Raw genomic sequence first — 253,049 nt, 5'->3', positions numbered from 1 at the left:
ACAACTATAACATCCTATATGTATGGATACTTATAAAGTACAGTTTAACAGTCAAAGGCTTCTTTTTACTCTCTGGTCTGGGAAAGTATTGCCCTAAACCTGATAGGTTATTGCAGGTCTTAATTAACGTTTATTAATTACCTATCCTAAAACCATAGGATGAGTTGCAGGTTAGGGAGCATAATGGTGTTTGGCAGGGAGGTGGACAGGTTAATTAACAAGTAGTTATTTCCATGCAGACAGTGACAATAACACAATCAGGAACTCAAGACGCAAAATATGGAGGTAACAGAGGAGCTGCCTCCCATCTGAAGTATAAGAATAAAGTGTCACTTTTCCACACAACACTCATCCTGCTTTCGCAGAAGCTGCTGTTTCAGAACCAGCCGTACACAGAGGAGTAAACAATAAACATGGACAATATGTATTTCTTTGGTTGATAGAGCGTTTTTCCTTCTTCAGCAAAGCAAGGGGTGGAGCCCAGACAGACATGCCTGAAATAGTTTTTGTGGAAGAGTGCAGTGGGAGGGAAAGATCAATTTTCACTATAATCCGGGTAAAAGGCAGCTTATGCTCCGGCTGCACCTGCCTATTTTTCACAAGCATGTGTCCTTAGGCTGGGGGTGAGTTGCAGGTGGGGCGAGGTTGATGTCCATTGTCACAGTAGAGGGACAGGGAGCTAGCAGCCGGAGAATGAGCTCTGAGCGGGCCTCCATCACAAGTTATATTCCACAAAAGGAACATTCTAATTGCAGTTCATCCCTCAACATTACACCCAGAGTGCTAATGAGCTTTCCAAGCTCTAAGTGCCAGATTTACAAGGCTCTAGCGCCACCAGAGCATCACTTTCAGTTACAAGGAGGCACGTTAGCACCTCCTTGTAAATGTTGCCCTGATGCAGTTTTTTTGCATCAGAGGAGCTATGGTGCAAGGATGCCTGCTTCGGCACGGGCAGCTTAATTCAGCGCTGGTGCTGTGGGAATCACAGGGGTGCGCTGTATTCCTGTAAATATGGCTCATCCCTGCATTTCAAAAGTGGCACAACACTTCTATTTTTGGCGCAACACTGCACTGTGCCACTGTCGTAAATCTGGGCCTAAGTGATTCTTTTCAGGTTGGATTATGACTTGTACCCAACTCAGTCCGTCTGAATGTTGGGACCACAAATCTGGGGTTGCAGAAGACGTACAAGCTTTGTCCACTACTGCATGCATTCCTCATATGAGAAGAAAAGCCCTGTGGGACAGAGGGGGCAACATAGTCTATATACAGCAATGTGCCGCGGTGATCCAGTACAGTAACTTGGGGGTGCGGCTGGGGGAGGGTGACAGGTTCCACATCCTCAAACCTCCTAAAACCACAAGCCGAGCCACACAAGCATTTCCATAATCCTAGAAAGGAGAAATCATAGCCCTAACCTTATTACTTGTGAAGGATAGTAAACAGGCACAAAATAAACATGTGGATCCTGCCCGTTTGAAAACAGCTGTGAAAACAATGATTTGGGAGGCCAGTGTCCAACCCGAGTGAATCAAAGTTGCCAATGCTGAACCACTGAGGCAAGTATAGGATGCACATCAATACTTAGGAGCCACAATTCATTATCTGAAGTCAGGGATTGCAAATCATGGTTGAAAGAAAGATAGTATAGGACAGAGTCCTATGGCACACCACATTTTACTGTACACACCAGGATTAAAACAGGATTGAGTGACTGCTTGACAATCATCAGATCCGAAAGATTCGAACCATTTCAGCACTGAGCTAGAAATTCCGTGCTCTGAGAGATGTTGAAGCTTGTGGGCATAGTTGACATAGTCAAAGGATTAAAACAGTGACCTATGATTATCCATTATCAGCGTGACTGTTTCCTTTTTGCTCACAGTAGGGTAGAAACCTTACTGTGCTTAGATCTTGTTAGCTTTGGAGAAGACCTGTAGTTGGGCCACGAGAGCATTCCTATGATTTAGACCCAAAAGCGTACTGAGAGATAGGTCTAAATGTACCCAAGTCAGATGGATTTGGTAATTGTAGATGTTAAGGATGAAAACACCACTTATTGAGCGTGTGTGGAGTAAATCTATGTTAGAGTGGTGCCCTCAATTCCCATTGGTTCATCAAAATGACGTAGCAGTGTCCTAGGGCTGAACATTGTAGACAGTGTAAAAGGTCTAGGAGGATCAAAGCAAGATACTAGAGTCCCTAATTACTGCCATTCAGGAGCTCTTTCACCCACATCTACAATGTTTTTGTAAGTGATGTGCCTGAAGTAATAGCCTTGCTTCTAACTGTAGGTATATTACTGCAATATGTACAAAAAATAGAGAATGTAATTTCCTAATTGGGATTCTTACCAAATAGCAATTAGAAAATCGCAATTCCTAATGTCCAAAATAAAGATTGAAAAAGTAGCGATTCCCATTGGGTTCATAAATCGGCATACCTCATGAATATTAATGAGGAAGGTTGCAATTTGCAACTCATTAGAAATAATAGCCACCACATGGATGGTGGCCTGCTTGGGGTCAGCAGACCCCCATGTCTGTGATTGTTTTTTAATAAAGAAAAAGACTTTTAAAATGCATCCTTCTTTCCTTAAAGGAAAACAGGATGTGTTGAAAAAGAAAATATACAACTTTGAAGCTTCATATTTTTAAGAGTCAGCAGTGGTTCGTAGAACCACTGCCTGCTGTTTAAAAAAAAAAAAAAAACATGCTTCAAGTGAAAGGGGTCTATTGGGGACCCATTCCCATTATTGAATGGTTACCACTACCTTTAAGTAGTCAGTAAAATATTAATTTTTAACTCCATAACTTGGTCACTAAATTCATACATACCACTGCAATTTGGTATTTGGAATGGATGCCCTGAACACACACACCCCTTCCAAATACCAAAACACTAAATAAAAACTGCGACCAAATCACAATTTTTCATTTGTACATATGTAAAAGCATTTTCTGAGTTTTGAAACTACAGCAAAAATGCTTTCACCTATGGCCCTTGATAGTCTACCTCAACGTTTCACTATTTATGGACCCTACATTTGTGGTATTTTGACTGGGCACTCTGATTCTGCTATTTAGTGATGAGGGTGTGTGCTCTGTTGCTAGAATTGTATTGTCATTTTTGCCTCACCTAATTGATTTATTTTCCTTCGCAGTAAGCAACTGTATGTTGGTGCAGAAAGTTCATCAATGTCATGAAAGTTAACCATTGTGGGGCATATTTATCTTGGTTTTGAGTCGCCCCTGCATGTCGTTGATTGGTTTGATAAATCTGGAGTAACACAAGGTGGCGCAAATTGCTGCTTTGCTTTACTCTGCCCCAGGGAGACATTCCATGAGTGGAGCGTGGGTGTTCCCACGCATCCACCCATATAATTAGGCGCATTCCCAATTTTAACAGCACTGATAAACCTGGGAATGCGTCAACATGCTATGACTTTTCCAGGTGAGGCGCAATGAGGAGAAATCTTTATTTCTCCTTGTAGTTTACTCTTTCTAAATGTGCTGCATTCTGCAATACACTTGGAAAGTGGAAAGTGCTTCTGAGGAGTGTTTTTCTGCAGGAAGGCCATTTGCCAGAAGGCAATGCGCAAGAGACAAATTTACATCCCTTGTGGGCCGTTACTGATTCTCCTGAAGGACGCAGTAAAAGTCGTCAACACAGATAGCAGGTTTCACATTTTTTCCTTTCGAATTGGGGATTCTAAAAGAGGTTCTCATGAACTGAACCAGTTATTCCAGAGTCACCACAGACTTTCTATTTGCTAGAAGGGAAAAAAATGCTTGCAGCAGAGGGAGAAAAACCCATCTCCATAGGGGAAGACCTAGATAGATGACAAATCAAATCTCATTCAGCTTTCAGAAGACTAAGGCCACATTTCATGAAAATTAATTGTGAACTGGAAAAGGTAATACTTCAAAATAAGGGTGGGATTTTAGATGAAAAGTGCCAGAATGGGGATAGAGACATTTCCAGTCATTGATTAATGCACAAGCTAAGACTGACATCTCTGCACCACCTGAAAAGAAGGGACTGGAAATGGTCTTGTAGGTGTAGGGTCAAATGGATGTCCTGCTGTTGCTGCTAACAAGTCACAAAAGGCAGAAGTGCTCCCTGACCTTAATAAGGCCCAGTTGACCACTGGGGATTGAACTCAGTAGAAGCCCTGACTTGAGAGCAATTTCCTGTCTGGAGGCTAGGTCTTAGGAGGGACCAGGAGGAACATTTAATGCAGCCCAATAATTTTGGGACTTGGAAATTTGCTCCACCTCTGGTAGACTAGGAGAGATGAAAAGGCTATGGACACACTCTCTGTGGATAAAGTATTTAGGTTCATCCCATTCTGAAGTATTTTCCTTTTTGACCAAAATTTATGTGAGACCTCCCAATTAAGGTATCTACCCTGCATCTTCCAGCCTTGCTGCACTCTAGGATTTCAAGAACCGAAAAAGTGAAGTCTAAAGGAAAAATCCTTATATTGGGCAAAGAAGCAAATCTACCTCCGTGGCAAAGTGATCACGCCAGCTATGAGATGTTGCTTCATCCTGCTCTGAGCTTTTGCTGCCAAAACTAAAGGATTCACTCGGAATTCAGAGACTATGGGGCTTATTTCGAAGCCCCTGGGTCATCGTAGTTTTTTTTTTTTTGTTGCAGCAGTGACTCAAAGCCGTCCCCTACAGTGCGCCAGTTTGCCAAGCCTTGTGCAAAATTTTGCCTGCACCTGCGTTCTTTCGTTAAAAGCCACACAGAACTGGTGCAGTGAAATTTACAAGATTTCACTGGGTCATTATGCGCCTTCACTGCATCAAAAATGTAATGCCTGCTCAGAGCAGGTGTTAAACTGATGTAGAACATTTGTCTATGGGGGGCCTCCTGGCATTTGAGGAGTAGCGTCATATTTATTTATTTTTACGCTAGGCCAGCAGTGAGCGACTTTAGCTCAACAAATGTGTCTGTGGAAACATGCGCTATGGGGTTCTGTATTGTAAATACAGCGCATCCATGGCGTAGTTGGTGAAGCAAAGGGCAGCGCAAGAAATCTGACGGATTGCAGCCTAAGTTTGAGATTCTTGTAAATGAGTCCCAATGAATCTGACTACTCGGAACCCTTGCTGGCTTCAGCATGATGCCTTGCCTCACTGGAGACACCAAGATCAAAAAGTCTTGTAAGTTTCAAGAAATAAACATGGTCAGGTGTGGTTTTAATGACTACTGCTTCATCACTGTCAAACTGAAATTATGCCTAAGTCAGTCATACACTGTGACAGTAAGTCATCGCTATGAGATAGTGATTATAGATCAGGTGGGTTGGACCATGGTATGTACAACAAAGGGGCACGTGTAGCTAGCTGCGTGTGCAATTGAGTTATGCAGTGAGCAAGGTATTAGCAAAGGAATCACTATCGTACTGGCAGGTGTTGGCAGCATCTCTCAAGTTTAGTAACGCCACTGTGTAAGCCTTGCACTGTAAGGTGAACCTTATTGCCCAAGGTTCTAATAGCTCCCTTAGGCATGGGTGAAGACCACTTACGTCCTTACCTAAGAATTAAGCCTTAGACGTGCACAGGCTTCCTTGTGTTGCTAACTCAACTCGGGAAGGGGTTTCCTCAATTAATTATTAGTTGGTCACTTCACAGAGGGCCACCTGCATCCTCCTCCTATCGTAACGGAATATGTATTTCAATCTTATCTTAGAGGCTTTGATGAATATCCACTGTTGTAATGTTTAGGCAGTAAAATCAAGGTTTCTCTTGCATTTAACCGAAAACATCTGATTTGAAGACACTCTGGCCCATATTTATATTTGCTTTGCTCTGAATTAGCGTCCTTTTTTATAAGCTAATTCAGCTCAAACTTAACTCCATATTTATATTTTGACATTAGACCCGTCTAGAGCCAAAATATTGGAGTTAAAGTAATTTTTTAGATGCATGAAACCACCTTGTTTCAATGAGATTCAAGGGAGGTGTTCTCATCCAAAAAATGACTAAGACCCTAGTGCAGTGGTTCCCAAACTGTGTGCCGCGGCACCCCGGTGCGCTGTTAGAAGTTGCCAGGGGCGCCGCATGCATTTTGGAACCATGCTGCATCAAGGCAGCTTTGATAACAGTGTTTACAGAGTCTTATAAACGAAAGCATTATTCACAATGATCTCGTTCCTATCTGCTCCCTCGCGCACGGCCTTTGCTGCTTCACAAAATCATTCACCTGGGAGCCCACGTCCTTTGTATTTGGAAAGAACCGAGTTAATTTGCTAGAAGTCAGGGTCAAGTTGCGTGCACTCCACGGCCTTGCAGGGGAGATTTATGATGCACCATTGATGTTAAAGAAAATTCTTAATTTTTGTAGCATACCGCTAAATACAATCACATTTACATATTTACATTTTTATTACTGAATGGTTTGCGCCTAAAAAAGAGAGAGTAGTATGAAATTGTATGTAATGGGGCTATTTTGACTGATTTTAAGTATAACTACTGGAGCACATGATCTGTTTCCATGCCTCTGTATTTATTTTGTTGAACTACAAAAAACAGAAATTAGTTATTTCAGTGTTTTGGTGGATCATGACGCCCTTTTCTTATTATAAAGCACACCTTTCCTTTTTTCCCCATTTGTGTTTAAAAAATGCTATTTAAATTGTCCAAAATAAATTATAGGCCCACAGTCCTCCCTCACTTGCATGCCCACATCAGATTACTTACTGAGTCTTACAGTCAAGGAAAGGCAATTTTCATTGGGAGGCCAGAAAAACGGCTACGGGAGGTACAGACTGAGTGGAACTTGGAAAGCACAGTTATCAAAAGCTGAAGGCTTTGAAATAATTTAGAAACTGCAGAGTGGGAGTGTGAACTACAGTGCTTAATTTGAAAATAAAAATGTGCCGGTGCCCAAAGCCCTCCTCTTAAACATGTGGCTGCTGCAATTAAATGTGGGAAAACGGAATACTGAGGCAGTGTAATCCTGAAGCCATCTCAAGCTTCTTCAATCATTTTAAAGCCACTCCCTGCCCCTTCATCTCACTCTTGCAGCTTTCTGTTTTCTCCCATTGTGACACTATTTTGTTTTTTCTCTTCCTCAGTCTTTCCCATATGTGTTTTGTGCTTGCAGTAAATGCTTGAGGCAGAAAAATAAGTGCCGCCCCTCAAAAATAAGTGCTGGTGCTGTGCACCGGAAACAAGCACAAATTAAGCACTGATGAATGAACAAGTACTGTTAAGTAGTGTTAGAGGAGAAAGTGTCCAGATTGAAGGCAGAATGTGTACTCCAATGGTGAAGTGTGAGGTGTGCGTGGTCAAGGCAAAGTAATGACGTTGTAAACAGAGAAGAAAATATGTGCATGGAGGACAGCAAGTGTGACACAGAGGGGAGATGTGGATACATTTTTTGGACGTTCAAAAAAGGTTGCTAATTCATGGAAACATTTTTGGCACTTAATATTGTATTGTTTCGACTTAACTGAATTAAAAAAAATCTTAAAGTAAACAACTTATATTTTTATTTTGTTACCAATATGATAATACCTTCATCGCCTTCATCCTAATTATTTGTAGGGAGAAAAATTGAAGTACTCCTGAGGTTGGCCTTACGTCGCCTACACGAAAAGAAAGTGACATAATGGGGAGCCACGGGCAATGGCCAATATAGGTGAAGGGAGCCGCGGGTCGAAAAAGTTTGGGAACCACTGCCCTAGTGCCTTATTTATCCTCCCATGCAAAAATAGTGCACAGGGGGGAGGCGGGCCTAAATAATGGCACTAACCCTGTTTAGCACCATTATTTAACACATGGGTCAGGGTAGGCGTTAGAGGACCTGTGGGCCAATTTCCATGGTCAAACACCATGGAAAGAGCCCACAGGTGCCCACCCCATGCCCCAGAACACCCCCACCCACACCAGTGGGACACCAGAGGATGGGGGACACCATCCCAGGTAAGTAGGCTAAGTAGAGGTAAGTATTTTAAAAGTTCCATTGGGGGCCCTGAAATGGGCCCTCCTACATGGCACCAGGTGCAATGGCCATGCCCAGGGGACCCTTGTCCTCTGTACTGGCCATTGGGGTAGTGGGCATGACTCCTGTCTTTTATAAGACAGGAGTCATGTGGTATGGATAGTTTTGCATCAAGAAATGACGCTAGGCCGGTTAGAGGTATTTTCTTTTGCCTCTAGCCAGCCTAACGTCATTTTTTGGTGAAAAACCCCCTTCCTCCATACCGCCACCCCTACCCAGATAGCGTTATTTTCCCAGACGTTAGCCCAACCTATGGCCGGCATGAGGCATTCCATAAATTTGGCACCCGGCTGGCACTTTTGAATGACGCAAGCCGGCACTATACTTTTTGACGCAAAACTGCACAAACACAGTTTTGCGTCAAAGAGTATAAATATGGGCCTTTCTACCAAGAATAAACAGAGAAGAGAGGTTCCTTGTGGAGCTTTTGCCACACGCTAGTCTGAACTGAAATATATGTTTCTCCTCATTTTAATGAAAGCCGTTAGAAAAACCTCAATACTAGTATCAATTAATTGGAAGGAGGAGCTCTATGATAACTTATAAAGTAAACAGTTTACAAAAACAACACTAGAACAAAGTTCAATTAACTTTCTAAACCTCCCTAGGACTCACCCAGGGGAGTAATTAAAATTTCAAATACTGTGTCAGAAAGGATTAGTGAGACATTGAGGGGACCAAACAACACATAGTAGTTGTTAAAATGAGAATGAAACAAAAGGCTGGTCCTCACCTAAAAAGACTCCTTTCACCTTGTACAATGATATGCAGTCCAACCGGCCCCCCAAAGGGCAGTGCTTCATGAAGTTTTATCACCAGCCCCCTAATAACAGACTTCATTTAATACTTAAAGGGAGTCCAGTCACCATCACCTCACCTAGGTGTCTGGATTTCTAGCCTCAGGAATGTAAGCAAAACACTACCTTACATGGGGTAGTCCATGCTACAAGTGGGCATGCAAAGGGACCCTGTTTTACTTCTTATAATTAATCATATGAGCAAGACTTGAGCATAAACACCCCAGACGTCCATACCAGCATTTGCAGAATCTCCTTCTCAATGTTAACACTATTCACCCATAAATCTCACATTGCAATGATCATGCAGCAACTGCTTCCTTCAGGCACGGCCTGAAGCTTTTGATACTTCCCAGTGTATGCGTACAATTTAGTACTTTGTTTTCAACCCCTGATAGATCAGCTGGCTATACTGGAGCAGTGGTCCAGTTGTAGCCTAGCAGAGGACAGACTGTCCTGATTCTAGTACCTAATATATCACTATCTTTACATACAAATCATGTTGTTCCTTTCTACAGCAGTTCACCCTCAAAATGCATGCTGCCTCAAAAAGCAATGTCTGTTTCTAAATCTGGCTTTAAAATTGACCTACCTTCTTACTGTCTCCTCTCTTTTTTTCATTCAAATGGCCCTTACCTTACTTTCCATCTTCTGCATGCCTACTCCTTCTGGGCACAATCTGCTCTTAGTCACATGTATGTTTGCCTTAACCTCTAGGATTATATCTTTGAAAACTGCCCACAACTCAAATCAAAGATCAGAACCTCTCCTTATTTCAAATTCATATTCATACCCCTGCAACCTAACAATACCTTAAATCCTCAAGCTCATCTACTAACCCTACTGACCAGCTGCATGAACTCGCATACCGCCAATCCACTAACAATCCCACCTAACACTTGGTAATGCAATCTATCACAAAGGACCTGGAATGGTTTGCTGAGTCGCAAGACTAATCCCAATAACATGAATTAATCACCAACCTCGTGTTCTGGACCAATGCACTGCCCAGCTAAAGCGCTTTAAGGCATTGTCAGGGATAGTAAGCGCTATATAAATGCAATTACATTTAGTAGGCGCTTTTTGATCTAACATTTTAAACATTCACATCTCCATTCCTCTTATCAGATTTTAATCATTTTGGTAAAAAATGTTTTTCAATTTTCTAAATTGATTTTTGAATGGTATTGCGTTGCTGAATTTAATGTTTGACACTGCTTGAATTATCATCTGAAATGCCTGCTTCTAGTGCTATTGCGACCTACAGTTGAGCAGAGATTCTCCTATAACTGTGTTGTACCGTAAACATGTTGCGTTTATTAAGCAGGTAGGGGTACCTGGTCCTAAATTTGTAACACATTAATCACTAAAGGGATCTTTAAGATTCGAGATGGGCGGAGGCTGGCTACAGCTTGATGAATTTGGATGCACAAGAGCTTCAAAATGGGTCTAACGCTTGTCAGAACGTTGTGGTTCATTTCGGACTTTGTGAGGGAAAGTACAATACGTTGAGCTTGCAGGACACGTACCTGTTGCTGAGGCAGGTGATAAGCAGTTATATGGACAAGAATAACTTTAGCCACACTTTAGTTGCAGACAGCGTAGGAGAGTGATTAAGCTGTGAAAAACTTTAGTACACTTTCTTTTTTAATATTTGGGGGAGTTATACTTAATTAAATATACCTTGGGGGAAGTTGAGATTGAGACAATGAGATTAGACAAGTGCAGACAAAAAAAACAAATCTATACGTTTTGCACCTAAGTGAAGCTAATTAAAGTTATATACATTCTATAAGCATGCTGCCCAATAGTAACTTAAGAATTCTAGGTTTTACCAACCTGCTTCATCTATATTTTGATAACACCAATATCACTAATTTGCTAGACTGTTCAAATCACCTACTAAAAGAAGATACAGTTGCCACAATAAAAGTCACTATTTCACTAAGGTAAGTAAATCGAGATGCGCTTTTACACATGATAAATATTGGTTTCTCCCTATATCACTAAGCAATGACAGTTCTATTTTAGCGAAGGTGCGCACTTTGTTGAATCCTTAGGATTAAGCTGAAACCATGGGGTAAATGCCTAGATTTCTATGCAAGCATTGCGCTTCCGAGACTTTGTTTTGTATAACAATAATACGAAGACTTAAAAAAACAAAAGGAAAAAAAAAACTTTAGTACATTTTCCATGATTAATTCAGGGAAACAGAGGAGGGTGGCCTGATCTGAAGAGATGCAGAGAAGATCCCCAAGGTGAAGTACTGTAGAAAAAGCAATATGGGATTTAATTATAGCATTAAATAGCTGCATCAGATTCTCTCATAGTTGTTTTGAGAGACTTAAGATTGTCGTGGGGTAAAGTTAATTTGGTGCAAACGCAAAACATTTTTTATTGCTAAGTTGTTTTGCTGATATGGTTCAGTACATAGTCATTCTTGGTCCTATAGTGTACGGCCTTATATTCTCTTCAGAAGAGAAACTATGATGTGAGATTGCTAGCGGATGTGAACCTTATCTAATTTCTTTTGAGCTTCCTGCCATGACGTTTCATTTATTGAAGGTGATTGTTGGATTCTGTTGTCTGTTTCATTTTGGCCTATGTATATTAATTGGGGCTAAACATTTGTTAATTGACACAATATTCTGGTGACTCCAATATTAGCTTTGGGGCAATGTCGTGTTGTTCGATCTTTCAGAAAACCTGCACAAAAGGATCTTGGTGTGTATGCATGAGATTCTTGATCGAAATTAGGGGAGGCTGAGGTAAATGTGCACATAGGGTATCAGGAACCCTTGAGCCTGGTCCCATTCAACATTCACTTTGGTGTCTCCACTCTAGTTTCATTGGCCAAAATCAGTTCCTTGCGGCAAGTCCTAGTTGCTTATTTACTATGTGGACATTTCTAGAACGGTTCAGTAAGGTATTCATATCAGATCATGATTTGTGATAATGTATGCTCCACAATTCACTTATTTATCTGCCCTGCTACCTTAATAGCTGAATTGCAGCTTATTGACTTGATTTGATGCCCGCTTTGAATTGGATTTGCCATTCTGTAAGAAAAAAATAATCTCTTATGGGTGTGAGCAGCCCTCTTGGACATGGTCTTTGGATAGAAGTGGCTAGCCTGAACAAATATTCAAGCGAGACTCCTGGGGACAAAAAATAATCTCCAAAGACATTGCCGATACAGAGTTAGAGGTCAGAGATACTGCTCAAGTACAACAACCTAAAGTTTGAAGGAACAAGGCTGTCATGATAAATGCATGAGTAATACAAGAGCCTCATACCGATAAACAGCAAATATTTTCATAGGACACTGCATCAGACTACTGTTAAGTAAACCAAAGTCAGTCAATAGTAAAAGCCTTATTTGGGGTCTAAATCATCCATGGTGAAATCAGACAATAAACTATTTTTCTCTACCAATCAGAATCCAGTTTCTGCTGCTGTTATCCTAATCTCCCAATGCTGGAGATCTTGAGTTTTAGGGAAGGGAAAACGACTGCTCAGTTACTCAGAAAATCACTATCCATCTACATGTAGGAGAGAATATCATTTACTCATTCATATGATAATGTGAACCAGTAGTTGCTCAGATACTGAAGCAATATGCCCTCTGTGTGATTTGGTACCCATTGTCTCCCTACACCTTCCACCCCAACTCTGCTGTAGCTGTAGATTCATTGAGGTTGAATCATAATAATGGTGGAGGGGAGGGTGGGGGGACTGGAGAGAGTGGGAGACATGGTTCCATTCTGTTCCTATTATATATGTACTATTCTTGTTTTGACAAAGGAGCATGATGGAGCTAATAAAAAATATTGAACTGGATTAAGGAGTGATAATGATAGAGGAAATACTCTGTGGTGGTTATAAATGATGTTATTAGCGAAAAGGAGATTGAGCTTGTGGCAAGTTTTCTGTGTGGGTATAGAGAGGAGTTGAAAGAAATCAAGGGGGCCATGCCCAATCTATACCTCATGCTGAAGAGCTTCTTGAATCACTAACCCCCATGTTGAGTTCTCTGTGCATGCAGGAGCAGCTCAACTGCGGATGTTAATCAGGGTCATTAGGTTTCACAGGAAATGTCCTGACTGGTATTTTGAGGGGTGGTAAATGACTGACTATAAAGAGGAAGTGTGTGTGTGATGTTAAAGCACTTCCCCACAATGTGCACAAAGGAGTCTTAGGGCAATCTGTTGTCCTTTTTCAGATGACAGCTGTAGGAGGCTGGACTGGCTTTTAGTGAGTACCAAGGGGTACTTGCACCTTGCACCAGGCCCAGTTATCCCTTATTAGTGTATAGGGTGTCTAGCAGCTTAGGCTGATAGATAATGGTAGCTTAGCAGAGCAGCTTAGGCTGAACTAGGAGATGTGTGAAGCTACTACAGTACCACTTAGTGTCATATGCACAATATCATAAGAAAACACAATACACAGTTATACTAAAAATAAAGGTACTTTATTTTTATGACAATATGCCAAAGTATCTTAGAGTGTACCCTCAGTGAGAGGATAGGAAATATACACAAGATATATGTACACAATACCAAAAATATGCAGTATAGTCTTAGAAAACAGTGCAAACAATGTATAGTTACAATAGGATGCAATGGGGACACATAGGGATAGGGGCAACACAAACCATATACTCCAAAAGTGGAATGCGAACCACGAATGGACCCCAAACCTATGTGACCTTGTAGAGGGTCGCTGGGACTATTAGAAAATAGTGAGGGTTAGAAAAATAGCCCACCCCAAGACCCTGAAAAGTGAGTGCAAAGTGCACTAAAGTTCCCCCAAGGACATTGAAGTCGTGATAGAGGAATAATGCAGGAAAGACACAAACCAACAATGCAACAACGATAGATGGGCAGATGCCCAGGAAATGCCAGCTGTGGGTGCAAAGAAGCTTCTACTGGACAGAAGAAGCTGAGGTTTCTGCAGGAACGAAAAGGGCTAGAGACTTCCCCTTTGGTGGACGGATCCCTCTCGCCGTGGAGAGTCGTGCAGAAGTGTTTTCCTGCCGACAGAACGCCAACAAGCCTTGCTAGCTGCAAATCGTGCGGTTAGCGTTTTTGGATGCTGCTGTGGCCCAGGAGGGACCAGGAGGTCGCAAATTGGACCAGGAGGTAGAGGGGACGTCGAGCAAGACAAGGAGCCCTCTTAGCAGCAGGTAGCACCCGGACAAGTGCCAGAAACAGGCACTACGAGGATGCGTGAAACGGTGCTCACCCGAAGTCGCACAAAGAAGTCCCACGTCGCCGGAGAACAACTTAGGAGGTCGTGCAATGCAGGTTAGAGTGACGTGGACCCAGGCTGGACTGTGCACAAAGGATTTCCGCCGGAAGTGCATGGAGGCCGGAGTAGCTGCAAAAGTCGCGGTTCCCAGCAATGCAGTCTGGCGTGGGGAGGCAAGGACTTACCTCCACCAAACTTGGACTGAAGAGTCACTGGACTGTGGGAGTCACTTGGACAGAGTTGCTGGATTCGAGGGACCTCGCTCGTCGTGCTGAGAGGAGACCCAAGGGACCGGTAATGCAGCTTTTTGGTGCCTGCGGTTGCAGGGGGAAGATTCCGTCGACCCACGGGAGATTTCTTCGGAGCTTCTAGTGCAGAGAGGAGGCAGACTACCCCCACAGCATGCACCACCAGGAAAACAGTCGAGAAGGCGGCAGGATCAGCGTTACAGAGTTGCAGTAGTCGTCTTTGCTACTATGTTGCAGTTTTGCAGGCTTCCAGCGCGGTCAGCAGTCGATTCCTTGGCAGAAGGTGAAGAGAGAGATGCAGAGGAACTCGGATGAGCTCTTGCACTCGTTATCTAAAGTTTCCCCAGAGACAGAGACCCTAAATAGCCAGAAAAGAGGGTTTGGCTACATAGGAGAGAGGATAGGCTAGCAACACCTGAAGGAGCCTATCAGGAGGAGTCTCTGACGTCACCTGGTGGCACTGGCCACTCAGAGCAGTCCAGTGTGCCAGCAGCACCTCTGTTTCCAAGATGGCAGAGGTCTGGAGCACACTGGAGGAACTCTGGACACCTCCCAGGGGAGGTGCAGGTCAGGGGAGTGGTCACTCCCCTTTCCTTTGTCCAGTTTCGCGCCAGAGCAGGGCGAAGGGGTCCCCTGAACCGGTGTAGACTGGCTTATGCAGAATTGGGCACATCTGTGCCCAAGAAAGCATTTCCAGAGGCTGGGGGAGGCTACTCCTCCCCTGCCTTCACACCATTTTCCAAAGGGAGAGGGTGTAACACCCTCTCTCAGAGGAAGTCCTTTGTTCTGCCATCCTGGGCCAGGCCTGGCTGGACCCCAGGAGGGCAGATGCCTGTCTGAGGGGTTGGCAGCAGCAGCAGCAGCAGCAGCAGCAGCAGCTGCAGTGAAACCCCAGGAAAGGCAGTTTGGCAGTACCAGGGTCTGTGCTACAGACCACTGGGATCATGGGATTGTGCCAACTATGCCAGGATGGTATAGAGGGGGCAATTCCATGATCATAGACATGTTACATGGCCATATTCGGAGTTACCATTGTGAAGCTACATATAGGTAGTGACCTATATGTAGTGCACGCGTGTAATGGTGTCCCCGCACTCACAAAGTCCGGGGAATTGGCCCTGAACAATGTGGGGGCACCTTGGCTAGCGCCAGGGTGCCCTCACACTAAGTAACTTTGCACCTAACCTTTACCAGGTAAAGGTTAGACATATAGGTGACTTATAAGTTACTTAAGTGCAGTGTAAAATGGCTGTGAAATAACATGGACGTTATTTCACTCAGGCTGCAGTGGCAGGCCTGTGTAAGAATTGTCAGAGCTCCCTATGGGTGGCAAAAGAAATGCTGCAGCCCATAGGGATCTCCTGGAACCCCAATACCCTGGGTACCTCAGTACCATATACTAGGGAATTATAAGGGTGTTCCAGTAAGCCAATGTAAATTGGTAAAATTGGTCACTAGCCTGTTAGTGACAATTTGAAAGAAATGAGAGAGCATAACCACTGAGGTTCTGATTAGCAGAGCCTCAGTGAGACAGTTAGTCACTACACAGGTAACACATTCAGGCACACTTATGAGCACTGGGGCCCCTGGGATACCAGGGTCCCAGTGACACATACAACTAAAACAACATATATACAGTGAAAAATGGGGGTAACATGCCAGGCAAGATGGTACTTTCCTACAACAGCACATGAGAAGGTCAGTGCAACCTCACCGCATCGGCATGAGCTTTTGTTTTGGTGATGTTAATCTACTTAGACATTGGGAAGTCTAACAGTGAGCAAAAGTGTTTGAAAACCTGATCTTGATGAAGGAAGCGATGAAAGAATGAAATATAGTTTTCTGACAGTCTGATCTAGGGACCTAACACTGAAAAGGGATACTTTTGGTATGAATTATCCCAATGGGTGGATAAATCACTTTTGGGTGGTATTAACGGATGGTGGCTCAGATTCCAGGATAGATGGTAGACATAGGTAAACACAATGAACAAGTTACTTACCTTCGGTAACACCTTTTCTGATAGAGACTATATGGAACTGCAGATTCCTCACCTTGTTAATTCCCCCAGGTGCCAAACAGGATCTGGACACGTTAATAGCAATATTCTAGCGCACCGACAAGTGGTGTGTATGTCTTTGCATCAGGTCTGTCATTTCAGATGTGATTTTTGGGCCACTATACGATTGCCATCACCACACGCAGATGTTAGACTCTTTTTGATCTCCGTCCAAGCCGTTGGACGCAGTGTCATTGAAATCTGAAGTACAGTGTGCAGATGTTTTAGCTTGGGACTTTATTAATGAACTGTATAATTCCATTCCACAAAATGGAAAGAAGGGAGGGTCTGTGAGGCATCTGCAGTTACAGGCCCTACGAGAAAAGCTGTTATTGGAGGAAAGTTGCCTATTCTTCTGATAGTTACTTCCAACTGCAGATTCCTCACTGCTAGATGTTGGGTTTTTGATTGAGGGGGTGAAAACCTTTCTCAAACAACAACCACAATCCCCGTCGGGGTGAACCACAGTCATTAAATTATTCAGTGTGCTTAACCCTCTGGCAGCGTGGCTCAAAAGCAACCTGCTTAACTTAGAGGCACTGCATAAGGTATTCTGCAGCACACAAAGAGTAATAAAGTGACAGCGCAAGAAAAATCACACACTAAATAATAAAAGTTGAGTCATTTAATAAATGAAAGGCACCAAAACAAAGTTTTAAGTGGTAAAATAGTGCCTAAAAGATCAAACTGCCAACTGCGGGCATCTAAACATGCACGACTGGTAAAAAGTCAAGTTATGGTTAGGCGCGGAGCTGCAGAGGCAAATAGATCGAGCTAGGATCCATTCATGAAAAATGCCCTGCACCATATCTAAGTGTCATTTGTGATCCACTACTCAGTGTCGTATGATTTCATAAGACACTGCCAGGTAATGGGCTACAAGGGAGATGCCCAGTGTTCAGCCACTTCCAGAGGCACAAGGTCTCCCGCCACAGAACCCACAACAACACACCACCCTGTTTGTTGCAGTACCACATGGCAGTTGTGTTGTCCGTCAGAACCTGTACCTGTTCCTTCTTGATGGTCACAAGGAATGCCTTCAGTGCCAAGCAAATCGCTTGCAACTCTAACAAGTTTATGTGTAGTAAAGATGACACCTTTCTCCCCCTCAACCCAGCAACGATCCATCTATCACAACCGTAAGATCTAGGTACGGATGAGACAGAGGTCTGACAACTGTCCAACTTAGTTGAGAAGCTGCCTCTGCATATCTTTTGCAGTTTCCTTCGACACCTGTGTGGAGTCGGACAGATTGCCTTGGTGCTGGGCCCACTGAGACTTCAGAACCCACTTCAGAGCCTGCATGTGCTACCTGGCATGGTCCACAAGCAGTGTGCAGGAAGCCAAGAGGCCCAGAAACCTCAGTGCAACTGTCACTGAGATCCAGGTCAAGGGTTGCAACATCAGATTCATAGTCCGAATGTCCTCGGCTCGTTGAGGCAGAGGGGACCATATCCTGGATGTCTATGGTGAAAGGGATCCTCTGAGTAGCAGTCAGATGTGACGTAGGCACATCAATGGAGAACCCAAACAATGTTGGCTGTCATCTGGAGGTGGCTTGCAAGTGTTGAGAGGTGAGCCCTCCTTCAGTAATTAGTCATCGATGTATGGGAAGACTGGTATGCCCAGCCTCCACAAATGGGCTGCAACCACGCCATCACCTTTGTGAACACTCGAAGTGCAGTGGTCAGGCCAAAAAGGAGCACTGAGAACTGAAAGTACTCTTGGCCTATCTGAAACTGCAGGTAGTGTCTGTGGGACAGCAGATGGGGATGTGGAAGCAACAGTCTGGCAAATTGAAAGCCACCATCCAGCCTCCTGGATCCAGCGCAGTCTGAACTTGGGCCAGGAGTGAGCATTGTGAACTTATCCTTACAGAGGAAGAAGTTCAGAGAGCAGAGATCTAAGATTGGCCAAAGGCGTCTGTCCTTTTTCAGCATCAGAAAGTAACAAGAGTAATCATCAGTCTCACTATCTGGTGCCGACACGCTCTCTATTGCTGTCTTGGTCAAAACAGCTTGAACTTCTCCACAGAGTATGGACAAGTGATACTCCAGGAGATGGCGTAGGTGACATATCTGGGGGATAAGACCAAGAAGGCAGGTAGTATCAGTGTTTTATGATCAGGAGCACCCATTGGTCTGATGTGATGTTCCTATATGCGGCGAGGTGAAAGGTGATGAAATCTCCTACCAGGCAATTGCCTTCTACCAATGTCCAAATTAAAGTAGTTTTGCATGAGCTGCAGAGGGAAGGGATGGTGTCTGGGTGGTATCAACTGGCTCCCCAGCTTTACCCTTGAAAGGCAAGGAGGCTGTTGACGCTGAGGCAGATATTGTTCTTTCCTCTGTGAATACCCCCTTACGAAGCCTTGAAAAGTGTGGTGGTGTTGTGGAAACTACAAAACAGACTGAGCTAGGTCCAGGGAGTGAGCAGTGGCCTTGCTCTCCTTGAATTGCTAAAGGCCCGAGTCAGCCTTGCTCCGAAAAGGTTTAAGCCATCCAATGGCATGGCCATCAAAGATTGCTGGACATCTGACAAAAAGCCTGTCAAGCAAATCTAAGCATGGTGCCATGCTGGTCCCAACTGCCGTGCCCAAGCTGTTGGTTTTGTCCAGGCAAACCAGATGCTATAGTGTATGCCTGACATTCTCTGGAATAGCTGGAAAGATGTACCCCCACTCTGTGCCACAAGATACATGTATACCTTTTCAGGAGGTCAATTGACATTGTAGGGCAAGGCTAGGCCTAGAGAAAACACATTTTGCAAAGTTTTACATACACTTGGATTCCCTGTCAGGTACAGAGGTAGAAAAGAAGTTGGAGTTGAGGAGGCTTGGCAATGCCTAAACCAATAGGCTCTTGAGGGCAGGATGCTGTACTAAGAAGTCCGAGTCCCCCGGAACCAGAACTGTGACGTGTTACCACTTGTCAATTGACTAGAGGAGGGAGAGATCTTGGCTTTGCGCCCAGGTGCTTACCACTATGCAAGAGCCTCATTAAAAGGTAGCAGATATTCCTGGGTTGTGCCTGTTGGGTTGAGAATGTTGGTTTAAATTCCTGCATTTGCAGTGTCAAATCAAGCACTTTCGCTGCCCTGCGAATGACAGTGGCAAAAGATGAGGATTCCTCAGTACTCATAGGTTTTGGAGAATTAATTCCAATGTCTGTGATGAAGGTATACAACACATTGGCATCCTGGATGTCCTCAAAAAGAACAAGTTACTGACCTTCGATAATACTATTTCAGGTAGAGGCTCTATCTAGTCGCAGATTTCCCACCGTTTGAATATTTCTCAGGCATCAGAATGGATCTGGAATCTTTTCAGTAGTACCTCTGTGTGCCAAAAGGTGGCACCATGCAGCTCCACACTGACGTGCTCCACTTCGGAAATGACATGCAGAGCCTATGTAGGCACCACTTCCATGCACTGTTAGGTGCTTTCAAAACTGTCAGTGCACCTAGATGCAGACCCTCAAAAGCAAACTGGTGTGACCAATGTGCTGATTTCTGGACTTTTTTTCTGATTAACGAAAGAGAACACTCACAGAACAGGAAGGAAGACTTTAGGAAAGTACCATCTTGCCTGGTATGTTACCCCCATATTTCACTGTATATATGTTGTTTTAGTTGTATGTGTCACTGGGACCCTGCCAGCCAGGGCCCCAGTGCTCATAAGTGTGCCCTGTATGTGTTACCTGTGTTATGACTAACTGTCTCACTGAGGCTCTGCTAATCAGAACCTCAGTGGTTATGCTCTCTCATTTCTTTCAAATTGTCACTAACAGGCTAGTGACCAATTTTACCAATTTACATTGGCATACTGGAACACCCTTATAATTCCCTAGTATATGGTACTGAGGTACCCAGGGTATTGGGGTTCCAGATCCCTATGGACTGCAGCATTTCTTTTGCCACCCATAGGGAGCTCTGACAATTCTTACACAGGCCTGCCACTGCAGCCTGAGTGAAATAACGTCCACGTTATTTCACAGCCATTTTACACTGCACTTAAGTAACTTATAAGTCACCTATATGTCTAACCTTTACCTGGTAAAGGTTGGGTGCTAAGTTACTTAGTGTGTGGGCACCCTGGCACTAGCCAAGGTGCCCCCACATTGTTCAGGGCCAATTCCCCGGACTTTGTGAGTGCGGGGACACCATTACACGCGTGCAGTACATATAGGTCACTACCTATGTGTAGCTTCACAATGGTAACTCCGAATATGGCCATGTAACATGTCTAAGATCATGGAATTGCCCCCTCTATGCAATCCTGGCACTGTTGGCACAATCCCATGATCCCAGTGGTCTGTAGCACAGACCCTGGTACTGCCAAACTGCCTTTCCTGGGGTTTCACTGCAGCTGCTGCTGCTGCCAACCCCTCAGACAGGCATCTGCCCTCCTGGGGTCCAGCCAGGCCTGGCCCAGGATGGCAGAACAAAGGACTTCCTCAGAGAGAGGGTGTTACACCCTCTCCCTTTGGAAAATGGTGTTAAGGCAGGGGCGGAGTAGCCTCCCCCAGCCTCTGGAAATGCTTTCATGGGCACACATGGCGCCCATTTCTGCATAAGCCAGTCTACACCGGTTCAGGGACCCCTCAGCCCTACTCTGGCGCGAAACTGGATAAAGGAAAGGGGAGTGACCACTCCCCTGACCTGCACCTCCCCTGGGAGGTGCCCAGAGCTCCTCCAGTGTGCTCCAGACCTCTGCCATCTTGGAAACAGAGGTGCTGCTGGCACACTGGACTGCTCTGAGTGGCCAGGGCCAGCAGGTGACGTCAGAGACTCCTTCTGATAGGCTCCTTCAGGTGTTGCTAGCCTATCCTCGCTCCTAAGTAGCCAAACCCTCTTTTCTGGCTATTTAGGGTCTCTGCTTTGTGGATTTCCTTAGATAACGAATGCAAGAGCTCATCAGAGTTCCTCTGCATCTCTCTCTTCACCTTCTGCCAAGGAATCGACTGCTGACCGCGCTGGAAGCCTGCAAAACTGCAACAAAGTAGCGAAGACGACTACTGCAACTCTGTAACGCTGATCCTGCCGCCTTCTCGACTGTTTTCCTGGTGGTGCATGCTGTGGGGGTAGTCTGCCTCCTCTGCACTAGAAGCTCCGAAGAAATCTCCCGTGGGTCGACGGAATCTTCCCCCTGCAACCGCAGGCACCAAAGAACTGCATCACCGGTCCCCTGGGTCTCCTCTCAGCACGACGAGCGAGGTCCCTTGAATCCAGCAACTCTGTCCAAGTGACTCCCACAGTCTAGTGACTCTTCAGTCCAAGTTTGGTGGAGGTAAGTCCTTGCCTCCCCACGCCAGACTGCATTGCTGGGAACCGCGTCTTTTGCAGCTACTCCGGCTCCTGTGCACTTTCCGAGGGAATCCTTTCTGCACAGCCAAGCCTGGGTCCACGGCACTCTAACCTGCATTGCACGACCTCCTGAGTTGTCCTCCGGTGGCGTGGGACTCCTTTGTGCAACTTCGGGTGAGCACCGTTTCACTCCACTTCGTAGTGCCTCTTCCGGCACTTCTGCGGGTGCTGCCTGCTTCTGAGAGGGCTCCTTGTCTTGCTGGGCGCCCCCTCTGTCCCCTGACGGAATTGGCGACATCCTGGTCCCTCCTGGGCCACAGCAGCATCCAAAAACCCTAACCGCACGACTTGCAGCTAGCAAGGCTTGTTTGCGGTCTTTCTTCAGGAAAACACTTCTGCACGACTCTCCACGGCGTGGGACATCCATCCTCCAAAGGGGAAGTTTCTAGCCCTTGTCGTTCCTGCAGAATCCTCAGCTTCTACTGTCCAGTAGCAGCTTCTTTGCACCCACAGCTGGCATTTCCTGGGCATCTGCCCACTCTCGACTTGGTCGTGACTTTTGGACTTGGTCCCCTTGTTCCACAGGTACCCTCGTCTGGAAATCCATTGTTGTTGCATTGCTGGTTTTGGTCTTTCCTGCAGAATTCCCCTATCACGACTTCTGTGCTCTTTGGGGAACTTTAGTGCACTTTGCACTCACTTTTCAGGGTCTTGGGGTGGGCTATTTTTCTAACCCTCACTGTTTTCTTACAGTCCCAGCGACCCTCTACAAGGTCACATAGGTTTGGGGTCCATTCGTGGTTCGCATTCCACTTTTGGAGTATATGGTTTGTGTTGCCCCTATCCCTATGTGTCCCCATTGCATCCTATTGTAACTATACATTGTTTGCACTGTTTTCTAATACTATACTGCATATTTTTGGTATTGTGTACATACATCTTGTGTATATTTGCTATCCTCATACTGAGGGTACTCACTGAGATACTTTTGGCATATTGTCATAAAAATAAAGTACCTTTATTTTTAGTATCTCTGTGTATTGTGTTTTCTTATGATATTGTGCCTATGACACTAGTGGTACTGTAGGAGCTTCACTCGTCTCCTAGTTCAGCCTAAGCTGCTCTGCTAAGCTACCATTATCTATCAGCCTAAGCTGCTAGACACCCTATACACTAATAAGGGAAACCTGGGCCTGGTGCAAGGTGTAAGTACCCTTTGGTACTCAGTACAAGCCAGTCCAGCCTCCTATAAAGACGGGGCCAGTGATGAATCTGCTGCTAGATAGTCTCAACTAGAAAAAGCATTACTGAAGATAACTTGTTCTTCTGACCGAGATTTCTAGCGACAGATTGCTCTCCTAATAGATGCAAAAGCAGTACCTATTTGCAGTTGGGTCTGAGTGTACTCATACCAGAAAGTCCTACCGGACTGAGTGGGCAAAATGCCCCTTTTGGCAGACCTGATTGTCCCGACAATAGTGCTTTGTGAGCTGATGGAGTTATGCCAACATAGCAACTTGGCAAGTATTCAGGACGGGGACTCCACATACTAACACAGTGGTAGCAACTTTGGCCATGGTAGAATGAGCACGCAGTCCTTCCAGAGGCTGATATTTAGCCACTGTGTAGCACATTTTGATGCAGAGCACGATCTAATGGGAGATAGTTCTCTTCTGCATAGCCATTCCTTTTTAGTTCCAGCGAACCCCATAAAGGGCTCATCGTTCACCCGGTGTTCCTTGGTATGATCAATGTAGAAGAACATGGCTTGCATCAAGCTATGGAGCCTCTCATACTCTTTGGAGCAGTGGTGCAGAGTATAGAACACAAACAAAATGATTTTGAATGAAATTAAATGGCATCGCAACCTTAGGCAAGAAAGATGCCAGTGTCTGCAAAACCAGTTGGTCCGGGGAAAAAAGTGGTGTATGGCAGGTTAACCGGAGAGATTGAAGCTCACATATACATGCCACAGCGATCGTATAGCTATGAGAAACAGTCTTTAGGGTGCAATTCTTTCAAATATCACACAATCAACTGGAGACCTAACCAAAGAAGGCTGATCTGGCAACTGTAAAAAAGCCAAAAGAGCCGCAAGGTACCCTTTATCCGTGCCGGGACGAAGGCCTGGCAGGCAGAGGTAAAAAAAAAAAAAAAAACAATGACGATGGACACCTTGCTGCCAAAATTACATCAACCACTTTGGGAGAAATGTTGGAGGTGTTCAGTGTCCCCACTTAATAACCAAGCATGAAGGTTGAGATTGTGCAGGCTTTGGTGCTGAACCCGACCCTGCTACTGCAACAGCAGATCCTCCTGGATGGGCAGCCTGATCGGAGGACAAATGCTCAAGCCCAGGAGCTCTGGATACCATACTCCATATGGCAAGTCTGGGGCCACTAGGATAAATTGGGTCTAGTTGATCCTCATCTTGAGAACTTGGGACAGTAGTGGTATTGGTAGGAAGGTATTAAGGAGTCTTGAGGTATTCAGGCGGAATAGGTATTGGAGCGAGAGATACCTTGAAAACTTCAGCACGCAGAAGTGCTGATATTAACATTCTTGGCAGTGGCTAACAGACCAAGCCAAAGTTCTTCCCATTCGCAGAAGAGACCTCGTACCACCTCCGGATGTAACTGCCACTCGTGATCTGGTAGGTGCCAACAGCTGTGTGTTCGTCTGCCCTGGCATTTAACGATTGTGCCAGGTGGTTCAACACTAGGAAGATTCCTTATAGGTGCAGCCACTTCGAGGCGCAAGGCCTCCTGGCACATGGTCCATGACCCAACACAGCTTTGTTTGGCAGTGGTGTTGTCTGTGAGCACCTGTACAAGCCTCCTGCTGATGGACAGAAGGAAAGCTTTCAAAGCCAAGTGAATGCCCCGCAGCACCACAAATTTGATAAGGGGCCAGGACTGTCAGAGATCAGAGGAATCTGATCTCCACCTTTCCCAGGTAGTCACCCCAACCGAGAAGTGAGGCATCAGCCACCACTGTCAGCTCTAGGAAGAGGGGTCAGTTGCTGACCCAAACGCAATCCAGTATCTGGTCTTTCTGAAATATGGACTTGGCTGAAGCGGTCTCCTTGATGCTGGGCCCGCTGAAACTTAGGGTTCCACTGCAAAGCCAGTGTATTCCACCTGGTGTGCTCCACCAGAAGGGTATATGTGGCTATCAACCACATCAGCTTCAGAGTCTACCTTAATAAAATCCAGGACTCAGGCTGAAAGATCAGGATCATAGCTGGATGTCCTGGACTCACTTTCACAGGGGAAAGGCATAAAACCAGTCTGTGTCTGGAATGGTTCCAATGGAGGGAAGTGTCTGAGAAGGAGTCAGGTGTGACTTTGGCATGTAGAGAGTGAACCCCAAAGATGAGAGGAAGTTCACTGTAGTCTAGACGTCGTTGACATCTATCTGGGTCAAGCTCACCTTTAACAGTCAACCATCGAGGTAGGGGAAGACTGGCACCCCTGACGGTGTGCTGCAACCATCACTTTTCTGAACACCCGAGGGGCACTGTTGAGACCAAAGGGGACCACGGCAAATTGGAAATGGTCCTGTCCCACCATGAACTGCAGGTAGTGTTAACGAATCTGCAGGACGATACATGCAAGTAGGCGTCCTGCAGGTCCAACCCTATCATCCACTCTCCAGGGTCGAGGGCAGACAAAACCTAGGCCAATGTGAGCGTCTTAAATTTTTCCTTTCGGAGGAAGGTATTGAGAGAGCACTGGTCTAAAATTAGACAAAGACTTCTGTCCTTCGTGGGCACCAGAAAGTAGGGGAAATAGCAACCACAATCTACTTCTGGAGCAGGTACCCTCTCAATAGCCCCTTTGGTCAAAAGGGCTTGCACGTTCTGTCACAAGAAAAGAAAGATGTTCCTCCATCAGTCATTGGGTAGATGGTGAAATGTACACCTGTGCTGAAAAGAAGGGCAGGGCACAGCCCTTCCAAACAATTTTCAGAATCTATCTGTCTGATGTAACCCAGTCACCCTGGCAAGAAAATTCAGATTCTGCTTACCACTGGGTGGCTGTGCTCTGCAAAACAGGTTTAGCAGGTGAGGCTGCAGGAGGGCCTGTGGACTTAGTGGCCTGTTGACCTTGACCTTGACTGCAGGGGTGCTGGGCACCATGCAAAACTGCTTTGTGCCATGCTGTGGTTCAATTGGCTGGCCGTACAGGACACCTCTGGCGAAGCTGCGAAAGGGGCAGTAGGTCTGGTGTCGTTGGCAAAGTGGGACAGACAGGCCTAGAGAGCGAGTAGATGCCCGCTCTCTTTGAATCCATTAAGAATGGAGTCTGGCTTATCCTAGAACAGGTCAGTCCCTGATTCAGACCATTGGAGTAGCATCCTAAGAGACAGCTGGCGTTCACTTAAAGGAGAGCTAGGCTGGTGGAAAAAAACTCCCTCCCCAAATGTCTCAACAAAATTGGATTCGCTATTGGGAGAGTAGTTGGGGGAAGTGTTGGGGTTAGACCTGCTTGTGGAAACCTACACAATCAAACTTTCAGGAGAGTAGTGTTGCAACAGAAATGAACGGCTGGATGATGGTATCCTGCTATTCATTGACTAGGAAGCCAGTGCAAGGGGCTTGGCCCAGGTGCCTAATAAGGTCGGTTAGCGTTTCAATAAATGGGAGAAGGGGCTGAGATGTTTGCCCCAAGCTGGAGGGCTTTTGTCAGCAAATTTGTTTTACCCTCCAAGGTTGGGAGCTACAGGTCAAAGACTGCAGTTGCTCTATACATCACTATGGCATAGAAGTCAGATTTCTTGGTAACTGGTCCAGGTGGTGAGAGAAGACCAGATTCAGGGGTGGTATCAAGATAACTGGCCTCCTGTAAGTTGTTGTACCAATTGTACTCAGTATGGGGTTGAGCAAACTCATTACCAGCATCATAATAGCTGTCTGAGTTGGTGCTGAAAAGAGTGAAGTATGTATTTTCACTTGTGGAGGCAGCAAATCAAGCAGAGGAAGCAGTGCCTCAACAGTGGGCGGAGCGGCACATACTCAGAGTCATAGAGTAGGGTAATTCATTCCTCAATCAGCATCAGTTTATTTTGCACTGGCACTGAAGTTCCAGGCACCGGTGTGGCCATTGTGCCAGAGGCGGGGCTGGAATCAGAGCTGCAGAAGATGTGAGTGACCAACTGGTGCAGAGAGTGAACCTACTGGCATTACCCTGGATGGAAGGCCTCTCGACTCCTTGGGGACCAAAGGCACAACAGAGTTGGCAAGGATCCAAAGGGTTGGAGAAAAGACTTGTTTAATTCTTTCTATCTGTTTAAGAGTGGTGGACAGTCCCGGAAACTTAGACCCAGATTTAAAAGAAAATGACAGACCGCAAAGCTGTGCCACACTTGGCAGCGCTGCGCTCTGTCACTTTCAAAATGCAGGGATGCGCCGTATTTTATAGAATACAGTGCACCCCTGTGTTGCCCCCTGCGCTGGTGCTAAATTTGCTAGAGAGCACCCACGAAGCCACCCTTGCACCATGGTGCAAGAATGGCTGCGCTGAAGGGGAAGCCTTCCTGCACAAAAACAATCTTCAATGGCGAGCTGCTGTTTCTATGTTGCTGCAGAATGCAGCACACATGGAAAGAGCAAAAAAAAACAGGGAGAAATGAAAGCATTTCATAACAGGTTTACGAAAACTAATTAATCTAGGGCAGCATCAAAATGCAATGAGTTTTGCTGTGGCACACCCACAGCAACACCTATTGCACACCCTTCCAAGCAAAGTGCTGCATGTGAAGGGGCCATATTGACAAGGTGGCGTTAAGCCACAAAAAGTGGTATAATGCCACCTTGTAAATATGGCGCAGTGCATAGCACCACCGGAGCGTCAATAAAAGTTACGCTCCTGCGGCGATAGGGCCTTTTAAATCTGTCCCTTAGTTTGTACTGGAGCTAACTGCAGGATCAGCTCCAAAATTGACTGACTCAGAAAGCGAGCTCAGTGGTGCCACCCCACTCCTTCTCAGCTGAGTGCAAGTGGTGAGAGGGGGCTGCATTCTGCTTTGATGTCTTATGTTTCTTCTTAGACTTATTGGACCCCTGGAACAGCTTTGTCGAATTCCGGAGCAAGAATGGGACCAGGACCTAACCTTCAACTTGGAGCGCAACTTAGATCAGTTTTGTCATAGGTTCTCATTATGCTTGACAATGTTAAGTTACACCTCGCTTTCTTGGATGGCCTTTGAATTCATCGACACAGTCAGTGCAAGCCTTGACCCCAGGTACCCCGATGGGCCTATCACAGACATTTGTTTGCGACAGCCCCTAAAAGGCTTAAACATGTTTTTGGGGTTAACATCCCATGTACCCTGTGAAATTTTGACAAAAAGTATGAGGCAACTATCAAAGCGACAAAAGGGAGCTCCAGATCTATATTTGGTGGCACGGAAAGAAAAGAACTGACAGCACGCTGGAGTGCAACCTATATAGGCTCTGTATGTCATTTCTGGAGTGGAACAGCGTTGCTGTGGAGCTGCATGGTGCTACCTATCGGTGCGTGAGATACTACTGGAAAGTTTCCGGATTCAGTCTGAACCCTGGGGAATACTGAAAAGTTGAGGAACCTGCAGCTAGAAGTGTCTCTCCTAATACTGGGCTCTTTGATGTCGATGCTCGAGCTTGTGGCATTGTTCTTGATGCAGGGAGAAGCGGCAGATGATGCGCCGGTGTGCAAGGCCTGTGGTGCATAGCTCAATGATGGCACCAACCTCAGATGGAGGACGGTGTGGTATGGTTTGCGACAAGGATCAGTCTGTCAACTGCCACGTCAGATCCTTGGGGACTAAAGGTGAGCCTGCAGGAACCGATGGGTTACTACAATTTTTCGCTGCATTCTCTTTCAGTTGCGGAGTTCGCCTGGTGTAGAAGTCCATTTGACAAGAAATCTGAACAAAGCCAATGTGCAGTCTATTCCATGGATAAGGGGCCACGGCCTAAAAGTACCCAGGGTGTCACGTGATGCCGACCGGTGTGAGTGGAGGGACACTGGACAGCCATTTTTGTATTTTCTATAGGATTTGTATGATTTACCTGAATTCTCTCTGTGAGCTAACATCAGTTCTTTTCTTTACATGTCTTCCAATACGGATTTGAAGCTAGCAGCTCTGTCTCTGACAGACTTTTTTCCCTCATGAAAAACTTCTAAATTTGTACATAATGCAGATATGGCCCCTAACCCAACAGGTTTCGAGGTGTTTCATGACTATCACCAGCTGATGTCAGCATACTCACAATCTGCCTCTGGTACTTCGGCACATTTTCACACACCACAAAGTCATGCTCTTTCTGTGCTAAGGTGCACCACAAAGCAATCTTAAGCTGAAAAGCCAAGCTCCAAAGGAAGTTCTGAAAACAGTTTCCATCCCGATCAAAAGTGCTCTCACTGTGAGAAAGTAGCCTCTTTCTACCATGGTTACCCACATTTTTGGCTGTTTGTCAGTGTGTTTGACTGTCTCTGCGATCCTGCTAACCAGGACCCCAGTGCTCATGTTCTCTCTTTTTCCCAAATTTGTCACTACATACTGGTAACCTAGTATTTCATCCCAAATTGGCATACTCGCCCCTTATAAGTCCCTAGTCAATGGTACTTAGGTACCCAGGGCACTGGGGTTCCAGGAGATCCATATGGGCTGCAGCATTACTTTTGCCACCCATAGAGAGCTCATGCAAAGGCTTCTGCAGGACTGCCATTGCAGCCTGCGTGAAATGGTGCACGCAACATTTCACAGCCATTTTCATTGCACCAGGTCACTTATAAGTCACCTCCATGTCAGGCCTTCCAACCCTGAAGGCTGGGTGCAAAGTATCTGTGTGTGAGGGCACCCCCTGCACTAGCAGAGGTGCCCCCACGTCTTCCAGGACCATTTTCCTGGACTTAGTGAGTGCGGGGACACAAATTTACACGTGCACTGGACATAGGTCAATGCCTATGTCCAGCTTCACAATGGTCACTCCGAATATGGCCATGCAAGGTGCCTTACACCTGGGAATTGTACCCAAATACTGATTCTAGTATTGGTTTAAAAATTCCATGCACTCTGGGGGCTTCACAGTGAACCCCCAGTACTGCCATACAAGCCTTCTGGGGTTTTCCAGGCAGCCCCAGCTGCTGCCACCTCGCAGACAGGTTTCTGCCCTCCTGTTGCTTAAGCAGCTCGAGCTCAGGAAGGCAGAACAGAAAAATGTCCTTTGGGAGAGGGGTGTTACACCCTCTCTCTTTGGAAATAGGTGTTACAGGCATGGGAGGGGTAGCCTCCCAGAGCCCCTGGAAGTGCTTTGAAGGGCACAGGTGGTGCCCTCCTTGCTACAACAGTTCAGGGACCCCCAGTACCTGGTCTGGAGCAAAACTGGGCAAAGGAAAGGGGAGTGACCACACCCCTGTCCATCACCACCCCAGGGGAGGTGCCCAGAGCTCCTCCTGAGTGTCCCTGGGTTTTGCCATCTTGGATTCCAAGGTGGTGGGGCACTCTGGGAGCATCTGAGTGACCAGTGCCAGCAGGTGACGTCAGAGCCCTCCCCTGATAGGTACTTACCTGTGTAGCTTACCAATCCCCATTTCAGGGCTATTTAGGGTCTCTCCTCTGGATATTTCCTCAGATTCGGATTGCAAGACTCCAGCAGGAATCCTCTGCATCCTTTACTTCATCTTCTACCGACGTAACTGCATCTAGACCCTCCAGGAACTCTACAAACTGCTCCAAAGAAGCAAAGGCGACTTCTGCAACATTGTATCTTCAGCTCCTGCCAGCAACTGCAACTGTTTCCAGGCCGTGTGTCCTACGAGGACTGCCTGTCTTCAGCCTGCACCAGAAGAAGCGAAGTAATCTCCCTTGAAGTGAAGGAGTCACTTCCCTCCTTCAGCAAGGACCCCCTATGGACCAATGACAGGTGGCGTGGGTCCCCTCTCCTGACGACGACCGTGGATCCTACAACACAGGTGGTGGACTAAAGTGAAACCGACAGTCCCAGGGTCCAGCTGTCCAACTTTGGTGGAGGTAAGAGCTTGCCTCCCCATGCAAGACAGTACCCGTGCACCGCATGACTTGCAGTTGCCAAGGCTTGTGAGCGACCTTCTACAAAGTTCTTTGTGCACAGCACAGCTTAGGCCCCCAGCACTCCATCCTGCGACACACAGCTTCCTGAGTGGTTCTCCGGCGGCGTGGGATCCCTTTGTGTTGTGCTGCATGGGCCTCCATTTGCACCTTCTTTGTCCCCGTGCTGTGGGACTCCTGTGCACGCTGCCTGCTCTTCTGAGGGCTCTCTGAGTTGCTGAGAGACCCCTCTGGCTCCCCCTCCTGGGTAGAGGCCACCAGGTCCCTCCTGGTCCCGGGCAGCGCCATTTTCCGCTTACCGTGTGCTTTGCGTGTGCCAAGGCTTGTTGGCGGAATCCAGCGACGCAAACCAGACTGCCGTCTTCCATCTGGTGTGGGACATCATCTGCGCCAACCAGGAACCCGCATCAGTCTTCTTGGGTGCAGTACTGACTGTTCTTCCCCTCCGGTGGTTCTTCTTTTGCGCCTTCATCCGGGTTAGCAGGGGCTCCTGTTCTCCCTGGACTCTTCAGTGCTTATTGGACTTGGTCCCCTTCTTCTACAGGGCTTCAGGCCCAGGAATTGATTGTTGGTGTCTTGCAGTCTCTTCTGGTTCTTGCATTATCTTCTATCACGACTTCTTGTGTGTTCTAGGACACCCACTGTGATTTTCTCCTGTTTTTCTGGGCTCTGGGGTGGGTTCTGTTACTTGCCTTTCGTGTTTTCTTACACGCCCAGCGCCCCACTACACTTGCCTAGGTGGGAAACAGACTTTCGCATTTCACTATTTTAGTATATGGTTTGTGTTCCCCTAAGACCCATTGTGATTTTCAATATATACACTGTTTTCTGGCTGTTTTTACAGCTATTTCTGCATTCTAGTGTATATACTGTGTATATTACTTACCTCCTAAGGGAGTATAGTCTCTAGGGTATTTTGGGCATTGTGTCACTAAAAATAAAGTACCTTTATTTTTGTAACACTGAGGCCTATATTTAGACTTTTTTTAGCGCTGCATTTGCGTCATTTTTTTACGCAAAAGCGGCGCAAACTTGCAAAATACAATTGTATTTTGTAAATTTGCTCTGCTTTTGCTTCAAAAAGCGGCGCAAATGCGGCGCTAAAGATGTATAAATATGGGCCTGAGTATTTTCTTTCATGTGTGTAAGTACTGTGTGACTACAGTGGTAGTGCATGAGCTTTGCATGTCTCCTACATAACCCTTGGCTGCTTAGCTACAGCTACCCCTAGACAGACTGGCTTCTAGACACTAACTACATTTCACTGATAAAGGATGACTGGACAGCGTATAAGGTGTAAGTACCTTTGGTACCCACTACAAACCAGGCCAGCCTCCTACACTCACTTCCAGGGTTGTTCGCTAGACTGCTCCACATCTAGGTGCCGAGTGCAATTGCCACTAAAGTTTCCTGATCCAGTCTGACGACTGCGTGAAATACACAAGTTAAGGAATCTGCAGTTGGAGGTCTCTAGCAGACAGTTAAGGGGGGAATATGAGTAAGAAGCTGCACAGTGGACTTGGAAGCATATCTGCACCTCTGTAATATGTCATTGGGGATTAGGACATAAAACATTTTGGTTTCATGATTCAGACGACTTAAACCAGTGTGTGACTGCATAGCAATCACACACCTAATCTTTTGATTCCTTACTTTTCTGGTTAGTGTTCTTATGTAACAGTACCCTCAATGGCATGGCACATTTATCCTTGATGCTCACATTTTTGTGCTTCTGATTTTTCTACTTGTAATTTCTTTTGGACTGATGCAGTGTGAATATTCAGTTATAAGCTCTGGCATTAGCTAAGAACTTTTGATTTTTCTAAAATGTTATGTGGAGTAGGTTGGGTGCATGTGAATCTATAGCACTGCATGCCATGAACAGATGCTTAACATTTTCTTTCTGTGGCACGTGTAGCTGTAGATACACATGCTGTGCATCGAATGTAGAGAGGTCCTCCCCTAAGTAGTGGCTAGCTATGGGACTGAAGAAGTGTATGGAGAACAGCCTCGCCAACACCAGCATGTGCTTGGTGAAAGTGTGTGGAGTGGACAAGGTAGCTGCTTTCCAGATGTCAGCTATCTGGATGTTACCCAAGAAAGCCACTGAGGCTGCTTTCTCGCAAGTGAGGTGGAGTGGTAAGTTGAGGGAGCCATATTCGAAGACCTCAGGAGCCAGATCGCATGATACAGCGGTTTGGGGTTTGGGTGCTGGAGCATGCCCTGGCTTTGAGCATGACGGTCCGGCTGGTTTGGTGGCTTCTTGTGAGGTACCAGGGAGACGTCAAGAAGAGTGGTGAACCGGAGCAGTCTCTCCCAAGTGAGTGATTCTAGGATGAGAGTGAGAGACGTTTGCCGAAGCGTCTGAACCACGAACAGAAGTGGGAAAGGCGGAAAAGCGTAGGCAACTATTCCTGACCAATTCATATATAGTGCACTGCTGACAGACTCTGGGTGTGGATACTTGGAGGTAAACTATAGGAGGAGGACTTGCGGGTGGATTTCCCACTTGTGGACTTGATGTGGCATCCTGCTGAGCAGGGCTGCAAGGTTGTTGTCCACTCCTGGCAGGTATTTTGATAGGAGATGGACTTTGCAATCATTCACCCACTGTCAAATGCTCCGAGATAACACAGACAACTATGTTGAGTGAGTTATGGCTCAATTATTTTGAAAGCACATGACAGTCATGTTACCTGTATAAATATGGAACAGTTTCTGCTGCACATGAATGAGGAATGCCTTGAGTGCTAGCTGGACAGACAGTAGTTGCAGGTATGTGATGTGGAGATTCTGTTGTGCCCTGGGTTCAGAAAGGATTTGTCTTGTAACAGATTGGTGATGAACCACCACTGCACAGTGATGATATAAGCCGAAAATCAACATTAGGTATTCCTAGAAACTCTCTACTTGTGACCACTGTGTCTCCTAAACTTAGATTGAGAAGGAGGTTCCTATGCAAGTTCCTCCTACATGTTGAGAGTCCTTTTACGGAACGAAAGGTGCTGTTCTTTCGGTAGCAACAGTGTAATAGATTTTCATATCTGACGGTGAGGCACCGTTGCTTGGCATCAAGCTCCACCTTGAGCCGAAGCAGGATGGGCTGTTCTTGGTCCTCTGACCCCACCAATGACAGGGCTTTGGGCAACAAATGTTTTGACATTGCAGAGAACTTTTAGATTTAGTGCGAGTGACTCTTCGGAGATGAAGGAATCTTGGGAGTCAAAGCAGGATTCAGTGCCGGCTTCAAAAGGTGCTGATGGAACGGACACAGGTGGTCGGCTCCGACTTAGCTCTGAGGTCTTTGTTCAGTGCAGACCATGGTCTTCTGGAAGTGCAGACCAGAAGTCTGAGTGAGGACTTCAGGGCTTGGCACCTGACCCCTCTCTAGGGCAGTGCTGGGCCAATTGGTGTTAGTGTGGAGGTGGTGGTACTCACAGTTGATGTTTTCTGCTCAGTGTGAGGTAGTTCCTCTGCCCCACAGTAAGTGTGAGCTCAGTTTCAGGCCGAAACAGAGGGACTGTTGGCCAAAAGTCTCTGGCTCCCCCCAACATATAAGGCCCAGAAGAGACCAGGGGTGGTGTTTTCCTGACGGTGCACCATGGTGTGTCAAGCTAGGCGACAATCAATGGTAATCTGTAGGTGAGGAAGGTGAGACAGGATGCCTCGTCATGCTCAGGTGATGGACACAAGTTGCAGACCGGAGGATGATCAGACCATGGGTATTTCGAATGGCACGGAGGACAGTACTGGAAAGGGGTTCTTTCCATTATGTAGTCTGCATTCTCAGTGAAAGAGGCCAAGGAGAAGGCCCCAAACGGGGCGAGTGCCCCAAGGGGGGCACCAGTAGGAACTCTCATGGGGAAGTTTAGTAATGAGACCTGGCTGCAGAAGATTGATTCAAGTGGATCGAGATGGAAGAACTGAGAGGTACCGATGCCAAATAGCAGAAGGCGTCAACCCGGAGCTTGGTGGATGCACTTCCAAATCGGACGGTGGAAACAATTTGACAATAGAGCAGTTGAATATGTGCATTATCAGCAGTAGGTGAGTCACCATAGCTCGTGACTCAAAGACTTTCGGGGGGAAAAAATCTAGTTGCACACGTCCAAGCCAAACACTAGATGGCAGGAGTATGCAGAGCATGTGTGTCGACACCTACACATGCCACAAACAGATTTTGCTTTCAGTCCATGTTTTATTCATATTGGCAAGGGCCCAGCAGCAAAAGAGATTTATCGAAGCATAATAAAACAAGCAGTAATTCAGCCTAAAGGGTACCAGCTAAAGCCAGACTTGTTGGCTTTGATAATATTTGATTTTCTTCTGTTTACATTTTTGAAGTGCATGCTATTGTGCATTCATTTCAGGTCTCTTTCAGCAGCTAAAGCTTGCACCAATTCTGTGATGTCATTTACGCCTTTGTGAGGGAGGGTCCTCGGTCATCACATTCCCCTTTGTGCTCTGTAACATGGATTTTTAATGCTTTCTGACTTGCCACTTGAGGACCTGGAAAATTCAGGAGGTGTGGTGGTTGTGCCACATAAACATCAATGCAATGAAGGTACAATCTACGTCTTCTATCCTTCATCGGAATCCTGCAGGCAAATACCAGTGTATAGTAATGCAGCTCTCGTAAGTTCATGATCCTCACTTCCCAGAAAGCATCAGCATGGGTTACGTTTTCAGTACAGACACCTATGCAACAAGGACATCAGGCCCCACACATTCTCATTACGAAGCTGCCTATGGCTAAACCACAAACTGTACGAAACGTAGGCAAGCAGGGCAAAGTTAAAATATAGGACAATAAAAAGGTGTATGTAATCGTTCAGACTTTTCATCTGTGTACTCAGTTTTTTTCGCCTTTCCGTATAAAACTGCACAGGACACTGACTTGCGAGCTTTTACAGGGGCTCTCTCGCCTTCTGTGATGTAGCCAAACTCCACACCTTGCACCTCCTGGGTTTTTTACCCTATACTACTTTCGTAGCTTCACATCATCTTCAAACTGGATGATTTCTGTTCGCTTCCTATCCCGAATTGTACTTGTCCTGCTCTGGATTCACTTTCTGTAGTATCCCTTTCCTATCCCGCTCCCGCTTTCTGTTGTAAATTTTGATAAATGCTGGAGTAACCCGACAACCTTCAATATAGTTTTAAACGGATCACAGATGCTCAGGCAGAAGGAGACCACAAATACGCCACATTCCAGGGCACGCTGAGTGTCAAGGGAAACGTAAAGGCGAAGTTTAGGCCTTTTTTAATTAGCGACTGGAGTTGGTAATTTATTGCCGATTTTGTATGTGAGCTTCCTTGGGGTTGTATGGATGAATCTGTCACTGAATGTGATGGTTGTGTGAGTGGCTGAATGAGTGAGGCACAGGGACCATGAATGAATGGATGAGTCCATTGCTGAGGGAGGGCAGCAGTGGTGTTCTGGAGAATAGCCTCCTACCGCCAATTCATCTTTTTCTGTCCATGTATTCACTTATATTAATTCATCCATCTACCCAATCACTTATTTGTCCATATTATGTACCACTTAAACATTTTTCGTATTCACCCACTGAACAATACACACAATCATATACACAAAATCACTAAAGAATGAAGAAGCACTTCCATGACAAAAAAGAAATAAACAGAAGTGACAGACCTACTGGTTTTGCGAACACTTATTTAATATGTACTGAATGCAAAAACTAAAGATGTGAAAATGTTTGATTTGCGTTTGAAGAACAATTCAAAACTGAACATTCCAGGGAGCACTATGACTACTGTCTTGCTCTAAGAAATATATGTATATAAAATGCAGACAAATGAAGAGCAACTATATTGAATTGCTTTAAAACACATTATTTATTCAAAACAATTAAGGTTTATTTTTTTATATTTTTTTACAGTTTTCATTTAAATCGCCCACTTTCAAAAAACATTTCCCAACAGTGCTTTCGGCTGCTGTTGAGTTCAGTTTGCCACTACTGAGCAATAGAACTTCCGCCACAGTTTCTTTATGGGTTTATTTAGCCTTCAAAGGGATGCACATATATTTTTACATGAATGTATTTGTTGCACAACACATTTAATAGCTACCATCTACCAGCCTTTATACAAAGGACATGATTGAGCCATCAAAAATGTCTACATTTCACATTATTATTGAAACTTCTGTAAATGCAATCGTCACCAGTGCTGCTTAGGTTTCAGTCCAACACAACATGTTTTACTGAGTACAATTCTGCAGCGCCAGAATTCAAAGCAATGTAAAAATCTGGAAAATGGCCAGTCGACATCTCATCAGTGGTCTACTTCCAGATACTGTTATTGTTGTTGGGAATTTAGTTCACCTGCCCACTTGTTTCTTTGTGTGCGAAACTGTGAAGGATTGCTCAGAAAGACCCTAGGTCTTTTCTCATTTGATATCCTCTGAGAACGTTCAGTACCATGTCTGCTTCAATGAACGAAGACAGTAAGCCAGGCTTAGATAACACTGCAAGAACAACTGATTCACATTCTGTAGAGTGAATTATATGCCTACAGTCCTATCCTGCTGATATTAAAAAACAAAATAATAATTTGACAGTGCCAGTGTATAAACCTGAGATCCTCATGTGGCCACAGTTGTTATAAGTTTATGTCTTGGAAGGTTCAGCTACCTCAATGCCTCTTTTGAGTCTGAATAGGCAAACATTGCTATCTAAGTGATGGGTTGTTAACAAGCAAAAACAACGCATTTCACCCACCAACCAGGAAAAACTAATGTAGAAAATTCAAGTCAGTGCTTTACGTTTCGATCTCGCAAATTCGGTCTGTTTACAATTATTGTTCTTACATTCTTAAAATAAAAGGCTTGTGCCACATCTACCTCCAAGTATGCAAAATTGTTTAACATAGCATAAATTATGGACAATGTGATTACCTGCCTAGCAACATCTTAACAAACTAAAACAAAAGATGAGGAAAAACACAATTATATGATTAGTTACAAGGGTCACACCTCTAGATTAATTTCCTCTTGCAGAAAGCATAGAAAGAAAACAAACATTGGTAAGGAGCTTTTATACAACACACAGACCTCCCCAGACACCACTTTTTTTTCACAAGAATTAAGGCACAAGCGGGTGCTTTTTGTATGTACACTTTCACTCACAACAGCATAACAACTTCACACAAAAGGATGTACCCTCGGAAAATGAAATAAGTCCTTAATTTGTAGCCTCCGAAGAAGGTTCCACATATCACTCAGGCAGTAACTTTTACAGCACATCGTTTTTGTTTTTTTTACTAACCAGATTCAGAACGTTCTGTAAAGTTCTTTACTGTAGAGAGAATGAGACCTGTGCCTCTACGCTCTCAAGGATGTTGTTTTTTTTTCATGCAAAGATAGCAATATCCTGATTACATCAAATGACCCTATTAAATGATAGCCCTCACAACAGTTTTGTAATGTTGTAAATTTCACAGCTGTAACTTTTTATAATTGCCATAGTTTAATTTGACAAGCCCAATCACTCAATGTAACACAATAAGCCTATACAAAGGTAGAGATGGATGGGGGGATTTATGGTCTTTTAAGAATTAAGCGAGCACAAACTCAGATGAAAGTCCAAGCTTACTCCAAAAAGAGACGTTCTACGAAGGCAATGAATCTACCACTGTGCAATGTATGGTCTAGTTGTTTGTTGTGGGAGCCGTTTTTAACCACTTCTTAATTCCACTCACTTTCTTTACTTGTTTAAACAATATGCACTTTCTGTTCTTCTAAAAATCAGTTAACAATTGATTCCACCGAATTTAAGAGATTCTTGTTCTGCAATTACCACACAAGATCTATAACATATCAGAGGTGAGTAGACAATTACTGCATCCCTGTTTATGAATCTGTCGTCCAAATATGAACAGCTGATGAGCCTGAAAATGCTTTTTGATATACAATACTAAAAAGTAGATGTGCAAGCTAATGTACCCTGTAAACCACAGTGCCCCACCCAAACCTACAAGGCTTTTGTTTGGAGGAAATAACACCATTTAAAAGCAAGGCAGCTATATAAGCAAGTTACTTACCTTCGGTGACGCTCTTTTTTTTCGTGAATACTCTTAACTGTAGATGCTTCCTGTTAGCATAATTTAAGGCACCAGAATGGATCCAGATTTTCAACAGCAAATGCTCCTGAATGCAGACGGTGGTGCAATCAGACTCTGCAACTGCCTCATGCCACCCCAGAAATGATAGAGGCATAGAGCAACATGTAGGCGTCACCCCACATGCTGAAGTCAGTTTTGTTTTGCACTTATCCATAGCCTCTGATGAGGATAAGTCATAACAATTTGGATGTAGTACTAGCTTATTACCAGATACTAGAGTTCATTTCACAGAATGAAGAAGATGAATGGCACTGAGGAATCTGTGGATATATCAAATATCCATACGGTAAAGCATTAATAAATGTCAGCAACCACAAATTCCTCATTTTTAGAACAAATACCCAAGCTGTACCTTCCAGAAGGCAGAGGATCGGAGACTCACACCAAAAAGTCTTGCAGCACAGAGCAGGCAAACTGACCATCTCGGAGGACTCTACTGTATAGGTAGCGGTAGATTATTGAATGTATGCATGGACACTCATTTATCAGCCTGTCACATGCCTAGGAGAGGAACAACTCTCACCAGCACAGTTGAGGCAGCTTTGGTTTAGGTGGAATCAGCATGTAGGCCATGAGAAGGCTCCTTCTTTGTAGGGGCATAGAATGTCATCATACACACAACAATCAAGACGCACCAAGACTGTTTCTGCACCACTTTCCCCTCCTAAGCACCAGCAACTTGCATGAAGAGAAGGTACTCTACACTGTATTATCTTGTTGGCTTCATCTAAAAACTCTACTTCTCGTTTAAGGGATGTGGCAGAGAAAAAAAAGACGGCAAAGGTAAAGGACTGACCAAGGTGGATGGGTGATACAACCTGGCACAAAAGAAACCAGGGGTCTCAGTACCTATTTCTCAGGAAAAAAAGTTATGCTGAGAGATTACACTGATAGCGCCAATTGATCAGCGACACATGGCACAGAAGTGTTTGAGATTAAAAAAGATAAGGCAAATGTCTTGATGACGAAGAGCAACAGAGAGCAACTGCATAAGGTCTGGAACTCCATGCACATCAGAAACTGGGACCAAGTTAAGGACACATTCACATATACAGGAGGGCCTTGACATAACCATCTGTCAAACCTTTTATGAACCTCATCACAACATGTGACTTGATTAAAGAAGCTGGGTCAGGCAAACATAAAAAGGCTGATTGGGCTGACATATAACCTTAAATCGTGCCACCACGAAGCCTTGCAGGACCAACATCTGATAATTTGGCTTGGAGAGGATCAAGATGAAGGTCCCTACACCATACCTCAACTAGATGGATTTAATCAAGAGTCGCCTAGCCACAAGAATGATTTCTACAAATTCAGTAAGTTGAAACTGCTCAGTTGCTCTGCTTAATCTTCAAGCATGTAAGTGTAAATTGTAGCGATCTGGGTGCATGACCCTTCCCTGTAATTGAGACAGGAGTTCTTTCTGGAGAGGGAGATGAAAAGAAGGACAAATGCTCTGGCTCAAAAGGCTGTGGCACCACACTCTCCTGCACCAATCCATCGATATCAAAATGATTTAGACACCATCTGTACTGACCTTCCCCAGAACTCGAGGCAGGAGAGACAGCAGAGGAAATTAGTACAGAGGTCCTGTGATCCATTGCAGTTGGACTTCAGGAGGCATGTTTTTGGTTGTGGTAGTGGAAAGATCTAGCCAGGGCATACACCCCTGTTCGAAGATGCCCTGAGCCACTCCAGAATGAAGACACAATTAGTAGTCTGCCAGTTGAACTTTGCTGAGCATGTTTGTCTTGGTGCTTAATGCCTAAATCCGATATCTGGCTACCAGAGAGATCTAACAGTCCAGCATCCAATCCAAGACACCCCCTTTTTGTTGCATTACCATATTGCAGTTGCGTTGTCCATCGTAACCTGCACAGACTCTTGATAAAAGGCTTTCAGGGACAGCTGGATGGCACAAAGCTCCAAGAGGTTGACAATGAACCTTGGTTCCATTGGTGGCTAGAGACCCCTAATCTCTACTTTTCCCAGATGACTGCCCAAACCCAAGATGATGCATTTGTCACTAATGTGATTTATGGATGGTGTAGGGAGAACAACCATCTCACATTACTAGTTGAGGTTCACTTGCCACCAACATAGGGCCTAGGCTGTCTCCTTTGTGATAAAGATGTTGTCTGACGGAAATGCCTAGACCTGGGTTCAGTGGAAAGTGAGGTTCCACAGCAAGGTCCATTTGTGCCAGGGAGCACAAGGGACCAGAAAGATGCATGAGGTCAGCGGTCCACCCTCACTGAGACTCGGGATTAAGCCAGAAACATCTAGATCATATCCTGACTGCCCTGGACTAGTTGCAAGTGTTGGAAGGCCCCTATTAAGGGAATCCCTTTTTATCAACATCAGATGTGAATTTGGTCCACTGATGGAAACACCAGGCATGTTAGAAGGGTGATCATCGTTTCGCGATGGTCTGGGACTTACTGTGTCAAGCCAGTGTTTAGCAGTGAGTCATTGTGGAATAGGAAAACATGTATTCCTGACCCTCAACTGTGGTCCGAAACAACCACCATTCACTTCATAAACATATTAGGAGAAGACTTGACTTCTTGCAAAACAACGGTGACGTGATCTGCTGAAACTTGAATAGGAAGGGGTAGGATACAAGGGGACATGAAAAACAACATGGCATTTCGATTTTTCAACAATTTACAGCACACACCGATCTGAAGTGACGATCCAGCTAGGTAGGAAATATCAAATCATGCCCCTAATGGCTGGTCATACTTTTGCAAGGGAAAAGCAAAGCAGCTTCAAAGCAGTTACAGTTTGTGAAGATGTAGTGGAGGATTGCTGCCCTTGGTGTCCACAACCCTGGACACAACCACATCCTCTGGGGAAACAAAAAGTCACAGTCAGCTGCTGAACTGGTAAAGATGGCTGCCACTCTTGATAGGCTAAACAACACAAGTAACCCTCTGAACTGTTGCATGGGCCAGAGAAAACCAACATAGGAAACTTGCCGTACCATGGCTGCCTTTAGAATGGTTGCGCACCAAGTAAGTCTTTTCTTTAAAGAATTTAGATCCATTGAAGGGCATGTCCATTAAGGGTGGCTGAACATCACCAGAAAATTCAGTGGCTCATATCCAGGCAAGACACCTGATCAGCACAGTGGCCCCCATGGCACAGCCCACACAGTCTATTGAATGAAGGCCAGCCCTGAACACACATTAAGGAATACAAAAACGTAATAACTAGAATGCTTGAATTCATTTAAGCCACTGGTAATTGATCAAGCCATAACAAGTGCACTGTCTCTTTTTTTGCCCATCATGTCATCGAGCCACTGGTCAACTGTCAGGGACAGGCTGTCTGGGAGAGGCGAAGGCAGCTTCATCCAAGCAGCCATTAAAGTATCTGTAGGTCCCCATTTAAAGGGAGCAAGGGTTTTGACGTGGCAAATAAAGGCTGTAATATTTCAGTCAAGAAGTTTGCTTTTGTTTAAGCCACAGGTAGTTGTAAGTCAAGTACTTCAGCTGCCCAGCAGTCAATCACCACAAAAGAGGCACTTTCCTCTGTGGGTGGGCCTGGTGGAGATTCCAATTCATGCTTAGTAGGAGTGGCCAACCCACTAGCATTCTGTAGGTACACGTACAAGCCAGCATCAGTGTTGTGAGGGGGAGCACATCGTTCGCCTCTTCCTCATTGTTGTCTTCATTGCGTAGTATGTTCTGAAGCACCCGATCTGCACATAAATCTGAACCAAGCAGGGACTCTAGCCTCCTACAGTACAAGCAGCCAGGGAGAGGCTGTGGACCATCTAATGTTGGAGGATGCACTTCGGTGATTGCATAGTGTGAAATAGGTTTGGTTTTGGGCCTGAGATTTGCACTGGGACCAGCTCTAGAATAGGCACCACCAAATTAGGGGTTGGTGCAGGTGCATCTGAGCCTGGCATGACTAAGTGTGGAGTGTAACTATGAGCTGCAGCTGGCAAAGAATTCGGAGAAGGCTCAGTCTGTGCCAGGGAAAGGCTCGCCAGCAAAAGTGCCACTAGTGTCCCCAGAAGGCAGTCCTGCGGGAGTTGGAATCACTTAAATATCTGTAGCTTGGCCTCTTAAAGGTCTTGGAGTCAGGCCCTTGGAATGCTTACTGCACAGCTTCTCACCTATTCTGAAGTGGCGGGAAGGGGACTAGAACCCCACTTGTCCTTTTTGCTGGATGTGGACTTAAACTTACCAAATGTCTTGGATCGATACTGGGACTTGGCTTTGGAAAGGCCTGCTAACTAGCAGTTGGATCGCAGTCTTAAACGCAACCTCTTCTTATGTTCTAGGGCACAGAGTTTCACTTCCCGCTCCCTGATTACCTTGAAGAGCACAAGGGCTCATACGTTACATGACTTTGAATCATGACCGGGACCTAGGCCTACAAACAAAAGATGCGAGGATCCGTGACGGGCATCTGCTTCCCGAGGTAGCATTTAAATGTTTTTATCATACTTTCACTGGCACACAGTATTTTCTTGAAATCTGGGGTGGGTACAACTAACAAAGTTGGGAATGGTGCGCCAGATCTTTGTCAAGGGATGCAGAGAGAAAGGTACTGATTTCAGCATGGGGCATGATAGCTATTTTTGCTTTTGTGCTGTCACCTCTGAAGTGGAGTTAGGCAGTCGCAGAGTCGAACCACATCACCTGCCGACATACAAGAGCACTTGCTGTTGAAAATTCAGATACTGTCTGGAATCAGAGATTATACTGAAGGTGTGGAATCTGGTTAGAAGTAACCATCAGAATAAAACCTTCAGCTTGTGATGCCCATTTAAACCTAACCTTGTCTCTGTTCTTCTTAGATACCATAATATTGCATCATATTTATCAGTAGCCTTATTATGTTAGTAAATTAAAAGATGTGCAACTATGCCCAAGACTATTTGATACTTGAATTATCTTTTGCACATCCCAAAAATCAATGCTCCAATCCCATTTCCCAACTAAACCAAGATAGGAGTCAATAAAAAAAAACGCCACATTCTGCCATTTAAAGGATGTGGCGTGTGTCACTGGGCATATTATGTTCTGCTCCTTGGTCCTCAATAGAAAGAACATTTGATTTGTCAACAAATGATGACCACAGAAGCAACACACTTCTGCACCTCTCTTGTCAAACATCCTGAAGGTTCAGCTTGCAAAGAAATGGTGAACGAAAGGAGCCCAAGAACAGATGTCCATCTTGCTCATGCGCTTCACTGATATAGGTCGCCACCAGTCCATCGGGATCGTGAAAACTTCTTTTGTAGGATCCACTTTCACTGAGCTCCACAACCAGGCTGTACTTCGGCACCAACTTTACCACTGTTTCAGGGCTGATCAGCTAATCAGAAAAAGAGTAATCATGCACAGATAAGCAACTAATAATGAGAGAATCTTCTACTTACACGGAGAACTGCCTATTCACATATCAACATTTTTCCATTTGAAATTAAAAAGAAAAAACAAACATCTAAGATAACCTGATGAAGTTGACAAGCCATCACTAAGAAAAGAATGTATATTTCAACCAGTGATTACAAACACCAAACAATGACAAAGCCGGTAGGTGTTTTGATAGTGTAATATAAAGCACTCTTCCATTAAGAAGATGTTTGATGGTTATCCACTGTGAGATTTAAGGTGGAAAACGAACAGTGTACTGATCTCAAAGACAGATAGTTAGTACTGTTTTTTTAATCGATGAAACTTTATACTTACAATATAACAATCCCAGTATAAAAGTCAGTCTCCAATGTCCTTATTTCAGTTGAGTTGACATGTCTAGTTACCTGTAATAAAGACATTACCTACCTGCCCAAATGAAATAAGTCATTAATGCTGAGCTGCCACATCATAATGTCTGCTGCCAGCAGCCAAGGCCAAAAGGTAGGCAATGAAGCATAATTACAGCTGCAGCAAAGAAACTCAGCCTTTTGCCTCGATTCTCACAGAACTCCTTGGTGACTTGCAATATCCTTATGATGTATGGCACAGGTATCCCAAATACAATCCAGTCATGGTGTGAAATCCTAGGCAACTCTGGAGATTAGGAAAAATGATGGCATGACAAGATGCAGAACAATGCGCAGTCTAAATGGTCCTTTGGAGGTCCATTTGCCTTTGATACCTATGCATCTATGAGTCTAGGTAAAATGTAACAATAGTGTAAGAGCCACAACAGGACTGGAGCATAAAGAGGATCAGTTATGTGGCCACCAGCAAGGTGAATAGGCAGACCAGACAAGTTACTTACCTTCTGTACCACCATATCTGAAGGAGACTATATCTAGCTGCAGATTCCTTACCTTTGAATTCTCCTCAGGTATCAAACTGGATCCAGAGGATTTTTCATGAGTACTATCCCTGTGTACTGGTATGCAGAGTCAATTGGTTCTGCCCCTGCCATTGGCACTGTCCACGCCAGAAATGACATTGTGGTTCCAATGTAGGCATCACCCAGGCTTCATCGATGTCCGTCTCTTTTCATGGCTTTCAATGCCAGAAGAACGGAGTAATAAAGAACACTGACCACTGGTGTCAAAACTAAGGCCCTGAAAGGAGGTCCCTGCCCCTAGAAATCCATTTGCAGAATGGGGAGGATAGGTGGGTCAGTAAGGAATCTGCAGCTAGATATAGTCTCTACCAGATAAGGCTCTACTAAAGGTAAGTAACGTTCACATCTGACAGAGACTTCTAGCTGCAGATTCCTTACTAAGAATAGATACCCAAGCATTACCATCCCCAGAGGTGGGTCTGCAAACAAATTTCAAAGTAAAAAGTCCTGCAGGACCGAACAGGAAAAGTGCCCGTCCCTGCGAACCTGACTGCCCAGGAAGCAATGTCTGGCAACCATGTGCAGATATGCCTACGTTGCTGCCTGGCAGATGTCTAGGACCAGGACTACACGTGCTAATGCAGTGGTCGCAGCTTTAGCTCTGGTACAGTGAGCGCACAAGCCCTTAGGGTGCTTTTTGGCCAATGCGTAGCTGATCTTGATGCAGAGCGCGACCCACCAAGAGTTGGTTCGCATCTGCACTGCCTGATCTTTCTTCACACACACACAAACCCCACAAAGACTTGGTAGTCCACCCAGAACTCTTTTGGACGATCAAGGTAGAACCCTAATGCTCTTTTTGGGTCCAGGAGGTGGAGACTCTACTCTTCCTTAGAAGGATGTGGGGCTGCATAAAAAGTAGGTAAGGTGATATATTGGCCTACATGCGAAGGCATGACCACTTTTGGCAGAAAATAAGTCCTAATGGGAAGCACCACTGACCGGATAGAGAGGTAGAGGAGCTTAGATAAGGCCTGTAGCTCGCTCACTCTGCTGTCAGATGTAATTGCCACAAGAAAGGCTGTTTTCAACGTGAGCAGCCTGGGGGGGGACAGATGTGAAGAAGCTCAAAAGGAACACAGATCAAAAGTGTCAGAACCAAATTAAGATCTCACTGGGGCATAATGAAGGGGGAAGGAGGGGAGAGATGAATAAGACCTTTGAAGAACCTATGTACAACATGAGACTTAAACAAGGAGGTTTGATCAGGCAGAAATAGCAGATAAATAGCCCTTAAGAGTGACCAAAGCAGAGCCCTCCTGGGCAAGGGAAAGAATGAACAGTTAAACCTCTGAAAGATGGCCAGAAAGGGTATCAGACTTGTCTGTACACTATGCCACAAATGTCTTCACCTGGCTGCCAAAATGATGTTTCAGACTTTGGGAGGAAGGTCAAAAACTTTAACTGCCACTACTCAATCTCCACCCAGGAAGGCGAAGAGTAGACAGGTTTGAGAGAAGAACAGTCCCCTGCTGCTGCAACAGAAGATCATCCCAAAGGAGCAGTCTGATCAGAGGATAAATAGACAAGCTCAGCAGCTCGGGATACAAGATGCTCTGTGCCCAGTTCAGAGCCACAAATATTACTTGGGCGTGGAAGTTACTGATCTTCTTGAGAACTCTGGACAGGAGTGGTATGGGCAGAAAGATGTACAAGAGGCCTGAATTCCACGTGAGACGAAAAGTGTCTCCAAGTGACAGCCGTCTTCGAAACTCCACTGCACAAAACTGCTGACATTGCCCGTTCTCAGCAGAGGCGAACAGACATAACTAAGGCTCTCCCCACTGCTGAAAAAGACCTCCGGATGGTGGCGCCATGGGTGATCTATTAGGCATTTTCAGCTGAGTTCATCTGCTTTGGCGTTCAGAGAGCCTGCCAGATGTTGAACCACCAGGGATATACCAAGATGTTCCCGCCAGATAAAGAGCTTCTTGATAATGGGCCCGCAACCCCACTCTGCCCTGCTTGTTGCAGTACCACATGGCAGTGTTATCTATGAACACCTGCACCATCTTTCCCTTGATAGAGGGTAGAAAGACTTTCAATATCAGTCAGATCGAATGGAGCTCCAGCATTTTGATGTGTAGTCCATTTCTGCCGGAGACCAAATTCTTCTGATCTCTACCTCTCCCAGTTGGCCACCCTACCCCAGGAGTGAAGTATCTGTCACTACTGTCAGATCTGGTTGGGGAAGGGAGAGAGAATCTGCCTATGACCCAATCGTGTTTCATTAAACATCATTGCAGATGTGTCGCAGTTCCCACCGAAATCTGGACCATGTCAGAGAGATTGCCCTGATGCTGCGCCTGCTGGAACTTCAGGTCGCATTGCAGAGCCCGCATATACCATCTGGCATGTGTCACCAGCAGGATGCAGGAGGTCATGAGCCCCGACAGCCTCAGAGTCAGTCACACACAAATGCAGGATAGTGGCTGAAACATTGGTACAATAGCCTGAATATCCTGGACTCGCTGCTTGGGAGAATGAGCCCGAAACCACACCGTGTCCAGGACAGCTCTGATGAAACGGAGCATCTGAGAGGGAGTCACATGCTACTTCGGTATGTTTACAGTGAACCCCAGCGAATGCATGAGGTTTGTCATAGTCTGGAGGTGGGAGAGGACATCCTGGGACGAGCCCACCTTCACAGCCAATAAGATGGACACTCCCTGATTTCTGCAGATGAGCTACAACCACCGCTGTCACCTTAGTGAACACATGGGAGGCGCTGACAAGACCAAAGGGAAGCACAGTGAACTTAAAGCGCTCATGGCCTACCATGACCGCAAGTAATGACTGTGAGCAGGCAAGACAAAGATATGGAAATAAGTATCTTGCAAGTCCAACGTTTCCATTCAGTCTCCTGGGTTCAGGACAGACAAGACCTGAGCTAACATAGCATTTTGAACTTCTTCTTGAGGAAGAGCTTAAGGGCTTGTAGGCCACAAACAGACTGGGTGCAGATCCGTCACCGACATCGCCAGATGACAGGATCCGCAGGGCTTAAATCTTGTCTTATGTGACGACATCTAGACACACCAGGAGTAATAAACCACAAAAAAGTTTGACAAAAAGATGAAAAAGTCCAGTCAAAAAATGACTGAGGGGTAGCTCACTCTCGAATCAGCGCTGGCCGGTGGGGAAAGAAAAGAACTGACGGTGTGTCTGGATGGCGCCTATATATAAACTGCAATGTCATTTCTGGCATGGACGTGGAGCTTATTGACACTACCCACCAGCACACAGGAGTACTGCTCACAAAAGTCTTCTGGATCCAGTCTAAGTCCTGCGGAGAATTCAAAGGTAAGGAATCTGCAGCTAGAAGTCTCTATCAGATAAGTAAGATAAATGGTCCTCAACAGCCCTGAACACCTGTTCATCTGCATTTGAACAAAACAATGTGATGATAGTGCAAACAGAAGTATGGAGAACTGACAGAGTAAATGAGTCTGGAAATGTCTATCTGCCTTCAGCACCTATGGCCAGATGTACAGAGCAATTTCACGATTGTAAAGCATGAGATTTGCAAAATCACATGATTTCAGACCACATTTTTTTTAATGTACTAAACCCATTTTGAAATTCTGTTACGTGTAAAACACTCACAAAATGGCTATGGGTTTAGAAAAGCATATCAAATTATTATATGGAATGAGCGTGTTTAGAGCATCACTTCCAAATAGTAATTCTTTATGGTATGTATCAATGTTTTACGATTTAATCTGGTTGCAAACTTTGAAAAGTTACAGGTCCTGAGTTGGGGTTGTGGCATATTCGCAAAAGGATAGGCGTCCCCTTAGATGCCCTTGCCCTTTGCAAAAAACACTTGTTGGGGAGTAAGAAGTGGTCCCTGAGAGCACTGTGAATTCTCAAATAAAATTTAAAGAACCCAAATAAACATTACTTTATAGATGCAGCCTTTAAGTAAAATTTGCTTTCCTACATTGAAAAAAAAAAAATATTTACTTTATTTAAAATACGATCACACACATGGTGGTATGCTGACCCAGCAGGCCACCATCCCTATAATAGTATCCAATCGTAGTAGGTCACTATTTGTGACCTGCCTCATGAATATTATTGAGCTAGGTCTGAGTGTGACCCACTAAGATCCAGACATTTGTGAACTGACCAAATAGTACATAAATCGGTTTGCACAATTCTTTTTCATTCACAAAATGTTTTGTTTTTTTAAACATTTTTTTATTGATTTTTATCAAGACCCAACAAAATAGCAAAAGCATTACAATTCCATACTTTATCATAAACATCCTGCCCAATCATTTCCAATAAGATACCAAATAAATACAATCGAGCTAGGTGAAAAAGAGAAAAAAAAAACAGCAACAAAAAAGGAGAAAAAAAAACATGTCTTCCTCTTTTTTCTCCTTTCCTTCTTCCTGCCCCCCTTCCTCACCTCCTTATATTACGCATAGTTGTCCACAAGCCTTCCCGATGGGGAGGTTCTTGACAACCTCAAGGAGTTCCGACTTCGTGAATGGATGCCTTAGAGCATCACTGTCTTCATCCGTAAGAGTAGGAATGTCCAAATTACCCAAGAAATCCCTAATGGTCCTATGATCAATATCCTGGGTTTTGCTATAAATTCGCCTATAATGTTCTAGCATGATCTTATCCACATCTCTGAGGTCACTATGCCTTACCCCAGATATAGGGCACCTCAATACCTGTATCATATTACTAGCAATTTGGTCTCGAGCTTGCCAGGCCAAAAATTTGCCTGTAAAATTACTCTCTTCATATGCCTTCTGACTGAAAGTATGATATCCTATGTCAACCTTCTTAAGAAAACTGTTGGAGAATGCCCGTTTAGCTAATTCGAAACCGTGGGTGCATGCAGGTAAATATCCAAACTCCTCTGTACTGCTTCTTCCAGAACCCTAGCCTGTTGTCTCAGATAAGATGTATCTGCCGCCCCCGTAGCGATTACCAAGCCCCTGAAAAAGGCTTTAATGCATCCCAAACCATAGCTGGAGATGAAGATCCCTGATTACATTTGAAAAACTCACTTATTTCGACTTTAGAGGCCTGTACCCATCCCTCCTCATGGAGGAGTTGCTGGTTAAACACCGACCTTCTAGGTTGAGGCGTAGAGTATTTTGGGAAAGAAAGTACTTCCAATACTAGGGTGGCATGATTGGATAGACCAGAGTGCCTCACCTATTGATTCTTAAAGCGCAGTATTTTGGATATCAGAAAAAAAAGAAATCGATGCGGGATGCGCTTTTAAACTGGCTGGAAATGCACATATATTCTCTCTCATTCGGGCCACTTATTCTCCAAGGATCACAGAGCATCAATACATTAATGTAGTCTTTGAAGATCTTAGCAAATTTAGGTTTGTGCTGTTTTTTACTCTTAAAAGTGGTATCCAAAAATGGATCCTGGAGAAAGTTAAAATCCCCGCCAATAATGATTTTGCCTGGAAGCTGCAAAAGGGATTGAAACAGTTCCACATAAGGGGCCGGATCATCTGTCAGAGGCGCCGTTACATAATTTGTGACTACTTTTCCCAAAGGAAATTTCAGATATCCGGCCTTATTTTTCTAAATCTTTCAATGTACAATGTAATGTAGTCACAGGGTAAAAGCAAACAGTCGAGCAGAGTATGTGATATTGTTGTATGCATGGAATGGACAGATTAAACTACAACATTCAACTTCTAGATCCGAAACACGCCTTCATAATCATCTTCACACTACAAACGAAAAATCTGCTAGCTTTGCCAATGCTACTTTGGTAATGGATGTTAATGGTAATGGAAAATGGTCCGAATAATTAGATGCACTCCTTTCGTCAGTAAAAACATCTGTAAGGTGAAGAGAACAACGAATGAAAGGAATGAGAGTCTACAGAAAACTGATTTAAATTAATCTAATTTTTAAGCATGTTTTCATGCAGGAAGTTTTTTTTTGCAAAAAACATATGTATATGCCTGTGCTGGGATTTGATCAAAGGGCAGTGGGACAAAGTTACGCCACTGCATGGAACAGATGTGTGACATACGAATAAGCTATGATCTAGTCACACAAAATTTGTAGGCAAAAGTTGCAAACGTGATAATGTTGCTATAGTACAAATAGTGCTTCCACACAGAGTTGTTGATCTTGTGGAACTTCAAAATAAGAAGTGAACTTTTACAAACAATCAATATATGAACGGAGGAAACGGAGCAGGAGATTACTGGAATGAATGGATGCCCTGAAGAAATGCAAAGTAACCTTTGGTAGAAGTAAAGTGGACCGCTACCTTCATGATCAGTCTATTTTTCTGGACTAAATGGTATCTCGGATTTCTAAAATTGAGTTAACATTTCACTGAGTGGAGGTACCAGTAATCGCTTTTCAAATATGGCTGAAGGTTTTGAACAGGCAGAAGAGCGCATAGAAGTGGCAGTACTGACTTGTGTGGAATCCATCCAATTTCTGTAGCTTAGAGCTATTCACTCTAAGCTACAGAAATTGTATGGATAGTTCTCTAGTTCTAGAAGGTCTAGAAAGGCTTCCATTCAAGTACTCTGAAGAGGAATCAGGCGAGATATTATTATTATTATTTTTATTAATAATAATAAATTACATTGTGCTTGACTTGGAATCTCAATAGACAATAAGTACAGTTATAAGCCTATCAATCTTAGATTAGCGTCTTTATTGTCAATTCAAAACTGGAGTACGAAAGTTTAAAATAAAAAGTTTAAAAGGTGAAAACAAGGAAGTAAAAAGTTATTGTTCACCTTTTGATACACGTTAATATGGTTAGTTAAAAAATATTAACAAGCTCAAGACGAATGGCAAAGTTCATGATAACTTGCACTAACTGCTGAAAATCCATATATAATTATAGCATTTTACCAAGTCTCTGTACTCCGACCCTCCAAAACTTCACCACTCTTATTATGATGTGCTCGCTTTCACCAGAGGACACGAGATCGCCCGGGATGCTTCTTTGTCAAAGGTGTTTTTTTGCACAAGTCTAGCAGTACAGAACATTGAAAAATAAAGTGGTGAATAGTCTCTGAGAGCAGAAGTGGTACCATGATTGGCTCATCATTCTTCTCCAGGATCCTTCAATTTCACTGTTTAATAGTCAAAGGCGGAGGAATTCCTTTTTACCTTGTGCCACTGGACAGGACGCAGAGTAGTGTGGTCTACTTAAAGGTGATCATTTCAACAGATCGGCTTCTAACACTTGCTTCATAGGTTTTCAGAAGCGTGATTTCCAATTGACGTCAGAGACCTTCAAAAGTAAATCTCAGTATCATATTTTATATTTCTCCAGCAAATGTGCCATATTTGTGGTATGCCGAGTGATAAATTAATTATTCCCAGGCTCATTTCAGCATCGGAATAGTCATGATCTGAGGGTATCTGGAGTGGATTTGGCCATGCTCTGTATTAGGACAGTAAACTTTTCAAAGATGATCCCAATAGACTTATTTCTAGGCGTATTCTATGTTGTGTGATAGATATTCCACATTAACCATAGACTACCTGTTTTGAGAGTATCTAAGTTTTTGTCTAGCCGTCCCACAAATATACCATGCTGCAAGACATAGTTTAATAGAGTTTACTTAAAAATGAAGATACAGCTTCAGCGATAGTCCAACCACCTGAGTAAAGAAAACGTCTCAGTCCTTAGGTTAAACTGTGAAATCCAGAAGTCAAGGAGTTCATGTGGTTTTCCCCTCAAGTTTATCCAGTTTGTTTCCTACCGTCACTCCTCGACAGTTCTAAAAATGTGCGTGATGTGTGTATTTTCCATGTAAAAGTGACTTTTGTTTTGCCGACACCATCCTTTTTGTTTTTGAAAGAATTACTGGAAGAATAGTTATGGTTGTTCTAGCAGCCAAATTGGTGCATAATCTCTGAAGTCCTGTAAGCGTGGTGAATAGCACAAGTCACACTGGAGGTGTGGTTAATATTCAGTTTTAGTTGAAATGCATTTACTTTAGTCAGATATTTTTTAAGTCAGAGATGTAAAAGAAGAAAAACGAGCGCCAAGATACACCCCAGGTTTAAGACAATTTTACGTAGAAACTTTAGGTGTTAATCTTCCATGAGACATTAATTTCACCCGGACCCAGATGTGTTTGTGTGCAAATCTATTATTAAGTTCAATAATGAGTTGGCAATCCTCCAGGTATGCAGTCTAGTTCAGAGCCTACAAGATGAACACAGTCAAATGCGGCACAAAGCATGAGTAGACTTTGGGTGAAGTTGTTAAGTGTTGAGCAGCCTGTTTGGTTAGGGGTGGAGGTTCCTGTAATGTCTAACAACATTAGAATGACGATGATATCGAGGGTTGAGACAGCTGTTTGAACATCTGTCTGTGAATCATCTATCAAGTTGTTTTCATTAGCCCAAATGTCTAAGTTGGCAAAGAGTAGTTTGGCAAAGATCTTCCTTCAGAGTCTAGTAATGAAATCAGTAGTTACTAGGATATCATTTGCTTCCCTGTTAGTAGCTAAAAAATAGAGCACGTCCAAGATGTTGGAAGGCTGCCTTTAGAAAAATGTTGCTTATTAAAGAGGAATAGTTGCGGCCCATTGCGCTGGTGCTTGTGTGGTGACTGGCATCCTGCTGGGGCCTGGGGCACTGCAGTGGTTGCATGATGAATTTATAGTCTACATATTCTTAGCTGAAGGAGTAGTTATCAATTCCCAAAATGGGGGTGCGAATACTTCAGCACCATTACTTCCATACACAGACAAAATATAGGTTTCCCACTGTGCTCCAAATATATTGAAGTTTGATGAGCCTTTACTTTCATAGCTATAATTACCCATTAGGAGCTACAATTTGTCTCTGCCCTTTAACATGCAGTGCAATTCCATCTATTGATTCTCTTGTTTTCAGTTCATCATCTCCATTATAGAGGAATGTTTGAGTTATTTAATTTTTAAATCTGTGCATCCGGCTACAGGCTTTAAGGCACTTTAGGTTCTTTTGACGAATCATAGCTTTAAGAAAAGAATATTCACTTTGGTATTTGGTTGAAACTTAATTTACATCTTATTACTCGGTTTGGTGGTGGGTACACAAATTAACCGCTTGACAAGGAATAAATCCCAGCAAGAGGTTACAAAATCTCCATGGTAACATATCAGAGCATAGTCTGCAGGCTTCCTGCGACCTCACAATTCTCCCACTATCTAGTTAATTTGGACTGTCAGGTCGTGTCCCAACATATGTTTGAGCCTCTTTGAAAGTCTGGAGTAGCCTATGGAGTTCTGTCTTGAAGTTGTCCCGGCACTCAGGTGAATACAGCTAGTTGAGGATGATGATCACTTTCTGTTCTTAGCCTCGATTTTCTATGTTCCCAGAGAGGCTGAAAGAAAAAGTTAATTGACAGTTTGCACAGATCCCATCAGCTGGAGGTTCGATCAACCACTCATCGGACAATGAAACACCCGTGCTTCCTATCTTTTGACATGTGTAACGACTTCTAGTTTTGCAGCCTTCATAAAATTTGACAACCGTGGCGGGATTCAAACCCTTGTCCTGGGGCGCCTATACAACCAAAGGCATTAGACATTGCCCCTCTGCGCTATGGCTCCTTGAACGGCTTCTAGTTTTACCAATTTGTGTTGTGTCGAGATAAAAAGTGAGAATTTGAGCCAATAATGTGCTTTCAAACAATACCCCCCTTCAAATATTCTCATCTCGAAATCGGTATACTGAAGGTCAAAAGAACAAATCCAATCTCCTTTTCTTAGGATATGAGTGATGCAAACTTAACTTTACACACTGAATTAACTCGTATAGGAAATCAAATAATCCACTCTCTTGATGTGTAGGGACCACGTTCACCACACCAGGCAGCCATTATCACCTCCACCAACTCTTCAAGGAGAGGCTGATGCAATAAATTCCGTTTCGTGAAAGATGGTGTCAAGAAAATACATTTTCTCCAACAGGAGAACTATGAGAAAGAAACTTAATGATACGCACTCTGAAAATCTTAATTGTTGCACAAACCAGTTAAGTGCAGAGAAGACAGAAGAGAAGAAATGTGGGCTTCATTAGCATCTGACCTATTGTAAGATTGCCTTACCCATTGAAAACTATGGTTCCAAGATACAGAAAGGCCCTTCTAGGTAAAGGCATGGGAGGTGTCTTGCAAATTTTTGAGTTTTGACTTTAGTGGGAACCTGATCAGAATTCTCAAATAATGCATTTTTTGTCATCACATTATATGTCTCATAAATGTGTCATAATTGGTGACTATGAGTCAGATGCTCATTATCGGGTCGTGACCTTTGACTTTAGCACCAAGACTCACTCTATTCTTGCAATTTGAGAAGGAAAGTATGAAAACGTGTTGTAGTTCTAATTAAAAATACCATTCCTACTGGCAATTTTGGCTTTGTTCATAATATGAAGAGGTCCACTTATCAAGAAGACACTTTTGGAAGACAGGAAACAGAATTTAGAAAGAGGATTAAGCATTACTTTTCTTTCATAACAAACGATCGACTCAGGTCTAAGGCAGGAAAAGCAAACTATGCTTTGTGGTTTTGGGTTATCAGTATTCATCAGCTGCATTGGCATTTCCTTAATAAAAGTGTTTCATAAGCACAAGAGACTAATCATTGACAGTGGCGTGTTCTTGTAAGTTGTGTCGAACGTGGAGGCAGCACATTTCTGGTTCATTTGCCCAGTGCAATGTGTGGTATCTTTTCGCACGGTCAGTGTCGGAGGGATGTTCAGCAGGACACATGCAGTGCAGGCCTTAGAGGATGGCAGGCTGAGCTTGTAAAGAAGTATGTCAAACAAGGGGTTCTTCTTGTGCCCGGTAGATGCGATTCTCCTAGAAAATGCAGCGTGGCTTAGCTTAAATCTATTCCTATCCAAGTTGCATGCCTTTCCAGAGTTTAGTTCCCAATCGAAGATGGTGCTAACCTTTATTACTGTGACGTCCTTACCCCCTTGGATCATATATTAGAAGGCTGTACCTTGAGATGGATCCACCTCAACACATGCTTTACCCTGCTTTCCAATGTGCTCATAACACACACTGAAGCACTTGTTTCTCAATACATTAGCTCTCCTGTTTTATGTCACATTCATTGCCTAATTTCAAGCCTTTTTGTCTATGTTCTTTTGCTCTGTTTTCCTGCGGGTGGATTTCTTATTTGGACACCACTTCTGAAGATCCTATTTGGGGTTCTTTCTCCACTCTGATTTCAGGGTAGTTGTGGTGCCATGCTCATAAACCTTTACATCCGTCATCCGCTACAATTATCACCAATGTTATCAAAGATTTTTTTGTCCCTTGTCGATTTTCTCTTTTAACTGAGACCCTTTTAAGGAGACACTTGAAACCTTTTCACATGAACACGAAGTGCAGAGTGGCACTGTGGTTACTGTGAGGAGTCACCCTTTCCTCAGGCAATCAACAATGAAACTAGAGACAACTGCCTGCATCCAGTATGAAAAAAGGAAGAATTTATTTCGGCGGCATTCCTTCTAGAAAAACAATGCCAATTAATTTAAACTAACAAGTCCAGAAAGTAACCATTTTGGAGGACTCCGGGATCCTCACCTGTAATGTAAGAAAAATGTTTGAAATGGCACAGGTCATCCTGGGTGGTCAAACTACTTAGCAGGATGCTATGGAGCAACGATCCACCAAACAAAAAAGATAAAGCACTAAAGAAACTTATACATGACTTAAGATGGTGACCTGTGGTGTGGCAATATCAAAGATATATGCCATTTTATCTACAAATGTTTCCCATTAGATCTACTCTTTAGGATGGGAGATTGAGTCTTAGGTATGTAGTCTTTTCCATAAATGCAAAGGGGATGAGCCATTCTTGACCAACTTCAGCCTCTCTGGAGATCAGGTTTTACATGAACAAGCTGTGTAATTCGTTAGCAACTTCCTAAAGGTAAGTTTGTGAGAATCCTAACAGTAATGGCAAGACAACACCTCAGGGGAAAGAAGTGAACAAAACACAACAAAGATGCAGGGCACGAAATAAGCTAGGTTAGGATAACTACATAGCAAGAAATAACAGTGCAAGTGCAAGATACATATGCCTTGCTCCTTGTACCTGAAGCTGTTTGGTTGGATGACTCAGGAAAGCGTGGTTGCTTGGAAGTTCTCTTGAAGAGTAAGGAGGTGCTGAATACCTGTTTAAAAGTTCTGCCTTTTTAAGACTATAGTTTTTCCTGGGATTTCACTTGAAGATAGCAATTAAAGACAGTTACTTTTCTTAATCCATCACGGCGGCCACATCTCCCGTTTCATCATTTCCTCTTCAAGCTGGGGAATATTTAAGGTAAGATGAGATTCTACAGCCTGCTTCCCAAAGCAGACAAAGGGTATTTTTTCAATTAATTCGCCGCCTCCTTGTCTTCTATTTTTGTCCTTATATTTTATCTATTTTCTTATTTCCAAGTTCAAGCTTGTGGTACTTTTAACTCTGCTATTTGGCCCAACCTAATTTGTGCCATTTGTCCCCAGATCCTGCCTTTCTTTGGAAGTCAGTTACCTCTCTGCCAATCTTGACAGACCTGATTGTCCAGACAATAGCGCTTTGTGAACAAATGAAGCAACACCCACGCAGTCATCTGATATACGTCAGGACAGGCACCACGCATGCCACCGTAGTAGTAACAGCCTTATCGCTGCTGAAGTGAGCGCACAAGCCTTCCAGAAGCTGCCTTTTCACAAATGCATAGCAGATTTTCTTGCGGAGTACAATCCACCAAGCGATGGTCCTCTTCTGTGCTTCTTTGTCCTACTTTACTCCAGTGAATCCAATGAAAAGCTGATCATCCAGCCAGTGTTCATTGGCTCTTTGGATCCAAGCAATGAAGTTTCTCCCCCTCCTTAGAGCGGTGAGGGGGAGCAAAGAACACTGGAAGGGTGATGGTCTGATCAACATGAAAGGGAGTCACCACCTTTGGGAGAAAGGAGGCATGAGTATAAAGAACCAGTTTGACCCAGAAGAAGTTGGTACATGGCAGGTTAACAGAAAGGGTGAAGCTTGCTCACCTTCCAAGCTGATGTAATGGCAACCAAGAAGTCCATCTTAAGAGTGAGAAGTCTGAGAGGACACCTATGCATAGGTTCAAAGGGAGAACGCATCAGATAGGTTAAGACCAAATTAAAATCCCTCTGGGGCAAAATGCAAGGGGAAGTTGGAAAAATGCTGCAAACCGTTCAAGAAACGAGTCACAACAGGTGACTTGAACAGGCATGGCTAATCTGGCCACCACAGAAAGGCAGAGACAGCTAACAAAAACTTTTTAATAGTGCTTAGAGAAAGGCCAGTAACACCTCAGCAAGTATGGCGTGAAGTGGATCAACATGCTTGGCTGCACCCCAAGCCACAGACTTGTCCCAACATAGTAAACAGGTTTTGTTGAGACACCAGACTGCCAGAATGACATCAGGAATTGCAAGAGGAAGATTGAAACAGTCAGTTTTTGCAGCTGATTCTTTGAGCATGAAGGTGGAGCATTCATAGGTTCGAATGCAAGATCCTGTCCTACTCCTGTAATAGGAGATACTCCCAAAGGGGCAGTCTGATCAGGGGATGAATTCTCATGCCCAGAAGTTCTGGATACTACACTCTCCATGCTGTGTGGATCTACTAGGATGATATGGGCCCAGTCGGTCTTTATCTTCTTGAGAACTCTAGGGTGAAGGGGTATCAGCGGAAAGGCATAGAGGAATCCAGAGTTCCACTCCAAGAGGAATGGTTCTCTGAGCAAGCACCGTTTTGGTAAGTCCAACCTGCTGAAGTGCTGACTGCTAAAGTGCTGATACTGCATATTCTCGGCGGTAGCAAACAGATCAAGTCAATGTTCTCACCATTCTTAAAAAAAAGACCTTGTGCCATCTCCAGGTGTAGAAGCAATTCTTGGTTTGCAAGGTTCTGACAGCTGACTTTGTCTGCTCTCTTGTTCAGAGATACCACCAGGTATTGTACAATAAGGAACACGTACTGACATTCCAGCCACGCTCAGAGGCACACAGTTTCCTGGCAGAGGGCCCAAGAAGCCACCCTGATTGTTGCAGTACTACATGACAGTGGTGTTGTCCATGGTCACCTGAACTAGCCTCCTTTTGATGAATGGCAGGAAGGGTTTCAACGGCAACCAGATGGCCCTCATCTCCAATAAGTTGTTGTGGAGCTGGGTCTATGCTCGAGACCAGAGTCCTCTGATCTCCACCTCTCCCAGGTGGCCACCCCATCCCAAGAGCAATGCATCTGTCACCAATGGGAACTCCGAGGGGCCTGCTACAGACAAAGTACGATTCATCAATCACCACTGCAGATCTTTTGCACATTTCTCCAAAATCTTGACCCATTCGGAGAGATTCCCCTGGTGTTGTGCCCACTTCAGATCTAATTGCAGAGCCTGCATATACCATCTGGTGTATTTTACCAGCAGGATGCAGGAGGCCATTAGACCCAGCAGTCCCAGAGTCACTCACTGAAATCCAGGTTGATAGCTTAACTGCCCTTCACTCAGCACTCCAGAGGGCAGGCGTGGAACAGGACTGTTTCTGATGAAAGGGAGCATTTTGAGAAGAAATCAAGTGTGACTTTAGCACATTGACCCTAATAAATATATAACGTTCACTGTAGTGGGAGCTGGGTGGCGAATGCCTGTGCCTTCAGTAGGCAGTCGTAGAGGTAGATTGAACCTCCCAAGGTGAGCTGCAACCACTGCCGTCACTTTCATAAACTCCCAAGGGGCACTGGAGACGCCAAAAGAGAGCCCACACAACTTTATGTTAAAAGACTCAGTGGTACTCAGTAAACAGATGTACGGATGGTGGCATGGATCCTAGAAACAGAAGAGCATAACCCCATCAAAAAATTCGTAGCACCCACTCGTCTGAGGTGACAGCTTGCTATGCCTGTAAAAAGTACAAGATTCTGCCTCCTACCGATGGGGGTTTGTCACTGAGGGAACACTAGAGAGGTTTAGGGGTGCATCAGCTGGTGGGTTTGACTGGGCTGCACATTATCCCTGGTGGCCACTAGATTTGTGAAAACCTCGGTCATGGCCACAAAAAAGGAGGAAAAGCCTGCTGGTCTGTGGGTGTGCCTGGTATTCTGAACGAGACTGAAACCCTCTACCTTAGCCACAGAAGGGGAGAAAAGAAGAGTGCAGGTGGGAAAATGAGGAACAGTGGACAGGCCCAAAGATCGGGCCATGACTCTGCAGTTTTATAGGGCACTAGCGTTGAATTTGCCTCGTCACCGAACAGGCGAGAGCCGTCACAGGGCATGTCCATGAGGCTCACTTGGACATCCCCCGAAAAGCCCATTTACTACAAACAAGCAAGATGCCAAAGAGGCACTGTGCAGCCCTTGGCTCTGCCTAGGGAGTCTGTAGTGTTTAACCCCCACCTGATGGTGAACTTTACTGTGTCCCGGTTATAAAGCATAGCTCGTGTAAGGATCACATAAGCCTCCTCCGGTACTAAGAATAGCACCTGTGCCACAGCAGCCCACACTGCATGAGTGTAACAGACATGTTGTGTTCACCAACCGTAAGGCCAGACTGGTGAAGGAGAAAATCCTCTTTCCAAAGTCCCCACCCTATTGGACTCCCTGTTCAGGAAGGAGAGTGGTAGGGAATACACTTGGGTTAACATTGGTTGCAGAAACCTGCACCACCAGATTCTCTGAGGGCGGTTGCTGGGTGAGTAATGTTGGGTCCCCTGACTCAGGGCAATGGGTAATCTGTGGGTTGGTTGGAACCCTTGAACAGAGTTTGGACCAAGCCTGCAGTATATCATCCTTGAGGGCTCTTTTAAATGGGAGCAGGGGCTCTGTGCTGGTGTGCCCCGGCTGAAGCACCTCAGTTAAAACATTTGTTTTACCTTCTACTGATGGAAGCTGAAGATCAAGGACCTCACCTGCCCTCTTCATAACCATCACAAAGGATGCACTCTCCTCAGTGGCCGGGCCAGCTGTGGCGACTAAACTCTGGGGGAGGTCTTCAGCCCACTGGGTCTCCCAACTCCTCATACCAGTTTGTCTCAATAAAGACTGGGCAATATCAACAGTGAGGCTAAAGGCGCTGTAATTAGCACTATCACCCTCAAAGTCAATTTCAAACTCTGGTCTGCCAAAGGACCTGGGCACCATGACTGAACCAGAGGCTGTTATGGTCTGGTTGGTGCCAGTCTTGCCTTCAAGTGGGTCGTTGCAGTGCTGTCTACGAGTATGGCAATATAATAGGGTCGCTACTGTTGTGCGGTGTTGAGGGACCGAATTTGCGACAAGGTTCGAAGAGCTGGGGTGGGGCTCACCTGGCATCAGGGGAGGTCTCACCGGCAGTAGCCCAGTTGGGTCACCTCTCGGCTCCTTGGGCCAGTGAGGTGTGTCAGAGGGAGTCAGTTGCCCAAAGACATAGCTTCCTAAAACTACAGCATCAGGAAATTTAGGGAGACGTGGATGACGATGACTCAGCGCCATGCCTGGGGACTTAGAGGGATGCAGGGAAGTCAAATGACGCTTTGTATTCTTCTTTTTCTTCAACTTGCCTGAGAAGGACTGAGTCGGAGGTGACCAGTCTCGGGGCGCTCTGGAAATGGTCCCATGAACCCAAATTTAACTCAAGAGCATAGATAAACAGTCAGAGTATGGACTTGGAGTCATTGCTCAACCCAAGCACAAAAGACAGACCAAGTCATAATCAGTCATAGACACCTGTCTGTGAAATGCTCCACAAGGTTTGTAACCTGTAGGTTTTGTTGGGGACATTTCCCTAGCACACTGGAAACAATTGTGAAAAAAATGCCTTGACAAAAGATGAGAATTGTTAGGTTCGTTTGGACAAAGGACCCTGCACCTCTTGAACTGCAGGTCAAAAAGTGGCTGTGTTAGCTCTCTGGTTCTGCAACTTTTGGCACAGAAAGAAAGGAAATGTCAGGTCGCCAGGGTGGTGCCTAGAGAGACAATGCACGTCACATCCGTCATGGATGATGTTGATGCGGATCTAGCTCAAGGAGTTTCCTACCTTTAAAACAGAGAGTTATCCAAGAAGTATGTACGTGGAGTGTGGCAGTTAATCTTACAGTTTGAAAATGTGTTCATTTGGGTACTCATTTTAAGTTACATCCCCATTGTGTTGTTGCACCACAAGGAATCTAAGGGCAAGTTTACCATTCTGTTCTAATTATTTGGGAATGGTAATTTAAATAGAGTTGTAATAAGGATCTGCAGGTGTATCAGAATAGTGTTTTATTTTAAACAAGGTTTCAGAGCCTTAGGGAAGATTAAATTCCAAAGTATGAAACTATATACTGACAGGGACCACACCAGCATCTCGGTGTCGAGGCTTGTTTCCAGCACTTTCTCGGTCCCGAGAAGGCTGCGTGCCGGTGTCTCGACCGGAGTCGGACGATCTCGGCACTGTTTGGGCCTTTTTCGGTGCCGACGGTCGGTCACCGAATTTATGGGTGGAGCCATGGCCTGGTGGCAGTGGCGTCCCCTGGGCCTTGTAAATGTTTCTCTGTGTGGTTTTCGACGTCTTACTCACGGTTTGTGTATCGTCGAATCCTTCGGAGTCTGAGTCTTGGATCGAGAAGGTACCTTCCTCTTCCTGTTCCTCGAACTCCCGTTGGGCTGTCGGTGCGGACGCCATCTGAAGTCTTCTGGCTCGACGGTCTCGGAGTGTTTTTCGGGACCGGAACGCACGACAGGCCTCGCAGGTGTCTTCGCTGTGCTCAGGTGACAGGCACAGGTTGCAGACCAAGTGTTGGTCTGTGTAGGGGTATTTATTGTGGCATTTGGGGCAGAAACGAAACGGGGTCCGTTCCATCGGCGTTCTTCAGCACGCGGTCGGGCCGACCAGGCCCCGACGGAGGATCGAAAAACTACCCCGAAGGGCACCGGAGCTCTTCGATCTTCGATGCGGTGTTGAATGTAAGTACGCCGATCCCGAACGCAACAATACCGACGAAAATCTTCCGAAATTAGCTAATTTTTCGTTCCGAAACTCGGAGCGACAGGAACACGTCCGAACCCGATGGCGGAAAAAAAACAATCGAAGATGGAGTCGACGCCCATGCGCAATGGAGACAAAAGGAGGAGTCACTCGGTCCCGTGACTCGAAAGACTTCTTCGAAGAAAAACAACTTGTAACACTCCGGCCCAACACCAGATGGCGAGCTATTGCAGAACATGCGTATCTACAGCGACAGATGCCATCGAACATTAGATTCCTGCAACAACAAGAAGAAGGACTGCCCAGCTGAAAACCCCTGCAGAGGAAGACCAGAAGACAACAACTGCCTTGGCTCCAGAAACTCACCGGCCTGTCTCCTGCCTTCCAAAGAACTCTGCTCCAGTGACGCCTTCCAAAGGGACCAGCGACCTCTGAATCCTCTGAGGACTGCCCTGCTTCGACGACGACAAGAAACTCCTGAGGACAGCGGACCTGCTCCAAAAAGACTGCAACTTTGTTTCAAGAAGCAGCTTTAAAGAACCCTGCAACTCCCCGCAAGAAGCGTGAGACTTGCAACACTGCACCCGGCGACCCCGACTCGGCTGGTGGAGAACCAACACCTCAGGGAGGACCCCCGGACTACTCTACGACTGTGAGTACCAAAACCTGTCCCCCCTGAGCCCCCACAGCGCCGCCTGCAGAGGGAATCCCGAGGCTTCCCCTGACCGCGACTCTCTGAAACCTAAGTCCCGACGCCTGGAAAAGACCCTGCACCCGCAGCCCCCAGGACCTGAAGGACCGGACTTTCACTGCAGAAGTGACCCCCAGGAGTCCCTCTCCCTTGCCCAAGTGGAGGTTTCCCCGAGGAAGCCCCCCCCTTGCCTGCCTGCAGCGCTGAAGAGATCCCTTGATCTCTCATTGACTAACATTGCGAACCCGACGCTTGTTCTAACACTGCATCCGGCCGCCCCCGCGCCGCTGAGGGTGAAATTTCTGTGTGGGCTTGTGTCCCCCCCGGTGCCCTACAAAACCCCCCTGGTCTGCCCTCCGAAGACGCGGGTACTTACCTGCAAGCAGACCGGAACCGGGGCACCCCCTTCTCTCCATTCTAGCCTATGCGTTTTGGGCACCACTTTGAACTCTGCACCTGACCGGCCCTGAGCTGCTGGTGTGGTAACTTTGGGGTTGCTCTGAACCCCCAACGGTGGGCTACCTTGGACCAAGAACTGAACCCTGTAAGTGTCTTACTTACCTGGTAAAACTAACAAAAACTTACCTCCCCCAGGAACTGTGAAAATTGCACTAAGTGTCCACTTTTAAAGTAGCTATTTGTGAATAACTTGAAAAGTATACATGCAATTGAAATGATTCAAAGTTCCTAATGTACTTACCTGCAATACCTTTCAAACAAGATATTACATGTTAAATTTGAACCTGTGGTTCTTAAAATAAACTAAGAAAAGATATTTTTCTATAACAAAACCTATTGGCTGGATTTGTCTCTGAGTGTGTGTACCTCATTTATTGTCTATGTGTATGTACAACAAATGCTTAACACTACTCCTTGGATAAGCCTACTTCTCGACCACACTACCACAAAATAGAGCATTAGTATTATCTATTTTTACCACTATTTTACCTCTAAGGGGAACCCTTGGACTCTGTGCATGCTATTCCTTACTTTGAAATAGCACATACAGAGCCAACTTCCTACATTGGTGGATCAGCGGTGGGGTACAAGACTTTGCATTTGCTGGACTACTCAGCCAATACCTGATCACACGACAAATTCCAAAATTGTCATTAGAAATTGATTTTTGCAATTTGAAAAGTTTTCTAAATTTTTAAAAGACCTGCTAGGGCCTTGTGTTAGATCCTGTTTAGCATTTCTTTTAGAGTTTAAAAGTTTGTAAAAGTTTGAATTAGATTCTAGAACCAGTTTTAGATTCTTAAAAAGTATTCCAACTTTTAGAAGCAAAATGTCTAGCACAGATGTGACTGTGGTGGAACTCGACACCACACCTTACCTCCATCTACAGATGAGAGAGCTAAGGTCACTCTGTAAACTAAAGAAAATAGCAATCGGCCCCAAACCTACCAAAGTACAGCTCCAGGAGCTTTTGGCAGAGTTTGAAAAGGCCAACCCCTCTGAGGATGGCAACTCAGAGGATGAAGATAGTGACTTGGAGGGAAATTCCCCCCCTCCAGTCCTACTTAGGGAGAGCAGGGCTTCTCAAGCCCTGACTCCACAAATAATAGTCAGAGATGCAGGTTCCCTCACAGGAGGGACCAACAACTCTGAAATCACTGAGGATAACCCCAGTGAAGAGGACATCCCGTTAGCCAGGATGGCCAAAAGATTGGCTTTGGAAAGACAGATCCTAGCCATAGAGAGGGAAAGACAAGAGATGGGCCTAGGACCCATCAATGGTGGCAGCAACATAAATAGGGTCAGAGATTCTCCTGACATGTTGAAAATCCCTAAAGGGATTGTAACTAAATATGAAGATGGTGATGACATCACCAAATTGTTCACAGCTTTTGAGAGGGCTTGTGTAACCAGAAAAGTGAACAAATCTCACTGGGGTGCTCTCCTTTGGGAAATGTTCACAGGAAAGTGTAGGGATAGACTCCTCACACTCTCTGGAAAAGATGCAGAATCTTATGACCTCATGAAGGGTACCCTGATTGAGGGCTTTGGATTCTCCACTGAGGAGTATAGGATTAGATTCAGGGGGGCTCAAAAATCCTCGAGCCAGACCTGGGTTGACTTTGTAGACTACTCAGTAAAAACACTAGATGGTTGGATTCAAGGCAGTGGTGTAAGTAATTATGATGGGCTGTACAATTTATTTGTGAAAGAACACCTGTTAAGTAATTGTTTCAATGATAAACTGCATCAGCATCTGGTAGACCTAGGACCAATTTCTCCCCAAGAATTGGGAAAGAAGGCGGACCATTGGGTCAAGACAAGGGTGTCCAAAACTTCCACAGGGGGTGACCAAAAGAAAGGGGTCACAAAACCTCCCCAGGGGAAAGGTGGTGAGACAGCCAAAAATAAAAATAGTCAAGAGTCTTCTACAGGCCCCCAAAAACCTGCACAGGAGGGTGGGCCCAGAGCCTCTTCACAAAACAATCCTGGGTACAAGGGTAAAAACTTTGATCCCAAAAAGGCCTGGTGTCGAAACTGTAGTCAGTCTGGACACCAAACTGGAGACAAGGCCTGTCCCAAGAAAAGTTCCACTCCAAACTCCAATCCAGGTAACACTGGAATGGCTAGTCTCCAAGTGGGATCAACAGTGTGCCCAGAGCAAATCAGGGTCCACACTGAAGCTACTCTAGTCTCTGAGGGTGGGGTGGATTTAGCCACACTAGCTGCCTGGCCTCCTAACATGCAAAAATACAGGCAGCAGCTCTTTATTAATGGGACAAGTGTAGAGGGCCTGAGGGATACAGGTGCCAGTGTCACCATGGTGACAGAGAAACTGGTTTCCCCTGGCCAATACCTGACTGGAAAAACTTATACAGTCACCAACGCTGACAATCAGACTAAAGCACATCCCATGGCAATGGTAACTTTAGAATGGGGAGGGGTCAATGGCCTGAAACAGGTGGTGGTCTCCTCAAACATCCCAGTAGACTGTCTGCTTGGAAATGACCTGGAGTCCTCAGCATGGGCGGAGGTAGAACTAAAAACCCATGCAGCCATGCTGGGTATCCCTGAACTGGTGTGTGTAAAAACAAGAGCACAATGCAAGGCACAGGGTGAAAAAGTAGAGCTGGAGTCTGGAAAAATGGCCCAGCCTACCAAGAGAAAAGGAAAGTCAGTTGGGAAACCAACTGCAACACAGTCAGAAAAAGAGAACCTCTCTTCTCAGGAAGAAGTTCTGCCCTCTGAGGGAACTGAGCCTTTTGAGCTTGAACCTTATCAGGTTGAGCTCTTAGGCCCAGGGGGACCCTCAAGGGAGGAGCTGTGTAAGGGACAAGAAACCTGTCCCTCTCTTGAAGGCCTTAGGCAGCAAGCTGCTGAAGAGTCCAAGGGCAAGAAAAATGGAACACATAGGGTCTATTGGGAAGATGGACTCCTGTACACTGAGGCCAGAGACCCCAAACCTGGTGCCACTAGGAGAGTGGTAGTGCCTCAGTCGTTCAGAGAGTTTATTCTGACCTTAGCCCATGATATTCCCCTTGCTGGGCATTTGGGACAAACCAAGACGTGGGAGAGGTTAGTCAACCACTTCTACTGGCCCAATATGTCCCACAAGGTTAAGGAGTTTTGCCTCTCCTGCCCCACCTGTCAATCCAGTGGTAAGACAGGTGAGCACCCAAAGGCCCCCCTCATTCCACTTCCAGTGGTGGGGGTCCCCTTTGAAAGAGTGGGTGTGGACATAGTTGGTCCACTAGAACCTCCCACAGCCTCAGGAAATATGTATATCCTAGTAGTAGTGGATCATGCTACTAGGTATCCTGAAGCTATTCCCCTTAGGTCGACTACTGCCCCTGCAGTAGCCAAGGCCCTCATTGGTATCTTTACCAGAGTGGGTTTCCCTAAGGAGGTGGTGTCTGACAGAGGTACCAACTTCATGTCAGCATATCTAAAACACATGTGGAATGAGTGTGGAGTGACTTACAAATTCACTACACCATACCATCCACAAACTAATGGCTTAGTTGAGAGATTCAACAAGACATTAAAAGGCATGATCATGGGGCTCCCAGAAAAACTCAAAAGGAGATGGGATGTCCTCTTGCCATGTCTGCTTTTTGCTTACAGAGTGGTGCCACAGAAGGGAGTAGGCTTCTCACCCTTTGAACTTCTGTTTGGTCACCCTGTAAGGGGACCACTTGCTCTTGTTAAAGAAGGCTGGGAGAGACCTCTTCATGAGCCTAAACAAGACATAGTGGACTATGTACTTGGCCTTCGCTCTAGAATGGCAGAGTACATGGAAAAGGCAACCAAAAACCTTGAGGCCAGCCAACAGCTCCAGAAGTTTTGGTATGACCAAAAGGCTGCAATGGTTGAGTTCCAACCAGGGCAGAAAGTCTGGGTTCTGGAGCCTGTGGCTCCCAGGGCACTCCAGGACAAATGGAGTGGCCCTTACCCAGTGCTAGAAAGGAAGAGTCAGGTCACCTACCTGGTGGACCTGGGCACAAGCAGGAGCCCCAAGAGGGTGATCCATGTGAACCGCCTTAAGCTCTTCCATGACAGGGCTGATGTAAATCTGTTGATGGTAACAGATGAGGATCAGGAGGCAGAGAGTGAACCTCTCCCTGATCTTCTGTCATCAGACCCAAAAGATGGCTCAGTAGATGGAGTGATCTACTCAGACACCCTCTCTGGCCAACAGCAAGCTGATTGTAGGAGACTCCTACAACAGTTTCCTGAACTCTTCTCCTTAACCCCTGGTCAGACACACCTGTGTACCCATGATGTGGACACAGGAGACAGCATGCCTGTCAAAAACAAAATCTTTAGACAGTCTGACCATGTTAAGGAAAGCATCAAGGTGGAAGTCCACAAGATGCTGGAATTGGGAGTAATTGAGCGCTCTGACAGCCCCTGGGCTAGCCCAGTGGTCTTAGTCCCCAAACCTCACACCAAAGATGGAAAGAAAGAGATGAGGTTTTGTGTGGACTACAGAGGGCTCAATTCTGTCACCAAGACAGATGCTCATCCAATTCCTAGAGCTGATGAGCTCATAGACAAATTAGGTGCTGCCAAATTCTTAAGTACCTTTGACTTGACAGCAGGGTACTGGCAAATAAAAATGGCACCTGGAGCAAAAGAGAAAACAGCATTCTCCACACCTGATGGGCATTATCAGTTTACTGTTATGCCCTTTGGTTTAAAGAATGCCCCTGCCACCTTCCAAAGGTTGGTGAATCAAGTCCTTGCTGGCTTGGAGTCCTTTAGCACAGCTTATCTCGATGATATTGCTGTCTTTAGCTCCACCTGGCAGGATCACCTGGTCCACCTGAAGAAGGTTTTGAAGGCTCTGCAATCGGCAGGCCTCTCTATCAAGGCATCCAAATGCCAGATAGGGCAGGGAACTGTGGTTTACTTGGGCCACCTTGTAGGTGGAGGCCAAGTTCAGCCACTCCAACCCAAGATCCAGACTATTCTGGACTGGGTAGCTCCAAAAACCCAGACTCAAGTCAGGGCATTCCTTGGCTTGACTGGGTATTACAGGAGGTTTGTGAAGGGATATGGATCCATTGTGACAGCCCTCACTGAGCTCACCTCCAAGAAAATGCCCAAGAAAGTGAACTGGACTGTGGAATGCCAACAGGCCTTAGACACCCTGAAACAAGCAATGTGCTCAGCACCAGTTCTAAAAGCTCCAGATTATTCTAAGCAGTTCATTGTGCAGACAGATGCCTCTGAACATGGGATAGGGGCAGTTTTGTCCCAAACAAATGATGATGGCCTTGACCAGCCTGTTGCTTTCATTAGCAGGAGGTTACTCCCCAGGGAGCAGCGTTGGAGTGCCATTGAGAGGGAGGCCTTTGCTGTGGTTTGGTCCCTGAAGAAGCTGAGACCATACCTCTTTGGGACTCACTTCCTAGTTCAAACTGACCACAGACCTCTCAAATGGATGATGCAAATGAAAGGTGAAAATCCTAAACTGTTGAGGTGGTCCATCTCCCTACAGGGAATGGACTTTATAGTGGAACACAGACCTGGGACTGCCCATGCCAATGCAGATGGCCTTTCCAGGTTCTTCCACTTAGAAAATGAAGACTCTCTTGGGAAAGGTTAGTCTCATCCTCTTTCGTTTGGGGGGGGGGGTTGTGTAAGGAAATGCCTCCTTGGCATGGTTGCCCCCTGACTTTTTGCCTTTGCTGATGCTATGTTTACAATTGAAAGTGTGCTGAGGCCTGCTAACCAGGCCCCAGCACCAGTGTTCTTTCCCTAACCTGTACTTTTGTATCCACAATTGGCAGACCCTGGCATCCAGATAAGTCCCTTGTAACTGGTACTTCTAGTACCAAGGGCCCTGATGCCAAGGAAGGTCTCTAAGGGCTGCAGCATGTCTTATGCCACCCTGGAGACCTCTCACTCAGCACAGACACACTGCTTGCCAGCTTGTGTGTGCTAGTGAGGATAAAACGAGTAAGTCGACATGGCACTCCCCTCAGGGTGCCATGCCAGCCTCTCACTGCCTATGCAGTATAGGTAAGACACCCCTCTAGCAGGCCTTACAGCCCTAAGGCAGGGTGCACTATACCATAGGTGAGGGTACCAGTGCATGAGCACTGTACCCCTACAGTGTCTAAGCAAAACCTTAGACATTGTAAGTGCAGGGTAGCCATAAGAGTATATGGTCTGGGAGTCTGTTTTACACGAACTCCACAGCACCATAATGGCTACACTGAAAACTGGGAAGTTTGGTATCAAACTTCTCAGCACAATAAATGCACACTGATGCCAGTGTACATTTTATTGCAAAATACACCCCAGAGGGCACCTTAGAGGTGCCCCCTGAAACTTAACCGACTATCTGTGTAGGCTGACTAGTTCCAGCAGCCTGCCACACTAGAGACATGTTGCTGGCCCCATGGGGAGAGTGCCTTTGTCACTCTGAGGCCAGTAACAAAGCCTGCAATGGGTGGAGATGCTAACACCTCCCCCAGGCAGGAGCTGTAACACCTGGCGGTGAGCCTCAAAGGCTCACCCCTTTGTCACAGCACCGCAGGACACTCCAGCTAGTGGAGTTGCCCGCCCCCTCCGGCCCCGGCCCCCACTTTTGGCGGCAAGGCCGGAGAAAATAATGAGAATAACAAGGAGGAGTCACTGGCCAGTCAGGACAGCCCCTAAGGTGTCCTGAGCTGAGGTGACTCTAACTTTTAGAAATCCTCCATCTTGCAGATGGAGGATTCCCCCAATAGGGTTAGGATTGTGACCCCCTCCCCTTGGGAGGAGGCACAAAGAGGGTGTACCCACCCTCAGGGCTAGTAGCCATTGGCTACTAACCCCCCAGACCTAAACACGCCCTTAAATTTAGTATTTAAGGGCTACCCTGAACCCTAGAAAATTAGATTCCTGCAACAACAAGAAGAAGGACTGCCCAGCTGAAAACCCCTGCAGAGGAAGACCAGAAGACAACAACTGCCTTGGCTCCAGAAACTCACCGGCCTGTCTCCTGCCTTCCAAAGAACTCTGCTCCAGCGACGCCTTCCAAAGGGACCAGCGACCTCTGAATCCTCTGAGGACTGCCCTGCTTAGACGACGACAAGAAACTCCCGAGGACAGCGGACCTGCTCCAAAAAGACTGCAACTTTGTTTCAAGAAGCAGCTTTAAAGAACCCTGCAACTCCCCGCAAGAAGCGTGAGACTTGCAACACTGCACCCGGCGACCCCGACTCGGCTGGTGGAGAACCAACACCTCAGGGAGGACCCCCGGACTACTCTACGACTGTGAGTACCAAAACCTGTCCCCCCTGATCCCCCACAGCGCCGCCTGCAGAGGGAATCCCGAGGCTTCCCCTGACCGCGACTCTCTGAAACCTAAGTCCCGACGCCTGGAAAAGACCCTGCACCCGCAGCCCCCAGGACCTGAAGGACCGGACTTTCACTGCAGAAGTGACCCCCAGGAGTCCCTCTCCCTTGCCCAAGTGGAGGTTTCCCCGAGGAAGCCCCCCCTTGCCTGCCTGCAGCGCTGAAGAGATCCCTTGATCTCTCATTGACTAACATTGCGAACCCGACGCTTGTTCTAACACTGCATCCGGCCGCCCCCGCGCCGCTGAGGGTGAAATTTCTGTGTGGGCTTGTGTCCCCCCCGGTGCCCTACAAAACCCCCCTGGTCTGCCCTCCGAAGACGCGGGTACTTACCTGCAAGCAGACCGGAACCGGGGCACCCCCTTCTCTCCATTCTAGCCTATGCGTTTTGGGCACCACTTTGAACTCTGCACCTGACCGGCCCTGAGCTGCTGGTGTGGTAACTTTGGGGTTGCTCTGAACCCCCAACGGTGGGCTACCTTGGACCAAGAACTGAACCCTGTAAGTGTCTTACTTACCTGGTAAAACTAACAAAAACTTACCTCCCCCAGGAACTGTGAAAATTGCACTAAGTGTCCACTTTTAAAGTAGCTATTTGTGAATAACTTGAAAAGTATACATGCAATTGAAATGATTCAAAGTTCCTAATGTACTTACCTGCAATACCTTTCAAACAAGATATTACATGTTAAATTTGAACCTGTGGTTCTTAAAATAAACTAAGAAAATATATTTTTCTATAACAAAACCTATTGGCTGGATTTGTCTCTGAGTGTGTGTACCTCATTTATTGTCTATGTGTATGTACAACAAATGCTTAACACTACTCCTTGGATAAGCCTACTGCTCGACCACACTACCACAAAATAGAGCATTAGTATTATCTATTTTTACCACTATTTTACCTCTAAGGGGAACCCTTGGACTCTGTGCATGCTATTCCTTACTTTGAAATAGCACAAACAGAGCCAACTTCCTACAGGTTGTAAAATAAACTGGTGTCTCTTCACAAATTCCTCAGTATATCCTGGTTTTCTTTTTGGAAACTGTCACAGAGGTAGTTTGTATAATCTAAACAGAAATACATATCACAGATGGGACAGTGGTGCCAATGTACAAGACACTGTGCGCTCGTTTTTTGCATTAATGGGTCAATATGTGAACTGCACTGAATTTGGATAATAGGCCACAAAGTAATGAAAGCAAATTGAAGTCTAGTGTTTCTTATAAAGAGCAGTAGTGTGTGAGATGTTCTTTTACAAGAACAATGGCGTGTTTCACTCGTTAAGACATGTGTTATTTTAATTAGGCTTAAGAACAAGGGTGAGTATGATTTAAGACCCGAGCTGAAATATCAAAGTAAGCAGACTCTCAAGTAACCACCCCCTGCCCAAGTCATCTACCAAACCATGTACCGTCCCAAAAGCTCCACAACAAGTAAAGAGGCTAGGTGTCTGGCTTGACAAAGACCTTCGCTTGTGATCAACACATTTCGAAGGTGGTTAAAAATACCAACCTGCTCCTGAAAAAAATCCCTTCACCTCTTTAGGTCAAACACCGCATTTAAGTCACTAGAGATGGCTACACTGGTGAGCCCGAAAAATGAATCACAAAACTATTTATAGAAAACCAAGCTGCAAGAACATTCTTCAATGTAGGAAATCGGAATCTATCTCCCTGGCCCTTAAGAACTCCACTTCAGTGTCTTCAGGTGGAGCACAGAATATAATTCAAACTTCTGTGTTCCACTTTCAATCTTCAGGAGGGCCATGACTCCAAATATCTTCCGGATCCTGTCAGTGTTCAAAAAAGGACTGAAACGCGCCTGTTCAAAGTAGCTGTCCTTCAACTTTCAACTTTAAGCCTACACTTTTAACGGAGACTCGCTCTCTCACCTCCTGTAGGGACAGATGCCCTAAGGAGTGCACAAAAGACCATGGTTGGAGTCCTCTAGACCACAACCAACTGGAGTCTCCTTAATCACTGGCAAGCTGGCCCTCTGGTTGGCACAGAAAAAACCACCAAGTAACTGATCTGCTCTACAGTGTACAATAGCACTTTGAAGTAGCTCTGGCACCAAACTAGAGGTATAGAAATATGAAACTAAATACAGCTGAATAGTTCCTTTGGGCCACAATGTGACAACTAGTAAGGCACTTCTGAAATCCCACCTGGAGCGAGCGTACAAGTACCTACCCTACATCATGGTTGCTGGCTCCCATAACATGTGTGAAGTGCATTACCTTCAATGAGAATTTTCTCCAAGGTTTATGGGGCAGAATGCAGAGTAGAAAGAGGGGAGAAAAGGAAACTGGATAAAGCATCATTTATGCATGTGTTATGTCCCACAGGATGTCTCAAATATCTAATTAATAATTACTGGACTTTTTCAGTTCAATGAGATCCTCTTGACATCATGGAACAAAATGTTGATATTTTATCTAAATATGGAATCTAAATAACAGTGCTTTGTAGTGTCACCTACCAATGCTCACTCAAGACTGACCACCATTAAAAATAAAGTCTGGCAGCACATAACCCAGAAAGAGGTTAATTTTTTTTCTACACCATTCCACCTCACACAAATGTGTGCTTCAGCGTACTTTTGACACAAGGTCATAAATTCAACCCTTCAAAAGATTAGTAGTTCCTCATTATCAGAGAGAGGGGTGAGGCTGCCACAAAATACTTAAAATGAGTTTTTGTATACATTGATATTGAGTAAAAGAATAAAAAACACTTTTCCCAAATAACTGTGTGCTGGAATGAATATTTAACTAAAAACAACTCTATACAATGCATGTGTTCTTAACGAGAACGTGCTCCATCCAATAAAGCACAGCACCTTGAAAACTGGATACAAAACAACTACTTTATGTAAACAGTTTTGCTATAAATGCTGCCTGTTTTTTTATACAAATTAAAGAATAAATCTCAGTACCTTGAAAATTATTTTTCTTATCCACGGTTTATCTGCCAAGAAATCCAGCATTGAAAAGCCAGGATTTCGTCGAACAACAGACATGGCTACCCAATAGCCACCGGAGCTACTTAGACGAATGTTGTCTGGAAAGCCTGGCATATTCTCCACAAACATATCTATGCCTCCCTTCATTAACCCCGATACGTAGTATCTGCAGAAAGAAAAAATAAACACAGCAGAAAAAATAGAAGCAGATCAATTAAAACCTGGCCAGATGTAATAAAACCTAACTCAGAACAAATCCACAACAAACTTAAACCATGTATTTAGTATATACTTATTGAGAAATATGACCGAGACAGGCTCTTATGAAGAAGTTGAATTAGTTTTTCTCTGAATCTACTGATTTTTTCTGACAGATCTTAATTTACTTGAATAATGTCCAGAAAAAAAGGAAAGCATTGTAGTATAGAATGTAGCTGTTTGGTTCCAAATTTTATTTAATTACTTTTTTTTTTTTTTAAACTTTAATGGAAATTCCAGAAATTTCAGCATGCACACACATCAGTAGGTGTCAGACTGATACAACTCTGCCCACACCTCATGCACTAAACTGCCCGACCATACCTTAATTTCTGCCTGCTTCCCTCACCTGTAACTTTTCATCCATTACTGCCCGCCTAACTGCCACAAGCCTGTCCCTACCCAGGTCACTAATGGCTATCATTACACCCTTGGCCTCAACTCAGTCACTACCTATCTGCTCCGAACCCCTTCCCTACCTCAGATGTTACCCACCCTCTCCCACGAATAAGCCCAGTCTCAGGATCACCACCTGCATGACCACCACACCCCACCCCACCCCCGCTGCTACACTCCTGCACCCCACACTCCTGCCTCCACAGAGGCTAAAGTGTAACTACTACTACACCACTGGAAAAACCAAAGCGAGCTAGTTGTCCCTCCCCCATTAGTTGCAGATACTGTGCAGCACTCTTCTCGCTGACTGAGCTACCTTAGGCCCAGTGACTCCCGGCATATTTTCCTGCTGCCCCCAGTCCCCAAGTTGCCCGCCACTCACTTCCTTCTTCAGCCCCGATGACCCCGAGGCCCTCAGATGTCTGGATATCAATGAACACTCCTCTCTACACCCCTTCCACCATGTCCCATAGCAGAGCGTCCGGGTGCATATTATAACCTACATCAAAGCACATTTGCTTTACTCCTGTCCTGAGGTTCTCTTTGCCTTGCAGCAGTATTCCAGCCCCAGTGATGCTGCACACTACTCTTCACCCTCAGTGAAATGCCAGTCCCTGCCCACTGCCATATCATGACCATGCCGGGGCCCTACATACACACTTCCAAGCAAAGTACGCAATACATTTTACAGCATTTACTTTAAAATGCAAGCTATTCATTTGCAAAATTGAAGTCACAAGTTTAAGACTGTACCCACACTTGTAATGAAATTGTCTGTATTTTAATTTTATTTAATTTATACAATTTAGTTTTGATAGGTATGGCAACCTGCATACCAGGCTGGGAGGTGCATTGTGAAACCCCTGAAACAAAACACAATCTAGAGTTGACCTGGACAACCTTGTTCTCCTACTACATCTGCTACTGGCTCAAACTGGTGGTGTCCGAGACAAGACAGGCATGTTATATGGATTTAAATGAGGTGTGGACGCATTTCAGAGGATCTTCGGGATAGCACAGACCTAGTTCAATCTAGGTAGGATGAAAGCTTAAGCACTCTTCACCAAATTTCCCACCACGATTGGTCAGCTCGATTTGAATGATGAGTTCAATGATGATGTGGATTGAGGCACATTTGTTTTCTGTTGGTTGATTTTTCAGTTCTACTGTCAAGGAGGTGGGGTAACCATTTGTTTAGCTGTACCATTGATTTATATATGCTGCACTTTAAAAGGTTTTTGGCCAAAACGCCAAGGGATTCCATTTATATTTTGAAAACTAACAAAACTGATGATGGATACGATCTCCAGGTTCACATGTGCCACTTCATCACTTATGGTCCAGCTAGGAAATGATCTGCCTGTTTTTATTTTTTCCCCAGATCGACTGTTCCTAATGGACCAGGACCAATTTTTTTTGCATATAGCAGGTCTCAGTCTAGAGTGCAGTAGTGTGCAAAAATGATGAACTGGAATGTAGACCAGTGAAGCTACCACTGGCTGAGATGAATTCAAGCTTTTACACAGTAACTTTTTTGTTTAAACAGTTCAGGTCAAGTGCATAGGCCCTCACATTAAAACATATTCCTCCCACCCAAACAGCACTCTGCAAGCAGCATGTAGTCCTTCATGAAATGCTCACAAGTGTTAAGCACTTGACAGCACACAACTAAAAGAAGGTTCCACATCAGTTCAGTTTCTTTTACAATAGTAGTCTGTTATGATCAATGTAACTAATATGTAAATTAGATTCACATAAGAAACACAAATGCACGCACCTTCTTATTCTGGCCATTGTCGTTTCTGCCACAACTAAAAACTCTTCTGAAGGAGACAGTTGGAGGCCGTTTGCGAACCGTAAGCCGACCATCAACACCTTCACTTCCTTTGTCACAGTGTCATATTCGAACAAGCTACCAAAAAACAAGAAAGAAATTATTATATTAAAATTTGTGCATGCAACAAGAGACAACATATTTTAAGATTTCCTGTTTCACACACAAATAAACATATTAGAAAATACAGACGATGGAGATAAACATCCTGCGCGAAAGACCAGAAGGCATTAACTGAAACTATGAAACGTTCTTGTCCAAACTAGTTACAGCATGATCTAATCTTAATTGCTAAAGAAGAAAGCCTCCGAAGGCCAAGATGTCTGTCTAAAGGAATACATAAATGGAGGCCTGCTGCACTAATCATATGCTCCAAACTTAAATCCCAAGTCTGGGAACTCAATTACTCACTGTATCAACTATGCAATCCATAAAATAACACAATTATGCAACACAGTGTCTGTCAACAAGCAATATTATGGGGCTGCCCAACTAATAAAGGTAAATACAATACAAAACGCTGCTTGCGCAAGTCAAGTGCAATTGTATTTAGATGTTCTTCGCAAAATAAAACGTAAAGGGATAATAAATGTATGTGGCGAAGAAAAAAATATGTCAGTTATGGATCCCAGAAAACCATCAAGTCAAAAACGAATGAATTATCAACTATTAAAACACTGGAATGTTGGGAGCTCCATTGGAAGCAATGGAGTGCTCTGGGCTTTTACTGGCTGGTAAAAGCTGGGAGCCTCAGCACTCCAATTTTCTTTGTTCACAGCAATAGCTGTGAACAAAGGCCTCACAGAGGCCGAGGGGATTTCAATACCCTCTGGCTCCGTGAGGACGTTGTTTTAGTTATTAGAACAATCTACCTTCTAGTGGTAGAATGTTCTAAAAGCCTTATTGCCCTTCGTAGCTGGGCTATACTGGAAATTAAAGTCCCGCTCCTTTGTTAAAGACCCTTGCCTTCAGCTTGGGCCTTTAATGCTGGAGTGGACCTTTAATGGCCGGTAGAACCTGCTGCGGCGGGCTCTAAGGCTATATTAGAACATTGGAATGTTGGGAGCTCCATTGGAAGCAATAGAGTGCTCTGGACTTTTACTGGCTGGTAAAAGCCCGAGTGTCAACATTCCAATGTTGGTTGTTCACAGCAACAGCTGTGAACATAGGCCTCACAGAGGCCGAGGGAATTTCAATCCCCTTGGGCTCCATGAGGACTTTGTTTTATTTATTAGAACATTCAGCTCTCTAGTGGCAGAATGTTCTAAAAGCCTTATAGCGCTTCCAAGCTAGTCTATACTGGCAATTAAAGTCCCACTCCCTTCTTAAAGGCCCAAGGCTGGAGCGGGCCTTTAATGGCCGGTATAGTCTGCTACGGGGGCTCTAAGGCTATAATAGATAAGTGTTTAGGAGAAACTGACACCAATGAACACTTTAAAAGAGCCAATAATTCTCATACAGGTAGAGGGAGTCAGGGGGAACGGCACAGGGAGCAGCATGTATGTTCTTTCCTGAGCTTCCCAACCAGCTATGCTCTTGCACCAACTGGAGCCACTGCTATGTTCGGGAGGAAAATGGGGAGAGGGGACTCAATATTCCAGAAAAGTGCCATAACCCTGGGTGCCCCAACTGCCAAGCAGGTGCATATGCGATACAGCAGAAACCAATTTTCAGGTGGTGAAGAGTCATTCTCACTTCCCAACGCACAGCGCCCTCCCCCAAATAAGGGAGGTGTGTACAAAATGGTGGCCACTTAGTAGAAGGAGCCTTTGGGTTTGCACCGTAATCCACAAAATGGTGGTATACTGAACGCCCAAAGCTAGGTGGAAAGTCCCTTAAAATATGCATCAGTGTTGCACTGAAGGGAAACCAATATGCTTCTGTACACATGGTGAGGACCAAAGGCAATGAGCTGAGAAAGTCAGTTAGAGTCCACAACGGCATGGCATTAATAACAGCTCTTGCCTGTAACCGGTCTATGGATAAGAGCAATGAAGTATCTGGAGAAACTAGGGTTAGCAGGACTGTTTGTCTAGTTAAAACCAGGGGAATGAAATGGAAGAGAAGGATTAAAGGAGTTAATGTGGATAGAACAGAGATGGTAGTGACTCCAATGGAAAGAAGCTGAACAGGCTTGAGAAAGCCACAGATCCTGCTGAGACACACTGAGAAAATGGAGTTAAAGGAGATGGGGTAGAGACAACAGTGACAAGCGCTTAGACCAGGCTAAAGGGCCCTGAGAGATGAACTTCCAATGTGATCAATGAGGTAAAGGAGTTTTTTTTTGGGGCAAATGCTATGTTGTAAATGAAGTCTAAGATTGAAATGTTGGGAATTGCAAGTGCTGCAAACGCATGGTTCCATAGCTTCCCCTTGTAGAAACTGAAGGGGATGCAAATGCAGTGATGCAAACTTTTTCATGGGTGACCTCACTCCAACTTAAGTGGACATAGCTTGCATTTTATAGTATTTCTACACATATGTTAAACATGGACAAGAGTCATAAGCAGTCCAAAACATGTTTTTTTTTACGGCTGGACGCAGTACTATTTAAAAAAACAAAAAAAAACAATAACAATTGGGTGTTTTGTGGAGGGGGGTTATGACTCAGCATGCACTCTATAATCGCACAAATGCCAGTTAGAGTTCACCGGTACAGCTACGTCTATACCATCTCGCTGTAACATTGTTCAGAAAGAGAGTTTTACATATTGTCTGTAAAAAATATATATATATTAAAATCACAACAAAGCATGTTTCCTGGGAATTGAAGGGCATATTCCATCATCTCAGAGGTTAGCTCTGGCCAGCCATTGAGATTCCGCATCCACTGAAACAGAGCAAAATACATGCTTTTTCCTGTCTAGATATGTGTAAAAAAAATCTTTTTTAAATCCAGTAAACTACTACATTGATGACTACCGAATCTGGAATAGCACAGAGAAGAAATTGGATGTCAGGTTTTGTGCCCCACTCAGCTCAGCATTTTTAAGTCTGACTTAGACGCAAGCTTCAACCAAATGTACATTATAACTGCAACGGGAGAATGATTTGCAAGTGCAGTAGTCTACTCAATGTTGGGATACAATATGGTCTAAACTACATACAGGTTCTAGAAGAGAAAATGTTGCCCAAACAATGGCCTTTATATACAACAGATTATTTGTTACTCCTATTTTATTGAATAAAATGAAAGTCGCTACACAACGTTTGTTGGTCCTGCAATGCACCTCATTGTGAGTTGTTACACGTTATTCCTTAGTGCTCATATTCATGCCTTTTGGTTACAGGTTTGGGGGTCACTCACTAAGATTTTCAGAGTGAGCACCCCTTATACTTTACATAATATATTTTTGGGAAGCCTATCCCCAAACTGGTCTCTTCTATCACACCCACCTCGCCTATTAAATTATTTAATAGCTATAGCTTTTCAACAAATAACTTCTAACTGGAAAAACAACATACATGTTTCACATAAATCTGGTGGTACAATGTTTGCTTTAATCACCAACTGGATAGAGTCTATGTACATCCAATTTCCTTAGCTCTTAAAAGAGAACGAATATGGTCACCTTTAACATTGTTTCTTGACAGTTCAAGTTATCATAGTAAATCAACTGATATTGCTGCAGAAGAGGTTTCCATACCTCCTTAAATTGTTTTCTGTTTTTGCTTGCAGGTTTATACTGACTTTTATTCATAATGTTTAACTATTGTGCTCACGATGCCTTTGTTTCAACCATTTGACACTCATAGATCACTATTTTATTTTCTCTCTCTCCTTTCTTTCTGTTATTTATTCGCAATGTTTTATTGAAACTTTATCCTAATTATTTTACATTTTACTAACTTCTTCATGCCAATACAGATGTAACTATGACACCCTGTAATAAAAAGAAATGCAAAAAGGTCAATCAAACATTGGTTATGCATACATATACTGTGGGATGGCGGTTGTAAGTAGGTCAGACCCTTTCAGCGACTACTTTTGTTGGCAGTACCAATCACATGTTGGATCGACCCACAGGCCTGTCAGTCATTAATTACTGTGCCAGTGATATCAAGTGACAACATTTTTCCGATTTACTTTCACTCTGCAATAGGACAGTGGATCTTGGAAAATCAAAGGAGTCCACTTCAAGAGACAGTGGATGAGGTCGAGAAGATCTGAGCTGCACCATGAATGAGTCCCCTGACTCTACTGGAGACCACTGCTTCTACAGCAGGCATGTCTGGCTAAAAAAACAATTCAGTACATGATATTCATTCACTCTCAATCAAAAATGACCAACTTCAACGAGGCAGGAGATGCATCTTAAGGCGTTCTGAGCTACCAACTCCATCAGGTTACTGTAGTCCGCTGTAATTAAATAGTATTTTATGCCCGCATCTCCCTCTGCCTTCATTGCCTTATCTGCAAAGACTGGGAGTGGTTAGAAACAAGCTAACTTCAGGAGGCGAGCACTAAAAAACACATACAGTGGTAAAAATCAGCATATCAGATGTAGTATAATATCTAATAGTACCTAACTTATTGGCTAGTTTGAATGTGTGTGGATGAGTGTATATAAGAATGAGTCACCAGTACATCGAAGAGGTGCGAGAGCCAACAAAGTAAGAGGAAGAGAAGAGTCAGAACCGGCCAAGGGTCTGGCTCAGCTTGAAGAGCCCATCCATGCACAGAACGAGCCCTGAAAATATTTATGCTGTTCACCATACAATGGATATCTTGCACAGGGATGATGAAGTGTCTTCAAATTTTAAAAAAGTGCATTTAATTGACATGCAGACGTGTTTCACCTTAGTACATCTGACTGTACTACTGCATTAATAAACATTTAGTAAAAGTTTTTAAACAAGAACTTAGAAACATCCTTGTCCCACCCCCCACCACCACCACGGTGACAATGCCAGAAATAAACTACGAGGCAAAACAGTTGTCATGCTTACCCCCATTTGAGGCCTATTAGAAATGGGGTCCCTAGTTGGCAGTCAGTTTGCACCCTGTCCAAGTAGGGCCCTCACTCTAGTCAGGATAAGGGAGATACACGCTCAGATAATCCCTTCTCACCCCCTTGGTAGCTTGGCATGAGCAGTCAGGCTTACCTCAGAAGCAATGTGTAAAGCATTTCCACATAACACACAGTAATACAGTGAAACACTACAAAAGGACACCACACCAGTTTTAGAAAAATAGCCAAGATGTATTTGTGTAAATCAAGATCAAAACAAGAAAAATCCAACATACAGTAATAAGTTATTAATTTTGCAAGAATGAACTTAAAAATACAGTTCCTTGAAATCGATAGCTCCACTTAGGGCTACCACGGCGTAGTGATCAAGAAAACCAACAGTTCAGGCATGCCGCGGCGTCAGTTCTGGAGTTCGGTGCGGGAGTCGCCGGACACTTGAAGTCACACGCGTTGCAGATCAAAGACCGGGCTGATGAAGACAGGAGCGCTGGCATGGATGGCGACGGGGGCTGCAGTGCAAAGTGGGACAATGAGACGTGCAGTGCCCATAGCTCACGGTGCAGGCAGCAGCTCGGTGACGGCATCTAGCGGCTGCGGTGTACAGCGGGACAGTAAGATGTGCGGTGTGACCAGGTCACGGTGCAGGCAGCTGCATTGTGGTTGAAGAAGGCTTGTCGTCGGAGCGCCCAAGTCGGAGGTGCGGGACGAGCTATGTGCGGTGTTCACAGGCTATGGTGCACGCAGCAGAGCCGGTGTCAGCAGGAGTGTCGACGTCGGGGATGCCCAGGCTGTGGTGTGAGAAAGGTGATGCCGGAGTGAGGGGCCCAGAGGTCAAGGCGCAAGCAGAGGCTCCATGGCAGCATCAGATGGTGGCATCGGTGAGACCAGGGTTGCGGTGCGAAGCGGAGCAGTGCGACTCCGTGAAGCGTTGGCAGGTCATGGTGCAGGCCAGCGGCGTCGTTCGCAGCGTCACAGCGATATTTCTCCTTGAACAGCACAAAAAACACAGTTTCCAGTGCTGTAGGCAGATGAAACCGAAGTCTTTGATGTCCCTGAGACTTCCAACAGGATGCAAGCTCTACCCCAAGCCCTCGGAGAACTTTCTCAAGCAGGATACACAACAAAGTTCACCCTCTGCTCTTTTAAGGCAGAAACAACAACTGCAGGCCAACCCAGCAAAGCAACACAGAAAGGGGGCACTACTCCTCCTCCAGCTCTTCTCCTTGGCAAGGGTTCCTCTTCATTTCAGAAAGAGTCTAAAAGTCTGGGGTTTTGGGTCCACTACTTAAACCCCTTTCTGCCTTTGAAATAGGCAACCTTCAAAGGAAAGCCTCTGTTGTTGACAAGATCCTGCATTGCCCAGGCCTGGCCCCAGACACACGCCAGGGGGTCAGAGACTGCATTGTGTAAGGACAGGCACAACCCTTTCAGGTGTAAGTGACCACATCTCCCTCCACTCTAGCTCAAAGGGCTCATCAGGATATGCAGGCTACACCCCAGCTCCCTTTGTGTCACTGTCTACAGGAGAGGTGTAAAGAGCCCAACTGTCAAACTGACCCAGACAGGGAATCCCCAAACAGGCAGCGTCACTGTAGGAGGCTGGCCTGGTTTGTAGTGGGTACCTAAGGTACGTACACCTTATACCAGATCCAGTTATCCTTTATCAGTGAAATGTAGGCAGTATTCTAGCAGCTCAGGCTGTCTAGAGGTAGCTGTAGCAGAGCAGCTTAAGCTGAACTAGGAGACCTTCAGAGCTCCTGCAATACCAATATAGTTACACAGTACTTACACAAAATAAAAGATAATATTCAGTGTTACCAAAAATAAAGGTACTTTATTTTAGTGTCACAAGGCCAAAAATATCTTAGAGGCAATACTTCTTCTGGAGGTAAGTAGTATGCACCTTATATACACAAGTAACCAAAATCAGGTAAGGAAACAGTCATAGAATAGTGCAAACAGTAGAAAATACAATAGATTGCATGGGCCTAGGGGCAACACAAACCATACACTAAAATAGTGGAATGCGAATCACGAATTCCCCCCTAGGCAAGTGTAGTGTGTAGAGGGCCGCTGGGTGTGTAGGAAAACACCAAAGGTAATTAAAGTACCCCACCCCAGAGCCCATGAAAGTAGGAGTAAATTACAGCAAGTTTCCTCAGGACACACTACAAGTTGTGATAAGAGTTTTTGCAAGAACCAAGCAACACTGCAAGCAACAACAGATGGATTCCTGGACCTGAAGACCTGTGGAGAGAGGAGACAAAGTCCAGAAGTCGAAAAAGAGTCCAGGAAGGACAGGAGCCTCTGCCAACCTAAAAGTTGGTGTAAAAGTGGATTCTCCATTAAGAAAAACAGTAAAGAAGGGCACAGAAGAAGATGGCTGCCGGTTCCTGCTTGGTGCAGGTGATGTCCCACGTCGAGTTGTTGGATGCAGGCTGTTTGCGTCACTGGATTCCGCCAACAAGCCTTGGTTCAAGGAAGTATGCGGTTTGCGTCAAAAAGGAGCTGCCTGGACCAAGGTCCCACGCCGCCGGAGAACCACTCAGGGAGCTGTGCGTCGCGTGATGGAGTGCTGGGGACCTGGGCTACACTGTGCACAAAGGATACTTGGAAGAAGTGCACAGAAGCCCAAGGAGCTGGAGAAGGCGTGTTCCACAGGGGTACTGTTGCAGCATGGGGAGGCAAGCTCTTACCTCCACCAAATTTGGACAGATGGACCGTTGGACAGTCTGGGTCACTTTGGTCCACCACCTGTGTTCCAGGGAGCACGCTCGTTGTCAGGAGAGGAGTCCCAGAGTACCGGTCATCGTTGCAGAAGGGTGCCTGCAGAAGCAGGGAAGTGACTCCGTCACTCCACGGGAGATTCCTTTGTGTTTTCTGGTGCAGGATGAAGACAAGCAGTCCTCAGAGCGTGCACACATTGGAAACTGTTGCAAATACTGGGTGGAGCTGAAGTTGCAGGTCACAGGAGTCGTCCTGGATACGTTGTTGCAGTTACAGCAGTTCCTGGAGCAGTCTGCGGTTGATCCGGTGGTCAGAAGCTAAAGCAGAAGATTCAGAGGATTCATGGAGGAGTCTTGCAAGCTGAATCTGAGGAAACACCCAGAGGAGCGACCCTAAATAGCCCTGAGAGGGGGATTGGCTACCTACCCAGGTATGCACCTATCAGGAGGGGCTCTGATGTCACCTGCTGGCACTGGCCACTCAGACGTCTTCCAAGGTCCCCACACCTTGGAATCCAAGATGGCTAACGCCAGGGACACTCTGGAGGAGCTCTGGGCACCACCCCTGGGGTGGTGATGGACAGGGGAATTGTCACTTCACTTTCCTTTGTCCAGTTTCGCGCCAGAGCATGGACTGGGGATCCCTGAACCGGTGTAGGCTGGCTTATGCAAGGAGGATGCCATCTGTGCCCTTAAAAGCATTTCCAGAGGCTCTGGGAGGCTACCCCTCCCAAGCATGTAACACCTATTTCCAAAGGGAGAGGGTGTAACACGCTCCTCCCAAAGGAAATGCATTGCTCTGCCTTCCTGGGATTGAGCTGCTCAGTCCCCAGGAGGGCAGAAACCTGTCTATGATGTGGCAGCAGCTGGGGCTTCAGTGGAAACCTCAGCGAGCTGGTTTGGCAGTACTGGGGGTCCATGGAGGAGCCCCTAGGGTGCGGGGGATTGGCCCCCCCAATACTAGATTTGGAATGGGGGGACAATTCCATGATCTTAGACACCTCACATGGCCATATTCAGAGTTACCATTGTGAAGCTACATATATTTGTATTGACATATATGTAGTGCACACGTGTAATGGTATCCCCGCACACACGAAGTCCAGGTAATTGGCCCTGGACAACGTGGGGACACCTTTGCTAGCGCAAGGGTGCCCTCACACACAGTAACTTTGCACCTAGCCTTTAGTAAATGAAGGTTAGACATATAGGTGACTTATAAGTTACCTTAGTGCAGCGAAAATGGCTGTGAAATAGTGTGTGCACTATTTCACTCGGGCTGCAGTGGCAGTCCTGAAGAAAGGTTTGTCTGAGCTCCTTATGGGTGGCAAAAGAAATGCTGCAGCCCATATGGACCTCCTGGGACCCCAATGCCCTGGGTACCTATGTACCATATACTAGGGACTTATAAGGGGGGGTCCAGTGTGCCAATTAGAATTGGAATTATGGAGTTACTAAACTATAGTGCCAAATTGGTAAGTAGAGAGAGCATAAGCACTATAGTTCTGGTTAGCAGAACTTCAGTGACACAGTTGAGCATACTGACAACACACACACACACAAAGGCCACAAACTATGAACACTAGGGATCTGGCGAGCAGGATCTCAGTGAGACAGGCAAAACATACTGACAAACTCGCAGAAATTGGGGGTAATATGCCAAGAAAGATGGTACTTTTCTTCAGTCACAGGATGGTTTAAGCAAGAACATGCCTACTTTCTAAAAGTGGCATTTTCAAACTAACAATCTAAAAAACAACTTCACTAAAAGATGTATTTTTAAATTGTGAGTTCAGAGACCCCAAGCTCCATATGTCTATCTGCTCTCGAAGGGAATCTGCACTTTAAAGTTATTTAAAGGTAGCCCCCATATTAACCTATGAGAGAGAAATAGGCCTTGCAACAGTGAAGACTCTATTTAGCAGTATGTCACTGTTAGGACATGTAACACACATCAGTACATGTCCCACCTTTAACATACACTGCAGGGGTACCTTAAATGTATAAAAAGAGAAGGTTTGGGCCTGGCAAGTGGGCACACTTCCCAGGTCGAATTGGCAGTTCAAAACTGCTCACAGACACTTCAGTGGCAGGTATGAGCCATGTTTACATGGGCTAATAATGTGGGTAGCACAACCAGTGCTGCAGGCCCACTAGTAGCATTTGAGTTACAGGCCCTGGGGCACCTCTAGTGCACTTTACTAGGAACTTACTGGTAAATCAAGTATGTCAATCGTGGATATATCAATCACCAATAACTTGCACTTTAGCACTGATCAGCAGTGGTAAAGTGCACAGAGACAAAGCAGCAAAAACAGAGTCAGTTATACCATAAAAACAGAAGGTCAGAAGGCAAAAAGACAGGGGAGACATGTCAAAAAGCTGTCATGTTTAACGCATGTCCCATCCAGCTGAGAGTAGGGGGAACTACCCAACCCCTGGGGAGTCGTCCTCACTAAGGCAGAAGAACATGGATAGACTATCAGCGTTGGCATGTTCTATGCCAGGAGGGTCTTCCACTGTAAAGTCCATCCCCTGTAGGGAAATGGACCACCACAACAGTTTTCGGTTCTCACCCTCACCTGTATTAACCATCTAAGGGGCCCGTGGTCAGTCTGAACCCGGAAGTGAGACCCAAACAAATAGTGTCTTAGCTTCTTCAACACCCAGACCTCAGCAAAAGTCTCCCTTTTAATTACACTCCACCTCTGTTCCCTGGGAAGTAGTCTCCTGCTAAGGAAGACTGTAGGCTGGTCTAGGCCCTCCTCCTTAGCTGTGAAAGTACTGCTCCCACATCATGATCTGAAGCATCTATCTGTACCACAAATTCCTTCGAGAAGTCAGCAGCACTGGCACCATGCACATGGCCTCCTTCAGGGTGTCAAACGCAGTCTGGCACGCCTAAGGCCAGACCACTTGTCTACCCTGCTTCTTGGAAACCAGCTCTGTCAAGGGGGCAACAATGGTGCCATACCTCTTGACAAATCTCCTGTAGTATCCGGTCAGGCCTAAGAAGGCCCTCACCTCTGTTTGGGTCTTGGGGGCGTGGGGGGAGGTGCCTAAGCCCGAATGGCATCAATTTTGGGTTGTAGGGGCGCCACCTGGCCGCTTCCTACCTGGTGTCCCAAGTAGACCACTGACCCCAGCCCTATCTGGCACTTACTGGCCTTGATAGTGAAGCCTGCGGCTTGCAGCACCTTCAACACTTCCCAGAGGTGGTACATGTGGTTCTCCCAAATGGAGCTGAACACAGCAATGTCGTCAAGGTAGATGGCACTGACGTTTTCAAGCCCAGCCAGTACCCGACTGACCAACCTCTGGAAGGTGACAGGGGTGTTCTTCAAACCGAAGGGCATGGCCAGGAACTGGAAGTGCCCCTCTGGTGTTGAGAACGCTGACCTCTCCTTGGCTTCTTCAGTTAAGGCAATCTGCCAGTACCCAGATGTTAAATCAAACCTGCTGAGGAACTTGGCTGCCCCCAACTGATCGATGAGCTCATCAGCTCTGGGGGTGGAGTGGGGTGGGAGGCAGTCTTGGTGATGTCATTGAGCTCCCAGTAATCCACAGAGAACCGAAGTTCTGGTGTGGCACCATGTGCAGCAGCCTTGGGTACCAAAACCACTGGCTGGACCAAGGGCTGCTGGAGCGCTCAATCACCCCTAAAGCCAACATCTTGGAGACCTACTACTTGATGCTGGCCTTCAGTCTGTCAGCCACCCGGTAAACCTTGTTTTTCACAGGCAGGCAAGGCTGTCCCCAGTGTCCACATCATGCGTGCATAGATGGGTGACACCAGGAGTGAGTGAAAACAGAGTTGCAAAGTGTCCCAGTAACTGGTGACACTCACTCTGCTGCTCTAGAATCAGAGAAGGGGAGAGGACCATGCCTTCTACTGACCCATCCTGCTCCTTGGCAAACAGGTCAGGGAGAGCTTCACTCTCCTCTTTCGCCCCATCATCTGTAGTCAGAAGCATGGTTAACTCAGACCGCTCAAAGTGGTTTTTGAGGCAGTTCACATGTAGAACCCTCAAGGGGTTCCTTGGAGTTTGCAAGTCCATCAAGCAGGTGACATCACTCTTGCGCTCCTTCACCTCAAATGGCCCTGACCACCTGTCCTGCAGAGCACAAGGCTCTACGGGGCCAATGACCCACACTTTCTGGCCAGGCTGAAACTCACTAAGATTGGTATTCTGGTCGTACTAGCTTTTCATGTCCTCCTGGCTTGCCTCTAGGTTCTCTTGAGCGGGCTTCCTGAAGCAGACGGTTTGGTTTCTGAAGGTCAGAATGTAGCTAAATACATCCTGGGGTGGCTTCCTAGGAACCTGCTCCCAGCCCTCTTTCACCAGACTCAGAGGCCCTCTGACAGGGTGCCCATACAAAAGCTCAAAGGGGCTAAAGCCAACCCCCTTCAGTGGTACTTCCTAGTAGGCAAAGAAAAGGCATTGTAAGAGGACGTCCCACTTCTGCCTCATGGAGTCTGACAGACCCCCAATCATGCCTTTTAGGATTTGGTTGAATCTCTCAACCAACCTGTCACTTTGGGGTTGGTAAGGAGTGGTGAATTTGTAGTTCACTCCACATTTCTTCAACATGGCCTTTATGTACATGGACATAAAGTTGGTATCCCGGTCAGATACCACTTCCTTGGGGAACCCCACTCGGGTAAAGATCCCCATCAGTGCCAGTGCCCCAACAGGTGCCCTTCACTGTCCTCAGAGGGATAGCTTCCGGGAACAGGGTGGCATGGGCCAGGATGAATCTGTTGCCCAGGGCTGTCTTGCGGTCCAGAGGCCCTACTATGTCAATGCTCACCCGCTCGAAAGGGGTGCTCACGACAGGAAAGGGTTAGAGTAGGGCTTTACACTTCCTTCCACTCTTGCCACTCACTTGGCAAGTCTGACAGATCCTACAGAACACATCTGAATTTTTCCTCATTTGGGGCCAGTAGAAGTGTGTGACAAGCCTGTCAAAAGTCCTGCCCTGAACAAATGACCTGCCAGAGGCACATCATGAGCCACACCCAGTAGGAAGGCTCTGAAGTGCTGGAGTACCACCAGCACACAGGCTGCTCCAGGCTCAGCAGCCTTAGGCTCGCTATACAAAAGATCATTCTTTCAATATATCAGGTGATCCCTGGGCTCAGCACCAGCTGCCTGGTCCTCAGCCTGCTGCCTAAAACCTACGAGTGTAGGGCACACCCTCTGCTCTGTGCAGAACTCATCCCTGGTGGGGCCCCCTTCTTGCTGCCAATGGGTCAGCTCAGGTAGGTCCACAGTTCGGCCACTTGCGCCCCTGTGCTTTGTGTACCTCACGAGCAGTGTCAGGGATGCCCAGAATGCAGTGTGCGGTGCAAGCAGTGACTTGGTGGCAGCGTCCGATGACGGCGTCGGTGAGACAAGGGTTGCTGTGCGAAGCGGACAGTGCGACTCCGTGCAGGCTATTAGCATCGTTGCCAGCGTTGCAATGATTTTTCTCTGTGAACAGCACAAAACACACAGATCCCAGTGCTGTAGGCAGACGAAACTGAAATCTTTGATGTCCCTGAGACTTCCAACAGGAGGCAAGCTCTACTTCAAGCACTTGGAGTACTTTCTCAAGCAGGATACACAGCAAAGTTCACCTTTTGCTCTCTTTTAGGGCCGAAACAACTGCAGACCAAACCAGCAAAGCAACAGAGAAAAGGGGCAGTACTCCTCCTCCAGCTCTTCAGCTCTTCTTCTTTGCAGAGGTTCCTCTTGATTACAGAAAGATTCGAAATGTCTGGGGTTTTGGGTCCACCACTTATACTCCTTTCTGCCTTTGAAGTAGGCAAACTTCAAAGGAAAGCCTCTGTTGTTGATAAGATCCTGCCTTGCTCAGGCCTGCCCCAGACACGCACCAAGTGCATTATTATTTTTATTTTTTTTACATCAAAGGTCACTGTTTAGTCTATTTTTTTGTGTGTGGGGGGGGTTACAGCGTGGGTGATAGCAGAAGACACATAAAAGCTGGACTTGAGCCAATGACACACAAAATGACAACTAGACGTGCAAAAAAAAAAAAAAGGGGGGGATTCAAAGGAAGGAACCACTATTAAGATCTGTCTCAAGTATCCAAAGTTAATTAGAGTAGATGCCTCACCCATTAATAATGCATGCTTCATCGGTGCCTAGCCACACGTTGGCCACCAGGGCGGACTCAACTAAAATTGGGAGTGCTTAAATAAAGTACATTACTGGATAGAAGCAGGGATCCAGAATAAAGGAAAAACTTAAAGGCTAACAATACCTCCTGGTATACCCAAAGGAGCATATTTTATTGTGCCAACATGTTTTGGTCCTCGCCAAGAGTCCATCCGGTTCTGGGGCCTTCGTCTGGGCTTCTAAACTGTCCCTGTCTGTCTACGCATGTACTCCATGCATTGAAGCGAGGCCTACTGCTCTCACATGAATTAGATGTGGCTTCACGCTCCAAAGTACCCTATTGTTGGGTTGTTCTGGAATAATGCATGTCTGGCAGGGGTGCCGTCCTGTAATCAAACATTTATCAAGTTCCAGTCACCTCTGCCCATACCCAAGGTGAACCGCTTCAGACTGCAGAGAGGAGAGCCAGGCAGCCGTTGTGGGTTTTCAGTCACTCGCCCCCTTCTACTACACCCAATTGCTCACCCATTCATGCATCCACACACTCAATCACCAACACCTTCAGCCATCATTTGGCTGATTCTTGCGTTCCCAACTTATCAAACCACACTTAATAAAAGTTCTAATCAATTATTTATTTCGACAAAAGTGCGGGCCTATTGGCTTTGCCACTGATTATTTCAGTTACTAGTGTCAAAACCTACGATAAAAGCTAAAATTAAGAAACTATATTCTGGGAACCCCACACCCATTACCCAGCACAAGACATCATAAATTACATCACTGATGACGACACTGAAGGAGGAAAAAAATGCACTCCTTTCACAAGTAATGGCTCTAGGCACATGCTCAGAACCCTTCATAATACTGATGTCACTTTTAGCGAATGCAGGCAGGGTCCTGACACAATGGCACTTTCAGAGCATTTGACATCACTTACACAAAAATCTCTCAAAGTCTTGAGAATGCAACTGCACATATTGAGCATGCAGTGGCATTTCACATCTTTGAAATGTTGGTGGCAAAATCTGTACTTAGTAAGACTGCTTCCTTTTTTCCTCCATGTAATATCTGTAAGGTATGCCTTCATGCAGATGAGGGAACTATGGTCTTATGCTTCAATGAACAACGTACGGGAACATTGGTAATCGGTCCGAATAACTGCAGCTTTTCTTTTTCGAGTCTTCAAGTGTGTCTGACAGCTGTCGGTGGAACTGCTGCCTTTCAGAAATATGGAATTCTGGTGAAAGCACATGAGCAGGATACTTACTTGTCGAAGATAATAAGAACAATGAGCACTGACGAATTGTTAAACTGAACATCAGCTATATTTAAATTGAAAAAAAAAATGAAGATTCGATGGACCCTAACGAAGGACCCAGAACTGAATCATGGACACAGAAGGGCAAAAAGAACTAGTTAAAAATTCCTACAATGTCCAAAACATTTACTAACTGCTAAATTTAAATGTTTTTCTAAAACTTTGAAAGGGTTTTGGGAGAAAAAAATGTCGTTGTTGTCTATGTTTTGCATTTAGTTTAACAAGATAAGGAACCTGGCATAAAGGAGGAGAAACAAATGCAGAAAAACATTAGAAAGGGTAAATAAATAAATGAATGAATAAAAATGGGTAGATCAGGTTGCCCTGAGTATATGTAAAAGAATGGGGAGTGAGGAGCTTGGTAAAGCCAAGAAAGAGAAAAACAACAAAGAGAAAAAGTAAATAGTAACAAGCATTTGAAAATGCATTAGGTTTCGCCAATGTGATTAACATTTTTTGGGTAAGTTTTAGGTTAATGAGCAGTTGTGCAGTAAAAGTGTTATGACTTGTTTTTTTTATAAATGCAATATATTGTGCAGTAACTGGTGGTTATATAAACTGGTCCCCTACTTTCAGGTGATGCTAGCACTATATAAAACTGACCCTAAAATAAAATTGTGGGTGTAGTAGGGGATCTAGTAGCTGATTATGGCATACTGAAAGAGTGGTGGACGTGTGATGTGAGGACTGTCTATTGTACACTAGTTGCGGGATGAGTCATGGATGTAGGTGATGTTTGTAAAACAGCGATAGTCAATTGTAACGCAAATCATAGGTGTTTGGATCACTGGGCAGGTAGGTGTTTGTATGTGTGAGTGAGTGATATCCTCTATGTCACAAAGTGACCTACTTTTGGGAGTATATAGTGTTCTATATCGCTGCAAATAACTACTCGCATGTTGAAGTGTACAAGGCCATACCTAATGATACAGCCAGTGGCTGTTCAAAATCGTGAATGCGGGACTGGTGTGAGAAAAATGAAGTGTACATAAGTTGTGTAGGCACCAAGTGTTTGTGTGTCTTCACTTTCTCTTAAATAAACAAAAGGAGGCATTTTGGTTTTAGCAGGTGATAAAGGCATAGCGAGATAGTTGGCCACACAGACAGAAATACATTGCTCTTTTTTCCAGATGGGCAACATTTTTAAGTTGTCCGCTGGGAAGCAATGCCCGTTAATAATAGCCAACAATATGATTATAACTCAATTTGTTGGACAAGTAAAAAGCCAGCTGACACCAATTGTCATAAACTGTTTTAGCCTGTGAAAGCCAGATTTATCCTCCGTCTGGAATAGAAAAGGGGACTGAACGGTAATGCAAAGTTGTGCATTTCACTACATCACATTTAGAGGATCTTAGGCACTGGTCAAGAAATTATAAGAAAAGCAGTCTGTTAATACGTGTCCTTGAAGGCAGGTCAAAATAACACCTTAGCGTTTTCAAAAGCAAACCGGTAAATAAAGGTAAACAACTGCTTATTTGTTTTTCACTTTTGACGAAAATCTGTGGCTCTCAAGATGAAGCTGTTGCACTGTAAAATGGCTGTTGTACTCAATGTGTAAAGTAAAAGGTTACAATGATTTATCCCTTTTTCTATGTCATTAGCTGCAGTCTCAGCATACACAAGTGTTTTCGTGACTCCTCTTAGTGCGTGGTGGAAGATGTGCCCCTTCTCTATATAACCGATTTCTTTATGGGTATACACCAATGTGTCTTTTCTCAATGTCAATGTTTGTTGTGTAGGCATGCAAAAGGATTCTCCTGTGCACCCCTGACCAGGTGCACAAATCCAAAAGTGCCCCATCTGTTGGCAACATTCATCATGCTTCTAGAAAGAGAGAAAATATTCAATTTCAAGAACAGAAAGGATTGGATGTCATAGACGAAACAGACAACAAAGTAGGAGCAAGAAATTATGAATGTATTCAGCACAAGTCAGAACACGTCTCCGTAGATGAGGTTAGGAAAGCGGGAAATGGGATAAGAGAAATTTATTCGGCATTTCCAGTACTTTCTTTGTCTCTTTGCTTATATATAATACACACATCACTATTTTTTGTATCGATCTTGTCACCTCCTTCACCCAAGAAAAATATTGTTCTATTCTCTTAGTGATTGTATTACTTCATTTAGAACAGGGTTGCCCATGACCCACACTCTTGTATCTGGTTGTTGTGTGTGCAAACCCTAGGATGGTCTCATATCATTTTGTTGGTAGCTGTTCCGAAATCACAACTTACTGAAAGACCTTTTAAGGCTGTCAGATATGGCCAAGATACTCTCCCTCTTCCTGCCTACATGTGTAAAAAGTGTGCGTTTCAAGAGTAAAACTGATAGTAGATTTCAGTTAGCCGTCCAATCCAATTAGGGTTCTTCATCATGCTCATTCTTTGCCTTCAGGTGGTTCTACTTCAGGAAGTGTTCTTAAAGTGAAAGGTTTCCGCCCCCCCCCCCGACCCTAAGAAGTGGAGAAGTATGCCTTTAGGGTGTTAAACTGGCATACTGTTGACAATGGTATAATCTAAAAACTCCTTATTCCATTTTTTCCATCAACAGGGTAGTTCACCCTCATTTTACAAAGATTTTTTTGGAGGGTCAATTGCATCCTTATTATTATATATGTCCTGCTATATTTATATGGACAGGAACGATGATGCTGATACAGAGAATAGCTGAAATGGGTGAGGATGCAAGTTTGGCGATACTACAGCAATTGCTGTAAGACATATTCTCAGGGAAAGGCAGGATTCTTGTAATAAACAGTCTTTGAGTGAATAGATACAGCAAAAGCAGAGAATAACGATGCTTAGTGAGAAGGCAGTCTCAAAGTGAAAGCTGAAGTACTGCTATTCGCATTGAATGAATGAAACCATGAGAGTCTATGAGAAATTGACATGGTGCTCACTACAAAACGAGGCTTGGAGCGCTGGCGACTCAGAAGAGAATTTCAAGCAACAGCTGTCAGAGGAGCCCACCCAGAAGTCACTTCTCTCCCACCATCAACCTACCACAACCTACCAGCCATGGTGGGAGAGACCAGCACGTTCAGAACTGAGACTGATGGGGGTATCAATGCAGAAGGAATCCGCAGAGCAACAGTGAAGAGAGGTCGGTGATCATAATTCAGTTGCCCAAAGCCATCCAGGATCAAAAAAATGAAGCGTTGCCAGAGTCACTGCTATGCACGGCAGGCTCTCACGTGGATAGCACACAGTGGCAGAGTAACATCATCTCAGGAACGTCCAAGGCTCAGCACAAAAGGACAACTTCAGACGCTGGAATCTCAACCCCATCCCTCCTTGTGGACAAATCGGTTGTGTGGTATAAGCGACAGATACAAGATAGGTGCAATAATTTATAAATGTATTCAGCGCAAATTATGACACGTCTTCATGCAGAGAGAGCCTTATCTCAAACATCCATAATTGTCAAGGAAGTTTAAGATAAAACGTTCTCGAGGATGCACCAAGAGGTTGGTGGGAAGGACAGTAAGGAAAAAGGGAACTAAGATAAGAGAAACAAGGAATACATACAGAGGGTTTCGACTGCTGTTTTACCATTTGCGTGACGTCCCAAGCTGTCAGACTTTGGGGGTTAATTGACCACTTTTAGAGGTGCACGTGTTAAACGGTCTTAAACTGATAACAAAATACAGCTACAGAATACGCATCTAAAACAGATTCAACTGTGATGGCTTCGTCACCAGCATACTCTAACAAAATGTTTCATTTGAAGGTATGCAGGTTGTGAAAGTCCCTAAAGCAACAACACAACGTACCTTATCTAGATAGCTTCCCCATTAGAGACAAAGATCGGTTTTGGAACATTTGTGGTCCACCCACCACTGTCTTGGTATTTCTTCACAGATGCAGCAGCAAAGTGAGTTGAGATAAGAGGACACTTTTGTTTAGACACCAAGCAGTCCATAGGGGTATCTGCTATAGTGCTTGCCACCAGCAAAAAAAATTCCACTTGCCTACCCATTCTGTCATGTGAGCACAGCTTCAATCACAATAGCCTTCTTCAAGGCGCTCTGGCATTAGTTTCTTAATTTGTTCTCATGATAAGAAATCAACGCATATCCTACTTTTTCCATTTAATTTTCCGCCACCTTCATCCTGTGCTTACTGAGGCAATAACTAAAGGTCTTTCGTGTTTCACAGACTTAAAGAAGAATATCTGTACAAATGTGTTATCAGTGACGCACTGTAAAAACAGGACTTCCTCTTTCTATAAACTGTCCCAACTTTTATACATGAAATTAATTGTTTCTTTAATCACCTTTGGAAGAGTATTTTCCAACTCTCTAACTACACATTCGAATATTACATATTTGCAACCACCCGTTCAAGGACAGAGAAAGCGGCTTTGCCAGTGCTTGGTTTTGCATTAGCAACAGCAGGGAACAACCTTAGCATCCACCTAACGTTTTTGGTTCATTCTCTGGAATTTGCAAATGTATACACGAAGGGCACATTTGTCTCGTGGCCCTGTATCGATCCATGCCAGCATTATCAATAACATAAAAGATCCATAGAAATAGTTTAGAAAGAGTCAAAGGATATGAGGAAGGTGCTAAATTAATCCAAACGACTGGAAACAATTGATCAGGGACGTACTTTGTGTACATAAAACATGTAGAGTTTATTAAAACATCCAAACATAAATCTATATCACAAGCAATATATCACACAGTGGCATATACCAGTGTAATTCCACTTGCAGAGAGAATGTGACAAAAAAGTATTTTATAATAAATGAAGGTGGCATCTAAAGATGCTTCTAAAGCAATGTGGGATGCCTGTCGAAGCTTCGGTCTCAATGCTTATCAACATGCATGTCATTGCATGTGGTCTTGTCCTGTCGAAGGACCCCTTATATTTTTCCTTTTTTTGCATTTGACTTTGGGTCTGTGATCCCACTAAAGAATTTTTGAGGAAACTCAAATTTGAAGGAGGATCCTAAAATTGCAAAACATTTTGTGGACTGCAAACCATGCAGTGCAATGTTGGCCTTTTAAAAAGACAAACAGCATTGGCTCCACCTCATCCCCCATAGGTATGAGTGACGGCTGACGGTTGTCCAAAGGCCCATCACCTTTTTCAGCGCATAGCTTGTGACACAAGTAAACCAGATCAGGACAAGCAAAATGTTTTATGGATTAAAAAAAAAAAGTTTTTTTCAGCCAACTTGATTCAAGTTTTCAGTTCACACACAACATACGTTAAGTCTCAACATTTTTTACCTTCTTAGAGGATTTTCAAATATTGACATAAGGATTGACACCAACACAAAAAAGAAGGCAAGCACAGCTAAGTGTTCTCTTGGGTGCCAGTGGTTATTGTAGGAGGCTGGCCTGGTTTGTACTGGGTACCTAAGGTACTTACACCTTATACCAGGTCCAGTTGTCCCTTATTAATGAAATGTAGTCAGTGTCTAGAAGGTAGGCTGACTAGAGGTAGCTGTAGACAAAGCAGTCAAGGCTGAACTAGGAGACATGCAAAGCTCTTGCAATACCACTGTAGTCACACACTACTCATACACATGAAAGACAATACTAAGTGCTACCAAAAATAAAGGTTCTTTATTTTAGTGACACAAGACCAAAAATATCTTAGGCTATACTCCCTTAGGAGGTAAGTAAAACACATACAATATACACTAGTAACCAAAATCAGGGAAGTACACAGTCACAAAATAGTGCAAATAGTGAAAATCACCATAGGCTAGGAGGGGTCCAGGGGCAACACAAACCATATACTAAAATAGTGGAATGCGAACGTCGGTTCCCCACCTAGGCAAAAGTAGTGTGTAGAAAGGCACTGGGAGTGTAAGAAAACACCAAAGGTAAGTGAAGTACCCCACCCCAGAGCCCAAGAAAACAGGAGTAAAGTACAGCAAGTTTCCTTAGTACACACTAGAAGTCAGTAAAGGATTATGCAAAAACCAAGCAAGACTGCAAGACACCAACAATGGATTCCTGGACCTGAAGACCTGTGGAAAGAGGAGACCAGGTCCAAGAACAGATGAAGAGTCCAGGAAGAACAGGAGCCCCTGCTAACCCGATTGAGGGTTCAATAGTGGATTCTCCGTTTGGAAGAAAAAGTATGAAATGCACCAAAGAAGACAGCTGCGGGTTCCTGCTTGGTGCAAGAGATGTTCCACGTCGAGTCGTTGGATGCAGGCTGGTTTTAGTCACTGGATTCCGCCAACAAGCTTTGGCTCACACAAATGTCGCGGTTGGCGGGAAAAGGCGCTACCTGGGCCCAGGAGGGACCTGGGGGTCTCAACCCGGACTGAGGAGACAGAGGGGGCTCTCAGCACTTCAGAGAGCCCTCAGAAGACCAGGCAGCACCCACAGGAGTCCCAGGACACGGGGACAAAGGAGATGCAAAACGTGGTTGTCGCAGCACTACACAAAGGGACCCCACGCCACCGGAGTACAACTCAGGGAGCCGAAGGTCCAGGATAGAGTGCTGGGGACCTGAGCTACGCTATGCACAAAGGATTTCTTGGAGAAGAGCACAGATGCCCTAGGAACTGCAAAATATGCGGTGCACAGGGGCACTGTCTGGCTCGGGGAGGCAAGCCCTTACCTCCACCAAATTTGGACAGCTGGACCTTTGGACAGTCAGGGTCACTTCGGTCCAACACCTGTGTTCCAGGGATCACGCTCGTCGTCAGGAGAGGAGTCCCAGAGTACCGGTTGTTGCTGCAGAGGTGCCTGCTGAAGCAGGGAAGTGACTCTGTCACTCCACAGGACATTCATTTGGTCCTTCTAGTGCAGGATCAAGACAGGCAGTCCTTAGAGCATGCACAACCTGGAAACTGTTGCAGTTGCTGGCCGAAGCTGGAGTTACAGAGTTGTAGTAGCCTTCCTGGATATACGGGTTAAATAATTGCACTACATAGGTGATTGACCTTCTTGAATTGGTTTGATTAGTGGTTCTCTATACCTTATGTTTGCACATTTTGTATCATATTCTTTGGGTGGTTTATTTGACTTATATTTTGAATATAAGTTGTGATATGAGTACCATGATCACTTCAATATATCTATTTATCACTTAAATTTTGTTTTTGAATTTTGAGACCTCCATATGGTGTTTCCTTGTAGAATAAGTCACCTCTTATCACTTATGTTGTAATATAGATTTCTTCTCACGAGTGTCACTGGTGTTGGGACATTCTATAGATAAGTGTGGATTAAATGTCATTATATTTATCATAGTAATAATTATGTTTTGTAGCCCTGATGAAGTCTTTGAGAAGAATTTATTCTCATTGGACGAAACACGTGTTGGCTGTTGTTGGACTTCAGAAGAGTTGTTTCCATATGGACTTAAAGTTTTGTCATTAAATTGACATTGGAGAACTGGGGGATTGTTCTTATGATTTTTATTTCCGATCCGATTACGATTAATGATCACTTTTCCTAATTTTGTGACGATTGTCGGCCCAAACTGACTTTCCATTCTCGAGTGCCCTGACATGTACATAATCTGACTTTGAGTTTCCAAGGAAACATTGGAGGACAGAGGAGGATCCTACCTTGCGTTAGGATATATATGATTTTATACTGGATGATTAACTGTTCGAGCGCTAGTTCCTATAATTTCCTCTTCGTATTCAAATTGTATTAGCCTTCCTGGATAGTTTGTTGCAGTTGTAGAGTTCCTAGAGCAGTTTTGCGGTGGATCCGACGGTAGTAGGTGAAGCAGAGGTTGCAGAGGAGTCCTGCTGGAATCTTGCATAACCGAATCTGAGGAAACACCCACAGGAGAGACCCTAAATAGCCCTTAGAGGGGGATTGGTCACCTAACCAGGTATGGACCTATCAGGAGGGGTCTCTGACGTCACCTGCTGGCACTGGCCAATCAGATGCTCCCAGAGTATCACAATACCTTAGAATCCAAGACGGCAAAACCCAGGGACACTCTGGAGGAGCTCTGGGCACCACGTCTGGGGTGGTGATGGACTGGGGAGTGGTCCCTCCCCTTTCCTTTGTCCAGTTTAGTGCCAGAGCAGGGGATGGGGGTTTCTAAACTGGTGTAGACTGGATTATGCAAGGAGGGCACCATTTGTGCCCTTCAAAGCACTTCCAGAGGCTCTAGGAGGAAACCCCTCCCATGCCTTTAACACCTATGCCCCTTGTCCCAAAGCAAATTTATTTTTCTGCCTTCCTGGGATTGGGCTGCCCAAACCCCAGGAGGGCAGAAGCCGGTCTGTGAGGTGGCAGCAGCTGGGGCTGCAGTGAAAACCTCAGAATACTGGTATGGCAGTACTGGGGGTCCATGGTGGAGCCCCCAGAGTGCATGGAATTGCCCCCAAATGCCAGAATCGGATTGAGGGTACAATTTCTTAATCTTAGACACCTCACATAGCCATAGTTTGTGAAGCTACATATATGTACTAACATATATGTAGTGCACTCTTATAATGGTGCCCCCGCACTCACGAAGTCTGGGAAATTGGCCCTGGACAACGTGGGGGCCCCTCTGCTAGTGCAAGGGTGCCCTCACACACAGTAACCTTGCACCTACCCTTCAGTAACTGAAGGTTAGACATATAGGTGACTTATAAGTTATCTGATGCAGTGAAAATGGCTGTGAAGTAGTGCTTGCACTATTTCACTCAGGCTGCAATGGCAGTCCTGAAGTGTTTGTATGAGCTCCTTATGGGTGGCAAAAGAAATGCCGCAGCCCATAAGGATCTCCTGGCACGCCAATGCCCTGGGTGCCTAGGTACCAAATACTAGGGACTTATAAGAGGGAGGGGGGTCTAGTATGCCAATCTGGAGTGGAATAAGTGGTCACTAGACTATAGTGACAAATTTGGAAACAGGGAGAGCATAAGCACTGGAGTTCTGATTAGCAGGACTCCAGTGACACAGTCAAGCATACTGACAACACAGTAAAACATACTGACATATAGGCCACAAACTATGAGCACTGGGGTCCTGTCTAGCAGGATCCCAGTGAGACAGTACAAACACACTGACAAACAGGCCAAAAATGGGGGTAACCATGCTAGAAGAAAGCCACCTTCCTACAGTTATAGCTAACACAAACTTTATGACAATGTTTAGATAAGAAATGCAACTTTTGGGACCCCGCAATAATGCTACATTTTTCCATTCAATGTATCTATAAAAAATACATTCTGTGTCAGAATCCTTTCGCTCCTCCTTCATGCAGCTGTGGTTCATATTTCCTTATAAATTTGCTAACGCTAATTCAATTTGTATCTTGCACCACCACCTAACTTAAGTTAATGAGTGCAATAAAACCATTAAACATTGAGAATGGGGGCTTCGGCTCAGTAATTTCTGCTCATCGATAAAAGTATTGTGCACAGGTAACGGATATACTTGCTTCGGTAAGCATAGCATTGTGAAAGGATCACAGCACATGTTACCTGCACTGATAACATCTGAGCCAGGTTAAAACGGTCTTGGAACCCTAGGACGCCATCTGATTCACTTAGTTGTCCACTCACCAAAATCTGCCATTAGCATTAACCTGGAACACAAATACTTGTAAAGAGTCTAGAAGAGAGTGATATTGTCAGCAGTGAAAGGAAGAACTATGTGGAGAATTAACATGAAATATGGCGCTACTACTCAGCCCATAGGACGAGAGGAGAGGCATCTGGTCTACATGCACATCTAACAAATTCCATCATTGGGGTCTTGTCACTATCAAAATTTGTATGAACAGAGGCCTTTGTGAAATTGAAATTATGAAGGTTTATTTCACACAATGATTGATTACTTACGATGGTTATGTGAAATTCTCGAAATTACGGCATTTTGTGTAATTATGCAACGTTCTCAATAAATATTTACTGCACAAAGCGCGCAGCAATTCACAGTAAAAACTTATGAGGAATGCACAGGAACAACAGAACGCAAGTGGCTGTTGTTCACAGCGCTCTTGTATAAATGAATCCACCCCCATGCCAAAAATGGACGGGAGAATGTATTTCACACTAAAATATAGTGAATGCAAAGTACACCAATTCCACACAATTCTAGTTAATCTGTCTGCTCAAAACGAACGACAAGAAACAAAACTCTTGGTAGTAGGTTCTCAATGTGACTGTCTGATCCAAGATAAATCCTACCATTAGTTTAGATTTATGAAATATCCTTTCAGCAAATCAAACTCAAGTCTGGCATTGCAGTTTCTCAACCTGCCACAGTGCCATCACTCAAGCCTTTAGAGGGTAAATAAAAAGGTCACATAAGGAGTAGGCATGGGGAGTAACCACTTTCCCTACAGATAAAGAAATCTAAAAAGGTGCAGTGGGTTGACAGACAGTTGCATTAAATGGGTTTCTAACCCGCTTGCACAGGACATCAACGATAAAATCCTGTCCAGCTCTGAAGACTCAAGGTCTTGGGCCTTGGCTTCATTCTTTAAAAAGCAACTACAATACTGAGATCTGTCCACACATGACCATACCCCCCGAAATAAATGCATGCTTGGACAGGTAAGAGTAATTAATATCTTTGCTCACTTATCAGCAGAATACTTTTACAAAATCTCAGCATGGCAAATATACTAGCACGCCACAGCCAGACAATGAAAATATCTACACATCTTGCTTATTTTACGCAATCATAAGCAATATCTAAACAAATGCAATATTGCAGATTCTGAATTTGCGAATCAGGACTTAGACTTTACATGCACTGTTGCCACCTTTAAGTCTTACTTGCGTGTGAAGGAAAATGTTACTTACCCAGTAAGCATTTGTTTGTGGCATGTAGTGCTGTAGGTTCACATGCTTAGGAACAATTCTGCCATCTAGTGTTGGGCTCAGATGTGTGCAAGTTGTTTTTCTTCAACAAAAGACTTTAAAGTCACGAGGTAGAGTGATTCCTCCTCTGGCTCGTAATGTGCATGGTTATCAACTCCATTATTAAATTGTTTTCCTGCAAGGCGGGTGAGGATGGAATGTGAAGCACAGAATAGTAAAGTAAGATGTCCATGTTAAAAAGAGTTTGTGATAACCCATAAAGGAAACTGTAACAAACACAGGTATCCGGGGAGGAGCACTACATGCTATGAACAGATGCTTACTGGGTAAGTAACATTTTCCGTTCGAGGCATGCGTGGCTGTAGATACACATGCTTAGCATAGACTGTAAAGCAGTTCTCCGTATGTGGTGGCTAACCTCTGGGTGTTACAGTTGTTTGAAATAGTGTATGTAGAACTGCTTGGCCCACATTGGCTTGTTGATGGGCCAGCACATCTGCACAGTAATGTTTTGATAATGTATGTGGTGTAGACCTTCTGGCTGCTTTACATATGTTACCTATAGAGGTATATTACCCAGAAAAGCCATTGAAGCTCCTTTTTTTACAGTTCTTTTAGCTTTAGCATGGCAAGTTTGGATGCCTTTAACAATCCAGCATGCAATACTGAACTAAGAAATAGCCCTTCCTTTGTGTGGTTTTGAAAAGCCAACAAAGATTTGTTGTGTTTTCCTAAATGTTTTGGTTCCATTAATATAATACATGAGGGCTCGTTTAACGTCCAAGGTATATAGAGCCCTTTCCGCATAGACGGATTAAGGAGGAAATAAGACCACCTTTAGAATACATTTAGGATTGGTACGCATTACCACCCTACCTCAATGTAGTTGAAATAAGGGTTCGTCTAAAGTTAAGGCCTGAGGCTCACTGACACATCTGAGTGAAGTGATAGCAGCTAGAAATTATACTTCCAGAGATAAAAACTGAAGGGAGCAATAGTGGAGGGGCTCAACTGGAGGGCCCATTAATCTTGTTAATACAATATTGAGATTCCAAGTGGGAGCTGGTGGCGTCCTAAGAGGATTGGCTCTTAAGCCCTTTCAGGAAGGCTTTGATGACTGGAATCCTGAATAATAAAGTGTGTTGTCTGTTTTGAAGATAAGCGGCTATTGATGCTAGGTGTAGCCTTATAGATGTAAAAGCTAAACTGGATGTATGTTAAATGAAAAAAAAGTAGCGAACAATATCTTGAACCTTGGCTGCTAAATGATCAACGATTTTGGAATGACAATAATGATCAAATCTTTTCCACTCAGCAGCATAACAGACACGAATAGTGGGCCTGTGTACTTTTTAAGAAAGTCCATACATGGTTGTGGTAGATTTAAGTAACCAAACTCAAAGTCCTCAAGAGCCAAATCTCAAGATTAAGAGACCTGGAATCTGGGTGTCTGATTTCTCCATGGGTCTGCGTAAGAAGGCCCTGCCTGTTCAGCAGTACCTCATGGGGAACTAAGTGAGTTCTAGGAGTGTGGTGAACCATCGTTGCCGGACTCATATGGGAGCCACTAAGATGAAGGTGAGAGATGTCTCCATTTGTGGTTTGCGAACTTTGGCAAACAGTGGGAGAGGTGGAAAAGTGTAAGCAAAAATCCCGAACCAGCTCATCCTTAGTGCGTTGCGGCTGGACAAGGGGTGTGGGAACCTGGAGGTGAAGTTTGAACATTTGGCGTTATCTGCTGTGGCACAAAGGTTTATTTGTGGTTGACCCAAATGCCGGAAGTATAGGGGTACGCTTACGGGTGGAGTTCCCACTCGTGGACTTGTTGGCACCTCCTGCTGAGGAGATCCTCAAAGTCGTTGCCCACTCCAGGAAGGTATTTCGCTATCAGATGAATGCCGTACCGGATAGTCCAACTCCAAATAGTTTGGGCTAAACCTGGTGCCCTCTTGCTTTTGAATATAATAGATGACAATCATGTCTGTTTTCTGACCAGGACTACCTTGTCAATCAGGTGAGAAAGGAAGGTTGTGATTGTTAGATGAACAGCTAGCAACTCCAGGTGATTGATATGGAGATGTCTCTGGCTGGGTGTCCAGCGTCCCTGGACAGTTAGATCTTGTGAATGCTCTCTCCATCACGTGAGGGAGGCATCCTTTGTTATGGTTTGGTGTGGAACTGAGTCTAAGAAAGGCCATCCTTTAATGAGATTGTTGGTGTTCCATCACTGCGGAAAGTGGAAAGCTTGATAGGTGACTAACACTAGATCTTCCCATTGACTCTCTGCTTAAATCCATTGGTATGCTAGGCACTCTTGCAACAGGCGCATGTTCAGTTTGGTGTGAGATACTATGGCTATGCATAAGTCCATCATACCGAGGAGACACACAACTGTCCTTACTGTTACTTGCTGATGAGGATGGAACTGGGGAATGAGTGCCTGGAAAGACTGAATCTGGGTGGCATTGAGGTAAGCTATTCCCTGTTGTGAGTCGAGGATGGTTCCCAGGTATGGGTGAAGGGGTTGTAGGGTGGGATTTCGCTGCTTTGATGTGAAGCCAAGTTGATGAAATAGGTTTATGGTGGCGTGAGTGTGGTGGAAACAATTTTGACATGCTGCGCTTTTGAAGAGCCAGTCGTCTAGATATGGAAGGATGTGTATTTTTTGGCTGCGCAGGTGAGCTGCTACCATTGCAAGACATTTTGTGAAAACTCTGGTCATGGTAGTGACCCCAAAGGGAAGCACTTTGAATTGGAAATACTGCCCATATACTAGAAACCTGAGGTATCGGCGATCCGCTGGGTGATTAGGGACGTGAAAACAGGCGTCCCTGAGGTTGAGTGCTGCTATGCCGTTGCTTTTTTGTAATATCGGGATGACATCTTGAAGAGTAACCATGTGAAAGTGCTCTGAGAGAATGCATTCGTTTAGGGGTCTGAGATCCAAGATCAATCTCAGGGACCCTACCTTTTTGGGAATAAGGATGTACAGTAAATAGACTCCTCTGTCATGCTAGTGTACTGTCACTAGTTCTATTGCCCTACGTTTGATGAGCACTCAAACTTCTTCCTTGAGCAACTGCTGATGCTCTGGTTAGAGGCTGTGTTTGGGAGGTGGAGTTTTGGAGGTCTGCAGGTGAGCTCCAGACAATAACCATGTTGGATAATATTGAACACCCACTGGTTGGAGGTGTGTTCCACTAGGTTCGAAAGAACCCTTGTATTTGACTCCTGACAGGTTTTGCGTAGTCAGGGGGTGGCTTGGAAACTCAGGATTTGGTGGTGGTGGTGGTGGCGGCAGAGGGTTTGGTGAATCTGCCCTTGCCTCTACCTTTGGAATTGTTGCCCTTGTAGGAGCCTGTGTAGTATCCCCTAGACAAGATGGTCTGTGTCTGGGGACGCTGGTAGGAGATGGTGGTCTCAGGGGTCTTTGATCCTCCATAAGGGGAGCGGTGAAAGGGGTCAAGTTGCGATGGTGCCTACAATGCCCCCATGACCAATCTTGATGTCCTCCTTTATTTTTTCCAGTAGGGTGTGGACCTGGGGACCAAAAAGGTGTCCCGGTTGAACACAACAGTAAAGAGTTTTTTCCTGAACCTCAGGTTTAAAACCCCAGATTCAAAGTCAGTCATGCTTTCTAAGTCTGAGTAGGACACTGGAATATATACCTTTAGCTGCGGTGTTAGAAGCATCAAGGGCAAAGGTGGTTCCTCCTCAGAGGCAAAAGCGGATTGCCCCTCTACTAAAATCAACCACAATAGTAGAATTATAAAATTTCTCAAGTCTCATTCCCGACTTTTTAATGGACAGTGCTCAGCCTGGTTGATGAATCTGTTCATCAGGGTTGGAGGCAGGGCGTGGCCAGTCTTCTTGTTTGGCATGGCATTCAGTTTAAATACAGTGCGAATGTTGGGCTGAACAGGTTTCTGACTGTGTCCAACCTGTCGTGTGCACTCTGGACCTCCCACACCCATGCTGTGTCCAGCAGCCAGCGGACAGACAGCACATCTCCCCAGTCTCCCTTGGAGCGCTGGGCTCACCTGCTCACACCAATATTGACATCACTCCCATGCAGCTTCAAGTAGAAAAAGCTTGAGAACAAAGTCTAGATTGGTTATGGTCAAGTTGGTCTGTACCTGCGTTTCAGTACTTGGAGACAGTGTAGGGGCCATCAAATTAAAGTACATGACCATCACTGTGTGGATTTATTATAAAGCCATACAGTGATAGGTTATTTTTCCATAAGGATGACGCAATGATTTTACCCTCATCTAGTAACAGTCTCAGTTTGTCACAGGTGATCTTTACCACAATGGAGGTAAGGAGAGTTTTCAGCAGCGGTTTGTCTTGCTCTGTCACCCCATGCGGCCTGGCTCTGGAAGGTACGTGCCCGTCTCTGCCTAGTGGTTGTGGTCTGAGCCGTGTTTCCTGCCCATGTAATTTTAAGTGAAATAGAAGGGCAAGGAGGTGGGCAGGGTAAATGAGGGTGGGACAAGGAAATGGCGGGAGGGAGAGGGGAATCTGATATGAAGACATGGAACTGGTGTAATTATGTTTGCGTCCTTTGATTCCCTTTACTGTCTGCCCCTCTTCTCAGTCCTTGCTGACAGCGGTTCTAGCACACAAACACACACATTATTAACACATATAAAAACATTCAGGCCTAGAAAATGACAAACAAGTTACTTATCTTTGGCAACGCCCTATCTGGTAGAGACATATTCTAGTTGCAGGTTCCTTACCTTTGAATTCCCCCCAGGGGTCAGCTGGATCTGGAGAATCTTCTGAGCAGTACCCACTGCGTGTCGTTAGGTGGTATCAATCGGCTCTGCGTCCACGTCGTTATCGTCCATGCGAGATATAATGCCACAGGTCCTACATGCATGCGCCACCCCGGAGCACTGACATCAGTTTCTTTTCATGACTTTCCACGCCAGAAGCACACAGACATGAAGAACACTGACTACTGGGGTGTCAAAACTAAGGCCCTGAAAGGGAAGTCCCAGCCCCTAGAAATAGATTCACAGAGCGGGGAGAATGGGTGGGTTGATAAGGAATCTGCAGCTAGAATACATCGACCAGATAATGCATTCTCGAAGGTAAGTAACTTGTTTATGTGATAGAGACTTCTGGTTGCAGATTTCTTACCTCCGAATAGATATGCAAGCAATACCATCCCTGGAGGTGGGTCTGTGAATCAAGATCATGCTAGAAAGTCCTTCAGAACCGAATGGGCAAAGTACCTGTTCCTACGGACTTGACTGTTCAGGCAGTAGTGTTTGGTAAACGTGTGAAAAGAAGCTCACCCTGCCGCCTGACAGATGTCAAGGACTGCAACTTCACGCGCTAATGCAGTGGTCGCAGCTGTAGCTCAAGTAGACTTTCAGGTCGTTTCTTTTTGGCTTGTGCAAAGCAGATTATAATGGAGAGCACAACCTATCTGGACATGGTCTGCTTCTGTACTGCCCAAACTTTCTTCGTACCCAAAGAGTCGATCATCCACCCAGAACGCTCTTGTATGATCAAGGTAGAGCACCAACGCTCTTTTTGGTTCCCGGCAGTGGAGTCTTTCCTCTTCCTTACAAGGATGTGGGGTGCGCGTACAAAGTAGTCAAGGTGTTGGACTGGCCTGCATGTAAGGGTGTAACCACTTTCCATAGAAAGGAGGCCCTAGTGCGAACTTTGTCAGGGTAGATTTAAAGGTAGGGCAGCTCAAATAACAATACCTGCATTTCACTCCCCCCCCCCCCCGGGGGCAGAGGTAATGGCCACAAGGAAGGGTGTTTGCAAAGTGAGAAGCCTGAGAGGGCAACTGTTGGAAATGGCCTTTCTGTAGGGTCACCACCAAACTTTTTGTCTTCTTCCTTCTCTTTTTCGGACCTCTTTTTTGCTGGCTTTAGGACTCTGCGCACTTTACCACTGCTAATCAGTGCTAAAGTGCATATACTCTCTCCTTAAAACATGGTGACATTGGCTCATACCCAATTGGCATATTTAATTTACTTTAAAGTCCCTAGTCAAGTGCACTACATGTGCCCAGGGCCTGTAAATTAAATGCTACTAGTGGGCTGCAGCACTGGTTGTGCCACCCCCATAAGTAGCCCCCTAACCATGTCTCAGGCCTGCCTCTGCAGTGCCTGTGTGTGCAGTTTCACTGCCACTTCGACTTGACATTTAAAAGTAATTGCCAAGCTTTAAACTCCCCCTTTTCTACATATAAGTCACCCCTAAGGTAGGCCCTAGGTAGCCCATAAGGAAGGGTGCTACGTAGGTAAAAGGAAGGACGTGAACGTGTGTTCTATGTGTCCTGGTAGTGTAAAACTCCTAAATTCGTTTTACACTGCTGTGAGGCCTACTCCTTTCATAGTAGCATTAGGGCTACCCTCCTATACTGTTTTAGTGGTAGATCCTGATCTGAAAGGAGTAGCCAGGTCATATTTAGTATGGCCAGAATGGGGATACAAAATCCTGCTTAATGGTGAAGTTGGATTTCATATTACTATTTTAGAAATGCTACTTTTAGAAAGAGAGCATTTCTATACACTTAAATCCTTCTGTGCCTTCCAATCCACGTCTGGTTATGTTTAGTTGACAGCTCCCTTGTGCATTCACTCAGACAACACCAAACACAGGATGCTCAGTCACACTTGTATACATCTGCATATTGAATGGGTCTTTCTTGGCTGGGAGGGTGGAGGGCCTGCCACTTACATGTCAAAGGACAGTAGCCTGCCCTCACCCAAAGGACTGCCACACCCCCTACTGGGACCCTGGTAGGCAGGATGGAACTGAAAGGGGACCTTGTGCACTTCTAAGCCACTCTTTGACGTCTCCCCCACTTCAAGAGCACATTTGGGTATTTAAGTAGGGTCTCTGACCCTACCAACTTAGATACTTCTTGACAAGACTCTTGTCACAGACACTTCCTGGAGAAGAGAACCTGAACCAGAACCTGCAGCCTGCCAAGAAGAACTGCCTGGCTTCCCAAAGGACTCACCTGACTGCTTTCTGTGAAGGACTGCTGCCTTGCTGCTCTCTGGCTGTGCTGAGCAGTGCTCTCCTAGGGCTTGGATAGAGCTTGACTCCTGTTCCCTAAAGTCTCAGGACCAAAAAGACTTCATCTCTGCAAGAAGAACTCCCTGTGCAGCGAAAATCGACACACAGCCTGCCAGAAACGACGCACAGCCTACATTGCGGAGAAAAATTCACTGCACGTCAAACCGGAACGACGGAGCCAGACTTCACAAGGAGAAGAACGATGCAGCAACAGCGTAGCAACCGGAAATTCAACGCACGGCCCACTGGATCAAAGCACAGCTGAGCCGGAACAACGCAGCCCGACTTCCAGAGAGGAATCGACGCAGCGCCTGCCGTGAGGTAGAAATTTCCATGCAAGGCCCACCGGATCGACGCAGCCCCTGTGACTTCATCCTATCAGTGCCAGATTTCAACGCATCGTCCCCAGGGCGTCCGAAAACCCTGCAACCCGAAGAGGATCCAAGACAGAGCACTGGAAATGGACGCAAAGCCTTCCCTGCGTGAAAAATAAATGACGCATCGCTGTGTGCGGCCTGAGAAATCGACACACACTTTCCTGTTTTCCACGCATCTCCTCCACTGCAGTTCTTTGCGGAGATTTTGAACGCAAACCAGGTACTTTGTTCTTGCAAGAGACATTTATTGCTTATAAGATACTAAAGACACTTTATATAATTTTTACAGTGATATTTTCAACATTTACTTATTGCATCTTAAATGTTTTGACCTGCATTTTACCAGATAAATATTATATATTTTTCTAAACACTGTGTGGCATGATTTTGTGGTGTTCTACTGTGTTATTGCATGATTATTGCACAAATACTTGTTAAGCCTCAGTGCTCAGTGCCACGCTACCAGAGGGTGGGCACAGGATAATTTGGATTGTGTGTGACTTACCCTGACTAGAGTGAGGGTCCTTGCTTGGACAGGGGGGTAACCTGACTGCCAACCAAAGACTCCATTTCTAACAACAACTGTGGATAGGCTTGAAAGGAGCGCACATCAGAAAGGTCAAATTCATATGCAAATCGCATTGAGGATAATTAATTGGGGATGGACGAAACATGTGTAAGACCTTTAAGGAACATATGTACAGTAAGGGACATAAAGAAGATTGATCAGGCAACCTTAAAAAAGCAGAAATTGCAGCCAACCTTTGAGATTGCCCATAGCAGGGCCCTGCTGGGCCAGAGAAAGTATAAACAACAGAACTTCAGAGAGAGGTGTAGAATGGGGGTCAGGCGTTCTTCCAAAAACTGGTGTATACTGTTTTTGTGGCGGGAAGCCTGGCTGCCAAGATTACGTTACAGACTTCGGACGGAAAGTCAAAAGCTGTTCAACTGTCGCTGCTCAGTCTCAACTCAAGAAGGCGGAAAGTGGAAAGATTCGGGTGCAGAAACTTCCCCTACTGCTCTGACAGGAGGATCGATGGATATGCACAGCAGCTCGGGATACCAAACTCTCCATGCCCAGTCCAGAGTAACAAGGATTACCTGGGCCGGGTATTTCTTGGTCTTGAGTACTCTGGGCAGAAGTGGTATGGGCGGAAAGGCATCCAGGAGGCCTCAGTTCCACTTGAGACAAAAAAGCATGAACGAGCAACTGCAGTCTTGGCTACTCCAATGAGCAAAACTACTGACTTTGCACATTGCCTGCAGAGGCAAACCGATCTAACCAAGACTCTCTAAAACCCTAAAAGAGATTTTGCGCCATAGGCTGCTATTCATGAGCCGGTTGACATTTTCGGTTGAGTTTGTCTGCTCTGACAGTCCGAGAACCTGCCAGATGCTGAAGGGATATGCCCTGCTGTTCCAGCCACAGAGAGCCTCCTGACAAAAGGTCCACAACCCAACACAGCCATGCTTGTTGCAGTACCACATGGCGGTGGTGTTGTCTGTGAACACATGCACCATCTTCCCATTGATAGAGGGAAGAAATGCCTTCAATGCTAGCCGGATCGCCTCGAACTCCAACAGGTTAATGTGGAGCCCGAACTCCAGCAGAGACCAAATGCTTCTGATCTCCACCTCTCCCAGATGGTTGCCCCACCCCAGGAGTGACGCGTCTGTCACTACTGTCAGATATGGTTGGGGAGAGGAGAGGGATCTGCCTCTGACCCAACTGCAGATATTGCATAGTGCCCTCTGAGATCTGGAACTTGTCAGAGAGACTGCACTGATGCTGCGCCCACTGGAACTTCAGGTCCCACTGCGGAACCCACATATGCCATCTGGCATCTGTCACCAGCAGGATGCGGGAGGCAATGAGGCCTAGCAGCCTCAGTCATTCTCACCAAAATCCAGGATAGAGGCAGGAACATTATATCATAGCCTGAATATCCTGGATTCGCCTATTGGGAAGATATGCCTAAAACTGCACTGTGTCCAGAATAGCTCTGATGAAAGGGAGCATCTGAAAGGAAGTCAGGTGTGACTTCGGCACACTGATAGTGAACCCAAGTGAATGCAGGAGCTCGGTTGTAGTCTGGAGTTAGGGGACGACAGCCTGGGGCTAGCCCGCCTTCATCTGCCAGTCGTTAAGATATGGGAAGACTGGAACCCCTGATCTGCGCAGATGAGCTGCGACCACTGTTATCTCTCTTTGGTGAACACCTGAGGGGCGCTGGTAAGGCCAAAGGGAAGCACAGTGAACAGAAAGTGCTTGTGACCTACAGTGAACTGCAAGTAATGTCTGTGGGCAGGTAGGACAGGAATATGAAAATCACCATCCTGCAAGTCCAACACTACCATCCAGTCTTCTAGGTCAGGGCAGATAAAACCTGAACAGAGCATTTTGAACATCTTCTTAATGAAGAGATTGCGGGTCCAAACGTATAGGATAGGGCGGAGGCTGTTGACCTTTTTGGGTACCAGAAGGTAGCAGGAATCGCAACCTACTTCTAGCACTGGAACCCTCTCTCTGGCTCCCTTGGCCAAGACAGCTGTAACTTGCTCACAGAGAAGTGACAGGTGATCCTCCGTCATCCAATCATAAGAGGGTGGCATGGATGATGGGGTAGTCTCGAAGTGGAGGGAGTATCCCCTTTGGAATATCTGCAAAAGCCACCTGTCTAACGTGATAGATTACCAGCGAAGCAGGTGATGACAAATCCTGCCTTCGACTGGCCCTTGATGTTGTGTAAAACTAGGAAGGCTTAGAGGCTGCTGCTGGGGGAAGGGAGACGGACTGGCCAGACTGCTGGTTCCTGACCCACGAGGTCGGTGGATGACACGCCCTCAGCCACACAGAGGCTGTGTAGCATACGCAGCTCGCTGGCTAGCTGGGAATGGATGCGGTTGGAGGGCCTTCCATAGTGTTGAAAGGGTCAAAAAGCAGACTCTGGCAGGCGAGGGTCCACTGCAAAGCTCTAGGACCTGGCCATAGCACGAGAATCCTTGAAGCGATCGAGCGCCAAATCTGCCTTGCCTCCGAAGAGATGGGTGTAATCAAAAGGCTTGTCCATCAAAGTAAACCGAAAAGCCAAAGGTCGTCAGCTCTACCAATAAGGTCATGGTAGGTGGTGGTGTAGTCTGAGTGAGAGGGTTTAGCGAGATACAGATTGGGGTCTGTATTGGCAGGTGGTTCTGCATGAAAGGAGTTACCCCAGGTCGTGTTGTGGTGGGAAGGAAAACTGGTGCCTCAAGGCCAATGTTGACAAAACCGCTCTTCCCAGTGAGCCAATTGTGTCCAGTCCATAACTGATAGGGAACTTTGCTGTGTCTCTCCTTTTGGCAAATGCCTGAGAGAGCACAGTTCGGGCCTCCTCCTGGACCTGTGGCAGCACTTGCGCAACCATATCGGACAGCACGTGAGAATAACGGCCCAAAAGGCATGCAGTGTTCACAGACTGTAATGCGAGGCTGAAGGAAGAAAATATATTTTTCCCAAGTGTATCCAACCTTTTGGATTCCCTATCCAGGGGTGCGGAAAGAAACGCCCTCTGGCAAGTGGGTCCCCCAGAGTGGGACAATGGCGGCGGGCAATTACCCTGTTCAAAGGAGCCCCTGTGCTGTGTTTAGGGTAGTTACCAAGCAGGACATCCGTAAGGGCTTCATTAAAGGGGAGCATGGGTTGAGAGGAGGACACCCCAGGCTGAAGCACCTCTGTCAGAAAGGCAACTCAAGGTCCAAGATCTTAGCTGCTCTTCTCACCACCATTGACTAGTAAGCCTCCTTCTCCATAGCCTTGGTAGGAGAAAGCATTCCAGTACCCTGAGAAGTATCAAGTCTGCTGGCCTCATCCAAGTCTGTACACCAGTCCATAGGGGCTTGAAGCTGGTATTCTAAAGGATCCAGTGATCCCTTCCATTCCTCATCATAACTTAGTCCATAAGAAAGGGGCTCAGGATCTGACATAGGAGGGAAGGCCCTGCCGGCGTCAGACAACGCCCATCCAGCTCTGTGTCGGAGCCAGCAGTGAGAATGGGGAGGGCGCCACCTGTGGGTGGTGCCAGAAGTGTCAGGATGGGCATCGGGAACGTCTGGGTGGTACAACCAATGCCAGTCCGAATCCAGAACCAGATTCATGGGTGTCCCTTAGCACCCAGGTCGAAGCCGCAGAACCTGAAGGGCCAATTCCGACTATGCAGGGACTGACTGCGCTCCAGCGGAGCCAGGCTGACCAAAAATGAGGCACATGGCCTCAGATAAGTCTTGAAGTTGGGCAGGGTGCACTGCAGAGTCGGTCCAGCCACATATTCCTTGGAACAAGGCCTAAAGCGCCGACACTCTCTCGTCTTATTTGCCTCTAAGAAGTCGAACTGCGCTTCAACTTCTTACTTTTCCTCTTGTGCCTTGACGTATCCCATCGCCCAGAAGACTTGGAATGCAACAAAGGCGATGGAGGACTCTGCAACTGCTCCTGGGACCTTCCTCTCGACCGGGACCTCGACGTGCGTGGAGTTGAGTGACGGGCTGCCATCAGTTTCAGGGACCACTCTCTCAAAGCCTTCGGATCCATGGCCCAACACTCAGAGCACGGATTTGGGTTGAGGTAGAGCCTCTCGAACCAAAGACACACAAGGTGCGAATTTGCCATCAACATCGCACAATGACGGGATCCACAGGGCTTAAACCCAGCCTTCCTCAATGACATCCTCGATGCATCAGGAGAAGAAAACTTGAAAAATAATTGACAAAATGTTGAAAATCACATGCAACATGACAGGGTCGTTGAAGATGTCTGGAGTGTGTCTCAACATGCGTTTCAGTATTGACAGGTATTGGACAGAGTGTTGGCTGAAGGAAAAAGTATTGCACAAAAAATTATTCTCTAAAGGTTCAGTGTGTAGCTGTACTTTGTGGTAAGCAGCAGCTCTACCAATAAGGTCATGGTAGGTGGTGGTGTCGTCTGAGCAAGAGGATTTATCGAGATACAGTTTGAGGTCTGTATTGGCAGGTGGTTCTGCATCAAAGGAGTTACCCCAGGTCGTGTTGTGGTGGGAAGGAGAACTGGTCTCCTTCTTCCCACCTGTGTAAGAGTAAATGAACCCTCTGGAGAGTATGGTGCATAAGTAACAGGTGAAGACGGTGGTGAGTGCATGTTGCACTGCAGGCTTGGGTGGTGGGCTGAGGTGCACCAAGCTGGTGGCCTTGTCTGCCTTCTTTCTAAGCTTTGGTAGAGGTGGGATCCCCAAAACTTTTTCAAAGGGCAATTGTCTTTTGGCTAGCTATGCTCCGGTATAAGATCTTGTAATGATACAACAGTATCCAGATACATCATTAGGGGGGTCATTCTGACCACGGCGGGCGGCGGGCGCCAAAAGACCGCACCGCGGTCAAATGACCGCGGCGGTCATTCTGACTTTCCCGCTGGTCCGGCGGGCGACCGCCAAAAGGCCGCCCGCCGGCCCAGCGGGAAAGACACAGCAACGATGAAGCCGGCTCCGAATGGAGCCGGCGGAGTTGCTGGGGTGCGACGGGTGCAGTGGCACCCGTCGCGATTTTCAGTGTCTGCAAAGCAGACACAGAAAATCATCATGGGGCCCTGTAAGGGGGCCCCTGCACTGCCCATGCCCCCAGGGGCCCCACGACACCCGTTCCCGCCATCCTGTTCCTGGCGGTAGAAAACGCCAGGAACGGGATGGCGGGAAGGGGGTCGGAATCCCCATGGCGGCGCTGCAAGCAGCGCCGCCATGGTGGATTCCCTGGGCCAGGGGAAAACCGGCGGGAAACCGCCGGTTCCCCTTTTCTGACCGCGGCTTTACCGCCGCGGTCAGAATGGCCCAGGAAGCACCGCCAGCCTGTTGGCGGTGCTTCCGCGGTCGTTGGCCCTGGCGGTCGGTGACCGCCAGGGTCAGAATGACCCCCTAAGTGTATTTTTTTGTCTGGAATCTATCTCCTCTACCATCTGCTGAAGCACAGGTTCCACAGGATCCGAAATGTGTGCTTGTTTGCTGAAAAGTGCAGGAATTCAGCTCCAGTGTTGAAGCTTTCAGTGCCTGTTTCCAATGCAGAGGGTTTCAGGTCCGAAAATTGAGTTTTCAGTGCGGAGGTGGAGCAGCGTTTTGATGCGGAGGATCTTGGCTCCGAAAGTCGGCTCGACTACGATGGAGGAGTCGATAAGGGAGCATACAGCCTGTGATGTCCTGGGTGAGGAAACCGGGAGGTGAAATTTAGGCATTTTGCATTTTCACAAGTCGCGAAAGGGTTGATGTTCTGGGTTAGGACTTGTGGGTGCAATTCCCACTTGTGGAATCAGTGCGTCCTGCTGAGCAGGTCATACAGTTGTTGTGTACCTCGGGAGACACTCCTTTAGGAGATGCACTTGGTGGTCAATTACAAAGTGCCAAATCCGATAAGTAAGTGCTGACAACTGAAGAGTGTGTTTCGCCTGGCTTTTGTATGTAAAACATGGCAGTCATGTTGTCAGTCAATACCAAAACCAACTTACCTGGAAGGTTTTGGACAAAAGCTTTCAGGACTGGGTGGATGGTTAAAGTTCCAGATGGTTGATGTGAAGACCCTTTTGGTGAGGAGGCCACAGACCCTGGACTGTCCTGTCATTAAGGTTCACCACCCCACCCTGTAAGTGATGCATCCATGGTAATGATCACTTGCGGAACTGAGTTTCTGAAAGGCCTACTCTGCAACAGATTGTTGCTGTTCTACCACTGCACAGTGTTGAGTGCTGGCTCTTATCAACACTAGATCTTCTCATTTGCCCTCTCTTGTGACTAATGGGTAGAGAGGCACCTTTGGATCGTATGCATATGAAGTCTTGCATGATGGAATATGGCTATGCATGAGGCCATCATACCTAGGAGCTGTATCACTGTTCAAACTGAGAGGATGGCTTGGCTGAAAAATAAAAGGTAGTAGATGCTGGAAACTAGAAAACACCTCTCTTTGCTCGTTTGAATAGGCTTTGTCTGAGACTGTACTGAGGTCTGGCACTGGAAGGGTTGGACCTTAAGTAGCTGGATGTGGAAAGTGTTGGTGATGACTGTAAAACCCAACACATGAAACATGAAGATAGCAGCTTGGTGTGTGCTAAACATTCCTGTCTGCTAGCACTCTTGATAAGCCATTTGTCTAAGTAACGAAGACCCCAGTCTCCCTTTTTTGATGTGGGTGGCTACCACTACTAGACATTTGGTGGGGACCCTTGAGGCCACGTTACCACAGAAGGACAACACTTTGAACTGACAGTTCTAACCATTAATCATGAAGGACAGGCAGGGCCACTGGAATTATGCAGCAGGAGATGGCCAAATTATGCAACAGTGCTGAGTAAATTATGTGGCAAGAAAAGGCACATTATGCAGCTTAATGCGCTACATTTTGTAATAGTATTGCTTCATTATTTCGTCATTTTTAAACTTGGTAATACTGTCCGGGCATTGGCTACAACTCAGTAGTACTATTTTAGCACCAAAATATAGCAACAAGCAACAGAAAGGTGATAAATCCTGCTTTGCAAAGGGCCTTCTACTGCACAGCAACACGTCGCTGCGTTTTTAGTAACATTTGAACTTGAACTAGAAACAAACATTTTGTTTTTGATAATGTCTGCAGATTATGCAGAAGATGGAAGATTAAGTGGCAAATGCAGCAAATCTATAATTATGCGAAAATCGCCACGGCCGCACAATCGCATAATTACAGTGGTCCCGAGCGTAGGCAGCATTGATGGGCTAGATGGATGGGGATGTGAAAGTAAGCATCCTTCGGGCCTAGTATGGGAACTGAAGTCGCTTGCCGTATGGAATGACATCCTGTCGGGTGGCTATGTGGATATGTTCCGAGAGGATATATCTGTTGCAAAACCTGAAATCAAGGATTGGCCTAAGGGAGTGTACTTTTTTGGGATGTACAGGTAGTAGACATCTTTGAACAGGTGTTGAAGGCGCACTGGAGCCTACCCCGACAAGTGTGATCAGGGGATGTGGGGAAAGTCAATGCCTGGAGGTACAGGCTTCCCTTAGAGTAAGTACCTCCGCCTCAACCCTAGGAGTTGTTACCCCTGAAGATGCCCATTCGTAACCCCAACCTCCCTGTTGGTGGTAGGTCTGTTACTGGTTTTAGTATGTCTGCTGTGAGTCGGGAGAAGTAGCCTTGGACCTTCCCCTTGTCTGCTATTTCTAAAAGGAGCCCCTGGCTGAAAGAACTTAAAGGACACCCATGGTCTTAGCAACCCTGGTGTCCTCCTTAATCTTTCCTAACATCCCATAAACCTGCGGACCAAACAGGTTTTCTCCATCGAAGGTCAGGTTAGTGAGATACTGACGGCCCACTGGCTTTAGAGCCAGAGACATGCAGCCAAGAGTGGCGGAGGGTGATTACAGAGTTGTTCACCTCTGTACCAGCTCTATTAGCCAAATCTAAGCCCTGATTCACAAAGGTTAACTTACAGTTTTGTGTAAGTTTACACTTGCAGTAGTAACTTTTAACACTGTTTTGGTATTCACAAACTAGAAGTGTAATTTTACTACTTGTAAAAATTCTACTAGTAAAATCACACTCATTGAATACCAAAACAGTAATAAAGTTACTACAACAAGTGCAAACTTAAATAAAGTTTATGTTTAACTTTGTGAATCAGGCCCCCAATGCACCCCAAATAGTGGTGCTAGATATGGCTTTCCCCTCCTCAACATTTTCTCCTCACCTCTTTCGGTATAGGTCACGTAGATTTTTAAGCAAAGCCTCCATCTCTTCCCACTGAGTCCTGTCGTATGACAGAACAGAGTACTACTCTTTTGCTAGCTGCATCAATGCTCTTACTCTTCTTATCAGGAGTGGGGCATCGCCTGTGGGCTGGGCTGCTGCTTTCTTTCAACCGGTGAAGCGAACCAGGCAGGCCAGAGGACTGAGCCCTGTTATGGGGGCAGGTCAGCAAGTGTAGACATACATTTCTTTTCAATCCTGGGTATTACCACCCAGGAATTTACGGGCTCCCTACCTCCAAGGCAGATTTTACCATCATTTATAACAAAGGGAGAACCTGAAGGGAATGCTAGGTTTTGGAGAGCATTACCCTCTGAGGCGACATACATGTCCGCCTTGTGGTAGGTGGCTGTACATTGGATGATACCATAGTATGCAGTGGTGGAGTCTGGTAGGAAACCCTGACAGGGACATGATCAAGGCGAGGGTCCCCCCAGGGTGTCCACACTGTAGTCTTCCCAAAGATCGTCCATAGGGTGCAGGCAGACTGGTACCGAAGTCCTGTGCTGGAGAGTACAGGCTACGGCTACCTGTATCTGAATAGGACTACGAAGACCCCTTGAGGGGAATTCCAAGACATAAGGGAGGATGAGAGCTAAGAGCAGTGCCTTTAAGCCTCTTGGAGGCACCAACTGAGGAAGAGTGTCTGGTTCAGGAGTGTCTTTGACAGAGAGTCTTGGCTTTCTAGGCAAAGCCTTCCCACTGGCACAGAAAAACAGTGTAACAATGGAGTCGGTTCCCATGCACATTCACTACCAGAGCAGGAATTACCAAGACCTCAAAACACAAATAACCTGCTTGAAGAAAAATAATTTGCAATGGTTCGAGCTCACCACTAGAAGCCAGGAGTATGCACCACACTTGCATCTACAATTCACACATACTACATTGTTTTTTATAACCTTAGAGTAATGATGGGAGTTTTGATATACTCACCGTCCATCATCTGTACCTTCCATAACCAGTAAGACATAGTCTCTTCTTTGCCATTTACTGCTGGAATCCGTAAAGTAAATTTTCCTTCCATCCTGGGTTAACACAAGGTCGTTCACGAAGGACATTTTCTTCCCTTGAATTGGTTTCTGTGAATCAATTAACATTTTGGCTTCACCTACAGGAACAATGAGAAATATTTTTACAAATACACTTAATACATGCTGCCCAAAAATTATACGAGGCATCAAAAGGATCAATAGGAGGTGGTTTCGTGCTGAAGGGAACAGAGCTGCAGATTTCACATCACTTTGAAAGGCCATTGTTTATAAGTAAAAAATCAAAACCGTCAATGCCAGAATCCAAGCCAGTAAACCTCTTCAAATTCACTGCTCTTCAGATCTTTGCACTTCTCCTACTCAAATCTTTCATCCCCAATTGTTATTTCATGATGCATTTCAATGGTACCTCTTCTCTGATCCCTCCTGATCTCCAAAGACGACATACTTGTATGTTGAAACTGATGGACTGGTAATTGTCTACATTTCCATTTTCAAATATTTTCTTTTGAGAGGGTAAATTCTTGTAAAGCTAAGGATCTTCATTCCTTAATGCCTCTTGCATGGGGGGCAGCTGTCCAAAGGGCAAAAAACCTGCAAATCTAAGATGTTAAGAGTTGGGATACTGCAGAGGATCTCTAAACTCATAGTCTGTTAAGTATCTTTCAGATGGCACCAACACCAAAACACCTGATACCACCCAGGTTGTACATTCATACATACACCCACTCGCAAAACCCCTGCTAGGGACTAAATCCTATATGAAAGCAGAACATTACTACCACTGGACAACTCAAATTTCATTTGCAATCTTGCACTCTCAATAAACAATGTTGGTAGTTATGTTAAGGTATATTTAAATGCAGTTTATGCAAGATTTAACCAAAATATGCTTCAATTATAATGTCAAAAACCACATGGGATAATCTGATGGAAGAAAAATTAAAACAATAATAGTGTACTTCTGGTTAAGTAGATTGTGCTGGGATGTGTCTGAGAGATAACAGGCAATTAAAGTAATTCTCTAATCACATCATTACTTAATGTTTGAAAACATTGGTTGGGTGTGTGTGACCACAATCCACAGCGTAGGACACAAAAAAAAGCGTTGGATCAGCAGGGTGTCTTTTTATCTGGGCAGTTTATATTGAGAGCATGGATGGATGGCAACCAGTGTAGACTGCAGAGTATGCTATGAGTTAGTGAGAAGACTGAATTTCAATGGGTGCCCAACATCAGTGAGAATACTATGAAGAACAAACTGCTTCTTCACATATGTCCTCATCTATGAGGGTTTGGCACACCAGCTCCAATTTGCCTACCTAAAGTGATGTGGAACCATTCATTTCATCGTAGAGTCTAGCTTTGTGACACCAATATTAAATGCCAGAAGTAGGGAGGCAATTTGAGGCAGATGACATTGCTAAGGCTCAGACAGAACTGCAGGCCCACCCTTACCTGAATGTTTGGAATGTTTAGGATATTACTGGTTAAAGTCTCCCACTGAGCACAAAGTTCATATATGGCTCAGGAATACAAACCGTTGAGATACTCACTCAGGCTACACTTATCTCTAGTATTCAAATGAGGAAGGTTAGGCCCAAGACTCATATGAATCCCTGTGACCCTGTACTTAACAAGGAGTTGGCTTCTTGTTTTTTCACTTCAACTTCAAAGAGGAGTTAGAGAGCATCCTTACAGATACCACTTGTAGATTGGGACCTTCTACACGACATGGCTCCAATGAATGCAGATTTTCTCCGGTCAAATACAAAAACAGTGCGGGAGGAGAACATTAAAAATATTTAAATCACTGTTTAGTCAAATTCCCATAGTGCTTGGCTCTTTGGCCAAACATAGGGCAACTGAAAATATTTAGTTTTTATCCTGCAACATTTGTATACTTAATATAAATTCACTTAGAGCAGGCAATTGCTTTGCATGGATTCACTATGCAGCATTTCTTGAGATTATTGTACATGGTTATAGTTTTGGAATTACAAGGAGAGAACATATTATATCCTCAACTATCAATTCACACAGAGCAAGTAATTGCTTTGCATGAATTCACTGTGCAGCATTTCTTGAGATTACTGTACATGTATTGGAAAGTTATTATTTTGGAATTACATGGAGAGAACTTATTTTATCCAAAATTCAACTATCAATTTTTGGGGGAAGGCCAAGGGTTTTGACATAATTACAAGAGTAAAGAGCAAGTACATGTATAAACGAGGGTGGAAGTTTTCACTGCACAAGGCTGGGTATGTCACGAAGGTCATAATATTTTCAGCCAAAAGCATTTATACATTCAGAGCAATGATCATGGAATGCATTTCACACATTGAGGTAATTAAAGACAATCCTGGCACAAGACCTTCATGGAAAGTCCACCTCTCCCTTTTACAGGAGATCTCAAAACCAGTGAACTTCTGTTTTGCCGCTGTGCACTTGCTGGTACTGCTATCTCATGGAGAAAAAATAAGAACACTGATGGCTGAAACAGGCTTTGAGGGACAATGCAGTCACTCCCTTTCCTGCCTTCTTTGACAGTGCAGATCTTGTGGGATCAAAACTTTTCTGTTCCAAGATTCAGACTGATATTGTAGCATGCTCTCGACAATGTGCACCAATTAATTCTAAAAGTGGACACATTCCACATTTGTTTCCAGGGGTGTGGAATTTATTAAAATATCTACTTGTCCACGGGACAGGTTGCTTCTCAAATCTACTTGTCCTTTAAAAAGATCTACTTGTCCCTTTGGTGCCATGTAGCGTGGCGCCAAATTATGGCAGCAATCTCATTATGTAAGAGCTCTGATAATAGCCTCTCTGATTATGCCAGGGCTACTACCATAGTAGGGCTTGAATACTTGCAGTTTCAATCCCTACTGTAGCAATTTCCTTATTTTTCCACCTTTCTGCAGATCTGCATACTTGGGCTGGAGGAAGCAGTAAGCAATAGTTCCAGGGCTGGAATGCCTTTGAGTCTGCAAACCTACTAACCTGCATGTTTTAAAGATCTTCACCAGCTTCTCTCTAATATTTTCCCATAATAAGAAAGGTTGGACATTTACTCCTGACAATGGCAGAATTAGAACTTCTTCCAGGGTTGGGAAGAAAGTGGCTGGAGGGAAAATGAACTTGCAAATGCTCAATAGATTTTCACATGAGCAAATCTACACATGCGTATTTACCCATGCTAAAATACAGTTCACAAATATTTTATAGGGGTACGACATATACCATGGGTGCACTTTTGTGACTTTCTTTAAGAATTTGGGGCCACATGTAGGTAGGTTCAGATTTGCGACCCGCAAATTGCGAGTCGCAAATCCGAATGTAGGATGGTGTCCCTGACACAATCTGTGATTCGCAAGGGCTTCGCAAATGCACACCTCATGAATAATCATGAGGTGGGTCGCAATTTGCGACCCCCTTGCGAATGGCGGCTGAATGGAGACAGCAGACCACCATGTCTGTGACTGCTTTTCAATAAAGCATTTTTTTTTTTTTTGGAATGCAGCCCGTTTTCCTTAAAGGAAAACGAGATGCATTACAAAAACGAAAAATTAAACGTTTTCGTTTCATTTTTTCAGAGCAGGCAGTGGTCCTGCGGACCACTGCCTGCTCTGAAAAAATGTTTACAGTGACATTCACAATGGGGAAGGGTTCACAGGGGGACCCCTTCCCTTTTGTGAAAGTGTTAGCACCCATTTGAAATGGGTGCAAACTTCGATTGGTTTGCGCCCGCGTTTGCAAAACAATCCTACATTGCACTACGAGTCGCAATTAGGAAGGGAACACCCCTTCCTAATTGCGAGTCGCAAACCCGTTTTGCGATTCGGTAACCAGGTTACCGAATCGCAAAACTGGGTTTGTGCACCGCAATGTGCTTTTTGCACGTCGCAAACAGCGAAAGTCGCTGTTTGCGACATGCAAAAAGCTACCTACATGTGGGTCTTGGTCCCTAATTAGGTCTGGTGTTAAAGACATTTTGTTTTTATTAAACTTCTATTTCTCTCTCTTTCGGCTGGCTTTACTGTGAGTGATCGCATTCTTCTCTTCCACAAGGAGCATATTGGCACACAAAGTAGTTTTGTTCAGTGTCAGGAACTACAGTGGCAATCCGTGACGTAACGAAACTGGAGGGTGCCCCTTTGCAAAGAACATGGAGGAGCCCCCTCTCCAGACTCACTCAGGGCAGGTGCTGTGCTGAAGGGGCCCCCTGGAGGGCGGCTGCGGGGCCTTTGTTATGCCACTGGTGGCAAAATGTGCTTTTAGAGTTCAAAAACGTTTTTGTTTTTTTTGCCAGTGTTTGTTACAATGTTGAGGGCCTGGTAGCTCCCACAACAATAAAGTGTTACAAAAGCCATGTCAAAACAAGACGCGCATTAATGAAACCAAAAGACTTATAAAAATGTCAGATCAGTTGGCTTTGTCAGAGTTTATTTTCATGCTTCCCATAATCGTGTTGAAAATGGTTACACTGATTTTCCATTAGAAATAGTTTTGGGAAATAGCATGCATCAAAACATTTTACTAAATGACACCTCATTTGCATCTAATCAGAGAGCATTCTGGGAGCATTATACTTAGCCTCATAGCCTAAACTTTTCAAACATGTGTATACACGTTTTTTTTATTTGTACTGGAACCAACGTCAGTAGTGAAGTGTGACCTTAAAACATGTATTTACAGCACTCACCCTAATAATGAAGGTTTTCAAATAATGAACCATAAATACAAGTTCGAACAGCATTATCTTTTGGAAACACATTACCTCAACTGTAGAGAGTTCCACTCTCTGTAAACAGGCAGCCAAAGGGTTTGTGCTGCAGAGGGTTGGGCCTACTTGTCCCAAGGACAAAGTAAACATAAAAACTTGTTGCCCTTGACCCCAAACAAGATGTCCTGGGCGTCGGGCGATAGGAATTCCACATCCCTGGTTTCACTAGACAACTCTTGTGAAAAAATGCCCCTTTTTGTATGCCCCCCCTGCTTACTTTTTCTGAACTGATGCTGCAGGTTTTTTGACTCTGCATTGGGGCAACTGATAACCAGACCCCAGTGCATGTGCTCTGACTCCTAAAACACGTCAAAATTGGCTACACTCCTGATTGGAATATTTAACTTACCTATACATCCCTGGTATGTGGTACAGACTTGTACCCAGAGCCTGTAAATGTCACTAGTGGACTACAGCACATATTGTGCCACCAATAAAGTGATAATGCAAAGCATGTCTTCAGGCCTGCCCCCTGCAGTCTAGGTGTGCAGTTTTAACAGTGCTAATTCGACGTGGCAAATAAGCCTTGTGCGAGGCCTACTTTTAAGTCAGCACTAAGGTAGGCTCTAAAAGCCCATGGGAGAGTGTGCATGGTATTTAAAAAGTACTTATATTTTAAATGTCGTGCCAGCGAACAACATCCAAAGTCATTTTTCACTGTGGCGAAACTGTCTCTCCCCCAGAAAAGCGTTTGATTACAACTCAGCACCTTATAATGCTTATCATCAGTTTTGGAGTAGCTGAAAAAATGATTCAAAAATTAATTTAATAGTAACTTAAAATCCAAATTAATGGTTAAGGCCGATTTTCAAGATTACTATTTTGAAAATGACACTTTTAGAAACTTGTCATTTTCCGGCCTAAGCCAAATATGCCTTTCTACCACTGTTCAATGTCACCTGACTGATAATGTCTCTCCTATGGTGAGATATGGATTGCTCCCATATAGTGGACAAAGGGCTTGGGTGTGAGGAGATGTTTTTCTCCCTGAGCAAGATGGCCCTTCTAAGCTTTAAAGGGTGCCTTCTCTGTCACTGTCAGAAGTAGCTCACACATAAGGCTGTCTCTCCGTTGCCTTTATAGCCAGCCTGTCTCCCAACTCAGTGGGAGGGGGAACTATCCCAGAAGTCATTTGAATTGTCGACAAAGGAAGGTTTGCCCATTATCATGGTTACACCTCTGGGTGGGCACAGGGAGCTCTATACAGGGAAGAAGTGTTCTACTATGTTGTTGTGCGGTAAAGAGGGGCACTGTGGAAGAGACTCCAGTAAAACACACAGACATGCTGCAACACTGTGTAGGGGCACCTCTGGAACTTTTAACCCATCGGTTAGGGGGTGGCCAGGAGTTTCCCTCACGCACGGGCTGGTACTAGCATACTTGAGGTACACCCAGTATCCTCTTCAGAACACCTATGGACCTACAGAAGTAAGAAGGACTACAGCTACAGCTGTGACCTGTGAAGAGATTTGAAGTAACAGATGATAAGGAGGCCAGAGAGACTACAAGACTATGTATAATTTGTTCATGTCAATATATGAGTTTGTTTAAGCTATGGAGCTATGAAAACCTTCTAATTTCATTTGATTGTTTTGAAGATTGGAATGGAAGGGAGGTGATGTGGTATTGTACATTTACTTATGTAATGATTTGTTATTAAATATTAAGTTGGTCCTAAGGAGTCCTCTCTTATCACCATAGGTTGAACCCTGCATTTTAAAACCTTATCTGATTGGGCACACATGTGACCATCTCTTAGCTCTCTCTCCACCATAGTGTCCATGGCGGGCCATCAATAAGTACTCCTTAATCTTTCTTTGGGTTTGGAAATACCCATATGGCTAGCGTGAGCATGTGCAACCAATTGTTTCCTCAAGGAATGGGGAGGAATTAACTTACTACCTCTTACTAGAAGATGGTCAACGACCGCCATTTCATCTCTTACTTGCCAGAAAGGCACCAAACGTTCCTCACAATTTTTCTTTACACCCCATCCACACTTAGTCTGATCAATTACTTTTTGTAAAATTTCATCTTTCAGTAACTCCTCTCTCCATTCCGATTCTTGGATAACAGCATTCGTTACTGTAGGAAAGTACCATCTTGCCTGGCATGTTACCCCCATATTTCACTGTATAAATGTTGTTTTAGTTGTATGTGTCACTGGGACCCTGCCAGCCAGGGCCCCAGTGCTCATAAGTGTGCCCTGTATGTGTTACCTGTGTTATGACTAACTGTCTCACTGAGGCTCTGCTAATCAGAACCTCAGTGGTTATGCTCTCTCATTTCTTTCCAAATTGTCACTAACAGGCTAGTGACCAATTTTACCAATTTACATTGGCATACTGGAACACCCTTATAATTCCCTAGTATATGGTACTGAGGTACCCAGGGTATTGGGGTTCCAGGAGATCCCTATGGGCTGCAGCATTTCTTTTGCCACCCATAGGGAGCTCTGACAATTCTTACACAGGCCTGCCACTGCAGCCTGAGTGAAATAGCGTCCACGTTATTTCACAGCCATTTTACACTGCACTTAAGTAACTTATAAGTCACCTATATGTCTAACCTTTACCTGGTAAAGGTTGGGTGCTAAGTTACTTAGTGTGTGGGCACCCTGGCACTAGCCAAGGTGCCCTCACATTGTTCAGGGCCAATTCCCCGGACTTTGTGAGTGCGGGGACACCATTACACGCGTGCACTACATATAGGTCACTACCTATGTGTAGCTTCACAATGGTAACTCCGAATATGGCCATGTAACATGTCTAAGATCATGGAATTGCCCCACCAATGCCATCCTGGTATTGGGGAGACAATCCCATGATTGTCTCTAGCACAGACCCGGGTACTGCCAATCTGCCTTTCCCGGGGTTTCACTGCAGCTGCTGCCAACCCCTCAGACAGGTTTCTGCCCTCCTGGGGTCCAGCCAGGCTTGGCCCAGGAAGGCAGAACAAAGGACTTCCTCAGAGAGAGGATGTTACACCCTCTCCCTTTGGAATAAGGTGTCAGGGCTGGGGAGGAGTAGCCTCCCCCAGCCTCTGGAAATGCTTTGATGGGCACAGATGGTGCCCATCTCTGCATAAGCCAGTCTACACCAGTTCAGGGATCCCTCAGCCCTGCTCTGGCACGAAACTGGACAAAGGAAAGGGGAGTGACCACTCCTCTGACCTGCACCTCCCCTGGGAGGTGCCCAGAGCTCCTCCAGTGTGCTCCAGACCTCAGCCATCTTGGAAACAGAGGTGCTGCTGGCCCACTGGACTGCTCTGAGTGGCCAGGGCCAGCAGGTGACGTCAGAGACTCCTTCTGATAGGCTCCTTCAGGTGTTGCTAGCCTATCCTCGCTCCTAAGTAGCCAAACCTCCTTTTCTGGCTATTTAGGGTCTCTGCTTTGGGGAATTCCTTAGATAACGAATGCAAGAGCTCATCAGAGTTCCTCTGCATCTCTCTCTTCACCTTCTGCCAAGGAATCAACTGCTGACCGCGCTGGAAGCCTGCAAAACTGCAACAAAGTAGCGAAGACAACTACTGCGACACTGTAACGCTGATCCTGCCGCCTTCTCGACTGTTTTCCTGGTGGTGCATGCTGTGGGGGTAGTCTGCCTCCTCTCTGCACTAGAAGCTCCGAAGAAATCTCCCGTGGGTCGACGGAATCTTCCCCCTGCAACCGCAGGCACCAAAGAACTGCATCACCGGTCCTCTGGGTCTCCTCTCAGCACGACGAGCGAGGTCCCTTGAACTCAGCAACTCTGTCCAAGTGACTCCCACAGTCCAGTGACTCTTCAGTCCAAGTTTGGTGGAGGTAAGTCCTTGCCTCCCCACGCCAGACTGCATTGCTGGGAATCGCGTGTTTTGCAGCTACTCTGGCTCCTGTGCACTCACCGAGGATTTCCTTCGTGCACAGCCAAGCCTGGGTCCCCGGCACTCTAACCTGCATTGCACGACCTCCTGAGTTGTCCTCTGGCGGCGTGGGACTCTCTTGTGCAACTTCGGGTAAGCACTGATTCACTCCACTTTGTAGTGCCTGTTCCGGCACTTCTGCGGGTGCTGCTTGCTTCTGAGTGGGCTCCTTCTCTTGCTGGACGACCCCTCTGTCCCCTCACACAATTGGTGACATCCTGGTCCCTCCTGGGCCACAGCAGCATCCAAAAACCCTAACCGCAACCCTTGCAGCTAGCAAGGCTTGTTTGCGGTGTTTCTGCGGGAAAACACTTCTGCACGACTCTTCACGACGTGGGACATCCATCCTCCAAAGGGGAAGTTTCTAGCCCTTGTCGTTCATGCAGAATCCTCAGCTTCTACCATCCGGTGGCAGCTTCTTTGCATCCACAGCTGGCATTTCCTGGGCATCTGCCCACTCCCGACTTGATCGTGACTTTTGGACTTGGTCCCCTTGTTCCACAGGTACTCTCGTCTGGAAATCCATCGTTGTTGCATTGCTGGTGTTGGTCTTTCCTGCAGAATTCCCCTATCACAACTTCTGTGCTCTTTGGGGAACTTAGGTGCACTTGGCACCCACTTTTCAGGGTCTTGGGGTGGGCTATTTTTCTAACCCTCACTGTTTCCTTACAGTCCCAGCGACTCTCTACGAGGTCACATAGGTTTGGGGTCCATTCGTGGTTCGCATTCCACTTCTAGAGTATATGGTTTGTGTTGCCCCTATCCCTATGTGCCCCCATTGCATTCTATTGTGACTAGACATTGTTTGCACTGTTTTCTATTGCTATTACTGCATATTTTGGTATTGTGTACATATATCTTGTGTATATTTGCTATCCTCATACTGAGGGTACTCACTGAGATACTTTTGGCATATTGTCATGAAAATAAAGTACCTTTATTTTTAGTATATCTGTGTATTGTGTTTTCTTATGATATTGTGCATATGACACTAGTGGTACTGTAGGAGCTTCACTCGTCTCCTAGTTCAGCCTAAGCTGCTCTGCTAAGCTACCTTTTCTATCAGCCTAAGCTGCTAGACACCCCACACCCCTCTACACTAATAAGGGATACCTGGGCCTGGTGCAAGGTGTAAGTACCCCTTGGTACTCACTACAAGCCAGTACAGCCTCCTACATTGGTGGCAGCGGAGGGGTGGTTACATGGCAGTAAAGTTGCTGACTATGAAAGCCTGTATAACTTAATCCTGAGAGAGCATATTCTTAATAATTGTGTGTCTGATTTGTTACACCAGTACCTGGTGGACTCTGATCTGACCTCCCCAAGAATTGGGAAAGAAGGGAGACAAATGGGTCAGAACAAGGGTGAACAGAAAAGTTCATACAGGGGGTGACAAAGATGGCAAGAAGAAGGATGGTAAGTCTTCTGACAAGGGTGGGGACAAATCTAAAAAATGAGTCTTCATCAGGCCCACAAAAACACTCTGGTGGGGGTGGTGGGCCCAAATCCTATTCAAATCAAAACAAAGAAAAGAAACCATGGTGCTATTTATGTAAAATAAAAGGCCATTGGACAACAGATCCCAGTTGTCCAAAGAAAAGCACCAAGCCTCCTACCACTACAACCCCTGCTGCTACACCTAGTGCCCCTAGTAATAGCAGTGGTGGTGGGAGCAAACCTACTAATAGCCAATCCAAGGGAGTAGCTGGGCTCACTTTTGGTAATTTAGTTGGGGTTGGTCTTGTTAGGGAGACCACAGAGGCTGTGTTAGTCTCTGAGGGGGCTATTGATTTAGCCACCTTGGTTGCTTGTCCCCTTAACATGGATAGGTACAAGCAACTACCCCTAATAAATGGTGTTGAGGTTCAGGCCTACAGGGACACAGGTGCCAGTGTTACAATGGTAATAGAGAAACTGGTCCACCCTGAACAACACCTACTTGGTCACCAGTACCAAGTAACCGATGCTCATAACAACACACTTAGCCACCCCATGGCTGTTGTAAATCTCAACTAGGGGGCGGGGGGGGTTACTGGTCCAAAGAAAGTTGTGGTAGCCTCAGATTTACCTGTAGACTGTCTACTAGGAAATGATTTGGAGACATCAGCTTGGTCAGATGTGGAGTTGGAGGCTCATGCAGCAATGCTGGGCATTCCAGGGCATATTTTTGCTTTAACCAGGGCTCAGGCCAAAAAGCAAAAAGGACAGGGTGACTTGGATCCTGGAAGAATGGACCAAGTGTTCCCTAAAGCTAGGGTTAGTAGATGTAAATCACTACCTACTATCCCTCCCTCTACAGTGGATTCTACTTCTGAGGAAGAAGAATTTCCACCCTGTACAGAACCTACACCAGAGGAGCTGGAAGCAGACACTGCTGAGCTTTTGGGTGAAGGGGGGCCTGCCAGGGAGGAGCTGAGTGTGGCACAGCATACCTGTCCCACACTAGAGGGTCTAAGGCAGCAAGCTGTCAAACAAGCAAATGGGGATGTCAGTGACTCTCACAGAGTTTACTGGGAGGACAACCTCTTGTACACTGAAGCAAGGGATCCAAAACCTGGAGCTGCCAGGAGATTGGTGATCCCTCAGGAGTACAGAAAGTTCCTCCTAACTCTAGCCCACGACATTCCCTTAGCTGGACATTTGGGGAAAATGAAAACTTGGGACAGGCTTGTTCCCTTGTTTCATTGGCCTAGAATGTCAGAGGACACAAAGGAATTTTGTAAGTCTTGTGAAACCTGTCAAGCCAGTGGCAAGACAGGTGGCACTTCAAAGGCACCCCTTATCCCACTGCCTGTGGTTGGGGTTCCCTTTGAAAGGGTAGGGGTTGACATAGTTGGCCCCCTTGACCCTCCTACTGCTTCAGGCAATAGGTTTATCTTGGTAGTAGTGGACCATGCCACCAGATATCCTGAAGCAATTCCTCTAAGGACCACTACAGCTCCTGCAGTGGCAAAGGCCCTCTTGGGAATCTTTTCCAGGGTGGGCTTCCCAAAATAGGTGGTATCAGACAGGGGAAGCAATTTCATGTCTGCTTACTTAAAGGCCATGTGGAAGGAGTGTGGTGTTATATACAAGTTCACCACACCCTATTATCCACAAACAAATGGACTGGTGGAGAGATTTAACAAAACTCTCAAAGGCATGATTATGGGACTCCCTGAAAAACTCCGCAGGAGATGGGATATCCTGTTACCTTGCCTCCTTTTTGCTTACAGGGAGGTACCCCAAAAGGGAGTGGGCTTCAGCCCCTTTGAACTCCTATTTGGACACCCTGTAAGAGGTCCTCTAACACTTGTTAAGGAGGGTTGGGAACAACCTTTAAAAGCTCCAAAGCAAGACATAGTGGACTATGTACTTGGCCTAAGATCTAGGATGGCTGAGTACATGAAAAAGGCCAGTAAAAACCTTCAGGCCAGCCAAGAGCTCCAAAAGCAATGGCATGGCCAGAAGGCTGTTTTGGTTCAGTACCAACCAGGGCAGAAAGTGTGGGTCTTGGAGCCTGTGGCCCCAAGAGCACTCCAAGACAAATGGAGTGGACCCCACATAATTGTTGAAAAGAAGGGTGAAGTCACCTACTTAGTTGACTTAGGCACTGCCAGGAGTCCCCTTAGGGTGCTCCATGTCAATCGCCTGAAACCCTACTATGACAGGGCTGATCTCACCCTGCTCATGGCAACAGACGAGGGACAGGAAGAAGAGCGTGACCCTCTCCTGGATCTCTTCTCTTCCACAAAACAAGATGCTCTAGTGGAAGGTGTAGTTTTGGCAGATTGTCTTACTGCTGAGCAGAAGGACCACTGCATAAATCTCCTGGGTCAGTTTTCTGAACTCTTCTCTACTGTGCCAGGCACCACTTCTTGGTGTGAGCACACTACAGATACTGGAGACAGCTTGCCTGTCAAAAGTAAGATCTATAGGCAGCCTGACCATGTCAGAGACTGCATAAAGCAAGAAGTGCAGAAAATGCTTGAACTGGGAGTGGTTGAGCACTCTGAAAGTCCATGGGCCTCTCCTATGGTACTTGTACCAAAACCTCATTCCAAAGATGGTAAGAAGGAAATGCGGTTTTGTGCAGACTATAGAGGTCTCAACCAGGTAACCAAAACTGATGCTCACCCTATACCCAGGGCAGATGAGCTAATAGATACACTGGCATCTGCCAAGTATCTAAGCACTTTTGATTTGACTGCAGGGTATTGGCAGATCAAGTTATCAGAAGATGCAAAAGCAGAAACTGCATTTTCAACCATTGGAGGCCATTACCAATTTACAGTAATGCCTTTTGGATTGAAAAATGCACCTGTCACTTTTCAGAGGTTGGTGAATACAGTCATGCAAGGGCTGGAAGCTTTTAGTGCAGCATATCTAGATGATATAGCTGTCTTTAGCTCCAGCTGGGATGATCACCTGGTCCACCTATGGAAAGTTTTGGAGGCCCTGCAAAAGGCAGGCCTCACTATCAAGGCTTCAAAGTGCCAGATAGGGCAGGGGAAGGTGGTTTATCTGGGACACCTGGTAGGTGGAGAACAGATTGCACCACTTCAGGGGAAAATCCAAACTATTATAGATTGGGTTCCCCTACAACTCAGACCTAGGTGAGAGCCTTCTTAGGCCTCACTGGGTATTACAGGAGGTTCATAAAGAACTATGGCTCCATTGCAGCCACTCTTAATGACCTCACCTCCAAGAAAATGCCTAAAAATGTATTGTGGACAGCTAGCTGTCAGAAAGCTTTTGAGGAGCTGAAGCAGGCCATGTGCTCTGCACCTGTCCTAAAAAGCCCCTGCTACTCCAAAAAATTCATTGTCCAAACTGATGCATCTGAATTAGGGGTAGGGGCAGTCTTATCACAACTTAATTCTGAGGGCCAGGATCAACCTGTTGCTTTTATCAGCAGGAGGTTGACCCCTAGAGAAAAGCGTTGGTCTGCCATAGAGAGGGAGGCCTTTGCTGCGGTCTGGGCACTGAAGAAGTTGAGGCCATACCTGTTTGGCACTCACTACATTGTTCAGACAGACCACAAACCTCTACTTTGGCTAAAACAAATGAAAGGTGAAAACCCTAAATTATTGAGGTGGTCCATATCCCTACAGGGAATGGATTATACAGTGGAACATAGACCTGGGAGTACCCACTCCAATGCAGATGGACTCTCCAGATATTTCCACTTAGACAATGAAGACTCATCAGGTCATGGCTAGTCTTATTGTCCTTCGTGTGGGGGGGAAGGGGGGTTTGTGTAGGATAGTACCATCTTGCCTGGCATGTTACCCCCATATTTCACTGTATATATGTTGTTTTAGTTGTATATGTCACTGGGACCCTGCCAGCCAGGGCCCCAGTGCTCATAAGTGTGCCCTGTATGTGTTACCTGTGTTATGACTAACTGTCTCACTGAGGCTCTGCTAATAAGAACCTCAGTGGCTATGATCTCTCATTTCTTTCCAAATTGTCACTAACAGGCTAGTGACCAATTTTACCAATTTACATTGGCATACTGGAACACCCTTATAATTCCCTAGTATATGGTACTGAGGTACCCAGGGTATTGGGGTTCCAGGAGATCCCTATGGGCTGCAGCATTTCTTTTGCCACCCATAGGGAGCTCTGACAATTCTTACACAGGCCTGCCACTGCAGCCTGAGTGAAATAACGTCCACGTTATTTCACAGCCATTTTACACTGCACTTAAGTAACATATAAGTCACCTATATGTCTAACCTTTACCTGGTAAAGGTTGGGTGCTAAGTTACTTAGTGTGTGGGCACCCTGGCACTAGCCAAGGTGCCCCCACATTGTTCAGGGCCAATTCCCCGGACTTTGTGAGTGCGGGGACACCATTACACGTGTGCACTACATATAGGTCACTACCTATGTGTAGCTTCACAATGGTAACTCTGAATATGGCCATGTAACATGTCTAAGATCATGGAATTGCCCCACCAATGCCATCCTGGTATTGGGGAGACAATCCCATGATTCCACGGGTCTCTAGCACAGACCCGGGTACTGCCAATCTGCCTTTCCCGGGGTTTCACTGCAGCTGCTGCTGCTGCCAACCCCTCAGACAGGTTTCTGCCCTCCTGGGGTCCAGCCAGGCTTGGCCCAGGAAGGCAGAACAAAGGACTTCCTCAGAGAGAGGGTGTTACACCCTCTCCCTTTGGAATAAGGTGTCAGGGCTGGGGAGGAGTAGCCTCCCCCAGCATCTGGAAATGCTTTGATGGGCACAGATGGTGCCCATCTCTGCATAAGCCAGTCTACACCGGTTCAGGGATCCCTCAGCCCTGCTCTGGCGCGAAACTGGACAAAGGAAAGGGGAGTGACCACTCCCCTGACCTGCACCTCCCCTGGGAGGTGCCCAGAATTCCTCCAGTGTGCTCCAGACCTCTGCCATCTTGGAAACAGAGGTGCTGCTGGCACACTGGACTGCTCTGAGTGGCCAGGGCCAGCAGGTGACGTCAGAGACTCCTTCCGATAGGCTCCTTCAGGTGTTGCTAGCCTATCCTCTCTCCTAAGTAGCCAAACCTCCTTTTCGGGCTATTTAGGGTCTCTGCTTTGGGGAATTCCTTAGATAACGAATGCAAGAGCTCATCAGAGTTCCTCTACATCTCTCTCTTCACCTTCTGCCAAGGAATCGACTGCTGACCGCGCTGGAAGCCTGCAAAACTGCAACAAAGTAGCGAAGACAACTACTGCGAACTGTAACGCTGATCCTGCCGCCTTCTTGACTGTTTTCCTGGTGGTGTATGCTGTGGGGGTAGTCTGCCTCCTCTCTGCACTAGAAGCTCCAAAGAAATCTCCCATGGGTCGACGGAATCTTCCCCCTGCAACCGCAGGCACCAAAGAACTGCATCACCGGTCCTCTGGGTCTCCTCTCTGCACGACGAGCGAGGTCCCTTGAACTCAGCAACTCTGTCCAAGTGACTCCCACAGTCCAGTGACTCTTCAGTCCAAGTTTGGTGGAGGTAAGTCCTTGCCTCCCCACGCCAGACTGCATTGCTGGGAACAGCGTGTTTTGCAGCTACTCCGGCTCCTGTGCACTCACCGAGGATTTCTTTGGTGCACAGCCAAGCCTGGGTCCCCGGCACTCTAACCTGCATTGCACGACCTCCTGAGTTGTCCTCCGGCGGCGTGGGACTCTCTTGTGCAACTTCGGGTGAGCACCGATTCACTCCACTTCGTAGTGCCTGTTCCGGCACTTCTGCGGGTGCTGCTTACTTCTGAGTGGGCTCCTTCTCTTGCTGGACGCCCCCTCTGTCCCCTCACGCAATTGGTGACATTCTGGTCCCTCCTGGGCCACAGCAGCATCCAAAAACCCTAACCGCGACCCTTGCAGCTAGCAAGGCTTGTTTGCGGTGTTTCTGCGGGAAAACACTTCTGCACGACTCTTCACGACGTGAGACATCCATCCTCCAAAGGGGACGTTTCTAGCCCTTGTTGTTCGTGCAGAATCCTCAGCTTCTACCATCCGGTGGCAGCTTCTTTGCATCCACAGCTGGCATTTCCTGGGCATCTGCCCACTCCCGACTTGATCGTGACTTTTGGACTTGGTCCCCTTGTTCCACAGGTACTCTCGTCTGGAAATCCATTGTTGTTGCATTGCTGGTGTTAGTCTTTCCTGCAGAATTCCCCTATCACGACTTCTGTGCACTTTGGGGAACTTAGGTGCACTTGGCACCCACTTTTCAGGGTCTTGGGGTGGGCTATTTTTCTAACCCTCACTGTTTCCTTACAGTCCCAGCGACCCTCTACGAGGTCACATAGGTTTGGGGTCCATTCGTGGTTCGCATTCCACTTCTAGAGTATATGGTTTGTGTTGCCCCTATCCCTATGTGCCCCCATTGCATTCTATTGTGACTAGACATTGTTTGCACTGTTTTCTATTGCTATTACTGCATATTTTGGTATTGTGTACATATATCTTGGGTAAATTTGCTATCCTCATACTGAGGGTACTCACGGAGATACTTTTGGCATATTGTCATAAAAATAAAGTACCTTTATTTTTTGTATATCTGTGTATTGTGTTTTCTTATGATATTGTGCATATGACACTGGTGGTACTGTAGGAGCTTCACTCGTCTCCTAGTTCAGCCTAAGCTGCTCTGCTAAGCTACCTTTTCTATCAGCCTAAGCTGCTAGACACCCCTCTACACTAATAAGGGATACCTGGGCCTGGTGCAAGGTGTAAGTACCCCTTGGTACTCACTACAAGCCAGTCCAGCCTCCTACAGTTACAAGACAAACTTTAACATCCTGGTCAAAATCATCATCTACAAAGTAATCATCATCAACATTGTCATTCTCAACCCCTATTTCTTCGGAAGAAAAGGCCTTACAAAGTCTAGCAAGACAGTCCGCTTGTACATTCCACACACCTGGTATATAAAATCCACTGTATACTCAAACTCTTGTAAGGCCACGACCTACTTACGAATTCGGTGAGAAACCAAGTCAATTCCCTTGTTCTTGAACACTTCCTTCAAAGGTTTGTGATCAGTGATGACTTCAAAGTTGCAACCCCACAAAAACTCTCAATTTTCTAACTGCCCAGAAAACACTTATTTTTCAATCACAGAATAATTGTATTCTGCTCCCTTCAAGCTTCTTGACAAAAATAAAATAGTTCTATTCACACCATTGGCTCTCTGCATTAGAACTGCACCAATACCCTTTGAACTGCATCACACATCAACATGATCTCATCTTTGGGGTCATAGCTACCTAGGTCAACTGCACTTCGTAAACTACATTCTATATCGTGAAACTCATTTGAACATTGATCACACCATGAAAATTCAATACCTTTCTTCAAAAGACTTCTCATGTACCTTGTTCTCTCTGCAAATTTGGTACAAATTTGTTATAGAATTCAGCCATCCCAAGAAATTTTACTAGCTCCTCCTTGTTTTCTGGAACTGGCATATTGATGATTGTGTCGACTAAAGCAGCTTTAGGACGAATCCCTCTTTCTGAGATTTCATGCCCCAAATATTCAATGGTGGAAGTGTTAAACTTGCATTTCCCAGATTTTAGAGTTAGACCTGAGTCTCTTAGTCTATGTAAGACCGTTTCCAATGTCTCGTTATGTTTAGTTAAATTAGCTCCATATACTAAGATGTCATCTTGGTATATCTTAATACCTTCCACTCCTCTTAATACTTTTTCAAGTGCTCTTTGAAAAACGGATGCTGCTGAGATTAAACCAAAAGGCATCCTGAGAAATTTAAAGGTGCCACATGGGGTAATAAAGGTTGTGAGATCTTGAGATGATGGATGTAATTTTATCTGATGGTATGCTGAGAAGAGATCAAGAGTTGAAAAATGCTTAGCACCATTAAGGGAGTACAACATGTCATTAATGTTGGGAAGTGGATGATGATCTACTACCACAGCTTTATTCAATTCTCTGAGATCCACACAGAGTCTTGCCTCTCCATTGGCCTTCTTTGCCATGACTACTGGGGCCACCCACTCAGATGCCTCTACCTCTTGAATTATACCACTAGAGAATAATTTGTCAATCTTCTCCTTTATTTTATGTTTGACAGTGAAAGGAACAGACCTTAATTTTGCCACTTTGGGTTGAGTTCCAGGCTTTAATCTAACCTCAAGTAAATAATCATTTAGACAACCAATTTTTTTACTGAAAACTTCAGGAAATTTGTTTATCCATACTTTCCCAGGTTCTTCCACCTGATTACCAGAAGGAGAATCCTTTAGGAGTACTGATGGAACTTCATTTGGGTCCAAGTAGACCCATAAATCACGATGGTGAAACCAGCTTATCAAGGAATCACCTTTTAGTGACACATACACTTTTGCCGGAGTAACACGTTCTTTAAACTTGATAGTACCCCAAAAGTACCCAAGTAGTCTGATTGGCACTCCTCCGTAACCTTTGGGACAGATATCGTGCTTCAACAACTTAAGTTTACCCTTTAAGTGCTGATCATTAAAACTTTTAGGAACTAGGGTTATTTTGGCTCCAGAGTCAAATAAAATTTTAACACTCTCCCCATTTACTAAAATTGTTTCCAGAGGACCACTCAAACATCCACTCGTACTTTGCAAAATATCAATTTCATTTACCAAATCCACTTTATCACTCGTGTCTTCACAATCCACTTCACTCACTTTCTTAGCACCCATTTTTGTCTTACAATATTTCCTAAATGTCCTCTCTTACCACAGCTTTTGCAAAATACTTTCCAAGCTGGACACTCCTTTATATTAGTCATGTGTCCCACAATGCAACACCTAAAACACTTTCCTGGAAATACTTTATCCCTTTAGATTAATTCCTCTCTTTAAAACGTTTGAGTTCTGTCTCACAATTTTGTACTGTTTTGACAGAAACCCCTTCCTCTGCATCATATTCGGTTGTTACTACTTTATGGTTCTTCAAAACCTCAACACAATTCTTAGAGTGTTCACATGCTTTTGCAATAGTGAGTACTTCATCTAACGATGGGTTGTCCTTTTGCCACATGTTCTCTCTGGCCTTTTCTAACGAGCATCCCAACATGAATTGGTCTCTTAGGCGTTCTTCATAAGAAGCACCAAAAGAACAGGTAGTAGCAAGACCACGCAACGCAGTAATGTATTGTTCAATTGTTTCACCTTGTCGTTGTATTCTTTTCCCAAATTGATAGCGCTCCAAAACTGTGCAAACTTTGGATAAATAATGCAAATCCAGTTTTTTACATTTTTATACATCTCTCATATTCATTGAGGCCAGCAGCGTCATTGACCGACAAATCAGGTAAGTTTACAAATATTTCTTGTCCCTCAGTGCCTAGACAGTGCATTAATAAAGATGTCTTCCTTTCCACACTGAGAGAAGTACCACAGACCTTAGCATAATTCGTAAATACCTTTTTCCACTTTTGCCATTTAATAGGGGGCTCACCGGGAGGTACTAAGAAAAAAGGGTCTGCCGGTACATTTTGCATGCTGAAGTTGAATGTTATGTAATGTAATTCACTCTAAACAAATTTTGAACAAGAAGTCAATGTATTTCAATACGCCAGTAGAGTTTCAATATGTTGAATACATAGTATTTGCACACCACAGTTTATTCAATATAGTGAAAATTGGTGGGTAAGACTCCTAAATGTTTGATCCACCCCAAAGTGTGCACGTCACGTTGCGCTCTGGTGCACACTGTGATCTATTCACTGCAGCGACAACGTGTGAGTTTGTTTCATGGATCTGAGATATGCTCCAAGGTGTGCACGTCACCGTGATGTACAAGGTGTGCACATCACCGTAGTGTGTGAAGGAAACAAAAAAAATAAGTGCGCACACTCCCTTATTTGTACAGGCTTCTCGAAGTCCTTCCGTGGTTACAGACGCTTGCGAAGCTCCACCTTCTCTGGAACAAACAATACATTGAGAACGTGTCCGTGTGTGCGGCTTAGCGTCCTTGGTTACTATAGTAACATTGGACGAGTGCGACTCAGGAAAGTATGCAAATAGAAGTTCTTTACTTCGCATGCGTGCGAGTTAGCATCTTTCGTTGTTATGGCAGTATACGAAGACGCGCTTCGCGTGCGTGCTGCTTAGCGTCTTTCGTTGCTATGGAAGTATGGAAAGACGCTGTGCGCACGTGCGACTCTTTGAATTGTTTACGTCTCGCAACTGAGAAGGAGCAAATACGACAAGCAAGCTAAATATATCTCCTGCTCGATCCCCGATCCAGGCCCCCAAATCGCATACACGGGCCAAGTGCTGAAGATAGAAGCGGCAACTTGCCTGATCGAAAAAGGCTGCCTGAACGAGCAGTGCTGGGATTTCCCCCGCCTTCAGCGTCGATGTGAAACTGGAACAGAGATCAGGAACAGCATGGAAGGCAGCGTCCAGTTGAGGCTTCTGATCTGTAAGACCCTCGTCGCCAAAATGAAGTAACTGATGAGCAGTCTCTTCTTGTGTAGTATAATAAGCCTGATTTATTGAAGAATGAGTACGTCTAGAAGTCTCATCCTGTCAGCAAGACGTTCAAAGCCAAGTGCTCCTCAAGGAACCTCCCTTGATCCCTTGCATTCTATATTCCAAGAACTGTCTTGCTCACAAGCATGAGTGGCTCCTATAGTACCAGAACATCTGAATAGTAAATAGCAACAGAGCAACTTAATAACAAATGATTACATAAGTATATGTACAATACCATAAGATCCCTAAGGGGTGAACTTGCTCTCATGTGTAGACCAAGAAGTGGATTCAAAAGGACAATTTGCTGGTCTCCTTTTAAGCTACAGGTACACAATGGCGGCAAGAATCCCATTTCCCTGACCAGCCCAGCTGATTAGTTCCAACTGGATCTGCCCTGCATCCAGCTGGTGGCTTCTCCCTGACTGAGTACTAACCCCAAAGAGGTGTCCATAAGGTTCTGGGTCCCTTATATAAGTGTCTGAGCATACTCTTCCTGCCCAAACTGCAAAGGCTGTGAGTAAAACCTTTTACAAATTTTTTCTCTGAAGAACCGTCAGGGGACTGGGCCGTCATCGAGCCAAATCTGTTGAATCGCCAGTCGGATTAAACTTGCTGGTCTCCCCCACTGAAAGAGATATAACTAATACTGAATGAAGAGGGCTTTACCAAGAGCAACACTGAGCCAAAGCCAATTGATGTTGAGACTGTCTTGGGCACTGGAGCCGGACTTCGTTGGCTCGTAGCTTTCTGGCCCTCTTCAATGACCGCACCGGGACCTTGCTCTTCAGCAACTCTCCATCATCCAAGCCTGACTCAGATACAGCTTTCAATTCACCCTGCCAGCAACTCATCAACAACAACCTTTGCTCCAGAACTTTTTCTTTTTAAGGGCAAAGGTAACTCTTTGACCAGGACCTTGTGTTTGACTTGTGCTCTAATGCGGTCAGTCTCTAACCATACCCCTTTCCTCATCCAGTGCAACCAGTTGCTCATGGTTGGCCCTTTGTACTTCTTGGTGTTAAATTTAATTCAAACTTTTAAAATCCATACACACGGTTACCATTACTGGACTTTAGTCGTTTTGGTGTCATTTTGTTCATTAAAGTATTCTCTATTTTTATAAAATAGAGTTGAAATTTTGTTGTTCTGGGGATTCAACTAATGTGGTACTCCTAAATGCTATACACGTTTTCTTAAATTAAGCCTGCCTGCTCTGTACCATAGCTAACAGGCGATGGACCAAGGTTTAAATTACTGACATCTCTACTGGAACTAACACGGATACTGCCATTATTACTTGTGGTTGACAACCATCCATCCCAAATAATTATCCACTTTCTCACAACTCTACTCTGCCGACTTCCTAAAACTGTCATATATTTAGCATTTCTTTTCTCTACCATCACTACAATCTTATCCCAAATCACCATCAAATCATGCATCTGTATTTATATCTGTGTTCACGAGTTCCTCTGGTGCTAAAAGCTCATGGGTATCGAAGTACTAAGATCACTTCAGACGATGGTGAGGACACTAGTTGAAAAGCATAGGAAGGAAAATGCTTATGTTGGTTTTGGCAAAAATGTATGATGCTCTGTTTGGGACGCTACATGTATAAGCAAAGGAGTGCATTTCCTTGGTTATTCATAGAAGCTATAACAAGGAATGCTTTTTTCTGAAGCACATGTTCTCCAACCCATGGCCTTTAAGCACTTTAGGGAGATGAACAGTTGATCAGGTTTTGACAATTCCACTTAAATTGTTCAAGTACCATTCACAGAAGTAGGGTGCAAGGACACCCTGTCAGAAGCGGTAGTAGGCACATGAAGATGTTTAGCCAAATGTGAGTGACAAATAGAGTATAACACTTATATGCTTGCACAAAGGACTCACAGAATCAAGAACGGGTCAGTGACAAGGCATCACACGAAGCAGTGACGCTGAAAGGAGGAGCCATGGGCCATATCATGATTATATCTCAGGCATTTACCGTGCCCAACCAGAAACATCACTTTTGCAGATCAACCTCAGGTAGAGTGGAGCAAAACTTAGTTCTAGAACTGCTGCTCGGACGAACCTGGATGCAGTGTTGCAAGTGATATCTGGCTTTCCCCATTGAGTAGACTCATCAGCCCAAACAAACAAAACTGCCCAAACAGCTTTCACCCATTTCCAAAAATCCCTGAAATTAATAAAATCAGTGTTGGCTGAGTCTTAAGGGAAGAAAAAACTGGTAGAGGAGTTGGGGCATCAGAAGAACAAATGACTGAATAATGAATGTTGTGTCACAATTTTTTAAATACAAGAATTATTGTGAGTAAAATTTTTGCCCAATACAAAGCAAATTATGTAATTATGGTAATTATTCCAGCTTAGGCACATGCTCCCTTACGACTGATGAACGACAAACGACAAACGACAAACGCTTCTATTAAAAAAAGGCATAAGTAATCCTAATCCGGTCAGTTTTTGATAGCACTGCTCATGTTTATTTAATAAGAGATGCACTGGAAGATGATGTCTTGTTCACTCTATATCAAAGTTCCTAACCACAGCCATGACCAATATTTTTTTAATAGATTTGGTTTAGGCCCGGCATTGATCAATAAAGACAATGAAAGTTATGTTCCAAGGGGGACAACTAACTTTCTGAGACGTATTGGTCTGAAAAGTAAGAGTTGTAAACTGCAACAATACATCATCAAAAATATTATGGTCTGGTCCAGAGCCTTTGTTGAAGGCTTTTAAAGGCTATTTAAACTTTCCTATTACTACTAGGGGAAATAAACCTCTGTAACGAGCCTCAAAAGGAGTGCTTGAGAAAAAGGATATTTCTTATTGGTCCATATATAAATGCATTCAAAGAAATTACATACATGTTTATGTGAGAATAACTTAATACAGGCACTATAATCATTCACTGGAACAACATTGGGTTTTGACTGAACAAAAACACTTTCCAAATGTTTATTTCCTATGGATTTACCTGTAAATGCAGCCAGCCATGTACACTTTTATTTTAAATGCTCAGATATTGAAAATCTTAAATTGAGAAGTAGGGTTGAACATCACCTGTAACTGGGTTGACTTCAAATATTCCCTGGTAAGCATCTGCAACAAAAAGGGTACCATTTGGGCCGACTCTGATGCCCAGAGGCCTTCCGCAGGTATGTTCGAATTCTCGTGTTCCTGGTGACAAAATAGGGATATATTTAACATACGTAAAAAAAATCATCAACTGACAGATTCCACATACCTTAACTGAAGCTCATGTAAACACATCAATAAGTTCTGGATGAAACATAAATCGATTTCTAACTGCCACTTTAGTTATGAAAATTAATATAGCATTTGGTCACAAACATAGAAACAGAGCTTTTGAGTACGGGAAATGCAATTCAAAGCAAGCACAGGAAAAGTAAGTAAACAGTTCTTCCGATTATCTTTTCATGCAAAGAGCAGAACACAAAACTAGCCTACATAAATGTTTGTTTCAAATTGTTAGACCGGTCAGCCAACGTTTTGCCTTACTCCTCCATTTCCCTAATCTAATTTTTGCTGGCCTTAGAACTCCACACTTTACCACTGTTTACCAGTGTTAACATGCATGTGCTCACTCCTTAAAACATGGTAATATTGGCTTTTTCCCAATTGGCATATTACATTTATTTGTAAGTCCCTAGTAACGCAATACTTCATGTACTCAGGGCCTGTGAATTAAATGCTACTAGTGGGCTTGCAGCACTGACTGTGCCACACACTTAAGTAACCCTTTATATCAGGCCTGCCATTGCAGAGCCTGTGTGACCACTTTTAAACAGTAATTTCGACTTGGCAAAATAAACCTTTTGCCAGGCTCAACATGTAAGTCACCTGTAGGGTACGCCTTGGACAGCCCAGAGGGCAGGCTGCAATGTATTTTAAAAGCAGGTCATGTACTTTTAAGTTTCACGTGTCCTGGTAGTGAAAACACCTCAAATTCATTTTTCACTAGTGCAAGTTTCATCTCTCCTATAAGATAGCATTGTAATTGCCTTATTACATTGTTAGAAGTGTAATTTCCAAATGTAAGAGATAACTAGTTCATGTTTGGTGTCTCTATAATCACAATTTAAAATTCTATCTTCCTAACTTCCTGAATCCTAAAATTATAACTTATGGTAAAGTTAGATTTTAAATTTCAATTCTTAAAATGCCACTTTTAGAAGGTTGGCATTTTCCTGCCTTATCCATCTAGTGCTGGTAGCCTGTCTCAGGTCACATGACTGGGTGTAACTGACAGCTGGGATTTGTGTATGCCTCCTAGACAGCCACACTAGGTGTGTCTGGATGGGCCACCACTGGCAGGATGGAAGGAAGGAAAGAGCTGGGCATAGCCTCACTTACACCTGAATAGGCTGTGCCCTGCCTCTACACAAAGGGCTGCCTACCCCTGTAAGTGATCTGGAGACAAGGAAAGGGAGGCAGGATGCTTGGGGACTTCAAAGGAAAATCTCCAGAAGCTTCACTGTCACTTCAAAGGCACAATTGGTTATAAATACTATGCTTACACACCACCACTTCAGAGGGTCAGCTGACCACCATATCTGGGTTTGCTTTTAAATAAAGCAGTCTTTTTTTTTTTTTTTTTAAAGCCAGACCGTTTTACTTAACCCTATCAGTGTGTGTGTTGGCTAATGGCGTGAGTCCCGACTTGTGGCTGACGCCAGGAAGTGATTTTTTTTTTTTAAATCCCTTTGGGAGATGCAGAAGAGCTTCTGCGTCTCCCTCCACCCACCCCTCCCGCCCATCTGTGACATCAGTGTGCCACAAGGCACGCTGACATCACAGTTTTCCCCACTGGAGGAGCAGGTAAGCTTCCTCTCTCCACTCCGGTGGGGGAAAAAAAGGCCAAAACGGCCTCCTCAGATGCCAGGGAGGCATCAATGTGAGTGGAGAGTCTCCACTTTCCATCAATGCCTTTCTGGCACCATACAATCCACGGCCAGGAAACAGCACTAGACCCCAGGATTGCTTTGGAGGAGAATGGGGGAGGGGGGCTATATTAAAAATAAAAAAAGTAAGGTTCCCAAATATATATATATTGCATCACGAATGGATCACCCCCAGGGTCAACAGATGACCTCATGTAAGGACTACCATTGTGTGATCCATTCCTGTCACAGGCACTAGGCCTACCTACACAAGTGAGGTACCATTTTTATCAGGAGACTTGGGGGAATGCTGGGTGGAAGGAAGTTTGTGGCTCCCCAATGATTCCAGAACTTTCCATCACCGAAATGTGAGGAAAAAGTGTTTTAGCCACATTTGAGGTTTGCAAAGGATTCAGGGTGACAAAATCTGATGACAGCCCCACAAGGCACCCTATCCTAGACTCCCCTAGGTGTCTAGTTTACAAAGATGTATAGGTTTGGTAGGTTTCCCTAGGTGCTGGCTGAGCTAGAGTCCAAAATCCACAGCTAGGCACTTTGCAAAAAACACGTTCATTTTCATTCAAAAAATGTAATGTGTCCATGTTGTGTTTTGGGGCATTTCCTGATTCGGGCACTAGGCTTACCCACACAAGTGAGGTACCATTTTTATCTGGAAACGTGGAGGAACGCAGAATAGAAGAATAAGTGTTACTGCCAATTGTCTTTCCCTGCATTTTTGCCTTCCAAATGTAAGACAGTGTGTAAGAAAGAAGTCATTTTGAGAAATGCCCCGTAATTCACATGCTAGTATGGGGACCCGCCCCCAATTCAGAGATGTGCAATTAACCACTACTTCTAAACTCCTTATCTTGTGCCCATTTAAAAAAATACATAGGTTTCCTTGATACCTATTTTTCACTCACTATATTTTACCAAATGAATCCTTGTATACAATGAAAACCCATTGCAAGGTGCAGCTCATTTATTGGCTCTGGGTACCTTGGGTTCTTGATGAACCTATAAGCTCTATAGATCCCCGCAACCAGAAAGGTCCAGCAGACGTTACAGTATATTGCTTTCAAAAATCTGCTATAGCTGGAAAAAGTTACAGAAGAAAATGCAGACAGAAATGGCTGTATCTTCCCAACTAAATTTCAATATTTGTTATTTCAACTGTTACTTTCTGTACGAAAACCTTGAAGGAGCTACACAAATGACCCCTTGCTGAATTCAGAATTATTTTAGCTGTTGGGGATCCACCATTGGTTTCACATCCATTTCTGTCACTAACTAGAAGGAGGCTGAAAGCACAAAAAATAGTAAAAATAGGGTATACCCTGGTAAAATGCCAAAACTGTGTTGACAAATTTGGTTTTGGGATTCAAGTCCACCTATTCCTGAAAGATGGTGATTTTATCACCGCAAACCCTTTGTTGACCCCATTTGAAGGGAAAAAAGGAGATGCTTTCTTCTGCAGCACCTCAATTACTTTAAATTGTTGAATTTAAGTTTCCAATAAATGTGATATATTACCCACAAACCTCATCGGTACAGAAAGTTCTTTATGGTACAACCACTGTAGTGGAGGTTAATTCATATCCTTCCCCCATAGGGACCAAAACATTTTTTGATATATTATTCACTTACCCAGGTCCCAGGGTACTGGGTTGCCCCATTTTTTCAAAGCTATTTTAGAAATAGGCAGCCATTGCAGCGAGGGGTAATCTTATAGATGTGAATGCTAACTCAGCCTTTTGTAAGTGAAGAGAGAAGCACACAATATCTTGTACAGTGACTTTGACGGGGTTGATTTGTTTTGAGTGTCAGCAGCAGACAAAATGTTTCCACTTTGCTGCATAGCAAACTCTAGTGGTAGGTCTACGGGCTTCTTTAAGAATGCCCATACATTATGGTTGTAGATTAAGGTACCAAACTGTATGACCTCAGAAGCCAAATTGCTAGGTTTAGAGTTTTGGGATCTGGGTGCCTGACTTCTCCATGGTTCTGAGAGAGAAAGTCTGGCCTGTTGAGTAGCTTCTAGTGGGAAACTACGGAGAGGTCCAATAGTGTTGTAAACCAGGGTTGACGAGCCCAGATGAGAGCAACGAGGATCATTGTGAGAGACTTTTGCCTGAGCTTCCGAACCAAAAACGGAAGGAGAGGAAGAGGAGGAAAAGCATAGGAAAATATCCCTGACCAACTCATCCACAGTGCGTTGCCCTTGGATAGTGGGTGTGGTAACGTGGAAGCGAAGTTTAGGCATTTTGCGTTTTCAGGGGTTGCGAAAAGGTCTATTTGAAGGAACCCCCCCCATCTGTGGAATCATGGAAGTGGGACTTGCGGGTGGGTTGAGTTCCCATTCATGGACCTGTTATTCCATGATGCTTAGGACGTCTGGAAAGTCGTGGTCCATGCCTTGGAGATACTCTGCTATCAGGTGAATGTTGTGACGCAAAGCCCATTTCCATATGGTCTGTGACAGCTGGGAAAGTTGCAAAGACAGCGTCCCCCGTGCTTTTGTAAATAATAAATATCCGTCATATTGTCCACCCAGGCTAGAACAACCTTGTGGACGAGGTGAGGAAGGAAGGTTTTCAAGACTAGGTGAACAGCTTGAAGAAGTTGATATGGTGAACCCGGTCCTTGGCGTCCGATGTGTACCCTGTATTGTGAGATCTGTCAGGTGTGCACCCCATCTTATGAGTGTGGCGCCACTGTGAGAGTTATGCGGGAAACCGGGTCCAGAAGATGCTGCCCCGTCAATATGTTGTTGGGATTCCACCACTGCAGAGAGTGATAAGTTTGACAGTCTACCAACACTAGACCCTGTAGGTGACCCTGTGACTGAGACCACTAATGAGCTAGACAATCCTGCAACGGACTCACGCATAGGTGGGCATGGGGCACTTGTGGCGACACAGGAGGCCATAATCTCTAGTAGACGCAAGATTGTCTTCAATGTTAAAATTGCGAACCTTTGCAGAATCGGGATAAGATGGCCTGATTTGTGTGTTCAGAATAGCTCCTAGGTATGATTGTATCTAAAGAGTATGTAAATGGGATTTGGGAACATTGACTGTAAATCCCAGGCTGTAAAGGAGGTCTACTTTTAATTGTGTATACTGATGACACTGTTGATGGGTTTTGGCTTTGATAAGCCAATCATCTAGGAAGGAAAACATGTGAATCTGTTGCTCACGGAGATCGGCCACCACTACCACCAGACACTTGGTGAAAACCCGTGGGGCAGTTGTGATCCCAAATTGAAGGACTTTGAATTGATAGTGCTTTCCGTCCACCATAAACCTGAGATATTTGCGATGAGCTTGCTGCACTGACATGTGAAAAAATGCACTTTGAGGTCTAGTGTAGTCACACTGTTGAAGCAGCGGAATCACATCCTTCAAAGTGACCATATGAACATTTTCTGAAAGGATGTATTAGTTCAACAGCCTTAGGTGTAGGATTGGCCTGAGCGAACAGTCCTTTTTGGGAATGAGGAAGTATAGTGAGTATACTCCTCATTCCTAGTATTGAAGAGGGACAGGTTCTATTGCTCCTTTTTGAAGGAGAGCCCGGACCTTCTGTTTGAGAATTGTTTGATGTACTATTGAGAGCCAATAAATGAGAGGTGGAATTTTGGGAGGTGTAGTGATGAGCTCCAGACAATAACAATGTTGGATGATATCCAACACCCACTGGTCTGTTGTTGCCAGGTGGGTGTATGCGTGCCCCAACAGGGTCAGTGTGATCTGGGGGAACCAAAGCAAGTCACTGTCTGCTGGTGGAACCACATGGGGAAGCACTTTAGCCCCTCTACCTTTAGAGTTGTTTCCTCTGTAGGAGCCACCATAGTATGATTTGGTTGGAGTGTGCGCTGGTATAAGGTGGAGGCTTCTGGAGTAGTTGTTTTGGAACTCCCCCTGCCAAAGAAAACTGTGACTGTCCTTGGTAATCCTGCCAACACCCAACTAAATACCAACAAAAACAATACCAATGTATTTGGGGGAATTAGGATTGGTTGGCACAGACTGAAATTTACATTTGTACTCTTATTATCACCACATAAATCTCCTAGCCTTGAAAAAGGGCACAACTGGAAATGCATGTCAGCTGTAGTTTCTTAACATGAGAAATTTTATACTGGACTTCAACAAGTCTGACACATTTTGAATAAAGGAATGTGGAAAGTAAACGTTTGTGCGAGTATGAAATTACTGTAACTTCCTGTGGGTCTGCCATCGTCCACTGCGACGTGTTTGTATGATAATGGATAATCCATCACTTTCCAAGATGCACAGCTACAGTTTGGAGTAGGAACTGGACAGTTTTTAATCTATGCACAATACGCTAGCGCTGCATAGTTTACCTGAGAGGAACTCCCATTGAGAATACTTAACTTGCAGTTACTAAGAGAGCTACTGACACTGGCAAGAACTGGTCACAGATCACTGCACTTTATAGGGGATTGCCACAGTTGGGAATTGTTATTTATGGGAGAGTGGGATAGGGACTATGGAAAGTCTTTTTACAATCAGAGAGGGAGACAGGAAGTATGCATGCCATAAAAGTTTCCTTGTACACCAAATTTAAATGTACCCAGTTTAAGATTTTTCACAGACAAAACCCAATTCACATGATGCTTCAGAAAATGTACCTATCCCTAACACATTGTTGCCCCAGGTGTGGCCAGGACACTGCAGATGTCCTACACATATTCTAGACACGCATTGTGATAAGTGCTTATTAGAAAGATGCAGTGTTTAAGATAAGGACTGCAGAAGCATATTTCATTCAAAAACGTAAGTGATGTACATATATAGTAGGGATGCACCAACTTCTCTGAAAGGGAAAGATCAGACACACATCTGTTAATGGCCCATTTTAGGATTGCAATACGTACTGCAGTCAAAGGTCTCAGAATTAGATATCTGGAGCAAACATGTGCATTAGTTGGCCATAACAGAGGAATGCAAATGTCTGAACTCGCACTGATGAAATGCTGGTTGACTATAAGAAGCAGTGAAATGACCAGAGCTCTGTCGTACCCACCCATCTAGTACACTCCTGCTGTGAAAGATTAATGTCAATATATTACGTAGAATAAGAACCAATGGACAATGGGTGTACAGCTACTAATAGTATTATCTAGTCAAGTAGCTCTGCTGAAGATGGGGTATCTGCTCCCACTACTCCAACAAAAATAATTTCACTGCTGAAAGTGTGGTCCAAAAGCCCAATGAACTGGTTAAATAAAACTTTTATGAGAACCCCTCTGAGGTACTACTGTGCATATGGCACTTAGTTGTCCATCACCTCACAATCTCCACCAACAATATGACAATACTTAAATCCTGCCTCACAATAATACAGGCATGGATAACTCGTAACTATCTAAAAAATTACATGTTAAAAACAGAATACATTCTCTGTGCCAACAGCTCCAAACTACCACAAATTCATGCATAGCTCTTCGACATTATCTCAGACAGCTTAGCTCCCAGGCTAACAAATAAAGCTAAATTTATTGGATTCACATGTGACACACACTGGACATTTAAAGGACCCATCACCATTCTACAAACTCTCCCTTCGGAAGAAAGAGAAAGCATTAGTCCCAGAAGATATTTGCAAAACTGTCAGGAATTTCCATGCCCCTATCTGTACTCATGTAATGACCCTGCATTCGCAGGGCAGGCCACAGCTGTAGCCAAGCATGAACATTCCACTGGAGAGGATTAGTGAGCCACTGGGGACTGAGATAATGTTGGGGAATGAGGTAGGTTCCATTGTAGACTTCTGCATTCCTCTGCCAAAGGTTCTGGCCTATGAAAATGCTGCTCCATCCAGTGTGTATTTCCTTCTCATGTTGCAGCATGGTAGCGAGATCTAGCAGCCAGCTTGGGTGGCGGCCTTCAATAAAAGGGAGATCTGCCCACAATCAATCTGCTAGTTACTGAGTGGATCCTTTTACTTAACTGACTATTTTTGAAATGTTGGGAAGTGCCTTGCCTCGGGAACCGACTGCCTCATAGAATTGAAGTTTAACACCATTTTATCTTCTTATCTTTGATTCATACCCTTGTGCCATTGACTGTCAGGGTTGCATGGTCTGAAAAGCCAAAGGCTTCCTTGTGTGTGTGTCTGCGTGAGCGTGTGGGGAGAGCGCTCTGGAGGTGTCGATACCGAATAGTGAATATGCCTCACAACGCAAAATGCGCACCGCAACAGCAATAAATCATTGTCCAGCCAAATACTCACTTTTATGAAAAAAAGATAAATATTTTATTTCTGCCATATACCAGACAAAGGAAAAATAAGTTATTCACAAACAATTACACAGTTCCTCTTGAGGTTGGTGCTGTAGTGTTTCTTTGGAGATTCCCTGTCCCACTCCCTCATAATGTTGGCAACAGTGGTTTTTCCCGCTTCACTGTTTGTGACATCCAGGGTATGCTCTACTAGGAGTCATAGGCTCAAGAGTCCACTTTGACTGCAATTTAATGTCAATAGTGTTCCAGCGCCACCATGCTAACTCAGTAAGAAACTCCCACGGGGCCGACAGGCCTGAAACCAGTCTTACCCGCAGCAGCAGGAGTGAAGCATCAAGAGTTCCTGAGTGCATCCAGTGTGCAAGCGCTCGCAGCAGCTGCAGCACAGTTCAAGTGAGTCGCCCCATGCAGCCCAGGCAGCTACACCCACCGGTTGCTTTCTGCGGCTCCTTCTGTTTCCTAAGTGTCCGGTTCCTCTCCCAGTGAAAGGCTGGTTGCAGCAATCCTGTCTTGGGTCCCTTGCCTGGATGATGGTGCGCAGATGGCATCCACACTTTTCTGACGGGAGGTGGCATATCAGGTCGCAGATCTTGATGGTCCGGTCACCATCTCTGGCATTCGGGGTCACTGTATCTCACAGCACACGGACTTCTGCCTAATCAGCACAGTGAAATTCTTCACAGCAGACCCTCTTGGCATGCGGGGTCACCATCCGCTTCCACTCGAGGCACGGGCAGCTACCTCATGGCAGTCTTTTTCATGGTGATCCCTCCTTGCATACGAGGTTATAGCCTCAACACTACACATGGGCTTTGGCCAGATTAGTGTGGCACACTACTCAATTCACAGCGGCCCTCTCCAGGCATATGAGGGCGCCGACGGTGTTGTGCACAAGGGCAACGACCCAATCAGTGCAGTAGACGTTTCCTTCACACCTCATACAGTAAGTCCACTCAACAAGCCTCCCCACTGGACCTCACTCCCTCCAACACTCTCCACTTCTTCACAGGACAGATTAGTCTTGGCAAGCAGGCAGGTGCTGGTAATCAGGCTCCAGGGCAGGTGGTCTTGAAATTTCCAGAGTAATGTCTGCTCCCGTGAGCAGTACTGCATTGTCCCTGTATTGTATCCTTCCCAAGCACAAATAGACCCAGCATAGATACAACACTCCTGTGCTGTGCAGCACTTCAAACTAAGCTAATTTAGGCCAAGGGTGAGTTAAGCACACCACAGCAGAAATTTAGAAATTAGTGCACTGGTAGGCATCACTCTGGTGACACAGGCTAAAAAGGACTTTTTCACTCCTACTGATCATTATGTGGTAAGCTGCTATCAACATATGCGTGCAGCTTAACTCCTGGTGAAGGCCGTAACCTTCCACCTCTATGACAGAGTAGAGCTTTGGGTGCTCCTTCTGGTGCAATCCGTGAGACAGGCTTATGTCATGGCACACATGCATGATCCATGTTTCCCTACGCCCACAAAATGTAACATTAGTGATTTAGACATTGGAACAGTTGGAACAGTTGGGCACTCAGGCATGGATTCACATTCACTAGCATGCAGAGGATTTTTTTCCAAACAGAGGGTCGAGATGGCATAATTGCTGGATCTGATTGTTAATTGCTCTTTGCCTTACAGAAATCAGTCCCTTACATCAATTGACTCCTCAGCCATCATTTCCCCTTGATAACCCCAATCCCTCCACAAAGGCTGTCCTCAGTCAGACGTCAGGCAGTTCATTATTGATGGTATGTTTCAAGGTGCGGGCGGTACAAAGCTCCATTCTACTTCCTCAGAAGTATTTAGGACCCTAACAAAAAACAGTGCAAGCCCTGGCTCCCCTCCAATTTAGAAGAAGGCAACCCTCTGCTTCACAGCCACAATAAACCTAAACTCCACACTGGAGCTCCTGAGTATGTGGCAAACCAAAACTGACCTATCACCCCAAAACTGAAGGAACTACAGTGGCTCCACTGTTCACATGAAAACTAACTGCATCACCTACGAGGCTACTAGGAAGAAGAACCCATCGCACCCAGTCAAGAAACTAACGACCTCTGGCAGACTGCATCACACCAAACACTTGGAGCCAAGACATCAGACTAGAAAGCCAAAGTTGGAAGCTATAAGAAACTGAAAACAGGTTTTCTCCATTTACAAATCCCAGTTTTGGATCAGTATCCCCACTGAAATCATAACTACTCCAACCATTCTGGAATTCAACAAGAAGCTGAAGGGACCTCTTCAAGGATCACAAACCCTAAAACACTAGAACATATCTGTTTCATCCCATTGGTATACATATGAATTGTGGTTTAGGTTTTCCTTCGTGTTGAGCAAAGTGGTGCGTTCTAGCTATATTTTCACCAAATAAGAACCAATACCTATAACAACATAGTTATATTGCACAATGTACACAAACAGGACTTTGGTGTCTATTTGGTTTTAACATGTTGACGTAGTACATCCTGCCCGAGTGTCACCACAGGCCAAAAGTCCACAGGCATCCACAAGTGGCACCTGGAAAGTACTGAAGGACAAAATCTCAAAGAAACCTTTGATTGTACCTTTGTTGTCCCTGGCCCACCTGTTTCAGTCTGTAAGTAATCCCATATGGCACTGGATCAATCAGGCCTGGGTCTGTATTTGGCCTACAATGATCTAGGGTTTACGAGGTACATTCACAAATTCTAATGCCCTACAGTCACTTGGAAATAAAGGCCTGATAACAGGTGCCTGTGTAATGTGAGGCATCACAGAGAACCAAATTCCTTTCTGGAAGGGAGAACACCTTTCCTACAGCTGATTTTGAAACCACAGCTACGAAGAACAGTGGTTGGGTTAAAATAATAGAAACCATATTCATATTCACTTACAGTCCAAGGTCTCAGAAGATAGAAATGCTTCGAGCAAAGTGTATGAGGAAAGATTAAATTGGAGGGGAAAGGAGAAAAGGCACAAACAAGCAAGTCATTCTGGGCCAGGTCTATGTGCACACCCCAATGTAATATTTGAGAAAACCTCCAATGTCAACTTATCCTCACAGCAACAAATGTGGGAACAGGTTATGGAAATAAGCATTGTATACTGATGATTAACTTTGCCTACTACAATCCGAACATGTTAGACCCGACAGCCGTAGGGTAGTAGGGTAGTCACCCTCAACTTTTTGCCTGCCTCCCTCCACTTTTTGATACTGTTTTTACTGGTTTTAGCTAACCAGTTCTAAAGTGCATATGCTCTCTCCCTTAAAACATGGTGACATTGGCTCATACCCAATTGGCTTATTTAATTTACTTATAAGTCCCTAGTAAAGTGCTTTACATGTGCCCAGGGCCTGTAGATGAAATACTAGTAGTGGGCCTGCAGCACTGATTGAGCCACCCACATAAGTAGCCCCTTAACCATGTCTCAGGCCTGCCATGGCAAGGTCTGTGTGTGTAGTTTCACTGCCAATTCGACTTGGCATTTAAAAGTACTTGCCAAGCCTTAAACTCCCCTTTTTCTACATATAGCTCACCCCTAAGGTAGGCCTTAGGTAACCTATAGGGCAGGGTGCTATGTAAGTAAAAGGCAGGACATGAACATATGTGTTATATATGTTCTGGTAGTGTAAAACTCCTAAATTCGTTTTACACTGCTATGAGGCCTCATCCTTTCATAGGTTAACATTAAGGATACCTTCATAAACTATTTGAGTGGTAGATTCTAATTAGAAAGGGGTAAACAGGTCATATTTAGTATGGCCAGAATGGTAAGACAAAATTCTGCTGACTGGTGAAGTTGGATTTTATATTACTATTTTAGAAAAGCCACTTTTAGAAAGTGAGCATTTCTCTGCACTTAAAACCTTCTGTGCCTTGTGGCCTGGGCTGGTTGACAGCTCCCTTGTGCATTTCACCCAGACAACCACAAACACAGGATGCTCAATCACACCTGCACACATCTGCATACTGAATGGGTCTTCCTGGGCTGGAAGGGTGGAGGGCCTGACACTTACACTGCAAAGGTCAGAGGTCTGCCCTCACACAATGGACTGCCAAACCCCCTACTGGGACCCTAGCAGACAGGATTGTACAGAAAGGGGACCCTGTGCACTTCTAAGCTACTCTTTGAAGTCTCCCCCACTTCAAAGGCACATTTGGGTATATAAACTGGTTCCCTGACCCTACCAACTTAGATACTTCTTGACAAGATACCTCCTGGGAAAGAAACTCTGAACCAGAACCTGCAACCTACTAAGAGAAGCCGACTAGCTGCCCAAAGGACTCACCTGACTGCTTTTCTGTAAAGGACTGCTGCGTTGCTGCCCTCTGGCTCTGCTAAGAAGTGCTCTCCAAGGGCTTGGATTGAGCTTGCCTCCTGAAGTCTCAGGGCCAAAAAGACTTCATCTCTGCAAAGAGCGCCTTGTGCGGTGAAAAGTGACGCACAGCCTGCCAGAATCGATGCACAGCCTGCCCTGCGGTGAGAAAATCACTGCATCGCCGAACCATAATGACGCAGCCTGGCTCTCCGAGTGGAGATCGACGCAGCGACAACGTTGCAACTGGAACTTCGACACAAGGCCCACCGGACCGACGCTTCGCCGAGTCAGAACAACGCGGCCTGACTTCCTGCGAGACGAATAGACGCAGCACCTGCCGTGCGACAAATTTCCCCCATCGCCCACCGGATCGACGCAGCCCCTGTGACTTCGTTGTGCACACCCAGGATTTCTCTGCATCGTCCCTGGGGTGTCCAAATACCCCGCAACCGGAAGAGGATCCAAGCCTGCATGCTGGAAATCAACGCAAAACCCTTGCACGTGGAAAAGCATTGACGCATCATCTGTGTGCGCCCAGAGAAACAGACGCACACCTCCCCGTTTCCACACATCTCCTTCTCTGCGGACCCGTGCGGATCATTTAGATGCAAACCAGGTACAGAACTAAAGACTCTATCATTACAAAAGTGATATTTCAACTTGTATTTATCAAATCTTGATCGTTTATTACCTTAATCTACTCAGATAAATATTCTATATTTTTCTAAACCTGTGTGGTGTATTTTTGTGGTGCTATACTGTGCTATTGCATGATTTACTGCACAAATACTTTACACATTGTCTTCTAAGTTAAGCCTGACTGCTCAGTACCAAACCAGAGGGTGGGCACAGGATAATTTGGATTGTGTGTGACTTACCGTGACTAGAGAGAGCTTGGACAGGGGGTAACCTGACTGCCAACCAAATACCCCATTTCTAATAGAAGGACTATGGGAATATGATGCAGTAAGTCCTTCAAGTCCAGGGAACAGAGAGTGCGGTATTGGTTCAACCAATAAAAAGCTTTTATATCAGGGTACCCTCTTGCCTGACTGCAGTAGAAGAAAAACAGAATAAATCTGGGTCCAAAACAGTACATACAACTATATCTTGTTAACAATAATGGTGTTGGAGAAAAAAAACTTTTTTGTTACTTTTAGTCAATATCTTCAATAGCCTCCAGATTTAGCAGCTTTGAATATCCTGACGGTTTCATTAGTTTACTTAAGCAAAGAAGAGAAGCAGACTTGCAAAGCAACAGTGATTATAGCATGAGAAAAAAAAAAATATAGGAAGGCAAACATAATGGGATTTAGAAAAATACCTTCGTACTGTATAACCACAAATAAAAAAGAGAATACAAAACTCACTGCAAGTTCCAAAGATCTAACTGCAGCATAAAGCCTTGGTATTATCACAATTGTATTTAGTTATTTATAAGGTTTTAGAAATTGCTGATATATCACCTTCAGGCCTGCTCGAACGGGAATTTCCTCTGCATGGTGTGCAGCCATGTTCCCCTGTCCCGAGTGCCAGACTCCTTGCATTTGGTATCCTGCTTTTTGATCTTGCCCTCAGTCTCACAGGGTTCTAGTGTGTGCAGTTCTAGTCCAGTATCTTGGCATAAGTAGGGGCCTGGAGGGGTGTCTCAAATGTGCTCTCATTTCAATAACAGTGGACTACTGTCCCCCATCACAGATTTAGCACGCAGGCGTGTGGTGGCAGCATACTGTGTTTTATAAATCCATAGTTGTAACTAGACCTCATAATCAGTGTTAAAGAAGTGGAGGCCTCTTGGCTCACTTCTGATGTCCACTTATATGGTATAACTCAGACGTTAATGCTGAAACTATTGTTGTGCAGGTTTGTGTATGTGGCCTGTGTGGAACATGGATTGTGTGTATGAATGAACAAGAGTAATTGAAGTATGTGGGATCCATTTTAGATGGCCCTGGCATGGGCTTATGTAGAAGATGGAGTTGAGGTTGTTTCCCCTGGACATTGGAAGTGTATGCTGACATGCGAGAAGGTGAAGGGAAGAGACCTAGACAATGGAGCAGGGAGAAAGGAGACAAGGCTCCTTTAGAAATACTATTAGACTGTTAGCTGATTACCCTTCCTGTGGCACTAACACGAAGAATGGTGGGTGTGAAGGGTAGGACTGCATCCTCTGTTACTCAGAGTAAAAAGTACCCTTTGGGTGAGCCCATCCTTTTGTCTTTGCCCAATCATTCTTGGGTGTTGCGGATAATTGCTGGGTACAAAAAGCTCACTCATTTGTGCCTCTATTGTGAGCGCTCCAGTCTGGAGACTACCCCACTGTGAGGACATTACCCCACACAAAGGCTGTAGGTGGAGAGCAGCCTAGAGACGCCACGTGGAGGAAGAATCACCCTAAACCATTTCTGAAAGCGTACAGAGAAGATCCACTCTCCTGTCTGCTTTGACTGTATAAAAGTAGGACCCACTGACCTACTTGCTGCTCCAACTCCACATTTACTGTGGCCAAGGACAGGAGTGCTACACAGAGTCCTAAGAGGACTCTGTTAAGAGAGTACTTAGCACTCCGTGGATGGTGATTGCCTACGAAGCAGTATCCCAAAGTGCAAGGCAAGATCACCTGAAGTCGTGCCTAGCATTAATTAGCTGTTCATTTGTTGTGAGATGTCTAGAATCCAACCTGTCTGCTGAAATAAAAAAAGAAGCTTGCCACCTCCTCAGAAGGTGTGACTGTTCATGAAGAGCCAAAAGTAAGACTCCGGTTCTGGTGGGGTCCGCCAGAGGAAGGATTCCGAAAGAGAGCGATCTTTGTGCACCAGGAATCAGAAGGCATCAGACTATCCTGGTTTAAAGTTTCAGGTGGACACTGTAGAATCACAGCTGTTCAGGGCTGCTATGCCTAGTACTAAAAATGCTTCAGTGACACAAAGAAATAAGAGCACGGCTCAACCCGTGCTGCTGCAATTTAGAGGATGGCATGGCCACCTTGCACTACTAAAACACAACTTAGCGTCCTAACACAGGATCCAGGTGAAGGCCAAGATTGCAACTACAATAAGATCCACCCCATGGGCCTACCACAACTCCAAGTTACCTGAATATTTCATCCAGACGGCCCCAAACATCAGCTTCCCCCACTGCCTACTTCAAAGCAGCAGGAAGAATCTGCATCTGACCCAAAGTGTCCGTTCTCGCCCAGAAGTAGGAGAGAAGCTGCGCACTACTGCCACCTAACAACTGGCCAATGCCATACACTTCCTGTGGTGGCTCGCCAATGATAGCACTGACAGCCCAGTGCCGAAGGGGTTCTCTTGGTCCAGGTTGTAGAGCACAGTAAGACAGATCTGGGGACAGCAGAGGCAAACAACCTGAACTCCCACGATGGAGGCCTGGAAACCACAGCCTGCGGTCTGGCCAAGCCCCCTCACCCCCACAAATGGGGTTTGGCAAGGCTATTTACGAGTGTTTGGCTGCATATGAATTAATCAGAAGTTATTTGGACTGATAGAGTAAGTAAAGTTTACATAAAATCGGAATTCTAGTACTTTAATCAGTCAATAACTTGCAGCAACTGGGTTAAGAACAGAGGTTGGCTACAGAGAAAAGGTAGGGAAGGGAGCAGAAACAATGATGTGAGTGACATCCAATTAGATTCTAGTACAAGTGTGCTGTGGTGGGGCTTCAATACGCAGCAGGCAACATTTTTTTTTTGTTTTTTTTTGTTTTTGTTTTTTTAACAGTGCTATACTGGCAGTGCTTAATTTATAAAAGAATAAGTGCTGGTTCCCGAATGCTTCTCAGAAGCTGCCAGGATTGCTGCTGAATTTCAGGTTGCCGAATACCAAGGATGGGTTTAGTCTTTATTTCACCTCATGCCTCTTTGATCCACCAACATACTCTCCCTGCAGTTTATGTCACTCTGGGACGTTCTTTTTCATCCCTGCTTTCTCCCTTTGTCACTTTTTTCCATCTATATTTTCCTCCTTTCCCACGCTGATGCCTTTTTCTTTCTTGTTCTGGGTCAAAGTTTAAGGTTTTGAAACAATTTCCTGTCTGCCACTCCTGCAACCACGGATTCAAATTAAGCACTGTATAGAGGTATGATCACAACGATACCCTTGTTCAGTTACCTTTTCTTAGACTTGTGTTGTGTTATTTTTCGTGGGTTTGAATCGCAGTTTGAGAACTATGTTTGAGACAAGGTCATGTTACCACATTCTTTATTTTTGAGACCTGACACATTCTTACGCAAATTACACCTGCCTGACAATTTTCTGGAACACTACTCATTTTAGACATTTCCTGAAGCACTAAACACTGGGTTCTACTCTCTCAATCAGGTATAGAGCAATCTACCCTTATGAACTTCGAACAAAAGCAGATTTGCCTCAATGCTTTTGCCATTTCCATTTTGGATGCACGTTCATGCATGAATTTGCAGATGTCATACACTTGATGGTGTCAAGTGGGGATTCAGTACAATGCCTAGAACAATTTTTTTGAGTGAGTCTCATACTGGATATTGGTGGGGGCTTTTGAAGGCAATTTTTCAGAATGAGGCTCAACCTGAGCACATAGGGTTGAACATGTTTTATCCTGACTGAGAATTTTATGTAGGCTATTGCAGGATTTAGTGAAATATTCAAGTCTTATCACTAACTCAATCCTTTCTTTCACAATACAGGCAAATTGTAAATGCAGCAGAATCTGAACAGGGATGGTTGAAATTTACTGTGCTCTACAACATTTATCCCGGAGCAGTCATTGAGGTCTGGGATGCCTAGGTTTTGCACGTATGCACTTTTGCATTGGGATTTGGACAAGCCCCAGACTTGTGAGCCTACTGAATAGGAGACAAATATTTTACTTTACTGAGCTGAATTGGAACATATATAATATCATACTTGGTGTCAGGTATGAGACAATGTGTGATTTTTTTAGTTAATCATTTACAGGATGTGACAACAGAATCAAGCCAATAAGACAAAGTTTCCAGAACAAACTTCGATTGGCGTGTGCAAAGGGCCCGGTGCAATACCAAGGCGCAAGGATGTCCTTCTAGCCGGATTTCATCTCAGCAGTTGAAGACGCACGGCGCAAGTTCACTGATGTTAACAATATGCTACGGAAACTTGTTATATTCAGCTCGCTTGCATTTAGACGTAAATGGCAAAGTGCCCTTCTTCGACACACCACCAGATGCATTGACGTTCTGCCAACAATATGCCAAGGAACGCCAAAGCCCCAGACAGGACACCCTTCCTCGATCCACCCTGGACCTGTACACACCAAGCAACTCGGAACTATTCACGCATGACTGAAACACAGTTATTCCTCTCCAAAGCACTTGAACTTCCTCCTTTCCCCAGGAGAGTTCACCAATCCCATATATGCCTTTCTTTTAAGAAGACTTTATGCCTTAAATCTATATCTAATACAGTATGAACACTCGACAAATGGGGCCCTGCGCTGCTCGTTACCTGAGGTGTACACCGCTTTCTTTATCGGTTGGGAACCGTTGATTTTTTTTGTTGGCTGTAGTTATGAAAATCCTCTGCGCATTTATGGGCCTAGTGTGAGTGGGTGGAAAGGAAATGGAGTTAGTTACTGTTTTGACTGTGAGACTGCAGTCATTTGCTTTGCTGGAAGGAAGAGGGACACACAAGTTACATGTATCCCCACATCACTGTTCATTGTCCTGTTGGGACATGTCACATAACACAGGGTAGATTCACTTGATCTATTCTTCCTGTCCTGGAACATCAGTGCTATTAATAATCCCCAAAAGGCAAACAGGAACTTGAATATCTGACCCACCATGGCCTCAAAATTGTCTTTTTGCAAGGGACACGTCTTCCCCCATAGCACTCCCCTAAATTTGCCTCTACTTGGGTGCCCAAATAGATAATTTCTCAAATTACACCTCATACTCTACTGGGGTTTGCAAACAAATACACAGGTTGATTCCCTTCGCTCCCACAAACAGCTTTACTGATAGGGTAGGACAGTATGTCGCAGTGACCAGTCTTTTGGAGGGTCAAAGGGAACTTTTGTTAAATATTTATGCCCCACAATATAGACACACCAGAATTTTTCCAGGAACTCCTATCCTACATGGAGAGTGGATGCTGACCATATTGTATTGGGGGAGACTTCAACAGAATTCTGAACCCACATACAGACACTACCACCTCAACATCCTGCGGCAAGCCACGCTCCTTACGAGTTCTCTCACAACATCTGTAACACATACCTCCTCTGGGGTGTTTGGTGCCACACCCACACTGATACCCCAGGATACACATTCTACTCCGCCCCACACCGCAAATGGACCCACAGGGATTACTGGCGGCTTCACACACAACCTCCCTTGGCTGGGCACCTCCTCCTACCTCCCATGTACATGGTCTGATCATTCTCCAATCCAGATAGTCTTACTATTGCCCCGCCGCAACAGCACAGAAGGCCAATGGTGGTTTCTATGCAATACTTTCCTGGAAGACGTGTTCCAAGAACAACTCCAAACATCCATTGTCAAATACTTCAAACTCAACGTAAGATTCCTGAACCCACAGACCAATCTCCGGGAGGCCTGTAAGGTTTACATACAAGAGTTTGTGTCTCGTAAATCACGGGAATCTTGAGAGATGTGTGGAATTCCCTCACACCAGTCGAAAATGAACTCCGTGCCATAGACAGCACGGATACCCAACACAACCATGCACCGCAACTGCTATACCGCACTGTTTCACACGATTGCTGACCATGAGGTTTGGGACAACACTGTTGCGCTAGAAGGTATGGAGAGGGAGACCGCCCAAGCCCAACCCTAGCGCTTCTGCTCTGTCCCCAGGTGGCAACAGCTACATCTTGGAATTGCTTTCGCCTGAATGATTGACAATGTGTCCATTTTGGCAGAACTCCAGCAATACTATCAGCAACTTTACATTACTCAAAATGCTGACAGGGAGACAATATGCATAGCTACCTCTCGGAGACTGCCATAGTCTGGCTTTCAAATGCCCGGAGGCAATTCCTCAATGAGCCTATCTCCACAAAGGAAGTAGCTCAAGTGATTGGCTCCTTATATGGCTCCAAGACCCCTGGCCTGGATGGTCTCATGGGCTTGTTTTAGGAAGCCTACAAGCACCTCCTAGCACTGCATTTGTTGGTGATGTATGCCAAATCCTGGCAAGGTGGCTCACTCCCTCCTACTCTTCGAGAGGCAGTTGTGGTCCTCCTGCTTAAACCTGGCAAAGACCCCTTACAATGTGCATCGTATAGACCTTTAAATTTACTTAATATCGAGAACAAAATCCTCACCAAAATCCTTCCAACCCATCTGACACTCCAACTTGAAATGGCTATTTCACTCCTGCAAATAGGGTTTGTCCTGCTCCGCACAAACTCCCTCAACTTACTCACACTGTTCTCTGTGCTGCACAGAGTAGTCCTGGCAGTCCCAGCGGTAGAGGCCTACCTGGATGCAGGAAAGGCCTTTGACTCACTGGGGTGGCTTCTTCTACATGCTACATTTCGAAAATAAGGCCTGTCATAGGGCTTCACCTCTCTTATTATGTTACTATACTTCCAGCCATTGGCGCAGATCCGTGCTAACAGTTCCTTCACCACCACCTTCAATATCACCAGAGTGACTAGACAAGGTTGTTCATTGTCACTATTACTCTTCAATATCGCCAAGGACCCCTTGCTCCGCCATCTGCAAGAGAGACAATTCCACTGTGGCCTGCAGTTACGGCCAGGTCCCCTGTTAATTTCCCTATACGTGGACGACATTCTACTATTTGTACGCCCCCGCGGACAATTTGGCCCCAATGGTGCATGACGTTTTGCACTGGTACTCCAGTCTTAAAATCAATTGGGACGTGTCCAAACTATTCTCGCTCAGGGATGCTACGGTCCCTTGGGCAGGGAATTCCCCCCAAAGTGGTGTCCCAACACACCTAAATACCTGGGGGTCCACATACATCACGAAAAGGAACAAATCATCGAATTGAATTACCGTCCTGCAATCAATACCTTGTCAGCATAGACTGAATGGTGGATCTGGCTACTGCTTTCCGTGGCTGGCCAGATCGCCATCATTAAGATGGAAGTTCTGCCTTGCTTTTTATATTTCTTTTTAAATATACCAATCCCCCTCACTAACTCATTTTTGCGACATTGAGATCCTTGCTTCTCCACTTGATCTGGGCAGGCAGCAGACCCAGAGTTGGCTGAGATACACTGGTCCTTCCACACGAACGAGGTGATCTTGGAGCACTACATTTTCAACTATACTTTTTGGCAGAGCAATGCCAATTTGCACACCACTGGTATCACAAAGATTTGCGGCTACCATATGATAGACCTGAACGGCACCAGATGGGGAAGTTGTCACTGCATGCCATTCTCCTGCGGGGTCTGCCCTTACGCCCGACCAATATCTAGACCCTCTCCACCACTAGCTCGGCCTGGCGCAAACTCCATCAACTTCTAGGCAGGGAAGTGCTATACTCTCACTCCATACCCATCGCAGATAACCCATGGTTACAACCTACTAGCGAAACACTGGTCAAGCGAGCACTTCCCCCCCATGCACTGCACACATTTGAGGACCTTTTCCCCAAAGGGCATGTGCTGCCACATGCAGATGACACCGTTTCCAGATGCCAGCCCTATGGACCACTTCCTGCAGGGCAGTCTGCACAGCACTTCGCATGCCCACATATCCACTTAAGCCTGAGGAGTTTACGCCGCTAACTATGCTGACAACCTATCCAGATGGTAGGCACATGATATTGAAGCTATATCATGTCAGCTTCACATTACTACCTGCACAAGATGGGAAACTCAGAGAGACATGGAAACGAGAACTTCAACGCATGCTCTCTGACAAAATTTGGTATTATTGCTGTAAGCAAACAAAGTTAATCTCCCTAAACCACCAACACAAACGTATACACTTCAAATGTTAATGTCGGGGCAAACATGACACTGAGTATGTTGGCTAGAATTGGACTCTCCAGGATCTCCAATGCCCTAAATGCTGCACAGAAGGTGCTGATTTTACCCGTCTGACCAGGACATGCTCCCATGTGGGGGCTTTCTGGAGAGAAGTATTTGTCTTGCTTTCTCGCATGACAAGACACTGATCTAAAGCCTGTCCCACTTATTGCTCTCTTCGGGTATGTGCGGGATGTCCCACAACGGGTCTGCAAAGTTACTACAATGGTACTATTTCTGGCAAAGCGGGAAATTCCTTTACACTGGGGAGGCTGCTGTTCTCCCACTGCCTCAAACTGGCTCAAGGGCATGTCCACTGCAACATCAATAGAGAAATATTCACCAAAATGCTACCACCTACGTCCAGACCCAAAGATATCAGGGGGCCACTCAGGGACTACTTGCTGCGGCTCGGATCCCAAGATGTTCACCAAATCACACTGGCTTTGCCACCCACCCACCCTGCATACCCCTACCCTGTTAAATAGAGAAATACATGGTGGTGTTCATTTCAAGGTGCTATTCCCGAAATAAATTTTATACCCTGTTCGGGAGGAAGATTGAATGTGATATGAAAATGACATGACAGGGTCCTTCTTCTGAATATGTGTGCTTTGATAAAGTTGTTATTACTTTGCTGAATACAGATTACTCTTGTATAGTCCACTGTACTGTGGAGTATGTACGTTGTAAAAAAGACAAAAAAAGTATACAGACCAAGTGGCGTTCCCAGGGGGTCTATTTTTACCTTTGTATTGACCAATGCCTATATATGAGATGCAAACTGACTTAGTTATCTGGCATCTTCGGGCATCCCCATCTACCATTATTTTATTTATATCCTCTCCCTCTCGTAACAGTAATTAAGATTGACTGATATTGAGAGGTTGGGCTATTTTAATAGACCAATGTAGCGAGTGAATTAACTGAACAGCCACAGTGAGGATTTGAATTTCTAGAAACTCTGAGGGCCTGAACATTTGAAAAGTGGGTTTTTAGTCACTTGGTTTTGACCTCTTATTTGTGTGTGTGTTTGATTTTCATGCACTAAGAACAAATCATATTATTCCATCCATTTAAACATAGAAACTAAAAGTCATATGTGTATAATTTTAGCAACCTTTGCATCAACTTAACAATGTGTTATGACATTTCCTACTGCTAGTAGAGCAGGTTCAGATCATTCTAACACATGCTGCTAAAACATTCACAGTGCTTAAAAAGGTTAGTCACATCAGCATCAACTTGTAACATCTGGCCAGTCTGTAGCAGAACTAGTCATATATCAGTCATTTGATACAGAAACAACCCAGGCATGGTGACGGACATGTACCCCTGCCCTCAGCGCCACAGTTGAAATATCATCTGGATTCCTGGTACTGATTTTTGTAGTCAAGCATGAACACAGATCATGCGTATGTGCAGTAACGAACGAGTTACTTACCTTCGGTAACAACTTTTCTGGTAGATACATTAGCTACCTGTGGATTCCTCACCTAATGAATACTCCCATTGTGCCAGCACTCGACGGAAATCTTCTTCCTAGCTTCTGCACGTCGACGAGGACATCACAGTTGCCCACGCGATGCCGTCTGACGTCATACGGGCAATAAGAGGTCCTCGCCGACGTGCCGACGTCAGTACCAACATTTTTTACGTGCCTGAGAATAATAGGCCACTGAGATGAAAGAACAATAGTAATTTTTAATGATATTCCAAACAAACACATCATTCTGAGAATTCAACCTACCATTTTTTTTTTACTTTTTTTTTTTACAATTAAATAAATATATGAACTATATATATGAGGTGAACTAACGGATAAAATCCCCATAAATAGGGGTGTTCGCCAGGGTTGTGTGCTGGCACCTTTTTTTATTCTCTATTTTTATTAACGAGGTTGTACAGGTTTTAATGATGTGCCAGAATGATGCCCCCACCCTATGCGCTCAAAAAATTACAATCCTTCTTTTTGCTGATGATTCTCTTCTTATTTCTAAATCTCCCATGGGCCTTCAAACACTTATCAATAGATTTAATTCCTTTTGTCGAGACTACGGCCTAGAGCTAAACCATAAAAAGACCAAGCTAATGGCGTTCCGCTCAGGAGTGCGGAAGAAATGCACTATCCATTCAGAAGGGAACCTCCTGGATAAGGTTTCGTCTATTGACTACTTGGGCGTAAGGATTGCTGATAATTTAAACTGGGGAGAACAGATTAACAAAAGTGTGGGCCGCTTGCAGCATGGTGCGGCATCAATCCTGCGCTTCTACAGGGGTACGACAGTAAAAACTGTCTCCCCGGCAATTAAGATCTTTATCGCCAGAGCACAGAGTGCCGCCGCATATGGAGCAGAGGTCTGGGGTTTTGCGGACTGCAAAAGGCTCACCATTAGTGAGAACAGTTTTGCGAGGTCATTGTGTGCTTGTCCTCCTAGTACTCCACTGATACCACTGTTCTTAGATTTGGGCCTGAGACGCATAGCCGATCTAATTATCTTAAGACCATTATTATATTGGATACGACTATGGACCAACCCCGAATTAGACGTCTATAAGACCTCACTCCACGACCTGCTAAGGTGTCCCAATTCAACCTCCATTCCTTGGGTCAAACATGTATCCAGTTGGTTTAACAAACTCGGCCTTAGTCACTTCTGGGAGGAACCCTATAAACTAGAAAAGGCTCACTCCATTGTGCTGAAACGCATATATTGGTCCTATGTATGTAATGACTATATTACCCACAGAACTTATGGCACCTTAACAAATCGCTTTACAGATTTTAAGTGGTATCCACAATTTGAACCCTACTTAGACAATATTCCTGACATCCTTGGTAAAAGCTTATATGCCAGATTCCGTTTCGGGTCACTGCCGTTGATGACGCTGATGTGTAGATGGGGTACAAAAACAGAAACAAGTACATGCCCAGCCTGTGGTGTAAAAGCAGAAACGGTTGAACATTTTATGTTTTTTTGCCCCGTATACTCCCTTCCCAGGTCTAAGTGGATCCGTCATATTTGCCGCGATATGGGGATAAGAGATTGTGCCTCTGCTTTGAGGATTTTAAAAAGTCACCATTCCACGGTTTTAATACTTGCTGTCAGTAAATATTTATTAGCAGCATGGCGAATACGCAATTCCATTGTAAAGACTGTGTCTTAATCTAGAGCCTTATTTTCATTCTTTTACTCTTACAAGAACTGTAGGAAGGGGGGTGGAACCGTATTATATGTATTATGTGTATTATGTGTACTGAGAATTTTAATTAGACTATGCTTTTAGGAATCCATGTTTTAAAATAACCTTCATTTATGTTCTATAATATTATTACTATTGGTTTTAGTTCTATTTTATTCTTTATTATTGTACATTCGCTTTGATGATTGATTGATCGAATAAAGCATGTGTTAAACGAATATATACATAAATATACATATAATCATATATACATAATATATACCAATCCTCAAAACCAAGAGGAGCACACTCAAGAATTACTTGGTTAGACCAAACAGGCAACGGGGAGGCGGGTGGGACCGTGAGGAATCCACAGGTAGCTAATGTATCCCCCAGAAAAGTTGTTACCGAAGGTAAGTAACTCGTTCTTCTGATGGATACAACTACCTGTGGATTCCTCACCTAATGAATAGAGTCCCCAAGCAGTACCGCACTCGGTGGTGGGTGCCTGAATGGTCAAACCAAGAAATCCTGCAGCACTGACCGTGCAAAATGGCCGTCCCTTCTGACCTCAGAGTCCAAGCAGTAATGCTTCGCAAAAGTGTGAAGGGACGACCAAGTTGTGGCCTTGGAGATGTCGACCACAGGAACACCCCTAGCCAAGGCAGAGGAGGCCGACTTAGCTCTGGTGGAATGAGCTCTTATACCATCAGGGGGATCCTTCTTTGCTAAAGAGTAACACATTTTAATGCAAAGAACAACCCACCTGGAGAGTGTTCACTTGTGGACTGCCTTTCCTCTCCTCTTTCCCACGTATCCGATGAAAAGCTGATCCTCCAGCCTGAAATCCTTTGTCCTGTCTATATAAAAGCTTAACGCCCTCTTTGGGTCCAAGCGGTGTAGTCTCTCTTCTTCCTTTGACGGATGAGGCGGAGGAAAAAACGTGGATAGAGTAATTGTCTGGGCCAAATGAAAGAGTGAAACAACCTTCGGAAGGAAAGCAGCCTTGGTCCTCAACACCACCTTATCCCCATAAAAAGATGTATAAGGGGGTTTTACCGATAGAGCCTGCAACTCACTCACTCTCCTTGCAGATGTAATAGCAACCAGGAAAACTGTTTTAAGAACTAACAACCTTATGGGGCAAGAATGCATAGGCTCAAAAGGGGACCCCATAAGGAAAGTTAGAACCAAGGACAAATCCCATTGAGGCATAACGAAAGGATTTTGAGGAAATTTATTCATAAGGCCCTTCAAGAATCTAAGTACTATTGGAGATTTAAATAAAGAAGGCTGGTCTGGAAGACAAATAAAGGCTGACAAGGCAGACAAGTAACCCTTAACAGTAGCCACTGCACAACCCCTCTGTGCTAAAGACAAAGCAAAAGATAAAACATCCGACAAATGAGCACGTAAGGGATCAATCTGCCTCTCTCCACACCATACCACAAATTTAGACCACCTATTAGCGTAGATAGATTTAGTGGAGTGTCCCCTGGCCGAAAAGATAACATCCACTACCTCAGGCGGGAGAGAAAAGGAACTCAGGTTGCCCCGTTCAATCTCCAGGCATGAAGGTGCAGGCTCTGGAGGTTGGGGTGTAAAACCTGCCCCTGCGACTGCGAGAGGAGGTCTGCGCTGAGAGGGAGACGGAGCGGAGGGCACAGTGAGAGTTGGAGAAGGTCAGAATACCACACCCTCCTTGGCCAATCCGGAGCAATTAGGATGACTTGGGCCGGTCTTGGCGTATTTTCCTCAATACTCGAGGAATCAAGGGTATGGGGGGAAACGCGTAAAGCAACTGGTCGCACCAGGTCATCTGAAACGCGTCCCCCAACGCTCCTTGTACCGGATACTGGAGGCTGCAGAATAACAGGCAGTGCGAGTTCTCCCGGGTGGCAAACAGATCTATCCGAGGAAACCCCCACATCTGGAAGATCAGACGGACTTGATCTGGATGGAGACGCCACTCGTGGTCGGCCGAGAAATGGCGACTGAGACTGTCCGCACGTACGTTCAAGACTCCGGCCAGATGATTTGCTACCAAGCAAATCTGATGGTCCTTTGCCCAGGACCATAGCCGAAGAGCTTCCCTGCAGAGAAGGTACGACCCTACCCCTCCCTGTTTGTTTATATACCACATCGCGGTAGTATTGTCCGTCAGGACCTGAACCGACTGACCGCGAAGGGATGGGAGAAAGGCCTTGAGAGCCAGACGTGCAGCCCGTAACTCCAACAGATTGATATGAAACATCTGTTCCACTGGAGACCAAAGCCCTTTGATCTCCAGGTCCCCCAGATGAGCTCCCCACCCTAGAGTGGAAGCATCCTTTATTACCGTGGTCACTGGTGGAAGCTGCGTGAACGGCCTTCCTCGGGAAAGATTGTCGCCCGCAATCCACCACTTAAAATCCGTGGCAGCATCTCTGGAGATCTTTACCGAACCTTCGAGATCCCCTTTGTGTTGAGACCACTGCCTCCGGAGACACCACTGAAGAGCCCTCATGTGCCAGCGAGCATGCGTGACCAACAGTATGCAGGAGGCAAACAGACCGAGCAGACGTAGGACCTTGAGGACTGGAATGACCGGTCCACTTTGAAACATTGGAACCAACGCCTGAATGTCTTGAATCCGCGGAGGCGGAGGAAAGGCTCGATTCAATGTTGTATCCAGTACTGCCCCTATGAACAGGAGGCGCTGAGAGGGCTCTAGGTGAGATTTGGGCACGTTCATCGAAAAGCCCAGGTCGAACAACAACTGGGTTGTCGACTGCAGATGATGCAACACAAGCTCCGGGGACTTGGCTTTGATCAACCAGTCGTCCAGGTAAGGGAATATTGCTATACCCTTCCTTCTGAGCTCCGCCGCAACCACCGACATCACCTTCGTGAAGACTCGAGGTGCTGAAGTAAGACCAAACGGGAGGACCGCAAACTGATAGTGCTGCGACCCCACCACAAACCGGAGATACTTCCTGTGCGACTTGAGTATCGGGATATGAAAGTAAGCATCCTGCAAGTCGACAGACACCATCCAATCTCCATTGTTCAACGCCAAAAGCACCTGAGCTAGGGTCAGCATCTTGAACTTTTCCTGTTTGAGGAACCAATTCAAGATCCTCAGGTCCAGGATTGGTCTCAACCGACCATCCTTCTTGGGAATCAGGAAGTACCTCGAGTAACAACCTTGACCCCTTTCCTGCTCTGGAACCAACTCCACCGCGCCCTTTGAAAGGAGGACTTGAACCTCCTGTTCTAACAACAGGAGGTGTTCTTCTGAACAATAAGATGGGCGGGGCGGGATGGGGGGCGGAAATTCCCGAAAGGGAAGGGTATAGCCTTTTCTCACAATGCTAGTAATCCAGGAGTCTGATGTGATGACCTCCCACTTGTGGAGAAAATTCAGTAACCTCCCCCCTACAGGAGAGGAGTGAGTGGGAATTGGTGGAAGCCTAAGGCTGCTTCCCCTGCTGCACCCCTCCAGAGGAAGAGGAAGAGGCAGAGTGCTGCTGAGAGGCTCCCCTGGTACGGACCCTACCCCTCCCTCTAAAAGATCTATAGGAGAGAGCAGAGGTAGGCTGCTGGAATTTCCCTCGAAAGGAGGAGGAGGAGGAGGAGGAGGAGGAGGAGCCACGACCAAATCCTCGAAACCTCCTAAAAAATCTGGAGGAGGCAGAAGAAGTGGCTTGCAAGCCCAGCGACTTGGCCGTGGCCCTGCGCTCCTTGAACCTCTCTAAGGCCGAATCCGCCTTGGCACCAAAGAGCTTGTCCCCATCAAAAGGAAGGTCCAGTAGGGTCGACTGTACATCCGAGGAAAATCCTGAGTTACGAAGCCAAGCCTGCCTCCTCGTAACTACAGCAGTGCCCATTGCTCTAGCCACAGAGTCAGTTGTATCCAACCCAGATTGGATAACCTGAGTTGCAGCTGCCTGAGCGTCCGATACCAGATTCAATAGCCCCTGAGGGACCTCCGTATGCGTAGATGCAATTTCGTCCATCAGAGCATAAATGTACCTTCCTAAAATACATGTAGCATTGGTGGACTTTAATGCCATGCTACATGACGAGAACACCTTTTTGGATGCCATGTCCATCTTCTTGGAGTCTCTATCCGAGGGCACAGTTGGAAAAGAGCCAGGAGCAGACCTTGCCGAGCAGGAAGCCTGGACCACCAAGCTTTCAGGTGTTGGATGTCTGGTAAGAAAACCAGGGTCAGGCGGTGCAGCCCGATACCTCCTAGCCACAGATCTATTGACAGCTGTAGAAGACACCGGCTTCTTCGAGACTTCCAAAACAGGTTCCAGCAGCGCCACATTGAACGGCAAAAGTGGTTCTGCCGATGTAGAGGCCGGGTGCAACACCTCTGTCAACAAATTCTGCTTGGCTTCTGTCACCGGCAAGGGAAGATCCAAGAAGTTAGCTGCCTTCCTGATAACAGCATGAAAAGTGGCCGCCTCTTCCGTATACTCCCCAGGAGATGACAAGTCCCACTCGGTGGAAGTACCTAGGCCACTAGCAGTGTCCAGCCCATGGAGGCCCTCATGAGAGTCCTCAATCTCTCCTTCCTCCAGGTTTTGTCTCTGGTACTCCTGTTCTTCAAGGAGGCGGAGAGCAAGCCTCCTCGAGTGCAGCCTCTCCTCAATCCTCGGCGTCGACATAGCCGATCTCCGGATCCGTTCGACGCCGGGTCTACAGGCGCCACAGGTACCTTCGGCGCCGAACAAGGAGTCGGATGGAGAGAAGACTGCTTCGGAGCCGTAGGAGGTCTAGACGGCGCCACTGGTTGAAACATCGAAGCCGCCGGAGCTGAAGTTGTCGGAGTCGAAGCCTCAGGAGCCACCGGAGCCGACTCAGACGCCGAGCCCACGTTCCCCAGGGGGAGAAAGGGCATAAAAGGTGCCGGTCGAAGAGGAGCCGGAGCACCCATGTTCAAAGCCAAAGGGCCCGAAGGCCCAGCCGGTCCACCACCTGGAGCCATCTGCTGGAAGATGGAGAACATCGCATTTAAAAATGCGGTATTATCAGCTCCAGGGGCCGGGAAAGCCGGGTACTGGGGTGCCTGGTTCGAAGGCGACACCGACGCCGGCCTCGGCGTCTGCAACGTCGGAGAAAACATTTGAGGCTGCGGAACCTCAAACACTGAAAGTGGTTGGCCCGATGACCCGGGCGAAGTCGGTGAGGCTGGAGAAGGCAACGGCGTCGACGGATGGGGAGTGACAGTGGAACTGACCTCCCAAGTCTTCCGACGCCGAGTCGATGGTGACCTCGACCGAGACCTCTCTTTACTCGACCGGCGCTGTGATTCTCGACGACGCCGGGAGTCCCGATGACGCCGATGAGACTTCGGTGACGAGGATTTTCGATGGTGTCTCTTTTCCTTCTTTTTCGACTTCACCAGAAAAAGCTTGGCCTTGCGCTCTTTCAGGGCCTTAGGATTCATACGCTGACAAGAATCACACTTGTCAACATCATGATCGGAACTAAGACACCACAAACAGTCAGAATGTGGGTCCATTACCAACATTTTGCCCCCACACTCACGACAGGGCTTGAATCCTGACTTTCTCTGCGACATTGTAATCTCAGAGAAAAAAATTGATCCAAAAAACACACTGTAACTGTCGAACAGCAACAGTAGCTCCCTCAAAGATAACCGTTTCGAATGGCACGGAAAAAAGGGAACTGACGTTGGCATGTCGGCGAGGACCTCTTATTGCCCGTATGACGTCAGACGGTGTCGCGTGGGCAACTGTGACGTCCTCGTCGACGTGCAGAAGCTAGGAAGAAGATTTCCGTCGAGTGCTGGCGCAATGGGAGTATTCATTAGGTGAGGAATCCACAGGTAGTTGTATCCATCAGAAATAACCCTATCTCATGGATGGCAGTCATACTGGACTGGAAGGGTCGCTCAAAGCACTAACTTTGTAGTGGTGAGACAACTGCCTTTGCCGGGAGTTAAGTAGCACAACTGTAGTGGTGACACCATTCGGTGTAGTGATCAGTGGAAGTGAATAGGCCTTTTTATGTGTCACTAGAGTGAGGTCTACAGGCTCACTTATGTAAAGTTCCACTGTTGTGTGCTTAACTCACCCTTGGCCTACATCAAGTTAATATGTAGCATCTGTGTTGTCTGCATGTGCTGGATGCATAAGTGCCTGTGAATGGTACAAAGCATGGAAGACTCTAGGTTCAATTTTGGAAGGCTGGCTGAAGGGCATGAGGAGGTAGAGGAATCCCTCAGCAGATTTGTTCAATCATGCATTCTTGTGAGCTGGGTGGGACACACACAGGAGGAAGAGCCAGGCTCTTCAGTAGACTTCAAATGTGTACTGGAAATGTGGTGTATTATACGGTGTAGTTGTGAGACCTCACCGTTAATACACTAATAATGCATTGAGGAGTAGTCAGGTTTAGGTTGAAAACCTTAGCTCAAATCGGGTAGCTATGGCTCTGAGCAGTTAGGCTTACACAAAGGAACAAGCTTAAAGCATTTCAGTAGCACAAGAACAACTTAAATAAAACTCAAAAAATCCGACACCAATTTATCAAAAAGACAGTTTATTTTTAGGAATTCATTTACAACAAAATGAAAAAGATGTACCGGAGGGTTCTGGAGAAAGATTTTACCAGACACAGTAAAGCAAGACTTTTTCACTCAACCACGAACAATCATTGGTAACTTCAACAAATTTGACACTTAGAAACTTTTTAATGTTTCACTGAGTCTTCTCCGGGTCAGAAGTCCAGTCGCCTCTGGGCTACCAGTCGCCTGGCACAGCTGTTAAAGTAGTTTCCTTCTTTTGGCGATAACTCTCCTGGGCAACCAATCTGTACTCCAACGATTCTCCCAGGTCCAGCAGACTCGGTGCAACATTTGAGCACTGGGTCCTGGTCTCCTGGTCCGCTCGGCAGCGAGGAGCAGCGATCTAGACTATCAACTCGCCCCAGCAGGCTTTTTCAGCTTTTGTAGCCCAGTGCTATGACTGTAAGTCAGCCAAATGACTTGTGAAGTCTCTGCTTCAAGCTGGGCTCGACCTCTCTATGGACAGAACACAGCAGGCACAGTCCTTTCCTTTGTTAGCCCAAAGAGCAGCAGGTGCGGTCCAACTTCAGTGGAGCCTCTTTGCTGGATCCAAGATCAGTAGTGCAGTCCTTCTTGGGTCTTTTTCCAGTCAAGTGAGATCGGAGTTCTGGGTGCACCTTTTATGCCCAGAAAGTGCCCTCAGGGGAGGCAGCGGTCACTAGCCAATGAGCTAATAGGTTACCTCCTGCTTGATGACTCGTTCCTGTGAAGAATGGCATCTAGCTATCCCAGAAGACTCCATTCTTCCAACTATCAACTTTCCTGCTGTGACAGACTGCTTTCTGAAGGAAAGGCAAGGCAGAGGAATAGAAACTTCAAAAATAAGGAGACTCCCCAAACCACCCCCGCTGCAACCCAAACTTCAAAGACTCAGACCCTAAATCAAAATTGGTGTCTGGAAACGGACTATAAGAAGGGGAGTGGTAAACTGCCAAGCACCCAGTTGGGCGGTGCGTGGAGGAGAAACTCCTCCAGACTTCTGCTTGTGACCAGGGCTGGGGACTAAATCCAGTCTTCAAGCTGGGTCAGGAATAAATACCGGTGGGTGAACAAAGGCTCCCAACTCCATGTATGTTCAGTAGCAGCAATAAATTATTGTCCAGTCAAATTCTTGCTTTTATGAAACAAGCATCGGCAAAGACAATAGGTCTTGCCTATGCAAGAGCTACTGGCTCTGCCAATGTGGTTCCGCCGTGCACCTGCACAGCTGCTGTTCTGTATGGATGGCAAAAGGTTTGTGACATAGAGGACGAAGGTGTGGAGTGGCTACGCCCCCCGCACCCCACACCCACCTCCATCCCACAAAGCCTTGGATGTCTTGACCCAAACCACTACTGAAAATCAAGCGCAGAAGGGCTGCTTGGCCCAGTTACTCAAGCCCTATATTAAGCTGGACCAGGAACATCAGTAGTAAAAGGCCTTAACCTCCCCGGTTAAGCCCAGTAGCTCATGCTTGCCCTGTGGCCCTCTGAAAGGGGTTCTGACACAATCTTGAGTGTTGAACATTGTAATATTAAAGATTTGAGTGACAGCACTGTCATAAATCTGACAGACACCACCCCAGCACTAGCACATCGCACGATGAAAGTTAAGCGAAAATAAAAACAATAATAGGTGCATATGCTGTGCGCACATTTATCCTAAGGGTCTCTTAGCATTACTGAGTGGTAACCATTGTTTATTGATATCTAACTCAATGGTGAAACTTATCAAAATCAGAAGTATGAAAAATTAAGTGGGCCTTCCAGAATTTGAACCGGAGACTATGGGGACAAACATTCCGGCAGTGGATTAATTAGTCCAGTGGTTCCCGTCCAGTGGTTCCCAACCAGTGGTCCGGGAACTCCTCTGGGTCCACGAAGCCTCCTCAGGTGTCCGCGTCTGCTTAGAAAGTTCAGTAATATTAACAGATTAGGTCCCCAGCTTTCAGTAATGACTCAGTAGGGGGTCCCTGGATTCCAATAATGATTCAGTGGGAGTCCCCGGGTTCCAGTATTGCTAAAAGGGGGGGTTCACAGAAGTCAAAAGGTTGGGAATCACTGCATTAATCCATTGAGCCCCCACATCTGCTTAGAGAAAGAATGTTGGCCTTGTGCAAGTTGTAATTTTAATAAGTCACATGATTTGGTGTAGTGGCAATTTGCTGATTTTTCTAACCCTGATCAGGGTTCAAAGATGATCCAACCACATAGTAAAAAAATCCTGGCCTCCATCATTGATCTTTACTGGTGTGGGATAGCCTGGAATTTCATCACTCTAAACCTCACCCTGGCTTTTCAAGTATATCCCTGTGTTCTAGCTGAACAAGAGCTGGAGCTTGAGTTTTGGATATCTGCCTGTTCCTGATATAGAATGGAAAGACATGGAATACGCAGGTGTGGTCACAAAGGGATGGTTAAAGAAATCAAATCAATAAATGTTGTCACATGTGGTTGGCTTGCTTACGTGGATCCAGGGACAATATCTCAGGAGACATTGTGTGAGGAAATGTACCAGAAAATGAGCATGGAAAAGATCAAAAGATGATGAGCAGAAAGGACACAGGACATGTAGTTCTCATGAACAGCATAACTATGTAGCACAGAGCCATAGTGAAGTCACCATCTCCTTACCACAAGGCGGCTTCCCAAGTCTGGCTACTGTGTAGATATTTCCATCTTCAATTTTCAGAATCTGTCCATCAGCAGTACCAGTAAATAGAACATCTGTTAAGAAATAGTAAAAAGTGAAGGTTACAATAGCATGAAACAGGCTGTACAAGAAAATGCTCCCACAGTGGGTCTCCTTAACATTCACAATGACAATTGCAAATAAAGGCAGGTCAAAATTATAAACTGGAGATCACTGAGCTAGTAAAAATGATTGAGACATCAGGGAATGTGAAGGTAGTTTTTGTTGCTCAAGTCCACAGTTGAAGAGGTGAATGCCAGAAATAGGGCTATTAGCAAAGTTCAGTGTGTCTATGTACATTCACAGCAACCTAACACTTGTGTGCACGCAACCAGAAAAGCAGAACTTTAGAATGGAAGGCATTAGGTAACTTCAATAAAGTCAGCCTTCTATCCACTTACGCACCAGAGCATAAAGTTTATTTTCAAACCAACTGCAGTGCAATGATAATTCTTCTATTTCAACGAAAAAGCTGGTCTACTTGAGTCTCAGTAATTTTACTAGAGATCGCTCTCAAACCAAGGAGGCAAGTGTTTATCACAGGTAGTAGCAAAATACGCAATTTGCATATTACTGCATAGCAAACGTGCAGCCTGCATTCAGTGTAATAACGTCCCTTTTATTAGAGAAAGCCTCACCTCGTAAAGATCACCCAAGGCCCTTGAGGTATTATTTTCTCTAAAGTCCATGAAGCAACAAGGGGAAACGTTCTCATTCAAACAGCTTGGTCGTGCTGTCACCCTTTTGTCCAACAGCATATTCCATGATGTATTCTTACTTCAGAAGATCACCTAGAATGCTAGGTTAAATTATTTGGTGGAATTGAGCTAAGCTTACAAGAAGTTGAACTAGCTTTTTGGCATTTAAGTTTATGAATCTGCGCAAAAGAAGACCTTTTTCAGTTGGCTAATAAGTGGACCACAGGGACACAGAATCATCAGCATTAAAGAACCAAAATAATAATCCACAGTAGACATCTTCATGCTGCAGTTGCTATTTTCTTTTCATCTCACTTTAGCATCCTAACATCAGCTTTAAGGACTGTACCACAAGCATACTCTGAAGAAACCTTAAAAGGAGCCACACCAACATGTTATTCAGACACTGGCATATAGAGAGAGCAACAGAGAGACAGTGAGTGAGTAGGGACATGCAGGGAGACAGAGAGAGACGCACATGCACATTCTTTGTCTGTCATGTTTAAAACATTTTAGTTTAGCACTAACTTTAGAATATCTTGCTGAACATGGCCTACCACCCAGGATATTACAAAGTCTATTCTTTAAATACCTCAAGCAAATAATGTTTGAGGGCGAATGTGAATCTAGCTGCACAAATCCTAGGAATAGCATACAGTGAAGCTACCACTGACGCCTTTCCTGTGTTCTAAAGGCATGCGAGCTAATAAGGACATCCCACTCAGGGGAACAGGATGACCTAAAGCGATAACCCGTGGCAAGGTGCTTCAGCCATTGGGAACACTGATGAAATACTACCAAAATTTACAGAACCGGCTGAGAAGGTTCACAGGCATCTGTAAGTCTAGCCAAAGGTTGTAGTAAAAAAAAAAAAAAAAAAAAAAAAAAAACGAATCCGGTTGACTGAGATTTTAAGATGCTAAAATAACTTGCATACATGCTTAGGTGCAGACAATAGGAAGACTTCGCAGCAATTTCAGCTGCAAGATTATGCCATATAATTAAAATTTAATAAGAGAACAGAACTGTAGGCTTGATTCCTGGTATGTATGCCACAGCTTTAAAATGCCCAATAATATATTGTTGTTACAGAACATTTCACCGGAAAAAAAATATATATATATGTGTATATATATATATGCATGCATTTAACTAGCCATCTGGCAATGCCCGACTTGGAAAGTGCCTTCCCTTTGTGGGGTTTGGAGAAAGCAACAAAAAGTTGTTGTGTCTTTCTAAATGATCTGGTTCTACCTATGGAGTACATAAGGGCTTGTTTTACATCCAAAGTATGGAGAGCCCATTCCGCAATTAAATCAGGTTGTGAGGGGAAAAACAGGAAGTCAATGGACTGATTAAGGAGGAAATGAGACACTACCTTAGGAAGAAATTTGGGATTGGTGTGGAGAATAACACTATCCCTATATTCTTCGAAGAAAGGTTCTTCCAAGGCTATTGCCTGAAGCTCACTGCCATGTCTGAATGAGGCCATCATGCCTAGGAGGTACATGCCTCTGAGTTGCTCATTTGGCTGAGACAAGGGAAGCAGCTATGGTAGGGTTTGATATGTAGGCGTTGGAGGTGAGATTTTGTGGCGTTGATGGTAATCCCTAAATGATGAAGCAGGTCTACTGTGAACTGTGTGTGCTGGTGGGTGGCACTTTTGATAAGCCAATCATCCAGATATGGGGAAAATGTGGACCCCGTTATGCACAGGTGTGCAGCCACTACGGCAAGGCACTTGCTAAACACCAGAGGTGCAGTAATGTCCCCAAAACGACGCACTTTGAACTAGTAATGCCTTCCGCTGATCACAATTCTGAGATACCGGTAACAAGCCGGATGTATTGGTATGTGGATATAGGCATCCTTTAGATCGACCGTAGCCATAAAGTCGCCTTGCTGGAGAAGTGTAATAACATCCTGAAGGGTCACCATGTGAAAATGCTCTAACAGGATGTGTTTAGGTGCGTGAGGTCCAGAATGGGCTTGAGGACCCATCTTTTTTGTGTATATGGAAGTATAGTGAGAACGCACCCGTACCTTGCGGATAGCAGAGGACAGGTTCTATAGCCTCTGAGGAGGAGTGCTTTGACCTCCTCCATGAGCAGTCTTCGAGGTTTCTGTGAGAATCAGTGTTTGCTAGTAGGAGTGGTGGGAGGTGTAGAAGTGAGCTCCAGGCAGTAACCATGTCAAATAATGTCCAACACCCACTGGTCGGAGGTGATGGTTTGACATGTGTGAAAGAAGTCTTGTTGTCCCCTCCTTACAGGAATTGTGTGGTAGGGGGAAGAAGAGGCAAGTGAGGGTTTGGTGGTTTTGGTGCCAGGTGTAACTCCTTTTGGGGAGCTTCCCTTGGTTCGGCTTCTGGAATTGTTGTGCCTATAGGGCCCTAAAAAATACCCCCAACAAAAGGATTGCTGGCCTTCGGTGCGCTGATAGGACATGGAGGCTTGGAGGGAAATGGGGTGGTCTTTGAGCCTCCATGGTATGAGACAAAAGGAGCCACAGGGAGAGGTTGTTTGCAGTGCCCCAATCGCATTGGCTGTTTCTGTATCCTTATTGATTTTCTCTACAGCTTGGTCCACTAGGGGACCGAAGAAGTGCTCACCATCAAAGGGCATGTTCAGCAGGTTCTGCTGAAGTTCAGGCTTAAACCCAGAGAAGCAGAATTCTAGAATTTATCCATCTGGAAGTGATGTCGGCTGAATCAAAGGTACAGCAAACAGAAGCGGTGGATATCAGCTTGCCCTCAGAAACTATTTTCTGACCTCTTTTCCTAGGGTTTTCAGAGGAAATATTGGAGGAGCTCCTCCAATTCGCCCCAGTAGGCACAATCGTATTTTGCAAGAAGGCTGACAGAATTAGCTATGTGCCAGTGGTTTCCCTGCAGCGTCTACGCGTTGGCTTTCCTTTTTGGTGGCGGAGTACCCTTGCTGGCCTGGGAGTTGGTTCGCTTATGAGCAGTAGTGATTACCAGGGAGTCAGGTGGAGCTGTCCGCAAATATAGACAGGGTCTGAAGGGGAGGCCTTATATGTTTTATCCACATTAGGTGTTGTAACCCAAGCCATGTCAGGGTCTTTAAAAATGTCAGGGGTGTCACGTAACATGCCATTGATCATAAGGAGATGCTGAGTGGAGCAGTGAGTGGAAGAAAGGGTTTCAAATAGGAGGTCATCATCTAAGGGCTTAGTGTGGAGTTTAACCTTATGAAAGGAGGTGGGCTTAGCAATGAGTTCCTGAAAAGATCTTGAATCACCCGGAGGGGAGGGGTGAACAGGGAAAAGTTCTTGGTCTGTGACACCTGCTGGGTCTACATCATAGGAATTCCATGGGGCACCCAGTTGGGGGGGAGGGGTGTGGAGACCCTTGAGGTATGATGTTAAAGGAGGTCCCATGGCATGGAAAATCAGGCAAAGTACCCTGGAGAAGCAGGCAGTAAGGGCGAAGGCTGAGGAACAGGATGAAGTAATGGTGGTGCAAGGGGTAAGGGGCTGCTAATCCGTTTCCTTGTGCTGTTTTGCCGGAATTGGAACACCCAAGGCATCTTCAAAGGGTAGCTGACACTTTGAAGATAGAGCAGCAGGACCCGAACTGCAGGAGAGGATGTGGCCTGTGTGGGGTGAATAACCAAGTGTTTCTGCCTTGAGTGAAGCTGCTCCTGCAGCCTATGGAAAATCCACTCGACTGCACCGGGTTTGGACTTCCTGGTCGACGCTCAAGTTTTAGAATCCAAAGATGCTTTCGGTTTCGGAGCCGAGGCGGATGTGTTTGGTGCCGAGTGCCAGCTTGGTATAGGTGTCACAGTAGCTGGCACTGAAGCAGTTTGGTCTCGAAGGCTTCTTCGGGTCTGAGTCAGACCTCGGTGGGGGCGCCCAAAGTGGTCTGTCGGGCAGACCAGGGCCTGAAGGCAGTGGCAGAGCGAAAGCTCCCCTATGATGCTCCAGAGTGTCCGAGTGCACTTTGCCTGAATGCTCCTCCTGGTGAGTGTGCAAAAACAACAGAGGATGAACGGAATGCAGAACAAATCAAACATTCACCCCCAGGCACAGATCTGGGTTAAATCCATCAGTTTTTTTGCTTGCCATGCCACTCCAGTTAGGACCCAGCCATATGCAAATCAGTCTTGACCCTGCTTTCCATGGCAACAGTGCAGGCCAAACTGTCAGGCCAGGTCCTCCCTGGACCAGAAACAAGCATCCTGAGACTGGTTTCAGGGTATCACCCTTCATCAGCCAGGCTAGCTTGAATCTGGTGGCATAGCAAGCATGGGACCCACGTCTGGGCATACCCTTCCCACTTAGGGTGACAAATGCAAAAACAACAGATGGACGGAATGCAGAACTAATCAAACATTCACCCCCAGTCAAAGATCTGGGTTAAATCCATCCGTTTTTTTGCATAAGGGGGAGGAGTTGCCTTACTCACAGACTGCGTAGCTGGCGGCAGGTTCTCGATCTCCAGGTTGGAGCTAGAACATTGTTCAGGGGAGAAAGCTTCTCTGTACACAGCTGACAGTTGTGGGTGTTATTCCCTCTCGAAATACTCGGGACTAAAGAGGTCTGGGGTGTTGTCTCTGTCCCTACGTGACATCGAGTCGACTAGTGCGAAGGTTGAACAGAGTCCTTTTGGGGCAGAAGGAGTGGCAAGCGTCACTAGCCTCCTCATGTTCCAGCAGCAGGCACAAATTGCACACCTGGTTGAAATCAGTCTGAGGATATTTCGCGTGGCAGTGAGGGCAATATCGAAATGACATCCATTCCGTTATCGTTGAGGCATGGTGGAAAGACTGGACTGAGAGACAGGAGTAGACCCTGATGACAGGGCCCACAAGGGGTTGCAGTTAATCGGACCCCACTCAAGCAAAGTAATCAAACGTCGACCCTGAGACGGAAAGGAAGGGAGACGTGATCAAGTACAACAGCGACGGAGGGAAGGAATCATGTGACCTGGAAAGAGAACCACAATGGTGTCGACCCGGAGCACAGGTCTGAACCAGACAGGGGAAAGAAAACAATCTAACAATGGGGTCGATGACCATGAGCATTTTCACCAACAGCAGTCACACTACCATGCGACTTGAAAGACTTCTTCGAAGGAAAACAACTTGCACACATCTGGGCCAAACACCAGATGTCAGGAGTATGCACAGCATGTGTACCTACAGCCACACATGCCTCAAGCATATTATATATATATATATATATATATATATATATTATATACACACACACACATACACTTGAGGGTTTAGACGTGTAAGGCTCGGTTTAGGGCTCCAGGGCAGGTAAGAATATAGGGTGGTAAGGGTATTTTTAGGGTTTAGGGATGAGTAGGGTCATATGGTGGTAAGGGTTCTTTCAGGGTTTAGGGTTGTGTGGTGCCTTGGCTGGTAAGGTTTTTTTTTTTTTTTTAAGAGTTTAGGGGTTGGTAGGGGCATAGGGTGTTAACAGTGGTAAAGGCATGTGTTGTAAAAAAAAAAAAACACACATGGTAAAGGCATGCATAAATGCATACAACCGGTGATGTTCCACTAAGCAATGCAGTCATCTCAACCCTGTGCCCAAGAGCTGAGAAGTCTGTCCTCACATGGCCTGCTAAATCTAGTCAGAGGCGTGCATTTCAGAAAGGACATTTGTAGAATTATTCTGCACTACCCATTTGGTCAAATACTGTATGGATGATGAATAACTCACAGTTTGGCTAATGTACAAAAACTCTGATCTGCAACATCCACTGCTATTCCCCCTTGAGACCCACAACCCTAGCTCTAACAGTGCACCTCCATCATAACCTACAGCACCCCTTCTGTATTACTACTGAAGCCAACACAGCTCTGCTGGTGTACCTCTATTTCAACGTGCATTACTTCTGTTGCTCAGTACAAAGATCCTCATATAGCTCTATTATTAAACATATTGTATTCTGGATATTCCTGACACCCTACTCCTTCAGTATTGTTGTCATCTGCCGAAATGTATTTAAGCAGGGGTAGTATAAAGGTCTACCTTACATAGAACTCAAAAAGTTGTGTGTGGATAACTGATACATGATGCCTGAAATGTTATTACTTAGCTATGTATTGTTTGATTAAAATAAACCTATTTTAAGCAGAAGGGTGCAAAAGAGTGTGTGGTTTTAATAATATGAAAAGTACTATGCTCCTTTTCCACACCCCCAGAAGTGACATTACCCAAGGACCCTGAACTGGAAGTGAAATAAATCATACACCCAGATGTAGAAGTGACATCACCGTGATTCAGAAGTAATATCACTCATAGACATTTACCTAGTAGATGCACCATGAGCCCCTCATCAGGAGCTTACATAGTAAAAAGTGACTCCAGCACGCTTGTTCCCCAAGAGAAAAAACACACTCCCCTTCTACCCTTCTCGCTATGCAACGCAAAGGAAGTGGCACTGAAGGAAGTTGTGAAAACAGTTTTGCCTTGTCTTGGAGCTCAGGTTAGATATATGAGGAACTCTTCACACAGTTGTAGTCAGGCTGGGCATTGGCTACACGAAAGAGAACCTCTCCACACCATACAGACGTACAGCTATTTTGGCAGATTATTATTTAATAGTATGTTTATTTTATATTTTAAATGGTTGGGAGACAAAGCAATTCGAAAACCTTTAAGGTTTCTACTGGAATTGAGGTGTTATGCCAAGAGCTCAGTTTGTTTATGAAAATTGAAACAAATGTTATTAACACAAGGGATTTACTTGAATCAGATTTATCATATAAAAAAGTGTAATCTGTGTATAATTGCAAAAATATAATCTTCAACTGAATGTCAGACAGATTCTACTGGTGAACAAATGATTGTGACAAAAAACGTACCTTGTGGATACGTCATTTTATCTATTGTTTAAAGCAGATAAAAAGTATGCTGAGATCAAGCTGTCATTGTCTCTCTTTGGTAAATTGAAGAAAAAAAAAGAAATAGCCTATGATCTTCTGAATGTACCCAATGTTTTATGGCTTTCATTGCTGTTACCTAATCCATATAAAATGCAATACCTTAATTGAATCTTACCTAGATTAAACATTGCTGTCACTACTCTAAAGAGTGGAGACCCCTGACTTAAGAGGGAGCAGCTGGGAGTTCCTTTTTTAAAGAAGGTTGTAGAAAATACATTAATATTGTGGTAATAATGTTTATTGTTCTTGGAACATGAAAACCGTCTATGACGTGAATGTATTTTTACAGTTTTTTTAACGTAACGTTTTGTGATATGTTTATGAGATTTTTAGGTATCAATAAGCAAAACCTTTTAAAAAAAACTATGTAAAAAAGACGCCACATGGTTGTACAATGTAATCTGAAAGGACGTTAGCAGCTCATTTATGAGGATGTGAGCTGTACTCTGCCAGCAGCTACCAAAGTTAAGCCTTCAGGATCTGTGCAGTGCATATCCACTACTAAGTGTGAACAGAATAGCGATGACACATGTAATGAAATGGCAACTACCACACATAAGAATGAGGAAATTGGATGTTTGGATGAGCCCCGGCTCTTTCAGAGAAAGAGAGAGAGAATGAAAGTCTAAATTGGCATGCCATTAATTTAAACATGATTCAAGGTTTATTGGCGGGTATCTAAAGCAGATGACCAAAACACTGAGAAATATTTTGAACAATACTTAGTCGATGGTTTCCAGGATGGGAGATACACAAGAAGGTGCCCACTTTGAACTGCCCCCTCCCTGGTTTGTCTTATTGATTAGACATGCAATGGGATATGGGTAGGAGCACCCTGGATGAGGCTAACCATTTAGCCACAGCTACATGTTTGCCAAACTCGACATATGAGCAAAGTGCGTAGCTCATACACCAGTAAATGTGCTACCATTACATGGAACAGTACCAACATTTTTAAAAAAGTCTTACATTGGGTCACTCCTATTATGTTTTCTTTTTTCGTTTACATGAGCATCAGGATAATTTCCCTTATGCACGAACTAAAATGCAGATGACATGATATATACTCTGTAAGTTCCTAATTGCTCGAACAGTATTATCATATATTATTATTCTCACATAAACACATGTTATAAAACTGAACAAAGAAAACAACAATAAAAGGTGTAGCATTTCTAGGTAGCGGGGTGCCCTCTTTTTGACATTTTGCTTGCCAACTTGTTTCTTTATTCTATACATTCCGAAATATTTAGCTCCACAGCAGGTCAATGGGCATAGACGTTTTACCCCCGACTATATAATTTAAAAGTGGGGTTATGCCACAGCAATTTAAATAAGCTCAACAGCCAGTTGCATTTCAATGTGAAGCTTTCACATTTTAGGAGCCTGTTTAAAATAAAATATATGTTCATGGGAAACTCAAGTTACTTTAAATCCAGGAATCTGTACAGTAAAAAGTTAATTTTATTTAAAACAAAAACTGTATGTTCTGCCGCTCTAATGTAACAGTTGACAGAAAATTTAATAGGACTGTGTATTTAGGACTGCAGAAGGTCGGACTGTGGAAAACTGAGTCAATCCACACCAATTAGTAACTGTCGGCCTAAATCCTGGCTAGTTCACAGTGCCTCACCCGATCGCCAAACTGACCGGGGTAGAAGCTGATTATAGCAACCTGAACATGACATTCTGACTCCCCAAGGAAGCTGTAGGAACCGATCTTACCCCTTTCGTATTATTACTCAAGCAAGTCAAAGCAAAATACAAAAGATACGCGATACGTTTTCAATACATTTATTGAAACAATCATAATATGGCATATAAAGAGTGAGATGCAATAATTAGGCAGATGCAACAAAGCAATGTTACCAGTATAATGAACCTATACCAGGGAAACAGTGTCAGGAGTTAGTCTGTGATGTAGATGGCAACCTCCTCAGGAGGCTGGCAGATCAGCGCCATCCACACTGCGTGTTGCACAGCATGAGTCCCAGGATAGTAATGGCAGGAATGCCCTTTGCCCCCTGTGGGTCTGTGCACTGTTTATTTATTAAACCCCACTGTATTGGAAGTATAGTTCTGATGCAGTGCTGGGTCCAGTTGTTAGAAGCCGTCTCCTGACCGGGCAACACAATTACCATATTGTGTACAGCGTTCCTTAGCCTTGGACAGAAAGTTCTAATTACATGTTGTGCAAAGACTAACTAAACAAGCAGCTTGCTCCCCATTTTCCTAGACCAAAAGCAAGCTGATAAAAATTGTAAAAATCATTGTCAAAAGCAGCCTTACTAAAATTAAGTAAATATGAAGTGTAAAATGAAGCTAAGACCAGGGTGACAACTCTGGTTCAAGAGGTGCTCACAACAGAGCAATGCAAAAATAGGTCTTCTATAATCCTATCTGAAGTATAAAAGAAACTACATGTATATATTTTCCAGCAATGCCTCCACACATGCACGAGCATCCTTTGCTCTCAGAGCATTCCTAAGGGGAAGAGAGATTTGAACTCACCATTTGTTTAAACAAAACCTCAGCATGCTGAATGTTCTAGATTGCAACTTGTTTGTGGAGAAGTGGAGGGAAAGGAGGAGGATGAGGAGGAAGAGGATGTTTGAAATACAGCTTGGATCACTAAGATGACAAATGCAACACAATTCACCATCAAGCATTGTGTGAGAAGCGAGGTCACCACAATGCATGATCCACTATATTCATGTTATAGCTAGGATGAAAAATGTGCATGGAGTTTGGAGGTTTGGAAATTGGCAGCAATTCATGATTAGTTGATCTACCTCTGTACTCAAGATCTGTTCCAAGTTTCGTAGAGACAGGTTTGTCACACTTTATTATGGAGGCCTCTTGTTTAGAGGTACCTGGTCCTGTACTTTATAAACCACGTGTACTAGTGTCATTAGTTTACTGTGTGTCTAATATTGCAAAACTTACTATGGGCTTAAAAACTGAGAAAGCACTGACAAAAACAGAGCTTTTATTGATGACAAGCACAAAAAGTGAAATGTGACTTATTGAAAAAAAAATAAAAAAATATAAATGCTGCTCAAAAAGAAGTAGCATCAACAACTGGGAATAAACCATCTGAGAACAAAACCAGCTAAGTCACTCAGTCTTCTGACACTGCATCCGGTATTCATATTATGGAAGGTCTCAAACAGACCTCAAGATGTGCATGACTCAACTGTTCACAAATCTGCAGGACAAAGGCCAATTCCTAACAAAAAGACACAAAAATTGCCCTACCATTATATATAACTTCTTGAAAAATTGAACACGTGCTACAGGAATGTATTCAATGATCATGAATGTATTCAATGATCAAAGATAGATGGATGGAAATTATCATAGGCTTCACCAACAAGACCCTGTCAATAAACATACCAGAAAGCAGACACGGATCAAAATTTAAATATTCTACGTTTTCTTTAAAAATAAAATCCCAGAGATTTTTAAAAAGGCCTCATTACAGAGCTCACAAATAGGAGTGCCAGTAGCAATAATGTGAACAAAGTTGGACTAGAAGGAGTAGCCTGCATAGTATACAAACTGAAGTGACATATCTGAATGGACACAACAGGAATGTAATAAAGGAATGCTGTATGTAGAAATTAACCGGCATCCACTCATAACCAAAGCCAAAGACCATAATGAATAAGCAATGCTCGTGTCATCCAGAGAACTGGCCACAAAGACTTGAATGATATTTACCAACTATGTGTGATCCTCAGAATGTATCCACAAAAGACAGAGGAACGCTATGGGGCCAGTTCACAGGTACAAATGTAATAATGTGAAGCTCCACAAGAGGAGTACTGCTTCATCTACTGATAAATAACGTTGTGAACTGGCCACACAATGTCCAGCTCTCTATTAGCAAAAACTGAAGTAAAAGACATTTCTATTAATGACAGCTGTGTACCAATACTCCCAGAATATTTGCATTATGAGTGCTACTTCACACACATAAAAATGCATTTGTAAATTGGCCCCATCGTAGGCATGTTGAAAATGGAGGATTATTACGTATCTATCATGTAACTATTTGTAGAAATGAATCCACTGACATAGATATTGACCCCTCAAAGTTTCAAAAATTTTGCAAAGTCATGTTTTATGTATTCCATCCCTTGCATTTCCAGTGATTCGCTCTTACTTCGAATACGTCATCTTGAGTTAGAAATCGCTACTTATACTGCTGGTTCAAAGTACAAATGGGGCAGAGGAGTTTCACGTTTGCAACACACTATCTGGGCTACGTATAGGGCAAAGTGGCATAGTGCAGCATAGCAAGTCATCTCACTGCGCTGCGTCACTGGGAAAGGGAAGGAATGTGCCGTATTTAAGGCATACAGCGCGTTCCTGTTCTTTCCCCTGTGCTGGCACACAATGTGCTGCCTAGTGCCAAATGCCAGCACCCTCGCACAATGGTACAAGCGTGCCTGCATTGCATGTGGGGTTGTTTTAGTGCTCGAAGGGGCACATTCCTGCACAAAAAATCTTTTGAGGCATACTCCTCTATGTGTGCTGCAGAAGTAACGAGGAGAAAAAATATACTTCCTTGCTACGCCTCCCCTGGTGAGGCATTCTTTTTGGCGCAGTCCCAGGTTTACCAAGTTTGGTAAATCTGGGAAGGCATCAAAAACCATGGTCATTGTATGGGAACACTCACGCTGCGCCCACGGAACGTCTCCTTTGTGCGGAGTAATGCGCCACACTAATCTGCATTGCATTATCTAGAGTTTTTTAAGCCATTCAAAGCCACACAAAGTGGCTTCAAAATTCTGACTTCAAGGTTTGCGTCACGCATGTAACACGCTGTGTGGCGCAAGCATGGCACAAAGCTCTCATAAACATGTCCCTCTGCCTCGTGAATTATGGGTTGCGTAGTAGTTTTTTGTTTAGTTTATTGTCGCTGCTTAAATTTAAACAGCCGGTTGTTACAGCTGGACCGGTTCCAGGAAAAAGTGTTTGGGGGCGCAGAGAAGAGGCTTTCACAACATTAAATACAGGGATCTACATGTCTTTCTTAATAGCATGCTTCCTTTCCACAATTTCTTCATATGCTTACCACCAATATTTGCAAAGGACTCCGGTCCTACAAGTTTGCCTTCAAACAGTCGTTCTGCTTTTCTTAATTTAAGGTTTGGCTCGAGAACGCCGGTCTGCAATGGAGGCTCATGCAAGCTGAAACAAACAAAATAAAGCGATATATTACACGAGCAAACATATTACAGAGCTCAACATAAAGCTTACAATAAAACTCAACTAAAACGTTTATTAATCCCTTGCAGATTCAGAATTTGCTGTAGACCTTTCTGTGATAAAATCAAGTTAAAAAAAAAAAAAAAAAAAAAACTTGATATAGTCACTTTAACATAACTTCCCAAAGTCAGTATTTACACCGGACAAATTAAATGAATCTTTTTACATTTCTTCAGGGGACATTATCAAAACCAACCTTCAGGAACAATATCTCAACACGGCAGCAGGTGGTGCTGAGGAGAAGGGGGGTGGGGGGAATCTGCGTGTGTGTGTGTGTGCAATCTGCCACTAAAGAGATCACGGTGATGATGTTACACGTCACTATAAACACCCACCCAGAAGACATTTGGACCGTACTGTAAATAAAACTAGAAATTAAATATAATATTGCTAAATAGTGCCTCATAAATAGCGCAAAATAATCAATAATAAAAAGTAATCATGCTGCTTGTTTACAGTAAATAGGCGTTCACGAAATTTCACTAAACAAAAAACAAAAAAAGCAGAAGGGCAAGCATATGCGCTGGAACCAGGGATACCGAGAGCTGCAGCACCCCCAGAAATAACCATGCTGGAGTTCAGAAGGTTAATGAGAAATGAAGACGTGTTTATTTTGTTTCATTTGCTGCGCATTTAAAGATAACGGTCAAATGCCAGGTTATGTCTTCTGACAAGTTCCTGCTTAGTCGGAAAATGGAAAGTACTTCTATTTCACTGACTGCAAAAGATTACGGTTTTGAAGAAGTCATCTAGTGGACAATCTTTCTGTGGTAAAGGAAACGAAAGTAAAGGCCATAGCATATCCGTTTTTCTTCTAAAACATATCAACTTTTAAATATCAGGGAATGAAATACACACATATTTCAAAATAGAGCAGCAATTGAGAGTGCACAAATGATGCACTTTTTTGTAATTTTGGAGTGTGATGGATACAGATCTTAATAGCATCAAAACAAATCAGTACAATTTATTTGGTGATGCACAGCTGATAAAAAATTCACTGAATCCCACTTTTCACACATTATCGTTTTTGTGATGTATTTTACCAGTAAAACCGTATGTCTATGCAAAATTAGTGGCCATTTCAACAAAACATGTGCTGCGTGACAGTATGCTACACACCAATGCTTCAAAACGCACCACCAGCTACATACCACACCCTTACCACTCTCATGCTGAATGAGCATGGCACATTTGCAACGCTTGTTAATTGTATAATGCTTGGAATTTTCATAGTCCCTATGACTTCCTTCAGAGATATCACATTGATGGCAGCACTCACACATCACTGAGAGCGGGAAGTTCTGTAGTGCAATATACACAGCAGTACAAATAGCTCCAGCACCAGTGCACACATTTTTTTTTCTCGCTTTTTCTCTGTCATTCTACCCTCCAGCCACATTGAAGGAAAAGGAGGAGCTACGAAGAAAGCGGTAGAGAGTAGCCTTAATGATGTATTGTGGGAAGATGATCCAAACGTGTTGGTACGGGAGGTGAGTTGGAGTAATTAAAAGCTTGTATTGGTACAAAGGTGTGTGATAGTTCCTTGGATAAGTGTCCTGATATCTTTGTAACAGTGTATTATGGTGTATTTGATATTGTGTTGTATGTGATGTGTGTATTGATAATATTTTGTGCGAGGCGTCATGTGTGTATTGGTCTGATTGCTTGTATTAAATGTTGCTTAAGGACTGGGGATGATGATCTATGGGTAGGCATCAATCTGTATGCATATTACTTGCAATATCCAGCACGAAGTCATAGTTGAGTCAGAGTTTCCATAAAAAAATGTTTTTTCTAGACAACTTAACCAGCTATTGACAAATCTGAACAAAACGTTTTAAAAACATGTTCGTCAGATTTGGGTTTAATGTAAGTTTCATGTAGATCAGTCAATGGCAAAATTAAAAAGGGGGGTCTAAGTATAACCATTTCTTTCCAATTAAAACATTATGCAAGTCTATTTGATTGGGACAGCTCCAGAGGTGGTTCAACTGCAGGTTCGCGATTATCTTTTTTACATATAATAGATTATCCGTGCCTCCCATATGTGGGCAATTCTAGAACGGTTTGCGGGTAAGGTGCAGCGTGCAAATTACTACTTGCATGTACTCAGTAGCGGATCGGTTGCAGAGCAATTATATCAGAGACATGTTTGACTCCTAGTTCTAAGAATAATAGTATTAATGGGGTACCTGGTCCTACCCTCAACACGGTCCTCAGAAATGTGTTCTGAATCAATGTAAATCACAGGTATTGCTATAGCGCTTAAAGTCCTTACACATAAATCACATCTGCATCCTCATTCTGCTGGTAGACTTGTAAGACTGAGCTAACTGACTCACCCCTCCCACTCTCATCAATCAAAGCACAGCATTTGAACTTTGAATCAAAAATATATTTGCCTTTTTAATCTGTTCTTTCCAATTTATGCTCAGATACTCAAATATAGACAGTCTATTGCTTCCTCTTACACACATATAAGAGTCTATTTAATTGTGGGGATGGCATGATAGCATGATCTTGGCTTTCCTAATATTCATTATCAAATTCTTCTCTATGTGGTAATTTGAGAATCTCCCCAATAGCATATGCATAGTTTTCTGTGCAAACGAATACATCATTTGCTTAGAGAAGAATCTCAATTTTTATATTTGCTGGATTAAGCTCAGCGAGATGTAGCACTGCTTTACTGCATACATGTACAAACCAGCATTTTTTTGTTTATTTAGGGTTATTTGCTTATCTTTTTAAATTTGTGCCGATTTTGCCCTCCGGTCTACCACGGTCTATGCCGTTTGAGTGGAGACAACTTTTATTAATCTAATTTCCTGTGGCAGTGAGGGGTAGCAGTCTAGCTGCTTATTTTGGGTCAGATATATAATTCTATGTCAGGACCGTAGGCTCCGATAATGCTTCTCTTTCTATGTTTTAACATTTTTAGCAGCCAATCAGAAGGAACTTTTTTAACAAAGTACATATCCCATGAACCCACCATAACACATGAACAACCATAGAGCCCAGCCTTATAAAACCTTCATGCCGAAGCATCCCTTCCTCTTTCTTTGCTGCTCCGTAGCCAGTTAAGTAATTCTATCTTTAGCGCGTTATCTTATGGCCTGTTCTTTATGGGTTTTCATGTGTTTTAATGCGTTTGCGCACTTACGTTTATTTCACAGCATTTCATCTATCACTACTTCAGGTGCGGCTTGCCGCTTGTGTTAGGTGGCGCAGGAGTTATTTATTGGGAGCGGGGACAGGGCGCAGCCTTGCCGCGCAATCCTCTTCATTTTCCTACCCTCGGGACACACCTTGGCGTACTGCATTTCAGAGTGCGATCCTTAGGACAGTGGCCCTGTGCCTCCAGCCTTCTGAGGAAGGCTTTGACATTATTAATCTTTTTTAAATTTTTAATATCAATACCTCTCTGCTCCCACTGAACGCCCTGACAGACTGAGATCTGTCAGGGTTGTAAAATATTCAGAGGCTTTGCCCAGAGCTATTTTCAGGTGCTCCCTCCACACTTTATCTACTTTTTTACCTGATTTGGGGGTTTATATTTACTAAGCTCCCCCTTGATTCCCTTTTTGGGCCCCCCACCCCAGGCTGGTGACCCTAGTGTTCTGGGTCAGATTAATTGACATTTGTACTCTCATTTCAGTCCAATCATGTATGAGGAATATCAAGAGGGGGATGAGAACTATTGTTATGATGAAATACAAACTAGTTCATTTGAACAGAACCTTGTGCATGCGCTGGACACGGGATGTACGCCAAACCGTTAGTGAAGCCATAACCAAGGTTATAACTCCGTTGAAGCATCACCTTTATGGGTTTGCTTAACAGCAGGGCTGGCTTCCCTCCCCCCCCCCGGGGGCATGATTGAATGGCCTATAGCCGCTTCCACGACATTACCTTCTAAAGAAATTCACTCTGAAGCTTTTGAGAAACTGGCAGCCTCCTTGGCTAATGAACACCCCTACAGTATGCCTTCAGAGTCCCGTGCAGAAGGGTTAACGGAAGACTCCGACGCTTCATCCTCTCAGAGTTCTTCGAAAGATGATTCTCAACCCCCACGCAAGCGCAAGGCAAACACCCATCATACCTCAGCTAGTAAACAAGCGAAAATTTTGACCTTTGAACCAGCAGAAATTATCCACCCCAGGTCTACTGTTTGAGCACCCCCCTCTGAGGTAGCAGACTATGTGAATGCTCACATTAGACAGGATTTCGATAAGTAAGTGAGCGCTCGTTTGCGCTCAGAGTGCTCCAGACCTGAACTCCCTGACAAGATAGCGGAGATGCCAGAGGTAGACCCCTCCATGGTGACTTATTTAAGGAAATATACTAAACACCCAAAAAAGGGTATAAACAGGGCTTGGAAATCCTGTCAAGATAAGCTCTTAGACTGGTCAGGTCCCTTGACAAAAATTCAGGAATTGGCTTACCAAGCAAAAGAGTAATTCTACAGTGGATACTGAAACCATTATTGGTTGGGCACAACGTGCGATCTGTCTGTTGAACAATACCAACTGCACGATTTCGAATGAACAATGCCGTTCTATTTTGATAAACTGGACCCGAAATTAGCAGACCTTGCATCCTCCGAAGCAGGCCCAGCAGCACAAGGCCTTTTATTTGGAGCTCCGTTCCTCAAAGAACCTTCTAAATTCATCGCCACTTTCTCCAACTTGGATAAGGCTCAGGGTTCAATTAAGAGAGCACTTCGCTCACTTTTTGCCCAGCCCGGATGCTTCAGGGGCAAGCGTTTGGCCGAGGTTATCAAACCACATCAGGAGACAGCTTCCAAGGCCACTGAGGTAGAGGTGGCTACCAAGAACAATCCTCCACCTTCTACCCTTCAAGACGGTCCTTCAGAGGACATTCCGTAGAGGAAGATTCAGGGGTGCGGCTGCCGTCATCCAGGACTCCTCTCCTTCAGGTGAGAATTATTACGTGGGCAGAGGTTTCTTTGGGGGGGGGTTGCACTCAACTATTTCACCACAATTGGCAAAATTTATCAAACAACCCTTGGGTATTGGAATCCGTTCTAGGTTTCAAGATAGAACTCTTTCAGACTCCCCTGCAATCATCCTTCCCCCAATGTAATGTATTTTTCTCAAGTAGATTGGATTTTCATTATATAAAGAGGTTCTTTCTCTTCTGTTGAAGAATGCGATAGAAGAAACCAATCTGCATCCCTGGGGATTTGTGAGCCCCATATTTCTGGTCGACAAGAAGGGAGGTGGATCCAGGTTAGTACTCAATTTAAAGGAATTCAACCAGTGGATTCTTTACCGCCATTTCAAAATGGAGGAGATCCATTTGCTATGGGACATCCTTCGGACAGGAGATTGGATGGTTCGTTTAGATTTGAAGGATGCCTACCTGTCCATTCCGATCTTTCCTCCCTACAGACGCTTCCTCCAGTTTCAGTGGGAGTGGAAGATTTAAGAATTCAAGGTTCTCCTCTCCGGTCTTTCGTCGGCTCTGTGGTGTTTCACAAAGCTGATGAGACTGGTAGTCGAATCTCTAAGATCCAGGGGTGTTCATCTTATCATCTACCTGGACAACATAATAACTGTCCCAGACTCCTCAAACTATAGTTATTCATCTGGAATGGGCGATCTCTCGACTTCAGGAGTTAGGATTTGTGATCAACGTCCAAAAAACCATCTTGACACCTACACAATCTACCGAATTCCTAGGCTTCATAGTGGATTCGCCTTCAGCCCAATTGATTCTCCCTCCATTGAAAGGGAGGAACATCAAGAGAGAATTGAGACTAGCCTTGTCCAAGACGAATGTATCCTTGAGGTCTCTGGCTCGACTTGTGGCGATTTTCCAGGGTCCCCTGCACTACAGGTCTCTCCAACACTTGAAGATCATGCATCTGAACAGGGGCTTTTCCTATTCCCAATTAGTTCCCCTATCAGAAGAAGCGAGAATCAAAATCTCTTGGTAGCTAACTCATATGGAAGCATGGAACTGCAGAGCCATCTTCCCCTGCTCCCCAGACCTAGTCATAGAGGCGGATGCCAGTCTGTGGGGTTGGGTGTCCGTTGCGGCCAAATATCCACAGGGGATCGTTGGTCTTAGAAGGAACTATCGCTTCATATCAATTGTCTAAAACTCTTAGCGGGATCCTTTGCAGTTCGCAGCTTTACAACGGGCAAAGTGAAATGCTGCATTCTTCTGCGTACGGACAATGTTGCAGCGGTTCGCTATGTGAACAAGCTGGGAGGGACACGTTCAAAATTACTGAAGGAGATTGCCAAGGAATTTTGGCTTTTTTGTTTCCAGAACCACATATCTGTGAGGGCGGAGTACCTTCCGGGTCAACGAGATGTGATAGCAGACTGGCACTTCCGACATTTGAAGGATGCCAGCGAATGGAGATTGCATCCACGAGTCTTCAGAGCCATCATGTGGAAGTGGGGTCCTTGAAATTCGACCTCTTCGCTTCACGCTCGAACACTCAACTTCCAACTTATTTCAGTTGCCGTCCGGATCCAGGAGCGAGAGCGACGGATGCTTTCCTCCAGGACTGGATCCCATTCCTCTCCTATGCATTTCCTCTGTTTCTGATGATCCCCAGGGTCCCAGCACATCTTCAGAGACAAGAAGCAGAAATGGTGTTGATCTCCCCCATATTGGAGAGCCCAACCTTGGTTTCCCATCAAAATGGAACTGGCCTGTGCTCCTCCAAGTCTCTTGCCCTGGTGTTGGAACCTCCTTCAGGACAGCTGTCTCTCCTAGCATGGCGACTTTCAGGAAAAACTGGAGTCTCCCAGGCCTTTCGAAGGAAGCTCAGGAATTCATCAATCAATCCTGGGCCTCCAGTACTCAAACATTGTGCCTCAGCTTGGAGATGCTGGTGTGGTTGGTGTAACTCACGGAGTTCAGATCCCTCGTCAGGGATGACATATAATTTGATTAACAATTTTCGCTCGGCAATTTCTGCCGGCCATGTCCTCATTGAACAACAATTACCTGTTGTTTGCAAGTTGATTCGTTACATTAGAATGTTGAAGCCTCCCTTGCCTAAATATTCGGACCTTTGGGATGTTAATATTGATCAGCAAATCTTGGATTCCTGGCCTTCCAATAAATATTTATCCATGAAACAAATATCTGTTAAGCTCACCATACTACTTTGTCTCATCTCTTGTAAACGTGTATCTGACATCAAAGCTTTGAATTTAGCAGGGAGACGTTTTTCCCCTGAAGGGGTATCGTTTGTTATTTCTCAGAGAACAAAGTGCAATACCAGGTTAGTATCTTACCCGGCACTTCCAGATAATAGCAAACTAAGTGTAGTGCAATGTTTGAAGGGTTATGAGGTAAGTACTGCCAACATTTTGTTTTGACTGTTCTTAATGTAGTGGCTGGTTAGTTTAGTCGCATCCCGTTTGTAGCGAATCCTGCTCCTATGCTCACAGATGCATGTACCAACCCTTAAAGTTGTAATTCCGATGTATTTTTAGTTTGCAAGGGCTGCTAATTGTGTAGACTACATTCTTGCTATTACAATTTGAAAATGTCTTCAAATCCCAGGGGGTATGTAGGCCTTGGTCTAAGCTGGTTGTCTTTCTTGTAAATTATCACACACTACATATTCCACATGGGTGGTGGTCTAATGGTGGCGGTAAATGCCATAGTGTGGATTGTGTGACCATAGGCACTTTGTCCCGAGGTCGTGTGTGGACTATCATGTCTTGGATATTTTTTGCTTTCTTAAAAGCATGTAGTGGTTGGTGGAAAGGAAAGCCCCCTGATGTTAGTTTTTTCCAATCTTCCTTAATTATCTTTTGTACTTTGTTTGACAAGGGGTTAAAAGTTGTGACACAAATTAATCTTTCTTCCTTGGGTTTATGAAAGGAGTCCAATAATTGCTCCCTGTGGTTATTACATGCCATCTTGTCAGGTCTCCTGATCAGGTAAACAGTGTACTTCCAATCGATCAGTTTATTGGTCAATCTTTTTGCATGCTTGGAATATTCGGTTAGGTTGGAACAGTTCCATCTCAGACGTAAGAACTGACCAACTGGCAAGTTCTCTTTTAGGGCTTGTGGGTGGAAACTGTCAAATTGAAGTAGGTTATTCCTATCGGTAGGTTTATAGCATTCTTGTGTTTCCAGATGCCCATTGTTTTCATAAATAGGAAGATCAAGATAGGGTAACACTGTGCTCCCTATGGTCATAGTAAACCTTAAGTAAGGAATCAATGCATAGAGCCATTCTGCGAACACCAAGGCCTCCATAGCAGAGCCCATCCATATGAGTAGATCATCATCTATGTAACGCTTCCATAGTCTAATCTGTTTTAGGAACGGGTTGAAAGGATGGAACACATGCTGCCTCTCAAAAGAATCAACGTAGAGACAGGCTAAACTCAGAGCGAATGTACTGTCCATTGATGTCCCATGTACCTGCAGGTAATATGCCTTCTCAAATTCAAAGTAATTTCTAGTCAGTGTCAAGTGGGCCAAGTCTAATATAAACTCCGGGGAGTTATTGATTCCTACTTTGTGTTATCAAGGAGTTCCTCTATGACACCCAGACCCCAGGGTAGCTTCCTGAGGAATATTAGTGTACAATGTTTCTACATCCAGGGTAATCCGTAGTTCTTTCTGTATTCTTATCAAAGCACATCCCTTGTAGAAGTTTCAGTACCTCTTTAGTTTCCTGTAGGTAAGTAGGTATATTCTTAACAAGGGGTTGGAGAAAAACATCACAGAACTATGACATTGGTTCTAGAACCGACTCAATACCCAAAACGATTGGTCTGCCTGGAGGAGGGTTTTTCGCTTTCTGAATCTTAGGGAGGATGTAAAAATATGGTGTTTTAGGATTTGCTTGGGTAAGGAAGGCTACTTCAAGTTTAGTGAGCCAGTCGTTGTTGTGACCTTTACAGAACAATAATGAAATTTCTTCCTGAATCTCGGGGGTGGGGTCTCTAGCTAGTTTCCTGCAATATCGTGAGTTGCTCAATAAGCGTCAGCATTTACCTTTATACATCGTTTGCGGCATAATAACAGTAGCCCCACCTTTATCTGCTGGTTTTATAATAATGTCTCTGTCTTATGTAAGGTGTTGTAGGGCTGCCAATTCTTGTGTGCTGATGTTATGGAATCTATTTGATTGTACATTTTGCAAATTGTCAGTCTTTCGGCTGACAGATTTTTCAAAGGCCAATACTTTGGGTGGGATTTGGCTAGTTGAGGGAGAAAAAGTGGATTTTGGACACAGGCCGGTATTCTTGCAATCCTCAGTGTTAGCTATCGGATGTTCCCCCAAAAAATTGTTTTTAGTCTGACTTTTCAGAATAACTCAGATTTCGGTTCTTAAGATGAAGATATCTATTTATGGGTTGGGACAAAGCCTAATCCCTGGTCTAGTACCCTTCTTTCTACTTCATCTAGACTCCTGTAACTCAGGTTAATGACAATGTTCTCTCTGGTCTTGCTGGGGACATTCCGTTTTGGTAATTTGGCTTCTGGAGTTTCCTCTCTTAGTTTCCAACTCACCCCTTTCTTTATCCCTCTTCCCATTCCCTCTTTCTAAAAAAGGAATGTTGGTGTATGTCCAGGGGGCGGGGCGGGGGATACATAGGTGTGTTGAAATGGGGAGGTGGCCTTTACTGTGGAGTCCACCCCCAATTCTGATTATTCATTGGGGGAAAATAGCCCCAACATTGGTGGTTGGTTCTAGCGGTTCCGCTGGGAGCCCCCCCGCCCCCTTCTTTGTCAGGTGACCTGATAGGAGTCACTGTCAGAGTCCAAACTAGTGCTCTTCCAATGTGATATATCAGAGAAGGCATTAGATTTAGGGACATAGTCCTCCTTAGTGTAGGGATAGATTTTCTCATGAGAAAACCTGTGAAGATCTTTCTGAAATTTAGAGACTTTTTGCTGTGTTAGGTAATCCTTAAACTTATAGTCATGTTGGTTTCTTCCAATTTCTTTTTGTAGGATTGTGTGGTTAATCCGGACTTTAAATTGTTTTCACCGGACTATCTTTTTACTGTTTTTATAATAAGGATCAACCAGTCTTGTGTACATTTCATTGCTATCATCGGCCAGTCTTTTCTAAATTCTAGGTCATCTAAGAAAATACAAGGCTCACTGGTGGCAATAAGCCCATTTGGAGCTACATTATTTTGTAGGTGTTCAGTTAGTACTGCGCCACGAAGGACAGTTTTCACCTATCCTCATTCTAATTCCACCAGGGTGCCCCAATCCCCCAGCTGGGACATTGTTTTAGATAGTATACTGTCTCCTAATAGTAAAAGGTGCTGACAAGATGGACAGAAGCTCCTCATCATCATTTGATATCCCTTCCACCATGATTATAGGTCAGTGGATCCTAAACTTAATTCAGTATCAAAGTGTGAACAATGCAAATGTATTTTACTAGGTAGGTTTGGAGTGAAATAGACAGGACTATCAAATAGCAAACTTCATATTTTAGAATAGATTGAAAGACCATAAAGGATGGTACATAATTCAATAAATGGAGAAAGAACAATCTAGGTACATGAGCAGCATGTGAATTTAGTTGAAATGTAACTGTATATAGTAGTGGTTAAAGGATAAAAAGAACATTAGGGTTGGGGTTTACAACTGAATAGAAATAACAAGGGTAACAAAAACCACAACACCCGTGGGTCGAGGTTGGAGATATTTTTATGTAGTAATCAGAATTGTGCATTGTTAATAGTTTGCAGATTAATAATCTACGCTCAAAAGTACTATGTGTACACTTACATGATGCTGATGCATCTGACACTATTTTGCTATGTTACTAAGATACACGAAAGAGGGGGGACCGGGAGATTACTGGTCCAGTGTACAGCCTCCCAATACAAGTATTTAACGACAAAAAAGTATACTGTTCCAAGACAAATGAATAAGAGCGAACCTAATTCTACAGGAGCGAGAACCCTCATGCATCACACTGGATGACTGGCTTCATCATTGGGAAGGCTCCTCGTCAGGCCGGTACTGCAATGCCTGACGGGCTCCCCAAAGGGGGGCTCTTAACCGTATTGCTCAAGTAGTAGCAGCCGAGAATCAAATCAAGTCGACAAGGTACCCAATTGCAAGTACCCGAGCAAAAGATGGAGAGAATAGAGTACTAAAATTGGTTATCCATCAAACCAAAATAATCATGAATGTAATCAGTGTAAGTGCGATGGAGACCAAGATTAAAAACAAAAATGGGAGTAAAGGGTTATTAATAATGTTCACCTACTCTCAAATAAAGGCACAAGAGGATAAACCCATTATGGTACCTCTTGACATCAGGTCTACATGTTTCGCGTCTGGTGGTCCAGCCGGATCCAATGACGCTTCATCAGGACCAAAGGAAAAAACTTCTCCAAACTCTAAGCTAAAGTGAACCCTAATATGGGAAGAAAAAACAGTCACTTACTTTTGATCAATTTGCTAATTCAAAAAAGGTCACCCATCCCCGTTATCAGGATAGAGCTCAAAGGGATCGCATGTCAGGAAATGGAACTGACATTTTCAGTGTCCAAATCGTAGGTTTCTGCACCTACCCTTCCGACGCGCGTCCCCAATAAACGTTTATTGGGGACGCGCGTCGGAAGGGTAGGTGCAGAAACCTAAAATTTGGACACTGAAAATGTCAGTTAAATACTATTTTGCTATGGCCTGTTAAAGTGCATTTTCCTGGCTTATGCCAAAAAGGCCTCGATGTCATCTTATTCAAAATGTATGTCTCATCATGCTCTTGCTTTGTTTATTGTTATTGCTGCAAAACATGTTAGTTTTTTTCCAAATGACACTGCTCTCGAACAAGACTCTCTAACATGAGGTCAGTATTGTAACTTTTTCACAACCATTCCTCTTGCACGTGGTATTACATTTGTTCACAATAATTCACTGTTGTCTATGTAACCAGTTTGTTCTGACACCTTCAGATGATATTAGGTCAAAGGAGGGCTGAATCAACATTCAAGTAGTGGGATAGTTCTTAGGTGAGAAGGCTGTATGACAATTTTACATTTCTTATTCCGATTCTGCATTTTCCATGCATATCTCGTGAAACACTTTCTAAATACGCCCTCAAATTTGGAGGTGAACCAGATCTCATTTTAGACCTTTCCTATGCTACTTGTGAGGCTGCCCAATGTCTTACTGGTTTTGCTGCATATTTGGAGCGTACCATTCCCTCTGATTTTGTCATCTTTCTGTACTGCTATTGATTTCAATGTAACCCAGCTGATTCTGCATTTAAATCTCCTTCAATGTACCTTTTTATTTTAAAATCAAACATCATAAATTTCAAATTCCACTCTAGAGCTCGCTTATTAAGTTAGTCCTTTCCTATTTACCTGAAGTTCCTGAAATGTTGGTTTGCACCCTATCTGAGGACACACGGCCTCATAGAATTGAGGTTAAAACTGTCCCCAATCTACCCACCCCAAGGGTGTGCTTTTGAAGTGTACGATTTTAGGGGCACAGCGTTCCCACAAGATCAGAAGAACAGTGGAGATAGAAAAGTGAAGTACAGCATGAGAAAAAGCAGGAATGTTAATGTACTGAGAGGAATAGGAAATTAAAGTTTGACAACAAAAAATTTAAACAGTGTGTGCTGGGAGAAATGTAAAAACACAAATAATAGGGTAAACACATGCACTCTCTTGAAGTGCTTTTACAAATAGAAAAGAAAGTTCCCAAAAAAAAACAGACAATTATGGAAGGATAAAAAGAGCCAAGCAGAGACATTGTAAACAGGCTATGCTCTACGGGAGGGAAAAACGAGACTAGGATAAACTAAAAGAAATAAAACCATCAACTAGGTAGCTAGAAAATGAAAGTGACAAAACAAAAAGCCAATGAAAAGCACAGGTGGAGTTATTTTCCAGGTTATCTAGCAACCTATCCCCAATTAGTCTTTCACAGCCAGGCAACCTCGTGTCTAGCAGGCTTTGACCTACAATATTGCCTGTGATTAGTTGTGGCACTGCAGCACAGTGTGAGAGGTGCTACTGCAGAGCAATAAAACTGTGGCACATTGTAAGAGGTGCTACTGCAAAGCAATAAAAGGTCGTGACTGTGACTAAACCAGAACACTACGAACCATTAACTATCTGGTGGGTGAGGAAAAAACTGAAGTAAAAGAAAAACGCTGTGTACGATGAGGTGGGACAGCTGCGTGTTCTGGATACAGCTGTGTCCTTTGGATATAAATAAGTAGATCTAAGCACGGTTTTGTTTTAGGAAAAAGTGCAGATACTGTAATTTTAAGCACCGAATCATACGAGTTTGTAATTCCGAATTGTACAATGAATGTCCTTGATGACAAGTGGAGGCGGTTTTGTGAAGCTGAAGCAATCAACAGATTATCATGCAGCTATTCCCCTCTCTGTGAGAGACGGAGTGGTTGATCGCCGAGGGGGAGTATAGCTGAAAACAGAACACAAGTTGTGTGGTGCGAAGTTGCAGGCAGGAGGTAGCGGAATTAAGAAAAACAATTCTGCACACATGAGACTTCTGCCTGGAATGTTGGACTCCGTGACTGAGGCACAAAAGCTGAAGTACATATTTGCTGGAAAGCTCCATATATGTGAGGGCTGGCAGGGAGCTCTTTGCAAACCAAACTGACTTGCACTTCATGTGCCTCTATTAAGATGATGCAGGAGGGCAGAAATATATAGGCTGTAATGCCCTGTAGGTTCAAGTGCGACACTCTGAGCATGCTGGCACTTTTGCCTCCTGCCTCCGGTTAATTTGCATCTTTCCATAAGTTGAGTTTGACAGCCATAGCAACATCTGCCTTTGGCGCCAGCACCATTTACGTGACAGGACGTGAAGCCCATGCTATTAACAAGAAAAGCAAAACTACGATCACAAAACGCAAAGTGCTGTTGAACAAAAAGTCTGCATTGTCTACGGTCACAAGAAATGGGTCATTTAGGAACTTTGACATAGGGTCAAACGAAGCAAAGAGAGATTTTGCACCAACCTTAAATATTGATAGGCACTTCTATGCAGCTTAATTCAAAAAGAGTAAGATTGTTAGGTAACTTGCATTATAAATTCACGCCTGTAGGTGCTCCTTTTTAGGTCGAGTGTACCAGCTGTTGGCAAAGACCCATTGTAAGCTTACCAGACCTTGCAGCGGGCCTAAGCTCATTGCTGTCACTCACTGTCTTGCTTCATTTTCGATGGCTTTCCTTGTCTATCTTGTGTCTGTTGCTCCTCTGGATCACATCCTCTACTTGAATCCTTCCAACGACGACTTTAGTTAACTACTTTTTAGGTCTCACCTGAGTGCATCAGCTGTTGCTTTCAAGACACTTTGTTAGCTTCCAAGAGGCATAGAGCCCACACCTTGCGTATTGCTGGTCAGCTTAATCATCACTCATTTGCTGGCTCGTCTTTTGGGCAGCTTTACTTCTTCTTTGTGTTTGTGTCTGCCTTGGTGCTTAGCTCAAGTACTCATTATTTTGCCAGTGTGTATACTTTCTTTGCTCCCACGCTTTCTGAGGTACTTTTTTCGTTTTTGTTGCTTATTCTGTCATCGTTCTTGCTCCTTCTTCATTTTGCTTGCTCCTTCATTTTGCTTGCTCCATCATCAGTTTGCTTGAGCCAGCCCCCTTAATCCCACTTCCCCTCATTTATGGCTTACCCGATTCTCCCTCCCTGATCTTGCTTGCCCAATCACATAGATGCTACCTGCCCCGCTAGAACATAAAGCACTGTGACGTGGCCAGTAGACCTACTGTACACAACATGGCTAAAAGACATTGACAAAGCCAATACCTCTTACATAGGAGAGACTTCTTAGCTTTGCCAACGCTTTTTCTTCAATTTGTTTGTTACACACACAAAAAGCCGCAGGCACATGGTGTACCCCACCACCATGGTGCTACAGATCAGACACTGGGAAAGATTTGCAAGCTCCTCTTCAAAATCCCCGACAGATCTCTGGGGCAGAAAAGTAGAAAGAAAGAGTTGCTCTCATGTTTAACCTTCTATGCTGAACGAGATGCTAATATTGAAATCTGACACAGTTCAGTGGCGAGGTAGCTCTTAGGGTTCAGTGTGTGTCGTAGAGCACCTACCAACAGCTGAAAGGTTAGCACTCCATAGGGGGGGTAAATGGCCTTCCACCAATAATACAATGAGATGAGACATTAACTACAATCAAGTTGGTTGTTTGTAAAAACAGGTATTGCAACGCTTGTACCTCCTTAACTTTGTACGAACATTAGATGGCCTTTGAAGTTTCTACGACATCCGAAGTGAAGTCTGGAGACAATGTGTTCCTAACTGTTTCTGTGGTCCACGGAGGTCACATGGCTAAGCTTGCTGGGAAGGGGCAGAGAGCACTGGTGCCTGGGAGGATGCCCTGTGGCATGGGATCACATCCTGGTGCCATAACTTGTGGTTGCATGGATACTCCCAGATCTCATATCCTCATTTACCTTCTACCGTAAAGTACAGAAATGGTTCTGTGTTCCGTGAAAGCTAGCATGTATGTTTAAGGAGGAATGTGGATACTGGAACTGTGTTTGGCAGCTGTCATTAATAATATTCGCCAGGAGGATTGAGAAGAGATGTTATTGCTCTGCACAACTAACAATGGGAAATTTCCCATTTCTATATATTCATCAGCTGTACTCAAGCTGTGATCCTTTTTATTATTACGTTATGTAATGCAACGTTTATGGTTGTGTTCTATGTTTTATTATCCAACAGAGTTTTGTTGTTAATTTAGGTTAGAGATACCGTGTAATTTTTTGAGATTTCTGTTCTGTTGCACTCAAACTAACAGTGCTTTCAACAGATATTGAACCTCTTGTTAAAGACATTCATTAGTCACAAGACGTAAGGCCACACCAGACCGCACACTGCTACTTGAAGGTGGGAGTGACTCAGTGGAAACACTTTTAGAAACGGTAAGTGCCAATTCCAGTCTTCAAAAGTAACAGAGATATGTGAAATGGGCCAAATCCAGATGTGATTTTGGTGTAATGGCCTACTACGTTGTTGAAAAGTGTTTTCAAAGAGATTTCACCTAATTATTTCTCTAAGTGGGTGAACACAACTGATCCCCGTCGTACAGGCACAGAACATCTGTTCTGACATCGATGCCATCACATTTTGATGCTATATCTACAATTCTCTGCCACAATAGCATTGGCTCGGAATAAGCACACTATGGCGGACGGAAATCATCCTTCTCCAGAACTAAGTGTAAGCTAACACAGTTGCTCTCTGCCACGTCTATTCTGCTAGATTCTTTCAGAGAAATACGTATTCGCTAATGGGATATCTTCAGACACTGTACATAGCCCATTACTCACCATGGTCCCAGGAATCATGAATTAATGTCTCTATTGATTCACTATTCCATTTCCCAAAAAAGACGAGAGAGGACTTGCTTTACTTGAATAATATGTTCGGACATTAGTCTTACATTTTGGTCATCAATTAGTGTGTTATCTGAATCCATGACTGTTTCAACATTTGCAGCTATGCACGTGCACTTTAAGTATCTGGATAAAGATATTTCTGGGTTTTGGCATCGATTGAAGAACCATTGCCAACAAGGCCCTATTGTAACTACTGTATTGTATGTTCCTCTATCAATGGTAACCTTTCTCACCAATCCATCTATGTTACTAGATCCTAACATTTCTTAGTCTGGTGGGTTCTTTCCACCACCAACTTAATTGCTTGGAGCTTGTCAACCTTAAAGCTTTCCCAGCTATCTGCCGAATGCAGTGAAGGTGTTACTGGCTATCCGCCCCTTAAGTATTCCTTGTAGTTATTAGCATGCTCTGCCTGATCCAGTCTGGCAATTTGCCCGCCAAGCAATTCCTCCTTGATGCTTTCTAGCCTTCGAATAATATTGGTGACCTTTAAATACTTCCTTCCACTCCTACAAGCCTCCACTGGTGTGGAGAAGAAATTTACTGAAGATTTGCCAGAGGGGTGCTATCAGAGAGCAATTATCAAAGGTTTCTTACGATTCAGCAGCATATGCCCGAGTCGCCTCATTCTACAGCATATTTAACTTTAAAAGCCACCTCTGTAGTGTCCAATGAAAATGGGTAGCTTTCCTGTGTGGTCTTGAGATTGTTTTAGGAACATATTCTACTCTAGTGGAAAATTGGTGCCACAAAGTTTCTGCATACAGCAGCTTCATCTGCCACAACTGTGCCTCACAGCTTGATAACTGATTTGCACAGGGGGATTACTATGACTGATGTACAAGCTGTCAAGTGCCATATGTTAAAAGCAATGCCATGGGCATTCATTAATATGCATCAAACTTGATGCTTCTGGATTTTATGGCATAAGTGCACCAGTGAGTTGGTCCAGCACATGATCCCAAGCAGTTTCTTTTATGCTGAGATGTAAGAATGACCAATTATCCAAAAGTAGTAGCTCTTGTAGTCCCTCCAGGCTTGTCAACTGAGGTGTCTCCTACAGCCACTGCTATCCTTAACAAGCATTGACAAAGCCAAGGTCTTGTCTTTATAATGCTAGTACAAATCTATTGTCATTGCCAATGCTCGTTTGTGCATCAAAATGTAACTAACAAAATGACCGGGGCAGCTTCATAAACGTTTTTTTTATGTTTTACTTCAGCCATGCTGCACAACAGAGACTGCTGCGCAGAGGGGCTAAATACCATTGGCAAAGCCAATAGGTCACAAAGGCGAGACCTACTGGACTTGTCAGTATTTGTTTCCTTTTCCTTAAGGACTCCACAAAGTGTATGTGTTTTCCAAATCTTTCCCTCATGTGCTTCTCTCCCACTTGTTCTCTCTCATCCTTTGGCTATTCCCCTAACCTGCACTGCGGTCTTTTGTTTCTTTTTGCGTAAGCACTCCACAGATGTTTTCTAACTGTCTGCTGTGTGTGCTTCTCTCCCCCCGTGCTGCGGTCTCCTGCGTCATGCTCCATGGTGTACTCTCGCCCTTTTATTCATTGTGTCCTCCTGCAGTTCTTCTTCCCCAGTCCTCCATGTTCTCCTTTCCCAATTTCTCCTTCCACCCGCTCTTCCATTACACCCCACCTGGCTATCTAGGTTTCTTTTAAATGCTTTCCCGGAAAAAAAAAAAAGAAAAAAGTAATTTTTTAATTTACCAACCAAATCGGGTCCGCCATCTTAGATCGGTAAATAAAATACATTAAAAACATGGCGTCCACCATTCCGGCGGCGTGCAAGTGCGTTCAGACGCTTATGAGCGTCAACGCAATGACGAGACCATCAAGGTGGTTTATTTTTTATTTCAACAATGCTGAGCGCAATCCCAACGCTGTACACCAGTAGTTCCCAACCTTTTGACTCTATGGACCCCCACTTTATCATTACTGGAACTCAGGGACCCCCACTGAATCATTACTGGAATCCGGGGACCCTCTAATGAGTCATTACTGAAAGTTGGGTACCAAATCTGTTAATATTATTTAATTTTCTAAGCAGTCGTGGACCCCCTGAGGAAGCTTCGCGGATCCCCAGGGGTCCATTGACCACAGGTTGGGAACCACTGCTGTACACCACTGCCAAAAAGCACCTGGCAGTTCCAGCTGGACTGTTCCCATGCGGAACAGGGTCAAGACTGATTTGCATATGGCGGGGTCCACACTGGAAAGGCATGGCAAGCAAAAAAAACTGCTGGAGTAAACCCAGATCTGTGACATGAGGTGAATCTTTGATTTGTTTGGCATTCTGTCCATCAACTGTTGTTTTTGCATTTGTCGCCAGGCATGGGTCCCATGCTTGCTATGCCAACAGATTCGAGCTAGCCTGGCTGATGAAGGGTGATACCCTTAAACCATTCTCAGGATGCTTGTTTCTGGTCCAGGGAGGACCTAGCCTGCCAGTTCGGGCTTGACTGTTCAAAAGGGGAACAGGGTCAAAACTGATTTGCTTATGGCTAGGCCCACCCTGGAATGGCGTGGCAAGCAAAACAAACTGATGGATTAAACCCAGATCTGTGTCTGGGGGTGAATGTTTGAATTGCTCTGCATTCCGTCCATCATCTGTTGTTTTTGTATCTGCATACACAAGCACTGCCATTTACTTTCTTCCTCCATCTGCAGCAAAAAATTGAAAAGTTGCCATTTAGCATCCTAATTTAAATTTACGTTGCTAATTCCAATAGAATGCCACTTTCACCACCACACCATCAGAACTGTAGGCTTGCTAACTCAATTCCCCAAAAAGTCACAAGACAGCCACAGAGGAGAAATAAACTAGAAGGGTCACCCAAACATATCAAGAGTGTTCAAAGAGTCATGGTGTAATAAGGATGTTAAGTTGGCCAGAATCATGGTCAAAATTGTAATGAGGAGAGATTGTTAAAGCATATACATTTATCATATGAGCCTTTTTCCAAAATAAAACTTTTGGCATTAGACTTTGATGATCAAAACAGCCCCTAGAGGGCATCATAACAAAAATATCATTTGTAGGAAACATGGTTATGTATCCATGCCCATAGAGGACATAACCCCCAAAAAAGCACAGGAGAAAGTAATGTGGTGTAACAATACACTTAGACCCTAAAGAGCGTTTTTGGGGCTAGCAGGCCTACTGCAATTACATTACAAACAAGGCCTTTAAAACAAAGCTTCTCCCAGATGTAAAACAAAAGTTCTAGCAATGAGAAAGCTTAAAGGACGCTGAATTGTGGGAAGAGCTATTATTTTGGGGTCCCCACTAACACAGTGTGGGGAACCTGAGATGATGTAGACAGAAAAGCACGTTGTTGATAACGTTTTGGTGGTGGCCCTATTGTCCTAGGGCCACCACAGGCTGCGTTATGAACAAGTCCAAGAGTCACAGAAGTGTCCAAGGGGGGCAGGAGCCCATTAAACCCCGGATGAAGGTGCAAAAGGGCTGCCTCAGGGTGAAAGAAGCCAAAGATTTTGCAACAACGGAAGGTGCCAGAAACTTTTCCTTTGGTCAGAAGATGTCCCATGGTATGCTAGAGAATGTAGAGTTGTTTTCCACGCAGAAAGACCGTAAACAAGCTTTGCTAGCTGCAAAGGTTGCGATTAAAGAAAATGGGTGCTGCCTGGGCCCAGGAAGGACCAGGAGGTCGCTCCTTGGAGGAGGAGACAGAGGGGGCGCTCAGCAACACAAAGAGCCCACACAGAAGCAGGGAGCACCCGCAGAAGTATTTGAACATGGGTTCAAGAAAACTGAGCACGGCGGTCATCTCAAAACTACAAAGGAGGATCCCACAAAGCCGGTGGTCAACTCAGCGAGTTGAGCAATGCAGGACAGAGTGCTGGGGACCGGGGCTGTGCTGTGCACAAAGGATTCCTTGCAAAAGTGCACAGAAGCCCTAGCAGCTGCAGTTTACGCAGTACACAGGATTACTGTCTGGTGTGGGGAGGCAAGGACCTACCTCCACCAAATTTGGACAAACGGACCACTGGACTGTCGGGGGTCACTTGGATCCAGCTCCTGTGTTCTAGGAACAGCGTACGTCATGATGAGAGGGGACCCAGAGGACTGCTGAAGCAGAAGTTTGGTGCCTGCATTAGCAGGGGGAGATTACGTCGACCCACGGAAGATTTCTTCTTGGCTTCCAGTGCAGGGTGAAGGCAGACAGTCCCCAGAGCATGCACCACCAGGAAACAGTCGAGCAAGCCGGCAGGATTAGGCGCTACAATGTCGCTGGTAGTCTTCTTGCTACTTTGTTGCAGTTTTGCAGGCGTCCTGGAGCAGTCAGCAGTCGATCCTTGGCAGAAGTCGAAGAGGGAGATGCAGAGGAACTCTGGTGAGCTCTTGCATTCGTTATCTGAAGAGAAGCCCACAGAAGAGAACCTAAATAGCCCTCAGAGGAGGATTGGCCACCTAGTCAGGTAAGCACCTATCCAGAGGGGTCTCTGACGTCACCTGCTGGCACTGGTCACTCAGAGGCCTCCATTGTGCCCTCACACCTCTGCATTCAAGATGGCAGGGGTCTGGGACACTCTGGTGGAGCTCTGGGCACCACCCCTGGGGTGGCGATGGACAGGGGAGTGGTCACTCGCCTCTCCTTTGTCCAGTTTCGCGCCAGAGAAGTGGCTGGGGGGACCCCTGAACCGGTGTAGACTGGCTTATGCAAGGAGGGCACCATCTGTGCCCTTCAAAGCATTTCCAGAGGCTGGGGTAGGCTACTCCTCCCCAGCCCTTAACACCTATTTCCACAGGGAGAGGGTGTAACACCCTCTCTCAGAGGAAATCCTTTGTTCTGCCTTCCTGGGACTGGGTTGCCCAGACCCCAGGAGGGCAGAAGCCTGTCTGTGGGTTGGCAGCAGCGGTAGCTGCAGTGAAAACCCCAGAGAGCTGGTTTGGCAGTACCCGGGGTCCATGCTGGAGGCCCGGGGATGCATGGGATTGGCACCCCAATACCAGATTTGGCATCGGGGGAACAATTCCATGATCTTAGACAGGTTACATGCCCATATTCGGAGTTACCATTGTGAAGCTACATATAAGTATTGACCTATATGTAGTGCACGCATGTAATGGTGTCCTCGCACTCACAAAGTCCGGGGAAATTGCCCTAAACTATGTGGGGGCACTTTGGCTAGTGCCAGGGTGCCCTCACACTTAGTAACTTTGCACCTAACCTTCACTAGGTGAGGGTTAGACATGTAGGTGACTTATAAGTTACTTAAGTGCAGTGTAAAATGGCTGTGAAATAATGTGGACGTTATTTCACTCAGGATGCAGTGGCAGTTCTGTGTAAGAATTGCCTGAGCCCGCTATGGGTGGCAAAAGAAATGCTGCAGCCCATAGGGATCTCCTGGAACCCCAATACCCTGGGTACCTAGGTACCATATACTAGGGAATTATAAGGGTGTTCCAGTGTGCCAATCAGAATTGGTAAAAATGGTCACTAGCCTGCTGTGACAATTTTAAAGGCAGAGAGAGCATAAGCACTGAGGTTCTGGTTAGCAGAGCCTCAGTGACACAGTTACACACCACACAGGGAACACATTCAGGCCCCAAACTATGAGCACTGGGGTCCTGGCTAGCAGGATCCCAGTGAGACAGGCAAAAACAAACTGACACACAAGTAAAAATGGGGGTAATGTGCCAGGCAAGATGGTACTTTCCTACACTCACCCCCTGCTCAATACCGTGTGTGGATGAGTCTACAGGCAGGCTAGGGGCTGGGGACGCTCTCTCTCATGTCAGGCATTTGCCCTTTCAATCACACACACAAAATCTAATGGAGAGCGCATACAGCACTCAATCATAACCTTCAACGTATCAGAAAATGAGTATAAAATAGATGCTTTTCCCCACAACCTTGTTCTCGCAGAGTTAATAACCACAATAAGGGTAGCCAAACCTGTTATAAAGTTTATTCTTCTGTACCTGCTTTTTTTCTTCTTGGGTAGGGGTTCAGGTTCAGTCACTAAAGAGTCTAGAGCAACATACTTGGGGTAAACATCAGTTATGGGTTCAGAAATTCCCACCCACAGTTGCCTGAGGCACAAATCCCCAGGAGCATTAAGGATGGGATCGTTGAGGTCATTGGCTCCACACTTAATTAACCGTTGTATACAGTGCAAACATGGCACAAGGGCATTGAAGAGCTTTACAAGAGTACCAGATTGCATTACAGAATGCTAGATTAATTTTATTTTAAGCACAGGAGATTAAGAGATTTGCCCAGTACCAAAGGATGTTGAGCTAATGCCAGTACTCTAACCTGTTTCCTTAGATCCAAAGACGGCAGCTATGGCCATTACACCACATTTTAATTTATATGTGAAAGTCATACACAACTGGTGTGGCTGTGTATACTCATGTATAGTAAGAATTTTCTCTGTTGAAATTACTATGTGAAGTAAAAAAAAAAAAAGTTTTTGCTTAGGAATACTTGCAAGGGTTTGTTTTAAAACTGGACTTAGCAACATAGTTTAGTACCTTTGCACTGATGCACAAGCAGGGCCAATCATTTTATTTTACATATTACTTACATCTAGGCCAGGACTTTCTCGACCCACCAAAAATCGTCTCATGACCCACAACTGGGAAATGCTGGCCCAGAGCATTCATTTAAAGACATTCTGCATTTTGTGAATTGCAGTCTGCGTTCTCTTCAGCTGGTGTAAGTAACAATTTACAGCATCTTTTCAGACAACAAATTGATGTTTGTAGGCCAAACTCTATTAGCAACATTTTAAACAAAGCAAGTGGCAAGTGTTGGGGGGGGGGGGGGGGGGGGTGTCTCGGTGATAATATAGGTTTGAGTCAGTGAAAAGCTTATGTTATTTCTTTCTAGCATCTGTTTGTTTGACACATCATTACATGCCCGAAAGGGGGTAATTTCTAGTACTAATCTGTCCATATTGGTATATCTGCTTAGCTCTGCTCAGACAAAAGTGTCACTCAAAGTGTCACACACAAGACGTTGAAATGTCATAGAAATACTCTGCAAACATAAAAATGTTAGACAAAGGCAACCCCAAAACTTGGCAGTTATGTGTTAGTTGGTACCTCTCGGTACTTACCTTATCACCTGTGGCTCTATTGGACTCTCGAGTAGACATATAGCTGCAACCAGAGGTGTGAAAATTGCCACAGCCAGAGTCACGAAGGTTGCTCTGAAGATTTTGCCACTGTAGGAGCTGCATGAAAAAAAAAAAAAACACCCTATAATAAAACATCAATGGAAATTTCCCAAACTCTAACTGGCAGACCCACTTTTCAATTTTGCCAAATGAGTTGACTTTTTTGTGGTAATTTTATGGTTATTGGCTGAAAATAACTAAGGGCTTTACAAAACGAAGCTCACGGGATAAGCTGGGTAAAAGTTGGAACCCAGAAAGCCTTCAATGGAGCTGTCCTGTTCCAAAGGAAGACAAAGATCTTATAAGCAGGCACTTTTAATGGAGATGACTGGCCCTCTATTTCCCCCCCCCCCCCAAGGGATTTGTATGAAGTTTTACATTTCTGTGACCATCAATTTACAACATTAATAGCTGCCGTCTTTAGATGGTACAGTTTTATGGCGTTCAGAAAACGGTGCACACCAACATCTTGATCGATTTTATTACCGTACTTGAGAATTAATAATTGCAAATTTAAAATAAACTATGAATCCGATTTCAGACATCTATCATCTTGATTTCTCATGACAGAAAGGTGAGGCAGACCACTTTCCTCATGTACAGGTATACTACTATGACCTGAATCTGCATAAAGCATAAGCATCCCAAACCCATACTCACATCCAATTTAATGTAACAAGTTCTCAGCCTGGAGCTAATCAAGAATATGCTAAGCCTTCCCTTTCATGGAGGGCGTGCATCCGATTTAGCTTCCACTTTTTCAAAAATAAAAACAAAAGTAACCCTAGTATCGGAACTTCGAACACCTTCCCATACTGGAATTAGAGGTTCAACAGTGCATCTATTTCTGCATACACCCAGTTCTTCAAGTCTCTAGGCCAGTTCGATAAGCAGCTGGTACCTTCCAGCACAAAGCAAGAAGTATTCTCGCAAGTACATATGCTAAAGAAAGCTAAAAATCAACTTGTTTTTTGTTTTTTATACGTACCGTAAGTTTTAATAAGCAACTTGTCACCTCCCTTGGTATCAGTCCAATCGTTAATTCTGGTACACACTCCTGGACCTAATCTCAGAAATTGGAAATTAGGGGACATGGCCACAACATGTGGTAAAAATTGGCATCTGCCTCTGCACATTTGGGAAATGTTGTGACTGCTCCCTGGAACATATGCCCCATGTGCTTCGATTATTTTTAAAAAATGGAGCAACCCATTACCCTGGGACCTGGGTAAGTGAATAATATAACAAAAAATGTTTTGGTCCCTCTGGGGGAATGATATGAATTAACCTCCAAGACAGTGGTTGTACCATAAAGAACTTTATGAACCGATGGGGTTTGTGAGTAATATATCACATTTATTAGAAACTTAAATTCAACAAGTTAAAGTAATCGAGGTGCTCCAGTATAACGGCGCAGTGTGAGTGAATTATGTGTTACTGTAAGTGTTGCAGTGCTATTTACGTGAAAACTAAAACCAAACTGTGGTTAAAAGCATCAGGTCTCAAATAAGCACCTATTGCCCAAGGTACTGTGAGCCTGCTGAATTTTACAAAGTCAATCCACAATTTCTAATACAATGTCGATGTTTCAAACCCAATCAAAGAAATTAAATCAGATGGGTCATCATCAGGACAGAATATTGAAATAGGAAGCACCCCTATTTAATTGTACTCAGACACATCCTAGTCGTGTTAACAATAAAACTATACCAATTCGCCTTCCATCTCATGTAGCCCTTGTGTGTTGTTAATGATACCACTTTTTTACTTTGCTAACTAATGGCTTCAGGAAGGTCTTAGATCGCTCCATGAAAATGAGCCAAGTGTTTAAAGTCCTTTTTAAAACTTGTTGGTGTGGTCCTATGTTAAAGTTAAGGATCTGCAGCCCGGTTTTAATCAGGTTAAATGCTTTGGCTGGTAGTTCAGCAGCACTGCGAATCCATGTCAGGTATGTGTGGGGTAAATAATTACACTGCATGTATTTCGACCTGCAATTCCTGGAGAACAGTTTCATATAACTGAGGCATGTGGACCCTTGCTCATCAGTTCACTCCAGGATCAAGCACTGGTCCCACTTGTTCTTTAGTGACCCCAATTGCCTATCACTCGGTTATAGTAATCCTTTACATAAACATGTGACCGCACTCCTCTCATGGCCATGTATTAGAAGCACCCTCAACACCAAAGATTTGCTAGGTACCTTCTGTGTGGTACCTCACAGATTTATCAGATTATGTATTATGTCACCATACAGTGGGAAATATCCTGGGTTTATGCCGTAGAGCCCCATCAGGCTGTTGAAAGGTCTTTGTAGTCCATAATCAAATGCATCATTCCTGTATTCTGGACCCAGTCTAAAGCCAGGGGTCTTCGTGGAAAGCCAGAGTCGCACAGCTGGAAATAGCCCACAAAAGTTGCTCTGGGGCATACTGCAGAGGATCTAACCCAACCTGAAAATACATCTTCCAGCAGCCCCAGGCCACCCTCATCCCAATGTCATTTGGCAGCTCCATCAACAACTGCACAAAAATGTCTTCCCTAACGTGTCATCTGCATATAAAGACACAACTTACCATCTCCCCTGCACATTAAAGGCCCCTCACCCCTTCCAATCAAAAAGAGCTCTGATACTACCCTTTCTGTGCAAACTCTTTCTACTAGGTCAGAGTACAACAGCTGGATCCTACCCAAAAATGGGACCCATTCCTAAGCAGCAAAGCACCATTGAGTAGCCAACTCAGCATGCCAAAGGCCTTTTCAACGTCAAGAGAATTGTTGGAAGCTGCCCTTTTTGCAGGGTTATCCCCAAATATTTTGCCATCTTCCTCCTATTTTTTCAGATCCACTTTGCTGGTTTAATGTCTAACCAGTGCTAAAATGCAAGTGTTCCCTGTGTAAATTGTATTGGTGATCGGCTTTTTCATGATTAGCATATTTGATTTACTAGTAAGTCCCTAGTAAAGTGCACTAGAGGTGCCCAGGGCCTATAAATCAAATGCTAGTAGTGGACCTGCAGCACTGTTTGTGCCACCCGCAGGAGTAGCCCTGTAAACATGTCTCAGACCTGCCACTGCTGTGTCTGTGTGTAGTTGTGCACTGACAATTCGTCCTGGCAAGTCCAAACCTTTCTTTTTACTACATGTACGTCACCCCTAAGGTAGGCCCTAGGAAGCCCCATGGGCAGGGTGTAGTGTATGAAAAAGGTAGGATATGTACTGGTATGTTTTACATGTGCAGATAGTGAAAACCAAATTTGACAGTATTACACTATTGCAAGGCCTAACTCTCCAGTAGGTTAACGTGGGGACTGCCTTTAAATATCTTTTAAATTCAGTTTTCCATTGGGAGCAGACAGATAGAGAATTTGGGGTCTCTGAACTCACAATTTAAGAATACATCTTTTGGTAGAGTTGTTTTTTAGACTGTGTTTGAAAATGCCACTTTTAGAAAGTGGGAATTTTCATGCTTAACCATTCTGTGCCTCTGCCTGCCTGTGGAATCCACATCTCGGCCAGACTGACAGTTGGCCTGTTTTTTAATTCCCTCTAGACAGTGACACAAAGGCAGCTGAGGTGTGTCCTGAATATCCTGGTGAGTCTTCTTGGGCTAGCGTGGGAAGTGAAGAGCTGACACCTACACACAATGCCTTCTCCAACCCCCTGGAGTGTGTTTGGAGCCAGGCCTGGCCAAGATAGGATCTTGTGAACAACAAGAGACTTTCCTTTGACGTTTGCCTACTTCAAAAGGCAGAAATGAGTATAAGTAGTGGACCCAAAACACCAGACTTTTACAACACTTCTGGCTCAAGCGGAACCTCTGCAAAGGAAAAGAGATGAACAGCTGGAGTAGTACTGCCCATTTGTTGTGTGCCGTTGTTGGGTTGGCCTGCAGTTGCTACTTCTGCCTTAAAGAAGACAAAGACTGGCCTTTGCTGTGTATCCTGCTTGTGAAGTTTCACCAAGGTTGAAGAAGAGCTTGCCTCCTGTTGGAAGTCTCAGGGATATCAAAGGCTCCAGATTCATCTGTCACAGCACTGGGAACTGTGGGTTTCTGCTGCAGTAGAAGAAAAACCACCACCACGCCATGAACGATGCCGCTGCCTGCAACGTGACCTGATACCGTGGCACGGAGCCATGCTCCGCTTCGTACCGCAACCCTGGTCTCGCCGCCGCAGCCACCTGACACCATCATCGAGCCACTGCTTGCACCTTGACCTGTGGGCCCCGCACTCTGCATCGCCTTGCTTACACTATAGCTGTGGTATCCCTGATGACGACTGACACCAATGCCGCTGCCTGCACCGTGGCCTGAGGACACTGCTCGTGAAGCACATGGACACCATCCCGTCCTGCTGCCCCAGTCCACCGACGCCAGCATTATCAACTCCAGCCTTGACAACAGATGCCCTTGCCTGCACCTCAACCAATCAGCACCGCACGGAGTTCGCCCTGCGCTGTAACGCTGCCTTGGGTCTACGGCGACAGCGATTCAACAACTACCTGGCCCGCGACCTGGAGAAACTGCACGTCGCACCACCCCGCCTCATACCACAGCCTTGGTCTCATCGGTGCTGCAGGATGTCGTCACCGAGCCGCTGCCTGCATCGTGACCCGCAGCCCAACGCACTCAACGCTAGTGCTCCTAACTTCGTCATCAGCCATGAGTCTGATCTGCAATAAGTGTGATTCCAAGGGCCGGACGACCCCTGCACTGACCTCTGGAACCGACGACTTCCGGATCTCATTGCAAGGACCACAATGCCCTACATTTCCAAGATACTGTTTGCGGGTCTTCCCGACACCATAGCTGGCCCGCAACCCTGCAGTCAGCCTGAACTGTTGGATTTGTTGTTCGCAACGCTGTGATAACCCCAGACAGAGCTATCAACCTCAAAGAACTGTATTTTTAAGTTAATTCTTGCAAAATTCATCTCTTTACTACTGTATGTTGGATCTTTCTCGTTTTGATCTTGTTTTACACAGATAAATATTGCCTATTTTTCTAAAACTGGTGTGGTGTCCTTTTGTAGTATTTTCACTGTATTACTGTGTGTTACGTGCAAATACTTTACACATTGCTTCTGAGATAAGCCTGACTGCTCGTGCCAAGCTACCAAGGAGTGAGAAGGGGTTAAGTGATCGGAGTATCTCCCTTACCAATGACAAGAGTGAGCGTCTCTACTTGGACAGGGTATAAACGGACTGTTAACTAGAGACCCCATTTCTAACAAGAAGCCACCCCCCACTCAGCGTCTTTCTACGTGGCCCAACCAATCACCCTTAACAACCGTCTCAGAATGAGGAAGGCATTCCCACCTGGAAGAAACCCATCTGATCCAGAAGTACCACAGTTTGCGCTATTGGTTTCAGGTGATCAGCTAGCACGTTACACAGCGCTTAATAATCCAGAGTTAGTAACAACAAAAGACAATAGGAACTTAAGTTGGGGGAGCCCGGACCTGTTTTTGCAGAACCTAATCAGTGCTTCCCTCATGGAGGCTGGTAATTTATCTTTCTTTCTAACAGCACGGTAGGCCTGGTGTAAACAAGGTGCTAGCTACATGCTATACATTGTGTAAAACTCCATAAGTAGCCCAGGCATGACAGATTTTATTCTCATTTCTTTTAACTATGCTGGTTTCTGTAGCACTAAATATTGTAGTACAATAATTGAAGGTAAGTTCACCGTATCTGAAAGTTCCACAGGAAACCTTATTTTTTCCCTAATGGGGGAGCTAATAGGTGTCTGTAACACTCTCTAAATGCTTTGTTGATCTAGTCTTGCATGTTGACAATCGGACTTCTGTGGTTACATCTCACTCCTATCAGGATCCTAGAAGTATCAGGTTGCAAGAAACATACATTGTGCCTGCCTGGTAACCCTTGACAGGTAGACATATATTCTCTACCTTTTTGTGGGAGTGGCCATGCCTCTCACATTCTATGTTAGGATACTATATCCCCTGCCATATAAATTATGTGAAGGTGGCTCAAACCTCTAGCAGTACCTATGTCTGTCATTTTGTCTCTCTCTTCCAGTTTGTGACTGTACTTTGTCTGCAAACTGACTTGGTTCAATAACATTAAAACTAAAACTGCCATCCCTCACCACAGTCTTCCCTATCAAAAACAAAAAAAATGAAAAAAGCAGTCATGTTCTCATCTAGCACTCAGAGTTTGGCCGGGAACATGAGAGCATTGAAGATCCAACTTGTGCAGTCTACTTTTTACTTACAAGAGTGATTCACGTCACTTCTGGCCTGCCACTGTACAGTTCGAGAATTTATTCGCTTTATTACTACAGACCATTGGCCCCTACTCCTCCAAACCAGGAGTATAGGATTTCTATTGCAGCAACTGAAAAGTCTTGCTATGACTGGACTACATGGAGCACCAGGAGAGGGGTATTCTATTCAGAACTCTGTGTGCCCCTTGCATTGAAAAAAAATTGACTTATTACCTTTCAACACCAGATTTGGTAACAAGTCTTCAAGGAATAATTCCATACAGGGACCCTCTGTATTCTCAGGTAGGCCTATATTGAGAACATTGTTACACTGTGATTTCCCTTCAACATCTTGCATCTTCAACAGGAGGATACACACCCATCCTTTCCAAGAGCTTCCTATGATCTGCTTTCAAAAATTCAATTTCTGGTGCTAGGGCAAATATTTTGGTATTCATTGTGGATTTAACATCCGATATGGACTGTAAATTTGTATTCCACTTACCCATATATCTGTGGAGCATCTGTTCTATATTAGTGAATAGGGGTATTTCTTCTGCACTGCTGGAGCTTGGCAGTGACAATAGTTCCATTTGGTTCTCCACTTTAGTGCTCTTTGGTTTTACCAAAGTAGGGAGCTAGCATATAGATCATCTCAAACAGTGCTCCCCGGCTCTGACAAAACAAGGTGCTCTCCCTTTTACCAGCACAGGAAACATTATGATGGTTGTGTACCCATTCAAATGAACTATTCATCCACTTTAACACAACAACATACAGAGGAGCTTCCACCTGAGGGGTTGGGAGCTCCTTAGATCGTCACACATTCCTCCTGCCTCAGCACAATTTAGTATCTGAAGGTATTTATCATGTAAAAATTAAGAGAAAGAGGGAAGAGGGAAATGGGGGTCATGACCCTCCTAATACACAGTATCACAGAGAGTCTACCTCGTGTCATTTAGGGTGGGCCCACTGGATATAGGGGAAAAAACAGTTTTCCGGAACCATCACTCACTGAATGTTATTTAGTGACATGCATCATCATCGATTTCTTCCTGACCCTATGAGGGTCGGAGAGTGCTGCAACCTCTTTTCTTACAAGGGAGCACTGTAAAGGAAAAAGGCTGTGGGATTTATATAAGGTAATCTTTCAAATCGCCTACGCAGTGTCTAAATCAGTATTTATTCACAGGTCTCTATGACAGGGCATTTAATGTAATTATCCAGAAGGGTGTTTTTCTCTAGTATGCACTGAACATCTCACATACTGCTTGTTTTTGCAGTGTTTTCACCTTGTTTGAGTCAGCATAGAAGACACGGACACACGCACCAGCTTCTTTTCTAGCGCTATGGCCTCACGGTTCATTCAGTACCTTTCTGTTTTTTCCGCTTATATAGGTCGTACCAAAGCTGTGTTTTGGACCATATTTATTGTCCCCCGCTGTGACTAAATGTGTTTCTTATCCTCATGTCGACCCTCTTTTCAGAAAGGTTACTATGGTAGTATACTCTGTATGTGTGTGGCATGGTATGAATGATTAAATAAATAACCAGCTACCCTTCCCCAAACCGGTATTAATATGAACATACTGTTCCTGAAAAAAGCCACTTGACTGGGGTGCATTGCAGAAAGTAATTGATCACGCTTAAGGGCCAAGGTGTGACAGTAACTCCAACTTGACCCCTTAGCCAGTTTTTAACATTGTGAGACAGACCCGTGAATAAATACAGATTTGGGAACCGGCTATGCAATTTTAAAGATTACCTCATATAAACCCCACACCCTTTTTGGTTTTGCCTTCTAAGCACTTGGAAATCTCATGTAAAGAAAAAAAAAAAAAAATCTTAGAACTAACTTAGAGCCCGTCCACTAACTTACCATTACTGACAACTGGTTGGCTCCAATGTCATTCTTGTCCACTGTAGAAAAGTACCATATTCCTTGGCATGTTCCCCCCCCATTTTTCACATGTAGGTCAGTATGTTTTTGCCTGTCTCACTGGGATCCTGCTGGTCAGGACCACAGTGCTCATAGTTTGTTGCCTAATGTGTATGCCTGTGCAGTGCCTAACTGTGTCACTAAGGCTCTGCTAACCAGAACCTCAGTGCTTATGCTCTCTCTGCTTTTAAATTTGTCACTGTAGGCCAGTGACTTAATTTACCAATTTCAATTGGCATACTGGACCCTCCCCATTATAAGTCCCTAGTGTATGGTACCTAGGTACCCAGGGCATTGGAGTTCCAGGAGATGCATATGGGCTGAAGCATTTCTTTTCCCACCCACAGGGAGCTCAGACAAACCCTTACACAGGACTGCCACGGCAGCCTGCGTGAAATAGTGCACACACTATTTCACAGCCGTTTTCACTGCACTTAAGTAACTTATAAGTCACCTACATGTCTAACCTTCACTTGCTGAAGGTTAGGTGTGAAGTTACGAAGTGTGAGGGCACCCTTGCACTAGCAAAGGTGTCCCCACATAGGTCAGGGCCATTTCCCCAGACTTTGTGATTGAGGGGACGCCATTACACGTGTGCACTACATATAGGTCAAGACCTATACGTAGCTTCACAATGGTAATTCCGAATATGGCCATGTAACATGTCTAAGATCATGGAATTGTCCCCCCAATTCCAAATCTGGTATTGGGGAGCCAATTCCATGCATCCTGGGGGCTCCACCATGGACCCCCAGTACTGCCAAACCAGCTCTCTGAGGCTTGCACTGCAGCTACATCTGCTGCCACCTCACAGACGGGGTTATACCCTCCTGGGTTCTAGGCAGCCCAGTCCCAGGAAGGCAGAACAAAGCATTTCCTCTGAGAGCGGGGTGTTACACCCTCTCCCTTTGGAAATAGGTGTTGCAGGCTGGGGAGCAGTAGCCTCCCCCGTCTCTGGAAATGCTTTGAAGGGCACAGATGGTGCCCTCCATGCATAAACCAGTCTGCACCAGTTCAGGGACCCTTTCTCCCCTGCTCTGGTGGGAAACTGGACAAAGGAAAGGGGAGTGACCACTCCCCTGTCCATCACCACCACCCCAGGGGTGGTTCCCAGAGCTCCTCCAGTGTGTCCCAGACTTCAGCCATCTTGCTTTGCAAGGTGTGGGGGCACTCTGAAGGGCACTGAGTGTCCAGTGCCAGCAACTGACATCAGAGACCCCTCCTGATAGGTCCATACCTGATAAGGTAGCCAATCCCCCTCTCAGGCCTATTTAGGGTCTCTCCTGTGGGTTCTCTTCAGATTCTGCTTGCAAGTCTCCTTCAGGAATCCTCTGCAACTACTACTTCATCCTCTGACCTTGGATCAACCGCAGCCTGCTCCAAGAAACGCTATAACTGCAACAAAGTGTCTACAAGAGACACTTTTCTTCAGCAACCTCAACTCCAAGTCAGCAACTGCAACAGTTTCCACGGTGTGCACGCTCTGGGGACTCCTTGTCTTCATCCTGCACCAGAAGAACCAAAGATATCTCCCGTGGAGTGACAGAATCACTCCGCTGCTCCAAGCAGGCACCTTCCAAGGTGACGGCCGGTACCCTGGGAATCCTCTCACAGCAACGAGCTTGTTCCTAAGGACACAGAGGGTGGACATCATTGACAGAGTGTCCTGGGGTCCTGCTGACACAATTTTGAGGAGGTAAGACCTTGCCTTCCCCAAAAACGACGGCACCCCTGTGTATTGTGTCTTCTTCACCTCCTGAGGCCTCGGTGCACTCTTTGAAAAATTCCTCTGTGCACAGCCTGGCCCAGGTCCCCAGCACTCCACCCTGCGACGCTCAACTCGCTGAGTTGTTCTCCAGCAGCGTGGGACCTTCTTTTGTTGTGCTGCATTGACTGTGTTTTGTACCTTCTTTGAATCCGGATCCTGCAGCTTCTGGGGGTGCTGGCTGGCATCCTTAGGGCTCTCTAAAGTGCTGAGAGCCCCCTCTTCCTCCTCTCACAGAGGAGAGGCCCCCAGGTCCCTCCTGGGTCCATCCAGCACCACTTTGATGAAAAATGCACTTTTGTCGTAGCCAAGGCATGTTGGTGCCTTCCAACATGAAATCTCATCTGCAACGATCTTCACGCCATGGGACATCTTTTGCATCACGCAGGAACCCGCTGGCATCTTGCTAGGGTGCATTTCTGCAGTCTTCTACTAACCGGGGACTCCTCTTTTGCACCCTCTTCTGGGTTGGCAGGGGCTCCTGCCCTTCCTGGAACTTCATTCGACTTATGGAATTGGTCCCCTTCCTTTGCAGGTCTTCAGGTCCAATAATCCAGCAGTTGTTCTTTGCAGACTTGGTTGGCTGCTGCAAAATCCCAAAAATGAGGTGTAGTGTGTCCTAAGGAAACTTGCAGTACTTTACTCCTGCTTTTCTGGGCTGGGGTAATTTACTTACCTTTATTGTATTCTTACTCTCCCAGCGATTCTGCACACACTACACTTGTCTGGGGGGGCGGAATTCGTGATTCACATTCCACTTTTTTTAGTATATGGTTTGTGTTGCCCCTAGACCTATTTTCTCCCATTGAATTCTATAGGATTTCCTACTGTTTGCATTGTTTTATGACTATTTACTTGTCTAATTTTGGTGTCTAGTCTATATATTGTGTACAATACTTACCTCCAGAAGGAATATTGTTTTTGGTACTGTGTCACCCAAATAAATACCTTTATTTCTGGTAACACTAAGTATTGTCTCTACTTGTGTATAAGTACTGTGCAACTATAAGTGGTATTGCATGAGCTTTGCATGTCTCCTAGTTCAGCCTAAGCTGCTCTGCTATAGCTACCTCTAGCAACCTAAGCTGCTAGAACACTACTACATTCACTAACAAGGGATAACTGGATCTGGTGTAAGGTGTAAGTACCCACTACAAACCAGGCCAGCCTCCTACATTCACTGCTTCACATTTGTTAGAGCCTCTTCCTCTGCTTCCTCCCAGGCCTTTTCCTGCAGGTACTCTTTATTCACTTTGACATGCACCCAGACCGTGTACAAGTCTGCAGTACCTCGCCTTCACACCCACCCTCTTCCCGTTCTCCATTTTTCAACCATCCCCACCACCCTGCAGCTTTCCATTGTTTCACCCCTCCTCCCACTCTCTGTACAGCAAAGCCTTGGTACAGACGTATTAAACTGCTTTCCCTGACATTTAAACTGTCACATCTGATATCATAGGGCTCATGTAACACTATTCCTTGGTCTAAAACTTATTATTGTGCCACACCTGCTTAACCTTCTTTATGACCCTTTTGGGAGTTTCCCCTATTGTAGCCAGTCACTTGTTGGAGACAATTTCTGTTGTTATGTGGTTTGGGCTTCTTTATCAGTATGTGGTTTTGGTTTTTAGGAATTGACCATCTGAGGCCTTTGCTTCAATGGTACGCTCCTTCTAAAGTAAGGCACACTTACCTGCTACCAGTAACGTTAATAGCGTTTCAGCTGTTTCTACTACATTTATCAGCCATGATATAAATCGGGGCCTTTAGACTGCAGCTCGCCTTCCTCTTTTAAACTATACGAGAGCCCTAGAAGAAGACATTTATTGGCACTTTATAATTTTGTGGCTGTGGTTCAGAATGCAATATGGTCAAAATAGACAGGGAATCCCAGAAAACAGGGACCTTGAAGCAAATGTGCTTTGCCACAGGCAGGAACAGCGTAACAATTTTCAGAGCTCAGAAGAAGGAAAATAAATAAAAATAAAAACAACATTTTGCCATCTGGAGCGCTCCCCAATCCACTGGTGGAAAAGAGTGTACGGGCTTTTGTGTAATTAAGCTGTGCCTTGAGGCAGCTCTTAAGGTACCTTCATCTTGTCACCCGAGCCCTCATTTAAATGTTGCTAAAGTGCTGCACACCCACAACATTCCCAATAATCAGGTTACTGGACATTTTTACCACTAGTCTGCATTTGATAATTGCTTGTGCTTAGGGGAAGACATGGGGAGCATTGACATGGAAAAGGCGAGGCTTAAAGGAGCAGGGATGTGGAATTCCTATACCCAACGCTCATAACATATTGTTTGGGGTCAAGGACAACAGGTTTTCATGTTTATTTTGTCCTTGGGACAAGTAGGCCCAATCCTCTGCTGCAAAAACCCTTTGACTGCCAGTTTACAGGAAGTGGTTGAGGTAGTATTTGTGTCCTATATGAATGCTGTTCAAACTTGTATTTATGGTTCATTAACACAAAGCCTTTATTATTAGGGTGAGCGCAATACATAAACGGTATAAAGGTCACACTGCACTATTGAAAGTGGTTCCAGTAAAAAAAAAAAACTGTAGGAAGGTAGCCTCTTTCTAGCCTTGTTACCCCCACTTTTGGCCTGTTTATGAGGATATGTCAGGGTGTTTTTACTGTCTCACTGGGATCCTGCTAGTCAGGGCCCAGTGCTCATAGTAAAAACCCTATGTTGTCAGTGTGTTTGATATGTGTCACTGGGATCCTGCTAGCCAGGACCCCAGTGCTCATATGTTTGTGGTCTATATGTGTTCCCTGTGTGGTGCCTAACTGTATCTTTGAGGTTCTGCTAACCAGAACCTCAGTGTTTATGCTCTCTCTGCTTTCTAAATTTGTCACTACAGGCTAGTGACTACTTTTACCAATTCTCATTGGCACACTGGTACACCCATATTATTCCCTTATATTTGGTACTTAGGTACCAGGGTATTGGGGTTCCAGGAGATCCCTATGGGCTGCAGCATTTCTTTTGCCACTCATAGGGAGCTCAGACAATTCTTACACAGGCCTGCCACTGCAGCCTGAGTGAAATAACGTCCACATTATTTCACAGCCATTTTTCACTACATATAAGTAACTTATAAGTCACCTATATGTCTAACCCTCACTTGGTGAAGGTTGGGTGACAAGTTACTTAGTATGTGGGCACCCTGGCACTAGCCAAGGTACCCCCACATAGTTCAGGGCAAATTCCCCAAACTTTGTGAGTGCGGGGTCACCATTACATGCGTGCACTGCACATAGGTCACTACCTATGTGTAGCGTCACCATGGTAACTCCAAACATGGCCATGTAACATGTCTAAGATCATGGAATTGTCACCCCAATACCAGAATGGTATTGTGGGGGACAATTCCATGATCACCCGGGTCTCTAGCACAGAACCTGGGTACTGCCAAACTGCCTTTACGGGGTTTCCACTGCAGCTGCCAACCCTTCAGACAGGATTCTGCCCTCCTGGGGTCTGGGCAGCCCGGGCCCAGGAAGGCAGAACAAAGGATTTCCTCTGAGAGAAGGTGTTACACCCTCACCCTTTGGAAATAGGTGTGAAGGGCTGGGGAGGAGTAGCCTCCCCCAGTCTCTGGAAATGCTTTGATGGGCACAGATGGTGCCCATCTCTGCTTTAGCCAGTCTATACCGGTTCAGGGATCCCCAGCCCTGCTCTGGCACGAAACTGGACAAAGGAAAGGGGATTGACCACTCCCCTGACCAGTACCTCCCAGGGAAGGTGCCCAGAGCTCCTCCAGTGTGTTCCAGACCTCTGCCATCTTGGATTAGGAGGTGTTGGGGGCACACCGGACTGTTCTGAGTGGCCAGTGCCAGCAGGTGACGTCAGAGACCCCTTCTGATAGGCTCTTACCTACCTTGGTAGCCAAACCTCCTTTTCTGGCTATTTAGGGTCTCTCCTCTGGGGTATTCTTCAGATAACGAATGCAAGAGCTCATCAGAGTTCCTCTGCACTTCCCTCTTCGACTTCTGCCAAGGATCGACCGCTGACTGCTCCAGGACGCCTGCAAAACCCCAACAAAGTAGCAAGAAGACTACCAGCAACATTGTAACACCTCATCCTGCCGGCTTTCTCAACTGTTTCCTGGTGGTGCATGCTCTGAGGGCTGTCTGCCTTCACCCTGCACTGGAAGCCAAGAAGAAATCTCCTGTGGGTCGACGGAATCTTCCCCCTGCTAACGCAGGCACCAAAAGACAGCATCACCGGTCCTCCGGGTCCCCTCTCATCCGGACGAGCGTGGTCCCTGGAAAACAGGAGCTAGATCCAAGTGACCCCCACAGTCCAGTGATTCTTCAGTCCAAGTTTGGTGGAGGTAAGTCCTTGCCTCCCCACGCTAAACTGCAAACCTGTGTACTGCGTGATTTGCAGCTGCTCCGGCTTCTGTGCACTTCTCCAAGGATTCCTTTGTGCACAGCCTAGCCTTGGTCCCCAGCACTCCATCCTGCAGTGCTCAACCCTCTGAGTTGGACTCCGACGTCGTGGGACCCTCCTTTTGTGACTCCGGTTTCACAAATCTTCAAAGTGCCCGCTCCGGTACTTCTGCGGGTGCTGCCTGCTTCTGCCGGGGCTCTCTGAGTTGCTGAGCGCCCCCTCTGTCTCCTCCTCCAAGGGGCAACATCCTGGTCCTTCCTGGTCCCCAGCAGCACCCAAAAACCTCTATCTACCGCGACCCTTGCAGCTAGCAAGGCTTGTTTGCGGTATTTCTGTGTGGAAACACTTCTGCAACATCCAGCACGCCGTGGGACATCTTCCATCCAAAGGAGAAGTTCCTATCCCTTTTAGTTGTTACAGAATCTTCGGCTTCTTCCTCCCGGAGGCAGCCCTTTTGCACCTTCATCCGGGGTTTCCTGGGCTCCTGCCCCCCCTTGACACTATCGCGACTCTTGGACTTGGTCCCCTTGCCTTGTAGGTCCTCACGTCCAGGAATCCGTCTTCAGTGTTTTGCTGGTGCTTGCGGTTCTTGCAGAATCCCCCTATCACGACTATTGTGTTTTTCTGGGGTAGTAGGGTAACTTTACTCCTACTTTTCAGGGTCTTGGGGTGGGGTATTTTGGACACCCTTACTGTTTTCTTACAGTCCCAGCAACCCTCTACAAGCTCCCATGGGTCTGGGGTCCATTTGTGATTCGCATTCCACTTTTGGAGTATATGGTTTGTGTTGCCCCTAGACCTATGTTTACCTATTGCACCCTATTGTGATTCTACATTGTTTGCACTACTTTTCTTACTGTTACTTACCTGTTTTGGGTTTGTGTACATATATCTTGTGTATATTACTAACCTCCTAAGTGAGGTTATTCTCTGAGATACTTTTGGCATATTGTCATAAACATAAAGTACTTTTATTTTTAGTAACTGAGTATTGTGTTTTCTTATGATATTGTGCTATTTGATATAAGTGGTATAGTAGGAGCTTTGCATGTCTCCTAGTTCAGCCTAAGCTGCTTGGACATAGCTACCTTCTATCAGCCTAAGCTGCTAGAAACACCTCTATTCTACTAATAAGGGAAAACTGGACCTGGCACAGGGTGTAAGTATCACAAGGTACCCACTATAAGCCAGGTCAACCTCCTACAAAAACTAAAAAAAGTGTTAAAAGTATAATGCTCCCAGAATGCTTTCTGATTAGCTGCAATTGTTTGCAGAAGCTTGTAAGCAAGATTGATGATTCTTTGGTTTCAAAATAAAGTGTAGGTAGGAAAAAAGCATTTGGCTAAATTACTGTGAGATTTTAATTACTATTTCTTTGAAGCATCATTTAGTAAAATGTGTTGATGCATGCTAGTATTTCCCAAAAATATTCATAATGGAAAATCAGTGAAACCATTTTCAACAAGATTATGAAAAACAGGAAAATAAACAAGCACTGGCAAAGCCAACCAATCAAACTTTGGTTGTCAGTCTTTTGGTTTTGTGAATGAGTGTCTTGTTTTGACATGGCTTTTGTAACGCTTTATTGTGTTAGGAGCCGCAAGGCCCTCACCATCATAACAAACATTGGCAAAAAGCAAAAAAAGTTTTTTTTGGTCTAAAAAGCACACATTGCAACGGTAGTTCCTTGCACTGAATAAAACTACTTTGTGTGCCTATATGCTCCTTATGGAAGAGCAGAATGCTATCACTCACAGTAAAGGCAGCAGAAGGAGAGAGAGAGAAATAACATTTTAATAAAAACAAAATGTCTTGGTTAGCGCCAGACCGGATTAGGGGTCCAATTCTTAAAGAAAGTCACAAAAGTGCACCATGGTAAATGTGTTTGAATAAGTGGCTTGCATGAGTTCACAAGAACTTACAGAAGTAGACCAGGAAATCGTACTTCTAGAAAATATTTGTGAACTGTATTTTAGCATGAGCAAATAGGCATGTGGAGATTTGCTTGTGTGAAAATCTATTGAGCGCTTACAAGTTCATTTTCCCTCCAACTACTTTTTTCTCAACCTTGGAAAAACTTCCACTTTTGCTCATCAGGAGGACATTGCACCTTTCCTCAGTGTGGGAAAAGATTAGAGAAGAGCTGGTGAAAATCATTAAAACATGCATGTTAATAGGTTTGCACAGACTCAAAGGCATTCCAGCCCTGGTACTACTGCTTACAACTTACTCCAGCCCCAGTATGAAGATCTGTGGAAAGGTGGCAAAATAAAGAAATTGCTAGAGTATGGCTTGAAATTGCTAGTATTCAAACCCTACTACAGTATTAGCGCTGGCATAATCAGAGAGGCTATTATCAGAGCTCTTACATAATGAGATTGCTGCCATAATTTGTCACAGCACTACATGGCACCAAAGGGACAAGTAGATATTTTTTGACAAGACAAGTAGATTTAGGAAGCAACCTGTCCCATGGACAAGTAGATATTTTATTAAATTCCACACCCCCGTGAAAGAAGAAGCTAACAAGACTCAAGGGCTGGTGTAGGAAGGTTTGCTGCCCTGGGCAAAGTGACATCTGTATACACCCTCCTCTGTGTCACTTCCTTTCCCATTTTGTGCAAACTACTTTTCCACATTATGCTCCTGCTGTCTATGTTTAGAAAAGTAATAATGTGGCAATGCTGAACAATAATTGAGTACACAAGGGAAAAAACACATTAGATAGCTCGAGCTATTTGGCTTTATTAATGTTTTTTTTTTTTTTTAAAAAGACGTTGCACATCAGCAGAGCCGACTTTAGGCCAGTGCGACCTATGCAGCTGCACCTGTCGCTGACCTGGAGGAGGGTGGGATACACCTGCTTCAGAGTTCCTTTCATAACTAGCAGTTTTCAGGCACCAACAAAATGTCAAGATAGCGCTGGTGATTAATGTTCCTCCTGGGGAGAGATCAGAGATTTGTCTACTGGCAGTTTTGTCACATCATAAAGTAGTGGAGAGAGTTGATGTGCCTGCTGCAAAGAACGTGTACAATGCAGGTCACAAAACTGAGTGAGCTATAAGCAGTGCTGTGAAAAAAATTAAATGTATGTCAGAGAGAGGGGTTATGGAGAGATGAGGGGCAATGTTAGGGGTGGTAGTAACGAAATTAGTGGAGAAGTATGTCGGGGGGGAGAGAAGCAAACATTTTTGCACCCTGCGCCACCAGCCCTAAAACTGGCCCTGCACAGCAGTGCAGTCTGCTGTGCAACATGGCTTAAAGTAAATTAAAATAGCACTATGATGCGGTCAGAGCTGGCTGCGCCATAGCGCTTTGTTTTTATTTACTTTAAGCCACGTTGCAGAGCAGTCCTCACTGCTGTGCAACATCTTTAAAAAACAATGACAAAACCAATAAATCTTCCATAGGTGAAACCTATTGGCTTTGCCAATGCTTGTTCCTTAATAAGTGCTTCCTTGTAAGGACAGAGGTTGCAGCATGCCCCCGACCCCCAGACGATCTGGAAAACTCAATAACATTCAGTGAGTGACAGCTACTTTAAAAAAAAGGTCTTCCCCCTCCCTATCCAGTGGACACCCTCTAGAAGACTCAAAGTTGACTATCTCTTGATGGTGAAAGTACTTAGCAACATTGCAGGAATCAAGTAAAATTTAAACAACTCGTTCCACAACAGATAAAAAGTGTTCCTATCCATGCCACCCTAGGATGCTCTTGCTTTTATTAGGTTTCACTGCTCTGTCGTTGTGGGTATGCCAACCCATGTCGTCTAAATAAGGCAAAAAGCTAAGCAGCCCTTTTATGCCACCAAAGCATCGTCCTCACTGTTACCCTACACACCTCCTTTTTCTTTATTATTAACCCCCAGATTCCGAACTCATTGTTATGTATTAGCAAGGCTACTGCTATTCCGGAGATATGACCTTTTGCCATAATTACAGATTTAATTAAATTGCCACATAATAAATCGTCTGCTGCATAAGTTGTACATTTATAAAACAAAGACTAAAACTCAAACAACTCACAAGTTACTGAAAAAGAATCCCTGCACATGGTACCATGCGGTGGGAGAGCGTTTGCAAGGATTATTTGGCCACCCTTCAAATGTTCATTGCTGTATTCAGGTTTTCAACTGTCCCTGATGCAGTTAGTCTTTGAACCATCCCGTACGCACATTAAAATGGCAACACAGCCAATAAATAATGCCACAGAATATGCCACATTATGCCTGCTTTTTCTTGTTGTATTATAGCCCTCCACTGCTGCATAAATCCAGTGGCCCTTGATAAAACTCAAGCTGAAGACACTGCAGAATTATTACTCGGGTTAGATCTGCTGTGTGCTACAGATACGTCCTGCACTGCTCCATGAACAGAGCAAGCACAGAGTGATAGTCACAAATCTCATGGAGACAGTATTTTATGGCAAGACCGGAGGCTCCTATTATGCGTTTCTTTTCTTGCTTTATTTTATGAGCAGCAGTCAAGAAAACTACCAATCCCATAAGGCTTAACATCTACAGCCAATGGGATTGAAAAAGTAGTTCAGAACACACCAGAACCAATAACCATAATGACATGCTATTGTGACGTCACTTGACTGCAAGCAGTCCTCTTTTCTTGCTGCTGCAGTCGAGATAAGTCGCACTTTCTTTTATTCACGTTCATTTTATTATATATTTAGTGAATATTGTTATTTACAAGATATTGTATTGTGGATATTTACTATGTTAGTTGGCAGGTTGCCGCATGTCATTGCTGTTTCCCTTTCACTCGTACACAGCGCTCGCGCTGGTACGAGCTGTGCGCTTTAGTCTTTGGCGCCGGGATTGTTTACTTTTAGCACGCGTCACGCGCGCTTCGAATTCCACACATTCCTTCGCCTCAGGCAGCAACCGTCATTCGGATTGCTCCTGAGGCAAAGACGTCGTGTCAGAGCGCTCTGCGTAGCCTGAACAACTTTAATTAATTCGACGCTTACCTGTTATTAACCCCCCTTTTACAAAAAGACCCGTTTTTCCCGGCAAAGCTTCGTTATTCTTTCAAAGACTATACAAATTGACTTCAATTTTAGATACAATTCGGCAATTCCTTGAGCTATATATTAAATATTTTTATTAATATTGGACACCATGGAACCTGGTGCTTCTGCTATGGAGCAGGGTGTTTCCACTGAACTTGAAGAAATGAGACATGAACTATGTAATTTTATTAGAAGTTCTGTCCATCAGGCAGTATCTTCCTCATTACAAAAATTGTCAAAGAATCTGGAGAACAATTTTTCACATTTAATCTCCAAATCGGCCCAGACTGCGGGGGAATGCAGTAAACGTCCACCAACAAAACCAGGTACGGGGACGCAAATGGAAAGTGAGTCCACCTCACACACGCCAGAGGACGCGGTTCCTCACAGGGCTCCTGCCAAGGAGTATAACAATATGGCATCAAAATCTTCTTTAAAACAAAAATGTAAGGAACTTAATGTTCTTCCCGTTACTTCCCCAGTTATTCAGGATACTGATGAGGATATGCCTGATGTAGGTTCAGATTCATATATATCTGACAAAGATGATGATGATGATTCCTTTTCCATTCCTCCTCCTAAAAAATCAAAACTAGCCTCTACTACCCCTTCTCTTCAGAAGGTTTTCCTATGTTTGATCCTTCTCAAATTCATCACCCCAATTCTACTGAGTGGTTTCCGGCTGACCATGTGGGCCGCTATGTGGCACAAAAATTATTTTCACCTTTAGACAAACAAACTAGATCTAAATTAAAGTCAGAATGCCCTCGTCCTGTGCTTTCTAATAAGGCCACTATTACCCCTACCATTGACCAACAAATGTTGACTTTCTTCACTAAACAGGGTAAAGACCCTCGCAAGGGCGTGGACAAAGCATGGTCCTCTTGTCAGGACAAACTCTTAGATATCACGGGACCACTTACTAGGATTTTTGACCTTGTCGAAGCAGCTAGACTAGAGGGTTCCTTCCTGGACCCAGAGGAATTGTCACTATGGGTTCAACGTTGTTTCTGCCTTTTAGGAAATGCAAATTCTTCCTTTATACACGAGAGGCATAAAGGCCTACTTATCAAACTGGACCCCAAGCTTATCAATTTGGCAACCGTTCAACCCCAGCTTCAATCTGACTGACAACTTTTTGGAGATTCCTTCATAAAAGACCTTAGCAAATACGTTGCTACTTTTACCTCACTAGACAAAGCCCAACAGTCAATGAGAAAAATGTTTCACCAACGTGTTTTTGCCAGGGCCGGTAGAGGCAGGGGTCGCTTTACCGGCCGCGGATTCACCAACCAAGGCTCCAGAGGTTATTACAATTCTTACCAGCAGGACTTCAGACCTCAATTCTATCCCAAACGTGGCAGAGGTTACCGTTCCAGGTCCGCCAGACATTCCAGAGCCTCCAACCCAACAGGTAAGCCTCCTGGTCGATTCTTTCCCGACAGGGGGTCGAATTCTTCATTTTCTGTCAAATTGGCAAGCGATAACCGCAGATGCTTGGGTGTTAAACACGGTTTTAGGTTACAAGATAGAACTTTATTCTACTCCAGTGCAAACTTTTTTCCAAGCCCCTCCCCATTTTTCCACAGAAATGGTTCAGCTAATATCTCTCAAAGTAGACTCTCTGTTACAGAAACAAGCGATTGCACTCACTCTTCCCCTTCCATCGGGATTTATCAGCCCAATTTTTCTTGTTCAAAAGAAAAACAAAAAGATGCGGCCAGTCATCAATTTAAAACATTTCAACCGGTTCGTAGTATACCGGCATTTCAAAATGGAAACAATTCTCCATCTCAGAGACATTCTTCTTCAGAACGACTGGATGTTCAGACTGGATCTACAGGACGCTTACTTAGTGGTTCCTGTTCATCCGGAATGCAGAAAATGTCTTCAATTTCAATGGTTGCACCAAACGTATCACTTTACCTCTCTGCCCTTCGGTCTATCGTCAGCCCCATGGTGTTTTACCAAACTCATGAAGCCCGTAGTAGCCTTCCTAAGAGCTCAGGGGATAAGACTATTAATCTACCTAGACGATATCCTCATCCTAAGTCAGTCATCACAAACTCTCCTAGTCCACTTACATACGACCTGCACTCTGTTGGAAAGCTTGGGTTTTATAATAAACAGAGAAAAATCCCTCCTAATACCCTCCCAAATTATAGAATTCCTGGGATTTCAGATCAATTCTCTCTCAGCTACCCTTCTTCTACCCTCATCAAAAATAAAATCAATAAGATCAGAAATTTTGCAAATTCTCCGCAACTCTCTCATTTCCCTCCGATCTCTAGCCCGAATTGTAGGTCTTCTCTCCTCCTCCATCCAAGCAATTTTTCAAGGTCCCCTTCACTACCGCTCACTTCAAAGACTGAAGATTAAACACTTGAGAAAGGGGCTTTCGTATTCCGATCTCGTTCCTTTAGACATAGAGTCTTGCACAGAGCTTCAATGGTGGATAGACCATTTAGACGTTTGGAACGGGAAAAGTATCTTTCCATCAGCCCCAGATCTTGTATTAGAATCCGATGCAAGTCATTTAGGCTGGGGGCACGTTGTGGTCCCATCTCGACTGGAGGTACATGGTCAACCGAGGAGTCCAAATTGCACATCAATTGTTTAGAGAGGCTTGCAGGCTCCTTTGCAATCAGAAGTCTGGCAAAGCACAAAGTACATTGTGCAATTCTTCTCAGGATGGACAATATATCCGCGGTCAGATATATAAACCATCTAGGGGGTACAAGGTCCAAACCCTTGGCAGACCTAGCCAAGAGCTTATGGGAGTTTTGTCTCTCAAACCATCTTTCGGTACATGCAGAGTATCTTCCTGGAGTTCTCAACACAGTGCAGATTGGCATTCTCGTCACCTTCGAGACTCCAGCGATTGGAGACTCCATCCGTCAGTGTTTCACAACATTCAATCCTTATGGGGCCCGTTCTCCATAGACCTTTTTGCATCCGTCTCAACACTCAGCTTCCTCACTTTTACAGCTGGCGCCCAGATCCATCAGCCTTAGCATCAGATGCTTTCTCACAAGACTGGTCTCATTCCCTCAACTACGCCTTTCCCCCTTTTATAATGATCAACAGGGTCCTAGCTCATGCCAGACCTCAACACGCCTCTCTCTCTCTTGTAGTCCCGTTTTGGCAATCCCAAGTTTGGTTCCCCACTCTTTTGGAACTGGCAATAGATTTTCCATTGTTAATTCCATCCTTCCCAGACCTACTACTAGACCCTCTTCAACGTTCTCATCCTCTTATTGTCAACAATATCCTAACCCTATCCGCTTGGAAAATCTCAGGAGCTCCCAATCTCCCCCAGTCATTTCGGCAGAAGCTTCCCAATATATCTCAAACTCCTGGGCCCCAGGCACCAAAAAAGCCTACAAGGCAGCCTGGTCTCTATGGGACTGCTTGTGTGTGGGAAGGCAAATTAATCCCTTTTCAGCAGATGTAATTTTTGTCGTAAACTTTTTAGCCTCAGAAGCCAGCAAAGGTAAAGCATTTCCCACAATCAATCTTTACAGATCTTCTATTTCGTCCAACCATATTCATGTCCATGGCAAACCGGTAGGTGAACACCCGATGGGTATGTCGATTATTAAAGGGCGTAAAATTTTCCAAACTTCTGCGACCGAAGTACAATCAATTGTGGGATGTTAATATTGTTTTGAACTTTTTGACTGCATTACCAGATAACTCAAGTTTATCACTAAAACTTTTATCTGCCAAGTTGACAATGTTATTATGTTTAGTTTCTATCAAACGTTTATCAGATGTTAAGGCTTTGGACGTTTCCAACCGTCAATTCACTCCGTCTGGAGTGTTGTTTTCGGTTGTACGACGTACCAAGACCAATTTGGCGTCAGTCTTTTATCTGTATTTTCCGCTTCATCCGAAATTCTGTGTGGGACAGTGTCTCAAGGTTTACGAACATAGGACCGCAGATTTGAGAACATCCTCCTCCCAACTGCTCATATCTTTCAGGAAACCCCATAACCCGGTTTCTTCTGCTACATTAGCCCGTTGGGTTAGACTAATTATGTCCCTGGCTGGTATTGATGTTTCCAAATTCGGGGCCCACTCCTCTAGGGGGGCCATGGCTTCCAAAGCTTTTTGGACAGGATCTCGTTTGGAGGATATTCTGAAATCTGCGGATTGGTCTAATGATAATACTTTTAGAGTATTTTATTGCAAACCGATTGATAATGCTTCATTGAATGTAATTAATATGCTTTAAACTCGCATAATAGGAGCCTCCGGTCTTGCCATAAAATGTAGATTTTCCTAGTCTATGACGGAAAGTCTTAATTTTATTAAAGACACGGAGGCGAGTATTATCCCACCTCTTGTATAACTTTTTCCTCCCTCCCTTTTCTCTAGTCCCGGCCTCGACCACTCAGACAACGTCTTAATCGGACCTTGTCAAACCATCCGACGATTTCGCTTCCTCCAAACTTTGGATCGTCTACTTCTATTTGGCCGGACCATTCTCGCCTCTTGAAGATTATAGACTTTTTCTTTGATGTGTTCGCTTTCCTCATGTCACTGTTTATTCTTTGTTTGTTACTCCCGTTGTTCACTGTTAATTGACTTCATTCGCAAGAAAAGAGGGCTGCTTGCAGTCAAGTGACATCACAATAGCATGTCGTTATGGTTATTGGTTCTGGTGTGTTCTGAACTACTTTTTCAATCCCATTGGCTGTAGATGTTAAGCCTTATGGGATTGGTAGTTTTCTTGACTGCTGCTCATAAAATAAAGCAAGAAAAGAAACGCATAATACTCGCCTCCGTGTCTTTAATAAAATTAAGACTTTCCGTCATAGACTAGGAAAATCTACATTTTTCCACAGAAAATGATAGACGGCTGCTACAAGCCACACGATACAAATGATGTTTAAGGTGACCTCTGGGAATTGCTCTACCCCCCACTTCGTGGCCGTTATTTCCCCAATTGCATGTTTTCTCCACGCTACTTTACAAGGGAAGACACGAGAAGCGTGTCTGGTTTAATTTCCTCAATAGGACCAAATTGCTTATATTTTCTCCTAAATTCACTACAAAGTGATTTTCCATCTCTAAACCATCTGTAAACAAGCTCTCCCCACACCAATCCAACATTTAGATGTGCAACTGTGTTTGAGTGAGGGATAAAACTGGAGACATGTCTAGTGTCACTGAAGGAAAGTTACATCCATCAGAAAGACAACAAATAAGTTATGTGTGCGATCCGTTGGCGAGGTGGAGTTCAGTCGGCGTTAAAAACAATGCCAAGGCTTAGGACTCACCTTCCAATACCATCTCTTGAAGGAACGTCTGGCAGAGGCAAAAAAGGGGCAAATGAACTGTCAAGAGGAGAAAAAGATGAGCAACAACACAAAACGCAGATAAAGTTGAAGCCTAAATCGGAATGAATTTCCTCATCTAATTAAAAAAAACGGAGCCAAGAAAGGTTGCGGTTGAGCTACTGCAAGAGAAAAGTGAAAGCTTGGTAAGGCTTCATTACCTCAGTAATTATGGAACTAGACCATACAAGGCAGTGTGAAAGTGCATGGCAGTTTTACAAGAGTTACTGCTAAATCTGAAATCGGTAATGTTTTTAGAGAAATTAGGCAAGACTTCGAGGGTGGTCTCGGAGTCTTGTACTGAATATTTAAGTAATCTTAAAACAATCAGGGCTGTGGAATTTAAAAAAATATCTACCTGTCCCTGGGACAGGTTGCTTTCAAATTGGGCTTGCCATGTAAAAAAAATCTTTGGTGCCACGTAGTGCAGTGACATATTATGGCAGCAATCTCATTATGTAAGAGCTCTGACAGCCTCTCCGATTATTCCAGGGCTCATAATATAGTAGGGTTTGAATACTAATAATTCTCTTAGAGGACTATTTATGAAGAAAACAAGCAGTGCATCACAACAAGTTACCCTTCTGCGCTGAGTGATAGGGAAAGAGCAGGAATGAGCAGTATTTAAATAGTACAGTGCATTTCCGTCTTTTTCCTGCGTTGGAACCTAATGTGCTGCTTAGCGCCAATGCAGACATCCTTGCACCATGCCTTTGTTGCAAGCACCTTCCGGCACAAAAACAATCCTGAAAGGAATTTTCAACTTTCTATGTGTGCTGCAGAATACAGCACACATAAAACATAAAAAGAATAAGTAACTAGGGAGACTTGGGGGAGACGTAGGATCTTGACGCATTCCCAGGTCTACCAGTAATGCAACCATTTGTGCTGTGTTGCGTTACTCTAGAATTATCAAGCCTTGCCTGGCTTGATAAATCTAACTTAAGAGTTGTGTCACTCTTGTGCAAAGGCACAAAGCTGACACAGCTCTTTCATAAATATGCCCCTTATTTTGCCACCTTTCTGCAGATCTACATACTGGGACTGGGAGTAGTGGTAAGTAATAATTCCAGGGCTGGAATACCCCGAGTCTGTGCAAAACTACATGTTTTAGGTGTTTTCATTGGTTGTCCTTGACCCTAAACAATATGTAATTCTGGCTATCAGAATTCCACACCCCTGAAACAAGCAAAAATACTAGTCATACATATGAGTTGACTGTTGCTGCTTCTCTGAACATTAATTCACTGAGAGTTTTTTTTACACTGAATTGGATTTACATGTAACTAGACTGTTTTTATGCTTCTTGTGTGTGCTCTAGATTTTTGAGTGTGCTTTAGATTTTTCCACATCCAAGCATCTCTATTCAGTTTGCACAAAGAAATACTTCTAAGGTTCTTAAATTTGCCAAACAGGAGATTCTTTCACCTACCAAAACTAATCATGTTATCAATACACTGCTGCTATCCGAATAACCTCCCAAAACTCAAACATTCAAACAGAAGCAGTGCTTCTCGGCGTACATTCAGTTTTCTCTGGCTTCCATCTCTGAAACATGTGACAGCCATTGAGAAGATAATTCTCCAAAGGGTAAGGAAATACAGACAGAAAATAAGTGGAAACATATGGAAGGAAAATAAATTGAAAAATTAGAATTACAGAGATGGGCGCTGTCTGAGGAAAGCTGATCTTTTTTTAGATTGCTAGGTAAGCAAGATAGTGTAGGAGCAAAGCGAACATTAAGGCAAGGATTCCAATATTTAAAGATCTCTCAGGAAAATGAACAAGAAATCAAGTTTAGGAAGATTAACTCTGTAACCACATGTAACACATATAGCAATCAATCCCTAGCTTCTACTTTGGTGAACATCAAATACACGCCATCATACACACAGAGTACCTACATGGCAGTTTGTTAATATGCCCAAGATATTAACATTGTATGGTCTCGTGTAAATATCAATAAATCTATGAAACTGAAAGGGTTCAGGCCAGATGGAAGCTGATCAGTTTCTCTTTGCATTATTCTGTCAATATGGAGAGCACCTGACATCTCTCAAGAATAAATCAAGAAAATAATATTTGGTCAATGACAAATACTGGGGTGTGGAGTAGGCTGCACTGGCATCTTTAATGTAAGATTGGCAACTAGCCAGCAGGCACAGGTCTGACAGGGATTCAAGTAACAAGGTACTGAATCAAGACACTTTACTTGGTGATACACATATGATAAATATTTACTGAAACCCGATTTCTACACATTATCATCTGTATGCAAAAAAGTTGTATCTGTAAAACTATGTCTGTCCAAATGTAGTGGCCATTTCAATAGAAATGTGCTGTCTGTAAAGGACAGTTCTAATCACACAATGCTTTAGTTACATTAACTAAATAAATCATCAACCTCGTGTCCGTTAAAAATAGGTGGGTCACTAAAGTTTGTTGTCTAAAAAGTGGGTCTAAAAAGTTTGGGAAGCACTGGTCCATCTTATTGTAAATGTATGCTGGTTTTAGCTCAGTGAGGTGTAAAGATATAGCAACTAGACCACTGATTGTAGCTTTTGAATCAAAGGTTGCCAGCCAACCCTTTAAAAACAGTCCTAACTTTTACTGTCTATTAATGCTACTATTGGTTACATTTGTTTAATTTACCCATGTGATTTTAAAATTAGGGAGAACTGTAAAACGATTGTGTCTCCTCTTCTCTAGATGTCAGATTCAAACTTACAGTTCTGATTTGTGATACAGGAGTATAAACCTCATCACTCCATATTCGCTTTAAATTACTTACTACATTGTTTTTTTTCCGTAACACATTGTCACAGTTGAGATGAATCACAGGGTCAGAGCTGTGATGCACCGAATTGAGATCTATTGCCCTCATATGAACTTAATTTGGCAGCCATGAAACTGACAGGTGTACTAACAAGCCTCTTTAATAATGAATACAGGCGACACCGCACACCAATTACACTGTGGAGGGATACATTGCCCTGCAATGCATATTGGGATGAATACTTCTCGCAAACGAAGGAGCAATGACTTCTGTTCCACACTCAAGCTGGATACAGATCTGAGAGCTGCCAACAGCTCAAAGTGCAACTGTTTATTACCTCTTTGTCTGCCCTCCTACACACTGAGGTAATGCCCCTGCTGCCAGGAAAATCACCATGCGGATAAACAAAAGTGATCTGACGTCAAGCAGTACTTACTGTCACCTGATATAAACAGTGAACACATTAACTTTATATCCTGTTTTGCCTTTTCTGCTGCAGGTGGATGACCAAGTTAAAGGTAAGTAAAGAGTAGTTATTTCAATTTTTTTTTATGTTTGTGATGGTCTGCTCTGTTTGTAAGAGGTCCTGCTTGAGTGAATCCAATTGTGGCACTGGCCTGGATGTAAGATTTGCCAAGCAATGCCATTTGAGACAGGAAGGTTATGTAGGACCAGCAAAATATATTTAAATTAGAGTTTTGGACCAATGGACTTTTCCTCTAGGATGGTGCTGAGGAGCAGAGCTCGTGCCTGTCTGAACGTGTGCAGGTGGTGGAGCAGCCAAAGGCCTCTCTGTGACTGGTCAACTGCATTGTCTAAAACAAGGAAGCAACAGGAAAGTTCCAAGTCCATTATTTGAGTGCTGATTGGTGGGCATGCCGTGTAGCAACTGATTGTTGCAGGGACCGGAGGTAATTAGTTCATAGTCTGTTCTTTCTTGGCAGGAAATGGTTAACGATAACAAGGAAACCGGTTATTTAAATTTAAGGAAGCCCTGCAAAGCCTGAATGTGTGCAACAATAGAGGAAGGCAAGTGTGTGGCAAAGAGGAAACATTTGGAGGAGGGGAAGCCTTTTCAAGTGATTTCAAAAGTGGCAGATTACCGGCTAACGATCTAACAAGCTACAGCAGCTGCAATAAAGGCCACGGAATCTCCTGCCTCACCTAAGAGACCTAGAAAGGGCACCACTAACACTAATGATGGAGATAAAAGGGAAATTAAGTCAATGATTAGACTTGAAAGAAGTTTTGGAGCATATTATTATAGATAATATTGTGTTCCCTGAAGCCCCAGCAATTAATGAGAACAAAGATGTTTTTGCTAATTATCAAAAGAAGGAATCGGAATCCATACCACTACATAAAGCTGCTTGGAAGGTGAAAGCAAGGATGCAGACAAACATTCCTTTCTGCGTTTTTTTTAAAAACATTAACCTTTGCAAGGATTTGGGGATAAGTTCCGAACTCTAGTTAAGGGTTCCTTGATTACAGGCCTATCTACACAGGATACGATTATTTCGGATGAGGCTGTGCCATCAAATGTCCTTGATAAGAGAACTGGTCTGGCAATTAACCCCTTCGCTGCCAGGCCTTTTTTTGGCTATTTGGGGCAGTTTGAGCATAGGCCCTCATAACTTTTTGTCCACATAAGCTAGCCAAGCCAAATTTGCGTCCTTTTTTTTTTTACAACATCCTAGGGGTTCTAGAGGTGCCCAAACTTTGTGTGTTCCCCTGAAGGAGGCCAAGAAATTAGCCAAAATACAGTGAACATTTTGTTTCCTTAAAAAAAATTGGAAAAAGTGGCTGCAGAAGAAGGCTTGTGTTTTTTCCCCTAAAAACGGCATCAACAAAGGGTTTGCGGTGCTAAAATCACCAGCTTCTCAGCTTTCAGGAACAGGCAGACTTGAATCAGAAAACCCAATTTTTCAACACAAATTTGGCATTTTACTGGGACATACCCCATTTTTACAATTTTTTGTGCTTTCAGCCTCCTTCCAGTCAGTGACAGAAATGGGCGTGAAACCAATGCTGGATCCCAGAAACCTAAACATTTCTGAAAAGTAGGCAAAATTCTGAATTCAGCAAGGGGTCACTTGTGTAGATCCTACAAGGGTTTCCTACAGAAAACAACAACTGAAAAAGAAAAATATTGAAATTGAGGTGAAAAAAACAGCAATTTTTCTCTACGTTTTACTCTAACTTTTTCCTGCAATGTCAGGTTTTCGACAGCAATATACCGTTACATCTGCTGGACTCCTCTGGTTGCGGGATATATAAGGCCTGTAGGTTCATCAAGAACCCTAGGTACCCAGAACCAATAAATGAGCTGCACCCTGCAGTGCGTTTTCATTCTATACCGGGTATACAGCAATTCATTTGCTGAAATATAAAGAGTGAAAAATAGCTATCAAGAAAACCTTTGTATTTCCAAAATGGACACAAGATAAGGTGTTGAGGAGCAGTGGTTATTTGCACATCTCTGAATTCCGGGGTGACCATACTAGCATGTGAATTACAGGGCATTTCTCAAATAGATGTCTTTTTTTACACACTCTCTTATATTTGGAAGGAAAAAATGTAGAGAAAGACAAGAGGCAATAACACTTGTTTTGCTAATCTATGTTCTTGTGGGGCTCTGACCAGGTTCTGTTACCCAGAATCCTTTGCAAACCTCAAAATTTGGCTTTAAAAAAAAAAACACATTTTCCTCACATTTTGGTGACAGAAAGTTCTGGAACCAGAGAGGAGCCACAAATTTCCTTCCACCCAGCGTTCCCCCAAGTCTCCCGATAAAAAAAGGTACCTCACTTGTGTGGGTAGGCCTAGTGCCCACGAAAGGAAATGGCCCAAAACACAACGTGGACACATCAGTGCCTACCTGTGGATTTTGCCCTCTAGCTCAGCCGGCACCTGGGGAAACCTAGCACACCAGCGCATTTTTGAAAACTAGAAACCCAGGGGAATCAAAGATGGGGAGACTTGCGGGGCTCTGACCAGGTTCTGTGACCCAGAATCCTTTGCAAACATCAAAATTTAGCCAAATAAAACATTTTTTCCTCTCATTTCGGTGACAGAAAGTTCTGGAATCTGAGAGGAGCCACAAATTTCCTTCCACCCAGCGTTCCCCTAAGTCTTTCCATAAAAATGGTACCTCACTTGTGTGGGTAGGCCTAGCGCCCACGAAAGGAAATGGCCCAAAACACAACGTGGAAACATCACATTTATTCACAGAAAACAGAGGTGTTTTTTGCAAAGTGCCTACCTGTGGATTTTGGCCTCTAGCTCAGCCGGCCCCAAGGGGGGCAGAAATGGTCTAAATACAATTTGCCCCCCAGGGGAGCAACCCCTGCCTAATGGGTTGCTCCCCATCTCTAAAAGAAACAACAAAAAAAAATTGCCCTGGTGCCTAGAGGTTTCTGCCCCCCCTGGGGGCAGATCGGCCTAATAATAAGCCGATCTGCCCCCGGGGGGGGTGGGGGGGGGAGGGGGCAGAAAAGGCCTTCCTAAAAAATGCCCCCCAAGGGGTCGCTCCCTTATGTCTATTTCCCCCCCCAAAAAAAACATCCCTTTGAAGCCTCTCCGTGCCTCCCCCACGTGATCGAAAGAGAAATGCAAAGCATTTCTCTTTCGATCGCGCTGGAAGCTGAGCTTCCAGCGTGATGGGGGAGGCCCTGTGACAAATCAGCGCACACTCGCGTGCTGACGTCACAGGGGGGTGGGGGGCGGTCAGGGGTGGAAGGGGAAGGGCTTCCCCTTCCATCCCTGCCTTGGGGGGGGGGGGTGGGAAGCACAGGGGGGGGGGGGGGGAGCGCTAGCACTCCCCCGGGTTCCTGTGACTTGGACGAGGTGACCTCGTCCAAAGCACACAGGAACACCTGTCACCTCGTCCAAGGCACCGAACCGGTTAAAAGGGCCCATGCTGCATCAAATTGTGCTATCAGAACTGCAGCTTATTCTAGCTATGTGGAACAATCCTTGATTAAGGACTTTCAAAGGATAGTGGAGCTAATGCAGTAATAAGCAGACATCAAGGAGAGGAGAGCATGGCCAGGATGTCCGTTCCTCAGAAAATGCCTGGTCCAGCAGCCATGATTCCCTGAGCAAGGACAACAAAACCAGAAATACTGACTATGCCACTTCAAAAGAGATGATGATGGCTGGGGGGGGGGAGGGGAGTTGCCTAAATAATTTCTAACATTCATTAAAGGAATCAATTAAGGATAATTGAGTGTTATAGATAATTTGAGAAGGCTATTGGATCGGTTTTCAAGAATCTCCTCCACAATTCTTTTGCGTAACACCTCTACCAGATGCCCAGAAATAAGAAAGGCGCTGTTGTTCGGAGTGCAGAAATTAGGAAAAAAGGCAATTGTGAAAGATCCATCCCAACACAAGGAAGAAAGGAACATATTCAAATCCTATTTCTGAGGCAAAACCAAATGGTGAATTCAGGCCAGTGCTGACTCTGAAATCAGTGAATTCTTTCACGCCTAACAAGAGACTCAAGATAGTTAATTTACAGGCAACCCTACCGTTCTTATCAAAGGACGATTTTTTTTTTTTTGTTTAACATCACTCGATGTAAGAGATGCATCCCTGAATATTCCAGCACACTAAGGGCCTGATTCTAACTTTGGAGGACGGTGTTAAACCGTCCCAAAAGTGGCGGATATACCACCTACCGTATTACGAGTTCCATAGGATATAATGGACTCGTAATACGGTAGGTGGTATATCCGCCACTTTTGGGACGGTTTAACACCGTCCTCCAAAGTTAGAATCAGGCCCTAAGTGTCTCAGAAGGTTCTGTGCTTTTGTGTGACAAGGAACCTTACTAATTCCAGGTATTGGTATTTCACCTTTCCTTTTCTCCCAGGGTGTTTGCAAAAGTAATAGCGCCTGTATTCAGAATTACCTGTACTTGGACGACTGCTTAATTTGTTTATCTTCTTCTTCTTCTAAGGCACAAACTTACACGAAACTATACAAAACGGTGGAATAACATTTATTGTTGATAAATCATGAACCGTCTCATCTGGTAATATCTCAGCATCTACAATTAATTGGGGGGATCACTTCAAAACTGATTTGGGGGAGTGTTTCTGTTTTAGTCAACAATAAGGCCTTTACTATCAGAGTTGACTGTGCTGCTATAGAGTCAAAACCCTACAGCCAAACAAATAGTTAAGGGCAAAGGGGTTAATGGCTTCAACAGTTATGATCCTTTCCTGGGCAAGACTCAACATTTACCCTTTGGTGATTTACCTGCTGCTGAATTAGAGTCTTAACTCTGAGAACTACAATCAGACTATACCAGTCAATTTCTAGATTCTCAAGCAGACGCACTGGTAGCTGGAGGAAGAGACTTTCAAAGAGTCCACATTTTATTCCCTGCCTATGGTGGCACTGCCACCAGAAGCTAGCAAGCTGAGCATGGAGGCTGTCTTTGCTCTAGAGACAGTTCAGGGTCTATGGTCAACCTCTCCTGGAGAGAACTAAAAGCTGTTCATCTAGCCCTAATTCATTTTGTAGTCTCAATTTTTAACAGGAAGTTCAAGTCAGATCAGACAACGAAGGGGGGGTAGTCTGTTTCTTTAAACAGCAGGGCAGTGTGAGAGGTGCTTCACTGATTGGAATAGTGCAGCAGATCTGTCAGTGGGCAGAGTTGAATCTGTTGTCACTGAGGGCAATTCATCTAATAGGAAGACAGATTATACATGTGGATCCATTGAGCAGAATATTTGTAGCCATGTCATTAATGTTGTTGCGGGGGGGTTAAGGAATTAATAAATAGGTTTTATCTTTCTCTTTGCATCAGAGGAGAATGCTCTGCTTCCAAGATTTTGCACAATTATGCCCCCCCACATGCTCACCCCCCATCCCCCCAAGGAATGGAGGATGGATGAAGTGTCATTCAGATGGCCAAAGGAGTTGACTTACACATTCCCTCCAATTCAGAAGGTACTTTTAAAGATAAAAACAGGATCAGGCAAGGATGCTGTTACTGGTCCCTTGTTGGAGTTGTCGCTCATGGCATCTCCTGCTTCTGCAATTGGTGATACTTCCACGCTGGAAAATTCCCTTGCATCTGTATCCTTTGGCTTGTCCACAGCTGTATCACCCAGTACTAAGGCATCTGCAGTTGGACGCTTTGCCATTAAAAGGCTACAGCTTGAATCTAAGGGCTGATCTACGGAAATAGCCTTGGATACTCAGCAGTCAAAGCATCCTGCAACATTGAGAGCATATTTAAGGCATTGGCCCCTGTTTGATATATGGTATATTTTCAAGGACTCAATTGGTTTAATTATGACTGAAATCAGATTTCTGGATTTTCTGAATGATAAGCTATTTCCTACCTGCAGGTCCAAACGCCAGCTGTTAGATTGTTTAGGAATCCATAAGTGAATCTCTAGTTCCTTTGGTTACAAAGTTGTTATGGAGTTTTTGTCAAGAGACCACAGTGTAGGTCCCCAGCACCTCCTTGGGATTTGTCCTTGTGCTTAAAGGCTTTACAGTATTCATCTTTTGAAACTTTGGATCAGGTACCATTAAATTTCCCTACTTTGAAGGTGTTTTTTTCATGTTGTGATCACCTCTGTGTGCATGGTAGGAGAGCTGTGAGTCCTTCTATGTCCAAAATCTTTTTTGATATGTTTCCCTCAGAGTAGTGCTTAGACCAGGTCCACAGTTTATTCCTAAGGTACCATCTGTGTTTCATTACTCCAAAGATTTGTTCTGTTGGGGCAGAAAAGTCCTCTGCATGGTAAGAGACGTGTACCCAACGGTCCTATTCTCTGGATCGCTAATGCTGATTCTTATGTCATAGACGAACACAGATCATGCATGTGCGCCATGGCATAGGCCTGTCTTACGGAGTGGGGTATTGCTGGAGCAGGAGGGCGCCCAAAGTGCTACCCTCATTGTAGTGGAAGGCTACCGCCTTTACCAGGAGTTTTGTATATTTTTGCATACTTAGCATGTAGAGATCAGCAGTAGTGAACTGGACCTTTTTACCCTGTATTACTGGAATGAGGCTTACAGGCTCACTCACCTTTTTAAATGATCCGCTGCTAAGTGCTTAACTCACCTTTGGCCTACCTCAGGAAGATGTGGAGTGCTGCATAGCGCAGGAGTAGTGGCTCTGCGTTAGTTGTTAGTTTGCCAGGGAAGGGTACTGTACAAGGATGGAGCAGTACATGTAAGTTTAGTACATGTATTGAATGTATATATGCCTGGGAGGAATAAATTACGTTAGTTGTAGTGTTATGCAGTGTGTGCACAGGAACTGCATATGCTGAATGTATGTTTGCTTGCATGAAGTACAATACATGACGAGTGACGATTTGTGCAAAGCACACAAAGCGAGTGTGTGTGCCGGCAGTGTGTGTGCTTTGAACTGACACCTGGGTTAAAGATAGGAAAGCTTGAGTTGTGAACTCAATGCACTGACAGACCATGTGCCTGATACATGTGTACATGTAATGGTATAATGCATAAAAGTATTAGAGCAGAACAGAAAGTGTGCAATGAATGTACATGGAGTGAGTGCCCTGCATTGGTACATGGTATGGAGGATCCTGGGTTCCATTCCGGGAAGCCCAGGTCTGCATGTTACAGACATGAGGAGGAGAGGAATTCTCCCAAACAGATTTGAGCATTGCTGTACTCTACTGAGCTGGGTGGGGGCACACTAGGGTAATGGAATAGACTTCTTTTACATAACACAAGACTGCTTTTTGACTTAGTGATAGATCACAAGGAAGGGGCCTGGACACATCAAGAAGGGGGATGGGGCTGATAAGAGAATCATAAAGAGTAGGACGAGGGTCTGACATTAACCCTTTGATGGGCACATCAACATGGCTGACATCCAGGTCTAAACTCTGGTCACTCCCATGACATGTGTTATTGCCAACCAACTTTGGAGTCATGCCTGCTGTGACAGACCTCTTTCATGAAGGAAGATGAAAAGGAGAAGTGCCCACTTGAGAAGAAGCAGAACTCTAAAATAAAACTTCAAAGGCTCAAACCTTAAATTATATTTGGTGTCTGGAAAAGGACTATAAGAAGGGGAGGTTTTGTCCTCAAAAATGTGTCATCTGTCAAGCAGTCAGATGGGCTGAAAGAGAAGGGGGAAGCTCTGCAAGGCTTCTGCCTGTGACCAGGACTAGGGGACTAAGGCCTGCTAGGTGAGGGGCTATCATGAAGGGAAAACAAGACCGTCTGACCTGAAGCCTGGAGCACCAGCACATGAATGCTTGACAAGACCAGTGTGTCCTGTGAGGAAGAGGATTGCAGAGAGCAATATCAGAGTGGGAAGTGCTACCATGAGGACTTCCTGTGCGAGGTGTGAGGGTTCTGCTGAGCACAGATTGGCCATCACCCATATGCAGGATTGTTTTAGGTGACCCAGATATGCCAGAAGAGGGCTGCTGTAGACTAAGCCATCGGTTGAGCACCACACAGATTTTTCGATACCCCTATCGCCGCACTAAGGTGAGCCTGTATGGATCACGAAACCACAAGTAAAGTATATTTTCCAGGCGTTTCATGACTTGTTACTGTCCGGGCCACGTCGCTGTAGCTGGAAGAGCCTGGGCCCATATCCCCACGTACCACGGCAATCCTATATGCCAAGAGGAGCTGCTGGTACCAATGTTACCCAAGGGTTCTGGCCGCCATCCAAAGGAGAGACTGAGGCTATGACTTGCGGTTTGGACACGTGCTCCAAGGGAACTGCCCTCAAATCACTGCCGGAGAAGCCGTTGGCGACATTGCATTCTTGCTGGCTCCAGTAAGGAGCTGAAGGAGGATTCCCCAATGTTGTTGAACAAAGTCAACTTGCTGCTTCTTTGTAAGCAGGAAGCTGTTCAGACATCAGAAAGTCCCCTGGCAGCGCCGCTCCAAAGAGAGAGACTGCACCACTGGATGCTTCTGCGAGTGCCGTAAGCAGCCAGACCTCTCCAAAGTGAGCAGGTCTCACAGGTGCGCATTTGAAGGCACCCACTGCACTCTTCTGTGCCGCAAGAGCGGCTAAGACAGGAAATGGACCAATAGGGCCCTGGTGGAACTCACTTCAAACAGTGCTGCACCACAACAGACACCTTTAACTAAGTTCCTAAAAGGTCAGAAAGGAGAACTCTTGAATACAGCCTAATAGTTTGCTTTCCCTGGCACAGCCACCAGTGAATGGGAAATAACCCTAAAAATGTTACACTAAGGAGGGTGGGGCAGGGATTCGCCTCCCAACTACTAATGCCTCAACCTCAAGGGAATTGTGTTGTTGTATTACAATGTTGCATTTCATTGCTTGTGCAGAGTTGGAATAAAATACTACTTCTGCTTATAAAAACAAGTATTTGTCTAGATATTGATTTATTGTTCATACTGTTTGCACTTTGTATTACAAGTTCTTTTCACTGACTGGGTATCTACAATACCCCGAGGACGCCTTGACTGCGACCAGAGCTACCAATGAGAGCCAAGTGCAGAAGGGGTAACTGGCCCAGTTGAGGGGGATCCATAGTAGCTCATGCCCAGAACATCAGGAATTAAAGGCCTCACCACCCATGGTTGAGACCAGAGGCCCCTAGATGCCTTGTGGACCTCTAAAAGGGGTTCTGACACAGTACTTCCATTATTTGGTCCAATCCAGAGTCTCAGGAGGGGCAGTTTATTCAGACACCGGATGTGAACCAAGCCTTCTCAATTTACATGGTTATAGCAGGTGATTTAAGGAAAGTTGCTGTATTGTTTGTAACCTTTGGCATTGCAGGGGAAAGTTTAAACTCATCCAATAAAACTTTGAGTAAATAGCTAAAGTGTGCTATCATTGCTGCATATAAGCCAAGAGGGAGAATTTGCCTAATGTGATCCATGGAAGATCAATCTGTAGGTTGGCAGCTCTCCTGAGTGGCACTGAAGGAGGCCTCAGTGTCAGACATTTGCAGTTTCGGTAACATGGGCTTGCCCCATACCTATATGCCACATTAAAGGTTGTTGGTGGGTGAGAATGCTGGTACAACTTTGGGGGATTGAATGTACTGAAGGATCTCCGGTGAGTTAATCATAATTCCTATTGTGACACTGAAATAAGTTTTGTGAAAGAACATTTGGTTGGCGTTTCTTCACCGAAGCCACTAATGTGCTTGTGTGTTACCTAAATGTGTAATGACTACGACAAGGAGGTTGGACGAGGTGGTAATGGGCAGTTATTTACAGGTAATCTTCATGAGTCATGTCACAACACCAAGAGTGAGATCACTGGCATCCTGCGCCTGGGTCTCAATAGACATGGTGGAAGCAATGTGTATATGTATAATTTATATAATAGTTTTTTTTCAGTGTAGCCCTTCATTTAACATAATCCGGACAAAATAGTCCTATTCCTATGTATGTGTCCGTCTCGGTTTTTCATTTCACAAATGTGGTCACCAAACTTAAGTGTGAGCTAGAGAAAAGGTTCACTAGGGGTCCCGGGAAGATGAGGACCCCGAGTAAATGCCCACTACATGAAGGTTTTACTCATGAAAGCAGACCTTGATTCTGAACAGAGGATGAACATCGGGTGTCTTAGTTACCTGCTCGAACGCGCGGCCTGCGCCGGGGTCTCCTCTGTAATGATGTGGGCCCGTAGAGGGCGCCTCTGCCGCAGCCCATCCTCGTCATTCATACTGCTCTGGAGGTACACCAGCAAAATGCTATTCACGCTCCGGTAGCCAGGAAAGTGTGTCCACCCGCTGACTACCCAGCGACCTTGCTTGTAACCTGCCTATGGCCGCTGCACACGCCTCTCGCTGTGGCTGCTGTCTTGAGCTACAGGGTCCCAAATCCACCTACAGAAAGAGCCTATCAGCGGCAGCGCTTCTTCCTCTTGTAAGATGGCCGTTGACACCAGACAAGTACATTCTCTCACTAGTCTTTTCAATCAGAAGTACCGCCCAGGCGCGTCGTCTCGCCCCAACCCTCGAGCTCCACTGGGACTTCCACCAATCGAGAAACTTGCGGCAAATCCTTTTGTGTGGTTAACTGCTGTCAACCTGCGGGGGGAAAACAAACGGTGTTCCAGTATCCCTTGCGTGACTATATGTGAAAGTGGTAACCGCAAAGTGATATGTCGGGGCTGCGATTGCCATGCAATCTATTTGTGAAGTAGATTCAAAATTTGGAATAGAAACTCTACTGGTCGAGGGTATAAATCAACATTGACGCATTTTTAACAAATAAAAAAAGCCGAGCCATTGGTCTGGCTAGGCTCAAAGAGCCCGTGCCCGAGCTAATCATTGAAAATGTTTGGCA

The 253,049-nt window shown here is 44.8% G+C and overlaps 1 protein-coding gene across 1 annotated transcript; it reads right to left on the bottom strand.

Annotated features, from left to right (window-relative positions):
• Window positions 1-36,595: 36,595 nt before the first annotated feature.
• On the bottom strand, window positions 36,596-252,576 carry APMAP (adipocyte plasma membrane associated protein). The gene is made up of 9 exons (XM_069235039.1): window positions 252,332-252,576; window positions 214,216-214,332; window positions 190,506-190,621; window positions 177,741-177,833; window positions 143,938-144,054; window positions 120,187-120,361; window positions 77,081-77,215; window positions 74,623-74,815; window positions 36,596-44,240 (listed from the first exon to the last, which is right to left on the bottom strand). Exons 1-9 carry the CDS (start codon window positions 252,421-252,423, stop codon window positions 44,031-44,033), a joined length of 1,248 nt encoding a protein of 415 aa, XP_069091140.1. The 5' UTR covers window positions 252,424-252,576; the 3' UTR covers window positions 36,596-44,030.
• Between the last annotated feature and the right edge of the window lie 473 nt (window positions 252,577-253,049).

This window comes from Pleurodeles waltl, chromosome 5 (genome assembly GCF_031143425.1).
Source record: "Pleurodeles waltl isolate 20211129_DDA chromosome 5, aPleWal1.hap1.20221129, whole genome shotgun sequence".
Taxonomy (NCBI): Eukaryota; Metazoa; Chordata; class Amphibia; order Caudata; family Salamandridae; genus Pleurodeles; species Pleurodeles waltl.
Note: the sequence above shows the minus strand (reverse complement) of the source record. Positions and strands in the feature narration are given on the sequence as shown.

Coding starts and splice junctions, on each gene's coding strand:
- APMAP (XM_069235039.1), bottom strand. CDS start 252,423: ATGAATGACGAGGATGGGCTGCGGCAGAGGCGCCCTCTACGGGCCCAC. Junction 77,216..120,186: donor GAAGGTACAGATGATGGACG/GTGAGTATATCA, acceptor GTTTTTTGGTAG/CTTGTTCGAATATGACACTG. Junction 74,816..77,080: donor ACAATGGCCAGAATAAGAAG/GTGCGTGCATTT, acceptor TTCTTTCTGCAG/ATACTACGTATCGGGGTTAA.